The following is a 288,358-nucleotide window of genomic DNA, read 5'->3' as shown; positions in this document are numbered from 1 at the left end:
TGCAAGTCAGGGCTACTGTATACTAAATGCTAGAGATTAAATGATCATTCATTTTACTGGAAACTTCAGGAGCAGCAAGGCAGACAGACAAGTATGATTATACAGCTTGTTTATACAGCCTGACGAGAACTAAGTGCTGGGGGCACTGGCGGGTGGGGAGAGCTGGACGCAGAGCGCTTTCCCAGGACCATGAAATCGGGCTGATAACTAAAGGATGGGAAGCAGTCACGATGCACGATGGGAAGTGGGGAGAACTCCAGGTAGAGGGAATACCTGGGCAAAGACACAGGCAAGGGAGGAACCAGGAGCCAGGAGGGCCTCAGAGTGGCAGGGTGAGGGGAAGCGCGACATGAAACGAAGCTAAAGAAGCATCAGACGAAAAAAAAAATGCAAGGCTCTTTGGTCACAAAGGCTTTTGCTTTTCATTCCAGGAGAAAAGGAAGACATTCATGGGGCAACACAACAAGACTGTCTTCCGTGTATCTCTGGTGCTGAGTGGAGGACCAGACAGGCGTGGTATATGGAGGGGTGGTCTAGCAGGACAGTTGTGACAATATCCAGGTGAGTGGTCACAACAGCTTAGGTACTGGGGTGCTTAATGGGGAACAGTGGATGCGTGCAGGAAAAATCTGAAAGGTAAAGGCGATGGGATTGAGTGATAAACTGAATACAGAGGGGAAATAGAGAAGGAGATGGGAAGATGACTCCAAAGACTTCAGGTTTGCAAGAATGGACAGAGAGTGAGACAGAAAACCCAGATGAGCAGGTGTGTGTCTGGATCATGAGTCTGATTCTGGATATGCTGAGTCTGAGAAGCTTTGGAGACCCGACGGGTGATAGTGTCAAGTGGATATGATTTTTCAGTTTGAGGCTCAGAGGAGAACAGGCTGGGGCCTGACCTACAAACCAGTGGCTCATCACCAAGAGACACTGAGACCACATGCATCAGGACTTCCGTGGTGGTCCAGTGGTTAGGGCCCTGTCTGCCATTGCAGGGGACACAGACTCGATGCCTGGTCCAGGAAGACCTCACATTTAGAGGGGCAACGAAGCCCACGCACCACGATTACTGAGCCTGTACTCTAGAGCCCTCGGGCCGTGGCTGCTGAAGCCCATGTGCCCCACAGCCTCTGCTCTGCAACAAGCCGCTGCTAGGGGAAGCCCACACACAGCAACTAGACAGGAGCCTCCCGCTCACCACAGCTAGAGAAAGCCTGAGTGCAGCGATGAAGACCCAGCGCAGCCAAAAAGAAACAAAAAATTTTAAATGCTTGTAAATATATATACATTTTTAAAAGACCTGTGCATGGGTAAAATCCTTCAGCTGAAGCTGAAGCTTTTCTTCTTACCCTGTCTTTTCTCTCTCCAGGATTTTATCCACGCAGATGTCTTTTTTAAATGTGTATATATATATATATTTATAAGCATTTACATTTATTTATTTATTTATTTTTGGCTGCACTGGGTCTTCATCGCTGCACTCAGGCTTTCTCTAGCTGTGGTGAGCAAGAGGCTACTGTCTAGCTGGACTGGACTGAATGACTGATGTTGAAGCTGAAGCTCCAATACTTTGGCCACGTGATGCAAAGAACTAACTCATTGGAAAAGACCCTGATGCTGGGAAAGATTGAAGGTAGGAGAAGGGGACGACAGAGGATGAGATTGTTGGATGGCAGCACCAATGCGATGGACATGAGTTTGAGTAAGCTCCAAGAGTTGGTGATGGACAGGGAGGCCTGGTGTGCTGTAGTTCATGGGGTCACAAAGAGTCAGACATGACTGAGTAACTGAACTGAACTGAAGAAGAAAGTGACTTAGGACCATGCCTTAAGCAATTCCGATCTTTAATGTTGGGTCAAAGCGGATGAGCCTGTAAGGAAAACTTGGGCTGAAAGAATCAGATCACAGGTCAAGGAGAAGATGAAGAAAATCAAAGGCATCGAAGAGGCAAATGGCTTTATTCAGCAACCTGTTCTCACCAATCGCCTCCCCAAGGGCCATTCTGTTGATGGGAAGAGTGGATTAGAGTTACATAGCTCCACCCCAGCAGGCAGAGAGCCGAAACAGGGGCCCTGGGCTCTGAAGCCTTTTCAGAGAAATTCCTTCTCTTTTTTCAACAACTATTTCATGGGACCTGGGAAGTGTTGCTGCTCTCTCCATAGGGTACCCTCCTCCTCTGAAGATGGTGACATCAAGCCACAGAAGCTGATGGTGACGCTGTACCCAACAAGGGTCCAGCCAGGGGCAGATGTGCCCAAGGAGCCCTGGCTTCCACGGGTCAGCCCGGCTCATCCTCTTTGACCTCATATCCATTAGAACGCTGCACTTCATCCCATATACTACTCAGGTTTCCCTGCTCATCCTTGTGTCTGGATTTTTAAAACGTGCTTGCTGAGCACATGTAACTCCTGCGTTCTCTGTTCTTATCAAAACCAGTCCTGAAAAGATTCAGAGACCACCACGAAGGTGATTTCCCACAGAGTTACTGCTGATGAAGAGACAGCTTCATTCATTAGGACCGATCAGGGTAGGCAGCGGGTCGTGGACCTATTTACTTTGCGGGAGTTTCGTGTCGCTTGGCCACCATTTGGTTACACACTGACTCAACCACGTGTGAAAGAAAAGAACCACCAGTGGAAATCAGCAAAGTGCTCTACATGTCACGCAGCTACCAGGACCCGTGTGAAAGAAAAGAACCGCCGGTGGAAATCAGCAAAGTGCTCTGCATCTCACGCAGCTACCAGGACCCAAACGCCCTGCGGTGGGCCCGAAAGTGTGATCTTCCCTTTGGGTCTAGGCGGCATCTCGGTGTTCACTTCACCTCGTTGTTCTGCAGCTAAGAGCTGGTGCTTGATTCATTAACTGATGAAGCACTCCCATGCTTTTCCCTTTTAGCCTCTAGGGTCTAACATGCTTCTTCTGCATATCACAGGGCTGTCGTGCACTGAAATATTCCATGATAAGCAGTTGGCAGGAGTTGGCACAACTTTCTATTGGGACCTGAATCCCAATAACACCTCAGCTGTATTATTTATGCTCGTGGCATGAGTGCTCGTGATTAGGGCCCTGGGGCTTGGTTTGGGATTAGATGGTGGGGGTATGTGGCGATGAGATGACCCCAGTTTCTGGGGAGCTTCGGAAGGCTTTCTATGCAAAGCTAACAGGAGCATGTGTTTCGGAAGCACGCCCTCTATGGGATGTTATAGGAACTGTGTCGGAGTTAAGTCCAGCGACATTTACCGGAATTCTCCGAAGGCTCCTCACGCTCCAGCCCAGGGGGCACGTCTAAAGTGGCTGGTCCTTTCATCCTGTATCCATCCTTCTGTTTCTCAGAAGCCCCGTGGCTCAGGGCACAGGGGTATATTTATGTTAAGTAACATCTGTTATGCAAGAGATCAAAAGCTAAGTAGCTTAAGATAAAGTATTCCATGATTATATTTTCCCTGTTTGCTCTCTTGCTTTTCAAAACTGCCATTCATAAAATCATACTCAGTTCATAAAAGGATTTTCTGGCTGTTTTGACTACAAGCTCTCCTCCTGCCATTGATTTATTTGCTTGCTATTAGGAACATTCTGGACTTCACAGAAGCTGGCCCCAATGGCCCGAGCAACTCATAGATTGGGGGCCCAGCAAGTATAGCTACACCAAGACTCAGACCCCTTGATCTGCACCCTGGCTCTCCACGGCCCTTCCATCCTGCCTGGCACAACACCCAGGCATTCAGTCCTGTGCCCTTTATCCTGACTTTTGTGCTGCAGTGCACACTTCATTAAAAAAAAAAAAAAATTAGCTCTCTGGTTGTGCTTGGGTTTTTTTTTTTTTCCTCATTTTAAGAGATCATTCTGGGGACCCAAAGCAAGAACATTAAAAATTTCGAATTCGATGATCAATACCAGCATGGTAGTGACATAATATGTCAAACTCCGGCTTATCCCACCATCCCCAGCCCTGAGACACACACACACACACACACACACACACACACACACATTCCTTCCTCTTATATAACTCACTGACCCAAAAGGAATCATTTGCAAAAGAAGGGTGTCTATCCAAAGAAAACATTAACTCTTTTGTGTAAGAACTCATCTCAACAAATTTATCCTCAAATATGTCTTCGGCAGAGTCGAATGAACTCATCAACATCTCACAGACCAAGATCTTGGAGGCTCAAGATCCCTGGGCATTTTCTCCATCACATCCAGTTCCCACCTAAGGAATTCAGGAGCCCCGAGCAGACCTGGAAAGAGCCTGAGTCATGACCCCAGGGTTGATCATGACCCCGGGAAGCACACAGTAGGAGCACTCTCATCACCCATGCTGCAGGAGCTCATCTGACAAGGGGCTCGGTGGACTCCTTGGCTACTTGCAGGATTACAGGGTAAGAGACCTAATGATACTTTGTATAGGAGACCAAGGTCCAGGGAAAACGAAGCAGTAGCTCCAGGTCATACAAACCCATCTGGGACTAAGGTTCAGGATTTCTGACTTCCATCCAGTGCTCCTCATACTGCCCTACAAGGCTTCCCTTACTGCCTCTGATCCATCCTTTTAAAAGAAAATAGCTGCATTCGTCCATCCAGTTCATCCATGCATCTCTCCATCTAGCTATCTGACTGATCCACCCACCCTGGCACCCTTCCATCATTCACTTCTCCAATCCATTCATTTATTTATCCACCCATCCATCCGTCCTTGCATCCAGCCATCATCCATTTCTCCAATCCATCCATCCATCGTTGCATCCACCCATCATCCATTTATCCAATCTATTCATTTATCCATCCATCCACTTTTCATCCATCTACCCATCCATCCATCCATCTTCCATCCATCCACTCATCCAGCATCCATTCATCCCTTATTGTCTGTATTTCTCACCTGCAGATTGACAGGAACTCTGAGCACTTGCCTTGGACTCACCTGTTATCATATCCCCTGGGGCGGCTTTGTCCCAGTCCACAATGACAAATGAGTGGCAGCCTTCCACCGCGACCACGGTGATGTTGCGGGGGACGTGCTGAGGAGGCGTGTCACTCTTCTTCAGGTCATTTGGAATGATTTCATCCAGGCTGTCCACTTGGAAGTGATCCAGAGCGTCAGTCAGAGAGCACGGGGCGGACGGGTCTTTATTTAGGTACGTCACGTAAGGAGCTGGAAAAGAACAAAGATACCCAGTCGGGTTGCTTAAGGCTTTCTCTGAGGGCAGAAACATGATGTCTGCTCCATGGAGTAGACCCAACATTCAGTCTCTTTCTGCTAAACATCCAGGGTCATCAGCCCTGAGGCCAAACGCAAGCGCACATCCCTACCTCTCCTGATTGGATCCACATATTTATTATAGCTTTCAATCTGGTGGTTTCAAAAGATCCCATTGCCCCATCAACATCAATGCTCTCATAGTGGTTTTGAAACGGCTCCAAATGACAATTTAATGTCTAATAGAATTCTGCGGCATTGTGCCATTCCTGTGCCCTTAAACTTGGAAAGGTGCGATTGAATCCAACTTGGAGTTCTCTCAACACATTTCATTCCCTAGACTGTCTTGGGACCAGGAAAAAAAAAAAAAAAAACCATACACCAGCCAAGATGTACAACCTTAGCCTCAGTCCAGGCTGGCCTCCCCTGGGACATCAGGGACTCACATAACCCCTTGCACCCATGTCTGCACAGGCTAGGCCTGAACAGCCGTCTACAACATTACCACTCAGGACGAAAATAGCAACTCACATTTATGGATAGCTTCAAGCTTTTCCTACACTCATGATCTCAGCAGATACAAGGGCCCCAGGATTAAGGCAGGATAAGAACTGATAACCCACACTCCAGTTGAACCTACCAGTGCTGAGAAAGAGCCCACAAGACTTATTACATACACGCTAGAATAGCCAAGGAATTGGATTTGGGCTTTATACATTCAAGACCCCCAAGTGCTCCCAAGTAACAGTTTCTAGAACTTTCTAAACATCCCACTGCATCTCCTCATACAGCTTCTCATTCCCAGGGGCTGTTAGAACTGAAAGCAATTTTTAAGCTCCTCTGTTTTCCAATAATCCATACAAAATTAGGCGTTTTGAGCTTGTGCATGGATCTGATCAGGAAGTTTGGGGGAGCTGTCTACTGTGCTTTATAAAGTTATAGGCATATGAAAACAGCCAGACAATAGTAAGCCTTTCAGCCTTTGAAAAGGTCTTCGGAACAGCTAATAATAGCGCTGAAAGCGTTTCAATTTCTGTCGTGGAACCACAGAGAGAAAAGTCAGAACATTCAGTGAATTCAGCCAGGCTGCGGCATGCCATGGACCAGCATTACCACTGGCCTCAGGAATCCTCCTCCCAATTAAGATTCTTGTTCTTCAAGTGTGAGTAGTTCAGACACTCAATACTACATCTTGGCTGACAAGAGCTGTTCTTCGCTGATGGCAGAACATTTGTTTTGGAAACAGAAAAGTGTGATATTAGTTTAAGCTGTTGCCTGTCTCCACTCAGTAACAAATGATTTTTTTCCACTTAGTGATATGTTAATCTGTCTTATTAGCAAAGTTCATTAAGGGCATGGGAAAAGAAGGCTCCCAAAGGGAATGAAACACAGTTTAATGGCATAAAATTTCTTCCTGAAACTGTTTTAATAACTGAGAAAGAGGAATACGGTCAATTTCTAGATCGCAAGTCCTTGAGGCTAATGAAAACTATAGGAAACAACCTCAAGGAAAACAGCTTCAGCTCTTTGAAACTGTAAGACATACTAGTAGCTCAACTCATCAAATTGCTCATCTTTTAGGGAGGAGTTAACAAACAACACTCAGGGGCTTCCCTGGCGGTCCAGTGGCTAGACGCCCCACTCCCAAAGCAGGGGACCTGGGTTTGATACCTGGTTGGGGTACTAGATCCCACATGCCACAACTAAGACCCAGAGCAGCCTAAATAAATAAGTAAAACAAACAAACAAAAAACCAATGTGCAGGCAAGGCCTAATAAAAGTCTCATCTCAGAAAAGTTGGCTATAACAAAAGTCTTATAGTCCCTGGACTTGATGACTATTAAGTAGTTCTTACTCCTCATCTGCACAACACAGCCTCTCTAAACTCTGCTCCATCGGACACCACATGTTCTCCTGCGCGCCTGCTCCCCTGACTTATGCAGAGAGCAAGTTCATGTTTAGAAAGCATCCCAACAGGACTGACGCACTGACTCGCCCAAGTGGAAACGTCACCCTGGGAAAAACCTCTGCTCCAAACGAGCTGCCACGGCCAAGCCAAGAGATTCGTTCTGCTCTTCTTCAAAGGATGAGAGCTAAAAACTCATGTTTCTCTGATTAAGGAACTTCTACTTACCAACAAAACGTTTCTTCCCAGCCAGATCGAATTCTTCTTCGGGGTAGGAACTGATGGAGCCTTCAGGCGGGATGACGGCGGGCGTGGTGGTGGTGGTGGTGGTGGTGGTGGTGGTGGAGGGCTGGGTGGTAGGCGGTGGCCCCGAGGTCTCAACTTCATAATCTGAAATGATATGATGGTTTTGTAACTGGGCACATCCAGAAAAGGGGCACCTTAAGATTGAACGCAACACTAAAGTGTAAAGGCACACAAACAGACTCTAGAATTGGAGAAGGAAATGGCAACCCACTCCAGTGTTCTTGCCTGGAGAATTCTGTGCACAGAGGAGCCTGGTGGGCTGCTGTCTATGGGGTTACAAAGAGTCAGACACGACTGAAGCGACTTAGCGCAGCAGCAGACTCTAGAATAAACGCTATACCTGAACAGAATTTGTTGCTAACAAAACAATATCCCCCCACCGACCATTTTTCAGTCCTTAGGGAAAAGCAGCTGCAGATAGAAGAAAGGAAGGGAAAAAATTAAAAAGAAACACACATGACAAGAAAAATGAGATTTTTGGAATCAAAGCTGGATAGAACCTTAGAACTTACCCAGGTTAGCACGCTCCTGTTACTGGCCCCTGACCATTCTCTGCCTAAGTAATTTTCCCTTTTAAAGCCAGAAAAGTATCACACGAGAAAAGAAACCTGATTTTTTAAAAAATTTGTCACCTGCGTAGGGGTTATTTTCTGAGGGGGGAGGTGGGACTAATCCTATTGAGAGAACTAATCCATTAACAAAAAAAAGAAAATTCTGCTCCCTTTTCAACAGCTCCAAATCACAGGGTTTTATTTCCAAAGGTGCTAAGAAAACTTCCTTTGCTTTCTCACATCTGCTATTTCTCTTTCAGGTCTGTTTTGTTTTGTTTTGAAAACTGGGGATTAAACAACTACACTGAAGCTCCTGACTGCATCAGAGGTGATGTTATTCCCACATTCGTAACTGAAGAGCCTTGAATCCACAACCAGCCAGCAGGCAGACTGAGCACATTAGTGCCAAAGGCCAGCACTGGGAGGGGGACAAGCTTTCTACGCAAATTTCCTTCAATTTCGGGGGCAATTTACAAAACACAAGAACAACCGCAGGGAGGTAAATATAATCACAGCAGTAATTACTATGAATGGAGTGACCAGACACCATGCAAAGCAAGCCTCTTCTTCATCTTAGAAACTTCACTTTCACTTGAAAACATTCTGATTTTTTAAAAAATCAGCACATCTACCGCATTGCTTTTTGAATGTAATTAGAAAAGGAAAGGAAAGAGTGAGAGTGAGAAGAGCCAAGAGGGGAAGCTGGAACTCGGTTAAACTAAGTCGTTTTTATTAACGTGTATGGGTGGTGCGGGGGTGTTCAGACTGAAGTAACTCCAGAATTTCCAAAAGAAGGAGGAGAAGGTTTGAGATGGAGGGAAGGGGGCTCAGGGGTCTTGTCTGGAGGCTGCATCTGTGTATCAAGCACACAGTTTTCCTCTGGATCAAATTTTTATGGGGCGAGGGGAGGTAACTTGGAAGGGGAGTACCACCACCCTTCTCTAAGTGTTGCCCTCCAGCCCTAAGTTCTGAGGGAAACAGGAATTGAGACTATCTACTTAGCCCACTTCAGCCTTCCCAGGTGGCTCAGTAGTAATGAATCTGCCTGCCAAGCCAGAAGTCACAGGAGACACGGGTTCAATCCCTGGGTGGAGAAGATCCCTGGGTGGAGAAGATCCCCGGGAGAAAGGAATGGCTACCCAGTCCAGTATTCTTGCCTGGAGAATTCCATGGACAGAGGAGCCTGGTGGGCTAACAATCCATGGGGTCTCAAAGAGCCAGACATGACTGAGCGACTGTGCACGCACTTAGTAACAAACATCAGATTCTCTAATCAGAAAATACCCCCAATCATGTGCTTGGAATCAATCGTACCTTCATCATAGATGACGTACGCCTCTTCCGTGGGCACTGCCGTGTCGGTCTCCAGCCCTGAGAACTCATCTAGGAAAGAGAAGGCAAGGGCAGTCAGCAAATGCCCCGGGCTCTCTTCTCAGAATGGCGCCAAGGGCACGGCAATCCAGCCCCGTGCTGCTGGCTTCAGGGGGGATAAGCCTCCCCTGCCACGGCCGCCTCGGCTTCCTCAGGAGGAAGAGCCTCAGAACGTGGAGGGCTCCATACGAACGGAGAGTTTCTCTCCTTTGCGCTCAGTGGGGTGCACTGGAAAAGACACCTCCCCAGCGCTCCCGACCCTCCAGCAGAGGGCGCTCTTCCCGACTTGTGAGGGGAGGAAGGCGGAGGGGGACGGAGGGGAGAGGGGGATGGAGAGGGGGAAGGGGGCAGGCGTGAGAACAAACATTCTCGGAGGGCAGGGAACCCCTTTGTTCATGGCCTTTGGTGGCTCAGACAGTAGAGAATCTGCCAGGAAGGCGGGAGACCCAGGTTCGATCCCAGGGTCGGAAAGAACCCCTGGAGAAGGGAATGGCTACCCACTCCAGTATTCTCGCCTGCTGGTGATGCTGCTGCCGCTAAGACGCTTCAGTCGTGTCTGACTCTGTGCAACCCCATAGACGGCAGCCCACCAGGCTCCCCCGTCCCTGGGATTCTCCAGGCAAGAACACTGGAGTGGGTTGCCATTTCCTTCTCCAATGCAGGAAAGTGAAAAGTGAAAGTGAAGTCGCTCAGTCGTGTCCGACTCTTAGCGACCCCATGGACTGCAGCCTCAGTCCATGGGATTTTCCAGGCAAGAGTACTGGAGTGGGGTGCCACTGCCTTCTCCATTTTCTCGCCTGGAGAACTCCATGGACAGAGGAGCCTGAAGAGCTGCAAATCCATGGGGTGGCAAAGAGTCAGACACAACTGAGCCAGTCACACTTTGATTTTTCACTCATTCCCTCCATCCCCTGGTCTTGCCGCTCACATGATCCAGGTGCCCTCCTGCCTCTCTGTTCTATTCTGGCTTCACTGCTCCCTCTAAGCTTCCATCCCCTCTCAGTGACTCGGGAGATAAATCTGTAATGATTAGAACTTCTTAACTTGCCTATGAAGTTTGGAAATAATATCCTAATGATTACAAACATCTCTTTACAAACAAGTTGTATTTTACTTATAAAGCCACTAGATCTGCTATGACTACAAAATTATCCTATACATGCAATCCGTAGACTTTTATATGTGATTTTTTTTAATCTACCAGGAAGCCCTAATTATAAGAACCACTGTTCAAATAACTATTATTAATGGCTTCCCAGGTGGCTCAATGGGAAGCCCCGGTGGTTCAGCAGTAAAGACTCCACCTGCAGTTCAGGGGATGCAGGAGATGTGGATTTGATCCCTGAGTCAGGAAGATCTCCGGAAGGAAGAAATGGCATCTCACTCCAGTATTCTTGCCTAAGAAACCACATAGAAAGAGGAGCCTGGAGGGTTACAGTCCATGAAGTGAAGTGAAAGTTGCTCAGTCGTGTCCGACTCTTTGCCACCCCATGGACTATACAGTCCATGGAATTCTCCAGGCCAGAATATTGGAGTGGGTAGCCATTCCCTTCTCCAGGGGATCTTCCCGACCCAGGGATTGAACCCAGGTCTCCCGCATAGCAGGCAGAGTCTTTACCAGCTGAACCATCAGGGAAGCCCAAGAATACTGGAGTGGTTAGCCTATCCCTAGGAGAAGGCAATGGCACCCCACTCCAGTACTCTTGCCTGGCAAATCCCATGGACAGAGGAGCCTGGTAGGCTGCAGTCCATGGGGTCGCTAAGAGTCGGACACAACTGAGCGACTTCACTTTCACTTTTCACTTTCATGCATTGGAGAAGGAGATGGCAACCCACTCCAGTGTTCTTGCCTGGAGAATCCCAGGGACGGTGGAGCCTGATGGGCTGCGGTCTATGGGGTTGCACAGAGTCAGATACAACTGAAGCGACTTAGCAGCAGTAGCCTATCCCTTCTCCAGCAGATCTTCCTGACCCAGGAATCGAACCTGGATCCCCTGCACTGCAGGTGGATTCTTTACCAGCTGAGCTACTAGGGAAGATCTTACAGTCCATAGGGGTTGCAAAAGAGTCGAACACGACTTAGTGACTAAAAACAACAAAACTGATAAGAGCATGGATGAAAACTTGGTTCAAAAAAGTGAGTGATTATAGCAAAAACAATTTTTTGCCTCCACAAGCTGAGTACTGCTTTCAGCAGAAGCTGTTTTGGGAAGATGGGAGGAAATCCATACATGACTTCTCTGGGGGAGGAAGACAGATGCAGCTAAAAAAGAAGATACTTTCTCTGCAGTTGGTGAAATATTGAGGCAAAAGATTTCCTAACTCAAAAAAAAAAAGTTCAGAAGAATTCCTTCACTTCCTTTGACCTGAAGCCACAGCAAATTATACAGAACTCTCAATCCAAGGCACACTTAAGAGGCAGAGAGGGTGAGTGAGGAGACAGGAAGCAGGAAGTGGGGTGCATCACATGCCTTTGGGGCATCGGGCACTGTTGGGTATATATTGAGTCAATCCTCACATAAATCTCCAGATACGTGGGGTTGATTACACCCACTTCTCAGCCAAGGACACCAAGGATTTATAACATGCCTGGAGTCTCACAGCTGGTAAAGGACAAAGAGCTAAAACAGAACTGAACTGCAAGGCCTTGGCTCCAAAGACTTTATGCTTCATCAAACTGCCTCCACTGTTTAAAAGTTGGACGAACCAGTCTTTTTGCTTATAAACCTTTGGGCGCTTCACTAGAATCATCATTCTGCAGCATAACGAAGGGGGAATTGAACTAGAAAAGTATATAAACCTCCTTCACTAAAAAATTACAAGCACCAATTTTGAATTTTGTTTATGGTTAGGAAATAACTGATCATTCCCCTGAAATAGTCCAATAGAATCCTTCTATTAGGCTTTTTTGAGCCTACTTCGAATAACTTCATGAATGTGGTGCTGCCAGAACAACTCCACCAGCGGAGGACAGTGGCGACCTCGCCTCGCCTGTCCAGCCGCTCTGGGATCGTAGTGAAAAGCCCTGTAGACACCGGAGGCCCATGAGATGCATCCCACCTGCCTCACCATGGAGGTGGTGACGCTGGATGTGTTCTGACGTGGCCAGCAAATGTCATCAAAGAGAGGTTGTAAGAGATCCACCCTTCAGGATGTGCATTTTGAGAAAAATGACTAGACAAGATTTTTTTTTCAGTTCATTCCAATGTCAATATGCCTGAATCCAAGAGGAATTACTTCTGGGCTGGTTTAAATCAGAGTTTTCAAGTTCACACCACCTAACATTTGGGGTTATCTTGCTATTGTTTTCCATGACACCATTTTCTTTCCTTTATTAACTTTCAGGAACGTAGTCCTCTTGTGGCTTATTATCAGCTCAGAGTCATTTCATTTCATTATTATTTTTGGTTAGGTCAGAATGAATAAATGGTACAATTGCTGCAGCCCAGAGTGAATGAGAAAGAGGCGAGTCTAGGGTCTCCTCCATGGATTCCTGATACTAAGTACAGTTCCTTAAGGAGCTGAAGCACTCTGGTCCAGCACCAGACCACAGAAACCACCCCTTCACCTGTGAACTTGGATCACTTCTTGAGACGAGTGACAGTTAAGTCTTCTGGCAAAAGTAAACACCCTACTGAGTGATTTAGTGCTCCTTTTTTTTGTTTTAAAACCAAATAAAGTCAGAGATAATTTTTCTAAAATAGCACCATCTTGATTCCAAGTCAAAGAAACTTCCAGCTGTAATGAAACAGATTTACTTTTTTTTTTTTTTTGAAAAGCTGACCCTCAGAATTTGCCCCACCTGAATGCCAATTTGGAGTATCTGGAGCCACATATAACTGGATGTTTTTAAGCCAACCCAAAATCCATGTCAGAAGCTTCCACCTCTTCACATAAAAGTAGCAGCCGGCCACCAACCATGTGCTACAGTTTATATATGTATGTTTTTTCAGTGGTTTTATCCAAACGGTTGTGAAATTTAAAAAAGAAAGTGCAAAATGTTTGGGTCTTAGTTCCAGAGATACATTAAAAAAAAAAAAACTGTTAAAGTAGATTCTCATTAAAACTTTGGAGAGAAGGTAAATTACAGTCATTTGAAACCCAAGGATATTTGCAAATTATTTCATTGGTCCAGCTCAAGTGAACTTTCAATTATTCTCTTTGTATTTTCTGTCTTGCGAGTGAGCTGTGGCAGGAGAGAACTGTTTTCCGTAATGACTGATGTTCTTCTAAAGATGCCCCCAGGTCATGTTACAAATTGTTGAAGATGTTCAGCTGGCTCATAACATTTCCAAACACACACGATACCATCAGATCCGCTGTCAAAATGGAACCTGAAAAACAAGCATCACTGGTAAAAAGACTTCTCAAAAGACTCTAGCTTCTCCGTTAGAAAACGGAGCATGCCTATGGCTTAGGGTATGGTATAGATACCCAAAGATACATAATTGGGTACCACAAGCAATCTGAGATGAAGCAGAGGATGCTGTCTCTACTGCAAGGAGTTTATGACTTAATAGAGAAGTCATAGCAAGCAAAAAATTGTGCATGTGTGTGTGTATGTAAAGAGAGAAAGGGTGTCAATACACTAGAAACAAACATATAATATGCATCTATGCATACAGGAATATGTATAACTATGATGTCTAGAAAAAGATGCCTAAATTACTGAATAATTTAATGACACAAGGTTATTCCCAGAACACTGTTAAAGCAGCGTTTTCAAAGAAAAGAGGGTACTGACATAACCAGGAGAGTAAAGACTAAGATATTTGAAAAGATGACTTTTAAAACTGGAGGGCTAGAAACCTAAAAGCTCATCGACAGAGGAATAGATAAAAAAGATATGGTATATATATATATATAAGAATATTACTCAGGCATTTAAAAAAATGAAATCCTGCAGTTTGCAGCAACATCAATAGACCTGGAGAGTGTCATACCCAGTGAAGTCAGTCAGACAGAGAAGGAGAAACCCTGTATGACATCCCTTATATGTGGGATCTAAAAAGAAATGATACAGATGAACTTACAAATGATTCAAAGGAAAATGAACTCATGGCTGCCAGGGGTGGTGGGCTGGGAAGGGAAGGGATAGTCAGGGAGTTTGGGATGGTTATGTACACACTGCTATAGTTATTAATACAATGGATAACCAGCAAGGACTTATTGTACAGCACATGGGACTCTGCTCAATGTTATGTGCCAGCCTGCATGGGAGGGGGTTTTGGGGGAGTATGGACACATGTACATGTATGGCTGAGTCCCTTCGCTGATTGCCTGAAATTACCACAACATTGTTAACTGGCTATATTCCAATATAAAATAAAAGTTAAAAAAAATTTGGAGGGCTAAAAACAAAATGTTAGGATTTTGCCAACAGAAGGTAATGACAAATGGTTGGCTAGCTGGGGGCTGAGGAGGGGAGTCTCAGAAGGGCAGGTATTCTCACAGTGATCACAGCAGAGGGTCTAAGTCAGCATTCTTGTAACAATTTCAGGTGAGTAGGCTGCAAAGTGCCATGGCCAAAATGCACTTGGTAAAAAGCACATGTGTGTACACATGGAACCCCAGCACCTGTGAGTGTACATTGTAGACCGAAGCACAGTGTCCCTCGATGTACACAGGTAATTGGCCCAGAGGCCCCTGTGAATTGGCCCAGAAGCCCCTGTGAATACCAAAATCCATGGATGCTCAAGTCCCTCCTATAAAATAGTGTAGTACAAGGAATCCAAGCTGTGATGGCTAGAATGAAAAAAACAGATAATAACAAGCGCTGGTGAAGATGGAGAGGAACTGGATGCCTCGTACGTTTCCAGCGGGGAATGAAAATAGTGCAGCTGCTATGGACAACAGTTTGGTGCTTCCTCAAAAAGTTAAACATAAAGCAAATATCGTATATTAGCACATACATATGAAATCTAGAAAAATGGTATTGATGAACCCACATGCAGGACAGGAGCAGAGACACAGACATAGAGAACAGACTTACGGACACAGCAGGGGAAGGAGTGGGTGGGGTGAATTGAGAGAGTAGCATGGAAACGCATTCATTATCATATGTAAAACAGATAGCTAGTGGGAAGCTGCTGCATTATACAGGGAGCTCCACTTGGGATTCTGTGATAACCCAGTGAGGCAGGATGGGGTGGGAGGTGGGGCGGAGGGCTCAAAAGGGAGAGGACATATGTATGATTCACACTGTTGTGTGGCAGAAACCAATACAACATTGTAAAGCAATTATCCTCCCATTAAAATTTTTAAAAAGTAGTAGGGAAAAAATTTAAACAAAGAGTTACCAACCAACAAAACAACTCTACAGAAGAGAATTAAAAACAGATATTCAAAAGAAAAAAATATGTACACAAATGTTCACAGCAGCATTATTCATAATAGACAAAAGGCAGAAACAACCCAAATGTCCATCAACTGATAAATGGATAAAATGTGGTCTTTCCACACAATGGAGTATTAGTCAGCAATAAAAAGAAAGAAGTACAGATAACTTGAAAACAAATTATGCTAAGTGAAAGAAGCCAGACACAAAACGACACATTTCACATGGGATTCCATTTACACAAAATGTCCAGAACAGACAGATCGAGAGATAGAAAGGAGACAAGCAGCTCCTGGAGCTGGGAGGGGCAGGGATGGGGAGTGACTACTAATGCGTGTAAGGTTTGTTCGGGGGGGGACGAAAATATTCTGGGACTTGATAACGGTGACAGTCACACAACTCTACGAATATGCTAAAGTCTTTAAAACTTTAAAAGGGTGAACTTTATGGCATGTGATTTTTATGTCAGGAAAGCTATTGTTAAAGATGTTTTTTCATAAATAGAAACAACTATGATTAGAAATAATATTAGGAAGAAAATATTTAATGAAATCGTTAGTGGAGCAGCAGAAATGAAAAAGGAAGGTAAGCCACAGTGAAGTATTTTTAAATAATAAAATATAGACATACAATTAAGACATATTACTCTCCCCAAATTTAACTTTTTCCAAGACTTTGTCCTTATTTTCAAAATGCTGTCTAGAGGTAAACTATTACTAACCCTTAGACACTAATTTGGCTTAGGCTAGGCTATTAGACAAATGTACAGGAGTAAAGTAAAAAATATACATCTCTATCAAGATTTGCAAAGAAAAGAAGAAAAAAAATATCAAGAATCTGACTTTCATGGCAACTAAAAGTCCAAAATTACAAAGTAAATGAAAAGAAATGAAAAGACCTACATAAAAGCTAAAAGAAAATGTAAAATATTAATAATAATAGTAGTAGTAATTAGAACAAAATCCAAACAGCCACTCTTCTGTTTATAACCTATTAGTAAAGAAATATCTGTTCTAATCATACTTCAATTAAATAATAGCCACACCAGTGTATGCTGAAGAAGTCAAGGAAAGTACAAGATATTTTCATACCAGAAACCCAAAGGTAAATTCAAATTTGTACTCACTTTTAATTGGTGGTGTGAGAATTTTCTTCCTGATTGTCCTCTTCTTCATATGTGCCTGTTCTTCGGTGTGAATTTTTCAGATACATCAGATGTTCCTGTTCATTTGGAACTTTTTCGTGGAAAGACTAATTTCAAACAGAATTCTCAATCTGGAGACAGCATTCACGTTCAGATTGAATGATGGTGTGCTACGAATTCAGGGCACGCATGTGATTCCTGAAATAAAGGGTCTTCACTCTGCACTAGCTTAAAAAGACAGAAGCTTTACAGCCTGCATGGCAATTCATTTCAACCTCTGGAAAGTGCAGTCGCTCAGTCGTGTCCGACTCTTTGTGACCCCATGGACTGTAGCCTATCAGGCTCCTCCGTCCATGGGATTTTCCAGGCAAGAGTGCTAGAGTGGATTGCCATTTCTTTCTCCAGGGGACCTTCCCGACCCAGGAATCGAACCCGGGTCTCCCACATTGCAAGCAGATGCTTTACCATCTGAGCCACCAGGGAAGACCTGCCTTCTGAAGCCTGAGGCAAATACAGATGACCTCCCCCAAGCAGCGCGAACAGGGACAAGCAGAGAAGATGATGGCATCTCGGCTCCACCGTGACTTGGCCCAAAGCGCCCCCAGGTTCCGTTCCTTAGGGGAGCAATGGGGGGGGTGTGGTTCTCAGTAAGAAGACACAGCAGGGGCACAGGACAGCTGGGACTGGGTGTCCCAGATCAGGAAAGGGCTCAGTCTTAGCCAGTGGACAGCCCCGCTCCCATGAGAGCCAAGTCATGTAAGCATAAGCATTTTTCAAAGGCAAAGAAGTGAAAGTGTTAGTTGTTCAGTTATGTCTGACTCTTTGCAATCCCATGGACTGTAGCCCACCAGGCTCCTCTGTCCATGGAATTCTCCAGGCAAGAATACTGGAGTAGGTTGCCATTGCCATCTCCAGGGGATCTTCCTGACCCAGGGATCAAACCCGGGTCTCCTGCACTGCAGGCAGATTCTTTACCGTCTGAGGGATTGCTGTTCAAACATGCTTGGGAAATACTACTATTCTTGGAAATTCACAGTGAGACTATTCAGTGGTAAGAGTCCAACAGTCAGAAATTCCTTTAACTTTGTCTGAATCACATAGCTAATTACAGAACCTTTTTTCTATATTATTATTATAACAAGTACTAATCTACTAATAGAAATGGCAACCCACCCCAGTATTCTTGCCTGGGGAATCCCATGGACAGAGGAGCCTGGTGGGCTACAGACCATAGGGTCACAAAGAGTCGGATATGACTGAAGCAACTTGGCACGCACACACGATCTACTAATATCCAGTGGAATACACTTTGGGAAATGCTGGTCCAAACTAACAGTGTCTCATGTTTCAGACAAATTTTTGACTCGGGTGGGGACAAGGGTTGCCAGATAAAACAGAGGAAGCCCACTTAGATCTGAAGTTGTGTGCCTCACTCACCACACCCGGCAGGCTCTGCAACACCCCCTTCTGAAATGCCACTTTACGACCTGAGTTATCAACAGAACGAAGACAGTTACCTTCCTCAGGGTAGCACTCCGGGACCCCACGTGAGCCCATTATGAGGTTGCCATCTTTGTCATGCTGTTCCAGGGTCCCGGGGGGACAGGTGGGGATAGGGGTTGTGGGCTCCGGGGTGGTGGTGGTGGTTCTCCGGGTCGTGGTTCGGGTGGTCGTTGGGCGAGTGGTGGTGGTGGTTGGCCGAGGGGTCGTGGTGGGCCGAGGGGTCGTGGTGGGCCGAGGGGTCGTGGTGGTGGGTCTTGTGGTTGTGATAGGGGCGCGGGTGGTTGTTTTGATGACCTCCAAGCCCACCAGGGGCTTGCCTCCAAGACTCAAAATGGGCTTATCCTGGGCACTGGCCAAGGGTTTGGAATGGCGCCCCTGTCCGAAGAGTGGGAGGCCATCAGGGCTCACCACGGGAGTCCCTCCCAGATCTGAAACAAAAGCAAATAAAAGCTGTGCAGCCAGGTGAAACAATCCAGGGAAGTAAAAAGCAAGTGGAAAGTATCTTCTCAATGTCTTATATTCTATAATCAATAAAAGGCAAAGAAATAATGAAAAGGATACCAGCTGAGGTCACAGTACCTGCTACTATCCAGAAACTTCTGGGCCTTTTATATTGTCCATTACTCTGCACTAGCTTATAAAAGTATATAAATATCGCATTACCTGCAATAACTCTAAGTCTCTAGGAAGGAAAGTGATTCTTTCCCTGTGCTTACTCCTACCACTACGGACTTAAGTGTTACTTTGGACCAGTGATAGCAAAGTTATTCTGCAAAGAGCCAGAGAGTAAATATTTTAAGCTTTGTGTTGCTACTATTCAACGCTGCCACTGCATAACAAAAAACATAGACAGTAAACCAAGAAACGCATGTTTCTGAGTTCCAAGAAACCTTCGTGTATGGAGAGTGAACTATGAATGTAATATAATCTTCACATGTCACAAAATCTATTCTGTGATTTTTTTGGCAGTCATTTAAAAACATAAAAGCTATTCTGAGCTCACAGGCTATACAAAAACAGGCAGCAGGCAGGGTTTGGCTTTAGAAGTGGTGTTGCTGAGGTCTGCTCTGGACTGCCCAATCCCAAGAATGAAGTCAAGAGCCACCTCCTCTAGACGGTGGAGTCTGTAGGAAGATAGCTGGATCAGGGAAGAAGCTAAGCTCCACCCCTTCCAAGGCACCTCATCTCCACGAGGTTAATGTAACTGGACCAAGGGCCCCCATTAAAAATGAGGAAAAGGAGGAAGAGAGAAGTTGTTACGCTTCAGATGACTCAGGGCACTTTTGTTCCATGAGGACCATTCTCACTTACCCACAATGGTTCGACCATCTCCGCCTAGTTTAATCCGGAGAGGATTTCCTTGTGAATCTTGTAGGTACCTTCCTTCTGCATTTAATACTAACCCACGATCAAGGTCCACGACCTAAATCCATGACACAGATTAAAGGATATATTGAACATTTCAAAATACACATTAATCCAACTACATGAATATAGACAAATAGGAAACACTATTTTTGTCAGCATCATTCATAAGGTATAATAGGAACGAAGTACAAAACAGTCATATTTCATAATTGTTTATCCATATAACAATTGTTTCAAGTTTTCTCAAATATTCAAAAGATGTTCAAAATACATTTACCATTGAGTATGTTGTATGTCAAAAGCAGGAAACGACCTAGGTGTTTATCAATGGAGAAAAGAGATTAAATAAATCATGTCCCATCCATACAGTGAAATACTGTGAAGCCAGTGAAAAGGATTTGGAAATTCTGAATTTATCATGAGATATACTGATGCAGACTTAGATTAAAGGACTGATTATTTTGCAAAATGAAGTATATTCACTTGTATATATAAGCTTAAAAGTGTAAAGAGAAAATTCTGGACAGATATATCCCAAACTATTAATAGTGGTTGTTTCTGAGAAGTGATCTGGGATGGCTATTATCTTTTTATATATTTCTGAATTGTTTTAATTTCTTGCCATGAACACAACAGGTTTCCATTTTGCTGTGTGTTAAAAATCAAAGTTGTTATATCAAAACCAGTTTCATTTGTAATTAGCCTAATATAGCACACATGAAAAAAATTTCATGTTCTAAGGAATTATACAACTTGGACAAAAAGTATTATTATCTCTGTTAAGAAACAACTCATGTGCCACACTGATGATTCTCAGAATATGGTCCTGGACCAGCTTCCCCAACCTCGCCTGGAAACTTGTCAGATATGAGAATTACCTGGCCTGAACCAAACCATATTGACAAGCCCTCAGGGAGTCTGATGCCCATCAGTGTTTGGAAACCATGACTTTGAACAATCAAGTCACTGGAGGAACCCCTGCAAGCAGGCCACTTGTAGGGAACTATCTCAGTAATTAAAATAAAACTTACATAAATAAACCCTACTTGCAAAATCTACTCCATACCATTTCAATTCAAAATTGTTTACAATGACACTTTGCTTTCGTATGTATTCTTCCTTCTATAAATTTCTGTTCCTTTGAGAAATGACAAAATGTATCTTGAGGCCACCTGTGACTGAAAATTCTTTGAAGTTCATCAATATGTTTTCCTAAATCTTACTACTATATATATAAGTGAGAAATTTTGATTGGGAATTCTACTATGAATAATTATTTGATTCTCTGAAAAAATATTTTAAATCTCTGAACATTCTAAGTGTTCTGTCCATCACCCTCAACCCACCAAAAACTCCTAAACATTTACCTTAACCCCAGGAAGTTAAAGTCATTTAGCTTAAACATACATAAAGTACTAATACTTATTTTTTATTTCAGTCAAACAAAAGTTGTTGGAAGATTTAAAAGGTGATCTGATAAAAGCTGCCTATTTGATCTGGAGATTTTTGTTTTGGTTCAGTTGTTTTTATCCTGCTTCCTTTTATAAAGGATTTGAGATAATTTACAGAAAATATGTATTCTGTTTAATCGAACCATAAAGAAAAAATAAAATAAAGCTAGCAGGAATGGGAAAACAGAAATTCATTGGAGAGGCTGTGCCTCAGGTTCTGTCTGACTGGTTGGCCTAAAGATTTATGTGACCTTCTTAACCAGTCAAGAAGAACGGGAACAAATGCCCATCAGAATCAGCTCAGTCGCTCAGTCGTGTCCGACTCTCCGCGACCCCATGAACTGCAGCACACCAGGCCTCCCTGTCCATCACAAACTCTTGGAGTTTACCCAAACTCATGTCCACTGAGTCAGTGATGCCATCCAACCATCTCATCCTCTGTTGTCCCCTTCTCCTCCCGCCTTCAATCTTTCCCAGCATCAGGGTCTTTTCCAATGAGTCAAATGAGTCTGACAAATGCCCATGCCTGACCTAATTAGCATGAGAAGAAAGCAAAGTAGTTCTTAGGAGAACTACTTAGGAGAATCAAAGCCTTTTCTGAGCACTGGAAGAAATAACACAGTATAAGTATACTGACATACAAGTGGTTAAAACTAGAGAAAAAAAGACGGCTTCATCTTCTATTACACAACGCCCACCATTTTTCTCTTCCCAACAGCATGAAAATAACCGGTATGTGTAAAGAAGTTTACCCTACCCACTTTGTTCCTTGAGGGCCATTGATAAGTCTTTGTCCACTTGGCTTTCCATTACCACCAGCAAGTGCTCTCCCTTCTCCATTTGGTCTTCCATTATAACCTACAAGTTCCCAAACAAACAAAAAATACAGAACCTGGTAAATTCAACACTCCTGGAAAGTTGGCTTCATACCACCCTATAAGTAGTAACATATCATTTCAAACCGAAACACTAAACAGAATTTTGAACCAATAGCTCAAATACATCAGCTAAAGATTGACTGAAACTGTGACTTCTACATGACAAATAAGAATGTCCGTGAAGAGCATGGTACAGTCACAGTTTTCTACAACATTGGGGGAATGAGAGGGTTTGGCCTAAGTACAATTTCCAGGTAAAGTTTAAGACCATAGTAGTTGTAGCTGTATTTTAGCCAGCTGGAAGGTGGAGGGAGGGAGAGTTGGAAGGACAGGGAAAATTCTCTCTGACGTCTATGAGATACTGTGCTGCTCCCCTCCGCAGATTATACTAAATGCAACCACCGTCTCTAGCTGACTCGGGTCTAGATCATCCATCGCCAAGTATAAACACACAGTCCTGACTCAAAGCTCGCTGACTTCAGTGGGGCCACAGAAGGATTTTCTCATAGAGGAGGTAGCAGGCCCTTTAGTTGCTATCTGGCTGTTCCTTGCACCTGCCCTGTCTCTTCACCTCCTGCCCTTTCTGATCACCTGCAGCTTGGTTGAGGCCTCTGCTGGAAACATCTGCTCTAGCTTGGCCCACCAGATAAAGTGCCTGGGCTTCCCCACAGCTATTTGCAGGTCAGAGACATTTCTCTCGCTCAAACAGTTAATGAAAATTAAGAATTTATTGACTTTTTTACTATATACAAGGGAATGTGACTTTTACATCTATTATTGGGGTGTTAGGTTTGCATAAAACAGTCCATTTTAATGGAAAACTGACCTCCTTGTGGGGGCACTGTTCTAGGGCTTTACATTGAGCTAAATTAACAGTATATTGCATGGATTAACAACAACTAATACAATTAATCAAGAATGTTCTATTATGCCCCAAATCCATGCAAGGGGAGCGCAAGGCACCACTTAACCAAATGCAGGTTTCAGGTAAATACCTTAGCTCCTGCCCTGGGTCCACATAGACTCCAGCTCACAGCTGTCTACATTCTGTCCAAAACCTAAGTCACACATCAGCATGTTACTCCTCTGTGCGACCATCGTTTTTCACAGTCTTTTCTGGAGGTTTTAAACAAGGTTCACTGATTGCAACATCTTAGCAATCCTCACCCAAGACATTTGAGTTTGTCCCCAGATATTTTTAGCTGAGAGGTTTATATGCAGAATAACCAGAACAAGTTCCAGCCTCCACAGGAACTAATCCTTCCTGTGGATTCCCTAATACCCCCTGGGACAAGAACAACCTAAAACATAGGAACCTGAGTATGGCATCATGGCTGTGACACACGTTCACAGATTTAGATCTTAAGGAACTCAAAGAAGCGCGATGGGACACCAATGACAACCCACTGCAGGATTCTTGCCTGGAGAATCCCATGGACAGAGGACCCTGGCGGGCTACCGTTCACCAGGCAGGAAAGAGTCGGCCACGACTGAGCAGGCACACACACACCTACCAGAGGGTTGTGGAGTCGGTGTTGGGATTGAAACAGCCGCTCAGCCACCTCCTAGCTGTCTGACCTCCAGCAAGCCACTCAGACCCCTAAACCCCGGCTTCCTCATCTGAAGACCGGGGAAGCGATGCAAATCCAGGAGATGGTTACCAGGATAAGATCGTGTTTACATCTCAAAGCTCCTAACCCAGTGCTTAGACTGAGCAGATGGTCAGTAAGATAAAAGGTTCTAGGAATTGCTACGAACCCTGCTGAGAACTGTCAAGACAACTTTCGGGTAAAAACAACTCACCTGGTCTCGAAGGGGGTCTCACCGGCGCGCGCGAGAACGGGTTCCGGAACCTGGAGTTCATCATCCGCTGGCGCAAGGAGAGCATCGGGGTGGTGGGGGCGGACGGGGCGGGCGCGCGCGTGGTGAACCGCGGCGGCGCGGGGGTGCCCACCGTGGGGCTCGGGGTGGCGGCGGGGCTGCGAGCGGGCTGTCTGGGCGGGAGGTGCGAGGCTCTCGGGGAGCTGCCTGCAGGTGGAGAAAGAGGCCGCTTCACCGGGGTGGCGTTCTCGTCGTGCGGGGAGCCCACTCTGGGGGGCGCCAGCACAATGACTGGCTCCGTCTCCCCCTTAGCGAGGGTCCCGTCCACGTGTTTGCTGCCCCTGGGGCTGAAGGAGGAGGGCCACTTAGGAGCAGAGGAAGACTGCGGGTCCTTGTCCTTTCCTCCCTTAAAGAACATCACGTCTTCATTCTCCTCCTCGGCTGACACTGACTGCTGCGATTTGGACGGCAGGGGCTCCCTTTTGGCTGGCGAGGCCTGGGACGCCCCATCCTTCCTGCCCGCCCACTGGGGGCCTACTCTGCCCGGGACCCTGGTGCGGGCGTGGGGGTGCAGGCTGCCGGGCCTGCCCGCGGGCCTGCGCAGGTGACCATCGCCCGCGCTTCCTGCCTGAGCGTCCACCTGGCGGTGCTTGGGAAGCGATGGGGTGGCGTCCTTGGCACCGGCCGAGTACGCGGGTGCTCGGACGCCCCCGGTCCCCGCTTCTGCGCTGTCGTCGTCCAGATTCTGGGGAGACGCCGCGCGGGAGGACTGTCCGCCTCTGGACGAGTAAGAGTCTGAGAAGGAGGCGCTTTCCTGCGACGTGGGGTGCGGACGGCCAGCCTCGGAGGGGAACGCAGGCTGGGGTCTGGAAGGCGGACGCCCCACTTCCTTGCTCCGTGGGCCGTGGGGTTGTGGCTGGGACGCCGGGACGGCCGAGGAGGGTGACTTTTCCAGAGCAGCGGACCCGGCACCCATCCTTTGGGGCCCCGTGGGCCCCTGGTGGTGTGGGGACCGTGGCGCAGGTGGCCGGCCACCCAGCTGCGTTTTGGGAGACCCGCCCTCCGCACCAGCGTCTGTGCTCTGCTGCGTATCCTGAGCCTTAGAGGACGGAGGTTTGGCCTGAGGGGGCACCCCAGCCCAAGTGCCGGTGGATTTGGGGTTCTCTGGGAGGGGCTCCTTCCGCTGCAGGCTCGCCCCTCTCTGGGGGCCTCTTCTCAGATGGTCCGCGCCCCGGGAGGCAGGCTGCCTGGAGGAGGAAGACACGTGATGGTTCACCACGGTGGCAGGAAGTGGCTTTTCGTCTTCAGCCTCCTCTTCGCTGTCTTCTTGGCCTCCGGGGCCGCGCCGATGGTCAGAAGCTGGGTGAGAATCCACCCTCGGGTGAACCCGGGGGGAAGCGGTGGACGGAGGGGAGCTGGAGGGGTGCAACCGGGGTCCCCGGCCATTGCCAAACCTGTGTGGATATCTGCCGTGGGCAGCGAAGGGTCTGTTTCTGAGCGAACTGAAGTGTCCAGAGACCGGCGGGCCTGCGGGCAACCGGGACCTAAATGTTGGGGCCGTGGCTGCAGCCGGCCTCCCTCGCTCTTCCGTATCACTCTCACCATCGCCATCGGAGTCGCCTGCTCCCTCAGAGGCCTGTGTCCTCGAGGACGGCCGGGTGGACCCTGACGGCGCGTTGGACCTGGCGGCCGGCGCATCCTGACCATCCTTCCAGCCGCGGGAGAGCGGAGACCCGGGCTGTGGTTCGGTGATCAGGAGCCGAGATGACCCCCCAGGAGATGGAGAAAGTCTCGAGGGTGGGGCTGAGGCCCTGGAACCTTCCTCCCTATCCTCTGAGTGGGGTGCCCTCCGGGCAGGCAGGGCTGGTCTTGTGCCATGGTGCGCCGCGCTTCGGTCGCGCAGGGCACTCCAGGCCGGGTGGCGGCCGGACGACAGGGCCGGCCGAGCGTGCGCCGCGCTCTTGCCAGGCAGGTGTTCCGACAGGGCATCCTTGCGGGGCGGAGAGCGAGAGGTGGTTTCCTCCTCCTCTAGACCCACTGAGTCATTGTCAGTAGAGCTGGAAGGCCGGCTGGTGGAGGGTCCCCCAGAAAGGCGGTGAGTGCTGCTCTCAGGGGGTGGACGGGAGGCAGAAAAAGATGCAGATGCGGAGGGGGGCGCCCCCGGACGAGGGTGGGAGGTGGGCGAGGAGACGCGCTGGTCCACGGCTTCCTTTCGCGGCAGCATGGGAGTGCGGGCTCTCACTGGAGTCCTCCCAGCGGCAAGGAACGGGTGGACAGGTCTACTTGGTGGCCTCTGCTGGGACTTCTGGCCTTGGGTCTCTGGGGGCGAGGTTGGTGGGTCCCCGCGGGAATCCGGCTCCTCTTCGTCAGTGATTTCTGTGGACTGAAGACCCGAACCTCCATTCTTCCTAGGGGGAAGCTGGGCTTTTCTGAGCAGTCCACCGTTAGCTAATATTTTGTTCTTTAAGTCGAGAAGCGGGCTCTTGACATTTCTCCCTTGGGGAGAAACAGGCAAGTGAGTATGTTTTGAGGGAGCTGGCGCTTTAGGAGATGAGGAAGGCTCAGGCTTTTCAGGTTTGTGCTGATCTTCCGTGTCTGTTTTCTGTTGAACTTCAGACTCACTGGTAGGGGCTGTAACAGATTTTAAAGAATTTGCTGTCAAAGAAGCAATCTGAAAGATGTGTGATGAAAAATTATTAAGATGGCAGTATGGAGGTGCCGAACACTAGTAATAAAACTGATAACTTCTCCTCCTTTAGACACTAGACACTTGTTTTCTCAACTATAGCAATCTCCTTTAAAGTTCTAGTTTGCTTTAAGCAATATAGTCCTTTTATTGCCATGCCCTTTTCCAGGGGATCTTCCCAACCTAGGGATCAAACCCAGGTCTCCCACATTGCAGGAAGATTCTTTACAGTCTGAGCCACGAGGGAAGCCTCGATAACTTTTAAAGTTCTATTTTGCTTTAAGCAATATAGTCCTAGAGAATATGTGTGCTGAGTTTCTATAAATTGAATCAGGCTATGCCACAGCTTATTTGAAGGAATTCTGAAATGAGTGCATTGAACCAATCCATTGAGTTCATAAGTACAAAATCTTATATCAGATCAGATCAGTCGCTCAGTCATGTCCGACTCTTTGTGACCCCATGAATCGCAGCATGCCAGGCCTCCCTGTCCATCACCAACTCCCGGAGTTCACTCAAACTCATGTCCGTCGAGTCAGTGATGCCATCCAGCCATCTCATCCTCTGTCGTCCCCTTCTCCTCCTGCCCCCAATCCCTCCCAGCATTAGAGTCTTTTTCAATGAGTCAACTCTTAATATAACTGTCAAGATATTACAAATGCATTATAGCTGTTCCTTACAATGTGGGCAAGAAATACACATAAGCCTGGCACAGAATGTTCAATGATCTGTACTTAAAGTTATATGCAGATGTGTTGTGTGTGATTTGCAAATGACTGGGGTGAGTTACACATTTGTCATTTTTGAGGCATTACAAAGACTTCCCTATTCCTCATAACATGTCTTTACTTGCTTTTTTATGACTTAAAATCCCTTTAATGATGGATACATTTGTAATCCCACAATAAAGCTTAAAATAAAAAGACCCCTGGGATAGGCAAAACATTATATTATGTGAACCCTACAATTTACTCTTTTTGGAGACCAGGGTTGAATGCAGGAAAAGGATGCTGTCAGGGGAGAAAGATTTATATAGATAGTGCTGGGGAATCCAGAGAGAGCAAACTTCATTTATTTCAGCTGTTTGAAGACAGAATTGCAGTAGACTATGGATCCTCACAGCATATAATGAAGGAGAGAGCTACCAACATCTGTTGCAAACTCAGAGAAGCAGGAAGGAAAATACAGCCCACTCCAGTTTTGGACTTTATTGACCTGCTGGGTTTTGATACTGAGCAGATAAACAAGGTAACTGAAATTCTTCTGGGTACTGCTGCACTCCAAAACCATGGAATACAAACTATAAAAATTTTATGTGCTATTTATTCACTGAAATGGGACCGACTAAAAATGTCCCATTATGCCTGTAAAATGTTCTTTCCCTGTCATCATAAACCCCAAATTACACAATGATATAAGATTAATCACGGATGTATCCATTAATCACATAATATGTAATTAACATCATAATAACAATTAATGTCATTAGCAATCAATATCATTTTAGGGTTTGGGGAGACCAATTTCGGAAGGGACCACAAAAATATTTTAGACATCAGAATAGCACTTTAACCCCGCAATTCATCAACAGAGCAGTTCTAAACCCATGAGAATGATTCAAAATAACACACCACAATTAGGAGTAATGAAGAGAGAGAGAAAGAGAGCCACAAACACACCATGCTTACTTGGTGGCAGAGCAACAATGAAGGCTTTGGAATGAGGCCCCATTCCTCTCCTGTTGGCGGCCCGGATTTTGAAAAGATAGCGTTCCCCAGGCTGCAGACCTTCTACCCGGGCAGACGTCGTCTCTCCAGGGTAGGTGAGGGACTTCGCTCCAAATGGTTTGAGAGCCGGGGCGTATGAAAGAATGTACTCTGAAATGATTTGGCAGACGGTTGGAAGGAGGAAACTGAAAACAGTCCTGTGTCCAGCAGACAGACTGTACGGGCAGGATGAATTAGAATGCGCATTACTAAAATTAATACTCTAGCTATGCATGCCAAGTCAGCAGCTGGAGCATAAAGACACAGTAAGAGGTGAACCGGTGACTCAATCAGGCCACCAGACAGTCAATCAGCTGGCAATTTTCCATTACTGCAAACTCAGCATATGGACCCCAGGAGGCCAGTCTTCACACAACGTACCAAAAATATTTACACTGTGTTTGGGTTTTTTCCTCATTGCATTTATTTACTAATTTACCATGACAGAATATAGCCAGAATAGAAGAAATCAGGGCAGGGAAAAAGAAAGACAATTTCTAGGAACTGATTCTGAACAGCTGCTGACACCTCTAAGAGTTCCGTTTTATGAATCAGGGCTGTTTGTATTTGTACATTAAGCCAGATAAATTCCATATTTGAAATATAATTTCACTTTTATAATAATTAGGGAAGTTCTTAATATATTCGGAAAAGGATTTTTCAGTTTTTAAAACTGTAAGGACAAGTTGCTGAGTCATACATAGACTTATGTGATGTTTAATGTTTGCCTATATCTGCAAACATATTATGCCTTGGGCTTTGAAAATCATAGCAAATTCAGTCCAAGGAATTAATATATCTCTGTGGTTATATGGAAATAGTGCAATATAAGGAAGTCATGTTTTGAAACCATCCATGCCAAGGCTTCAGTCCCATGGTTGGATGGCATCACTGACTCAAAGGACATCAGTTTGAGCAAACTCAGGGAGACAGTGAAGGACTGGGAAGCCTGGCCTGCTGCAGTCCATGGGGTCGCAAAGAGTCGGACACGACTTAGTGACTGAATAACAACAAGGTTTTGAAGCGTAATTTCCATCCTCAACTAAAAACTGTCATGAATATTTTCCTGCCAATAACAAGATTTATAACTTACTGAGTTAATATGAGTAGGAGCTAACCAAGGGGCGGGGGTGGAGGGGGGTGGGGTGAATTACACAATAACCATGCAACCATCATACTTCTTAGGGAAGCATGGATGAGCTTTCCTTTTTTCCCTAAGCTCTAATCTTTCAAAAGTACATTAGTTAAAAAACTTTCATCCAAAAATCCTTTTCAGCATTTGTCTGAAAAAAATAAACCAGCATTCTTTTCTTGTCGAAAATGAACAAACTAGTCATTTGTGGTGGTCAAAAGTAAGAATTTAAAAAACCCACTGTCTATAAAATTTTGTAATTTAGATTGTTTTTATGGATTCAATTCATCTGGAAAAAATTTGACCATGTCAAAGTATATTCTTTTATTATATTTTCTTTTTCTCAGATGTAAAATATGCCCCAGGATAATTGTGAATTTACAATTCCACCACTACACCTTTAGGTTAGTGAGGTACATGAGTTCTTTTGGACATAAAACCTCAGTAGCTATTATTACTTCTGGCAATATTTAATTGACTACTAGGGAGTTTCTTTTGCCAAAGAGCTAAAATGTAAAGTAAGATGTGGGAATGGGTGAATAAAGTAAGGAGCATGGTAATAAGGTCACCGAGGAACAATAATTGACTTTTTTTAATAACTAAAAATGGTAGTCAGATAAAAAATGTTTTTATTCAGGTTTCAGAAGTCTTTTCAGCATCATGATAATAATGCAGAAGCCAATGTTCAAATTGTCATAAAAAGAATGATTAAAAGGGGCCAACTATTTCTTCATTTGTTTCTGATTTATTCCAAAAAAAATAAATAAATGAGCAAGAATAGTGCAGTATATTCTTTAAAAACCTAGAAAGAAAGCATTGAATTTTAGAAAATACTTTCTTCTATCTTCTGTAATTTTTACTGTCTCATGAAAAGATATCCTTATAGATTACCAAAGATAACTTAAGGTTGAATACAAAAGAGAACCATCCATTTTCTTTAATTAAGAAATTCTCAAAGGAGATCAGTGATAATTTGCTGAATTTCTTTCAGCTTACACAAACTTTGCATATTCAAGTTTTCTTCCAAAATCAAGCGACAATAAAAAAAGTACCCTTAGAGTACATTTGCATAGTCGAAACCTAACCCTCAATTGTCGTTTAATTGCTAAGTCGTGTCTGACTCTTTGCGACCCCATGGACTGTAACCTGCCAGGCTCCTCTGTCCATGGGATTTCCCAGGCAAGAATACTAGAGTGGGGTGCCATTTCCTTCTTCAGAGGAGCTTCCTGACCCCGGGACTGAACCCGTGTCTGCTGCATTGGCAGGCAGGTTCTTTACTGCTGAGCCACCTGGGAAGCCTAACCCTTAATACCGCTCTTTTAAATGTCTCCAAGTAGATTTCCAAAAGGTTTCTGAATGTTTTTACATTAAAAAGAAATTACTTGTGCTTTTATTTAATGTTCTCAACAGACTATTTTAAAATTTATCTAGTTGTGACTATTTTATTCTATTTTCATTTTTTTAAATCTACAGTATTTTTTTTTCCCGTTTTAAGGTCATTTTTCTTCAAATCCCACCTCCCCAAAATTCAATTGTTCAAAATGTTGACAAATAGGGGGAAAAAATCTATATAATATTTTAATTTTCAAGGAGAAAGGAGCAACTGAGGAGGAGATGGTTGGATGTTATCACAGACTCAATGGAAATGAATTTGAGCAAACTCCAGGAGATGGTGAAGGACGGGGAAGCCTGGCATGCTGCAGTCCATGGGGCTGCAAAGAGTCGGACACGACTGAGCGACTGAACAATAACAACAAATATTTGTAGTGCATTCAAGACATTTATGATCCCATGGGGTTCCTGCTCAGCCTGACCTGCCATGATCTTAACTGGCACAGTGAAAAGATCCATAGGATGAAAAACAAGGGGTCACTTTGGTTAAAGGTTATGATGTCACATCCATACAATTAACAACAGCCCTCTTGATAGTAGCATCAAAATCCCTGCAAACGGGGTGATGGAAAGTCATCTGCGTGATGACCCTGATCTGACTGACAGTGAAAACCCTGCTGAAATATCCTTGTCCACTGGGTTGGCATTCCAAATCCGTCTGTTAACTTCCCTGTTGCTTTTGCAGTTGCCAAGCCTGCGATTAGAACCCGTGTTTATCAGGGTCAACGCACACAGTTCTCTTTGGGTATTTCACTCCCACGTACGTGTGCCTTATACTCTCAGTCATGAGGTTCCTACCTTTCACTTTCCCCTCGGTCTCAGGCAGAGCATCCCAAGCTACAGTGACGGCTGTAGGCTTGCCATTGACTGGCCAGACATTTAAATTTTCAGGAGCTGAGGTAGGAGCTACAAAAGGACAAGAATCCAAGGTTTAAAAAGGCCCTTATGGCTGTTCTAAAAATGACATATGGTCCCTGCATACATATATTTCATTGCAGAGCTACTGTGTTAATTTTTATTATACATGAGAGAAAATTCTCCACTTGCTCTTTGTGTATTTAGTGGTTTATGTCAGCTTTACCAACTCATAGAGCAAGGAGGTTAGACACACATGGGGAAATGTTTTTAGGAATTCAGAATTTCTCTCATTGGTGAATATTGAAATATACAAAGAAGAATACAATCCAGTTCCAACTTCCTCTGGATAAAATTTTGGGTTTTTTTAATAGACGTAATTTAAAAGAAAATAATTGTAACCTTGAATATAGAACAAATTTCTCCCCCAGAATCAAGCACAACTTGAGTCTTAAGAGAGTCTCTCCAATACTCTGGAGCCATGCATTTGTTACTCAGGGGCGTTCACACAGACAGCAGGGATTTATGAAGGCTCCGCATGGTTTTAATGCACTCCACATGTCAGAAAAACATGCTCAGGAAAATAGCCAGTAAAGGCTAAAGCATGGACCCAAGGAAGCTTCTCACGAGATTTAGGGGTAATGCTACTTTGCAAAATGCCTCTCCTGGCCATTATCACTATGGCTCCCTGAAGTGTCTTTAAATCTCCTTTTAGGGGTAATTCCCAAGTTGCAAGTGCAAAGGCCATGCTGAATACAGACCAGACTCCGGTGTTCTCTGGAAGACAGATGTGCTCCACCTGCCATCTCGTTCGCCCTGGGAAATGCGCACTGCAAATTCATACATGGTGTCTGGACTCAGGTTCTCGACCAGCACGCGTCTGTTGGAGACCTGCTTGTAATCCCATCTCGCCGACTCCCCCTTCTCTCGGTAGCGCACGGTGTACTGTCTGTAAGAAAACACAAAGCAGCGACACACCCAGCTGACCGGTTCTCTGCAGGGGGACACTGGCGTCCTTGATGTTCTCCCTTCCCCGTAAGTGATGACTTCTGGAGGTAAGTGGTGAAATCAAGAAGAGAAAGTTCTAAACTTGTGATTTTGTTATTAGTTCAAAGAATCTACTTATGTTCCAGGGAGGTGTGTCTAAAGTAGCCCAGGAAAGACAGAGCTTAGTGTCTTTTCAAGACCAAAACATTTTATTGCTCAAAATGTCAAGCAGAAATTAAAAGGGAGGGATAAGGGGGGGACACTTTTTATGAGGCAAGTGCCTTATTAGGGGTGTGTGTGGGGGGTGTGTGTACGTGGTGTATGTGTGTGTTGGTGTGTATGTGTGTGTGTACATGTGCGTGGTATGTGGGAGTGAGGTGTGGGGGTGTGTACGAGTGTGTGTGTGTGTGTGTGTGTACGTGATATATGTGTATATGGTGTGTGTGTACACGATGTGTGTCTCTGTGTGGTGTGTGTGTGTGTACGTGGTGTGTGTGTATGTAGTGTGTGTGTATGTATTGTCTGTGCATGTGTATCTGGTGTGTGTCTGTGTGTGTGCGTATGTGGCAGGGGCATGTATGTGGTGTCTGTGTGTATATATGGTGTGTGTGTGTGTATGTGGTGTGTGTCTCTGTGTGGTGTATGTGTGTGTGGTGTGTGTGTACATGGTGTGTGTGTGTATACATGGTGTCTGTGTGTATATGTGGTGTGTGTGTATGTGTTGCCTGTGTATGTGTTATGTGGGGTGTGTGTGTGTGTGTGTGGCAGGGGTGTGTATGTGCTCTGTGGAATGGGAAATATTAAGAACCAGATCCAGCCCAAAGCACCTTGGCTCTCCAGCAAACAAAGACAAGAAGACTCACTAAGCACTAAACACAAAGCAGGTGTGTTTTCTGTGAGTTCTGTAAGGAAAGGCAGCCTGTAGTTCTGAGTAGACTTATTACTATGAGATGGAACAAAAACATACAACAAACAGCAGGAGAGAGAGGCTTATCAGAGGAACTCTGCTGTGTGCTTATCAGGCAGAGGAGTACCATAGACCCAACACAGTCATATTTGACAGGCCCAGGCAGAAGACACCCTCAACACTCGACGTTACAAGTTACAAACACCATTTATTGTTGTTCAGTTGCTCAGTCATGTCCGACACTTTGCAACCCCGTGGACTACAGAGCACCAGGCTTCCCTGTCCTTCACTGTCTCCTGGAGTTTGCTCAAATTCATGTCCATTGAGTCACTTTTCTCAGACGTTTTCTTTGTGGCCACCTTACGGTAGACGGCGTTTGATGCCTTAACAGTGTGCTACTCATTATGGTATTTCATTAGTTATGATAAGACTGTCGTGCCCAACTCTTTGCAACCCCATGGACTATACAGTCCATGGAATTCTCCAGGCCAGAATACTGGAGTGGGTAGCCTTTCCCTCCGGGGGAATCTTCCCAATCCAGGGACTGAACCCAGGTCTCCCGCATTACAGGCAGATTCTTTACCAGTTGAGCTACCAGGGAAGCCCTCAGTTGCAGACACAGCTCACCAATTAGCAGTAAGAGTTCTACTAAGAAAACTCAAGTCTTCTTTTGTTTTCATCAGGATGTTGGAAACCAAAGTCCGTGTTGATCAGGAACACTTCCTGCTGGGGGAGGCCCTATGGCTTGGGAGAGAACCACTTATGCATCTTCTGAGGTCTCTGACAAGAAGCAGATGTCTTTTTTTACTAGCAGACAGTGACAGAAGCTCTAGCTAGAACAAATAATATTATATATATATATATATATATATAATGTAGAATTACATCTATATACCATATATATACATATATATATATACACACACTCAGCATTATATTCCATTCATTTTCTAAAGTATATTCACTTTTCCTGGTTGCAAATAGGTTAAAAAAATAATATATAATGACTAGACCACCAAGTCTTTGGCTTTCTCTTGGCTGTGTGCTTTCTCTTGGCTGTGTGTTAGCCATTTAATGCACATTTTTATGACTACTGGTCTACCACTAACTAGAAATGGCATTCACCAGTGGCCACTTTGCTGACAAAGGTCTGTATAGTCAGAGCTATGGTTTTTCTGGTAGTCCTGTAGGGATGTAAGAGTTGGGCCATAAAGAAGGCTGAGTGCTGAAGAACTGATGCTTTTGAACAATGGTGCTGGAGAAGACTTCTGAGAGTCCCTTGGACAGCAAGGAGATGAAAACAGTCAATCCTAATGGAAATCAACCCTGAATATTCATTTAAAGGACTGATGCTGAAACTGAAGCTCCAATACTTTGGCCACCTGATGAGAAGAGTCAACTCATTAGAAAAGACCCTGATGCTGGGAAGGACTGAAGGCAGGAGGAGAAGGGGTCGACAGAGGAAGAGATGGTTGGATAGCATCACTGACTCAATGGACATGAGTGTGAGCAAGCTCCAGGAGATGGTGATAGACAGGGAAGCCTGGTGTGCTGCAGTCAGTGGGGTCACAAAGAGTTGGACATGACTTAAGGACCAAACAATAACAGTGGCCTTTTTAACACAAAAATTATTTTAACCTCATGACTGGTTTTTCCTCCATTACTATTGCAAATGACCATAAAAACCAGAAGAGCATAAAATCATGGGTTAAGACAAAATAAAGCACATTTTGTTGCATATGCATAGATGAGCTGGATGGGAAGCCATGCAGCGTTTGAAGACTATTTCAAGAGGAGTCACTCTGCACAAGACATTAGACATATGCACACCAGTCTATACATGACCCTTCCTGCGGCCACTATCTCCAAATACCAGGAAGACGATAAGGCTCTTCTTCCTAAGATGGACCCATGTCCTCTGTGCCTGAACAGAACATTCAAGAGACAAGGCAAAACTTGGGGCAAAGAATGAAGCAGAATCTAGGAAAATCCCAGACACAAGATCAGACTATGAACAGATGAGATGTGAGGGCCCACTGTGTGTCTTACCCACATCTAATCTGTGGGAGTGTGTACCACCCACAGAATCACCTAGATTGTCCTAGAACAGTCTACCTGTCAGCTACAAAAGAGGTCGGTCTTCACGTATGTCTGAAAATACAATCGTTCAAATAAATATGTGTCTCTTCAGGGCCAGAAAAACCATGTCTCTCATACAGAAAGTAAAGACAAAGAAAGAAGGAAAAGTACCTTGATGCAACAACTTTCTTCTGTTTTTCCAAAACAGGATCCACCCAGGCTACCAGCACAGACTGGGACGACATAACCCGGACATTGATGTCTTCAGGTACGTCCAGTTCATCCTCTTCTGCAACGACAATGGGGTGTGTGGAAAGGCTGTCCCTACAATAGGCTCTGCCCTGAATCCCGCTGGCCCCCAGAGCCTAGATTTTAAATTGTTTATGCTTGATTTAGATAAAATAAAATGAATAGGAAGTCAAGCAATTATTTGATTGGTCAACACAGAAAACCAAAAATCTCCATTCTTTCTCTTCTTAAACACATTCTAAGCTGCCTAACCCAATCCACATAAGGACAGTCGTGCAAAAGGAGATGCTTTGCCTTGGTCAGAGATAGTCCAAGTCACTCAGAGCTTTCTCAGTATACACTCTGAGTTTCTGGGAAATAATACTGTTTTTACAGGAAGCAAAAGTTTGGGGAAGAAAAGTTCAATTCAGAGCATTTCCTAGGTGATTATGGCATGAAATAAGAATTCTAGCTCAACAATTGCACAAATCACATTGAGTTTGGTGTCCTCGCAATTTAGAATATATGATTCCAAAGCGGATTAAATGTTATATTCAGATAGAAAAGAGAATTCAGTTTGACAGTTTCCAGTGGACTACAGTAAAGTCATAAAGTTTATGTGGGGTCTGTAACACTGAGACTCACAAGATGTCTTCAGTTTTGCTTTTCTTAGTCTCTTGGAGTTTTGCAGTTTTTTTCATATGTTTTATCTTTTCAACTTTCATAGATCATGTTTCCAAAGGTTGTGGCTTTTACTACAAGTAGGGGAAGCTAACTACCTAGCCTTTAGGAAAGTGATACAGGGACTTCTTCTAGAGCAGCAATTAAAGAATTTTTTAAAAGTGAAACATCATACATATGTAACTTTTGTTATACAATGTACAATTACAGTAACTATCAATATAAGAGTATACCATAGAAATATATTATTTAAATAAATTGTGAATTCACAAATATCATTATGTCATAGGTTGCCTCTTTAAGGCACGTGATCCAGAAAAGGCATATGTAATTTGTTACTATATGACTGACATAAAAAACATCTATGAACAGATGTGGAAATAACCATCCCTAAGTAAGTGACCAATGATCAGGCTATCAGCAAGCCAGTTTTACATTTTCCCTCACTCTTCTCAATGCCATTTTTAGGCAGTTTTAGCTGAAATAAAGTGTGAGGGCATATCTTGTGTGCTGCCCCGTCCACACCTACCCTTCTCTGTCTCTTTGTTCCCAGTCTATCACCAAGGGCAATTTATGCGTGGATCAGACCGTGCCTGTAAATGGAATAAATGCTTGGGGCTATCATGACAAATCTGAAGCCATTCAAATATACACAGGGATAGATTGCATCACAGGAACACTCTAGCCTCTGAGTAAAAAAGAAACACTCGTGCCTCCCTGTGTGACCAAGTCTGTCCCCGTTTCCCGTTATACCCAATAAAATCCATGTACGTCGTCACCCGGCCAGCATCATTGGAAAACAGCCAAGCCCTAGACCACGGCTTGACCAGATGCGTCCCTGGAGACGTACCTGAAATCTTCCGCTTCGTTAGGGCAGCCCTGTAGACTGGCTGACTCTGCCCCCGGGAGTTCATGGACTGCAGAGAGACCACGTACACCGACTCGGAGGCTGCGGGCCAACAAGCAAGAGATGAGGTTCCGCCACTGGTTCTCTGGACAGCACACCCCTGCTTGTCGATGTCTCCCTCCCCTTACCTCCTTCCCTTCTCATCTTATTGGCATTCTAACTTACTCAGGACAACTACAGATGAGACCAAGAACTGTAGGAACTAAACTCAAAAAGAACACAATTTATGTCGGGAAACGTGGAAGTGGTTTTTACGTACAACTCCTGAAAAAGTGGGTTTCTACGGCATCAGCGTCAAAGAAAGATGAACAATGTTTAAAAAAGGAAAAGAATAGTGTATTTTTCCATGTAATTCCCTTGGACTTAAATACTGGAGGTAAATATTTTTTTTACCTCCAGAGAGGTCCCTGTTTTTATTTATCATCAAATAGAGAGGAGAGAGACAAAGAGTAGCAAGTACACCAGGCTCTCAGCCCAAGGGGGATGCTGTGCCCTTTGAACTAAAATCCTCAGAACGGCGTCTCTGAAGATGAGCTAAGAGCAAACAGAGGAGTCTAGACTCATCCTTTACTTCTAGATTGTTCTTTCCATTCACCCCCACTCCCACCTCCCAACTTGTGCATTGGGCCAACTAATATCCAATGTAAACTTGAAAACATTGTTTGGAAATAAACTACAAAAACTAAAACCTACAGTTCTCAAGTACTGTGGAATCACTGAGTCTGAGATCCAGGTAGCACTCTGGCTTTCTTCCAATTTGAACTTTCTTATTTTACAAATGAGGACATAAAACCACAAAAATGGGTTAACTTGCCCAAAGTCACACCCCTAAGAAGGACTCATCAGTTCAGTCGCTCAGTTGTGTCTGACTCTTTGTGACCCCATGAATCGCAGCACACCAGGCCTCCCTGTCCATCACCATCTCCCAGAGTTCACTCAAACTCATGTCATTGAGTCATACATACATACATAGGGCAGATGAAATTCACACTGTGACCAGAGTACAGTATTAGGCTGAGGCTGTCACTTCTTATTCTGTCAGAAAATTCTGAAATGTTATGTTTTACAAAAAGGAAGAACCAAGCTTGTAACACTTGGATTCCCAGAACATTAAATGTCTCAACATTGGAGTCCCTTCAGATCTGTTAATCTCTTGGCGCTACTGACAAGCACACCAAATGTCCACAAAGAAAATTTTTACTGTTCAATTTCACAATCCAGGAACATGTATAAAGAACTAACTGTGCAAAGCAGTGGCTCACCATTTATCAGGAACCACCAAGAAAAGACCAGTTTCCCACGACGGACTCTCCTGCATGTCTGCAGTGTAATTCTCAAAGTTCTTGATTTGCTGAATGCCCAGATTCTTGACTTGCTGTGCTCTCCAGGTCAGTGTGGCCTGAGATGACCTCCAGGGAACAGGCTGCACTGCAGTAAACTATAACACCGGCCCATGTGCGCTGGGTGTAGTCTCTGGTCGGGTTAAGCATTTTATCTCAGTTCCTCACTTAGTCCCGACAAAGCCCCACCAATAAGCCACTCTCATCATCTCCTTTTCATGGATGAGGAGCCAGCTCAGTGGGGTGAGATGACCCCAAGGACATGGCCCAAATGCTAGGCAGGTCTCAGACAAGCCCTGGGCTCTTACTAACATAGGTGAGAAGGGGCAGAGAGCCCAGAGCCCACGGGACACTGACCCTGGGCTGAGAAAGCGCCTGAGAGCTGAGCATGCCTCAGTTCACCATTTTTTCATAGAAATATCATAGAGACCCAGTGGTATAAAAGCACACTTCTTCCTGCACTTCTTTATCATTGAACAGAGTAGAAACAAAATTTCCAAAATGAGCGCAGCATCACCATCCAAGGGACCCTTGGGACCCCAGGTCCCACCCCTGCTCATCAGAGCCACCGACTCCCCTCACTTCCTGACCTCAGTGTGATGTGGCAGAAACTGACTCCCAAAGGTCCATGGAAATGTCCTGAAGGACTCCAAAGCCTCGTTCCTCTTTACTGTCCGGCTCCCACCTCCTCTGGGCTGGCTACCTCCTCCCCCTCCGTATTCCCACCACCCCGCCGGGGGCTCCTCTAAGTACAAGATTCAACACTGGCGGCTCCTCCCAGAGAACAGAGAGCCGCCTGCCCCGACACTTCTCTGTCCCCTGCGGCTGCTTCCACAACAGCGAGCTCTATGCACTCTGGGGACCGTCTGCCCCTGTAGGGGACTGTGGGGGGCCGTGCCAGGATGGTGCCTGACTTAGAAGATGCCCAAGGGGACATGTTTGATGAATGACTCCGAGGGCAGGGTTTCTGCTGATGGGACCACAGGCCCATTTTTCTCCAAGTTTCCTTAAGATCTGGCCATTCCCTGCAGTACCACGCTTTCCGTGGCATCTCCATTACCAGTGGAATTAAAATCCTACGCAGGATAAAGTAAGGAGACCAGCATCCTTGAACACAACAGGCCACTCCGACATCCCTGGGAATTCACGTCACCCCATCCTCCTGGCCAGGATGAGCTAGTGTCCAGTGACACCTCCTCCTAGGTGATCACGTAGATCTTCACGATGGCAAATGCAGCACTTTTTATTTGGTGAACATTCCAAAACTAGTGGGTGGAGTCCTGAGCTGTCCATTCAGGCTAGGATTGGGGCCTACCCCTGACCTCAGTGCCAACATTTGCTCAAGTTTAGGAAGCCAAAAAAAAAAAAAAAAATCCTTCTGCTATGCTCAAGTGAGCCAGGGCTTCACTACTAAGGAAACAAAAAGTTAACAGAACCAGTCAGATGAAAAACTCGTCGACACCAAAGGACACTTTAATGTGTGGTGTCTAGGAAAGACCTCCAGGCAGTGAGCAGTCCCCGCTTGCACAGCACTCGCCTGCCGTGTCAGATACGCAAAGGTGGGGACCCGGCTCTCCTGCTGATGCTCTGGATATAACTTGGCCCGACTCCCCGAAACCACCACGTAACCTGCACAGCACAACCACTCAGGGCTAGGGGTAGGCCCCGGAATGGCTGGATGAACGAATGAGGTGTCAAGCCTCTAGCTCTGGGTCTTGCTGCTAATACTGAAGCCAGCCTTCACAAAATATGCACCACTCAGATTTCTCCAGTCTCTCCTGCAATCCCTAGTGGTTTTATGTGGCTTTGGAGCAGACAGATAGGTAGTCTCTACTAGCTGGAAAAAGCCTGGCATCTATTTTGAGGCTTCGGTGCCATGTCCGGCTCATGGCTGCCTGTGCCACCACATGGAGACCCTGTAAAGCCCACAGGATGCCAGGCCAATCCTGCCCTAGGAATGCCCAACTGACTTTTCCAACAGCGGGTGTCTGAGCAGAGCAGTAAGGTAACTTCCGAGGATCTTTCAGAAAGGAAATCCAGCCCGGCCTCCCGCTCAGCGCCTCCAGCAGCTCAAACCTGCCCTGGTCAGTCTCCAGCCCCTTATCGCGTGTGCTGGGAGCTAGGCCATGACTGCATTGTGATGAGACCCCCGTATCCCCCTGGAGTCTCAGCAGGACCCAGTAGAATCATACCCTCTTCCTCGCCTGAGCACTGATTCAGTTAGGAAGGGAGTAAGACTAAGCAGTGGGGGAGGGCACAGTGCCTCTTGCTGGTGCACACCAAGCTGGAGGATTGCGGCAGGTCAGACCAAACCCCAGAGGCAGACAGACCTCATGGCCCCAGCAACCCTGGGCCCTCCACAACTCAGCCACAGAGGAGCGGAACAGACTGTATGCTCTGCAGCCCAGCTTCCCCTACAGGATGCGGAAGGAAAGGGCCCAGCCATGCTTGCCCGGTGCCTCCTGCCAAACTCATCATGTAGATAAGGGAGCGTAAAGGAAGGAGGAAAAGCAGCAGTGTTCTAGGGGTGCTGCAGGGTCTCCACCCCCAAGGAATGCCGGGAGCAAGGGCTCATCGCTGCCCCACCTCGGAGCATGGCCCGTGTCCACTCTCCAGGCCTGTTGATGAGCAAGGCAAGCAGGGCTCGAACCAGGCAACCAAGCTCACAACCTCTCCTGGTAAATGCTCCTTCAGCCTCCACGGCCGATGCTTCGATGCCTCCTTCAGAGGCATCAGAGTTTGCAAAGAGGAAGGAGGGCAGCCCTGGTCCACAGGCTCTATCAGCTGCCACCACACTTCATCTCAATGGGACCCAAGGTCCAATGCCCCAGGATCTAAGATGAAGCTTAAAAAGCTAAACGATGGGGCTTCCCTGATGACTCAGTGGTAAAGAATCTGCCTGCCAATGCAGGAGACATGGGTTCGATCCCTGATCTCTGGGAAGATCCCACAGGCCTCAGAGCAATTAAGCCTGTAGGCCACAACTATTAAGCCTGAGCTCTAGAGTCCACATGCCACAACTACTGAAGCCCACACACCCTAGAGCCCATGCTCCGCAACAAGAGGAGACACTGCATGAGAAGCCCGTGCACTGCAGCCAGAGAGGAGCCCCCGCTCGCCACAGCTAGAGAAAAGCCCGCGCAGCGATGATGACCCAGCACAGCCCAAAATAAACAAATGAAATTATATTTTTAAAAAAGCTAAATGGTGAAAGCAGAGCCAAGATGGGAAAAGCATTTAGGCTCACCACCACCAACCGCCCCCCAACCCCGGCACATCCAGAAAACCGACCCACATCATGGCATCAGCACGACCCCGATCAGGAAGCTGCTGATGGACACTTGTTGGGCGGCCTTGTCCCACCGATAATGGAAGGTGAAAAGGACGGAGGCGTGGAGGGAAGGCAGAACAATGAATTTCCGAATAACTGCAACACCTGGAAAATGAACATCACAGCCGAAAGACAACTTTCTGTTCAAAAGAGCTTCAAGATCTAAAAATGATCGCCAAGATCATTAAGACATTAAGGCAATGAACATGAAACTCACCTAGCTTTTTGATTTCGTGCGTTCGCTCGTCTCTCGTCAGTGGTACGTAATTCATCTTCCGGCCACTTTCTCCGTAGCCCAGAAGGAAGCCCCGGGATCGGCGTGGACTCTTGGCTCCAGACAGGCGCGGTGCCTTCCACGCCACGGACAGCCGGTCGTCGGAGGAGCGGACTCGGACGCGCAAGGGCTTGTTGGGCACGTCCTTTTCTTAAAGAGGACATGACACAAGACCGTTAAACAGCAAACCCCAGAGCTCCCGACAGAGGAGGGAAAAGCGTGCCCAAAGATGGAGCCACAACAATCAGCAGCTGGGCTTAAGACATCCACTTTGGGTAACCAGTTCTAGTAAGAACATTCTTCCCCCAAGGGTATCAACAGTTGGTATCCACCCCACACAGGAGGCCGAGAGGTCTCAAGGATTTAAAGTGAAAACATACCATGTGTGAGACTGCCAGCCAGAAATCCTGGATGCTTTACAGTGTTCCTTTTCATCTATTTCCTCTTGCCCCCTTAAAGCCAAAAACTATATATCCTCTGGTGAAAGCAAAGGGTCAGCATAAAATATAGCAAACACACTTTCATGCTATTTTTAACTGTCCTCCTGGAAGCTTTTCCTCTATAAGTTTGGGGAAAAAAACTGGGCTTTCCTTGTCTTTATGGGGACTCACTAAGAGCTCAATCCTGCTTTCTGGTTTTGATCTTAATTTCTCTGGCGTGTCCAAGTTGTGCCCCTTCAGACAAACCCTGCTGCTATGCCCCACATCTGCTGTTGCCTTCCTGCTAAATTAATCCATTTCCAGCACTCTTACTAAGCTGATAAGTCTCAGGAGTCACTCTCATAGTTAACATTCTCAAAGCAAGGCCAGTATTTAATGTTCGAAGTTTTGCTTTTCCATCGATTAAGAGCTGATGATACGTTTGGGAACAAGGGCTACAGACTACGTGATAACTACACTGCCTGTTTCTGACAGCGGGCCACGTTCTAGCCCTTTCGTGGGATCCAGTGACCCAGTGAGTGTCTCTCTGGCTATGTAAGCCAGGTTTATTTCCCAAGCATCGTTCCTCCCCTACATACATCACCCCCATCACCAATTCTAATTTTACTAGACTGGAAAATTCCCACCTAAGTGAATATTTTAACACTAACTAAAACAAAACAAACAAACAAAAAATGTCATGAGTTGGCGTGAGTTTCAACAGCATAATAATAGCCATTGGAAATGGTTATGCCAAGAAGTCAGTCACCAGACTGTGTCTTCAAACCAAAAGGAATATCCTTTTGTATATTAGCTGCAGCTACCTAATCAGTCACTGGGCACCCTCATTCCTAAAGGCTGCTAAAAGAATATCATATCATGGTTCAACAAATATTTTCCCCAATACACAAAGCAGTGATTATGGAGATTTTTTTTGTTTTTAATCCCACAGCACAGTCAATAAACTAACTATTTAAAATTTTGTCTTGCACCCTGGTGATGTGAACTCAACTCAGCTTTATTCCAAGTTCAGAGATGGGCTCTCCATTTCAAGAATCTAGCCTCTATAAAAATTAGGGACCACCAAGCAATATGGAAAGGACAAATATGCACATCTCTATAATTGAAAAGAAAATTTGTCTCAAGTGTTCAGTACGAATAGTCCAATTCATTAACAGCACAGTACTGATTCATGGAATGAGTTCCTACATTAATCCGATGAGTTGATTTTGCTTATGAGTCCCAATGGGGACCTCTTCCTTCATACTCCTAAGAACAGGACGCTCAATGTTTCTAGAAAGATCCAGACTGTCGAATCTCATTAAGCGCTTGCATTATCTGTGGGTGACTGTGGATTTTCTTCATCAGCATGTGTCACTGCTGAACAGACCTTGTCCACTTGTGGGGCTAGGGTAAGAATCGTTTTTTAAAAGCTGGTAGTGAAAATATCTGGTAAAAACGACTCACAAGATGCAAAATCTAGACAAGGGGCGGCATGCTTAGTCTCGATGAAACTTTGGTTTGGTTTTTGAAGTCAGCACATTTTTGGACAACGTGCATCAGAACAAAATAGACAACCAAATTTAACTTTTCAGGAATAGTGTTTGCATCATTTTCAGCTTTGTGCAAAGTTATGAAACTTGACGTGAGCCATAGGCAGGGGAACAGAGGTCAAGAGAGGAAATTTTAAAGGAAGCAGAAAACTTGGCTTCATTCTCTTTACATCTTCCGAGTCAAGTTGTACTCTGTGTGCCTCCAACACAAACTATCACCACCTACAGCACACTGTTTTATCAGAAGCCCCTCTGATGAGCGAGCCCACAGCCTCTCCCAGGTAAACCCCCTGAGGCTGGCGTTTGGTTCCAGAGTGTCCAGCTTTGGGCAGGCATCAGGGCTTTCGTTTTTTTTTAAGAAGTCTATAACGTGAAAATGATGTCTGCCTAGAGAACTGACTTATGAATAGGGCAGTGGGGAGGAAGGAGAGGGTAAGATGAATGGGGAGAGTAGCATGGATGCATATACACTACCATATATAAAATAGACAGCCAATGGAAATTTGCTATATGACTCAGGGAACTCAAACTGGGGCTTTGTAACAACTAGAGGGGTGGGAATGGGCGGCAGGTGGGAGAGAGGTTCAAGAGGGAGGGGACATATATACACCTAGGGCTAATTCATGTATGGCACAAATATTGTAAAGCGGCTAGGCTTCAATTAAAAATAAATTATTTAAAAATTCTGTCTGCTAATAATACATGGTATTCATTTACTCTTAAGAAAAGCTCATACCTCCTCGAGGGACCCTGGGTGATGCAGACGTGAGAAATGACACCTGCTCGAGCTGCCACAGGCCATTTGCACTGCTCTTCTTCCCAGCAGGACTGGCAGGCTCCCCTCCACCCCCACGGCGGGCACAGGCTACCTCCTTGGGGCAGCGGCAAATGTGGTGGGTGTCCAGGGTGCTGTCACCAATGTGCCCAGCCTCAGGGTTGCCCTCTCCACTCACTCTTGTCCTAAAGCCCTGAGTGACACAACCACTCTCCCCACCACTGCAGAGAGCCACCCATCCGTCTGGGACTTCTGGGATGATCTCCAGCAACATGGGCAAGTTGACCGAAAACACATGCATGGGTCTAACAAGATTCAGCTAAGCAGTAAATCACTGAGCAGAGATGGCGTCCCGGCTCTGTGGCCCGGCCCCCGCCCTGAGACCCGGCCAGCTCATCTACTTCACAGTGGAGCCAGCATCGGTGGAGAGCAAGCCTCGCCTCGGGGCCTTGGGGCTTCCCTGGTGGCTCAGACGGTGAAGTATCCACCGACAGTGAAGGAAACCGGGTTCAATCCCTGGGTCAGGAAGATCCCCTGGAAAAGGGGATGGCTACCCACTCCAGTATTCTTACCTGGGGAATTCCATGGACAAAGGAGCCTGGTGGGCTACAGTCCATGGGGTCGCAAAGAGCGACTAACACTTCTTCTTCATTTGGGGAGTGTGGTGGGCCTGTGCTCCAGAACAAATAACCCCTGACACTCAAGAGCAAAATTTCAAACAAACAGAAAGGAGGAAAAATACCACTGGGATGTCCTGAAGTGCCGGGGTCCCTGAGGAAGAGGAAGAGGGGAGGTTCCAAGAACAAGGGACTCTGTCCCAGACGAAACAGGTTTTGGCCTGAGATCCTGGCCCAGGCCAGGCCCACTAAATCTCAGCCACACTGCCCAGTGGCAGGGACAGCAGCAGCCCCCTCGGACCGCATGGGCTCCCCCCAGCCCCAGGCTCCGGGCTGCAGTCCAACCCTCCACACCAGGGTTCGAAAACAAAGCCAGGCCTGCTGAGCAAGCTTTGGCAACAGGGCTGAGGCCAGCCCTATGACCAATCACACTTCTCTTCTACAGAGAACCTCACACTTGGTTACAAGCTCTTGCTTGGTTCGTTTTAACTGTCCTTCCAACATCTCTCAGGCGAGGAAGTCAGATGTCACAATCCCCACAAGAAGACTGAGGATCGGGAGGTGAAGTACCTGACCCACGGCCGCATGGCTAAGTGCCAAGCAGCAGGCTGAATGCAGCCACCCTGATGCCAGCCTCCCCGCTTGTCCACCGAGCCCCGTCCGCTCATGCCATCCCAGCAGCCACCCAACCTCTTCTGCTAATAAACGTGAAACATGGGTTCTAAGCTGGACAGGCCCCCTTCCAAGTGTGAGCATACTGCCTTGCACAGTAGGCCTCACATTTGCAGGTATGTGTTTTGGTTTTTTTTAAAAAACTCCTTGGATAGCAAGGAGATCCAACCAGTCCATCCTAAAGGAAATAACCCTGAACTGGAGGGATTGATGCTGAGGCTGAAGCTCTAATACTCTGGCCACCTGACGCAAAGAGCTGACTCGTTGGAAAAGACCCTGATGCTGGGAAAGACTGAAGGCAGGAGGAGAAGGGGACGACAGAGGATGAGATGGTTGGATGGCATCACTGACTCAAGGACATGATTTTGAGCAAGTTCTGGTAGATGGTGAAGGGCAGGGGAGCCTAGCATGCTACAGTCCATGGGGTCATAAAGAGTTGAACACAACTAAGCAGCTGAACAACAATAACAGTTTTGAGTTGGGGTATAGCCGGTGAACAATGTTGGGATAGTTTCAGGTGAACAGAGAAGGGATCCAGCCAGCATGTATACATTTTTTTCAGTGGATCAGACAGTATAACTAAGGAGCCAGAGAAGCTACTCAGCAGGTTGTCCTTAGCAACCAGAGAAGGCCACCGACTCTAGAAACCAGAGTGAGGTGACAATGTCATTCCGCTGTACTCAGCCCTAAAGCCAGCCCCAATTTTTTCAAGTACTTTGAAAAGTTCCTTTCTTTAATGCTCTGGATGAAACACACCATCAATTAGCTTTTATAGATCTTTTCTAGATCGTCTGGGAGCCTTCTTTTAAGCTGATGTACACATGAAGAAAATCTGTTCCTGTGGTTCAAGTTCACTCGCAGTGAGATTTCCTAAGTGTTTTCTCTAAGCTGTGTGTGATAGCCCCACAGAAGCCTTCTGAAAATTTTCTAATAAATCCCTGTAAGCCTTTTCTCTTGAAAACAGGAAGTCACCATTGCCAAGAGGAATGATGTTCACATCCACCCGTGCTAAGTATATTTTGAACCTGGCAGGACACACTCCCTCCATTGCTCTGGAGACCATTCAACCAGGTAGATGTTGCTCAGAATGAATTGATCTCAGAAGACTTACATCGATTAATCACACACCGTCCACTAAGCACGTCAGTGAGGTGAAACGCTTCCCATGTAAACTACAACCAACATCTGAAAGCCAGGCAGAATTAGAACATCTCCCCTGATGAGTACTGCCAGCTATGCAAATTGGCAAGTATTCTGAAATCATAGGGAGTCAAAAAAATCTGTTCTTTTCACACACAAAAAAAATCCAAAATTCAACATGATGCTTTCTTTGCCCATTTACAATTCAGCGCTATTAAACGCGTAGCTTCTGAATTGGGCTTCCATGGGCTCGAAAGCCAGGGTCTGAATCTGAATCCACGTCTCACTGCCTTTCGAACTTCAGCTTCCTCCTTGGTCAAGCAGTGTCTCTGTTACTGGGTTTTGTAATTCACACTGTCCTGACATCTATCAAGGACACATTAAGTGCTCATTGTGTTTGTGATCGGTCGTGATAAAAACCCTCTTTTATCAGATTCATGGTGGGCAGCCAGCTCCTTTCAGAAGGTGAGCTGTGGTTGCATCAGAGTTTTCTGTGCGCACAAAAAAAAAAAAAAAATGTGTTTCAAAGAACGTGATAAAGAATCCACCTGCAATGAGGGAGACTTGGGTTCAATCCCTGGGTTGGGAAGATCCCCTGAGAAGGGAAAGGCTACCCACTCCAGTATTCTGGCCTGGAGAATTCCATGGACTGTATAGTCCACGGGGTTGCAAAGAGTCGGACACGACTGAGTGACTTTCACCTTCAGAACCAGACGGTTGCAAAAGAAGTGGACTTCTTGCCAAAGACTCTACACTGAAAGCCTTCTCATATACGAGGCTGTCGACACCCAGCTGGCTTTGTTTGCACCATAAGCGGAAAGCACCATTCCTCGTCCTTGTTAGCATCTCACAGTCACACCACTCTGAGCCGGCCCCTCCTCTTCATTGGAATGAAAGTCCATGGCCCCGGCTGTCTGGTGACCACTTTCCCTGGCTCGGTCTCAACTAGCAGGACATTCCTGTTTCCAGGAGAACGTGAGGGATCCCTCAGTCGATCCCTCAGTCTAGAGCTTCAGAGAGCAAGTGGTTTGTCCCACTGACCCACCTGACACCCACTGCACTGGCCTCCAAGCTTCACGCAGACGGGGCAGTAAGAGCCGCCCTTCCCCTCGCCCAGCCTCGGCCCCAGGCGGCCTCCCCACCCTTCCCAGGCATCAGACCTCAAGGCCACCAGGGACACTGGTCTGAGGGTGGGAATCCACCCACGAGGCTGGACCACAGTCCTCACACTGCACTGTGCATCAGAACACCTTGGCAGTGGGTAGGAGGGGACTTGTGGAAGCACACCCCCTCCCACCTGTATCCAGGACAGGTGAGATTCGGGAGCTTCTGTGCACTTGCGATGAAAGAGCCTGATTAGGAAGAGGTGAGGGGGCGTGGCGGGGAGGGAAGGTGCACTGCGGGGTGGGGAGGGGGAATGACACCAGCTGTCTCAACCAGAGGAACCAGACACATGCCTGCTGCCCCTATGCTGAGTCTGGGTGCCCTCCCCGCCGATGCTGGCCAAGGCCAGAGTACGGGCAGGTTGGCAACACCTGACAGCCTTGGTCTGTCATGGGCTCCTTCTTCCCAGGTGAATTCCCACACTCAGTCCCGCTGCAACAGTCCCCCTGCAAAGGCTCCCAGAGCTCTTCTCCCCAACAACCAGATGTGCAACACTTACTCTAAAGTCTCCCGTTAATGCCCCAGTCTCCTCTCCAATCAAAGCCCTCTGTACATTTAACGATGCACTGAACTGCAGTTTATTTGGACAAGCCCAGCTATTTAACAAGAGAGTGTTAGACACTCAGTCATGTCCGACTCTTTGCGACCCCATGGACTGTAGCCCACCAGCCTCCTCTGCCCACCGGATTCTCCAGGCAAGAATGCTGGACTGAGTTGCCATTCCCTTCTCCAGGGCATCTTCCCGACCCAAGGATCGAATTTGTGTCTCTCTCATTGCAGGCAGATTCTTTACCATCTGAGCCACCAGGGAAGCCCAAGAAGAGGAAAGGAAATCTCATGCCTTCACTTCAAAACAGTGTCTGTCAGAGCATCACCAACCTTCATCATCGACTGGATCCCTGCCAGGTAAGGCAGTGGACAAGCATCCTCATGATAACCCAATAAACACCCCATTTACGGACAACGGAAGTGAGGCTCCAAGAGAGTAAGGGAGAATCTCCAAGCCAGACAGCATCAGGCACCCAGCTGGCATTGGAACCCAGGGCTTTTGGGGCTGCATCCCTGGTTCTCTCCACCCCTATTTAGAAGCTCACAGTGGTTGCAGAGTTGGTGTCACCTGCAGCCACACTGTGGCATACACACAGTGCCCGTCTGGGAGAGTGTCCCCCTGGGAGCCCCTCTGGGGAAGGACTGCTCTGTGGAGCCAGGCATCACCGTCTATCTAGGACTGCCATATCATGAGCATCTCTGCATTCAGAAGATGCTGGCTAAGTTCCCAAGGGCCTGGCTGCCCTCCAGGGAATGTGGGTCCATTCGTCCCATCAGAAGCCATTCATCACACCGTTCCCCTTACATTTACCCACGTTTCAGTCTCCCAGGGCTTGGCTGCCTGCTGGGGAAGCAGAGTGGACACCAAGGGGAGAATTAGACTGACAGGCACGAATCTCAGCATCCTTTAGAGACACTGGCACAGCGCCCCTAAGCCATCAACCGGAGTCGGTCCATTCCTGCTGCTTTTTCAGGGATTGGGAGAAAAGAGAAGTTCTTGAAAGAAAAATAAAGAACCTTGATCGCCCCCAAGTAAATCAGTGCCAATTACTAATGATAGTAATGTTAGGACTGTGGAAGCCCTTTATGAAGCGTGTAAAGCTAACTTTCAAAGCAAACAAACCTCAGAGCCACCAGTTTAAGATTTCTACCGCCCCCCTGCCCAGTTCTTCATGGATTCCTCTTCCCTGCTTCCTAGGGTCATGCGGGGACATCCTGGCTGTCACCAGATGAGGAAGCTACAGGGAACCCAGGGACAGTGTAGACAGAGGCCAACCCCACAGGCTGACACAAGGCCGCCAGCATCTGAGCCACAAACGTGGTCCTCAAAACTCCAGCAGGACCATCTCAGAAACAAAGCAGATGCTCCAGCCGCCCTGGGACCACTCCACTCCAACCATCTTGTTTGACTTGGCTGTTTCACAGAAGTGCTGGATCACTTTACCGCTGCACAGAGCCCCTCACGCTCTTCACTGAGGTTCATGTAACATGGAAGAAAACAAACTCGGCCCCCACAAGCCTGGAGCATTGGTAACTGATCCACAATCTCGGTTTTATCTCAAAATTGCATTTAAATTGTATAGACTACCCTATAATATTTTGGTTTGTCTTCAGAGTCAAAAATAACATTTTAAATGACCGGCCACCAAGAAAACACTTCCCATTGGACCTGCCTGGTGTCTCTGCCAAGAAAATAGTTCCCGTCATGCTTTCCTGGCAGTGCGATGTTCTCGCAAGTTCTGAGGACCCAGTTTGAGAAGCTTCAAAGAATGACTGGGATATCAGCAGCTCCAGGATGTCATCCAAAAAGGTCAACAGTTACTGACCTTGATCCCAGTGAGTGAAAGTCACTCAGTCCTGTCTGATTCTTTGTGATCCCATGGACTGTAGTCCGCCAGGCTCCTTTGTCCATGGGGATTCTCTAGCCAAGGATACTGGAGTGGTTTGCCATGCCCTCCTCCAGGGGATCTTCCCGACCCAGGGATCGAACCCAGGTCTCCTGTGTTGCAGGTGGATTCTTTACCGTCTGAGCCACCAGGGAAGCCCAAAGGCCCTATAATCCCAGCGGTTATATGAACATCAGTGAAGACTACACCACCAATGTCACTGCACAGGACCAAGGCGGCAGAGGCCGAGTCACCCCCAGACGGTGGCCAGCAGGACATTAACAACAGGGGCAAACTCTACACAGGAACTCAGCGGCCCTACAACCGTCTGCATGGACACGCCCCTCAATCTCACAGATCATAAAACCTTTGAGGGACTCTCTGTGTCCGTTAGGTCAGCAGTCTCTCCACTGCCACGCAGGCAGAGCTAGCTAAGGTCCCTGCCTCCTACTCAGGGCAGTGGCTCAGCGATAAGCCTGGAACAGCGATATCAGTTGCCAAGGTCCTCAGCCACCTGCACCAGGGGTGAGCCCTAGCCTGGCCCCAGCTCCCTTGTTCCCCATCCCTGGCCCAGCCCTCACTGACTTAGCGTGGAAGGCAAGAGGGGAAATCTTGCAGGGGACCAGCTGTAAAGGTTCCTCTGTGAAACTTTACATGATGAAAAAAGGCATCATTGGAGCATCTGATCTGGACCCATCTGCTGGTGCTTCAGTTTTCAGCGGCACTTCCTGAGGGCCCCGGAGGAACCCAGAAAGCAAAGGAAGCGAGCCTCCTTTTCTGAGTTCCTCAACGGCTGAAATGCGGACCTCTGGTGTTTCCTCACCTCACTGTGGACACAGAGACAGCCTCCTGGTCGAGGTAAGCTAAGAGAAAGGGGTGTTAGATGTCCTAAGGGAAAATTTTCCCAGGTTTTTGCAGCTTGGTTTGTTTTGTCTAAAGCTCTTCTGCATTTGTTTCATTTGGGAGCCAAAGAGTTGGCGACGCAGTTGTCCTCTAGAAATGAAAGCACTTTTTCTGTTAAACAGCTATTGGTTAGCTCAGTTTTTAGTGCTATCCAACGTGTCACCTGCAAAGAAAGGTCCAGTTACAATACCTGAATAGGTTGACAACTGAGCAAAGAAAGTGGTTTCTTTTGGGAAAGATGTCTACACGCCCAGATATCCTTTATAAGAAGCTGCACCCCTCTTCAAGGGCATCACCTACTGCTCCTCCCTGCCCTCCTCCGCCCTCAGACACCAAAAGAAAAGCCAGTGACAGATACTCAGAAAATGGCATCCAGCCCCCAAGATGCTGGCTCCACCAGGACATTGGGTTTGTTAACTACTGCAGGTTCCTCCAGGAGGCAAGGGCAAGGTCGGCTGACGTTGCACCCAAGGCCCACACACGAGGACTGTGGGGACAGTTCATCTTCCCAGCCGCCCACAGCCCCTGCCCATTCCATCAAAGCGGCCACTCCTCAGCCTCTGAAACAAGCACCCGTCCGTTGGAGGGAAGGGCCTCGCTCCCCGTTATCTGCGTCTTAAGGATTCACTGAAAGGAAAAACTATGCGCAGATATTCTCATTCATCAGTGTAGACAGGGAGATGAAACACCGCAAAATGTGGGTTTCAGCCCTGGTGTCCAACAACTTCTGCCTCCTCCAGGCAGCTGGCCCGTGCTAAGTCCTTCCCACAGCACCCTTGTCTGGGATGGAACTCAGGAGTCCCGCCCAAGAACATCTGCACGCAAGCCTCTCTTGCCTACTTTTTAGAATAAAAGAATGGACTCTGAGGTTGATGAAGTCTAACCACATTCTAACCACATGAAGAACTGATGCTTTTGAACTGTGGTGTTGGAGAAGACTCATGAGAGTCCCTTAGACTGCAAGGAGATCCAACCAGTCCATCTTAAAGGAAATCAGTCCTGAATATTCATTGGAAGGACTGATGCTGAAGCTGAAACTCCAATCCTTTGACCACCTGATGCAGAGCTGAGTCACTTGTAAAGGCCCTGATGCTGGGAAAGATTGAAGGTGGGAGGAGAAGGGAATGACAGAAGATGAGATGGTTGGATGGCATCACCAACTCAATGGACATGAGTTTGGGTGGACTCCAACTCATGGGTGGACATGAGTTTGGTGATGGACAGGGAGGCCTGGCGTGCTGCAGTCCGTGGAGTCGCAAAAAGTCGGACACGACTGAGCGACTGAACTGAACTGAACCACATTATAATGTGAGAGGCAGCTTGGAAACCAGCACCCAGATAAAGAGATCTGAGCCATGGAAGGATAAAGATCTGAACGTGGAGGGAGGTGAGCTCACAGCAGGTGGGCCTGACTCCACAGAGCAACCAGCCCTGAGGAACTCCGGTCTCCAAATGCATTTAACACCATCCTTCACCCAGGCCCCTCCAAAGAAACAGTGGGCAAGAACCAGGACCGCTGACTAGTGACAGCACCATTCTAGGGGGACCAAGCAGCCTGCTGGGGCCACCCCTACAGTCAGTGGCTGAATGAGATGGAGGTGCCCGAGCTACTGACATACAGTTCAACTTCCTGGGCATGGATGTGGAGCAGAAGCAGCCTCTAAATGCATTTCACCCAGTAAACAATCCTTGAGCGCCTACTTTGTGCTCAGCCCAGGCTCTGGAGATATAAAAATGAGTTGTCCTGCCCTCGAGGAGCTCACCCCCCCAGGTCAGGAGCCAGAAACCAGGTCTGCCCTCCAAACTGCATACTTTAAAAAATCTAATAATTGCATGAGAGAGCTACTGAGAAAAATAATGTCATAGACATTATTAATTCCCTGTGGGCCAGAGACTTTTTAAATTGAAACTAGTATATGAAAAGAGGATGGTCTTTGATTCATAATTAATTTTAAAACTTTGGAGCAGGGAATACTTAAAGCTCAAGTCCGGCCCACAGCAGCCAGGATCTGGCTCCAGGTTACACGGTAGTGCCCCCAGGGCAGAAGCAATGGAGGATGTGGTTTGCTTATCGCTGCACTTCAGCGGCTCCTCTTACCCAGTCATACCAACATGGGTCAGTTTAAGTGAGTTAACATGGTGTCTCCTTGGCTCATTTGGCAGAAAGCCTGCCATTTGCACCCAGAGAAGGAAGGCAGCACTTCCAGTGTATCACTGGAGACGATTCTTTATCCTGTGCGCCTCTGTGTATTCACTCACAACCTCAACACCCAGAATCTATAATTCAGTGTTTCTTCCTTGGCCAAGATGAGTTCAGGATTTGCTGGGCTAAAACATTCTCAGTAGGGTGGAGACCAAGGCAGTCATTTCTCAGCAATGGTTCCCAAGGGCTTGCCAAGCTTAGGACCACTCATTCAGAGTGCCTTAGTGTTGTTAATTCATGAAATGTCAGAGCTGAAAGGAACCCTAGAACCTTAAAAGGAAGTTTAGAACCTGAGAGGGTTCTTAGAAAGGAGCCTGGAGCCTATTTGGGGAGCCCCATCATTGTATGGCTGAGACGTCTGAAGGGTCTCGCTGTTGACTGAGCCTGATTCTGGGGTGTAAGAGTCAGCGGTGCAGATGGTTATGGTTGGATGGATTCATTATGCTGTTAAACCAAGAGATTAGGGAAGGAGGCAATCTCAAAACAGTGGGATTAGAGTTTTCAAATACCACATCAGTCACATCTACATAGGAACTTCCCTGGTGGCTCAGAAGGTAAAGAGTCTGCCTACAAGGCAGGAGACCCAGGTTCAATCCCTGGGTCAGGAAAATCCTCTGGAAAAGGAAATGGCACCCCACTCCAGTACTCTTGCCTGGAAAATCCCATGGACAGAGGAGCCTGGTGGGCTGCAGCCCATGAGGTTGCAAAGAATTGGGCACGACTGAGCGACTTCACTTCACTTCACATCTACATAAACAAACTAGCAAGAAAATGCACCTGAAGATGGGTGCTCATTTTGATGAAGTACTGATTGAAAAGATCAAAACACATGCTTGGACATCTTTCCTGGTATATCCACAGATATGTCCTATGACAGGACTGCCAAGGAAGAAGTGAAAGATGCCAAGCTTCAGTTTTCAGGTCTCATAGTTTCACTGTCAAATAATTTGACAGCTGCCCAAATTAGATTTTGAGCCAGGACCTACAGGGGAGGGGAGGGCTCCAAGGATGAATCCAGAACAGCCCTTGGGTCCTAACCATACTTGCAAAGAAGCTCTCTGTATATGAAGTCAGCCTGAGAGAGAAGCGGTAATAGCAACCTTTCCTCAGAGCCAGGAGAAGGGAAGGAAGCCATGAAGGCTTAGAAGTCAAGGGAGGGGAGACAAGAGATGTCACCCCAATGACCTTTATTTCCCAGGGAGACAGGAAGCAAGGTCAGGTGGGAGGGCAGATCAGGAGGGGAAGGCAGGTGGAGTAAGGAACTTGAAGAAAATGGCCAAGTTTTGGAGAGAAAGAAAGGAAACTGAGAAAGGACAAACAGAATAATCTCCAAGCAGAACCCAGGGTCCAGATGAACTTAGAAAACCAGCTACAGGAAGCTGTCACAAGGTGGATGAGCTTAGTTCTTATTTCTCCCACAGGCTCAGCAATTAGCACACAGAAAGGAAAACCAGACAGCCAGGGATAGGGGGCAGCTGGCATGGCTGTGCTGACATGAGTGTGGTGAAATGCTGGCACCAAGATAAAATAAGCCAGAAATGGGCCAGGAGACAGTTTCTGGAGTCTGGCAATGGGAAGTGTCTACAGACCCGAAGCCTGGACAATCTAATGACATGACAGCACTGAAAAATTTCATGATTCTAGGTTTTGGAGGGGAGCAGCTTCATCCTAGGAAACAGGAGTGGAGACTGTCTAACGGATTGTCAGCACTGAAGTTGTGCAGTCTGGGACGCCAGTGTGGAGATGCACATAATGAACCACGTGCCTTCAAGCTGTTTGGATTCGGGGAGCAGCCTGGAGGTCGGGGTGACCGTGATAAGGAAGGGAATGGCTGGACCACGGGAATCATGCTGGTGAAAACGGCCTAAGAGGGAGCATCCCTGGTGGCTCAGTGGTAAAGAATCATCCGCCGATGCAGCAGTTCAGTTCAGTCGCTCAGTCATGTCCGATTATTTGTGACCCCATGAATCACAGCACGCCAGACCTCCCTGTCCGTCACCATCTCCCGGAGTTCACTCAAACTCATGTCCATCGAGTCGGTGATGCCATCCAGCCATCTCATCCTCTGTCGTCCTCTCTTCCTCCTGCCCCCAATCCCTCCCAGCATCAGACTCTTTTCCAATGAGTCAACTCTTCGCATGAGGTGGCTAAAGTACTGGAGTTTCAGCTTTAGCATCAGTCCTTCCAAAGAACACCCAGGGCTGATCTCCTTTACAATGGACTGGTTGGATTTCCTTGCAGTCCAAGAGACTCTCAAGAGTCTTCTCCAACACCACAGTTCAAATTCATCAATTCTTCAGCACTCAGCTTTCTTCACAGTCCAGCTCTCAACATCCATACATGACTACTGTAAAAACCATAGCCTTGACTAGACAGACCTTTGTTGGCAAAGTAATGTCTCTGCTTTTCAATATGCTATCTAGGTTGGTCATAACTTTTCTTCCAAGGAGTAAGCGTCTTTTAATTTCATGGCTGCAGTCACCACCTGCAGTGATTTTGGAGCCCCAAAAAATAAAGTCTGACACAGACACAGGTTCTAACCCAAGATCCCATGTGTCAAGGAGCAGCTAAGCCCGTGTGCCCCAACTATGGAGCCTGGGCTCTAGAGCCCAGGAGCCTCAATGCCTGAGCCCACATGTCACAATTACTGAAGCTTGAGTGGCCTAGAGCCCACACTCCGCAGCAAGACAAGCCACCACAATGAGAAGCCCGAGTACAACAACTAGAGAACAGCCCGCACAACAGAAGACCCAGGACAGCCAGAAATAAACAATTTTTAATGGCCTAAGAGAATTGTGAACTCTACGCTAAACTTGAGTCTGAGCTGTAATTTAACTGTCAAAAAAAAATTAGTAAGTTTCATGGACTAAAATAGAATGGAAAGAAAATATAAAGTATAAATCAAAGTTTTGTTTCAGTTCTGGGTCTAGTGTGGGCTCCATCGATTGAGGAAAGCACAAAGGATTCGATTTTTAGAAAACCACGACATTACTAAAAATACTTATGAGCCTATTGAGAGCTAAAATTTCCCAGATGAACAGCTCGGTGAAAGCCCATGAACTACCCTCCGAGCCCGTGGTCTGGTTGGAAGCAGAGATGGACCGTGGTTCTCATCCTGACGCCCAGTGCCCAGCTCTGCACAGAGCAGATTACCCAGATCCAGTCATAGAAGAAAAGCAAAAACAACTTCAGAAAAGTCTGCAGGAAAGCTGAATAATAGGATTCCAATACGTGAAGGGACTTGTGACATCTCTCCCCCAAGGACAAACAAAGGGATATGGGTTTACATCTCAACAGGAGAGAGTTTACATTTAAATACCAAGACCACTTTCTAACAAAAAGATACGTGATGAGTGACCAAAGAGGAAGCCAAAACTTCTGCCCTAGAGTTGCATTTTTGCTTAGCCCTATAAGAGCATCCACATTTGTATGAGTGACCATCTGAAAATCACTCAGCTCCTGCCTGCCTCCAGGACTCACCGCACATTCTTCGTCCCCCCTCATGTGGCGTCCCAGACAGTCCCAGAGGGTCTCGGCCTGGTGCCACCATCTTGTTCTGTATCACAGTGCTGCTCATATTTCAAGGAATTTATGATCCTGTTACAGCCTAAACTTTGTCTCCCTCCCCTTTCAAATTTTTATGTTCAAGATCTAAGCCAAATTACCTCAGAATGGGACTGTGTTTGGAGCGTGGGCCTTACAAGGTGACTAAGTTAAAATGAAGCTACAAAGGTGGCCCTAATCCTATCTGACTGGTGTCCTTAGAAGAAGTAGAAATCTGGACACAGACAAGCCAAGGATTCATGGCCACAGAGGAAAGGTAAGCCAAAGAAAAAGACCTGGGAAGAAATCAATCCTGCTGACACCTTCATCTCGGACTTCGAGCTGCTAGAACTGTAAGGAAATAAATATCTACTGTTTAAGATAACCAGTCTCTGATATTTTGTTATGGCATCCCTACCAAACTCATACAGATTATATGCCTGACTCTCTGCTTGCATTGCTTACTGTCTTTCTTTCCCACTCTAATGGCAGAAAGTGAAAAGGAACAAAAGAACCTCTTGATGAGGGTGAAAGAAGAGAGTCAAAAAGCTGGCTTGAAACTCTACATTCAAAAAACTAAGATCATGGCATCCGGTCCCATCACTTCATCAAAAATAGATGCGGGAAAAAATGGAAGCAGTGACAGATTTTCTTTTCTTGGGCTCCAAAATCACTGTGGACAATGAATGCAGCCATTCATTAATTAAAAGACACTTGCTCCTTGGAAGGAAAGCTATGACAAACCTAGACAGCATGTTAAAAAGCTAAGCCATTGACATCACTTTGCTGACAAAGATTCATATAGTCAAAGCTATGGTTTTTCCAGTAGTCTGGTACAGATGTGAGAGTTGGACCATAAAGAAGGCTTCAGCACTGAAGAACTGACGCTTCTGAGTTGTGGTGTTGGAGCAGACTTTTGAGAGTGCCCTGGACAGCGAGAGGATCAGTCAGTGCTAAAGGAAATCAACCCTGAATATTCATCAGAAGGATCGATGCTAAAGCTGAAGCTCCAATACCCTGGCCGCCTGATACAAAGAGCCGATGAATTGGAAAAGACTCTGATGTTGGGAAAAGCTGAAGGTAAAAGGAAAGGGGGCAGCAGAGGATGAGATGGTTAGATAACATCACTAACTCAATGGACATGCATCTGAGCAAACTCTGGGATATAGTAAAGGACAGAGGAGCCTACAGTGCTGCAGTCCATAGGGTGGCAAAGAGTCAGACACTACTTAGCAACCGAATAACAATTACTGTCTTTCTTTCCCACTAGAATATAGTCTTAAGGCAAACCCTCGTCAATCTTATTCACTATTATATCTTTAGCACCCAGAATTGTGCCTAGAAAACCACATGCACTGAATGAATTAATTACATAACTAAAGTCCTATTTTTAAGTAAAGACAATGAGGTCAAGTTAGATGTCCAGCCAGCAAAGAGGCCTTCTGAAATCTGAACGGAAGCCACAGTTTCCAGCAGAATAAAAGAATGGATTTTCCTCTAGTTTCAAATAAACACTGGAAGAACGTGAGGTATTACAGATCAAAGCACAAGAGCTAACCCTTGGGGCCTCTCACCAGATGCAGATGCTAATATCTGCATTTCTAGGACAAATCCCTTCCTTTGTTGTTGTTGGGTTTCTTGGGTGTTTGCTTCTTTATTTTTGCATTTAAAGACTGTATTTTATTAAATCAAAATAGACTGTACATACATTTGAGGAAAAAAGCATTGTTTATAAGTGCAAGACACTATTCATTCTACCATGTTTGATGTGCAAATCAAAAATAGTACTTCTTTTGTTTAATGGGATTATCATATATTAACCATTCCTCAATAGCATAGCATATTTACCAGGCCTTATTTCAAAAGGTACAGATGCAAGGTTGGTCACTTATTGATAATTTCTCACAAATTATTTTTATTATTTTCATTAACAATGAAATGTCTTTTTTTTTTTTTCTGGAGCTAAATCTATTCATTCTGGATATGCATTTTATTAAAGTTCTGCTTTACATCGTACACTGCAAAATTTCTTCCAGGATCTTTCTTAGCACCATGTATGACAAATACAGTGTTATATATTATAGCAGAGCATTCTTTGGCATCAAGAACCCACAGAGGCTCCTGCAGAGAGAGGTTAAAGGATCTCACAGTCATAAATCCAGTAGTGAACTGGGCTGTGATTCTCAATTCCCAGGGTTTCTATACCACATGCTTACTTAGAAAGGACACACACACACAAGCCTGTTTCTATTAAAGATGGCATAAGAAATGAACTACTTAAGAAAAAATATTACTCATTCTAAAACTGCCATTCAAAAACTTTATCAGGAAGATGATTAAAAATAAAATGGTTATTTAAAAGACAAAGTATAAGGCTCAAAGGCACAATATATCTGTCAGTAAAAGGTGTGAATGTTTACATGTGTATCTGTAGGAGTAGACAACCTCTGAAATAAACACCCTTCCTATTTTGCACATTTTCTAGGTGTACTACCTTCTGGACTCTTTCACTGTTCATGTCTTCCAAAGTTTGATCCTTGGCTTTACTCTTGTCTCTCCTAATTCTCAGCCTCTCATCACTCTTCCTACTTCAACTCTCACTCTTCAGCATGGCTCCTAACCCATGCCTACCTCTTGCCCTCATCACCAATCACCCATAAGACAGGTCCATTACATTAAGTCCAGCATATTTGAACAAGAACACATCACCTTTCCCAAAATTCAGTTTCTTTTTCAGGCTGTTTTGTTCTTCCAGTCCCTATTTTTATAAAATGGTCTTTGAAAACTGCCTACACCCATCAAATCTGACCTGAGAGGCAGATTATGGTCACTGGTTTCAACATACTCACCTTCCTCTCAACAATAATACCAGATTGGTGTATTTAAAAACACCATGCCTTGCCACATTGCCTTTAGGATATGTACTAGACCACACTCTGAAATAACTGCTTTCATTTTGCATTACTGTTTAACCATTAATTAAACATATTCGAGACACAACAAGAAATGTCAACACTTCTCTCAACAAGTAGAACGATACAGTCAGACAACACCCACATCCAAATGATAAAACACAGGTGAATACAAATATGGAGCAGAGATGGGAGGCAGATCATCGAACAGATCACAAAGTATCCCATGCATCAGAAAGGAGAGAAGGCCTGGATGCAGCACATTAGCCAATAAAGCCACTGTTTGGTGGGCTCCATTCATTTCTGCATCCACACACAGAAGAGCTGTAAATATCCTTATCAGGCCAGGACTGCCATCTCAACCACCATATTTGCCTGTTAACAGAGCAACAGCATCCCCAGATGTAGACAAGGACATACCCCCACACCAGAACATGAAAGAGCCGTGAGGAATGAGCAATACTGGCTGCAGTCTGGTCCATCCAGTGCAGTGCAGATCGACCAAAACGTGCGGCGTGTGTGTTAGTTTAGCAATGGGAACTAAATGAAGGTTTGTGAGCACATGTGTGTGACAGAAGCACAGCCCTCTTTCGAGATGGTGCTTCAGTGAAGACATGAACCGAATGAGCAAGTAGTACCTGTGACGGTTTCATTAAATGGTCCTGGACCCTTAATGGGAAAACCATCAATCTTGATCCATTCACCTCCTAAATTAGGAAAATGCAACTTGATCATTAGAAAGGAGGACTACTTGATTTTCCACACTTCACTGCATCCCTCAATGTACATTTCAACGGTCTTCTCAACAATCTTCCAAAGGATCTGCTCAGGCCATCCAAGTGACCTGACCCCTAAACTGTATGGACAACACATATTTTCGGTCTTTTATACATGGTTAACTGTAGTGAGTACCCCCAAACTTAAGACAAAGCACTAGTAACCTATATCAAAAGTACTTTAGAAGAAGGGATAAATTTCTCCTAGTTTTCAATCTTTCAGCTTGCTATACAGGTCTAAAAATTTCTTGTTTGGGAACTCCTTAATGATTTCTAGATTTGCATTGACCTGAAGAAGCAAAGAATTTCCCAGTCTAAGTCACAAAAACATAGCCTCCAATTCTAAGGTAAGACTTACCAGGCAGGCTCTCCGCTCTGTAAACAGGACGGCTCACTCCATTGCTGTTTTCTGCAGTAACCAGCACAAAGTACACTACCCCCGGTTCTGAAACACACGGTTCATGTCAAGCCACCGTTTCACATCTCCAAGAACGACAGTTTAAGTCACTGTCTGCCTCATACCAGTTATAACCAAATATAAAAATCTGAATTAAGAGACCGGTCTAACTTCTCTCTTTTCTTTAATCAAAATCACTAACATTGGTCTCAGGCAATTGAAGCACATCTGACCAAAAGAACACAGAATTTATTTAGTACAAAGCACATGATATGTGTAATAAACCTGGATTCATGGGCAATCAACAAAAATAAGCTTTCAAGTTTTTTTAACATGAAATCAATGTAGGAAACAGACACACACTGTCCACTAAATGTTTTAACCTACAGTGTTAGTAACGACAAAGAAAACTTCCCAACTTCCAAAATAATTGTAAGAACATTTCCCTGTAACTCAAGAAATTTAGCACATGGGGAATCTACACTACAATAAGTAGAACCTCATGAAATTTTCTTCTTTTCACAATAAAATATTTCCCTTACTATGTGTGCAGGTTTTCTTTGACTATTTCAACAAAAATAGTCAAAAGATCTAGAAAAAACATTTCCCGAGACCTTGGAAATGCTATCCCTGAAATAATTGGACTACACTTTTTGACATGCATCTAGGGATCAAGGTTGAAGGTCTCTAGCTGATATCCTGAAATTGCTGGGATGCAAAAGAAAACCCAGATACCATGTTACAAAGCAAGGGTACCTTGAACCTACAGTTTTGAAAAGCAAAACTCTGGTAGTGCTGGTTTTCCCCAAAATGAATTATTATCATGTGAAAGATAAGCATAGGTGCCAACTCCTTTAAGAGATGAAAGCTTGTGGGCATTTGAGGGGATAACGGGCTCGAGAGGTAAGAGTTCTGTCAAAGGCAATAACGATCATTGCATTTCTCCCAGTGAGGAACATTCCTTTCACAAAACTTCGGTTCTCAAGCCAGGGGTCCAGGACCAGTGACACATCTGGGACCCCTACTGGGCTCAAGACTGGTCTGCCTTCTATCTGACCATCGTGGGACCTGGTGGCATTTAAGGTTTGGCACGACCTGCTGGACCAACTGGGAAATGCTGTAGGTTTGGACAAAAAGCAAAACCAGGCATCGCCAGCACTTCCTCTCTTCATTCTGAGCTTATTCGTATTTCAAAGAAATTTCATCCAAATGTCTCTGTTTCGCTTCAGAAAACTTCTGATTTTCATCAGGAAGTTGCCGGGGGCAGGGTGCAGGGGAGGGGTGGGGATACTCTTGGTTTTCAGTGAGTTCTAGGGCTTTATTTTTGCATGTTTTTCTTCTTTGCAGTCAACCTCACAACCCAAGGGGTGAGCAAGAAACTGGGACCCTGCTCATGCCTTTGTGGGATAGAATCTCCATTTAACATCACAGTCGGATTCTGGGGCCCTAGTGATACAGAGGAGATTCAGAGAAATGTACGTTTAGCTGGAGCCATGAAGACAGGAAAGAGCCATGAGTTGGTTTTGATCCACTGAGGGAAAGCAGCAGAATGCTAACATGGCCAGGGGGACCTGGTTATCACAGGTGCTGACTTCTATGACTTCTGTAGGATCCATCTTAAGGCTGGACCACGGGATGGCTGTAGAATAAATGGGGTCTCAGGCCAGGGGGACTGAGAAAGGGGAATACAGAGGATCCACTGGAAGTAGCTCAAAGTTTAAGTTCAAAACCACCTACACCTGCACTGATACAACAATATATTTAGGTAAAATGTTAAATACTCCAAACTTGCAGAAGCAAATTTAATGGGGAGAAATGTTATATCTCTGAATCAGATATGGCAAAGCAAGACACACCATACACCCCTACAGGGACACATTGTTTAACTAACCCCTAATTATAAACTGGTTTATAAATTAGAAATCTCAAGGTCAGACTACAAACTTGTCCACTAGTCAAGTTTCTATGAGCTAAAAAAGAATCAACGTATATTCTAAAAGCACATCCAGAAACTAAGAATTGTTTCCTACATCAATTTGGAGAGAGATCCAGGAATTCAAATGCAGGATGGGAAGCCCATGAGCAAGATGAAGGCTGTTGTTTAACAGGCTCTTAACCTTGGCTACCCAAGAACCAAAGAACCACTGGGTGCCATTTTTGTCTCCCAAATAGTCAGCCTGAGAACGGAAGGAGAATGGAAGTGGACAGTTAGTTCTGATTGGGAACAAGACAGAGGGTCACTTACCCACATCCTCAATAAGGAAGGAGTGTGTCTCCGCATTCACCTTGATGTATTTAAGACTTTTCAGTGACTTCCCATAGGCAATGTTGTAATGCTCCACGGATCTATTGGTAGCATCTTTGGGTGGGTCCCACGTGACTTTCAGGCCCATTTTAGTGGACAGCAGTTTCACATGCCTTGGCTTCAGTGGGTGGTCAGCTATGCAAACAGCGCAACTATCAACTTACGAGAAGGGCAGACTGGGAAAACGAATGTTTTTCCAATGTTCTCTGACATGGTTAGTAAAAGAGCAAACGACTTTCCACCTGTCTGATCCTAAAGACTTCAAGTACCGTCATGTTTGGACATCATTATAGTGTGACAGCAAAACAAACATACCAAACCCGCAACCTTTTATGTATTTCAGAGAACTGTGAGTGGTAAATTTAAACCCAAAGTGAAACAAATCAAATAAACTCTAGGCATTCCCCAGCTTGATTGTGTTGCCTTGCTAGGACAAGATTAACAAAATAGTAATCTGACATATTCTCCAGAAGCATTCATATATTAAATAAATTCTCAGGATTTGTCATGGTACAGCTGGACAATCTTTAAAGCCACCCTGAGAAGAACAACATAAAACTCTCATGATCAGGAAGAATATCCACTGTATCTAAAGGGGGATAAGAGAATCAGTCATTTCCACAAAGAAAACAAATCAAGGTCAACATCTTGAAAGACAGGCAAATCTCTGGTTTTAGCTGCAGGTCGCTAATTTAAATGTTTCCATATTTCATCTCAGAAGAAGACAGAAAAATTATCAAGAAGCACAACATTTTTATCTTCATTGATGAAGTTCCAAAACAGTGTTCTTGGTTTTCCAAACTAACCAAAATGAAACATAATGTTTTGTCAAACACGATCTCTCAGCTCATAATATAACTGATATTGCAATGCAACATGATATAAATAGATGCTAAATATTCACACAGCAGTCAACGTAGGGGCAAACACCAATGCAAGGCATTCTCAGCTGGCAAAAAAAGTAACCTAAAAAACCCAGAAACATTTAAACTTCAGAACACTTAGAAAAATGAATTTAGACTCTCATAGAAATGAGGGAAAGGGGAGTGTTTCATGACAACACATAGATTGGTTAGTATGTGATTTTTAACACTAATGAAGATTCTGAACAAAATAAGTATAGCTGATGCTAACATACATCACTTATTCTTCCCAAAATTACCCCACTGCCTTAGAAGGAAAATGATAAGAAAAAGAGAGAACTTCTGGGATCCCACTAAAGAAATTCAAGGAATGAAAAAATAGAGTATGAATATCATAATTTTTGAGGCACTAGAGAAAGAGTGTCCACTTTGGAGACAAAAACGCAATGTCAGAGGACAGGCACAGAGCAACCCCCAGAAAGCATTTCTTCCCCAACGTTTACAATCCTGTAAACGTGAGATGGGAGACATCAAGGACAAAAAGCTTAATGCCATCAGGGAAATTCTGAGTTGAGGAGACAGTAAAGACAGCCCACTAGCAAGCATCTGGATATTTAAAATTAGCAGTCATGGCGACTCTGCCTTAATTCTCATGAACCCTTCCTCACCTGCAAGGAACTTTGCAGGATTTTCTTGGCTGGAGGACAGGGGTTCCCTTTCCTCCGTTTCCTTTATTTCTCCCAAGGCTTCACTTTGAAAACCTCCCCGCTTTTCTGCCATGGTTTTGACCTTCTGTAGCTGCAGTCCCCGTTTCCTGCCATAGCAGAAATCATTCCCAAGAATCCTGTTCTTCACCCTGACCAAAATATCATGGAAACAAAGCAAGGTCCCTAACACCTCGAAATGGTTGGGTGACTCTCCTAAGGGAGAAAACAAATGAATGAATACGTGAACAACGCTTTTCTTTACAGTTCAGTTCTAACCCTCCCTTCAGGAAAGTTCGATCTCTCTAATGTGAGATTTGTAAAGCCCTAACACCATCATGTTTTCCGCTGTGCACGAGTGATTCAATCCATACACACTGACCTCGGTCTAAAGATGATTCCCGTTCATTACTGACATCCGAAAGGAGGAACAATCCATAAATACACTCGCTGTTCTTTCCTGCTCTGCCTCACCTCTGTCCTTGAACACGGCATGGAATCATTTCTAAGTCATATGAGAATCGCGGTCAAATGGTGCATCTGCCCAGGGTAAGGGGGACATTGAGAACCTCAAGGAGCTCCAATAAGATGAGGAAAGTGAAGAACAAGAGGCAAATCCCCCTGGGTCATCAAAACCAAATGCATACCACTGCATTCCGCTTACCCATCAGTTTCCAAGTGTGTTCGTGCAAGTTTGTTTGTTCTTCTCCTGCCAGTGATCAAGTACCATCAGTGTGTCTCAACACAATAACTGTCAGCATTTGTACACCAGAAAAAAAAAAAAACATCTGGTGTGAACCAACTCTAAAGTATAAAAATGGGAGAGGGAAATGGACAAGAAAAGGGAGCTTGAGTGCCTACCACCCACCACTCTCTGCCTGAAACTCACACTGCATGAGATGCTCTTAACACACACAACGCAGGAGGTGCCGTTTACTCCCTCCATATGGCAGATGAAGACAGCAAGCAAGGCCTGGAAGAGAGAGGTTAGGAGAACTGTCCAGAGTCACACAGCTGTACACGGGTAGAACTAAATGCAAATCCTGCTGTGTCCAACTGCAATGCCCGGCTTTTCCCACAGCTCATGGATCTTGGACTCTGTCCCTGCTCATAAATGATCAATGACCACACCAATGAAAAATTGATTTAGGAAGCCATTAGTATCCTAAAACCAATCGTGAGGGCTCCAGCTGGGTTAACCCTTTCCTCCACCACCTACCCTCCCTTCCCATGCCATTTTCCCCTCGGAGGGCCACTCTGCCTTCACCCACAGTCACTTCACCTCCAGCTGTCTGTCCTAGTAGGCTCCTCTCTATGGAAGGAGTGGAGTAAGTGAATGATATTCACATTTGTATAACAAAATCTTGGGCCAAAGTAGTGAAGTGGAAGTGTTAGTCACTCAGTCATGTCTAACTCTTTGCGACCCCATGGACTGTAGCCCACCAGGCTCCTCTGTCCATGGAATTCTCCAGGCAAGAATACTGGGATGGGTTGCCATTTCCTTCTCTAAGGGATCTTCCTGACCAAGGGATTGAACCCTGGTCTCCTGCATTGTAGGCAGACTCTTTACCATCTGAATCATGAGGGAAGCCCTTGGGCCAAAGTAACAACTTTCTAATAGTGACATTTTAGGACTTAGAGAGTTACCTAATGAAGGTTGTTTCTAAAACACAAAGGCTTTTAGGGAATCCTGAAATCATCCCTTAGGGTCAACTGCCTTATAAAATCAGTCTTGAATTTAAGATTCTCCAAACACCTTAGGCCAAAACCCCTCCCCCACACCACCCCCAACACACATGACTCAGGCCAATTACACACAATACTGCTGCTGCTAAGACGCTTCAGTCGTGTCTGACTCTGTGCGACCCCATAGACGGCAGCCCACCAGGCTCCCCCATCCCTGGGATTCTCCAGGCAAGAACACTGGAGTGGGTTGCCATTTCCTTCTCCAATGCATGACAGTGAAAAGTGAAAGTGAAGTCGCTCAGTCGTGTCCGACTCTTTGCGACCCCATGGACTGCAGCCCACAAGGCTCCTCCGTCCATGGGATTTTCCAGGCAGGAGTACTGGAGTGGGGTGCCATTGCCTTCTCCAACACACAATACTACGGTGACTTAATTAAGGGACATTATCATTCCCTGGATTCTTATCAACTTTGACCTTTAAAATTGATGTCATTGCTGATGCTGCCTGATCAACAGCACCCATGCCTCACTCAGAAAAGTTTGGAAGAAAAGAAGAACAGGAAGGACGGGTAAAAGGAAATCTGTGGTCACTCCAGGCCACTCCTCACTACATGCCTTAGCTCTGCGGGAATCCATCAAACCAGCCTCTAATTAAGGAAGAACAGCTCTAGGCAGGTGCAGATCAACATGCATGAACCTGGGCTACTCGACCGAAGACCTATTCTTGGGACTAGAAACACAGCGATGTGTTCTATTCCTGATCACCATTTGGTGATCATGACTTCATTCCTTAAATGAAACGTAGGAAGTGTGAAGCGGGTTTCAGGGTCTGCAGACTGCATTCTGAGTTCTGTGTTTCAGGAGTACCATTCTGGTAACATAAGGCAGAGACATGACAGAGTGATTTCTTACTTATTTGTAAGTGTTCATAGACCATCCTCACTGCTAGATAAATGAAGCACAGAACCGACTTGGAACAGTTTTCAGGATTCTCATCTGATTAAGGTAAGGAGGGGTATATTCTTTAAAGCCATGTATCCCATGAACTGCTTCTCCAAAGAGAAAAAGGACAAGCCCAAAGTCAACACGATAGGAATTACATGGCTCGATAGAGGGGACGTTGGGAGGTGACCTCATAAGGCATGCACGACACACGAGGGCCGTGACAAGCTGTTTTCTCATCTCCGTAGAAAGCAAAATGTGGAAGTGAGTTCAAGCTGCAGCCGCCAGGATTTTAGATTTAGTACGAAGAATTTCCTGTCCGTGTCCTTCCCCATCTCCCCTCAGTCAAGGCTGTCTTTGAAGGGAGACAGATGTTAAGGAGCTCAAGACAGAAGCAGCAGCCAGCAGTGTCTGCTGTGACTCAAGCAACCGCATACCACAGCAGACTCGTTCCACAGTTCACACCAGCAAACCCATCCAGAGTCAAGAATGTTTTACCAGGTACTAAGTGGCAAAATGGTATTTTGATGACATTTCAGGTACCTGGTCATTGCCAAGCTAGACATGTCAGTGCTATGGCTCCCCTGAGGCCCCTGTTGGTCTGTTTGAGAACGAAAAATAAGGGACCATTGGCACCCAGAGTTCTCACTTCGGTCTAGGCTCCAAACTCCAGCTCTCATTCAAGAGGGCCCTGGAGGCCAATTCGGTCTAAGGGCCAAAGTATGGATCCACATCTGTTTAAGGATGGTTCCAAGATTCCAAGGGCTCCTCCATGTCAATCCTTGGAGAGTCCACAGAGCAGCTTCAAGGGATTCTCCAGGGCTGACAAAAGCCCTCAAGAAGGCTGAGTTCAGAGCTAGGTACCTGGGGCCAGCTTGGTCCACCCGTGTGCAGGGCTCATTTATCACAGTGGACAGGGCGCCATCCCCACCTCCCCACTCTGGCATGTATCTGGGCATCAGATCCTGACCACATACTCAGTACTCACGTAAATGACTGATGGATTGACAAAAAGACGTTCAGGTTGGACAAATGAGGTCAGCCAAGAGTCCCCCCGAGGACCAGGAAGAAGCAAGTAAGTGGAGACATATGAAGGAATGTACACGCTACACAAAGGCACAATTTAGTTTCTGGCACCTGCTGACAAAAGGGAATTCAGGACCCAGATTGTCCAACATTCTGGAGGTTTTTCTAAGAAGCTAGAAATCCTGGATTTTATGTGAAATTTCTCCATTTTATACTAGCTCAGTTAAGTGTAAAAAAAAAAAACACTATATGAAGAAGCACATATACACCCACACAACCACACACACACACACACACACCAGCTGGCCAGACTCAGTCCATTGGCTGCCAGTTGATGACCTCTATCTTAACTCCAGGAGCAACCATTTATTTGCTGATCCTGACAACTTCCCAATGTCCTATTTCACTTCTGAGACTCCCGTGGGAGTCTGGATCCATCCAAAAGAGCTCTAAGTCAAGATGAAGGCTAAAGTCTGGAGAAGAACCAGGCCTAACCCAGACCCTGAAGGCTTAAGGTACAGATCTGCTCAAGGACTCATCTCCCACCTCCAAAATTCCCTCTCTCTCGCAAGAGACCCAGTGGCTGTGAAAAAACTGGCCTGGGCTCCAAGGAAGTAGAGAGGATCCATCTGGATCTGGGGAGGGAAGTGTAAGGTGTCCCCTAGGCTTCAGTTACTCATACAACCAATAACTTCCACATGCTCAGCTCCCAACTAACCATCCCAGACCAAGTCCCCACTGCCTATTTGAGAGGTGCATGTGAATTCCAAAATGAACACATTCAAGATTCTTGGTTCAGGCACACCACCCATCCTTCAGGGTACAGGCCTATCCACAAGGGCTGGAAATAAATGTTTCTAGAAAGAGAGCTCTACCAAAGGCAATTTCTCAGAATAAGAGAAGGAAAGCTCAGAATCCATTAATACAATCAATCAAGGGTAAGACTGACCCAAAAATGGCACCATTCATGGAGAAATGCTTAGGACTATGATTCAGAATAGTAAGTGAATCTTTCTGGATCCAAAGTGTTGTTTTTGTGTGTTTGTTTTGGTTATATTCTCCAGACAAGCAAAAAGAGAAAGGAAGGTAGACGGATGGCAGATGCGAGGAAGACGTTGTGAAGCCCCCCACTGACATAGCTTCCCAACTTGATGGACTTTAGCCAAATCTGCTACACCAAAGTGTTGGCGCACAGAGTTCAACAAACATCAGAGGAATAAATGAAAAACTCTAAGCTGGATTTACAGCCAACCTGCCATCTATAAACAAAACAGTAGCTGACAAGCATGCTCAAATTCTTTCATTTCTGTGACAGCACTGGATGGAGCTGCCACTCACAGAATCATCATCAACAATGAGGCTATACCCCACAGCCAAGGTGGAAAGTCCAACTGGTAAAGCGTTGAATAGGTAGAACCCAGTATGTTCTGAGGCAGTAATACTTACTGAGAGAAATGACTCAGACAATAGCAGTTTGATTTGACTTGAAAATCAAATCTGAAAAATCTCTTTAGTTCTCAAAACTCAAGATATATACTACACAATTTATAGATTGATGTTAAATAACCACAGTGGACAATGATGAAAATATCAATGATTGGACAGTGATGAAAAAGGACCTATATGTTTCTCCTCAGCTGATAAGTTACAAATCACGCATAATTTTTATCTCATCTGGTTAAATGTATACAAGAGCTTTCCCTGGATTTGAAGGATGAGGGACAAAAGTGGTCCTTATGAACATCTGAGTTCAATCAATTTAAGAAAGTAGATATTGTTGTTTAGTTATTAAGTAGTATCTGACTCTTTGCAACCACATGGACCATAGCCCACCAGGCTCCTCTGTCCATGAGATTTCCCAGGCAAGAATACTGGAGTGGGTTGCCATTTCCTTCTCCAGGGGATCTTCCCAACCCCTGGGATCAAATCCACGTCTCCCACATTGGCAGGTGGATTCTTTACCACTGAGCCACCAGGGAAGCCAGGAGTCAGAAAATCAAACTCTCAGGTTTATTACTTCTGAGGTTGCCCTGGAGAAGGCGGATCTAGAGTGTGACTACCGTGGAGCTTTGTGTATCCCCTCCCTCTCCAGTTCTAAACCCTTAGGTGGACACAACTGAGCCTGCAGAGTAGATCAGCTCAGGATCACTACCTCACAGTGGGGGGCGAGAGCAGCAACCCTGGCCTCCACCCAGCACACCCCCTCCACCACCACAGGCAAGCAGGAGTGAAAGTGAAGCAGCCTTCCTGCAAGATGAACTCCAAGAGACCAATGTGACTATCTCTGCTAATCCATAAATGTCTCCGCATGGAGAAAGTAGAGCCGTGGAGGCTGGGCTGTCACCACTCACCCTTCCAATCAGCTTATGTCCAGCAGGGGAGCAAGCACAGGATAAGGAGCGTGGGGAGGGGACAGTGGAAGTTCCCAAGCATCCCCAGGGGCTTGTTCCCTCACCCCACTGGACACGACCATCAGTCTGAGGTCAAGTGTGGCTGCCTTTTCAGAGTGAGGGTCCAGGCCGCTTCCCCCTCATTCAGAACTTCCCCCAGTACTAATCACTCTCCCACCATATACCCTCCTGGGGTCATAGGTGGGGAGTCCCCCCAGCCCCCCCACTACCAGAAAGCTCTGAAAAGAGGAAGCCTCATTCTTCAACCAACCCCAAAGCCAAGTTGACCTATAGCCTGAAAATCCACCTCTGGCCTTTTTTATTTCAATCTCAAATTTTGTCCAAGTTCATGGGATCCAAAACAGCCCACAGGATTTAAACAATGAGATGAAATGACAGCACAGAGATACTCTGAAAATACAATACCAAGTTCCAAAGTACCTTCTATCACAAAAGGCCTGGGGAAAGTGTAAAGTCCAAGAGTGAAGGCTTCTCAGCCTCGTGGCTTAAATGAGATGGAAAGAGTTGAAGTCCACACTGCTCTCCTCCCTTTCTTCTCATCTTGTTTAGCCTCAGCCCAAAGAGATTCATTCAAATGCCCAGAGGGAGTCAGGGTTCTCTCAACTGCCATCTCTGCCATCTTTCACTGGAATTGGTGGCGATTAGGTAGCTCAGTGGGTAAAGAATCTGCCTGCAGTGCAGGAGACACAGAAGATGTGGGTTCGATCCCTTGGTCGGGAAGATCCCCTGGAGAAGAAAATGGCTACCCACTCCAGTATTCTTGCCTGGGAAATCCCATGAACAGAGGAGCCTGGTGGGCCATAGTCCACACTGTCTCAAAGAGTCCGACACGACTCGGTGACTGAGCACACATGTGCAGCGCTTCAGGATTCCTTGGAGTAAAAATAATCGAATCCAAAATCTCTCTAGAGAGACTACATTTCTGTAGAGTTCCAAGACTCAAAAAAAAAAAAAAAAAATCTCTGCACAGCAGGGAACCCAAAATGCACTGTGTGAAGGACACATTATTTTTTTACCCAGTGAAGCCTCCCCCAATTCTTCTGGTGACAGACCTCTGTCCCTGTGACCCCAGCCAGCCCCGAAGTCTTCACAGGAAATGTTCTCATTGGAGCCGGACCCTGGCCACTGCCTTAGCCTCTGGCTGGAACTGTGGGTGACCAGCTCTTACTGTCCCATGGAGAAGAGACCAGAGATAGAGAGAAAGAGTCTAGGGCTCCCTCAGACCAGCTCAGCCACTGCCCTTCCCAATGTGCAGTTCCACAAGCCAACGGACTCTGGGATTTAAATTAGTTCAAGTTGGGCTTTCGCCACTTGCAGTCAGAACCTAATGGATTAAGAGCCTATTAATCAAAATCTTATATGGAAGTCAAAAATAACTTTCTGAAGCTACCCCGGCAGCCAGTACATTTAGTCACAAAAGGCTGCCAGTGGAGACACGCCCAAAGACATGAAGGCAAATACCAGCCAGGAATGGCTGCCATTCTCAGCTAAGAGCTCCCTGCAGCCCACCCAGTCCGGCAGGGGAGGCGGAGGAGTAGGAGGGGACAACCCTGGTTACGGAGAAAACCCCCAAAAGAATGTTAAGAGCTTGTGAAATAAACCGGTCCCTAAAAACCCCAAAATGGTAAAATTATTTCTTAAGTATACCAAGGATTGCTCTTTAATGCACAAAAGCCTTCATGTTTATGTAAGTCTCCCTACTGCTTCTTTGTTTGAAATTCAATTCTGACTTTCCACTGGAAACCGCCAAATAGTTCCCAGACTCTGAAATGAAGAAAACACAAATTTCAGTGTAACCACGAATGTTTGACCAAAAATCCCATCGATATGCCAAGAAAGGTTATGATGTACTGAAATGCAGTGTAGCTTGGGGGAAGAAGCAACATGATCTACAAATCTGACTATGATTCTGAGGAAGATTGGAAAAATCCAACAATTATCCATAAGATCCCAAATAGCACAGGAATATCCATCCAGAAATGCAGAAATATCCAGATGGTTGGTAATGTGTGGGCAAAACACCGAGATGACTGAGTTTTAAATAATTTTTCAAATGAATGTTGGAATTCTATTTGCCAAATAGTTGTGAACCTTCCCTTCAGAAAACAAAAAACGGAGCGGGGGTGTACATGGTGTTTTGCAACTGTGGGAAGTAAGACCAATGCTGGTAAAATGGACAGATGGTTGATTGAGCTTTCCACCTGGAAAGTTGGGGCTGGGTAGATGGAGTCTGGGTATTAAAATAATGGCCTGGCTCCTCTTCTGACGTTTCACGCTAGGCACGGGGTTCCATTAAAGTGTCCCCCACAGTTGGCATGGTTTTCTAGGGAGAGCTGCAATAAAAAGTGAAACCAAACTCTAGGCCATTAGAGTCTTTAAACTTAAAAACACTCCAGGGAGCTAAAGAGCTCTGCCAACAGAACCTCTGACGCCCCCTCGGGAACCACACAATGCTGGCCTCCTGCAGAGAGAAACACCGAGGCAAGCAGATGTCCCAAGTCCCTCGGGAAATCAAGGGCGTCCGAGGATCTCCAGACTTTAAGCTCGGTTCACGGTCTTCAAAACCCAGTGGACTTCTCCAGGTCATGGTGACCTACTGGACTCCACACCATGCCCTCAAATATGGCAAATATGTCCCGTCATACTTACCTGGTGAGGGTGTAGACGGAGAAGCTAGGAGATGCCAAATGACCCAGACAACTCTTGTGTTTGTCTGAAGCCTCTGGCCGGGTTTCCTAATGACCAGAGGGGCCAGCCGCGTCCTGCTACTCATCTCGCCCGTGGCCTCTGCTAAACCTGAGACCCCAGACCCTTTGGGCATTTTCTAGTATTTTGATAACAACAATGCATTGTTTTATTCAGACTAAAAGGCTAAACTCACACGCATACATGCCACTGTGCTTATAAGGGCATGAGATGGTCACTGCATACAATTGTGAATCACATTTTTTCTCCATCAGCTCAAAGAAGTGAAGCCTCCAAATCTCAAAATTCGAGTCACTGGCTAATCCTTAAGTAAGAGTTTGTCTATGTCCTTTTCCACCCGCTCTGGACAGTCGGTGCCAAGGGCATCCATCCCTGTGCAAACGTCCTCCACACTGGACCAGCTTCAGGAGGCCTTGTGTCATGGACAGAGCAGATCCTCACACTCGGCTTTGGGAAACTATTCCCCTCGGGGGCTGAATGCAAGCTGGTTGTGCTCGAGGCTGCCAGTGTGGGCACTTGAGGACTTCTCAGGGGAAGAGCCCAATGTCACACTGGCAGGGCTTTCTCCTTGGTCCCCAACCTCCCACCCAAGGCCACTTGCACCCTTGACACAGCCACAGTCCTCTGATGCTGGTAAACAAGGGCTGTCATTCAAGCACTCTCTTATCACCTCAACGGTTAACAGCTCCCAGTGGACAAAGTTTGCTTAGAATGTTCTAGATTCTTGGTTGTTTGTATTTGGAGGAAAACTGGAGTGACGAGAGAAAGCGAGAATATTTTTGCTAATCTAGTTTAACCTCATTTTATTCCCCTCCATTATCTTCTTTCTTTCTCCTCCTTCCCCCGCCCCACTACCACCTTGGGGAATATCAAAAGAGCAGAAAAACACAAAAAAGTGAAGCAGCAAAGAATTCTGCTTCAAGACAAACAGCAAGTGGCAAAACTAAAGTCAAATACTCAAGCCCAATGGACACTCTTAAAATGAATCTGCCTTTGCCCTCAAGATGTTTTCTGAGATGTTTTAAATTGAATTTTTTACTAGTCCCAGGCAAGCCAAGTTTCCCAGCTAATTAAGAACAGTTTAGCAGTCTGCACTGAATTCAGAAACTGCTGCCCAGACATTGTGGGTTGGGTACCAAGGAGCCATGCCGAGCTTCTTCCTCTCTCACCATCTTCTACAGCAGAGGCGAGGGTACAAAATATTCATGACCCTTCAGCTTCCCTTGTAGCCAGGGGTGGCCACGTGGTCAACTCCAGGCAATGACACTTAAGAGGAAGTTACTGCTGCCACTTCCAGGAAAGCATTAAAAAAAAGGGGGGGGTCAAGACCTGCTGTCATGTGCTTTCGCCTTCTGTATCTTCCTCCATTAATCCCGCCTTGGTATGTCAATACCTGGAGATACCTGGAGATGCAGCAGCCGTCTTGCGGCATCAATCAAGTGACAAGTCTGAGAATGACGACCTGGCCTGCAGCGGCAGAGTGAAAATACTGGGTCCCTGTGAGCCTCTCTGCCCCTGAGTTTATTGGTGAGTAAGATAAACGATTCCTTAATCTGTTTAGCCACTGCTCACCAGATATCATGTTTTTAGCAGCCCGATTCATTGCTCCTTGATAACATCCTATCTGGGTCCATAAAAACAAGTCACTTTTTTCTCTTAATTTCTAAATGAAAACTTTTTTTTAACTTTAATTTCTTCCTGTTTGTTGTTTTTAAGGGATCCACTCCAGGAATTTGATTTTGACAATGTCAATGCTTTATTTGTCAGAATGCCACCAACTTGAGTAAAGACACTGATGCAACGAGAAATTAGAGTGAACTGAACCAGCAGAGCTGGCAGAACTTGATCATTAGTAGTTAAGGTTTTACAGCCCTTGGCCATTTTATTCAGGAAGCAATGTAAGCAAAAGCTACTGTTTCAAGACAAAAACAAGAATGTTTCCCCATCAAAACCACCAACTTTCCAGAATGGTTTGATGGTGGTAGTTTAGTTGCTCAGTCATGTCCCCTTACAGGGACGATGCCATGTGTGTAATGAAAGTAAAAGTTTGGTCACTCAGTCGTATCCGACTCTTTGCGACCCTGTGGATTGTAGCCCACCAGGCTCCTCTGACCATGGGATTTCCCAGGCAAGAATACTGGAGTGGGTTGCCATTTCCTTCTCTAGGGGATCTTCCTGACCCAGGGATCGAACTGACCTCTGGAACCAGTGTCCTCTGCATTGTTGGTGGATTCTTTACCGCTGAGCCACCAGGGAAGCCCCCAGAAAGGTTTAGGGAAATGAAATTGGAGGAATTCCATAGATACACTTATTTATGAAAAACATAAGAAAACAAAGGACCCTGAAAAGAAAATGCCTAAGTAAGAGAAGGGAATAACAGGACTCCTGCCTGCTCTTGACCAGCAGCAGAAACCCAGAAACCAGTCCTTCTTGGGTTTTTGTGGGATCTTTTGCACATTCTTCAAATTCAGTTCGCGGCTGAGAAATAGTTTCTTAAAGAATAATCATTGTTTGCTGGTCCAGCTTAAATTCAGCCTACTACGAACTGCTTGACACACCAGCCAAAAAAAACTCCTTGAAAATTCATTCCTTGTCCCAAAATGTGAAAGTCATTGTCTAACTATGTTAAATACTTGGGCATTACTGTCGCTAAAATCACCACTCATCTTACTCAGAGCTCCCTAAAAAATACACTTAGAAAAGAAGCCAAGAAAATGCTATGGAGAGGAAGGTATAAAACAGGGTTACTGAGGCTGACAGTTCCGGAAGCCAGCCGCACAGATCCAGTGACAACCCAGATGGCTGAGGATAATCACTTTTTAAAATATATTTTCACATTTAAAATCTTTTAATATTTCAGATAATAGCTTACTGGTTATGAATGGGTTTAGAGGGAAATAAACTAGCAGTGGAGATGCAAACATTAGCAACACAGCCAATAAGCAAGCAGTTCAAGCACTGCAGCAGGACCGTTGGTGAAAAGGGAAAACCAGAGTCAGCAGTAAAGGAGAAAGGCGAGGAACACATGTTACATGCCCACTGAGGCCAGCCATTGCATTTACTTCTGCAACAGATATTTGCTGAGTACCTACTATGTGTCAGATTCTGAGCTCTGCACTAGGGATCCACAGGTGGTTAAAAAGAGTTCGTACACACAGGCTAAGTCACTTAAGTCGTGTCAGAGTCTTTGCAACCCCATGGACTGTAACCCACCAGGCTCCTCTGTCCTTGGCATCTCCCAGGCAAGAACACTGGATGGGTTGTCATTTCCTCCCCTCAATCCCAACTCAGGGATCAAGCCCATGTCTTCTGTTTGGCAGATGGATTCTTCCCCACTCAGCCACCTGGGGAGCCCACATGATGCAACTAGAGAAAGCCCACCACACCACAACAAAGACCCAGCACCACCAAAAATAAAAACGAAAGAACGGAGTCTTAGAGAGTTGAGTGACTTGCCAAGGGCACACAGCTACGAAGTGACAGTGGTCACAGCCAGGCCACTGTCTGTGGCCTGAAACCACAGACCATGTCCTGTCTACTACGTCTGGTTGCCTCTCAGCCCTGACTGTAGCTACAAGGAATAAATGGAGGCCTGGAGAGAAATCAGAGCCAAAGGTATGAGACTGAAAGTCATCAGTGGAAGCTGAATTCACGGGGACACGGGAGCTCATTGCACTGAGCGAGCTTTTGTCAGTGTCAGGAGGACTTCATGCTGCTGAATCCTCGTTCCTGGTCCTGGACTTACCCTTCTTCCAGCCACATGAATGATGCTCCTCCTGAAAGCACCTCTCCTGTCCTCCAACCCCACAATTTCCCACCTTCTAGGGCACCCTGCTCCCTGGTTTCTCTTCCCCATCGCCAGTCTCCTTTCTCAGCTCCTCCGTCTTTGCCAGGACTCAAACGTTCAAGTGCTTCCAAGCCCATGAATGATGCTCCTCCTGAAAGCACCTCTCCTGTCCTCCAACCCCACAATTTCCTGCCTTCTAGGACACCCTGCTCCCTGGTTTCTCTTCCCCATCGCCAGTCTCCTTTCTCAGCTCCTCCCTCTTTGCCAGGACTCAAACGTTCAGGTGCTTCCAAGCCCCGCTCTGGACCACTCTCTTCTCTGCGTGCACTTCCGGGGCCTTCTCAGTTAGCACATGGAGTTCCAGGATTGAAAACTCCATTCACATGCTGATGGTTCCCGAATGGCTTTTCCTCTGAGCACCAGGGTTTTTCAACCGTCTACTTAGCATCTCTGATGGAACCCAAAGAACACTGATGTCTAAAAGACGACTCAAAGTTGTTTTAAATCTGAAATATTAGTGATAAAATAGAGAACCAGGATTCAGGTTGCATCGTGGCAGACATGGGTAGAGAGATTTTCAAGAAGAAGCGAATATCCATCAGTGTCAAGTAAAGGCAGAGAAGAGCCCATTTTTCTCCACTGGTAAATAGGACATGCCCACCCTATTCAAGTACTTTCCAGGTGGTGCTAGTGGTAAAGAATCCACCTGCCAAAGTGGGAGATGCAAGAGATGCCGGTTCAATCCCTGGGTTGGGAAGATCCCCTGGAGTAGGAAATGGCAACCCACTCCAGTATTCTTGCCTGAAAAATTCCATAGGCAGAGGAGCCTAGCAGGCTACAGTCCATGCGGCTGCAAAGAGTCAAACATGACTGAGTACAACTATATATATTCCCTATTCAAAGCCCCAAACCAAGCAAATATGCCACTGAAGCTTCACTCTGCAAACATTAAACTTAATTTCATCCTTTGCTACGGCTACCCTCAAAGGATTTATGTGAGAATAAAATGTGAAAGAAGATCATAAAGCACTTAACAATATGAGATACAGGAAGAAGAGCCACAGGATTGATGTCACCAATTTCAACCCAAAAGAAAATGACCCGGCAGGATTCCCAGTACCTGGGCTCTGGGCCAGTGCTCCCTCCTCACAGAGCGTCAGTGGGCCTTGGGTTTTCACCTTCCTCATTCTTGGGAATTAATTCACAGAATGTACTTACTAGAATTTTTAAATCTTGAGAGTTAAGAGGAAAGTTGGGTCATCTAATCCCATTTCCCCTATTCAGTCTGCCTATCAGTGATGTGTCTAAAATAGTCTTCAATCCTTCCCATGACTAGATGGTTCTCCCCAGTCAAACCCCAACACGTTCCCCCACCTTCAAAGGTGCTTGCATGCTCAGTCGCTCAGTCATGTCTGACTCTTTGTGACCCTATGGACCATGGGATTCTCCAGGCAAGAAAACTGGAGCGGGTTGCCATTTCCTCCTCCAGGGGAACTTCCTGACCCAGGGATCAAACCCACATCTCCTGCACTGGCAGGCAGATTTTTTTACCACTGACCCAACTGGGAAGCCCACCTTCAAAGGTAAACAGCTCTGAATGTGTCGATTGGGTGGCATGGGATTACTAACCAAGGCACTGGCCTGGGATACAAGAGAAGCAATCACAGATAGGCACGAAAAACAGAGGTGTTCAGTCTCCTGAGGGCAGCACCCTGTTGGCATCTGAGAAGAGGAACAAGGGCATCCGACGGGAAACACCAGTTGAGTGCGACAAACAATATACATTATCAAGGGTCAGAAAGTCCTCCCCAGGCTGGGATGACTGGAGAACAAAGTGTGGTCTCAGTGCTCTCCACAGCTTGAATTCTAAGAGGACATTTAATCTCTTAAATGTTTGCCCACCTGATGCAAAGAGCTGACTCATTTGAAAATACCCCAATGCTGGGAAAGATTGAAGGCAGGAGGAAAAGGGGACTACAGAGGAGGAGATGGTTGGATGGCATCACTGACTCAATGGACATTGAGTAAACTCCTGGAGTTGGCGATGGACAGGGAGGCCTGGCATGCTGCAGTCCATGGGGTCACAAAGAGTCGGACACGAATGAGTGACTGAACTGAACTGAATCTCTTAAAATTTTCATCCAGTCTGCCCTTTATCCCTCAGAATGTTCCTGAGTTGTTCCCTGCAACGAAAACTCATTACTACTTCAGAGCATCAGTGGACCCTGTGGAACTCACCCCAGAGACCTCTCACAGGATCTCTGAGACAAAAGAGAGACACACAACATGCTCAGACAATAGCCGTGTCTCATCTCCCAGAGGTCTTCCTTCCTGGGTATTAGAGTCAAAGTGTCGTCATGACAACTCTAAGACAGGATCAGCCCAGGTCTCAGGCAGGGAGCATCATATTCTCTGTCCCTCTTTTCTCTTCCCTTTCACTGTGGTTTGCGTCGATATCCGTAGGTACGTTTGTGGATTCTGAGAGTTATTCAACATAAGAAGATGCTTCAACCCTTCCAGTCTATTAGAAAATAATCTAAAGAAATTGTTGGGTAGGGTAGTGAAGTGAAGTCAAAGTCGCTCAGTCGTGTCCAACTCTTTTCGACCCCATGGACTATACAGTCCGTGGAATTCTCCAGGCCAGAATACTGGGGTGGGTAGCCTTTCCCTTCTCCAGGGGATCTTCCCAACCCAGGGATCGAACCCAAGTCTCCCTCATTGCAGGCAGATTCTTTACCAGCTGAGCCACCAGGGAAGCCCATAGAAAATGGTACTAAAAGCAGCAGGGCCAGGGGTGGTTACAGCAGAAAGAGAACGTGGTGTCTTTCTGTGACACAAAGAGTGTCAGGGAGTCAGACATGCTGGGAAAGCCAGGCTGCCACCTAGACATCTCCACTAGGGAACACAACCCAGATAAAAGACAGTCACACATCCCAACTTTTACTACACAAAAATCATGCAGACTGCATCAACTTCGAAGTGCACCCACCAGGCCAAGTCCTCGGACAAATTCGGTGGTTCCCCTTGTCAACCTTCCCTGGTGGCTCAGGTGGTAAGGCATCTACCAGCAATGCGGGAGACCCAGGTTCGATACCTGGGTTGGGAAGATCCCCTGGAGAAGGAAATGGCAACCCACTCCAGTACCCTTGCCTGGAAAATCCCATGGACAGAGGAGCCTGGTAGGCTCCCTGGTAGTCCATGGGGTCTCAAAGAGTCCGACACAACTGAGTGACTTCACTCACATGTCAATCTTACAATTCTAGGTACATCAGTGTAAAAACATTCACAACTTAACACTCTCTGGCAGGTGGAAGTTGTTAGAAAGTACTAGGTGATCTTATATTGCTACTGATCACATTTGATGCCATTATTTATTGTTACAGCAATTCCAGCTCCTTTAATAAGTCTTTATAGCCTGTGCCTTAGAGCCGAGCAGAGTTACTTGTCCATAGGAGACCTGAGTGAGGGAGTGAAAGTCACTCTGTCGTGTCCAATTCTTTAAGACCCCATGGACTGTAGCCCACCAGGCTCCTCTGTCCGTGGAATTCTCCAGGCAAGAATACTGGAGTGGGTTGCCATTTCCATCTCAGGGGACTTCCCTGAGTTAACTGTTTAATCACTTACTTTATGAATGAAGGCTGTAGCCAGGCTGGATCTATGAATGCGGCTCACTGAATGTGTGTAGGTGTTTGAAGCTCTGGGTTGACAGTTCAGCACACAATGCAACACAGTGACTCGTGTCTGCCCACATCTCCGCTCCAGGCCAGTGCTGGAGGCTGTGTGAATTCTTTCACCTACTGAAAAGGAATCGTGTTGGTATGTAGGCATACCACACATCGTGGGTTGAACTGTGTTCTCCAGAAAGATACGTTGGGTCCTAACACCCAGGACCTGTGGATGGGATTTAGAAACAGGTTTTTGTAGATGTGATCACATTAAGATGAAATCATGCTTGACTAGGGGTGGCCTTGATTCCATATGACTAATATCCTCATTAGATGACACACAGGGAAAATGCCATGTGACAAGAGAGATAGATGGAGTGATGCGTCCACAAGCCAGGAAACATCAAGGATTTTGGAAATCTCCAGAAGCTAAGGAAAGGAAGGATTCTTCCCTAGAGCCTTCAGAAAGAGTACCACCTTGCCCTGCAGATCTCAGATTTCTACTCTCCAGACCTATGGAAAAATAAACTTCTGTTGTTTAAAGGGCCATGCAGATTGTGGCCCCTTGTCCTGGCAGCCCTGGAAAATGAGTGTATCTATCATGTAAAAGACCCTGATGCCGGGAAAGATTGAAGGCAGGAGGAGAAGGGGACAACAGAGGATGAGACGGTTGGATGCCATCACCAAATCAATAGACTTGCGTTTGAGCAAGCTCCAGGAGATGGTGAAAGACAGGGAGGCCTGGTGTGCTGCAGTCCATGGGGTCGCAAAGAGTTGGGCACCACTTAGTGACTAAACAACAACAACCATGTAAATAAAGTTCTTCACTCTCACCACAGGTGGGACTTCCAACACAAGCCAACACTCCTCAAAACCCACTGGTTCAGGTGAGAGGGATGCACGCACCTGCCCCACACCCACCAGCCTACACACCAAGCTGGCGTCAGGTCAACACACACAAAAAGCAGAAGCAGTGACAGACTTTATTTTCCTGGATTCCAAAATCACTGCGGATGGTGACTGTAGCCACGGAATTCAAAGACACTTGCTCCTTGGAAGAAAAGTATGACCAACCTAGACAGCATATTAAACAGCAGAGACATCACTTTACTGACAAAGGTTCATAGAGTCAAAGCCATGGTTTTCCCAGTAGTCATGTACAGATGTGAGAGTTGGACTACAAAGAAGGCTGAGCACCAAAGAACTGATGCTTTCAAACTGTGGTGTTGGAGAAGACTCCTGAGAGTCCCTGTTGACAGCAAGGAGATCAAACCAGTCTATCCTAAAGGAAATCAATCCTGAATATTCACTGGAAGGACTAGGAAATGAGTATACCTACCATGTAAAAGACCCTGATGCTGGGAAAGATTGAAGGCAGGCGGAGAAGGGGGCGACAGAGGATGAGATGGTTGCATGGCATCACCAGCATAGGAGTTTGAGCAAAGTACCGGAGATGGTGAAGGACAGGGAAGCCAGATGTGCTGCACTCCATGGGGTTGCAAAGAGTCGGACACGACTTAGCGACTAAACAACAAACAACAAATGTCATATGTAATTACTGCCAAAGAAAGCACACCCGATCATTCAGTGAATATTCACTAAGCACCCCTACTTCCAGACAGCATTCGAGGCAATGGGGAGACTTCAGTGAACAAAACTGACCTAACATCATATGATCATGGAGCTTTGGTTCCAGAGGAGGAAGACAGGCAATTACCACCACACACGTGAAATACACACACTCTCAGGTAGAGACAGAGGTTATGGAGAAAAATAAAGCTGGGATAAGAAGCGGTGCAGGGTAGGGGTAGGATTACACTGTTAAATGGTGGGGCGTGGTCAGGTGAGACCTCGTGAGAAGATGATATCCCATAAAGAACCTGAAGACAATGAGGGATATCCCGTAAGTGTTTATGGACAGTTGTTCAGGCCAATGGAACAGCAAGTGCAAAGGCCCTGGGGCTGGGAGGTACCCAGCACACACGGAGCCAGCAAGGAGGCTCGGGGATGGATGCTGAAGGTGAGGGAGGGCCTGCTGTGGAAGATGATTATGTGCAGCCTCAAAAACTTGCTCGGGATTGGTTTTCTGTCTGAGAGAGACAGAAGGTTATGTGACTTCATGCATCATGAGAACCACTGTGCTGGGGGGTTGAAAACAGAGTGTAGGGGGAGAGGGCAGGAGCAGGGGAACCAGTGAGAAGGCTACTGCAATAATCCGGGTACGATGGCATGGACCAGGGTGGGCGTGGCCCTTTCCTGCCATGCCAGATTCCTCACCGGAGTATCCAAGTACACACAGAAAATATGGGCAAACTAACTGCTGTGATCTCAAGCAGAAAGTGCTAACATATACTTTTTAAAAACAGGCTTTTGCCAATTTCAAAAGGTTACATATACAAGTCCATTGATATGATGTGACTTCTTTTTTTTTGGTCATGCCACTCAGTATGCACACAGTTAGGGATCTCAGTTCCCCAACAAGGGATTAGACGCCCTCCGGAACTCCCTGCAGTGGAAGCATGGAGCCTTCATCAATGGACTGTCAGGAAAGTCCCTGATATGACATTCTTGAAACGACAAAATTACAAAGATGGAGAATGGATTGGTGGTGGCCAAGAAGGGGGTGAAGAAGGGAGGTGGGCATGGCTGCCAAAGAGGAGTGGGAGGGGTCCTTCTGATGGACTGTTCTGTATCTCGACTATGGTGGTTGCACAGGCTACACGTGTGGAGAAATCACACACACACACATACACACACACACACAGAAAAGCACATGACACTGGGGCGCGCTGGATAAAGTCGACACATGGCACCAACATCAGCTGCCCACCCAGGGCAGTGCGCTGCAGCCCTGCAAGATGTTACCTGGGGGAGAAACCGGGGGACGGTCACCGGCTCTCTGCATCACTTCTTACAATTGCAAAGAGAATCTACAACTCCCTGAAAATAAAAACTTCTAAAAACCATTAAAAAAAAAAAGAATCTTTTACACTATAAAGTCGTCCAAAGCCCTATTGTAATCTGCCATAAAGCACAAGAAAAACAAACAGAATGAAGCAGTAAGCATAGATTGCATGTAAGATATGAGTTTACGAAATATAGGTGAAATTCACAGCTTGTTTTAATTATACACTATGAGTGAACAAGAAGTAGATTGTGAGAAAAATGTGACTTCATAAGATTTATTAAGAATAATAGGTTATCTCCCTTTAAAACATGCTGCAGATGGAACATATGAACAAGATGGAACAAGAGTAGCACTTACAGACAGATAAGGATGGAAAGTCATTAGGCATGAGCATGCAAACTCTGAACTGACAGTCATCCCCTAAATTGACTACCCACTGGTGACGCTGGGTACAGTCCTGTTCAGCCCTAACATTTTTGTCTAGGGCAACAATCCGTTAAAGCTTTCTTCAAACTGACCCACAGCAAGCACAATAAACCCCCCACCCCCTTTACCCCTACACCCCCACCCTGCACCCACTCACCCCCGCCCCAGCTTCAGTGGAACAGCCTCACCTCCGCTCTCCACGTGCTAGGTGGGAGCCGTGGGTGACAACCACACAACCAGGCCATCGCCAGTGCGGACAGGCTGAGCCGTCTCAGCAGAGGATTTTATTTTTATAAAACTCTACGAGGATGAGGTGGTACTGCCCTCAGGAGATGGTGCTGGCCGCTTTCCCCTCTGTTGCCCCAGAGAACCTGTCAGTGTTAACAGGCGCCCTGGCCTGGTTCAGACGGCAGCTCGTGGGGCCCAGGTGCCCCGGCCACCCTCACCTGACCTGGCCTGGGCTGGGGTTGTTCCTCTGAGCTCCCAGGAAGACCACACGTGCCCCCTCAGCTCTCCAACCTCTTTGGCCCTGCCCAGCCCTGGAAAGTCCAGCTGTGGTAAGTGTTGGTGGGACTGCATGGGCAGACAAATGCGGAGTCATCTCAAATTAGGAGCCATGGTTGCAGAGCTGCTCGGATTGCTTATCATGATGCTAACTGGTTCCAGCCACGGCATGGGGGCGCAGGGACCCACTGTCCACCCACCTGTGCACAAGCCACACAGGTGCATCCGCAATCCACGTTTGCTGGCTGGGACCAACCATCTGGCCACGTAAATCAACCTTCTAACCCTGAAATGCATCTTTAAAAGCAGAGACATTACTTTGCCAACAAAGGTCTGTCTAGTGAAAGCTACGGTGTTTCCAGTAGTCATATATGGATGTGAGAGTTGGACTATAAAGAAAGCTGAGTGCCAAAGAATTGATGCTTTTGAACTATGGTGTTGGAGAAGACTCTTGAGAGTCCCTTGGATTGCAAGGAGATCCAACCAGCCAATCCTAAAGGAAATCAGTCCTGAATATTCATTGGACGGACTGATGCTGAAGCTGAAATTCCGATACTTTGGCCACCTGCTGCAAAGAACCGACTCATTGGAAAAGACCCTGATGCTGAGAAAGATTGAAGGCAGGAGGAGAAGGGGACAACAGAGGGTGAGATGGCTGGATGGCATCACTGACTCAATGGACATGAGTTTGAGTGAACTCCGGGAGTTGATGATGGACAGGGAGGCCTGGCGGGCTGTGGTCCATGGGATCGCAAAGAGTCGGACATGACTGAGTGACTGAACTGAACTGAACTGAGTTATTTTGGGGCACTTATTAAACCCATCTTAGGATTTGCATCAGTGTCCCTGAATACAAAAAGAATCCACAGAGCATGGAGGGGGGTGGATATTGAGAGAGACAGTTTCACTAAAACTCACTCAAAAATGACCTCCAGCACCCAGAAGGCAGGCACCACCCCATGGGGTCCCCGGTCCTCACCCATCCTCCAGCTGCTGCGGCTCTGGCTGGAACCCGCAGATTCCAGGGGTACCCCAGCAGCTACAAAGGGCTGCTGACCTCAGCTTTAGGTGTAGGTTTCAAGTTCTTTCTCACCAGCAGTCAGGTGAAAATTGATAACTTGCAGGCATCACAATGAGTGATGTGTCCTTCCCAGCTTAATATCTGAAGGAAGCTCCAGTGAGTAGCAGAAATGAAAAAAAAAAAAAAAGTGAAACACTAAGGGAAAACCAAAGCAAGTAACTGAACGTGTGTTCTGTAAAGCCCCCCAACCACTGGGGCCGCAAAGCGAGGGGCCAGCGGGCAGCGCCGCGCAGCGGGAAGGCCCGGAGCGCCCTCTAAGGGCCGTGGGCCGCAAACACTGCCGCGCGCCAGGCCGGGAGCCGAAAAGGGAAGAAACTGGGAGGAAAAAAATGTCTTCCACATGATGTCACCTAATACTCAGGGCCACAAAAATTCCTTATTCAAAATTTCTAAATTTTAACCATCTGATCCATCCTGGAGAACTTTCCTTAATAAGATGATAATAGTAACACAATTCCCCCAAATTAAATTAAATCCACCTTCTTTGTAACTAAAACAAGGATAAAAAATATATAGAAAAATATATATAGAAAAAATAAAAAATATGTATAAAAAATAAAAGATTAAAAAAAAGGGAAAGACAAGTATAACATCTTAGAAGGAAAAAAGGATGTTGGCCATGTGTTTAACCAGTATCTCCCTGATTCCAAATGCTCTAATGTTGTCTACTAAAATAATGAAATATCCATCCCCAGCCCCCAGTTACCCAGTCCTCCCCAAAGGCAGCCAAGTTTTCAATTTCAGGTGTATCCTAACATAAATATTCTATGGCTAAACATCTGATTACATATACATATATATTCTTTTCTTTATCTTTATATATTTAAATACTGACCCCCATATTTTCTAACTGAAATGAAACCTTCTGATAAGAAGTTTTATTGTAACTCAAGAAACTCCCAAATTCCAAAGGGACCAGTAAAAAGGATCTGCTTCTTATCAGCAAAGTCATGGAGACTTTCCTGAAATCTCTGCATCTAATCACCTCCCCCCACTCTCACCCCATGCAGTGGCAGAATAATGCCCCCCCAAAATGTGCATGTCCTAATCCCCAGAACCTGTGAATGCATGACCTCACACAGAAAAATCAACTTTGCACATGTGATTAAGTTAAGGACCATCCAATGTAATCACAAGAGTCTCTATGAGCGAAAGAGGGAGAAGGAAGGTCAGAGAAGGTGATGCGTGGATACAAGCAGAGTGAGGTCATTGCTGGAGAGGCCACCAGCTGAGGATGTCAGCATCTCTAGAAGCTGGAAAGGGTGAGAAATGCATTTTCCCTCAAGCACCGAGAAGGAACACGACCCTTGATTTTAGCCCAGTGAGGCCCATTTCAGACTTCTAACCTCCAGAACTATAACAAATGTGTGTTATTTAAAGCCACTAAGTTTGCGGCAACTTGTTACAACAGCAAAAGGAAACTAATACACCCCTCCACTCCTCATCTCCAACCAGGCCAGTTTTGGGGGAATGGGCCCTTAGGTCTTAAACAGAGCTAGGGATGGTCTTGGTAAGGTGGTACCCTGGAACTGACCGGTGATAACTTTCCAGGGACACAAGTTATCGCTCTGCAATTCTATCACAACCTCTAAACACTACTAGTGAATTCTGTGCTCAGTTGACAAAAAACAAACAGTTTTTTTCATCTGAGGAGAGGGAGTCCAATGCACAAGATAAAAAGAGAGGGGAAGCTCACCCACTCCTTTCAGAGGACAGAAGGAGGAGGGAAACCTAAGAGCTGCATGGAGCCTGGGCCACAGGAGAGCCTATGAGGGCTTCTAGGGGAGAAGGAATCTATTTACTTGGTCTAATGGGGATTGACTAACTAGCCTGAGGTCACAGGGCAGGTGAAGGGTGATAGCGTGGAGACAAACCCACACACCTTGATTTGAGCCTACTTCCTTTCTATACACCAGTTGTCATCAAACTTCCTGTTCTCAGATTCCTTTCTATGCTTAAATTAATGAGGATCTCACAGAGGTTATGTTTATGTCTACTTACTAGAAATTAAATCTTGGAAGAGGTTAATCTACATACCTATTGATGCACCCCACTCCAGTACTCTTGCCTGGAAAATCCCATGGATGGAGGAGCCTGGTAGGCTGCAGTCCATGGGGTCGCTGGGAGTCGGACACGACTGAGTGACTTCACTTTCACTTTTCACGTTCATGCATTGGAGAAGGAAATGGCAACCCACTCCAGTGTTCTTGCCTGGAGAATCCCAGGGATGGGGGAGCCATCTCTGGGGTCACACAGAGTTGGACATGACTGAAGCGACTTAGTAGTAGTAGTAGTTGTTGTATTGATTCATGTTGAAATAGCAATAGTAAACAATTACAAGCTGTCATAGCAAACTGGATTTTATAATAAACTGTTTTCCAAAACAAAAAATAATAATGAGAAGAATGGCATTTTGGGCATTTTGACAAGTCTCTTTCATGGAGGACAGAAGGATCTCCTATCCAGTTGTAACCTATTGCAGTATATTGTTTTCACTGGAGTCCCCTAAAAACATCAGGCCTCATACAGATATTGGAAAAGTACTTCAATAGCCTTACAGATAAGTTTGGAAAGTCTTTGATACTACACCAAAACTCATCAAGTTGTAGTTCCTTAAAGGTTACCTGCAGTGTACAATCTGAAACCATATAAAGAATTTCTCACATTTTGTTACACTAAAAACCCACTGGGGTATTTTGAACTTCGATGGATCTTTTAGCCAGGCAAGTTTTCATAACACTGTGCAGCAGTCACCTGGATTTACCAGCTCACTGGGCTGTGCAGAGCATCTAAACGCTGATACATTTTATAACACAGTATTCCAAAATCATTTATATCACCACCTATCTTGTTAGAAAATTGTCTAAATAGTGGGACACATTCAAGCTTAGGATGTTGGCGGTGACTTGGCAAAATTCTAATTTTCACTTGACAGCTTACATTTTCTCACTGGCATGAGCAGTTATTCTACCAGAAGCAGCAGCCTACCTTTGTTCATTTTATGAGATGTCTGCCAAATACCTAAGTCAAAATAACGGGTTTGTTCACAGCCGTTCTTTCTAGTCAAGGTGGTGTTCCGTAAAAAAGAGCAGCTAGTTCAGCTCACACCTCACACCATCACACAACTGCTTTCCTGCACAATTACCAAAGAACTTCCCTGGTAGCTCAGACAGTAAAGAATCCGCCTGTAGTGCAGGAGATATGGGTGCGATCCCTGGTCGGGAAGATCCCCTGGAGAAAAGAATGGCTACCCACTCCTTGGGTAGCCTGGAAAACCCTGTGGGCAGAGGAGCCGGTGGGCTACAGTCCATGGGGTCGAAAAGAGTCAGACATGACTGAGCGACTAACACTTCCACTTCACTGATGAACATGGGCTGTCAGAAGAAGTACTAATCATGCCTTTCCCATTTCTTCACACAGCATATTAAAAAGACATGCATACAAGGGTAGAGATTTGGTAAAATCTACCACTTTTATTCTTGCACCAAGGACATTCTTCATTGAAACTAGCATATCCTTTCTTCAAAAGTCTGAAAGATACAATGAGCCTGAGTTCATGAGGGCACCAATGCCAAGATTCACCCTAAAGCACCACCAGTTTTCCCACTAAACTTTTGTACTGTCTCCACAGATACTAACACTGTGAAAAAGGCAAATAGTATCTTAGTATTACTTTGAAAATTGCTTTGACCTTGAGGATTCCCTGAAAGAGTCTTCAAGCTTTAAAGAAAAATAAATCACCCCAAACCACCCTAAGATAACCATTATAAACATATGACAGTGTGTGTGTGTGTGTGTGTGTTCTTATATGGTTTCTAGAAAACTGTCTTATCAGACTGACAAGTGCAATCATAATTTTAATGGTTGGGTTGTATTTTATTGTAGGGAGGGCGGAGGGGGTGAAAGGCATCACTTGCTTTTTTCGTTTTACATTTTAACTGACCATCAAGATGAAGGGTTTATTTAGGTCTTCAGCATGCCCTGCAAATCATCTCTGCTTTAAAGAAAATTCCTCTGAGCTGTGGTGGGTCCACCACTAGGAATCTGTCTCTGGGGGATTTCATTACAGGGATTCTGGTCCCAAAGGTCTGGGGACTAGGAGAGGCTCTGACTCAAGAAGCTTGCTAAGCCCGTGCATCGGTTGAGCCAGAGAGGAAGCAGTGTGTCCACAGCCCTGCTCTAACACCCAGAGTACAAGTCTGGAGCAGTGACTGTAGCTATCACAGCAAGACAGACAGGAAGCCTTCCGGAGAAGCAGATGAAATACATTTTGTGACCCCGATTTCTTCCCCAGCACCGGGGAGCTTTCGGCAGGTTCCGTCTGTTCCTTTCTTTCTGTCATTTAAAGGCAGAGGATATGCTTTTCAAAATATGCTTGTCCTCCTTTGTCTGCTTCTAGTCTGGTCATCATTTTCCTGCAAATCCCACGTCAACACAGTAGAGAGAAGTGCCAGCAAGCGTTCCAGCTCCAACATTCCACAGCTCAGTGATTTACAGAGCAGAAGGCGAGAGAAGCAGCAGCACGGAACACAGCTGGGTCCCGGGAGCAATCGCAAGCCACCCAGACCTCAGACCCACTCAAATGTAACCCATCAAGCAGGTGGCAGTGCAGTCTAGCAGGTCCAAGGCATGGCACTGGCCCCAATTTCAGTCTGCTTTCTGATAAAAAAAACTTTCTCAACATTCAGAGAATTTTAATTTAGAGGGGTAAAAAAAGCCATGGGTTGTAGGTGAAAGGTTTTAAAAGTCTTATTATTGATAAAAATGCTATAAAAAATATTCAGACAATGCTTTCCTAGAAGTAGCTAACAGAGAGGAAAAAACCCACAGCTGGAACAGCCTTTTATGAACAAGTGGCATCTCAGCACTTGGCATAATCCTGAAGCAAGCGTTACACATGAGGCACCCACCGAAAAGAGTCACCAAGCAGTGTGGCCCTTTCCCCCTTTCACTTGTAGTAAGAGGGCACTCGAGATCCGAAATAGTCTCACAAAGCAAGTAGCCCTCCTTGGAATCGCGTCTGAATTTTTTATAACCCAGCTGAGAGTGAACAGTATCAACAAAAATGTCCATTTCTTGGATTCCTACAAACCGATGACATAAATAAAATCCACACAGTGTCGTGTGAAAATGCCTGCACAGGAGGTGGAAACAAAGACCACCAACGGCTTGGGGATGAAAACCCTTGTCTCTGTCTCTGCAGGAAACCTGCGAGAAATGTGAACACAGCGCGCTTGCATTTTCGGAAAAGCAGTTGCTCACCTTTCAGCCCCCCACCCCGTGCCCAGCCTCGGCCTTAGGGGAAGGGTGAGGTCCTCCCGAACCGATTCCCGGCTTCCCCTCTCTCCTCTCAAGACAGAAGTCCTCTCCCAGCTCCAAAGTTCCCACCAAGATGCACCCTAAGAGTCGGGCTTCTCCTTGGGCACCGAGGTACCCGACCGCCCCGCGGCGGCTCACGGCTCTCCCCGCGCGCTCGTGGACGTGTCCTGCCTGTCCGCCTCCCTCTGGTCTCCCGGGAACCGTCCACCACACACCAGACATCCGTGCCTCGGGGCAGGTGAACAAGAGGAAAAGAAGGATGCCCCCGGGGGGAAATTCTGGGCGAAGGAAAGCATCGCCCTCACTCCCACCGCAGCGCCAAAAGGTCACTTTTCTTTTCCTCCCGCGCCCCCCACTTTTTTTTTTTTCCCCAGGCTTTTCTTTGCCTGAATGTTCCTGGGATGTCCGATTCCGGGCATTCGACGGCAAAATTGAAACCGAGGAAACTGAGGTCCCCTGAGGCTAACCGTGTCCCTGCGCTCGCCTCCCGCGCGCGAGGCACCGAATACCGGGACCCCCTCGTCCCCAGTCGCCCCTCCACGCCGGGACTCGCGAACGATGAGGACGCACAGGTTAGGGACCCGACATGCAGTCAGTACAGAGCAGGGAGGGCGGCGGTGCCCGGAGCGACAGGCGGTCGAGGGGCGCACGGAAAGTGGACAGAGAGGCGCAAAGAGCCCGGCGCCCGAGCCCGGGACTGCGCGTACCTGGAGCAGCCCCCGCCGGGGAGACGACGGGCAGCAGCGCAGCTAGGAGCAGCAGCGCCGCCCAGGGCAGCGGGCGCCGCGCGCGATGGGACGCCCGGACCTCGGGGGCCATCGCGAGCCCCGGGGTGCGCGGCCGACTGGGCCAGGCGGCGGGCGGGAGGGCGGGCAGGCGCTGGGCGAGAGTCCGGGAGTGCGGAGGGGGTGCCGTCGGGTCCCCGCCGTCGGTATGCGTCTGAGCGCTCTGCGCCGCGCCCGCGCGCCCCTGGCCCCTCGCCGAGAGCTTCCGGCCCCGCGCCCCGGCCGCCGCGCTCCGCACTGAGGCCGCCGGCCGCCGGCCGCGCTTTTTAGCCGCGCGCTGGCTCCCCCTGCCGGCGCGAGGGCGGCGGGGGTGGGGGCCCGAGGCGGGCGGGGCGCGGGGCCGGGGCTCCGGGTGCCCGAGAGCGGCGGAAAACCTCTGGGCGGGTCTGAAAACGCGGGATTGGGGGGCGCCCCGGGCGTCTAATCTTCTCTGGCTTGCTGGCTCAAAAAAGGGCCCGTCACGTCCAGTCGTCGCCAAGCCCAGGTGTGCCCTCTGTCACCTTAAATAAAGACCTTTGGCGTCCCCGGTGGGGACCCTGGCCAGGCTCCTTCACCTCGATCCGCACGCGGCCGTCGCCCCTGCGGCTCACCCCCGCCTTCCCCACACCCCGCGTTAGAAAGGGGGTTTCGTGTCCTTGGACACCGCTGCTCCCGGCTGTCTTGTGCGGAGCCGGTGAACTGGGTTCAAAGGAAGCGTTCTGTAAACGCGCAAAGAAAAGCGGAGCGCTTGCCTATTCTCACAAACTCCGATCTCTATGATGATAACACGGCTTAGGGTTCCCCATCCTGATTTCCACCTGTCTGTGGTCAGCTCCCCACCTGGAAGCGGACTGGGAGCGCCCCTGGAGGCTACCCGGACGTCTGCAGCCGGCCGGTCCTCGCTCCGCGCCCAGGCGCCGGGGTCGCCAGCAGCCTCCTGGCCGTCCTGATGCGGCTGCAGCTCACAACCTGAGGTCGAGGTAGCCCTCCACTGTGACGGCCCCCAGGCCTGTGTCCTTCCGCATAGAGGGAAAGGTTGTCAGACAAATTCTAGACTGATGAAAAAGTGAAACGCAGCGTCTCTTTTCGGAAAGGAAACGCATCCAAGCCATTAAGCCCTGGCAGGTACCTCTTGCCCCCGTGAGCACCCAGCAACGGCAGAATCCTACGGTTTGCCTTTCTGGAAAACTTTCTCCTGGGTCCCCGTGAGGATTCGTTCTTCCTTTATCCCGCAAGGTCTGTGAGCTCCCAGAGCTCTTGTAATTTGCAATCATTTTGATGTGTAATTACTCCCTAGTTTTGACATCTTTCCCCACCGATTCATGGAGCCTTGGTTTTCCGCAGCGCTCCCTCCTCTCTGCTTTTATTTCGGGAACAGTAACCCCTTCCTCTACTCCAAGGGGCTCCGGTGGGGCTCCCCTCTTAACCACCTTCTTTCCCACCCCAAGGATGGGAAAGGATCGCCAAGGATCGTCCAAGGATCGCCGGTGGCCCAAGCCAGGTCAGTCAAATCAGGACTTTTTTCATTGGACTTGGTGAAAAAGTCTGAGGTATGCCCTTCCTCAAAGATGCCCAAGTGGGGGAAAACCAATTAGGGAGAAAGAATTGCCAGGTGGGCAAGTGCACTTCTGAAGATTGCTTCTGGGAGACAAATTTTACTTTAGCTAAGTTGGAGTGGGGTGTCTATCCCACATAACCTATGAGTCCTGACCAGTACCTGCCCCCATCTGTAGGAGTATGAGAATAAAGATTTATATTTACATCCTGTCTGTCCCCCAAAAAGGTCATCACAGTACCAAGCACAGAGTTCAGTTCAGTTCAGCTCAGTTCAGTCGCTCAGTCATGTCTGACTCTTTGTGACCCCATGAACTGCAGCACACTAGGCTTCCCTGTCCTCACCGACTCCCAGAGTTCACTCAAACTCATGTCCATTGAGTCGGTGATGCCATCCAGCTATCTCATCCTCTGTCATCCCCTTCTCCTCCCGCCTTCAACTTTTCCCAGCATCAGAATCTTTTCCAATGAGTCAGTTCTTCACATAAGGTGGCCAAAGTATTGGACTTTCAGCTTCAGCATCAGTCCTTCCAATGAATATTCAGGACTGATTTCCTTTAGGATGGACTGGTTGGATCTCCTTGCAGTCCAAGAGACTCTCAGGAGTCTTCTCCAACACAATTCAAAGGCATTAATTCTTTGACACTCAGCTTTCTTTATAGTCCAACTCTCACATCCATATATGACTACTGGAAAAACCATAGCTTTGACTAGACTAACTTCCAGGAAATGCTGATTGATCAGTTACCATTCATTTTGTCCATTCAATCAATATTTATTGTGTATCTTCTTCATGCCTGACACAGCTCCAGGCACTGCAGTTCTAAAACACTAAAAACAGCAGTGATTACAAGTTAGCAGGAGATGAGTTTTAGAAGATAAGGAACATCATAGTATGGATGTTGCAGGCCACAGTAAGGGCTTGGGCTTTTATTCTGGGAAGTGGTGCATTGGAGGATTCTGATCATAAGAGTGACTACAAGATTTACATAGAAGCAGGAAGACCAGTAAGGAGGCTCTGATGATCCAGGTGAGGAAAGATGGTGCTTGGACCGAAAGGACAACCATGGAGGGGATGAGAACCAATGAGACTCTGGGAACAGCTTGAAGACACAGGTCGGATGATTCTCTGACTAACTGGATGAGAGGGAATAGAGAAAAAAAGGGAACTGGCAATACCCAAAGTCCTACTGGTCTTACCCTAGTCATTAATTCTCCACTAGGGTGTTTTGTTATTTCAGGATTTCACTTTTGGATTTGGTTTTAATAAAATGATCACAGGAGAAGCAGAAGCTCACAGGGAAGGCTCACCAAAGGGTAGTTTCCTTCCTCTCTCCCTTCCTCCTTCCTTCCTCATGAAATACACATGCATTCACCTGTCTCCCCAGTTTATTAGAGTCACTTTCTTCTGTGGACATTTCAGAGTAAAGTCTAATGCAAAATCACCTCCAACTTTCCATTTTGATGACAACTTTCCATTTTAGATTAGAACAACTGGCCATGGACTGTTCAATAGTAAATGAAATAACTAACTTTTATGAGTCTGAATCCTGATTTGATTACAAACTTGAGTGTGTGTTTAATCTTAAAACTCATAAAAGAAACTTCAAAGTTTTCTCAAGCCTTTTGTTGTTCTTTCGCTAAGTTGTGACTGACTCTTTGCAACCCCATGAACTGCAGCACACCAGGCTTTCTTGTCCTTCACTGTCTCTCGGAGTTTGCTCAAATTCATGTCCATGGAGTTGGTGATGCCATCCAACCATCTCATCCTCTGTTGCCCCCTTCTCTTCCTGCCCTCAATCTTTCTCAGCATCAGGGTCTTTTCCAATGAGTCGGCTCTTCACATCTGGTGGCCAAAGTTTTGGAGCTTCAGCATCAGTCCTTCCAGTGAATCTTCAGGGTTGATTTCCTTTAGATTGAAAAGGTTGATTTCCTTTAGATTAAAAACCTTTTAAAAGACCTCAAAACACCTGACCTAAGAACCATGGTCATCTATCCTGAATGTGATCATCTCAAAAATATAAGCTGTCTGAAGTGTCCTTCCTTCTGGTCATTTCTTTGTCAACTCTATTGTTGCAATTGTCCTGAAAGACTTTATTATTTTTTCACATAATTTCTTAAGCTCCTAGTTGTTGCTCTATTTTGTTTAACGAAATGATGTCATTCTTGGGCTAAGCAGATCATCAGCTATTTAATTATGATCCCTTACTAGCCTGCCTCCAAGTTATTTCTATGGTTTATGCCTAGCTATGCAAATCAGTCTATGTCCACACACCCCATCTCTGGTTCTAGTTAATTTTTTAAATAACCATGCATTCAAAGAGTTCAGCACTCTCTGCACACATTGTTATGGCATTCTTATGTGGCAAAGTAGATTAAAATGCTCTTCTGTTTCATGTGGAGAAATAGAAACCAAGTTCAAATGCCATCCAGGACCAACTCCAGGAGGGTGTTGACAGCGTGTGTCTCAGACTGTCGTCCAACATCAAGTCTTATTCTGGCTTCGGTTTGGCTCGTGGCTCTTTCGTTCCTTTTTAAGCCGTACATTTGCGTGTGTATCTTCACTGTGACGTTGTACAATACCCATTACACAATGGCGATGTGCACACGATGTTTAAAAGACTCGACACAGAAATAGAACGAAGGAGAAGGCGTACTCATGCCTACTTGGGGTGATGTGGAGAGAGCTGAATGCACAACAGACCTGGAGGAAAATATCAGCCTCTTGGTTTCCATAAACAGAGGGGAAAAGGGGAAAGAGAAAAGCAAAGTAAAATAATGCTTCCCCCAGATTTCTGGAGCAGTGACCATTTTGTTCCACGTCCCACAATAACCTCAGAGGCACCACTCTGATTTTACAGAGAGAAAACTAAGGCCCCAAGAGGGCGTGTATCTTGCTCACCCCACTAGTGACCCATGATGGTGAGAGTCCAGCCCACGCATCTGACCCCAAGTGAACACCTTTGCCATGGCACCAAGGTATCACTGTGGCATCTCCATGGCATCCATCAGATTCTCATCAGGACCAATCAGGACCAGATTCTCATCAGGCAGAGAGTGCAAATAAAAATATGTTTGCCTGCCCCGTGTCCCCTACATTTATCAGACACACCTCCTTGTCGTCCAAAAGATGAGAGATCCTTCTGAGCCAGCACGTACCAAGACCTGACTACTACATCATTCATCTTCCGGGGTTTGGAAGGTGCTCCTTAAACACACTGTTGTGAATCCATCAATGCCTGACGCTTGCTTCCTCTGCACAGAATTTCTGACTTGTTCCCCCTGCAAGGCAGTGTCAATGCAAGTTCTCCTTCGTACAGATAGCCCAGAACTTTGTGAAACATTAAGGATTAAGACATCAGATATCTAGCCTAGCATAGAAACTGTTAAATATTCTGAGAATGTTTCTATTGCCATGATAGACAAGCCAACAGACCTGTATCATGGGGTCATAAGTCACACCTACTACAAATGGAAGCAGCTAAATATTCCAATTCTGTTCTCTATCTCTTGTCAATGGGCTTAGGGCTTGGGCTACATTGAGGGAAATCATTCATTAATATATTCCTTTGTTGTTGTTGTTGTTCAGTCACTAAGACACGTACAACTCTTTGGGACCCCATGGACTGTAGCATGCCAGGCTCCTCTGTCCTTCACTATCTCCCAGAGTTTGCTCAGATTCATGTCCGTTGAGTCAGTGACACTATCTAACCATTTCATCCTCTGCCACCCCCTTCTTATGCCATCAGTCTTTCCCAGCATCAGGGTCTTTTCCAGTGAGTCGGATCTTTGCACCAAGTGGCCAAAGTATTGGAGCTTCAGCTGCAGCATCAGCCCTTCCAATGGATATTCAAGACTGATTTCCTTTAGGATTGACTGGTTGGATCTCCTTGCAGTCCAAGGGACTCTCAAGAGTCTTCTCCAGCACCACAGTTCATAAGCAACAATTCTTCAATGTGTATTCCTTTATAGGACCTTTATTGAACAGATATTTTTGTGTCGAGTGATGTGTTAGGGTCCGGGGATACAAATGTGGCTGAGACTCAGGCAGCCCTTGCCTCAAAGAGCTCATGCTCCAGGTCAAAGAGAAACAAGTTGCAATCCAGAGCGCCGTGATCTTAGATCACAGAGCTCACAGGAGTTGTTCTCAGTGTTGCCTCTCTCTGTGCTGCGCTTATTCGCTCAGTCATGTTCAACTCTTTGTGACCCCATGGACTGTAGCCCGCCAGGCTCCTCTGTCCATGAGATTCTCCAGGCAAGAATACTGGAGTGGGTTGCCATGCCCTCCTCCAGGGATCTTCCAGACCCAGGAATCGAACCCAGGTCTCCCGCATTGCAGGCAGATTCTTTACTGTCTGAGCCACCAGGGAAGCCCTGCCTCTCTGTACCCTTACCTTATTTTCTTTTCTCCCCAGTGCTTTAAACCCTGTGTGTGCATTTCATAGGCAGACATCAGGTGCATCCACTCTAATTCTGTGTGATTGAAGGAGCCTGGTTGTGGGGAGGTGTTAATAAATTGGGGTGAAACAAGGGCTCAAAAAGTATCATCTTCGAGTTGCAGTTGGCAGTTTCAGAAGTTGGCCCAGGCCGTGTGCTAAGAAAACACGTATCTGGCCACCTTCCACCTGCCTTTGCCTGACCCCATCTCATACCCATGACTGAACAGTTACCCAAAGATATTTCAGGCTTGGTTTTTGTATTTCTGCTTTTTTTTCTGTCTAGTTTTCTGAAAGACTGCATTCCATTTATTCCAAATGCTAGTGGCTTAAAGCAACACTCACAGAGTGCTCTTCATAGTATCTGTGGGTCGGGAATCTGGAAGCAGCTTGGTGGGGCAAACACGCCCTCTGGCAGGTGGACTGAGGAGCCGCACCCCTCACGATCCACCCCCGTCTTGGCTCTGATACCCACTAGATGTGGATGCTGCTACCAGACAGGGGCTCATTCATCCATTCAAGCCTAAATTATCCATTCAAGATTGAAAATGTCAAGTTGTTTAGACTGTGATGTGCGTAAGGGATTAAGCAATACAGTTTCGAAGGCAGGACACGGGTGGTAACAGAAGGATGTAAAGGCAGCACTGGGGCGTTCGGATTTGCTCTGAAGGCCAGAGGAGGGCACTAAACAGAAAGTGCGCCAGCTGATCCGCACGCACTCACTGTGCGGCACAAGAGAGACAACCCGGGCGGTACTGTCCAGTGGCAAGCAATACAGTCTTACAGGGGTTATGCTATAAAAGCAGAATTGCACTCCAGAAAGATGGATCGGGCAAACGGATTGGATGGGGAGGGACTCAAGGCAGAGTGGCAGCAAGGAGGCTACTGACACAATCCAGGAGAGAAAGCATAAGGGCCTGGGTGAGGGTTTCAGGAAAGAGGTAAATGCATAGAGAGGATACTGTGAGAATTAACAGAGTGTGGTATAGGGCTGATGGAAAAGAAGCTTTTATGGGCCCCAAGATCAATCTTTGGGCTTAAAGAAAGGCAGAGATTAAATCCAAGTGCCCCCAACCACTACAGCAGCCTAGAGTTAGAGACATCTTCCATCTCTACAAAACAAACACAAAACCTCTCCAAACAAAAGTGCACCCCAAACACCCTGAGAAGAGTCAACAGAAACAAGACTTAGGCTGCCTAGTACTTTAGATATTAGATTATTAGATTCAAAATGTTAAATGATTATACATGATATCATGTATAAGAAGTTAAAATAAAAAATAAATAATGATTTGATCAATAGCCAAAACAACTCATAAATGAAAGACAATTCCATGGATAATAAAAGCTGAGTGGATAGTTAAACAGCAGATTAGAAACAGTAGAAGAGACGATTAGAGAAGTAGAAGACTGGTCAGAAGAAGTTACCAAGATTGCAGCACATGGACACAAAGAGAGGGAACACACTAAGAAAGAGAGCACCTACAAAGGGCCAAGTCGAGGAGCAGTCTTAACAACAGGAGCCGAAGATGGGGAATAATATCTCTAGACTTTGAGAGAAAATGACCTCAAGTCTAGAATTTTGTGCCTAGCAAAATTATCTTTCAAGAATCAAATCAAATAAAGGTGTTTTCAGACAAATAAAAAGGAAACAAGGCACAAATAAGAGTAAATAGGAGTTAGGAAAAGAAGATACCATTGCATAAACAGCAAATATTAAAAGCAAAAGAAAATATTATGAATTATACAATTGTTTTATCTGTTCATCATAATTACTTGATCTCATAAATATAATGGTAGTACATTTGAAAACTTACATGAAATAGATTCCTGGAAAACTATCTTACTAAACTTGACTCAGGAAGAAAGAGAAGGTCCAAATGGTCCTACTGAAACAATTATTAGAGGAATTTAATCAGTTGTTTAAAATCTTCCTGTAAAGAAAATAGCAAGGTCAGCCAATTTTATGAGCAAATTCTACATAACTTTCAAGGAAAAATGGTTCCTATCTTCTAGATAGAAAATGAGGAGCTGCTCCTCCAGAAGAATTCCATGAGGTTATATAACCTTAATGTCAAAACTAGACAAAAATGAAGTGATAAGAGAAAATTAAAGACATTGTAATGGATAAACATTGATACAAAAATCCTAAGAAACATTAAAATACCAAATCTGGTCAAGCATAAAAACAAAAATATATCTTGTCCAAATATGCTCCATCCCAGGGATTCAGGGGGAGGTTTAACATTAGGATAAATATTGTCATTCAGTTGCTATGTCGTGTCCGACTCTTTCCAGCCCCATGGACTGCAGCCCACGAGGCTCCTCCATCCTTCACTATCGTCCAGATAAATATAATCTATCACACTAGATTAGAGGAGAAAGAACATATGCTCTTCTTATCTGACTCAGAAAAAAGTATTAGATAAAACTTAATATCCCTTCATTTATTAAAAAGTCTTAAGAAACTCAAAACACAAGGCAGAGTCCATAAACTGATGAATATAAAGATCCTCTCGGAGTTACCCAGTTTTCCTGGGTCTCTCCCACAAACACATGCTATTAAATTTTTGCCTGATTTCCTCTTGTTTAAAAAAAAGAAAAACTCCACACAGCAAACACCTTCCTTGATTATGAAATATAAGAAGCATGGGGTTTCCATTCTCATCAGCTCTCTATACAGGCAGACTTGGCAACTAACCTTTATCTATTTCAGGCACTTGGCAATTCCTCGGCTGTCAGTTGCACTGCTTGTCATGTGAAAGGCAGTCTTTTCCCCGTATCTTAGTAACAAGACAACACAACTTCATCGCCCAAGTGATCCTCCTTTCTAAGATCCTATATAACACACAGCGGTCATCAATTTAATTTTGCTTTGTATATTCACATACAGTTACCATACTGGCTGTCAAATATTTTGAATAGTACTCCAGCTCTTACGCAAAACCTTGCAAAGCCCTGTGCCAGCATTATAATTCTCTCTCCTCTGGACATTTTCCATTATTCTCTAAATTTCAAAAAAAGTAGGTGCAGAGAGGAGAGGAGATAAAGTCAAATGTGCTTTTCCCCTATTCACGCTGCAGAATGTTTCAAGAAGTTGATGGTGGGCATAACTTCAATTTCTGCATACTCTCCCTGGTACATCCAATTCCTTGTCGTTAAGTTCTCAATATTGTTCAATTTTATTTATGGTTCCCATTATCCATAAATCACCTGGGGCAATGAACCCCACGTGTATTGCTTTTAGTGATGGAATTTGCCCACATGGAGGATCTGATTTTTTTTCATATGCCTTCAAATTCATATGCCTTCTGCTTCTACAGACAGTTTTCTTAATATACATTTAAAATAAGAATAAAGTAATTGGCAAACATGATGTGAATTAGAGGAACTTTTTGTACAATACTTGCCTGTTTTTTTGCTGATACTTGATGATTATGTCATTGTTTACAGTTGCTAAGGTGACCATGTGAGAATATTCAGTTTTGGAATACTTCAAGTCCAAGTTTGTGGTTCATATCCTTTGTGAATCACTCCACTTATAAATAAAATTAATTTGACCCTGGGCCATTTCATCAGCTACACTTCTGGCAAGATAATACAAGCCTGTCGCATTCTAGAAATAATAAATAAGTTATATATTGGCCAACCCATTGGAGAAAGTGACATTTCACTTACTTGTTTGGAAATAAAATCACTCTATCAGGAAATCAAAGTGGCACTGTGTCAGAAAAACTGAGTAACACCACACAACTGTTCAAAGAAAATCAAAATGAAGCCCCAAAGCCTCCAACTGTTGGTGGAAGTTTAAACTGTTACTTCAGCTTGGAAAGCAACTAGAGGCATTTGTCAAAACATTAAATACACATATTCTATTATTGACAAACAAGAAAGACATGCCCAGGCTAGATTTGAAAGAAAAACAAGAAAATATAGCGTTAGCAGAATAGGATTAATAACAAGTTCTTGCTTTTGAACTGTGGTGCTGGAGAAGACTCTTGAGAGTCCCTTGGACTGCAAGGAGATCCAACCAATCAATCCTAAAGGAAATCGACCCTGAATATTCATTAGAAAGACTGATGCTGAAGCTGAAACTCCAATACTTTGGTCACCTGATGGGAAGAGCTGACTCATTGGAAAAGACCCTGATGCTGGGCAAGATTGAGGGCAGGAGGAGAAGGGGATGGCAGAGGATGAGATGGTTGGATGGCATCACCGACTCAGTGGATATGAGTTTGAGCAAGCTCTGGGAGTTGATGACGGACAGGGAAGCCTGGCGTGCCCTAGTCCATGGGGTCACAAAGAGTCGGACACGACTGAGGGACTGGAAAACAACAAAAACGGGACAGTAGAGCCTTAGGGCAGAAACATTTAGGCAGATTCTTTAAGGTACCCCTTTTGGCACAGATCATCCCCACCCGTTTTCCATTTTTTGTGTTTCCCAGGAGGCAGTACCTGATTGGCTTGGTTGGGTCACATGACTTCACCTCCCCACAAGAGAACAGGATGCCAAGCTTCTTCCCCAGACAGGGCAGGCACGGCCCCCGCTGTATTTGCTTTTAAATAACAGCAGAAGACAAACATTTGAGGTGTTTTCTTAATACATCTCCATTTCCCCAAAGGAAAACAGGGATGCTATTATCAGAAAGAAAGAGAATGAAGGCTTCAGTTCAGTTCAGTCGCTCAGTCTTGTCCGACTCTTTGCGACTCCAAGGACTGCAGCACGCCAGGCCTCCCTGTCCATCACCAACTCAAACTCATGTCCATTGAGTCGGTGATGCCATCCAACGATCTCATCCTCTGACGTCCCCTTCTCCTCCCGCCTTCAATGAATGAAGGGTCAGAAGATCAAAACACACCAGATCAACCTGAGTTCTGTGACAGCAGCTCCATGTCAGTCATCCGTCCAGAGAATCTATTTGTAGGTGTCACGGAGATGGTAAACAATATTTTTGTAATACTTTTCTTAATAGTAGTTAATACAAATAATAGGAATAAAAGACTGGTTCAAGATTGTAAATCCAGACCCCAGAATTCCAGGCAGCAAAGAAAATCAATGGATTGAAATGAGACTGACTCAGGGTGATGTCTCATACATGCTGGTAAGTGACTAGAGGATATTTCAAAAGAGTGTGGAAAGTATAATAATGGTGATGTAAAAAAAATTGTTAAGATGTATATGGAATAGGGAAGCCTCACAAGATTTGATAAGAAGATGACTTTATTTTTGTCTTCCACTCTTTAAAATGTCTGCAGTGAGATCAGGTCTTCTTCTGTCTCAGGGGGAAGACTCAGGCAGGGTTATGACTTCTGTGAACTCTCAGTCTCTGTCTCTCTGTGTGTGCCTGTCTGTCCGTCTGTGTGTATTTCTTTCTCTCTCACACACACACACACACACGAGTGAGTGAAGTCTCTCAGTCGTGTCCAACTCTTTGTGACCCCATGGACTGTAGCCCACCAGGCTCCTCTGTCCATGGGATTTTCCAGGCAGGAGTACTGGAGTGGGTTGACATTTCCTTCTCCAGGGGATCTTCCGACCCAGGGATCGAACCCAGGTCTCCCGCATTGTAGGCAGACGCGTTACCGTCTGAGCCACCAGGGAAGTCCACACACATATACACACACCCTAATCAAAGCTTATGTGTGTATATGTATACCTGCGTGCACATGCATACCTGCACGCACAGTCTCTCAGTCGTGTCCAACTCTTTGTGACCCCATGGACTGTAGCCTGCCAGGCTCCTCTGTCCATGGGATTTCCCAGCCAGAATACCCCTCCAGGGATCTTCCTGACCCAGGGGTCAAACCCACCTCTCCCACAGCTTCTGCACTAGCCAGCAGATTCTTTACCACCGAGCCACCTGAAAAGCCCATGTATGTATATAAAGTTGTTTAAAACAATGTGGAAGGACACAGTCTGTATCCACCAGGGGCCTGGAATTAGAAGAGAATTTGTCTGAACAGACTACTTATAAAAGGGAGGGAAGAATTTGGGGGAAAGAATGGGGTTTAATGCAGAACCAACAAGAGCAGGGAACCATGGAGCCCCAGGGACCTGGAGAAGGTGGCTTTTGGAGAAGTCAACTTCTGGCATTTGGTGGAGATGCAACCAACCCACAGTGACCCAACAGGGAGGAAACGGGGAGGAGTAAAAACCGTGCCATCAGCACCTCCCACCCTCCAGCCTCCTCCTGGCGCCTCCAATCAAAGGCTGGAGAGTAAAGCAGTGGTCCCCACCTCCAGGATCTAGTGCCTGAGGTACAGCAGACATAATAATAACAGAAATCAAGTGCACGATAAATGGGATGTGCTTGAATCATCCTGACACCATCCCTCCCTTGCCCAGTCCATGGAAAAACTCTCTTCCATGAAGCTGGTCCCTGGTGCTGAAAAGGTTGCGGATGGCTGCCCTACATTACTCAGTAAGTGATCACCAGCATTTAGAGCTAAGGAAATCTCAGTGACATGTATAGCTAAGCATAGGCCATTCAGAGCTCTACACAGGAGTGTGGCAGAGACAGCTGAAACCCACCCCCTGCTGTAGCAGAACAATGACCCCCAAAGATGTCCTTATCTCCTGAACCTATGAATGTGACACCTTGCCGAGAGAAAACAGATCCTGCAGGTGTGATTAACTAAGAATCTGGCGATGCGGGAACTATTCTGGATTAGTTACTTGGGCCCAATGTGATGAAGAGGTCCTTAAAAATGGAAAAAGGAGGCAGAAAGTCAGAGAATGATGTATGACAGGGGAAGCAGAGATCAGAGTGATGCGATCATAAAACAGGGAATGTGCACGGCCTCTAGAGACTGAGAAAGATTATTCCATTGAGCTTCCAGAAGGAGTGGACCTCTGCCAAAACCCTGATCCTCAGACCCCCTTCCAGCTTCTCCGACCCCTGGGCCAGAGTGACTAGCTGAGTGACAAAGGGCCCAGACCCCGCAGGGCCCCATACCATCAAGGTCTGAAGCCCGGAAAATGGATACAGCTTCCAGTGTTGGTCCTTGGCTTCCAACTTGCTCTTGGTTTCCAAGATTTTACATCCATCTCAAGTTCCCTGCTGCCTGCCTTTCAGACTTCAAGCTCTAGCATCACACATAGGCAACAGTTCCAGAAAGATCATTGCAGTAGCTCCACGACTGCCTGTGGTCAAAGGTCAAATCTCTATAACTGAGATTTATGTATCTATATATCTATTACTCTATCTATCTGTACGTGTGTGTAGTTCTATATCTATAGATGGGCGTCCATAAGTATACAGACAGATGCTAGACAGACAGACCGGGAGATATAGTTATCTCCCCTAGAGGGTCTGCTTCTCTGCTCAAACCCTGACTGACACAAGGGGCTTGTCAACAAGTCATTGTCAATATCACTGTTGACATTATCCATCATAAAAGCCTTGGTTTTCTCAGGTTGTGCTCTATACTAGCCAAAGTCCTTAAAAAGAGTCATCTATTTCCTATTCTTAATAATTAGCAAGGCAAATAACATCCACCTTATACTACCAAGGCAATAGCACCCCACTCCAGTACTTTGCCTGGAAAATCCTGTGGATGGAGGAGCCTGGTAGGCTGCAGTCCATGGAGTAGCTAAGAGTCGGGCACGACTGAGCAACTTCCCTTTCACTTTTCACTTTCATGCATTGGAGAAGGAAATGGCAACCCACTCCAGTGTTCTTGCCTGGAGAATCCCAGGGATGGGGAGCCTGGTGGGCTGCCGTCTGTGGGGTCACACAGAGTCGGACACGACTGAAGTGACTTAGCAGCAGCAGCAGTATATACTACCAATAGGAAAAGAACTTCGTAACAGAAGTCCCTTAACGAACCAGTGTCTGACACACCCACCTTTCATCCATGAAGGAAAGACAAGGAGGAATAACTATCTGGGCAAACGGGTCCCTCACCCTTTTCTACCTTGAAGAGGTCACAGGGCCATCATAGCTCTGGGCCAGATCAGGAACTCAGTAAGTAGGATGCCTTTATGTGCATAAGAACTAAATCCTTTGAATATTTTGCTGTGAAAGGGCTGACCTCCCTCTGCTTTGTTAGACAAAACTCTTGTGATTAGTTCTAACCAGGCTTGAATTGGGGATTACCTGGCCTTGGACAAGCTGAAAAGTGGAGCAAGTCCAAGCAAAGCAGACCTCGAGGGGGTGATTTTTGCACAGGATTTTTCCTACTTGTTGGTTTAACCAACTCTTTAACGTCCCTGAAGGTCTAAGATAGACTTTCTAGAACACACACGCATTGCAGAGCCTCCTTGCACCCATCGAAGTGTCATATGCTCAACGTAACAGCTGCCCTCAGCATCATCGATTGGGCGCTTGTCCCCGTGTTGGTGCTGCATATGGATCTCAATTCTTCTTTTCTGTAGGTCACCTGGATTTCTGTTTTGATGCCTCCTCCTATCAAGATGAAGGGTCATAATCTCAGTTGCTGCTGCTAAGTCACTTCAGTCGTGTCCCACTCTGTGCGACCCCAGAGACAGCAGGCCACCAGGCTCCTCTGTCCCTGGGATTCTCCAGGCAAGTAGACTGGAGTGGGTTGCCATTTCCTTCTCCAATGCGTGAAAGTGAAGTCGCTCAGTCGTGTCTGACTCCTAGCGACCCCATGGACTGCAGCCTACCAGGCTCCTCTGTCCATGGGATTTTCCAGGCAAGAGTACTGGAGTGAGGTGATAATCTCAGTTAACTCCCCTCATTTCCGGAAGTTTAGGAAGCTCAGAGGCTGCACCGTCTATGGGAAGATGCCACCTGGCTGTTTCATCTAACCTCACGAGGGCCCACTGAGACGTCTCACATCCCTGACACACCATCCTTCATACTAGTGGGTCTTCCTGTGAGTTCTGCACCACGCTTGGGACACAGGGACCACTTGGCTCCTCCAGCACTCCACAGGTGGGAGTGAAACAGGAGGGAAGTGCGCAGGCCACAGCCTTAAAAAGAATGACATAGCCGTAGGACATGACAGAAACTGGTTAGAACCAACTAGGTCCAAGATGGCAGAAGATCTGACTTCTGGGAGAAGGCAATGGCACCCCACTCCAGTACTCTTGCCTGGAAAATCCCATGGATGGAGGGGCCTGGTGGGCTGCAGTCCATGGGGTCGCTAGGAGTCGGACACGACTGAGCGACTTCACTTTATTTTTTCACTTTCATGCATTGGAGAAGGAAATGGCAACCCACTCCAGTGTTCTTGCCTGGAGAATCCCATGGATGGAGGGGCCTGGTGGGCTGCAGTCCATGGGGTCGCTAGGAGTCGGACACGACTGAGCGACTTCACTTTATTTTTTCACTTTCATGCATTGGAGAAGGAAATGGCAACCCACTCCAGTGTTCTTGCCTGGAGAATCCCAGGGACGGGGGAGCCTGGTGGGCCGCCGTCTATGGGGTCACACAGAGTCGGACACGACTGAAGCAACTTAGCAGCAGCAGCAGCAGCAGCAGACCTCGAGCCTCATTGTAATACTTTAGCTAAATGACACTCCCCCCCCACCCCCAGTGCCATGACAGTTCTGAGGCTGACTATAGTAGGCCTATGGGGAAGGAAATGGCACCCCACTCCAGTACTCTTGCCTGGAGAATCCCTTGGACAGAGGAGCCTGGTGGGCTACAGTCCTTGGGGTCGCAGAGTCGGACACGACTGAGCAGCTGACACACACACAGTAACCAAAAAGTGGGCAGTGGTCCCTTTCTGGAAATCCCTGCTCCTTTCCCAAGAGAGTTGGAATCATTTTCCTACTCATTAGCCTATAAAGTTACCCAGCCCATAAAAACTAACCATGCCGTACTTCGGGCTCTCTCACCTGAGATGGCCCACGCTCTGTCTGTGAAGTGTGTTTCTTTCTAAATAAATCTACTTTTTACCTATCACTTTGCCTCTCAATGAATTCCTTCTGTGACATCAAGAACCTGAGCTTAAGTCCAGACACCAGGTGTGAGAGCTCAATTAAAAGCCCGTGGTTCAAGTCCCCACCTTTATTGCATGCTTTCCGGAAGGGCAGATGGCAAACAATGACTGGAGAGGAAAGCAAAAGACGGGCAAATGCGTCTCAAGTTATATCCTGCCCCCAAGTCTTATGGAATTTTATTCTGTATGCCGTGTGTGTGTGTGTGTGTGTGTGTGTGTGTGTGTGTATACGCATGCTCAGTTGTGTCCGACTCTCTGTGGCCCATGGAATTTTCCAGGCAGGAATACTGGAATGGGTTGCCATTTCCTGCTCCAGGGGATCTTACTGACCCAGGGAGCAAGCCCATATCTCTTGCATCTCCTGCATTTGCAGACGGGTCCTTTACCCACTGTGCCACCTGGGAAGCCCGTGCTTTACATGTCCCAAACAAGATTTTGATTCCCTCCAGGCCATCAGCTGTGCCTTATAGCTCTACATGTCCTTACTGGCCAGCAGAGGACCAACCAATGCATTTTTAACTTTGACCATAATCCTGTGTAGATTACATATACTTAGGTACGTCTGATGCTTTCACCATGCAGGGACCTGTGACTAGCAGAATACTCCAGATGTGGACCCCATGGTGAAGACTCATGTGCAAGAAATGTGCTGACTGTGAAACTAGTTCTCCCAGGGCCAACTGGGAAGTGTGGAAGGCAAGATAGGGGTGGGGGAGGGGGCGGGCCAGCAAAGGCTCAGCCTCAAGCCATCACACACAGGGGCTCGCTGCAGCCTGATCCCTCAGAGAAACCTCGGAGGATAAATGACACCTCTGGGTGGTCCCACAGGAGCCACGGAGCTGGGTCTGTGAGTATCAGGGCTAAGCTGCTCCCATAGCCAAGGGCAATCCTTTAAAAAGTGTCAGGAAGCCCACAGGCATGGAGGGAAAGGACCCAAGAGGATGTGAGCAGAGCCTGGGCACTGACCTGACCGGGGGAGCGAGAACTTCTGAAAGCAAGTACCGACACTGAAGCGCTCCACGGCTCAGTGGCTGTGAATGTAAGACAAACAGAGGGAGAGAAGAAACTGCTTAAAACACTTCAGACAAGGGTGTGCACCCCTCCGGTTCACTGAGATCTTTTCATGTATCATGTCAGCAGTACTGTGACTTTTTGAGCCATGGATTCAAGCCAAGAATTTATCAACTAAAACTGCAAAATGTCACATAACGCAAATCATGGTTGTCAACACACACAATGTCAGCTGGCAGGTGCTAGGACACAAAGTAGAGAAAGAATTTTATCTGTAATTCAATTTACAGGAAATTGGAAATATTGATAGTATGTAAATAATACTTATTCATGCAGATATGATACATAGTTTAAGAAAAAAAAACTGGTCTCATAAAAAATTCTGGAATTCTTTTACAATATTTTATCTCTAATATTTTAAAGGAGCACTTTTTCTAGATAACTTGGAAAAGTTGGAGAGAAGACTATTACTCCTAACTTTGAAACACCTTTTTCCTAATTTAGAACAATGGTTCTCAAAGTGATATCAGGGTGCTTCCAGGTCAGCAGCAACAGGTCACCCGAAAGCCTGTTAGAAATAAAGGTTCTCAGGCCCCACCCCGGACCTGAAAAGTGAAAGTCTGTCAGTCAGTCCTTGGGATTCTCCAGGCCAGACAGGATTTAGTAGCCTTTCCCTTCTCCTTGGAGAAGGCAATGGCAAGCCACTCCAGTACTCTTGCCTAGAAAATCCCATGGATGGAGGATCCTGGTAGGCTGCAGGGGATCTTCCCAACTCAGGGATCGAACCCAGGTCTCCTGCATTGCAGGCAGATTCTTTACCAGCTGAGCCACCAGGGAAGCCCAGACCTACAGTCATAAATGCTGAGGGCTGGGAAAGCCTGTAGGGGGAGCTGTCACCCCCCACCATAAGTTTAACACACTGCCTTATTATTGGGCTTCCCAGTTGGCACAGTGGTAAAAAATCTGCCTGCCGATGCAGGAGATCCAAGACACAGAGGTTCGATCCCTGGGTTGGGAAGATCCTCTCGAGGAGGAAACAGCAACCCACCCCAGTATTCTTGCCTGGAAAATTCCGTGGATAGAGGAGCCTGGCAGGTTACAATCCGTGGGGTCACAAAGAGTCAGACACGACAGAGCACGTGCACGCATACTTAGTACTGGATACATAAGCTGTTTCCAGCACTTCACTATTTTAAAAAAATATTTATTTGGCTGCATCTTCATTACGGCCTGGGGGGCGGGGCAGGGGGGGTCTTTAGTTGCAGTCTGCAGGCTCTAAGTTGCAGCATGTGGGATCTAGCTCCCTGACCAGGGATCAGAACCCAGGCCCTCAGCATTAGAAGTTCAGAGTCTCAGCCATGGACCATGAGGGAAGTCCCCATTCCCCAATTTTGAACAGTGCGTCAGGAAGCATCCTTATGCTAGATTTTTTGTGCAATTAGTTGAGTAGATATTTCACAATCTCCTCTCTCCCTCTCTTTCTGCCTCTCTCAAACAGAAGCTTTAAAAATGAGGAAACTGTCTTGCCTCCGTGGCTTTCTCCCTCTCTTACTCACTCTATGCCAAACCCCAGAATACATGCCAGGAACATGGGCAGGAGGGGAACACAAAAATAAGAAAAGATGGTATTAAAAGCACTTGTTCCAAAGATTATATTAAGAACTCTAGCTTTTGATCCATCCCCTTGTATTTTCTTTTTTACCTCCTGTGGAAAAATCTTGCCTGCCTCCCTGGAAAAGCAGCCCATAATTTTTCCTGAACTGAACCGCAACTGATCCTGTCCATTTCTGTTCAGAGTTTACAGATAGAACTCACAAGGGGGCAGAAAGAGCTACGTCCCCTTTTAGGGTAAAGCCAGGGAGAGGAAAAGGAACAGGGGGAAACTGAAGAGAGGAGAGGAGCAGAGTGTACAAAGGGGTGGGAAAAGAGGTGGGGACCTTTCACAGGTGCAGAGCGAAGTAAAGTTGCCACCTGGTGCCCTCATCCCTGGAGCATCCGTTATACATACTTTACAGAGATACCCGGGCAATGTGTGCTTTCATAAATCCTGCAGCGTTTTTTCTTTACAACCTCAAACAAAATTCCATTTCTGCTACTGTGGCTGCAGGCCATCATAAATACATCTCCAGTAATCTCAGCTCCTGATATTGGCAATGTCCTTGGGCTGAACTTAATGTGAAAAGCTGAGGTTGCAATCTCCTCAGTGGTAAATGTGTTTTCCCTTTGACCATATAATTGGGATAAGAAAGGTAACACCCATGGGAATATAAATGTGCCTCTGAAATTGAAAAAAAAAAAAAGATTAAATGAATTATCCATAGGCCAGTGATACAAATTCATCCACATATTTTCCATTCTATTGTGTCACTTGCACCGCTAAACTGCCAACTGCACAGCTTCCCAGTAAACTTGCTGGGGCTATTATAAGTAAAATGTCAAGCGTTACCTGAGCAAGAATGTGAAAGTGACTAAAAATAATATTACTATGCTACCACCCTGTCTGCAGTGACGTCAATCGGCTGTAGCTGGTGGCTTCACCTGCCACCTCTCCTCCTTGATACCCACCAGGCTCCCCCTGGGCCGCCCCCCCACCCCAGACCCCTCACTGTGCAGCTGCTGGTCCTGGAGATGCCGCCCCGCTCAGCTGCCACTGTCTCCGCCTCGCAGATCACCTTTCCGGGGCTGCCTGCTGGCGCCTCCGCCCACCACAGGGGGGCTCAAGGTGGGTCACTGCTGGGTTTATTCAACTCTGACACTGATGTTGCTGACTGTGTATCTCCTGCCTGTCCCCACCCTCCACTCAGACCCCGAGTCCTGTGAAGATGGGGCCAGTGTCTCTGTCCTTGCTATTTGGATGTGGGGGAGATTTCCCCCAGAGTCCTCAAGCCCTGGACTCACACCCCTTGGCCTGTGAGTTTTCAGCTACTTCCTGCCCGGCCAGGTGGAGTCTACTCACCACGTTGACGCTAGGCTTGGCCACGTGAGGCGTCTGGGCCAATCGGACATCAGCAGAAGGAGCCCAGGCCAGTCTGGCAGAGGACAACATATGATAGCATCTAATGGATGGCTCAGGAGGGAATCTACCCTAGACCAGCGGGAGGAGGTGAGTGATCATAAATGTCCATGTGTGGAGACCAGTGGCTAATTTACACATGAAAAGAACAGGGACTGTCCTAGTTTTCACACACTTTGCAACCTCTGCTTGTTGTTCAGTCACTCAGTCGTGTCTCTTTGTGGTCCCCTGGACTGCAGCACGCCAGACTTCTCTGTCCTTCACAATCTCCCGGAATTTGCTCAAACTCATGCCCATTGAGTCAGTGATGCCATCCAAAACCATCTCATCCTCTGTTGCCCCCTTCTCCTCCTGCCTTCCACCTTTCCCAGGATCAGAGTCTTTTCCAATAATTCAGCTCTTCGCATCAGGTGGACAAAGTACTGGAGCTTCAGCTTCAACATCAGTCCTTCCAGTGAATGCTCAGGGTTGGTTTTCTTAAGGATGGACTGGTTTGATCTCCTTGCAGTCCAAGGGACTCTCAAGAGTTTTCTCCAGCACTAGAGTTCAAAAAAATCAATTCTTTGGTGCTAAGCCTTCTTTATGGTCCAACTCTCACATCTATACATGACTACTGGAAAAACCATAGCTTTGACTAGATGGACCTTTGCTGGCAAAGTGATGTCTCTACTTTATAATACTGTCTAGGTTTGTCATAGCGTTCCTTCCAAGAAGGAAGCATCTTTTAATTTCATGGCTTCAGTCACCATCCACAGTGATTTTAGAGCCCAGGAAGAGAAAAATCTGTCACCACTTCCACTTTTTCTCTCTCTATTTGCCATGAAGTGATGGGATCAGATACCATGATCTTAGTTTTTTGAATGTTGAGTTTTAAACTAGCTTTTTTACTCTTCTCTCACACCCTCATTCAGAGGCTCTTTAGTTCTTCACTTTCTGCCGATAGAGTGGTATCATCTGCATATCTGAGGTTGTTGATATTTCTCCTGGCAATCTTGAGTCCAGCTTGTGATTCATCCAGTCTGGCATTTCACATGATGTACTCTGCGCATAAGTTAAATAAACAGGGTGACAGTATACAGCCTTGTCACACCCCTTTCCCAATTTTAAATCTCTACTTATACCCTTCCATATGTTATAGATACAGAACCTGTGCCTGTAGGCCCTGGTGAGATGGCGCCACACTTTTAAAAGTCACTTACTGACTTTACAGCTAATTAATTTGGAATTAGGAGACACCACACACCTGTGTTTGGGTATTCAGGTTGGAGTCACAACACGTCTGGAGTTAGGAATGCCCCATTTGGAACTCAGGGTCCCTGATGGAGTCTTTCTCAGGGCCTGAAAAATCCAACCTCTAACCAGGTCGGCTCTACGCCCCAAGGTGGCCAGGCGCAGGCCACACCTCCCACAAGCCGGCCACACCCTCACAAGCCACCAGGCCTCTCAAGAGCCAGCCACGCCTCCCAAGCGCTGGCCACACCCTCACAAGCTGGCCACGCCTCCCATGAGCTGGTTACCACCTCCCACAAGACTGCCTGTGGGTACCTTCCTGCACCTGAACACACTGAGGACAAGGGCCATGGGCCAACCTGGGGAGCCTGCAGACTTCTTAGCCAGGCGGACTGGGCCATGTGATGGCAGAGGTGCCGCTGATAGGAGACTCATCCTATCAAATCCAGGGGCCTGGGTTCTTCAGGAGGAGCCTGGCATGTCATCAGACCTGGTGAGCAATGGGTTTACCAGACACTGAGCTCCCCCTGGAGGCCAGTGGACCTGAGGACACTACCGGGCCACTTCCAGATGACAAGAGTGAGGCTCCAGAGCCCTGGACCGATGCACCTGAGGTACCAAGGCGGGCGGAGGTTTCATTCTCAGCTTCCCAGGAGTCTTAGCAGAAAGGTCACTGCTGGGATGCAGTGAAGGAAAGCAGTGTTGAGGGCCACCTCGCAGGTGAGACCAAGGGGACAGTGTCTGCTCCTTGACTGCCCTGCTTTGCTGCACTGCATTAATTATTTTAAAATCCCACATATGTCTTTCCCTACAGTTTAGTTTTAAACTGTTCTTGGGCAAGGATCACATGTTACACTTTTTAAAGCGCTAAGGAAAATGCTATGAGCAATGTGAAATACATTTTGACTTGAATTAACATGAAAAGGAGGAACATACCCCAATATCTATTATTTTAAAATGATTAGAGATCAGGTCTCCACTGACAAGGTGAAGCAGAAAGCAGAGTTTCTCTATAGAAAAGTAGGTTTTTAAAATCCAGAGGATTCAAGTCTGCTGTGGGGAGCACACAGCTGAGTCTAAACGGCGAATACCTTCTGGGTGTTTCTGGCTCTGCCCTCGACTAACTGCTGGATGCTGGGAGAATGACTCCCTCACCCAGGGCCCAGGTGGGTCATCTCAACATGCACAATATTGGGGCCACTTTTAAAGGGAAAATGTGCTCCCCCCCCCCACAGGGGATTGCTTCATTTTCTAGAATAACACATAAATATACACAATAATAAACAGTAAATAATTTAAGACTTTCCTGATGGCTCAGATGGGAAAGAATCTGCCTGCAATGCAGGAGACCTGGGTTTGATCCCTAGATCAGGAAGATCCCCTGGAGAAGGGAATGGCAACCCACTCCAGTATCCTTGTCTGGGAAACCCCATGGACAGAGGAGCCTGGTGGGTTACACTCCCTGGGGTCGCAGGGTCAGACACGACTGAGTGACTAACACACACAAAGCACCTGCTGTTGTTGTTCAGTCGCTAAGTGGTGTCTGTGTCTTTGGGACCCCATGGGCTGCAGCACACCAGGCTTCCAAACACACGTCTAAAACATTTTAAAGATAAAGTGTAGCAACACCACAAGTCAGTAGAACTCAAACGGTAAAACTGACGTGAGAGAAAATGTTGTATTTCTGAACCACACTGCCTCTCGCCACCCGCCCTTACCTCCAAGTGCAGTGTCGACGGTACAAACCTTTTATACCGGCTTGCTTCTACTGTAGTTGCTGCTGTTGTTGAGTCGCTAAGTTGTGTCCTCCTCTTTTGCAACCTAGTGAACTGTAGCCTGCCAGGCTCGTACTGTCCATGGGATTTCCTAGGCAAGAATACTGGAGTAGGTTTCCATTTCCTTCTCCAGGGAATGTTCCCCCAACCAGGGATCGAACCCGGGTCTCTTGCTTTGGCGGGTGGATTCTTTACCGCTGAGCCACCAGTAGCTGCGTGAAAACCTTGTATGGGTGCAGGGAGCCTGAGTCTCACTGGGTCTCCTTTAGCCTCACAGTAATACCTGGCACCAGCCTGACCAAAAGCACAAGAACAAATGAGAAAACAGTACAGTCAGGTAGTGCTTAGAAGGGGGCCAGCCACGTAAGAAGTTACTGGGCCATCCACCAGTAACTTCCCTGGTGGCTCAGAGGGTAAAGCGTCTGTCTACAATGCGGGAGACTTGGGTTCGATCCCTGGGTCTGGAAAATCCCCTGGAGAAGGAAATGGCAATCCACTCCAGAACTATTGCCTGGAAAATCCCATAGACAAAGGAGTGTGGGAGGCTACAGTCCATGGGCTCGCAAAGAGTCAGACACGACTGAGCGACTCCACTATTCACTATCTCCACGTAATACAGACTATGCTCCTGTTTTACATTGCCACTGAAGTCAAAACGAAGTCTTAATCTGATAGAGAATTCAGAGAGACTTTCCAAAATCTGTCATAAACGCTAGCTGGAGAAATACTGGAATCAAAAACCTCTAAAAATCCTTAAAGATTCTAAAGTCCCTTCCATTCAAATCTAACCCTGGGCCTCGGAAACATCAGTTGCAGTGCACAGACCTGCCACCAGAGGGAAGTACAGAGCCATCCCGGTAAAGAAGAGGCAGCCGGCAAGCCGCCTCCTCCTCAATTTGTGGGAGCAAAGAGCTCGTTGGCAATTGCTCCTCCTTCTCTTCCCATGGGTCCCAAAGATAGGGTAGTTCAACCGAACTAAGCATGATAGGGGCTCAAATAATACGAGTGCATTCTTTTACTCAAATAAGAAGAGTTTTCTCTTTTTATTAGTTTTCTATTTATTTGCATCTATTGAACAAACTTCCGTCAAATGCCTACTATGTGCAAGAAAAAGATACGTGAGAAGAAAAAGTTATTCACAGAACTCTAAATACACTTCCAGCATAAGCCGAACTGATAGCTCTCAGAGATTGTCTCCAGAGAAGGCAATGGCACCCCACTCCAGTACTCTTGCCTGGAAAATCCCATGGACGGAAGAGCCTGGTGGGCTGCAGTCCATGAGGTCGCGAAGAGTTGGACACGACTGAGCGAACTCACTTTCAATTTTCACTTTCATGCATTGGAGAAGGCAATGGCAACCCACTCCAGTGTTCTTGTCTGGAGAATCCCAGGGACGTGGGAGCCTGGTGGGCTGCCTTCTCTGGGGTCGCACAGAGTTGGACACGACTGAAGCGACTTAGCAGCAGCAGCAGCAGCAGAGATTCTCTCTGCAAAACTCACTAGTTATGGTCTTCAAGGAGCATACAGAGTGTACAGTAGAAGGAGAAAATGATGCCTTGTTTGAAAATAACAAAGTACCACCACTGACATCATCAACTCAATGGACCTGAGTTTGAGCGACCTCCAGGAGATGGTGAAGGACAGGGAAGCCTGGCGTGCTGCAGTCCAAGGGTCGCAAAGAGTCAGACAGGACTTAGCAACTGAACAGCAAAGAACACCACGGGGGGCTGTACTCAGAAGGAAACGCCCTGCTTCCTGCCCACAGGGCCCATCTCTGTAGAAAATCACTGTTTCCAGCCATTCACTCAGGGAGCAGACAATTCTGGAACATCAAGCTGTGTGCTGGCAGCCCACACTCCATGGGGTCGCCAAGAATCAGACATGACTGAGCAACTGAGCCCACATGCACTCAGAATGTGCTAGATGTTTTTGGTATTGAAAAAGAAAGTGAAACTGGGTCCCCATCCTCAAGACTCCCTCATAACCTAGAGGAGTAAACAAAATTAATATGCAAGACGAGAGAGAAGCAAGGATGAAATTGACGGATGGGAAAATAAATGAAATAAGAGTTGGAAGGAAGGGAAAGACACTATTGTTAGTTATGAGGGACGGGACCCTTGGAGGAGGTGTGGGAGGAAAGGAGAAACGGGGCAATCATACCTGAAATGCAGGCAGCTCAAGATGGTGTGAAGTGATGTGGCCTTATCAGATATATCTCTAAGACTATTTGACTATCCTAACAAAAAAAATTATATCCTCTGTGGAAGGGAAGTGTCCCAGGGCCTCGCTTGGCTGAAGAGTGAGGCTCAAAGGCACTGGGACTCAGGCTTCAGGATCACCTCCCTGCCTCTCACACCAGTCTGTTCTGCCCACAAGTATGTGATGGCATCTCTACCTCCCACATCCTATGCCTTGGGCTTCCTGCTGCTGAGCTGAGCACGGGGTAGGAGGGAACGGAATGGTCCCCTAATTCTTTGGGGGATTGAGCTTCTGTGCCCCCAAAAGCCACATCACCCGGGCTGCAGGTCACAGGAAGCAGCTCCACTGACCTGCCAGAATCTGCCTGCAGCTTCTGTCTCTAGAAAAGTCCCCACAGTCATCCTGCTGGCCGCCTCCTCTCTCCACCCAGACTGCTCCACCCAGACCCTCTCGCCTCTCTCCAGCCACAAAAGAAAACCTCATCTCCTTTTTAGCACACGAGGAGTCACGCACTAGCTTGTTCTTCTGTGTGACCCTTGGGAAGATGGCTGATCCCGGATTCTGTAAATGACTCTGACCTTGACAGGAGGGCGTGCCCTGTGAAAGGAGCCAGGCAGAGAGGCCAGGGTGAAGAATCAGAATCAGTGTGTAGGGCTAGCCTGCTCCAAGAATGATGGCAAATCTAGTTTACGCACAAAGTTTTGCATCAGGAGAGAAATCCTACCCGTTGGGTAGGAAAATTTGGTAATGTTTAAATTGTCAGAAATTATGGTTTTACTTTTATAAACTTGAACTTTCAATTCTATTCTGACTATACATCCACCCATTCTTTCAAAAAGAAACAAAAAATTGTGTATTTACAAAATGCCAGTCCCTGCTGAGCCTGGACCTACAGAGAGAAATACAGCGTGGTCCCCATCCCGGAAAATGCAGCGGGTCAAGGAGGCAGTGAAGTGTGTTAGTCGCTCAGTCGTGTCTGACTCTTTGCAACCCCATGGGCTGTAGCCCACCAGGCTCCTATCCTTGGGGTCACAAAAGAGTCAGACGAGACTGAGCCACTAAGTATGCATGCTGGGGCCAGTAGAAATGAAGGCAGCACCCTGAGGACTTGGATAAGAAACATTTAAGGACAGACAATAGACGAAGGACCCCACACAAGCGAGTTGTGAATAACAGCTGTGGTGTCCGAGGAAACCCAGCAGGGACCGAGAGGAAGGGACCAGGGGCTGCTTGTCAAACCTCCTGCATCTCTGTTTAGCAGTCAGGGGAAGGGGGGAAAGTCATGCCTAACCAAATGACAAAACATGCCAAGGAATGGGTGGTATAAATAACAAAGACCCGGCTCATAATTTGGGCTTAGGGATAAGCAAAGCGTGTTCAAGAACCCACAAAGCCGACAGCCTGGCTCCCCTGGAGAAAGATGGCTCAGGAAGCAGATCAGATTGGGTAGTGGGTTAATCCACTCGGCTACCACAAGAGACTACCCCAGACAACAGACGTTTGTTTTCTCTTGATTCCAGAGGCTCAAAGTCCAAGATCAAGGTGTCTACTTGCTTTCTCACAGTGACCTTGCTCCTTGGGGTGTAGGTGGCCACTTTCTCCCTGTGAATTCACGTGTTCAAACTGTGCACCCTTAGAAAAAGTCTGTAAAAAGTAATTAACTGCTGTCTGGGTAAATGCCATCTGTAGTTATGTCTTTTGTTGTTGTTGTTGTTGTTTAACCTCACAAAGAAAAGTTTTTGATTTGTCTTCCACATCTCCTTCAGCAGAGAATTCCTTGTACAAACGAGATAATTTAATAGAAATCAGCCCTAACCCCTCTACTTCTATGATGATTTATGGGAGTTAGGGATGTCAGTTTGCCGGGAGGATTCTGGAGAGACTCACAAAACCCAAAATCAGAAAACACGTGGGCCGGGACAGGCCGCTGCCGTGAGGGTCCCCACCTCGCACCCGCCCTCTCTGTCCGCCTCACTCTGCTTTCCCCTTTGCAGACTGGCTCCCTCCTCTTCCCCAGAACACATGGGGATCAGTGGTCCCTTGAAACACCTCCAATTTTCCCTCTCACAGTCCCTATGCCCACGAGGTGGTTTCTTCTCCTCAGACCATTTGCAAATTTCCTGGGAAACAACTCGGTCCTATTTTGGGTCTGGTGGTTATTCCTGGAGCGAGAATTGACTGTGGCCAGGAGCCGTGTGGAAAAACTCTTGGCCCAGCCAGACCCGACCAGCCACAGCAGCAGCCAGGTCAGAGAACAGCTGCTCCCGCCCAACCTGGGGGACAAGCCCCAAAGAACGGGGTGGAAATGCTATCCCAGAATAGATGCCGACACAGACTAATTGGCCAGAGGCAACATTTATTTCAGATGATCTCACCTTTCAATTGATAATCTCATGAATACTGCCGTGTGGAAAAGGCTGGAAGAGAAGCTGTTTAACTCTCAGAACCGAGACCCTGTCCTAGTTCACTCCAGTTTCTCTTTTCCCCCACTGACATTGCTTTGTTCCTCCCACATTATTTCAATGAAGTTAGAAGGGATAGGCCACCCACTCCATTATTCTTGGGCTTCCCTTGTGGCTCAGTTGGTAAAGAATCGGCCTGCAATGCGAGAGACCTGGGTTCAACCCTTGGGTTGGGGAGATCCCCTGGAGAAGGGAAAGGCTACCCACTCCAGTATTCTGGCCTGGAGAATTCCAGGGACTGTATAGTTCATGGGGTCACAAAGAATCAGACACAACTGAGCGACTTTCACTTTCAGATGGATGAGGCATGAAGCTTTCAATATGCAACCTTAACACAAGGGCTTCATTTTAAATATTTAATAGATCCTCTCTATTTTGAAACTACCATAATGGGTGTAAATCTCTGCAAAGATAAACATAGTGGTGTCTGCCCTTGCTTCATTCCCGTCCTTATGTACGACACACAGACTACACTGGCATGAAATGCTCCTTTTGCACCAAATCCCACTGATGCACGCAACAGCAGAGAGTGTGAAATAACATGCACGCAACAGCAGAGTATGAAATAACATTCGGGTAAATGGTAGCAGCCAAAACCACATCAGGCTGCTCGGAGAACTTGAAGAAATTATTGATTTTGAACCTTAGTTTCTTTATTTAGAAAATCGGGAGTTGGGACCAGGTTATCTTTCAGGTTGCCACTAAACCCTAAATTAATGACTGTCACAGTTACTGATAGAAAAGTCTTAAGAAATCCGTGTGTTCCGTTGATCACCAATATGAATGGATTCAGCCAAAAAGGGGATCTTCACCAAGAAAAAAATTTTTTAATTAACGCTCTCATGTTCTCAGAAGAAAGCAAATCATTCGTTCGAGCTTCTATTCTCTCTGAAAAGGTTTCTCTCTGCAAAGGCGGGGAGTCCAGCCCTCCGCCTTCACGAGGGGCTTGTACCGGCCACCTGTGCGCGCTATAAAAAGCAATCGCTCCGGAGCCACTTCCTACTGGACACGCAGGGGACCCGTGCACTGCTTTCCATTCACTGGTCTGCACTGTTCTTTTGGGTAAGAGTGACCAGCAGTTGATGGAAGCTTCTGATATGAGAGATGCTGGGCGACCCGTTTTGGGCAAGTCACATTTGCTGAAAACAGACCCTTGTGGCATGAAGTTCTTTAGAATTCGGCAGGCCAGACCAAGTGCAGGGTGAAAGAGACAGAGAGAGAAAAGGAAGGAGCGAGAACTCGCAACTTTCTAGCCAGTTGGCAGATAGAGCGAGTCCCCGAGACAAAGGGCAGGCGCATGCGTGAAGCGCCTGAGTCCTCGGCTGGGAACAGCGCTTCTGACCGCACCGCCGCCCGGAATGACCAGCGTGGGTCCGGGCTGCTCAGGTCCACTGTGGTCGTGAGACTCTGAGCTCAGCTCCTGGCTCTCCTGGAGCTGCCCCAGCATGCCTGGTCCCCAGGCTCCGAGAGCACCCCCAGGGAAAAGCCGTGATGGGGTCCCCGCTGCAAAAAGCATGGTGAGTAGGGAGGCTTAAGCCTGAAGGTCCACTGGGAACTCAGATACTAAGGGGAGTCGAATATAGAAAGTCTTCCCCCCGCCAAAGGGGACTAAAAATAGACTCCAACTTAAAGGTCATTATTCAGAACAGTATATATTGGTTGACCCAAAATTGGTTTATGTAGCTATCTAGAAGAATATATTAATATGAAGGTCTGAAATAATCTCTACTGGAATGTTAACCATGGTTAGTTTACATGTAAGAATTTTGGTCGATTGTGCATTTTCACTATTTATGTATTACCCATATTTTCTGTTTTTCTACAGTGAGCATATATTTCTTATTTTATTTTTAAAAGAGATTTATTTAGAAATCTCGAACTAAAACTCTAGGGGGAGGAGGGGGCCATTTGTTGAGGCTCAGGGTTGGTATTGTATATCTAAACCCCCAAATCTACACCTCTCCTCCTTATGTTGTTGGTGTCTTCTGCCCTTTCCTGTTTATTGTTTTTAGCTCTTCCTCTAAGTACTGGGGGTAGGTCGCACTAGATACTGTGATAAAGGGCTCTCAAAGTGATTTTTTAAATTCACTTTAAAAGAAACATTTAGCATAGAAGAGAAAAAGCAAGTCTTCACATTTTCAGGAACATAAATCTCTGAATTTAGCTTACAGTCAAGAACAGTCATAATTCTGTGTACAGAGCACCAGCCCAGGCAGTAGGCATGATGTTAAATGATTGTGATTTGTTAGTTCATTTACAAATGATGTTAAATTGAAATCAACAGTTGCTTGTTGATGCTAGATCAATGTAACACTTGTTAAGTGAAATGAAACTTCTGTTTATTTAAGGAGTGGATATCTTCCTTAAAGATGACTCTGTAGAGTTCACATGAAATGATACATCTTGGAGCAAAGGGAAGGAGAAGGGATAAGAGGTTTAAATGTAGACCACCTCAGCCAAATTTAAAGGCGCCGCAGGGGCACTTGACTTGGCCCAGGGCAGAAGTCGTTAGGGAGAAACTCAACCACCCCATAAGAGACAAGGCTAAGGATTTGTGTCACCTCTTGGGACAGCAAGAGCGTGACTCTGTCTGAAGTAGACCCACCAGGAATCTTCCATCTCAGCTGGCCGGTGTTCTTGGAAACGAAGCTTTAGGGGTTGTTTCTTCTTTGTAACTGCACTTAGCAGCTGCCCTCTCCACGTAGACACTTGTGCAGGTGACAAGCATGGATCAAATGCAGGCACGTGGAGGACCTTGGGCCAACCAAACGGAGGAGCCCATGGCTGGTGGAGAAGCCCAGCACAGACTCTGGACAGTGCAGTGAGGTCGCAGGTGTCAGGGGAGTACAGAGAGGAGGCCTTCCCCACGGGGGGCTTCTAGAAGAGATGCCCTGGGCCAGGTCTTGCAGGAAGCATAGGAGTTTGCCAGGCAGAGAAGGGACTTGCAGGCAGGGGAACATCCGGCCACAGACCTGGATGGAAGGTGTGTCCAGGATGTGCTGTTGGGATGCAGGGCCTGTGCTCCAGGTGAGGACTCACAGCTCTACTGCAGGAAAGTGGCGTGTACAGATCTGTGGTTTAAGTGACAACCTGAGGGATTTCCCTGCAATCCAGTGGTCAGGACTTCACCTTCCGATGCAAGGGGTGTGAGTTCAATCCCTTGGCCTAGGGATTGATCTAGGATCTAGGATCCTACCTGCCTCTCTCGGCCAAAAAACCAAAACAGGAAACAGAAAAGATATTATTAAAAAATTCAATACAGACTTTAAACATGGTCCGCATAAAAAAAAATTTTTTTTAAGTGACAATCTGGCAACAATAGAGAGCGCAAGTTGGAGGGGGTGGAGAGCAATGACAGGAACACCTCTTGATCTTAATGTTCCTGCAAAAAGAGGGGCAAGAAAGATGAGGGCCTAGGTGGGAGCCCAGAGGATGGGGCGTTTTGTGGGACATTCTGGAGGCAGAAGTCAACAGGGCTCACTGTCAGGTGAGGAGGAGTGGATGTGGAAAATGGGCCACCGTGCATGCACAAAGCTTTTGAGGGGAAAAGGTTGAAAAATTGATTATTAGTTAATAACAAAACTTCTCATTTGCAAGAAAAGAAAGACCAGTTAGAGTTCAACTTTTTAAATCATAAAGCAAAAGTAGTCTAGGGCCTGTAATTTCAGGAGCATTAGTTCAAACAGGCTTCTTTTAAGAACCTTCTGGACGCTGTGGTCCCAATATTTGAGTGGAAGCAAAAGCGAGCTAAATTTTTGCTTTTCCTTCTTTGTCTCTAAACGGTTTTTTCATTGCTGAGGATAATGACCTCAAAATTGCAACAGTATCAGATTCTGGAAGAAAAGACAGGGGGACTCCGGGGACACGTGGAAGCCTGTTTGATTTGAAAGAGCTCATTCAGGTCACCAACCTGTAGCAGCGGCTCGTGTACCCAGCCCAGCCCAGCCCTCACCCTCCACCCTCCATTCACCACTGCCTCTGGTCAGCACGGGGTGGAGGGGGGAGCCTTGCCCCTTCTGCTGTTTCTCTGTAATGATAAACTCTGGCTTTTCTCTTTATTGCCTAATTTCTTTCCATTGTGTGTAGCCTTTATTAAAAAACAAAGGCCACGATGGCTACAGGGAAAGCCAGTGGAAGCCACCAAGGAAAAGGTCTGACGTTCTGTCATCACCCCTGGCTGGGGCCCTCCCAGGGAGTGTGAGCTGCCCTCCCAGCGCCGCCTGGTGCCCCCACTGGTTGTAGCCAACCACCTTGGATCAGGCTGTGACACACCCGTTAGGCTTCACCACAAGCCAAGGCCACCATCCCAATGCTGGATCTGGGGTTGCGCCTGGTCCTTGATCCCATTTCCAGCTTCATCAGGCAACATTCCACCAAAGAGGGCCTGACATCAGCCTTCTGTCTCTGCTTCTCACAGCCGCCCCGTTGACTTGCCTCTGGGAACTGGTTCCTGTGAGCTTGAGCATGTAGTCCCTTGGGGACACCCAGATCCAGCACTTCCCTCACCTCCTCCGATGTTTGGTGGCTCGCTGTCCACCCCATGACCCCAGATTCCATATTGTCAGTGACGATCACCTACAGAGGCATGGTGGTGGTCCTGCCGGGACCTGACTTCCTGTTAACACACACCACAGCCCCTGAAACATCACTTCCGTATGAGTGAAGGCCTGAGATCGCAACGAGCGCTGTTGCTGGGCGGTTTGTCTGACACCCAAGCGTGGCTGGTGGGAACTCTGAGTCAGGCTATGGCGCTTCAGGTGGATTGCTCTGCAGACCCACAACGGGAAGAGCCCTTGGGCTGTGTCTTAGAAAAGAAGCTGGGTTTTGTCAAAGGCTCTCTAACTTGTGATCCTGACTGATTTCATAGCAATGCCACGTGCCCTCAAAGAGGTGTTGCTGAGTGACCTGCGGGAACGTGTCTGCTCCCTTCTCCTTGCCAATCCTCCAAACACAGAAAGCCCTGGGATTCCTGGTGGGGTGGACTTCAATCAGCAGGGCCCTCGTGGGTGTGGGACATGCCCTTTGTTGTTCAGTCTCTCAGACGTGCCTGGTTCTTTGCAAGCCCACAGACTGTAGCCCACCAGGCTGCTCTGTCCATGGGAACTCCCAGGCAAGAATACTGGAGTGGATTGCCATTTCCTTCTCCAGGGGATCTTCCCAACCCAGGGATCAAACCCGGGTCTCCTGCATTGGCAGGCGGATTCTTTACCACTGAACCACCTAGAAAGCCCAAGACATGCCCTTACACAGTTACAATCCTACAAAGGTAGTGATGCATCCGGGCCTGAAGTCCTGCTGAGCCGCCCAAACCACCCACACTTCTACCTCCTCTGTAGGGAGCTGGCCCATATTCATGGATTCTGAATTATCTGCTCAAATCTAAGGGTTGGCCTGGTTCTCACGCCCAAACTGTAACTTCATAGAAGCAGGCTATGTGAGAAAGGCAGCCTTGCTCAGCAAAATCACATCTCTGTACCCTCCAACCATGCAATCCATTTCCTTCAGATGTATTTAAAATTACAAAATTTTTTCCCATTTGGAAACTTTCTTTCCAGTGGGGCACAGAATTAAGATAAGATTCAAAGTGTAACAGTCCTTTTGTTAACTTGTAACAAACATGCTCCAGGCTCTTCCTAACAGACAAACATGGGCGAAATGTGAAATAAGCAGCCTGAAAGAAAGCAGAATGTAATTCTTTTCCTCAGTAAGCTTTTCAAAAAGGTGCACCTGCTGTCCAGAGTCTATAAAATCTCAAGTACATATACAGCAGAGCCCTCAGTAAGTGCCCGGCACTGTTCTGAGCACTCTGGTTAAAAACAGTTCATCCAGGGATTTCCCTCGTGGTCCCGTGCTTAAGACTCTGCACTCCCAGTGCAGGGGGCATGCGTTCATTCCCTGGTCAGGGAACTAAGAGATGCCTCATGCATGCGTGCTAAGTCCCTCCAGTTGCGTCCGACTCTTTTTGACCCCGTGGACTGTAGCCTGCTGGGCTCCTCTGTCTGTGGGATTCTCCAGGCAAGAATACTGGAGTGGGTTGCCGTGCCCTCCTCCAGGGCATCTTCCTGAGCCAGGGATGGAACCTGTCTCGTGTCTCCTGCATTGCCAGGTTCTCTATCACTAGTGCTACCTGGGAAGCCCAAGATGTGACTCAAGTGCAGCAGGAAATTAAAAAAAAAAAAAATCCAATACCCATAATAGCGCTGCGGGGATAGTTATCATTATTTCATTTTACATTTACATGTGAATCACTTCATAATTCAATAATAATTGTCACTATTACCATTTTACAAATGAAAGAGAGAGGCGTGGAGGTGAAGTAACTTGCCCAAGGTCATGGCTACTCCGTGGAGAGCTGGATATGAACCCATTAAAACACAGGCTCTGCTCTACAATCCTGGTCCTCTTTTAATGGTAAATAACAGAAGAAGTCGTCTATTATAAATTACTTTGTGACTCAGCAGAGGGAAAACAGAGGCATCTCAAAACGTCTCAACCAGTGTCCTCTGGAGTGACCCCCATGGGTCCTGCAGTAAGGGTCCTCCGTCCCACCTCACAGACCTGACCCCAGCCTCCCAGGCACCAGCCCGCCTCGAGGTTCCCCCATCAGCCAAATCCACACCTCCCACGGCAGAGTTCCTCTTCTGGGCCCTGACTCCTTTTCCAAACAGCTGTGCTCTCAGCGTTGACCCTTGTGGGAGGTTAGAAGAATCTCTCTAAGGCACAACTGACCGAAGGCTTTGGTAAAGCATTTGCCTTTTTAAAGAGGAGCTTCTCTGGTGAGCAGAAATACAGGCTATGTGGCAAAGAGAATAAAGAATTCAGTTTGGGACACAGTTTTAAAACAAGCATTTTAATTGAGTTATCATTCACATGCTCGGTGGTTCAGCCATCGCCACTAACTCCAGAACATTCCCATCACCCAAATCAGAATCCCCAGACATCAGCAGGGAACCCCCCGTCCCATTCTTCCCACCTCCTGGCAAGCATTAATCTACTTCCTGCCTCTAGAGATTTGTCTGTTCTAGACACTTCCTATAGGAGAAGGCAATGGCAACCCACTCCAGTACTCTTGCCTGGAGAATCTCATGGATGGAAGAGCCTGGTAGGCTACAGTCCACCGGATCGCAAAGAGTCGGACACGACTGAGTGGACTTCATGTCACAGATACTTTCTATAAATGGAATCATATAACACGTGGTCTTTGTGACTGGCTGCTTTCTCTTAGCACAATGTTTCCCGTGCCTGTTGTAGCTACATAGTACTATGTTCCCTGTTATGGCTGAATATTGTTTCACTGTGGGAATAGACCACATTTTGTTTATCCACTCATCAGTTGATGGACATTAGGTTGTTCTCATTTTTTTTTTTTTTTGGTGATTGGGAATAACGCTGCTATGTACATTCACATACAAGTTTTTGTGTGGACATAGATTTTCATTTCCCTTGGGTAGATACCTAGGAGCAGAATTGCTGGATCATAGGATGACAGAATGTAATATTTAAAATGGGAAATTTAGAAGAACCTATTAACTCATAGCATGTAGGTGACTGCCCACAGCCATCCCACCGCTTACAGCTGTGGGACCTCAGGCAAAGCACGTGACCTCTCCAAATTTCAGGTAGCTGTTTTGCTCTGTCTTTACTGTTACTCTTGTTTTGTATGTTAAATGTCTTTGGAAACACATTTGGCTCTCAGTTGTGTAGACAAACTAGGATATATACATAAACGTGTTTATAAACAGTGCATTGTGAGGTTGCTGAGCTTTTATCCCCACAGTCCATGTCAGGCAGGGTGGCCATTGACATGAACCATCCTGCATGCTGGTGTTGGGAATCAGGACAGTTCAGTTCAGTTCAGTTCAGTCACTCAGTCGTGTCCGACTCTTTGCGACCCCATGAATCACAGCACGCCAGGCCTCCCTGTCCATCACCAACTCCCAGAGTTCACTCAGACTCACGTCCATCGAGTCAGTGATGCCATCCAGCCATCTCATCCTCTGTCGTCCCCTTCTCCTTCTGCCCCCAATCCCTCCCAGCATCAGAGTCTTTTCCAATGAGTCAACTCTTTGGAATCAGGGCAGGCAGCCCCAAAATGTGCCTCAATGACATCTCGGTTATTTTGAATTCAAGTTACTTAAGAAATGGACAATGCAAGACGGAAACCCAACCCTGTGTTTCTTTGTCCTGCCAACTCCTCACAAATGCATTGCTTCTTGGTCTAAAAAGTATAAAAACTAAACCTGCTCTCATTTCTGTGGGACCTCCATGCCTGTGAATTAAAATGGGTTTTTATTTTCTCCCGTTAAACTGTCTTGTATCAATTTTACCATTAGTCCAGCCACAGGAACTGAAGAGGGCTAAGGGTGGGAGGGCCAGCACATCAGGGGATGGTTTGTTTATAGTGCCCTTTGAGGATCTTTGCAAGTGTTACTGCAGTGTAGGTACCTTCTGCTAAGTCGCTTCAGTCGTGTCCGACTCTGTGTGACCCCATAGACGGCAGCCCACCAGGCTCCGCCGTCCCTGGAATTCTCCAGGCAAGAACACTGGAGTGGGTTGCCATTTCCTTCTCCTCTCCTTAAAACTGGTCTTGCTCACAATTTTGTTGCACTAACATATTTCTTGCTTTCATCACTCTCCTGATCCAGAACTTTCCATGTGTATAATTTGAATCCTTAACCCCTTAGCCATCTGGCCATCCTTACTTTCCATTCTTACCTGCGTTCTCACTCACCCACTGACTCCTGGACACCCTCCGATTTCCTGCCCCACGGCCTTTGCTAGAACTTCTCCCCCTACCAGCCCATGCCTCTCCCCACCCACGCCTGCCACCATCTGCATCATCTACCCCAACACCATCTCAGATCAAAGGTCAGGTCACCCTTCCAGCAGGTTCTATCAGATCTGCTCCCACCAGCCCCAGCTCCATTCCAGAAATCACGTTTCCTCCCTGTGTTCCCATAACAGTCACAGCATTCTTCTAGAACATTCTTTCTGTGTTGTGATTATTTGAATACATGTCTTGTTACCACACTGTGAGTTTGTTATTGTAACACTGTCCTTCATGATGTAGCATTGCTAGGGCCTTGCAGATAGTAGATATTTAAAGTTTTTTGAGTTGAACAATTTGTACCCTTCAAAACAATGGGGTTTTCATAATATGTCCTTAAATAACAAGTATCACCATGCTACAAATCTGTAAAAATAAGAACTGTAAGTCCTGCATTCTGTTGTTAAGAGTCAGCTCATGTCAGCAGGCATACCTTGGTTGATTGCTGGTTATGTAAACTTGGGCAAATTCTGAATTCTTGGTGTTTCGATGTCCTTTTGGTAAAGATGAGAATAATAACTAACACCTCCGAGAGTAACTAGGAGGAAAACAAATGGGACCATCTACACAATCCCCTGGGAAGGTGCCTGACCTGCAAGAAGTCTTCAGTAACTATTAACTGTTACTCACCCCAAGGGGAATTTCCACTGGACTCTGCCAAGAGAAGTCTGGAAAATGGCCCTTTGGGTGCCGCAGTTACCAACTCTGACCAGAAGAAGGCGCCTAGCCTCCAGAGCTGTAATCATTTAGAGTCCAGCTAGAGCCCTGCAACAGAGAATTCTGTCTGGGGGTGGCGGGTAGAGGTGTTTAGAAACATCAAGAAAGCCTCGGATTTTAAAGGTCACCACAAGGGCGTTTGGCAAGTCCCACTGCGCCTCCATCTCCACCCACCACCTGTTTAAAAAGGGCAGTGGTGCTGAGGTGTGGGCCCAGGGACCCGCCAGGAAGAAACTGGGTCTGAAGCTGGGGACACATACTGGTTTTGAGATCATGATTTCTTCCAGGATTAGCTAAAGTGTATCCATCCAGCCTCGCTCGTGTGGTCACCTCCTGAATGTGGGATACAACAGGCCATGTGAAATATCTTTCCTGCCCTCTAGTTCCCCCGTTTCCTCCTCCAGACAGACTGTTCATCTGTTCCCTGGGCCTGAGCATCCCTGCCCACTCCCAAGTCCCACGTGCCCATTTTTATCGTTCAGTAGCTAAGTCCTGTCTGACTCTTTGCAACCCCATGGACTGCAGCATGCCAAGCTTCCCTGTCCTTCAGTATCTCCTGCCAGAGTTTGCCCAGGTTCATGTGCTTTGAGTCAGTGATACCATCCAACCATCTCATCCTCTGCTAACCCCCTTCTCCTTTGACCTTCAGTCTTTCGCAACATCAGGGTCTTTTCCAATGAGTTGGCTCTCTGCACCACATGGCCAGAGTATTGGAGCTTCAGCATCACTCTTTCCAATGAATATTCAGGGTTGATTTCCATTAGGATGGACTGGTTTGATCTCCTTGCAGTCCAAGGGACTCTTAAGAGTCTTCTCCAGCACCACAGTTGGAAAGCATCAATTCTTCTGCCTGACCTGCCCCAATCCTGCTGGTATTTCTAGGTCCCGCTCATAAGCCACCTCCTCCAGGAAGCCTGCTCTGACAGCTGTAATTCTGCTGAGCATCTCCCATTGGCGTTTCCATGCAGTCAGATATTATCCCCAGTGCTGCCTGTCAGAAGCTTCCCTTTTCACATAGCTGCCTGAGGACAGGACACGCCTCGTATGTGCCCTGCCAGTAGTCAATGCAGGATCTTGCATGGAGCACCATAGCTGGAACGACTGGAGAAGGGCCAGGTGTCTTGCCAGTGTGCGAGAACAAATGGATGGCTCCTTAATCTGCACCATAAACAGAGAAAAAAAACCTATTTCTTCCAACTCTGTAGTCAAAATATGACACATGAAAGCCACTGCAGTTATGTCTTATGTAGCTATGGTACCTTACCTGCTCAATTCCACACTGCTGCTGCTAAGTCGCTTCAGTCATGTCCGACTCTGTGTGACCCCATAGACGGCAGCCCACCAGGCTCCCCCGTCCCTGGGATTCTCCAGGCGAGAACACTGGAGTGGGTTGGAGTGGGTTGCCATTTCCTTCTCCAATGCATGAAAGTGGAAGTGAAGTCGCTCCGTCGTGTCTGACTCTTGCAACCCCATGGACTGCAGCTACAGGCTCCTCCGTCCATGGGGTTTTCCAGGGAAGAGTACTGGAGCGGGTGCCATCGCCTTCTCCCTCTTCCGCACTGTCAGTATGTATTGATGCTTTGTTCACTTGTGGTTGGCTTTATGCATTTAGCGTTTGGTGAGTAAGCCCACTAGATGCTAGATTGCTGGCCTCCACACTGCTGTCAGCCTTGTGCTAGGAAGACGGGGAGGGAGCAGATGTGCTCTGCCCACCAGGGACTCACGTCCACCATCACCAACGTCGTCTTGCACTTATACACACTTGGCCCTGGGCTACAAGACTCTGGGGAAAGGAGATGGAATAAGAAGATACCGTCTCTGTCTTGGGGACATGCTATCTGATGGGGACACAGCTAACCCAGGTTCCAGGCACTCAGGCTGTCAGCTTCTCAGAGGATCTGATGGAGGGCTTAGATAACAGACTTGATTTGATACTGTTCTGAGACAAGAACACTCGGAAGCCTGGAGTAGTGACAGTTCCCTGGGGGCCTAGTGGTTAGGATTCCAGGCTTTCACTACCATGGCCCGGGTTCAGCCCCTGTTTGGGGAACCACGGTCCCACAGTCTGTGTGGTGGCACAGCAAAAAATAAGTCAGTAAATAAAATTAAAAAAAATAGACAGCAAAGTTGTAGGGATGTGTTGAGGGAATTAGTAACCCTTTACGCCTACCTCCACCTCCCAAATCTCCTACCTGCTCTCTCATATTCTCATTTCCTTTCGTAAGAAAATAAAGTATTTCATTTCACAAGAAATCAGGCTTAGAAAACTGATTTAAATGAATATCCTATTCCTGTTGAAGGGGTAAGGAAAAGCAGGAGAGAACCCAGGGCGTGCCCATTTTACAGATCAGGAGACTGAGGCTCCATACAGAAGGCTCAGCAGCTTGGCTCAGCTCACAGGACAGGTGGCAGCACTCCAACCCAGACCTCCTGAGTTCAGACATCCCTCTCTCCTGGTCTTCACTTCCTTCTGTGTGCCAACTCAGAGCCCGAGTTACAGGGTATTTGGGGCCCTCTGCTGCCTCAGGGGATCCCAGCAGGATCAACTGTCATGAAGCCAGGTGGAGAGAGGCTGAGGTGGAAAACTGGTGTGAGGCCACCTCCACGCAGGCTCCCAGGGCCCAGCCAGCCCCCCAGCCAGTGGGCAGCACCAACCCCTACTCCTGCAGAACCTGCTGGAAGGCACAGAACCACCATGTCTGGAGCCAGGGAGCTCAGCCCACGCTTCAGGGCAACGGTGCGAGGGAAACAAAGAGCGTGACCTCCCTCTGGCTGAGGACTCAGGCGGCAACCCGCCCACCGAGGGCAGTGGCTGGCCCCCACAGTGGCATGGAGAGAGGCCAGTGTGGAGTGTGCCCGGCCCAGACAGTACCCGGCCCAGGGAGTGCCCGGGATGGTTCAAGAGCTTCCCATTGGCCTCTGTAGGTCCTGCCAGGCCCAGCATGAGCGTGTTTCTCATGCTCACAGCTTCCCTAACGAAGCTGGGTTTCCCTCTGCCGCTACTTTGCCTTTCTGGAAAGGGCAGCAGAAAAAGAATGACAAGATTTTGGGGAATCTTCCAAAGAGGCCTTGCCTGACCCCCAGAGCTGGATAGAGCAGACAGAGTTGTGAGGTCAGACCTTCTTGGGTTGCAGAGTAGGTTTCCAGCATCTTCAGCTTCACCCTACTTCCCCTCTTAGGAAAACCTGCTTTTAGGGAAAGAATAAATCACAGCCTGGAGGTTTAAATGAGTACGAGTGTCTTGTAATGTTATCTTTTATCGGGAGGCAGAAACCCTTTTGGATGGGAATGACTCTACAGGGTTGGCTTTTAGGCATAGCTGGGACACAGAACAGGTACTTCAGAGAAGAGAGCCCCCTCTTCACTCCCAACACCAGGCGGGTTAGAAGCCACTTCCTTTGTCCTTGTTCCAGTTCAGTCAGAAGGTTCTTCATGTACCTGCCACATGGTACTCTAGGGAGAGATGGCCCAGCCCACCAGCATATCTTCCTGGGGACCATTCACCTCGATTTTGCCATCTGCCTCCCTTCCTCCATACACATGTGAACTCCTCATCGTCCCCGTAAGTTCACCCAAAGCTAGAAAGCCATCCCTACCCCCATCACTCTACCCTGCAGGGTCAGCGTGGTTGATGACCATGAACTTTCTGTTTGACCTTGGCATGAGTTTTTGCATGTGATTATCAGAGAGTGGGTCCAATATTTAGATTTCTACCTGTAGTGAGATCTCATGACACGCCTAGAAAGAACCACATCACTAAATGCTGAGCCTAGACTGGGAAGGCCTGGGCACTGGACACCGGGAAGGCACGCAGTCCCCTCTGCTCCCGAACTAGTCACTGGACACCAGGAAGGCACGCAGTCCCCTCTGCTCCCGCACTAGCCGCCTGCAATCTGGGAGTGGCAGGTCCCCCTCCCCTGCCAGAGATCCCTCAATGCCTACAAAGTGGGAGGAAACAGTGTGTGTGCGTGCATGCTGTCCCTTCAGTCGCGTCTGACTCTTTGCGACTCCATGGACTGTATCCCGCCAGGCTCCTCTGTCCATGGGATGCTCCAGGGAAGAATACTGGAGTGGGTTGCCATTTCCTCCTCCAGGGGAGCTTCCCAACCCAGGGATCAGACCCCCATCTCCTGCATTGGCAGGTGGGTTCTTTTCCACTGGCGCTGTCTAGGAAGCCCCCAACAGAGGGTGTGAGATGTTTATAAAGCACAATAGATTGGAATAGAAGCCCCCACACACAATTAAAGCTGAAATGTGGCTAAAGTCTTTAACTGTGTGAATCACAACAAACTGGAAAATTCACTGAAGAGGTCAACAGGAGCTGGTTGGATGGCATCTCCAACTCAGTGGACATGCGTGCGTGTGCAGTTGGTTGTATCCAGCTCTTTGCAACCCTTCTGGACTGTCGCCTGCCAGGCTCCTCTGTCCATAGGGTTTTCCAGACAAGAAGAATGGAGCGAGTTGAGTTTGAAATGGAGATGGTGAAGAACAGAGACGCCTGGTGTGCCGCAGACCATGGGTCTCAAAGAGTCGGACACAACTTAGTGACTGAACGACGACAACAGTGTGGCAGAAATCTGTGGCCTTTCTCAGTAAAGTGCAAAACAAGACTCCTTCACACACACACAGCTAGGTATCATTGAGAAAACACTGCTGCTACTGCTAAGTCACTTCAGTCGTGTCCGACTCTGTGTGACCCCATAGATGGCAGCCCACCAGGCTCCCCCGTCCCTGGGACTCTCCAGGCAAGAACACTGGAGTGGGTTGCCATCTCCTTCTCCAATGCATGAAAGTGAAAAGTGAAAGTGAAGTCGCTCAGTCGTGTCTGACTCTTAACGACCCCATGGACTGCAGCCTACCAGGCTCCTCCACCCATGGGATTTTCCAGGCAAGAACACTGGAGTGGGGTGCCATTTCCTTCTCCAATGCATGAAAGTGAAAAGTGAAAGTGAAGTCACTCAGTCGTGTCTGACTCTTAGCGACCCCATGGACTGCAGCCTACCAGGCTCCTCCGCCCGTGGGATTTTCCAGGCAAGAGTACTGGAGTGGGGTGCCATTGCCTTCTCCAAGAAAACACTGGGGATCAGTATTTTGCAGAAATAAAACCAAAGTGCTGCTTAAGGGTTGTTGAATTGCCACATCTAAAAGAGGCTGAGTATACAACTTCAGCATCAGTGTCTCTAAATTGGGCCCAGGAATCAAGCCTCTTGACTGTACCAAATGGGCAAAAGATCTCTGGAGGGGGCGTTGTGGGCAGAGCCTAGGCAGGGACTCAGAGACCCAGCCTGACTGCACAGAGAGGGTGATGGAGCGGGGGGACTGGTGAGAAGCCCCCCTGCATCTGCCGTGCCGCAGGAGAGGGTGCTCAGGCCAGTTCCACCCGATGGTCTGGGTGTAGAGGTGCGGCCTCCCCACCTCCCCTGCTCTGAGGACTTGGTGTTTCCTGAGGGTGGCACTTCCCTTACAAAGGGGCAGAGCAGGGCAGCCCCCTCTCTTTGGGTTCTTCGCGCATTTTGGCTTTAATGAAAGATATTCCTATGGACATCTTTTGCAAGAAGACTTTGTGGATGCCTGTTTTCCCTTCTCTCGAGTACATTTGTACAGATGAAAGTTCTGATTATGATATTGTGATTTGTGACATGTAGATTTGGTCATTCAGATGAGTAATGCAGGACTTCCACTCACACGCTGTTTGGCAAAACTGATCTCAAGGACTTGTCTAGCAACACGGTGGCTAAGAAATTAGAGGAACGTGTGGCTATTAATATAGAGCTATTAAAAGTGAAGAAAGAATTGTTGTTGTTGTTGTTGTTGCTAAGTTGCATCCAACTCTTTGCAACCCCATGGACTGTAGCACACCAGGGTCCTCTGTCCTCCCAGAGTTTGCTCAAATTCATGTCCACTGAATCAGTGATGCCATCCAACTATCTCATCCTCTGTCGTCTCCTTCTCCTCCTGCCCTCAATCTTTCCCAGCATCAGAGTCTTTTCAAATGAGTCAGCTCTTTGCATCAGGTGGCCAAAGTATTGGAACTTCAGCATCAGTCCTTCTAAGGAATATTCAGGGTTGATTTCCTTTAGGATTGACTGGTTTGATCTCCTTGCTGTCCAAGGGACTCTCAAGAATCTTCTCCATCACTACAGTTTGAAAGTATCAGTTCTTCAGCACTCAGCCTTCTTTATGGTCCAACTCTCACATCCCATGACTACTAAAAAACCATTTGACTATATGGACCTTTGTCAGCAAAGTGAAGTCTCTGCGTTTAATACGCTGTCTAGGTTTGTTATAGCTTTCCTTCCAAGGGTTAGGGTTAGGCATTATGTTGGTGTAATCTCCACCATGAAACTGCGTGTGGAAATTAAAATGATTACAAGTGAAAAATATAATTGAAAAAAATAAAAAGACAACCCCACTCTGCTTTGTTTCTGCAGCTTGGGAGCCTGACCCAGCGCCACCCCTTGGTGCCAGCAACCGGACTGGGCAAGGTGTTCAGCAAGGCATGGCTCCCCGCCAGGTAAGTGGAGACCTCCCCACACCCCGCAGGGAACCACAGTAGTCAGATGGGGAGCCTCTCTGAGTGGAGGTGCTGCCTGGTTCTCTTCTCATTTCGTAGCCCATCACTAGGGGGTCTGTGTCTCCAGGGCACCATCCCTCCCACAACAGAACGGGTCATGCTAGTCCACATGAAGGTGGACCAAGCAAAGGCCTCAGTTTACCCCCAGGCACCAGGCACCACAGGGGCAGAGTGTTGTTGGGCTGCTCATTGGCTCACCCCTGGGGTCTTGGCATTATGTGGGTACCCTCCAAAAAGGACCAAAGAGCAGGAAAGAAACAGTTCACCAAAGTGAAAGGTGGAGCTGAGACTGATGTTTAAATTCAATCTTTTCTTTGCTGAACTGGTCCAAGTTGGATGAGTGTCCATGTACCTCCTAGGATCTCACTCACCCCAGGAGGTAACCAGGGCAGAACAGCAGCAAGGAACTCCTATTCTTAGGCATTTCCCATACGATGCTGCTCCCCGTCACCACGTTGCACCATTTACCCTCCAGCTCTCCTTGGGAATGGATCCAATTTTTATCCCAACAAAAGTGGAGGAGGTTGAGTAACTCATCACCGGATGACAAGGACTGGGAGCCCAGTTCAGATCTGAGTGACGCCAGAGTCTCAGGGCTTCCCTAAAACTCTCTGCACAGAGTGAGTTTACAGGGACCTAAAGCAGCATGGCAGGGCCCTGGGAAGATGACAAACAGAGCCCGCCCCAGGCAGTGGACGGCACGTGGCCAAGCCAGAGCACTCTCGGGGAAAGGAGGCCACCCCTGTGATTCCACAGTGGTGGCCTCCTTTATCCTCAGACCTCACGCTTGGGCACAGAGCCCCCATTCCAGGATGCCATGGACATAGAACTCACACCTACTGAAACACACGAGAAGGTTCCCAACTCATGCTGGGGGCCAGGCTGCACTTGAGAGCCCCCGGGACCCCTGTACAGTGCTCCCTCCCTTCCTCAGAGCCTCCCTGAATGTGAAAGCTTAGTTCTTGCAGACAGGTAGTTACTGCTTTCACACATCTCCTGGAAGCTTTTGGGCGGAAGCCATAGCACTTGATGGAAGATAAAATTTTCCATCTGTTTCTAAAATCCCTCACTATCTCCTGTCGTTTAAGAATGAAGGTCATACAGCTACCATCCTGATGGGAGCCTTTGAGTTGTTAGGTTTGATATCATGACTTTTGTGAAAGGATGGTTTGGGGGCAGGGATCAGAGGGCAGGAGAGGCCTGAGGGGACACGGCAGACACAGCCCCGCCTCTATCCACTCAGCATCACCTGGAAGAGGTGCTGATCTCAGAAGGTTGCCCTGGCAACAGAGCCGGTGCGGTGATCAGGATCCCAGGAGGGGAGGGGAGGCTGCCCAGAAGGGGCTGGGAGCAGAGCAGAACACTTAGGGGGCTTGCCTGAGGGTCACTGAGCTGAGTCAGCAACCCTGAGTCACAGACATGTGGGCTCACGAATGAGACACCATGTTGTCATTGTTGAGTAGCCAAGTCGTGTCCAACTCTTCCCGACCCCACGGACTGCAGCATGCCAGGCTTCTTTGTCCCTCACCATCTCCCAGAGTTCGCCCAAGTTCATGTCCATTGAATTGGTGATGCCGTCCAACCACCTCATCCTCTGTCACCCTCTTCTCCTTCTGCCTTCAGTGTTTCCCATCATCAGAGTCTTTTCCACGAAGACACCACAGGTGATGGCAGATTCTCTGGTAAAGTTATGGGAACTCATTGTCTCCATCAGGCAGATGAAGACGGCTTTCCTAGGCTCTCCAAACATGGGGGAGAGTGGACTGAAATCGTAGGTGATGCACTTGGCCTACAGGAGAGCAAGGGTACCTGGGGGTGGTCGGGGAACCACAGCATCCCACACAGCATGTGTTGCCTGGGAAGGCCACTCCTCACCCCTCCACTTGGGAGAAGATGCCCGAATCTCACAGGGTGGAGGGAGGCCAGCAGAAGCCCTTTGAGACTGTGGCTGGAGATGGTTAAATTCTGCTAGCTGGGTACCAAATATTTGAATCCACATATTATGATTTTAATCATCATCTTTAGTGGTTAAAACTTAGCATGAAGGTTTCAAAGAATATAGGGACTGTAATGGTCTCTCATAAGATAATATCCACAACAGGGAAGGATGAGAAAAATCAGGACTGAAAATCTGGTTAAGAGAAGAGACAATGATGGTGGGTGTTGAGTAAAACTCTCGAGTGGTTAAGCGTATTCCAGGAGATAAGTGAAAGTAAAGCGTGTCTGGCTTCACTAATGCAGACAGGTTACGTACCTTTCCCGCCACATCAGCACCTGTTTCACCCAGCGCTTTCAGGGGCTGCTTTCAGGAAAGAGAGCAGGTTCTTTCCTCCACTTACGGATCATCTACGACACGCAAGGCACTCTACTGCATTTCCTGCTGAGAGTATGGATAAATTCTGTTTGACTCAGCCAAGCTCATATCAAGCTTGAGGTCTGGAGGTGGTCCCATAGCCACCACCAGCGTGCTCCTACTTAGATACTCTTAGAGGTACCTGTATGTCTTAAAGCTAAATATCTGGTCACAGGGCAAGATAACCACATTTCTTTGGTAAGTCACTGGAAGCAGTGTGATTTGACTAATGAATCGGGTTGTTTATTGATCACAGAAAGCAGCACCTGGAAGTGTTAGTTGCCCAGTCATGTCTGACTCTTTGCGACCCCGTGAACTGTAGCCTGCCAGGTTCCCTTGTCCCCGGGATTCTCCAGGCAAGAATACTGGAGTGGATTGCCATTCCCTTCTCCAGGGGATCTTCCTGACCCAGGGATCAAACCTGGTCTCCTGCACTGCAGGTAGATTCTTTACCATCTGAGCCACAAGGGAAGGCCACTCCTGTAGCTACACTGTTTGCTCAAACCTCAACACAGATAACAGTAGCAATTAATTGTAACTATTATGGCTCAGATATGCAGATGACACCACTTATGGCAGAAAGTGAAGAGGAACTAAAAAGCCTCTTGATGAAAGTGAAAGAGGAGAGTGAAAAAGTTGGCTTAAAGCTCAACATTCAGAAAACGAAGATCATGGCATCCGGTCCCATCACTTCATGGGAAATAGATGGGGAAACAGTGGAAACAGTATCAGAATTTATTTTTTTGGGCTCCAAAATCACTGCAGATGGTGACTGCAGCCATAAAATTAAAAGACGCTTACTCCTTGGAAGGAAAGTTATGACCAACCTATTTAGCATATTCAAAAGCAGAGACTGCCAACAAAGGTCCGTCTAGTCAAGGCTATGGTTTTTCCTGTGGTCATGTATGGATGTGAGAGTTGGACTGTGAAGAAGGCTGAGTGCCAAAGAATTGATGCTTTTGAAGTGTGGTGTTGGAGAAGACTCTTGAGAGTCCCTTGGACTGCAAGGAAATCCAACCAGTCCATTCTGAAGGAGATCAGCCCTGGGATTTCTTTGGAAGAAATGATGCTAAAGCTGAAACTCCAGTACTTTGGCCACCTCATGCGAAGAGTTGACTCATTGGAAAAGACTCTGATGCTGGGAGGGATTGGGGGCAGGAGGAGAAGGGGACGACAGAGGATGAGATGGCTGGATGGCATCACTGACTCGATGAACATGAGTCTGAGTGAACTCCGGGAGTTGGTGATGGACAGGGAGGCCTGGCGTGCTGCGATTCATGGGGTCACAAAGAGTCGGACACGACTGAGCAACTGAACTGAACTGATTATGGCTTCCAGGTTATCTTGCCAGTTGACCCCTGGGACCAGATGTTTAGGTTTAGGAGGTTCAGGTACCTCTAAGAGTATCTAAGCACGAGCACCCTGGATGGTCTGGCTGTGGAACCACCTCCAGACCTCAAACTTGATATGAGCGTGGCCAAATCAAACAGAATTTACCCATCCTCTCAGCAAGGGATGTAGTAGAGCACTTTGCATACAGTAGGAGATCTGTAAGTGGCTGAAATATCCGCCCTACTTATCAGGGTGACCGCACCATTCAAATGCAAGTGACAGTGTTCATATGACATTTACCAAGTCCTGTGTGAATCAGGCTAACCACATCTTCTGACCTGATTTAGCTCGGAATTGGTTTTTGTGTCTAATCTTAATAGCCTAGCTTCCAGGCTGTCAATCAAACAACAGATTTACTGAGCACCTTCTGTGTACGTGACACAGAGCTGGATGCAGGGGAGCTGCGCGATGGATAAAACAAAGGCCCTGCTCTCGAAATGTTCCCACCATAGTGACAGGTGAACAAGTAACCACAGGAGAGCAAGACAGGTGTTCGAGACAGAGCAAGGTGCTGGCAAACTCCAAGGAAGCACCCCCTTGTGCCGAAGAGTCAGAGCTGGTTTCAGTTGGATGGAGAATGGATTCTGATAGACAAGAGGGAATTGGCCAGGCTAGAAGGGGCCACCGCAGGTACACAGGGACATGTCCTAAACGGCTAGTAGTAGTGTGTCATTTATACACTCGTGAAGTCCCTATGGAATAGTGAATCCTAGTTAGGAGACATAAAGTCCTTTGGGAGTCTGATTTTTTTAAATGATGTCCCCAGCCCCCATGAAGCCACCCTTGGACTCCTGTTTAGAAAATCCTCCTGCAGGATATTTAGAGTCTGGAGACCTGGCTTTATCTCCTCCAGTCAACATTTATCTTCTGTTCCTCACATTTCTGAGCCTTGGGTTGCCCATCTATAAATAGGGCTCACGGATTCCTGCCTGACTCACCAAGTAGATGAGAATTAAAATCAAGAAAGGCCATGTGGGCAAAGAGTAGTCTAAACTCTAAACCATCTGAAAGCCATGTATGAATTTTAGAGAAAATATTAGAGAACTAATGATAACACAATGATAACTAATGATAACACAAGGGCTTCCCTTGTGGCTCAGCTGGTAAAGAATCTGCCTGCAATGTGGGAGAACTGGGTTTGATCCCTGGGTTGGGAAGATACCCTGGAGAAGTAAAAGGCTACCCTCTCCATTATTATGGCCTGGAGAATTCCAAAGGGGTTGCAAAGAGTCAGACATGACTGAGCGACTTTCGCACTTTCACACGATGATAACATCACGGGAGGAAAAGAGGCTCAGACCACAAGAGCCCTGAGAATCTCAGAGGCAGCGGCAGCTCTGCAGCATTTTAAGTCTGGGACTAGATCAAGCTCATACACTTAAAAAAATCCCCAGAGAGTTATGTGGAGGATGGAGGGGCTCAGAGAGTCAGGGGAATTCAGGTCTGAGACGAGGAAACCCGGAGAAACTATTGAGTTATGCAGGACAAGGCTTACACCCAGACTTCAGGGGAAAACACCTTGAAACAGAGTGCCTGGAGAGAGAGAGGTGTGTCTACATCTTTACTCAGGGCGGCTCCTAAAGCAGGCCACCCCAAGGTCCTGGGGAACAGAAGGCCCACGTCTCGGCTGCCTCTAAACCCCAGCCCCCTGCGACACATGACCTCAAGCTCAGGCTTTCTACTGCTAAAATCAGTTTAAGAGCACTTTGTTCCTTTTGAAAAACCACCAGTCACTCAGAGAACCCCTAAATGCTTCATCGTTCTCCATTCCTTATGTCAGATCTAGAGAGAGATGGAGTTCAGGTCAGAGAGTTGGACTAGAGTAGCCTGGTACCTGGCCCTTCCAGTGAGTGCTCCCTATGAGCATACTCACTCTGCTTCCATGAGAAACTTCTTTCTTCCCCTTCTTGAAGCAAAGTGGTGCTGGAGAAGACTTTTGAGAGTCCCTTAGACTGCAAGGAGATCAAACCAGTCAATCTTAAAGGAACTCAGTCCTGAATATTCATTGGAAGGACTGATATTGAAGCTGAAACTCCAAAACTTTGGCCACCTGATGCAAAGAACTGACTCATTGGAAAAGACCCTGATGCTGGGAAGGATTGAAGGCAGGAGGAGAAGGGGACAACAGAGGATGAGATGGTTGGATGGCATCACTGACTCAATGGACATGAGTTTGAGCAAGCTCTGGGAGTTGGTCATGGACAGGGAGGCCAGGCATGCTACAGTCCATGGGGTCACAAAGAGTCAGACACGACTGAACGGACTGACTTGAAGCATGCTCGCAAGCTTGCTCAGGCCAGGAGCTGACTCTGAGTCCAGCAGGGGCCTTCAATGTACTATATAAGTCCCCAGGTCAGGGTCTAGGGCAGCGGCTCGGGTCTCATAAAGCGCAGGCAGCCAGCACTTTCACTGTGAGAAGCCGCCATCCGGCCCCACTTGGCTGGAAACTCATCACTACGTGGAAAGGCAAAGGGCAACGTTATTTCCATTCAGCATGTATTTGCTACATCACTGGTTTCCTATTTCAGCACGTTTAAAAAATTTCCCCTCAGGGGAGAGTGCTGAGGCGCCTTTGTTGTGAAGTATGGTTAACACGAGGTGCTTTTTTTTTCATGACGTCACTCAGAGTAGGTCTCTGTGTATAGGAAAAGTAAAGCCTCTGTGGCTGTACAGTCCTCTGGGATATCAAAGAAATGCAGAGAAGAGGGAAGGGATGGTTAAGGGGAAGAGCAGTGAAATGTGAGGGGAAAGAAAAAACAGTGTCTAGACCAACATCAAAATGTGGAAAAGTGCTTGGCGGGGGCAGCATTCTAAAAAAGAAACCTCACCTACTTCCTCTTGCTGGTCATGGCTTATCTCTGTGTCCATAGTTTTTAAAGCTGAAATGAATAATTATCTGACAGGTTTAGATCTGTTACTCTCAATATAGCTTGTAACATCAGATTTTAAATATTCAAATATTTTGCTCAAATCATCAGAGGCTCTGTATTAATGTTTTTATGTGCTCTAAAGCTGCAGGTGACTAAGGCTGAAAAGAGGCCAGCAGTCAGAGCATTGCCCTCCTGTGTTTAAATAAATGCTTAGAATCACTTGACATTTAATAAGATGCTGGCTTTCTGGCTTTTTAAATAGCTGGCAGGGACGCTGGGCCAACATTCCTGTATGGTGCTGGTGGACCACCCCCTTGGACACAGCAAGACTTCTGCCATTTTTCCACAGACCCCACCACTCCCCATTACACACCACAACCATTCACTTTGCCCACCTGGCACCCAGGCATTTGAGGGTGCAGCCTCTGGGTCAGGCAGTGAGGCAGGCTCTGCTGGGTGTAGCCAAAGTTGTCCTTTGTACTAGTGAGCTTCTGTCCCTCCAACATATGAAAATAATTAGGCATTTCCAAATAAACTCAGAGGCAACCAAAATACATTTATTTATCTCTTTTTAAACAATGTGGATTTTTTTAAATGTATTTAACCATAGTTGATTTACAATGTTGTGTTAGTTTCAGGTATACAGTTTCAGATCCTTTTCCATTATAGGTTATTACAAGATACTGAATATAGTACCCTGTGTTATACAGAAAATCCTTGTCATTTATTTTATATAAAGGGGTGAAAGTGAAAGAAAGTGAAGTCGCTCAGTCGTGTCTGACTCTTTGCAGCCCCATGGACTGTTGCTTACCAGGCTTCTCCTTCCATGGGATTTTCCAGGCAACAGTACTGGAGTGGGTTGCCATTTCCTTCTCCATATATAAAGTGGTATGTGTCAGTTAATAAACACAGAAGGGAGTTCTAGTTCCTGGGTCCTGTGGTTTGAGTCCCAATTTCTCTACCCTTGGGCTTCCAGGGGCTCTCTATTTAGGGGCTTCGCCGGTGGCTCAGATGGTAGAGAATCCACCTACAATGCAGGAGACATCAGTTCGATGTCCCTGGCTGGGAAAGATCTCCTGAAGAAGGGGATGGCTACCCACTCCAGTATTCTTGCCTGGAGAATTCCATGGACAGAGGAGCCTGCCAGGCTACACTCTACAGGTGGCAAAGAGACACAGACAGACTAAGTGACTAACACTTCTCTACCCTGGTTCCCTCCCTGAATAGTTAAGTAACCATCAACCAAGAGCTGGAAAGGCTCTACGGCACACACCCCCAGGCTTCACCCGGGTCCCCATCATTTCTGGACCGGAGCTTGTGCTGAGAGTAACTAAGTGAAGGCAGTGGGAGGTGTGGGGTGGGTGGAAAGGTCAGGAGGCAGAGTGGGGTTAACCAGCGGGAACTCTTCATCAGGGCACTCCGTCAAAGATTCGTGCCACATATCATTGATTTCTGGAGAATGCAGAGTATTGAAAATGTTCACGTTTGCTTTAAATAACAGAAATGTGTCCTTAAGCCCCAGCACAGCTTTATTCAGACAACACATCTGAATTAAACAGAAGGTTCCCTGTATAAAAGTTCTGCCTCCAAGAGTCAGTACTGCCGCCTTTAGGATGGAAGGAATGTGAGCAAAATGTTCAAGCAACCGTAAAACAGGCCAAGCAGGCAGCCATCTTGGTAGGCTAATTCCCGAGTCACACAAAAGAGTTGCGCGCCTCGCCTTCTCTCCTTCCACGCACGCACGTAGGCACGTGTGCACGCACGCACGCACGCACACTGAGGTCATCCATGTCTGCTGGAAACTGAGTGAATGACCAGGAAGTGAACAACCAACAGGAACTGAGTGGTCCCAACTTGCTAAGAATCACAAGGAGAAGGTGCTGGAATCAAGTCATGCGTTTCCACGGTTTACTCTCCACGCTGCAGAATCATGCTGTGCAGGAAAACCACTGATTTGGAGTCATAAGATTAGATTTCACTGTAGGCTAAACCTGACCACTACGACCTTTAGGGAAAACTTTTCCTCAGTCAGGCAGCCCGAGCTTCCCGCCCATGTGCCACAAATGAGTGACAGCGACGCCACCTCACTGCTCCCCTCGGCTTCCCCGCACCTGGACGCCCAGCCAGCCTGTTTGCAGCCTCAGTTCACCTCCTGGTGACACGAAAAGGTTTGGGACGCATTGCCTTGGGTTAAAATTCTCGCAGAAATTCTCAACCGTTAGATTATAAGCATGTATTCGCTATTCACTGACGCAGGACCAACATTTCTTGACTGATGATGCTTGATTGTAAATCCAGTTTTGAAGAAAAAAATAAACAGCAACTTGCAGTTAGCCTCTTCACTGTTTTCCCTCCTAATTTCCACCCCAGTTAAGCCAGACTCCTGGTGACATGCTGTTCTGAGCTGTGTCTCCTCACATCCTATCTGTCTACCGACCACTATCCCTTAGAGGCTCATTCCTACTCTCTTCCACCCAGGAAAGGCCTGGCATCCGCAGTGTCCCTCCAGCAGCTGGACCTGCCCACCCAGCAGACAGAGTCTATCCTCCAGTGCCCCGTGGTGCTGACTCAGGGCCCCAGGACCAAGGAGAGGCACCTCTTCCTCTTCAGGGACTGGCTGGTCGTCGCCAAGCAGAGGTAAGTCACACGACTGGCACTGTCTTCCTGTCTGTGAAAAGGCACTTTCTTTCCGAGTCCCCACTGCCTGAAGGCATCTCAAAGAGAGCTCCCCCTTCATTTGACAAATGAGACCATGAGACTGGAGAGGCTGCCTGCCTCAGGCAACATCACAGGTGTAGCAGGTTGAAAGCTAGTAGGGCGGTTAGGGTATAGGAGAGCCATCATTTAAAAAGAACTCTTAGTGAACTTGATCTGTTGGGTTGCTAAGAAGTGCTTAAAGTGTTCACAGCAACAAATTTGAAATCAGAAAGTTAGAAACTCAGTAATTAAGTTCATGTTAATTACCATGATAATCATATTTCTCTGGGGGAAAATATGCAATTATACGTCCTCAACGTTTCTATTAGATCAGGAGAGGCTACATCAAAAGAAGGGCAGTATTAATTTTCTGACTTGTAGGCTAAGTGTGTATCAGCAATGTCTCTTGATTTCTTTCCCATTCCCCAGAAGGAACACATGCTTGTATGCTCCTTTGCCTCAATCTGCTCTGGGCAGAGAGGGAAGGAAAAAGACCAGGTCCCTCTACCCCACTCCTCACGTGGAGCCTGTCCCTTCTCTCCTCCCCTCGCCACAGTGTCTGATAGATTAGCTGCACCCAAGTGAGAAATGGGACCAATGATCACCCAGCAACTAAGTAACTCTCTTCATTTCCTCTGGGACAGGGCAGGAGGGTGCCCAAGAGGCTGGTAGTGGGTGAAGAATACCCCCGGCAGAGCCAGGAAGATGACCTGGACCAGCGGGGATAAACCACCCAGTGGATAGCACCCTGCCCCACCTTGCCACCTACCTGCCCTACCCTCCTGTCCTTTGGTTTGAGGGGGTTCCTCTCCTCCTTCCAGATGGCCCACAAAGCTTAAAGGGAATAAAAAACAACTTTTCCTGGGTAGGGAGAAGGGGGGCACTGGCCTTGAGCAGTTTCCAAGGTGGCAGCCCAAACAAGGAGTGGTGGCAGGAGCCGCTTGGCCAGGCCACCAGTTGACTTTGGCTGCAAGAGGATGTCTGATTCTGAATGAGGGACACAGCGGCCCTGAGGATGGGACCCAGGGCACCCGGGGTATGACCCCCTGACCACGAATGCACCTGAGCTCCAGTTCAATCCCAGGGCAGTGACTACCTGGAGGAAAGTCACCTTGGAGCCTGCTCATTTGCCTTCTGGAAATGAGCTATGCCTGCCAGCTTCTGCGTCTTTTATTGCCACAGCAGAATTCAGAGAGCACGAGACTCAAGTGTGTTACTGGGCCCGAGTGCCTGGGGAACACCCACCTCACTTTCGGAACTGAGCACCTGCCAGGCACATCACGCGTGTCAGCTGGCTTAATCCTCCCAACCCATTTCACAGATGAGGAAGTTAAAGCTCAGAGAGACTGAGTGCTTGTCGCAAGTCCCCCGAGAGGAAGTAGCGGAAGCAAGCCTAACACTTGCACCCTGTTTCTCAGAGGGCAGCACCCGGATCCCGGGGGGAAGCTCTCTGACTTGAGCTGCACTTCCCAGGGGCACATGCACATCAAATAGGATTCCACGGATTTTTCAGAAAGAAAAGGGTTCGGGGGATGTGTGACAGCCTTCCGCAAATTCCACATTGGCAAAGGAAAGTTGGGATGGGGCTGCTGAACATAGACTTTAGAGACTTGTGGGATTGATTCCTCAGGGAAAGCGTGGGCCCCCAGGGGGAAGTTCTCATGTCCACAGTCAGCTCAGGGTCTTCATGCAAAGTGCAGGCCAGAGCCGTGGAAACGATTTGAGAGACCTGGGGTTGTCTGTGCAGCAGTGGAGGGAAAGACCCTCCTTTGCATGGATGATGACTGGATGGGGGCGGTGGGAAGGGTATTGTACTTCTGTCTTATAAGAAGGAAAGCATTTGCAAATTTTTTATACTTTCATTTAATTTCCCTTGAAAAGTTCTATTTTAAGCTTTGGGGGAAAACGTGCCCGTTTTAAAGAGCTTCTCACACCTACCCACCATGATTAATTTTCTTAGATGCTTAGAGATTTCAAAGAATTCAAAACGTATCTGGCATCCTCCCCTCATATTCGTCCAAGCCAGGGAAGTGTTGTTTTCAGAACCCCGAGAAATCCCCCGAGGCACAAACAGCAGCTGGGGAAGTCCTGCCCAGCACATCCCGAGAAAGTGAAGCGGCCCCTTCCTGCCTGGTCCGCACAGAGCGCTGTGCAGGCTGCTGAATCATTCCTCGCTTTCATTCAAACAAACACCTCAAGTCCTTCCTCAAAAGGCTCGCTCCTGCCCGCAGTCAGGGGAGAAACCCAAAGATGCGCACAGGGTGTGGGCATCTGTTCACAAGGCCAGTCCGCCACACGGGCTCTGCACCAAGAGGGGCGCTGTGGGTCGGCTGCAGGCACCTGGTCCCAGCATCCTGAGACCTTGCCAGACCCAACCACGTGGCCTCCCCGGCTGCAGGGCTGCAGCCAAGCCCGGACCTGAGCCTTCACACACTGCTTAGAAAGGATAACACAGGAACCCTCTTCCTCTTCCCAAAGGAGTCAGGCTGACAGCAGTTGCTGAGTAGGTGGATCAGATGTCCACACACTCCCATGGCCCAGCCCTCGAACCCACTGCGTCGTCTCCTCTAATGGACTTTGTGCTTCTGTCCCAGCTGTTCCTGCCACCTGGGAGGCTGCACCCCTCTTCCCGTGGCCAGCTCTAACCCAGGCTTAGGGACACAGCTCTGTGCACAATCAAAGCATATGCTCTGGAACTGCACTGTTCTATATGCCTCAGTTTTCTCATCTGTAAAGTGGGGATAAAAATAGCACCTCCCTCATAGAGTGGCTTGGGGTGGGGATCAAAAGGGTGGCTACATGTACAGAGCTTAGAATGGGCCTGGCACTCATGTTAAGCCAGGAGTCCCCAATCTTTTTGGCACCAGGGGCTGATTTTGTGGAAGACAATTTTCCCACAGGCTAGGGAGTGGGGAGTGGTTTCAGGATGATTCTCATAAGGAGCGCGCACAACCTGGATTGCTCGTAAGCCCGGTTCACAATAAGATTTGCGCTCCTTTGAGAATCTAACGCCCCTGCTGATTTGACAGGAGGCAGGGCTCAGGCAGCAGCTGTAAATACAGATGCAGCTTTAGTCGCCCACCATTCACTTCCTGCCGTGTGGCCACGGACAGGTAGTGGTCCATAACCCAGGGGACGGGGACCCCTGTGTAAAGCATTTGCTATGAAGAACAGTCACTTTCTCAAGTGCTTTCCAGGAAGGACTCTGAGGCCCCACCTTTGGCCCAGAGGGAGCAGAGAAGAAAGCTCATAGCTCTCACTAGCCTGGAAGTTAATTGTTAATAATTAATGATTAACTAACTAGTCACTACTAGCGTTGTAGAGGGTGTGCTCTGCCTGAGTCATTCTGCTGTGTCTGGTGGTGATAGAGTCCAAGCTCTCAGGCTCTTTATAATCTGATAGGAGAGGTATGGTGGACAGAAGGGAAGGAATGATGACTGATTCTTGAGTCTGCTTTAGTTTGGATTGTTGTTTTTAATTCAAAGAGTGCAACTCCTCTATGTTTGGAAAGTGTAGTCAATTTATCTAATTTAGTTTAGAGCAGAATGTTCTACTAAGTTTTTAGGATATAGTTGGTACCATGTTCAACTATGCATAATGAGCTATTTTAAAGAAATTTTGCTATATTTTTACAGGGTTTGATATCTGATTTTTAGAACTGTGAGCCGCATGGTTACTTTCCGATCAGTGTGATTAGCATCAGTGAGTGAAAATCAATAACAGTCTATTGCAATCTATTGGCAAGAACACGCCCTTTGCCTCCACAGCCAAAGGGAAATGTTTTCAGTTGCATTTTACTGTAAATAGTGTGAGACACAAAGAAGTTAAGTGTATTTCATAACATGCCCAGTTGTTTTGAAATGTCCTTAACCCAGAGCAATAGCAGTTCACGGTTGGTAATAACCACCCCCAGGACTGGCTGCAGAGCGTGGGGTGAAATGAAAATGTGGGGTGCTCGGTTCAAAGAGCAGAAAATGAAGCCGAGCACAGGGGTCTTCTGAGCACGGGGTCACCGCACAGGCCACGTTTGTTCGTGAGGCTGGCTTTGGCTGTCCCCCTTATGAAGTTGATGTATTTTAATATTGACATTAATGTATTAACACACTTAAGGAGCTTCCAAGCTCAAGGCCTTTACTTGACATATTTACAAGCATTTACCAATACCTAACAGGATTTCCCTGTAGCTCAAATGGTAAAGAATCTGCCTGCAATGCAAGGGACCAGGGTTCAATCCCTGGGTTGGGAAGATCCTCTGGAGAAGGTTATGGCAGCCCACTCCAGTCTTCTTGCCTGGAGAATCCCATGGATAGAGCAGCCTGGTGGGCTACAGTCCATGGGGTCACAAAGAGTCAGACACGACTGAAACGACGTAGCACACAAGGACCCAACGTGCTGAGTATTGTGAACATAGTATGTGCTTGCTCTGGGGCTTCCCTGTGGCTCAGCTGGTAAAGAATCTGCCTGCAATGCGGGAGACCTGGGTTCGATTCCTGGGTTGGGAAGATCCCCTGGAGAAGGGAAAGGCTACCCACTCCAGTATTCTGGCCTGGAGAATTCCACGGACTGTATAGTCCATGGGGTTGCAAAGAGTCAGACACGACTGAGTGACTTTCACTTCCTGCCAGTCATTGTACTAAATCCTTCACATCTAGTAACTCACTTCATTCTCAAAAAATTCCTATCAGGTAGGAAATGACATCTTGTCACTCATCATTGTCTGTTTGTAGAAGGGAATCGACAAGTCCAGCCTGCACATGAAAGGAGAAAAATTAAACTTCAGCTTTTGGAGGGGGATCTGCTAAAGGACTCACGAACGTGTTCATGAGCGTCATATCAACATGCAAGCTGCGGGGACTTCCCTGCTGGCCAGTGGTTAAGGACCACCTCGAAAAACAGGGGATGCAAGTTCGATCCCTGTCTAGGCAACTAAGATCCCACAGGCTTCTGGGCAACTGAGCCTGCGTGCCACATCAAAGATCCCACATGCCACAAGTAAGACTCGACACAGCCAAGTAAATAAATGAATATTTAAAACAAATATATAGATTGATTGATAGATAGATTGTGTTTAAAACCATGAGGTTAGTTAAAATCACCATCATAGTGAGTGTCCAGAAAAAAAGAGAAGGGGACTCAGGACTGAGCCCCGCAATGTACAACATGCAAAGGTTCCTTTTCTGCTCTCTAGATAGGAAGCCAGGCATTTCCCAAGGTCACCAAGTCCGTGGGTAGTGGAGCTGGACCCAGGCCCCAGGCACTCGGGTTTCAGAGCCTGCACTCTTCACTGCTCAGCTGCTCTGAAGGAAACCCACAAAGGCCCAAGTTCAGCAAATGAACAGACGAATGGAGATCTGTAAACTGATATTTGCCATTTGGCCTGGTGTTAATGATATCCATGAAAATTATCATTTCTTCTTGGGTTCTTGGCCTTGATATGCCTGGCACCAGATGATGGTGCCCATGATGGAACCACTCATTGGTCGACACATTTCTTTGCTGAGCATCTCTGTATAACAGACACCATTCCAGGCACTTAGGATAAAATAGACAAAAAGCCCTGCTCTTGAGGGGCTTCTATTCTAGCAAGGGGAGACAGAAAGTAGACAAGAAACATAATAAATGATCTAGAGATTCCCTGGTGGCTCAGAGTGCAAAGAGTCTGAGTGCAGTGCGAGAGACCCAGGTTCAGTCCCTGGGTAGAGAAGATCCCCTGGAGAAGGAAATGGCAACCCACTCCAGTATTCTTGCCTGGAAAAACCCATGGCTGGAGGAGCCTGGCAGGCTACAGTCCATGGGGTCACAAAGAGTCGGACACAACTGAGCACTTTCACTTTCAGTATGTTGGAAAGTGGTATGTGTCTTGGGGGAAAAAATTAGAATTGGGTAAAAGAATCAGCAATTCATGGCAAAGGAGGGGTCTTCACTGCAAAGGAGAGTTTTGAGCAAACATGAAAGAAAGGAAAGTTGGCAGGGTGGATAGCAGTATTCCTGGCCCAGAAAACATCAAGAGCAAAGGCCAAAGGCTGGCATGTGCCTGGCATGATGAAGGGCAACACGGTGGCCGGGGGGGGAGGGGAGCAGAAGGAAGAAGGGCAGGAGGATGGGAGACGTGGAGCAGGCAACAAGTGCCGATCAGACACCCCATCGGGCTCGCAGGAGGCAGGACTCTGGCTTCTTTTCTTTGTTGGGTGAGATGGGAGCCTGGAAAGGGATGGAGCAGGATCGCACTGGCTGCTTCGTGGGAAATGGCCCGGGGTCAGGGCAGAAGCCAGGGCAGAGAGAAGGGTCACCTCACAATCTGACATGGCTCACCTGGGGATGTGTGATCCAAGGGAGTGAGGGATTGCCCCGTATGGAAGCTGCAGCCTGTTTGTAACCTAATCTCAGAAACGGCATTCGAGTTCTTCTGCCATGATCTGTTCAGTAGAAGCCAGTCAGGAAGTTCAGATCACACTCAGAGGGAGTGAAATTAAGCTTCGCCTCCTGAAGAAAGGTGTACAGAAAGCTGTGGGATCATGTTTTTAAAACCATCACATCGACACGTGGTTATATTTAACAGCATGAGATTGGATAAGATCACCAGAAAAAGAAAGGGGGACCAAGGGCTGAGCCCCAGGATGTATGAACGTTAAAAGGTTGAGGGGAAGATGAAAACTACCCAAGGAGGTCCGGAATAAGAAATTTGTGAAATGAGAAGAAAACCAAGAGAGTGTGGTGCTTTGGAGCTAAATGAAGAAAGTGCATCAAGGAGGAGACTGGTCAGCTCTGTCAAATACGGCTGTCAGCAGGGTAACCCTCCTGGCCCAGGACAGGCCCAGCTCACGCCTGCTTTTGTCCTGAGGTCATTACTAATGATAACCTCCCCCGCCCCGCCACCATTCACTCTTAAGAGCAGCCCAGTTTAACAATGAATTATGTGCACATCCCAAACAGAAGTCAAGTAACATGAACTGTGAGGTTTGTGAATTGGATCCTGAAGTGCAGAGATCATTGGTAACCAGGGGAGACGATCTGATTAGTGGTTTACTGTGACACGTATATCAGCATCCTTTTCATTCAAAGTACTTTTCTATTAGACGTTATTAATGGGACTTCCCTGGTGGTCCAGTGGCTAAGACTCCGTGCTCCCAATCCAGGGAGCCTTCAGTCCTTGGTCAGGGGACTAGTAATAGATCCCACATGCCACAGTGAAGATCCAAGATCTGACGTGCCAGAACTAAGACTCAGCACAGCCAATAAAAATAAATATTATTTGAGTTATTAAAGAGCTAAGCAAAATATTAACTATGACCAGTATTAACATAAATTTGGTACATTCTTTCATGTTACAAGATTCGAAAAATCTCAAATGCAATTAGTTCACTAAATTTTAACTCTTCTCAGTCATTATTTGTTGTAATCAACAGTTACACTGATATTTGAGTCCGCTTTAACCCAAACTCACATTGTGGGTTTGGGATCTTGAAAAATTGTGACTGTTAACAATGCTACAGAATTAATAGGTTCTTCTTGTTGTTGAAAGAATTTGACCAACTGGCAAAAAAGAGCCTCTTCAATGCAATACAAATAGATAAAGTAGAAACAGACACCCCAGGATTTGTGTTTATTCATGAAATGCTTTTCATTCGATAACATGCATAAGCTATGGGGTCTTCCCTGGTAGCTCAGCTCGAACAGAATCTCCCTGCAATTCAGGAGACCCCGGTTTAATTCCTGGGTTGGGAAGATCCCCTGGAGAAGGGATAGGCTACCCACCCCAGTATTCTTGGACTTCCCTGGTGGCTCAGATGGTAAAGAATCTGCCTGCAATGTGGGAGACCCGGGTTTGACCCCTGGGTTGGGAAGATGCCCTAGAGGAGGGCATGGCAACCCACTCCAGTATTCTTGCCTGGAGAATCCCATGCACAGAGGATCCTGGAGGGTCATAGTCCATGGGGTTGCAAAGAGGGACTGAGCACACACACATAAAGGCTGTGGGGCTTCCCAGGTAGCACAGTGGTAAAGAACTGGCCTGCCAAGCAGGACACTCAGGTTTGATCCCTGGGTTGGGAAGATCCACTGGAGAAGGGAATGGCAACCCACTCCAGTATTTTTGCCTGGAGAATCCCACGGACAGAGGATTGTCCTCTGTGGGGTTGCAAAGAGCTGGACACAACTGAGTGACTGAGCATGCATGAGTGCATAAAGGCTATAGTTACGGATTGTGCGGGGCTGCCCCAGTGGCTCAGCAGTAAAGGATCCACTTGCCGATGCAGGAGACGAAAGAAACTCAGGTTCAATCCCTGGGTCAGGAAGATCCCCCGGAGGAGGGAAATGGCAACCCACTCCAGGACAAAGGAGCCTGGCGGGTTACAGTCCTTGGGGTCACAAGAGTGAGACATGACTGAAGCGACTAAGCAAGGCTTGTTCCCTGACTCTCCTTGTTGCCCCGGCTTTCAGCTTCCCTGCTGGCTACTTCTAAAGAGATGACCCTTGTCCCTCTATTGCACCCATCTCCACTCAGCCTGTGTCAAATTTAATCAACATCTGGCATTTACTTGCCCATCAGTTTGCACCTCTTGGTGTGTTTAGTCACCTGCCACAGCTGTGTGCGTGTGTGTGGTCCGTGCCTGCACTTTCACACCTGCTCGGGTCACAGGGCTCAAATACTACCTCACAGGGACCGTTTGTCAAGTGAAAGATGACTCTTATTAACCTTGTTGAAAATTAAACTCTGGCTTATTTCTGGCATGTTTCCAAAAAGGAAAGCTGACGACAAGTTTCATTTTACTTATTTGGTCTGGGATCATTTTTTTCTTTGGAGAAGGCAATGGCACCCCACTCCAGTACTCTTGCCTGGAAAATCCTACGGACAGAGGAGCCTGGTAGGCTGCAGTCCATAGGGTCGCTGGGAGTTGGACACGACTGAGCGACTTCACTTTCACTTTTCACTTTCATGCATTGGAGAAGGAAATGGGAACCCACTCCAGTGTTCTTGCCTGGAGAATCCCAGGGATGGGGGAGCCTGGTGGGCTGCAGTCTGTGGGGTCGCACAGAGTCGGACACGACTGAAGTGACTTAGCAGCAGCAGCAGCATTTTTTTCTTGGGGTCTTCAGCTTCACTGAAAGAGCGATTTCCATCCATAGGGAGAGGAAATGATCCTCATGGCTTAAGTGAACCCTGGTGAGGGGAAAAAAAAATGTTAGAAAGGAAAATTGTTTATATAATCTTTCTAAATGTTTCTGATATGAGTAGTGTTCTCATTTTAACTATCAGAAACTCTAATATGACTGCTTCTGTAAAGGATCCTACCAGATAGTCTCCATCTCTGACTAGGGGGCTCTGTCTTGAACTGGCCTGGATTCATGACCAGTACAGGGTGTCTGGGTTTCTTTTCACAAGAGGGTCAGTCCCAAGCTGAAAAAAACTCAGCCTGCTGGGAAGAGGCAGTTAGGGAGCCAGGGCATGACCCAGAGGGTTGGAAACAGACTAAAAACCCAACCCTGGCTGAGCAGTTATGGTGAGATGAACTCTACAGCCTTTATAGAGCACCTAATTTTATCTTTACAGTCACCCTGTACCTCAGGAGCTGTATTAGTCAGCTAATGTCACAGAAATGACACAGAACAGATCATCTCAAAACACGATAGCTTACAAAAACAAGTGTTTGCTTCTTGCTCACACAGCTGTAAGTCATCTAGCATTTGAAGGCTGCAGCCAGGCTCAGCTGGGTGTGGGTGCCCGCCACAGGTTAAGTTCACAAGATCCCCAGTGTCTCTTCTTCCGGGACACTCAGAGCTTGTGCTTCTAGTGGTAACGTGGAGGTGCAAGAGGGCACACCCAATCTCACAGGCATGCTTCAGGCCTTTGCTTGCCTCTTGTACACTAACCACCTGTCCCAACAAGTCCAACGGCCAAGGCCGAAGGTAAGGGTCAGGGACAAGACACTCTGCCCCCCAGGAGGCCTCGTCAGGAGTGTGGATGTGTAGCACTACTATGGGAACATGAAGACTGGGACCAATAACCAAATCCAGCATGAGTGCTATTGTTACAGTCGTCTTAGGGATGAGGATATACCAGGAGAGGGTGGAAGGTTTGCCCAGTGGCCCGCTAATGTTAAGTGGAGATGCTGACATTTAAATCCAAGCAGACAAACCCCAGAGCCCGCAGTTATTCAGGACAGCTCAAAGGGGACCAGGCAGATGCTCCTGTGGGGCAGGAAGGACACATTAAAGGTCAGACACAGGGTGGGAAAGTCCAGGGGAAGGAGCAGGCTAGGATCAGCCTAAGAGGACTCCCACCCGTGCCCTTCTTGTATCCACCTGTACAGATAGCTTCCCACAGGCTTGTTTGTAGAGGTGTCTCCTCTAGGCCAGGGGGTGGAATCACAAATTGGCACACTTATATCCCCAAATAAGGAAGATACTCCCCAAATCATTTCATAATTCCAGTAGCTGTATCTCCTTATATTTTTCTATCATTTAAAATAGTATGTAATGAGTAAAACAAAACACCCCTTTATAAATAAACAGGTTGATAGATAAAAGTTTAAGAATATAACTCTAGTATCTTCCTAGTGCTTGAGAATTGGTTCATGGGAAGTTTTTCTGTTACACTTTGGATATGTTTGAATTTATTTTTAAGTATATATATATATATATATGCTATATATACTTGAACATATATATATATATTTTTCATCGAATTCCAAAATTTTTTCCATTTCCAAAAAGCAAATTTAAACTTTGAGAATTTTGATCAGAAGCTAAAAATCTACCTTATTGCCATGTCTAAGATAGGAATAAACTTCAGTTATTTTAAAAACTATTTTCTACTATTGTAACCAATTATTGAATGTATTGGGTCAGAAAATGGTAACTTCAATATAGCTTATTTTTTAATGTTTAATAACTGTTTATCCCTGGTGGCTCAGTAGTGAAGAATCCACCTGCAATGCAGGAGATGCATACAGGAGATGTGGTTCAATCTCTGGGTTGGGACAATCCCCTGGAGTAGGAAATGGCAACCCACTCCAGTATTCTTGCCTGGGAAATCTCATGGACAAAGGAGCCTGGCAGGCTACAGTCCATGGGGTTGCAAAGAGTCAGAGACATGACTTAGTGACTCAACAAGAAGAAGTTGGGCTAGAAAGTAATAAATTCAAGATAGCTTATTTTTTAATGTTTAATAACTGCTTATAACAAGAACAAGGTAAGTATAAAGATTGGTGAGAGGAGTTTTTTTCCATCTAAACTTTTTAACATTTTGGTTTTCTGTTATAGCAAAGTGGCTCCAATTTGGGGCAATATTTCTTAAAGTTTCAGTGAAATACAGTCAGTTGTGTTCTTTTATCAATTGCCTTCTTATTTCTGACCAAACCATAAGAGGCTAATAGATTGTGAAACAGCGATTCAAAGAAAGTACCATCAAAGGAGAAATGACAATCCTGTTTTAACCCCCAAATAGACCAAGTTGTAATTCCTTCACATAGAGGTGACGCAACACTACTGCTTTCATGGAAACAAGGGATTCTCATGACTGACGCTGTTGCACAATTGGCATACGCCTCTCGTTCATTGTGAAGCGTCTACCTTCATTTCTATCCAACTGCTGATAATTGCACGTACTCATTTTGTCTTTGTTTTCAAAATCTTTAAATATAACTGTAGTAAAATTTCCAACCATATTAATAGGATAAATTTGCTATTTAAAAATGGGATTTCTTGTTTCATTATTAGATATAAAATTTTTAAACTAGTTCATATTATATAATATTTTATATCTTGTGTGTGTGTTTTAGTCGCTTCAGTCTTGTCCAACTGTTTGTGACCCTGTGGACTATAGCCCACCAGGCTCCTCTGCCCATGGAATTCTCCAGGCAAGAATACTGGAGTGGGTTGCCATTCCCTTCTCCAGGGGATCTTCCCAACCCAGGGATTGAACCCCAGTCTCCTGCATTGCAGACAGATTCTTTACCGTCTGAGCCACCAGGGAAGCCCCTTTACATCTTAAATGTGATTATTAGAAAATAATGCTCACAATACATCAATCAAAATGTAGAAAAACAATTTTTAAAAACATCTAAATAAGTAGAAGAATTAAAAAGAAAGTTGAGTTGGAAATAAACAAATTTTTAAATGTCAAAATAAAGGTAAGAAAATATCTGGTTTGCAATAGAAAATAAGAACATTAAAATATAGGAATAAATCTAAGAAAACTGCTCAAGAGAAAGTTACTGCAGTACACTCGTTACTGCAGGAGCAAAGCGGAGGTGGGAGGAGAGCTGGGGACACATCGCATGATGGGACCCATGCTTAGAAATGTGGGCCCTGGGACAGCTCTGATGGGGACCACATGGTGATATGATTCAGCAAGCTGAGTATGCCTTCTCCATCTGGGCAGTAAGCTTCCATCTCTGCAAGTTACCTAGCAATGCTTCGCATTGTCACAGACCATTGTGCCCGATGCTGATACGTGTGTATAAATTTACTATCAGTAGTTTCCAGTTTTCTCATTTTCACAGAAATAAAATTTTCCTCAACTGTGCTAGTTAACAATGAATCCAATTGAAATCACTTTACTAAAAATCCCATCCTTAAAAATTTTTGTTTTCTAATGTTACATGGAATGTCAAACCCCTTTCTGTAAAATGTATAGTACGGTAAAAAAAAAAAAAAAATAATAATAATAGGCTATTTTCTTTCCTGCCACTGTGCAGTGACATTCTTTGCAGGAGCCTTGTCATGTTCCAGTTTGGTGCTTGGAGGTCATTATCCAACATAATTCGCTTTGTCCTCTTTTCTTGGGAGATGAGTGCTGAGCCAGCAGGGCGGGCTTGCCTCCTTTGGGTGAGGCTGCTGGGTTTGGTAGTGGGCGCATAGAGTTCTGAAGCGAGTGGCGGCTCTGGAGACAGTTTCAGTCCCTCTCGGGTCATTTCTGGGCTCTGTCGTCCTGGGTTCCCTCACCTGCAAGATGACGTAATCAAGCTCCCTGCCTGCCAAGTCACTTCAGTCGTGTCCGACTCTGTGCGACCCCATGGACTGCAGCCTACCAGGCTTCTCCCTCCATGGGATTCTCCAGGCAAGAACTCTGGAGTGGGTTGCCATTTCCTTCTCCATCAAGCTCCCTGGTAGACTCTTACTAAAGATGTGATGCTACTATGTCACCTCCTTGGCGCTCAACAGATACTAGTTTTTTTCCTTAACTATTGCTGGAAAAATGGGACTTCCCTCTTGGCTCGGTGGTAAAGAATCTGACTGCCAGTGCAGGGGACATGGTTCAATCCCTGGTCGGGGAAGATCCCATATATTGTGGAGCAACCAAGCCCTTGTGCCACAGCTATTGAGGCTGTGCTCTGAAGCCCAGGAGCCACAACTACTGAGCCCTTGTGCCCTAGAGCCCGAGCTCCAAACAGGAGAGGCCACCACCACGAGAAACCCACACACCGCAACTAGTGAAAGCCCAGGCAGCAACAAAGACCCAGTACAGCCAAACGTAAATAAATAAAAGTATAAAAAATGGAATGAATTTGTAGAATAGTGTGTGGCGGATTTAAGTATGAATACTTCTGAAATCTTGTAAATTTGGTTTGTTTTTTTTCTTAAGTCATGGAGTCCCTTGTCCCAGGTCTATTTTTCACGGGAATTTGCGAATGTAATATGGGCTTCCCTCAGAGCTCAGTTGGTAAAGAATACACGTGCAATACAGGAGACCCGGGTTTGACCCCTGGGTTGCGAAGATCCCCTGGAGAAGGGATAGGCTACCCACTCCAGTATTCTTGGGCTTCCCTGGCGGCTCAGCTGGGTAAAGAATCTGCCGGCAATGCGGGAGACCTGGGTTCAATCCCTGGGTTGGGAAGATCCCCTGGGGAAGGGAAAGGCTACCCATTCCAGTATTCTGGCGTGGAGAATTCCATGGACTGTATAGTCCATGGGGTTGCAAAGAGTCAAATAAGACTGAGCGACTTTCACTTCCCTTCACTTCTGAATGTAAGGATAAGGGAAAGCTAAAGGGTGGACACCCCCATCACAGAGTGGGGACCAGGAGAGCAGCCCTGGGGGATCAGCACCGAGGGCCCTCTACTCCCCTTCCCTCTTTCTTGAGTCTCTGTGGTACTGTTGGCAACAGGAATGAGGCATGAGGGTTATGTTTTTTAACAGGAAAGGAAAAACAACAAGACCCTTAAGAGTGTGTCTTCCTTTTTGATGGAGACCATTACACTAACCATCTGAGCCAGAAGAGAAGGCAGAAGGTCTCTTCCTTTCTGTTTGCACCACAGCACTTGGTGCAGAGGGGACTCCCCCGTGGCCAGTCTCCTGGGCAGGCCACTTTCCCACGGGCGGATGTGGGCAGTTACGTAGCCCAGCGTCACAGAGGGACCACCTCCTGTGATGCACAGGGTGGGATGGGCCGTGAATTGAGATGGAGTGGGGGCAGGGGTGGGACGGGCTATTTAAAGTGTCTTTCGGGCTTGCTGTGTCCCGTTCGCACCAGTAAAGCGTGACCTGAACGGCCTCTGCCAGGTGTCCAGTCCTGTGCTGCATTGACCCCAGTCCAGCTTCTGTTCTCTTGACCCAATGGACACTCACTGCCCACCTCCACCTCCAGAGAGAAACTAAAATAGACAAACTCCTTCCACAGAGAGAAATCTCTGCTGGGCCATGAAACCTTCCAAGTGCCTTCCAGTGCCCAGATGCCACTGCTCCTGAGTTCGCTCGCTGTGGATTGAAGGATGCAATAACAGCTAACATTCTACTGTTTTGATTCTCTGCTGGGCACTGGGCTAACGTTTTTTTATATTATTTATGTAATTTGATCCACGTAGCAGCCCACCGCTGGTACATTTATTCTCACTTTGAAGGTGGGGTAGCTGATGCTCGGGTGGCTGACTTCCTTGCCTGGAATGACAGCTTGGGGAAGCAGTGAAGTGCAGATTTGAAGCGGGGTTTGCCCACAACCAAGCCTGTGCTTTGAATGGCTCCATGGGGGTGGTGTAGGTCTGGGCCCAGGTGTGTTGTCACTAGTTAATTTAGGCTTTCTTGATACACTAGCGAAAAAAATTGCAAAAACAATTTACGGGAAAACTATGAACACTTGGTCACAGGAGGCTATAACCCAGTTTTACCAAGGGAATCTGGCTACAGAGGTCATCTAAACTTGCCTTCCCCTCCTCCTCATCCTAGAGCCCACGTGTTCTCTGGTAGCATCGTTGAATTCTTGGCAATTCAAAGGTCCTGGAAGAGCATCCATCTTTTAATTGTTCCAGGTTAATATTTACACACTGCAGGTCTCTGTTTATTTTAACTAAGTGCCAAGTATTTTTATTTTCTGCCAAACTACGAGCCTCAGAATGCTGTACTCTGTAACCCCGGGGAAGACCCAGAGCAATGCCAGGAGGAGGGGAAGGGCAAAGCCTGGGCCATGCCATCTTTGCAGGTTGAATCCCATTGTCTCTGAAAGAACTTCAGCTTCCTCTACCAGTATTCACTGGAGTGAGTTTGACTTGCAAATTTATACCAGGCCGACAAATAATAGAAGTGAGCAAATGAAATAATAGAGGAACTTTAAACTCTTCATCCTCCACTTAGATCATGCCTCTCCCGGACACTCATTTAGGGTATGTGTACTGACTCAGCCTTAAAGAATCCACCTGCCGATGCAGGAGACTTGAGTCCTATCCCTGAGTTGGAAAGATCCCCTGAAGAAGGAAATGGCCACCCACTCCAGTATTCGTGCCTAGAGAATCCCATGGATAGAGGAGCCTGGCAGGCTACAGCCCATGGGGTCGCAGAAGAGTCCCCCATGACCTAGTGACTAAGCAACAATACACACAAAGTCAAGACAGAGGCTCCTCTTCAGGGAGGGGCTGAACAGTGTGGCTCATACAAGAGCAAAATGTCCTCCTTTCCTTTGTGAGTGTGTGTGTGTGTGCTCAGTCACTCAGTTGTGTCTGACTCTTGCAACCGCACGAACCACAACCTGCCAGGCTCCTCTGTCCATGGGATTCTCCAGGCAAGAATACTGGAGTGGGTTGCCATTTCCTCCTTCAAGGGATTTTCCCCACCCAGGGATCGAACCCACATCTCCTGCATCGCAGGCAGATTCTTTACCCCTGAGCCTCCTGGAATGCCCCCTCTTCACTTCCTTCCCCCCAAATCCATTCAGTGCTCCAAACCATGAAACCAACCCCTTGCCTGGTCTCCCTTGCCTGCCCAGCCCCATCTCATCCTCCAGACCTTGAAGACTGATCCCAACACAGCTCCCCACTCACCTCTCTCCCATCATTTCCAAACCTCAGTGTCAGACATCTGAGCTAATTAAACCACCAATCACATCACACCACTCCTGCCGAAAGCCCAGCACCTCCGTGTGGCCTTGAGGACACTCTGCTCTCCAGTCTGATGGCCTCTGCCTGTCCGCCCCCACCCCACTGTTTCGGGATACTTTCAGTTTCCAAAACACCCCGTGACTCCCATTCCTGGGCCTTTATCCTTGCTGACTGCTCCACCACAAGTCCCCTTGTCCTCCTATAATTGTGCTGGGCCACAGGCACCTCCTGGGTGGGGTGAGCATTAGTCATCCTGGACCCCCACAAAGCAGAAGCTCAGCAGAAGCTCCCCCCACCCCCAGATAAATAGAGAAGTGCCCACCCAGTAGGAGGATTTGGGAGTGTCAGTCTCTCAGTCGTGTCCAGCTCTGCGACCCATGGACTGTAGCCCGCCAGGCTCTTCTGTCCATGGGATTTCCCAGGCAAGAATACTGGAGTGGGTTGCCATTCCCTTCTCCAGGGGATCTTTCCCACCCAGGGATCCAACCCAGGTCTTCTACATGGCAGGCAGATTCTTTACCATCTGAGCTACAGGGAAGTCCCTATCCCACGAAGTCTCTTTTCAGCCAGACCATTACAGAATGGCAGTACAGGGCAGTGCCATGATCAAGGGCAGCATCATGGTCAAGGGCAGAAGCCGGACCCGAGGTCAGCCCCAACTCTGCCCAGGGAGCTCCTCAGCAGAGTGTGGGGAGTAACAGAACCACAGCACAGAGTGGCAGGAAGGTTAGGAGAGACGGCTGTGCCAGAACAGTGGGGAAAACGCCTGGATCCATGTGGCTCTCATTTTATTTCTTTATTTCCCCTTAATCTCTCTCAAATCAAAATCCAGCTTGAGAAGTGCTTTCCCTTTTCCCTGGGAAGGAGCCAGATGCCTGCTTCCCCAGGGGAACAGGCTTAATGACAGAGAGAAGGGCGTTTGGTCCAGAGGGTCAGAGGGTGGGCGGCCACAGAGTGGTGGGCTCTGCATTCTAAAGGCCTGGAAAACCCATGGTTTACCACGGAAACCATGACAGGACTTTAGATTAACACCCGCCCTCCATTCCTCCCCCGGGGCCCCCTCGAGTGAAAGGACAGAGGCCCCCAGCGCCCGCGGAGAGAAGCCCACTCTGTGGTTTGGCTTTTCCTGTCCTCCCACTCACTGCAGAGTGGGCCGAGCTGCTGTTGCTCAGGGACCACTTCCCTCGGAGCTCGCAGGCAGCAGAACCTGCAAGGCCAGCGCCTCTGACGGGGCCCCTGAGGCCCCAGCAGAAGCCAAGACACTTTCTGTGTCCGCCAACACCGCTCCCTTCTCTTCTGAATCCAGGAATCTCACCTCTAATTGCTTTTGAGAAAAAAAAAAAGCCCCCATGGCAGCATCATTTCCCCGCAATAAGCACATCTTCAAAGGAAGTATGGTCCTACTTTGATAAACACCAAAAGGTGCCCTAAGAGCCATAGATCTGGGAAGTGTTTCCTTTAAGCACCGACCGTAAACTGCGTCTTTGTGCGCAGTGATCCCTGAAGGTTTCAGCGTTAGAATCCTGTCCATTTCCCTTCCTCGGCTCTTCTCACATCAGCTCTTCACACCCTTCTCTGCCTCTCGAGTGCTGGCCCAAAAGGAAGCTCCCATGGAGATCATGGTAGTTCCACGGACCAGACAGGACCTTATTTGACTTGAGCTGGAGGCATAAAGTGGTTAATTTGATTCCCAAAGCAAGAAGTCGCTATCGCAAATAAATTAATGACTCATTCTCATGGATGGGCTTGGAGGCGCTGGGAATGGATTAATGTTTTTTATTATCAACAAGCTTTTGTTAAACTTAACCCTGTGTCAGACGCTATGCTGGTCCCTGGGTGCTCTGTCCATTCCATCTGGAAGGGCAATTGATCTAAATAAATAACAAGAGTTCAGGTCTCAAAAATCAGCTGGACTCAGAATCCTCTTCAGTGTAAGCTTTGAAAGGTGTCCTGTAGTTGTTGAAATTGAAACTGTGGTGTTTTTTCAGGGAGATGGTATTGTCTGTGCAGAAGGCAAAAGATTGATTTGGTGTCAGAAGACCCGGGTTTCTGTCTCAGCTCTCCTGTGTGTTAGCCGTCAGGTTTTAGCAAAGTCCTTGCACCTTGGTTTCCTCATGAGAGCACCTCCTCGGTGAATCAGAGCTGGAATTAAATGAGACAGTGTGTGCAAAGCGTGCCGTGCAAACTCAGCTTCAACACAGGCTGATTCTTTCATAGGCTTTACACATGAGGTCATTAAAACTTTACAGAGTCGTGTTTAAAAGTTGTTTTATAGGACCGCTGGCAATGCTTCCAAGCATGTTCACAGACTCAGTAGATTTCAAGGTTGAACAATAACATTCCAACCCAAACAACAAAATTCTGGGCAGCCAAAATTCAAGGAGGAAATGATAAGAAGATAGGGAAAATGTGGAAATGATAAAAAAAAAAAAAAAAAAGGAAGGATGTGAGACAGAGGGACAAGAGAAAGGATGTATATGTGGTTACATCTGACTCTTTGTGACCCCATGGACTGTAGCCCACTGAGGTCCTCTGTCCTTGGGATTCTCCAGGCAAGAATACTGGAATGGGTTCCCATGCCCTCCTCCAGGGAATGTCCCCAACCCAGGGATCATCCCTTATGTCTCCTGCATTGGCAGGCGGGTCCTTTGCCACTAGCACCACCTGGGAAGCCTAAGAAAAGACGCGAGGGAAGTGTAGTAGGCGGGAGAAAGGCCAGGGAGAAATCCAGCCTCCCCGAGCAGAGGATGGGGACCTAGAAGAAGTGAGGGATGTGGAGGCTGGGGTACCCGATGGCTTCATGCAGGAAGGGAACCATGGTTCCTCAACCCAATAAGATCTTGGCCATCTCAGTTTCTTTGCATTTGCTCCTCCCTTTCTCTGGAACATTCTTCCAACCTCAGCCAGTCACTCCCCTCACTCGTAACAATACCCTCATTCCCCCGCTAAAGTCTTCAGTTCTCGGCTGAATTGTCTCTTTTGCAGAGATGTCTTCTCTACCACTTTGCCTGACATCACTTGACTAAATGAATGAGTAAATGGCAGGAAAAAGTTGCATAAGCAGATGGAGAGCCTGGGGTCTCGGATGCTGAATTTCAGGTAGTTTAGCACCTACTACTGTGATCAGCATTGCTGTTACTTTTTAACAAAGTGTCAAGTATCTTCATAAATGATGAAGAATTCAAATACCCATAGATTGAAGAAAAAACAAGTCTGATGCAGTGTTTTCATTTCCAATGAGCTCCAGTGAAGGTAGAGGTTTTGTTTATTCCCTGACACATCAACACTTAGTATAGTTCCTGACATATGGCTGGCACTTATGAAAAATTGACTGAACAGAGGAAGTTTAGTTCAGTTCAGTTCAGTTCAGTTCATGTCCGACTCTTTGCAACCCCATGGACCATAGCACTCCAGGCCTCCCTGCCCATCACCAACTCCCGGAATTTACCCAAATTCATGTCCATTGAGTTGGCAATGCCATCAAACCATCTCATCCTCTCTTGCCCCATTCTACTGCCTTCAATCTTTCCCAGCATCAGGGTCTTTTCCAATGAGTCAACTCTTTGCATCAGGTGACCAAAGTACTGGAGTTTCAGCTTCAACATCAGTCCTTCCAGTGAACACCCAGGACTGATCTCCTTTAGGATGGACTGTTTGGATCTCCTTGTTTTAGTAAAACACTGTGGCACTTTGGCCCCAGTCGGTTGCTTCTGCTGTTCCTTTTCTAGCTTCACGAGGAAATCACAGCAGAGTCGATGCCAAAGTTGAGTGGCTGGGATAGAGCTAGAACCAGGAGCCAGCCACCCTGTTCCCTCTCATGTCACTTAACTACTGAGTGTGTGACCAGGGGCCAAGCAGAGCCCTGCATCAATAATGTGAATGTAGCTTTTCCTTTCTTCAGATGACTTTGATCCCTTCCAAGGATCACAGTGTACTCACAGATTAGTTAAAATTACTGTTAGTACTAAATTTTTATCATCTAAATGTAGACATCATTTTATTTACATTTTCTTTGTTGAATTGCTTTTATCCCCCCCCCCTTTTTTTTTCCTCTTGTGAAAAGAAGGAAAAAGCAACAGAAAAGCACTTCGTGGAATGTTAGAGCTGCCTCTACCTGGCAACAAAAACAGAATTTGCCTTTTGTGAAAATGTGAGACGGTTCTGGAGAAGATAATAAATGATGCTCCATCAAAATATGTCTCACCAGAATTCACCCTTTACCATGTTTGGTTTTGTTTTTAATTATCCTTTCTCTCTCTTCCCTTCCACAACCCTTGAGGAATTTCTGTGCTGGATTCTTAACTCTTGAGTCTTTGCAAATTTGAAATCTTCAGGAGTGTTACAGTGTTAGGTGTACATATCTCATTTCCTGCTTTCTACTAGAACTTTGATTTTGTTCAGGAATCTGCTCCACCCACTAAGCCCATGTTTCTTTTAAAAAAAAACTTAGCTGTTTGTTTATTGTAGGCTGCATCACACCACATGCAGGGTCTTAGTTCGATGACCAGGGATCAAACTCATGCCCCTTGTACTGGAAGCACAGTCTTAACCACTGGACTGCCAGGGAAGTTCCAAGCCCATATGTCTAAGAGGAAGCTGAACCACCCTCAGTTTAATTGGGGTGGACTTGACCAGTCTAAAGCCTTTCTCTCCTTTTTGTGAGTGACTGGCCCGAGGATAGACATACAGGCCTGTGACTCCATTTTGCTCTATGAGATGAGGCATCTGGTTAAAGATACCTCTAGATGCTTTACCAGAAGCCTCTAGAAAACACCAAACGGCTCCATAGGGATATTCCCATAAGCAGTATCATCTATGGCAAACAACCTTTTCTAAAACTATATTCAGAATCCAAATTACAATAGGAAACAAGTTACCAAAAGGGGCAGTTAGTAAATATAAACAATATTTTCACATCAAAAACTGGAGGACATAAAACAATCTAAACATATTTAAAATACAAGGAAACACTGTGAAGGGAAAATATAGATTAAAAATTCAATTTATGCAAGTGAAATAAAAATAATGGATATGAAGCCTCAAAAGGTAGGCTTAATAGAAAGTTACACACAGTTGAAAGAAAGATTAATGAATTAGAATATAGAACTAAGGAAATCACTTAGCATGTGGTTCAGAAAGAAAATGTGAAGTAGAAAAGGTACAGGATAGAATGAGAAAGGCTAACGTGCCTAATTAGAGTTCTAGAACAAGAAGATAAAAAATTAGAGACTGTAGTCAGCCAATAAGTGTCTGAAATTTTTCCAGAAGAGAGAAGAAATATGAGTCTTCAAGTTGTATGAGTCTACTGAATCTAGGATAGTATATGGTAGTAAAACTGCAGAATATCAAAGATAAAGGTAAAAAGAAAAATCAGAAAGTTAGTTAAAAAAAAACCAGACAAGTTACAAAGGAATAATTAAACTGACAGTGGATTTCTAAGAAGCAATAATAGATGCCAGGACCATAAATAATACCTTTTATAATAAATACTCAGGGAATAACAGTTATCATCACAGGAACCTTATTTCTAGCTAAATTACCATTCAAAGTTAAAAGTTAAATACAGATAATTTCAGACATATGAAGTCTAACAGTTGAGCCCCCACAGAGTCTTGCTGACAAAAATTACTGAAAGGTATACTTTCAGTATACCTTCAGCAAGAAGGATATTGAGTCCAAGAGGAAAGATGGAGCTCCCAAAACACACTAGTGGCCAAAGAAATCCATCAAATGCACTGTCGAGTCTAAATAGTTGCTGTACAGATAATTATAATAGCTAACTGAATGTGTGGAACTAAAGTCAACATGGACCCTGCATAACAGATGATAATATCATAAAAGATGGAAGAGAAGCTCAGATGTTAAGTCATTTTTGACTTGTTCAAGAAAAGAATAGACATGCCAATCATCTCTAGATTTCGTTAGAAAAACATAAGGTCAAGTTTAAATTTTAAGAGGTAGTGGATGATGGCTAAAATAAAATTTTAATATATGCTTTCCAAACAATTATACGGGAAATAAGGAAGTGAAAGAAAATCTGATCCATTCAGTATCAGCCAGGAAGGGAGGAGCAAAAGAAGCAGAGCTATAAGATACAGACAGGAGCTGTAGTTATTCCTCAAATTCAGCCACAGTCCCGCCTAAATATCATGTAACCTGTAGACTGAATTGGAAAGTTGGTTTCCAATAACACCATTCAAAGTCTTAAAGAGAAGGACAGAGGAGAAGAAATATGTTAGCATATGCACACACATGCACACAGAAGGAGCACATAAAAAATAGACATAGCTCCAGCAGCCCCCTCTCCCTCTAACTGGTTGAGACATAGAACTTCCTTCCCCCACAGCTCATTCTGTGCTTCCTCCAGCCTCAGCCAGGCTTCCTTCAGGCTTCAGCTGATTGAAGTTCTCTATCTGATGCAGTGACTCAGCCCCTCATTCCAAAGGGGTCTGGACCCTCACTGCCCTCTCTCTTTTTTTAGTTGCTATAGTTTTCCACTGGACATAGAAGTACCAAAGAACAACTCCAAATGCTCTGGGTTCCAAGTAGAGCTCCCCCCCACCCCCGTGGTGTCGAGCAAACGAATTTCCTCTCAGTGACTGACCCAGCCCAGCCTGGCAGGGGTAATGGGGCTACCACATGATTCTTGTGACATCAGATGTGTGGAGTTTTTCCACCAGCTGGGCACCTACAGTTCACATCAATCCTGACTATAACTGGAATTAGTGCAGACTGAAGCTCATTCGGTAAAGAATCTCTGCCTGCAATGCAGAAGACCTAGGTTTGATCCCTGGGTCAGGAAGATCCCCTGGAGAAGGAAATGACCCACTCCAGTTTTCTTGCCTGGAGAATCCCATGGACAGAGGAGCCTGGGTTGCAAAGAGTCAGACACGACTACGCATTCACATGCACAGATGAGAAGGTCCACGGGACGAGATCCAAACGAGTCCTGAGCACAGAAGCATGTGTCTCTGTGGGGTTGGGATGCACCATCCTCCCAGCTTGTGGGTGTGCTCACCAACCTGTAAACTTTCCAGACGCCATATTTTTGAGGGTTTTGTGGAGGCTTCATCATATAGGCATGATCAATCACTATCTCAAGCTCCATCTTCCTCCCCTTCTCAGTGGATGAAAGTGTGAGCCCGAAAGCTCCATGTTTCTGATTATGGCTTAGTCTTTCTGGTGACCAGTATCCCCAGAAGCTATCCTGGAGTCCACCCAGAGTGACTTGAGACACTCTTAGCACCCAGGAAATTCCAAGGAACCCTGTCGGGAGCCAGGATCAAAGACTGAAAGTTAAAATAGTCTCCTAAATGCTCTTAGCACTTAAGAAATTACAAAGATGTCAGAAGCTGTGTGCCAGGAACTGGGAGCAGAGACCTAGAGACAGATTTCCAACCATTCTTTTCCTTTTGGTTCTGTGGCACCTGGCACCGCCTCTGGTCGGACGGCCATCTCAAGTGCCAATTCAGCCGGTCCCCTGGGGACACATTCCTCCCTTATAACACAGTCTCCTAGAATGCCTTAAGTTTGGGGGCAAGAGGAAGAAGCAAGAGAGTCTAGACGTGTTATCAGATGTAGTCTTGAGATTCCTGGCCCATGGGTACTGGCTAAGGCAGAAACGGCGTGGCTTGAAGAAACCCAGTGGACTAGCACAATCATGTCCATTAACTGAGAAGGTGAATCCAGTTCACTTGGCTCTCCTTTGCTCCCCAGCTCCATAGGCATTCCCCATGTTGCTTCACCAGCCTCGCCTAATGAGACCTTGTAGGAGATCCACATTTTTAATTATATCTCCCTAGCCTGGGGCACTGGGAGCTTTGACCTCTCTGAATTTCTCAGCCTCTCACCAGACAGCATAGCCATCCAGGCTACCAGCTCATCTCGGCAGAGAGAGGACCTCTCGTGGCACAGTCCCCTACTCTGAGGATACAGAAGCTTGTCCTCGGAGTAGCAGGGCTGTCCTTCCAGGAGTTGGGGAAAGCAGCTCTTCCAGGGCTCTGAGCTGCCCATCAGTTTAAGACACAGCACAACATATTGAGTCCACTCTACCCAGTCTCGTCACCCTGAGTGAGACAAGACCTCGGGCACTTCAGAGAGCTTGGCCACACCACCCGGCAGGCACAGGCCCCTCCCGGAAAGGCCCTGCCCTTGTCCTCCTCCGATTGGACTCCGTTGCTTTAACAACCACATAGCAAGTGTAGCCGCAAACAAGACGGTAGTCTCCTAGGTCACTTCTGACACCCATGTCACTACTTTGCAATCATATTTCACAGTTTATGTTTTCATCTCCTGTCTTGGCAAAAATAGAAACAAAGTCCAAAAAAAAAAAAAAATCCAAGGGCTGATTTGGTGGGCATTAAACACCCTACTCTGTCTCCCAGGAGAAAAAAACACTGACCATTTGATTCGCATTTTCCTTCATGTGAGCAGAAAATGTAACATCTTGGTGGGTTGAAGTGTCCTTGTGCCCCGCCATCAACTGAGTTTGTAGAAAAGGGAGAAGTCGTATATTTGGCTTGTAGTTTGCATAGTCACCCACAGGGAAGCCAAAACGAGGCAGACCAACACAAAGCCAGGCTGCCTCCATCGTGACGAAATGGGAAAACACCGGCAGGTGTTGGCAGGGGGTAAAGCAGGAGCTGGGAGAGCAGCTGTCAGGTGTCGACAGCATAGCTTTTAAAGTTTCAAGTCATAGAGGAATCGGGCTGTCTCTGGAGTGTGAGCGCCGTCCCAGTGTGTCTTGTTGACAGGCCAGAGATGCGCTGCTTGCAGTGTGTGCTAAGTCACTTCAGTTGTGTCTGACTCTCTGCGACCCCATGGACTGTAGCCCGCCAGGCTCTCTGTCCATGAGATTCTCCAGGCAAGAATACTGGAGTGGGTTGCCATGCCCTCCTCCAGGGGATCTTCCAGACCTGGGGACCGAACCCACATCTTTTTACATCTCCTGCATTGGCAGGCAGGTTCTTTACCACTAGCGCCATCTGGGAAGTCCTGTGCTTCTTGCAAAGAGCATGCCAAGACAATCTTCTTGGCAAAAAAAACGTGCTGGGGGAGAAGATGCTGAAGACAGCCGTTATATCAAAGTCTGGTCCTTCGTGTGCTCTGGCTCTCACAAAAATAGGTTTAGGAGGAAGACGCCAATGTCTGTTTTCTCCCCAAGATCAGTCTGTTATCTCCCAGTGAGGGTGACATCTTTAAGGAGAATGAATTTACACGATGATTTAAAAAAAAAAAAATCACAGAAAAATTCAGGGCAGCATCTTCCTTGGGACCTGAGGGTGCTGCCAGCCTCTTGCCCTGAATCTCTGCATGCAGATAACCAGAGGTACCCTGGTGGCAATGTGAGAGATGGGAACTAAATGCAACCATAGTTCTTGTTTATTATTTCAAGCAGAAAATTGTTGCAAATATATATATTTAGGACTGACAGGTCAGCCTGCCCCACAGAGTAACTGGACTTGGTCCAGATGGCCAGCACAAGGCCTTATGTTAATCCCTGGAAAAATGAGAGAACTGCTACAGTGACCTTGTCCCTGCCCTCTCCCCTGTCCTCCACCTCTCCCTCCCCGCCAATCAGAAGCCCTCCCCGTGCCTGCTATCATCAAAGTTTGCTGTTCTGTGTTAGCACTGCCACGTGCCTCTGAGATGCTTGAAATGTTTTGAAAATATGCTGCGGTTAAGTGATATTTATGGGCCTGTGTTTTGCACTGGCTATTATTATTATTATTCAGTTGCGAGCTACATCCAGATAAAGTGGTCCTCCCCTCCTAAATCAGGGACGGTGAGGACCACTGCCCACCCTTGGCTCTCAACTTCACGCCCCCACTGCCAAAGTCATGGTTCTTTTCTGCCCCCAGTTCTCCTGGTGAATTGCAGCTAGGAGCTTCATAAAAAACAGAACTTGATAAGGGTCCAGAAGTCCAGACATATCTTGCTTTTAGGGTGAGTGTTCCCTGCGTGTCCAGAATGTGTTTTCTCCCATGCCTTACAATAATTATGTTGTGGTACATGGAGTGGCCACTAAGATTGAAAGGGAGACTTTCAAGCTTGTTCTTGTCAAGAGGGAATGTCTTAACACTAGACTGTGCTTTATTCATCCTTCAAAGTGCCTGCTGGATTCCAATTCTTTTTGTAATTTTTTTCTTTTCATTATTAAGTGCCTACTATCTGCCTGGCCTTAAGCTTTTCTTTTGATCTACCGTGTGGTGCTTTTTATTTATACTAACAACACAGCTGGGACTCTCTTAAAATGAGGCAGGAGGAAATGTCGTTTGACATGTTCTGCTGACTTTTGGTGCTTGCCACAGAGAGCGATGAAGACAAAAATCCCCATCTGTTATCATGGCTTTTATTATCAAAATGCTTGGCCACTGAGAATGTCATTGTATGAGTTGGGGGCTGAGATGGGAATGGCACCCACTCAACTCTACTAAAGACGCTGTATCTCTGGTTCTGTGCCAAACCTCCAACACAAGCCTACTCTCAGCTTGGAACTGGGGACTTGGGGGAATTTCAAGGCATATGTGCCAGTGGGTGCCTTGTCGAATCAGGCCCACTGACAGCTGCTTCCTCAGAGATGATCCACAGAAAGTTTTGCTAGTGCTCAATCTTTCTGAGTACTGTCTGGATACTGGATGGCCGGCTAACCAAATGACAGGGATGGATAACAAAGAAGGCGAGAGGACCCCGCCTCTGAACTGGGGCTGCTCAGGTCTTACAAGGCCGCTGGCTTAACCTGAAGCACGTCCACAGTAGCACTCCCGAGTCAAACAGAGAAGACAAACCAGATTCTCACTTGCTTTTATCCAGGTCTTCCACGAGCTACAGATTCGAACAGAAGCTGCCACTCTCCGAGTTGGGGGTGGTCTCCTGTGACAGTGAGGAAGAGGTGGACAAAGATGAGGCTGGCCGCCTCACCCCCAGGGGAGGAAACACCATCTTCTTTACGATGGCCTCGAAGCCTTGTGTCACCGAGTTTCCGTAAGTGCCACCAAGTTCAGCAACAGGTTTTCAACCCTAAGATCCACAGGAAGGCCCTGGTCCTTTAATAAACTCACAGCTGTTACAGCAAATCAGAATGTGAAAATTTGTCCCCTCCAGAAGCAACCAGGGGCGATCTGCATTATTATTGGCAGAGGGCTGCCTCAGAGTGTGTTTTGGCTTTTTCCTGCATTTCATCCAAATCAATGCTTTTAAAGAAATAAGGTTGTGAGCAAAGATGAGAAAGGAAGAGAGACAGCTGAGTGCTGGTCATTCACTACCGATTCGAGGACTCAGGCTACCAGTTAGGTTTATTTCCCTCAAAAAGATTTTTTACACAAATAATAGTACTTCTTTTCGTTAAAGCATGTTTGTGAGCCGGGAGCCCCATGAGTGAGTGTATCATATAGGAGGTTCGGTGAGGGAACAAAAGCGGCTCGCTGTCCCAGTCTTTCATGAGAAGACTCAGAGCAAGCTTAGTTTTCTGCTCACAGCAGGGTTGATGGGGGTGTTAATTTCCTTATTACACACCATCCTCTCCAAATGCCTTTATGCGTCACGGGATTCTCACATATATCAAAGCGCTGCAAGGATTATGATACAAGCATAAGCATTATTATGACTGTTCCTTCTTGACATTGGGAACGAGTGTCCATGTCAGCTGTGTCAAGAGACTGAAGCCTCAGGAAGGGCAAGACTCGTTCCTTCCTGTGGGCCTAGAAGGTAGCCTAGAAAAGGCCCACTTTGTCTCCCGCGTGCTCCACTTTGTCCCCCACGTGCTCCACGTGTCACCCGCGTGCTCCACGTGTCTCCCGTGTGCTCCACGTGTCACCCACATGCTCCACGTGTCTGTCTCCCACGTGCTCTGTGTCTCCCCCATGCCCCGTTGACCCTCACAATCCACACGCAGTGCTGGGTGTCCTTGAATCGTCACCCCACACAGAATCGGGTAGCCCAGCCCACGGTTTGCTGTTGGCCTCTGAGCCTGGCACATGATAGCACTCAAAAGATTAGTGTTGAAGTGAATTGGATCGTCCTGCTCTTCTCTCTACATCATCTTCATCTGCGCTCACCATCCAAACTCAGCTGTGCCCTCGGTTGGCTGGCAGGAGCCATCTGACTTAGAGACCCAGGTGAACGGCGCTCAGGGCAGATGGGGTAAGTAAAGTCTCAGGCTTTATACACACATTCACCAAAACCAGATTTCGAATAAGGAACTCTGGACACCTGGAGAGAGCTTGTGTGTGGGACCCTCAGTGCTCAACAGCAGTCTGTCCTTCCTTGTCTGGACAGTGCCTGACTCAGGTTCTAACTCAGGCTCGCCAGCCTGAGAAGCCTGCACGTGTGCTCAGTCGCTTCAGTTGTGTCCGACTCTCTGTGACCCCATGGATGGTAGCCCACCAGGATGCTGTGTCCATGGGGATTCTCCAGGCAAGAATACTGGAGCGGGTTGCCATTTCCTCCTCCAAGATCCAGGGGATCTTCTGGACCCAGGGATCAAACCTGGGTCTGTTAACGTCTCCTGCATGGGCAGGCAAGGTACTTTACCACTCGTGTCGCCTGGGAAGCCCAAGCTCTGTGGGACTTGGAAATGGCTGGAATCTGAAGCCAAGGAGACCTCGGTTAGAATCCCGGGCCTGTCTTTTCCTGCCTATTTTCTGTGGCAGATCCTCCCACATTCCCCAGCCTTGGTTCCCTCACCTGGACAGGAGATGACCTTAGCTGCTGGACGGAATCGTGCGGACGGGGAAGGGGTTGCTACACACGCAGTTTGGAGGATTGAGAAATGAGGCTGCTCAGATGACATCCTGCACACTCAGCAGGCGCCTGGATACCTACGCCAGCCTCTCACTGTTTTTTCTCGGTGGGGAAAATCTGAGTCAGGGAATATGGGCTTCTTTGCCAGGATGGTTGATAAGATTGGAATCATCCCTCAAAGCGTCTGATCTCAGCCACTCGGGGGTGACTTCAGAAACTTTCTAACAAACCTCCCTACTTGTTTCAGCTTGTTCTGGCAAACCACTTAGTGGCCCAGTATGGAGTCCAAGTGAGTGATATAGAGCAGGCACACACCTGCAAAAGGGTCAAGAAGAGGGTTCCCTTTGCAGCTTTGGAAGGGACTGTTTGCACCCAAGAAGTACGGTCACGTAAGACAGAGAGGTCCACTGGGCATCTCTGTGAGGGAACTGGATCCTGCCAACTTTGTAGCCAGAGGCTCGGGGCTTGCGCAGGAAATGGCTGGTGTTACATCACCCTCCTTTACTTGCTACAGTCCTCTAGAAAAGTGGCTTATGTCTTATCCTTGCAGGAGGTAACTGTGATCCTATAAACTTTACAGGAGTAGCTCACATGTATAAGGTAGGAGCCAAATGTTTCTGGTACACAATCTTGGGAGGAGTCTTCGGAGAATAGTAACAGCCAGCAGTTACTTCGCGCTCACTACTCGCCCAGCTCTGTTGTAATCACTTGACATACAATAAATCACCCATTTCCCTTCTGACACACAAGCCCGAGTCTCCGATGAGGTAAGAGTCTTTCAAACCGGGCTTCACAGACGGATTTTCTTTTTCCAAAATAGTTTCCTCTAAGTCATACACAAAACTGTTTCTCTTACTAATGTTGGAAGTCCCATGCCATCCTCTATCAGGTGACCACGAGGTCCCCTGTGTCACGCTGGACTAGGTGCCCGAGGATGGACGTGCCCTTCAACCAGCTCCTGCAGTGTGGTCGCCAGGATATTATGGAATCTTACCTGCTCTCTTTCGTTTGCCCAGAAGAACTCTATTTATTGATGTAATACCCCTGTGGGTCAACCTGCAAATGCAATGCTTCTTTTTATGAAAAGGAAGTTTCCAGATACCATGTTGTTATGAAAATTAAATGAGGAAATACACGAAAGCCTCCTAGCCCAGAGCCTGTCACATAGCTGTGCTCAATGAAAGTCAAGGATTTCACAGCAGTAATACAGAGGAACTTTCCAACCAAAGGAGACAGCGTATGCGAAGGGAGAGGCTGAGTGACCGGAGAACTACAAGGATGTACTGGTCAGCTCCAGCTGTGTAACAAAGTGCCCCAGACTACAGGGCTCAAACAACAGAGAGTTACTGTTGCACAGTTCTGGAAGCTTGAAGGTCAAGATCAAGGTGTTGGCAGGGTGGCTCCTTCTGAGGGCTGAGGGTCTGCAGTGGGAGAGTTGATGAGGGGCAGGGCAGGCCAAACAAACAGATAAGACAAAATGACCAGAGACCAAATCCTTAAGGGCATTAGAAGATACTCAGCGACTATCAATATGTCATCGGTACTGGGCTAAGGAAATTCACAGGTAGATAAGGTGTGACCTCTGACCCCAAGGAGCTGTAAGCCTGGTGAAGTCAGGCCCTGATGAGATCATCCGAGTGGTGGGTTGAGTTGACAGTGAGGATGACGGAGAGCACCAGGAAGGAGCACCTCACCCAGTGCTTGCCTGGCGTGGACCAGAGAGATGGGGTGAGGACACCCCAAAGTCCTGAAGCACCCGAGTCCTCAGAGCTGGGCCAGAACTGGGCTGTCCCCCTGCTGTGGGGGGACAAGCAGCCACAGAGGCTAGGCTTTACTGAAGCCATGCCGGTCCCTTCAGGGGTGTGTGCTGCTCTGTGCTCACACCCTCACACCCACTGCCCAACTCTGCAGGAGGCACACCCGGACACCCAGGGATAATCAAGCTGGATCTGGTAGGAGGACGCAGCCATGGATGTGAGAAGTGAAACATGGAGGCAAATTGATGGGTCTCAAGAAGGAATCCTAGAAAACCTAGACAGCAAATTAAAAAGCAGAAACATCACTTGGTCACCAAAGGTCAGTCTAGTCAAAGCTATGGTTTTTCCAATAGTCATGTATGGATGTGAGAGTTGGGCCATAAAGAAAGATGAGCGCCGAAGAATTGATGCTCTTGAACTGTGGTGTTGGAGAAGACTCTTGAGAGTCCCTTGGACTGCAAGGAGAGCCAACCAGTCCATCCTAAAGGAGATCAGTCCCGAATATTCATTGGAAGGACTAATGCTGAAGCTGAAGCTCCAATATTTTAGCCACCTGATGCGAAGAGCTGAATCACTGGAAAAGACCCTGATGCTGGGAAAGATTGAGGGCAAAAGGAGAAGGGGACGACAGAGGATGAGATGGTTGGATGGCATCACCAATTCAGTGGACATGAGTTTGAGCAAATTCCAAGAGATAATGAAGGACAAGAAAGCCTGGCGTGCTGCAGTCCATGGAGTCGCAAAGAGTCAGACATGACTTAGTGACTAAACAACAAGAAAGAAAGAATCAGGTGGGATGGTGGGCGCATCTTGGTTTCCTGAGGCTGCAGTTACAGATCAGCACAGACCCGGGGGCTTGAAACAACAGATATTTAGCTTCTCGCTGTTCTGGAGGCCAGAGTCCAAAGCTGCAGCATCGGCAGGGTGGATTGCATCTGCACACTCAGGAAGAGCCGCTCCAGCTGCCCTCCTGACTCTGGGACGCGGAGTTCCAGGCATGAGTTCAGCCTCTGCCTCCGTCCTCACACGGCCTCTCTTATGAGGACGCCCTTCACTGGATTTAGGGCCCACCCTACTCTGGGGTGATCTCACCTCCAAAACCCTTACCTGAGTTACATTTGCAGAGACTGTTTTCCGTACGAGGTCACATGCACAGGTGCAGGGGGTTAGGACTTAGACTGCTGGGAGAGGGGCCACAGTTCAACCCACTGCAGGCAGTTAACCTCAAGTCCAGAGAAGGAGGGTAGGATTTGCTTTCCTGTTGCTTTTTTTTAACCTTTTATTTTGTATTGGGATACAGACGATTAACACACAGCGTTGTGATAATTTCAGGTGAACACCAAAGGGACTCAGCCAGACCTGAACAGGTATCCGTTCTCCTGCAAACTTGCCTCCTACCCAGGCTGTCACATGACATTGAGCAGAGCTCCGTGGAAACGGGGAGGATTTGGGTTGGGGGGCCAGTAGCATCTGAGCTGAGCCTTGCAGGGAGAGGCAGGTTGGACCTTCGAGAGGAGGGAAGGCAGTTTCAACAGAGGGAAGAGAAGTGAGGACTCAGAGACAGAGCACCATCCTGCACAGAGCAGCAGCCACGCCGGAGGAGGGGTGACCTGGGTCCTGCCTCTGTCTTTCTTGCTGCTTCGAAAGTTCCCTCCATCACAGCCACGGCCACTACCGCAACCCGACACTGAGCTCAGCCACGTGGCGGGAGGGTATCAATGAGGAATGCCCCCTCCCCCGTCCCCACGGGGCGGTGCCCGCTTGGCCTGCCCTGGACCACTCTGCTCCAGGTCCCCCACAAACGTTTGTGCTCAGTCACGAGTGTCCAAAGAAACCTGGGTGACCCGCAGAATAAGCATCTCCCGGCACCCCAGCTTGACGAGGTACTTTGATAGTGAAAAGGTGTTATTTGTATTGAGAAAAATAACCCTTGGTATCTGAAGGAGAAGACTACAAAAGCTCCATGAGATTTTAAGGAAGAGGGTAACGATTCCCACCTGGTGATTGTGACAAGGCGCTTATTGGCTAGTCTGCAAAACGCCTAGCCCGTAGGAAGACCCTGGCAGTGGCAGGAAAGCAACCACCGGCAGAGTCTGGAAGACTGTCTTGGGCTCTCACTTGTCGTTGAGTCTGTTCACTAGAAAGGCTTTAGGGACGCTGGCCCCGTAGGAGGCAGAGTGGGGCGCGTTGGGTGGAAAGGCACCATGTGACCTCACTCTGAAAGGGCTCAGCTGTCAGCCTGAGGGATCGTTGCTTTATCCTCCAGCTAAGGGGACCTCTGGAGAAGGAAACGGCAACCCACTCCAGTATTCTTGTCTAGAGGACAAGAGGAGGAGCCTGGTGGGCTGCTGTCTATGGGGTCACACAGAGTCAGACATGACTAAAGCGACATAGCATGCATGCATGCATTGGAGAAGGAAATGGCAACCCACTCCAGTATTCTTGCCTGGAGAATCCCAGGGACTGCGGAGCCTGGTGGGCTGCCATCTATGGGGTCGCCAGAGTCAGACACGACTGAAGCAACTTAGCAGCAGCAGCAGCAGCAAGGAAAAGCTGCCTACATGCTTAGTTGTGTCCGACTCTTGGCAACCCTTTGGACTGTAACCCTCCAGGCTCTGTCCATGGGGTTTTTCTAGGCAAGAATACTGGAGCAGGTTGCCATTTCCTCCTCCAAGGGATCTTCCCGACCCAGGGATTGAACAATGTGTCTCCTGTGTTTCCTGCATTGCTAGGCAGAGTCTTCACCTGCTGAGCCTTAGGGGAAGCCCAAGGGAAAGCTAGTCCTTAACCATCAGCAAGGTCAGTGTTTTGTGCTAGATTAAAACAACAGAATGGGAAAGACTAGAGATCTTTTCAAGAAAATTAGAGATACTAAGGGAACATTTCATGCAAAGATGGGCTCAATAAAGGACAGAAATGCATGGACCTAACAGAAGCAGAAGATATTAAGAAGAGGTGGCAAGAATACACAGAAGAACTGTACAAAAAAGAGCTTCACGACCCAGATAATCACAATGGTGTGATCATTCACCTAGAGCCAGACATTCTGAAATGTGAAGTCAAGTGGGCCTTAGGAAGCATCACTACGAACAAAGCTAGTAGAGGTGATGGAATTCCAGTTGAGCTATTTCAAATCCTGAAAGATGATGCTGTGAAAGTGCTGCACTCAATATGCCAGCAAATTTGGAAAACTCAGCAGTGGCCACAGGACTGGAAAAGGTCAGTTTTCATTCCAATCCCAAAGAAAGACAATGCCAAAGAATGCTCAAACTACCACACAATTGCAGTCATCTCACACGCTAGTAAAGTAATGCTCAAAATTCTCCAAGCCAGGCTTCAGCAGTACATGAACCATGAACTTCCTGATGTTCAAGCTGGTTTTAGAAAAGGCAGAGGAACCAGAGATCAAATTGCCAACATCCACTGGATCATCAAAAAAGCAAGAGAGTTCCAGAAAAACATCCATTTCTGCTTTATTGACTATGCCAAAGCCTTTGACTGTGTGGATCACAGTAAACTGTGGAAAATTCTGAAAGAGATGGGAATACCAGACCACCTGACCTGCCTCTTGAGAAACCTATATCCAGGTCAGGAAGCAACAGTTAGAACTGGACATGGAACAACAGACTGGTTCCAAATAGGAAAAGGAGTACGTCAAGGCTGTATACTGTCACCCTGCTTATTTATCTTATATGCAGAGTACATCATGAGAAACGCTGGGCTGCAAGAAGCACAAGCTGGAATCAAGATTGCCGGGAGAAATATCAATCACCTCAGATATGCAGATGACACCACCCTTATGGCAGAAAGTGAAGAGGAACTAAAAAGCCTCTTGATGAAAGTGAAAGAGGAGAGTGAAAAAGTTGGCTTAAAGCTCAACATTCAGAAAACGAAGATCATGGCATCTGGTTCCATCACTTCATGGCAGATAGATGGGGAAACAGTGGAAACAGTGTCAGACTTTATTTTTGGGGGCTCCAAAATCACTGCAGATGGTGATTGCAGCCATGAAATTAAAAGACGCTTACTCCTTGGAAGGAAAGTTATGACCAACCTAGATAGCATATTCAAAAGCAGAGACATTACTTTGCCAACAAAGGTCCGTCTAGTCAAGGCTATGGTTTTTCCAGTGGTCACGTATGGATGTGAGAGTTGGACTGTGAAGAAAGCTGAGTGCCAAAGAATTGATGCTTTTGAACTGTGGTGTTGGAGAAGACTCTTGAGAGTCTCTTGGACTGCAAGGAGATCCAACCAGTCCATCCTAAAGGAGATCAGCCCTGGGTGTTCATTGGAAGGACTGATGCTGAAGCTGAAACTCCAATACTTTGGCCACCTCGTGCAAAGAGTTGACTCATTGGAAAAGACCCTGATGCTGGGAAGGATTGGGGGCAGGAGGAGAAGGGGCGACAGAGGATGAGATGGCTGGATGACATCACTGACTCAGTGGATGTGAGTTTGAGTGAACTCCAGGAGTTGGTGATGGACAGGGAGGCCTGGCGAGCTGCGATTCATGGGGTCACAAAGAGTCGAATACGACTGAACTGAACTGAAAACAAAGCAAAGGGCTAACAGTTGTCTGATGCTCTGGGGCAGGCTCAGTGAGTGTTAGGTCGCTGGCCTCTTTTTCTGCTCCCTTCAGGGTAATTCAGGACTATCCAGAATGCTATTATCTAACTAACTGGAGACACATTTCTTTTGCCTGCAAAAGATCGGGTTGATACAGTCTTTAGAAAGTTGTGTTTGTGAGATGAGCCGTCAGTCCTGGCTGTCAAGAGAATCCTTTTCAACCAGTCATTTAGCTGCTAGTTATTTTGTAACCCACTTGCGCTCTTACTGTTAAAAATTTGTTAATTTCTTAATTAAAAAAAAAAGACTTGTAAAAAGAAAAAACCCCCCATTGAGTCAGATTGAGTTAACTCTGCCCTGGGCATTTCCATCCCTTGACACTGAGCTTCTTAGCAACAGCCAGGGGTGGGGCTTTTTGGCAAATGCTGTTTATTCACCTTTCAAAGAGACACTCATTGCAAGCAAATTTAAAAGGAAATTCCTGTAAAAGCTTTTTTTTTTTTTTTTTCAATGATAGTCTTTTGTTTTTTTCTCTTGCCCATAACTTTCTGGAAAATTCTACTTTGGGCTGAATCTTCTCATTATTGTTTTCAGTATAAATTTGTTTTGTTTTTCATTAATGGAAAGTTCGAGGGGTGAGGGAAAATCCCTTCAGTAGCTTTTGAGTTATAAGATTATGAAAAATTTACTTTTTCCAATTAAAAGAAATCTTTGGACTTTTTCTTCATCAAAGCTTTTACCGGTGAGGACTGCTGTTAGACTCTAAGCAGGGGTTTGCAACACTGACTTCAGCTTGGAACTCCTTGAGGTGCTTTTAAGGTACGGATACCTGAGTCCAAAGATTCCAGAGGAGTTGACTGGGTCCAGCCGGTGCCCTGGGATCATTCCAGGGGCCCCTGGGTGGCTCTGACGTCCAGGCAGCCTTGAGCAGCGCTGTTCTAAGACACAGCCACCCTGACAGGCAACCTCGAAAAAGGATGCAGCGGTCTGCAGATTCCAGAAGGGAGAGCCAGTTCTCACTCAGAGTAGTTTTCTTCCTGTTAAGAAAAAACTAGTTATACTATGTGAAACATAAAGCTCTGAGGAAGATGTGAAGGAATGAAAGCCTTTCTTTTCCCCCGTTGCATCACTAATGACCACGGGCACGGCACCCCACTTCCTGTTGGTTGGGGGGGAGGCGGGCTCATTCATTAAAACTAGCAGTGAGGAATCCCCCGAGCAGCTTCAGACAAGGTATTTCTCTCCGGGCTTGTGGGCACCAGTGGATGAGAGAGGGGCTCCGGGGAACCAGCCAAAAGGCTTCCTGGCCCTGTGGCCACTTCCTCCCTCTGTTCAGGGAGCTCTGCCTGAGCTCTTGTAGATATTTTCTACAGAGTCTGTCTACTGGGACAGCCGAAATAGACTTCTCTCCACTGGTCATGCTATTAGTGGGACTTTCAAGGCAGACCGCAGAGAAAACCAGACTCAGTACTGTGTAGGAAGTACCTTCTCCCTTCCCATAAAGGCCCCCAGGCGGGAATTTGACCCCGCTTCCTCCTCCTCCCTCCTGACTCCAGGCCAACACTTGGATGAACCCAGCTAGTGATTCTGCCACCACGTGAGGACCTCCATCAGTTTCAGCTGCAGAGTCAAGGCCATGCATGCTCTATACTCACAATGTCCCTTAGAGGAATTTATTTCTTCCACCAGCCTTAACTGGATGCCCCTACATGCCAGGCAATGTGGAGAGAGTATTGCTCTTGTAATGAGACACAGCCCCCTGCCCTGACAGAGACAGAAGCAAAGCACTGCCTGAGATGTCCCCCAGGGCCTCCCTATCAGCCTTGTTTGAGCATCAGTCACCTAAAAGTCCTAAGGAAGGGTTTTGATCACCGTGAAGTGTTAACATGCTGACTTTAGAATAACTATAATTTTGTACCAAGTCAAATAGCAGCACAGAGTAGATTAACAATATAGACAAGTGTTGGTGACAAATTCCCAATAAATATGGCTGCATGCATGTTCAGTCACTCAGTTGTGTCCAGCTCCTTGCAACAACCCCACAGACTGTAGCCCACCAGGCTCCTCTGTCCATGGGATTTCCCAGACAAGAATACTGGAGTGGGTTGCCATTTCCTCCTCCAGGGGATCTTCCTGACCCAGGGATCAGATCCATGCCTCCCGTGGCTCCTGCATTGGCAGGCAGTCTCTACCACTGGGCCACCTGGGAGACCCCATAAATATGGAGGAACAACTTAAAACAAGTTATCAGTCACTTAAAGTCTGTGTAATAGGAAGTGACCAACATTCATCTGTTGAGCCACAGACCCCTGGAGACCCATTGAGAGACACCAGGCAGGCTCCCCAGGAAGACAGTAGGGGACCCTCTGCTGTTTGACGGTCGCAGCCATGCCACAGGGGTCCCCGCGTTCCTCAGGGGACTCGGGCTCCTGTGTTACTCTGGGTCCCAGATTTGGCTTCTTTTTCAGGGGAAGAAGTAAATTCCTTTCTTGAGAAAAAAAGCAGTACAGGAAATATTTATATGTTTTATTCATTTAATGGATTCTGAGCAAAATTTGTAATCTCCATGTCCAGAGATGATTGCTGAGATACCGTAGAAGCTCCCTTCCTTCCTTAACGTCTTTCAACCCACCATGACTAAAACCAACCAAACAAGCAAAAGTAATGCAGGAAGGCAAACGAACCACAAAATCAAAACCCACAGGAAGGGAGGTATCCTGCTCAGGACTCAAAGGACACAGGCGGCCTGCACCCAGGCTGCTCGTGCCAGCCTCTGCCTGGAGGACTCTTGTCTGCAGGAGTCGATGTCTTTCATCTTTGGCCATTCTCGTTGACAGTTCCTGTGGCGGGATTTCCATGTTACGTTGTCCCACTGTTTGTTCCTGGGTGGACCTTGCATGTTTTCTTTTTGAAACCCTGTCTGCCCCTCCCTCCACGGCCAGCAGGAAGGTAGCACCTCCTGCAGCGATGGCTCCAGCCCTTCTCGGGAGTGAGGAGAAAGCCACGGGAGCCCCTCTGGCTGGCTCCAGAAGCACTCCGCTGTGGAGGATGAGCAAAGATCGGCTAGACAAATTTGGGAGGCATTCCCTCAGACTCGAGTGTTGAATAGATTCCATAGCACAGTCCGTTGAGTTTGTAGATTAATTCCCGTTGTTGGATTTAGGCAAACATCCTCTATCCTGCTCTCAGAGTCCCTAGTTATCTATAGAATTCCCCCCCTCAGTTAAGAAATGTCTCACATATTTATCTGGTAGCCTGGCTTTTTCTGTGAAATGCTTCCAATTAGAGAAAATGGGAACTGAGTGACTTTTGTTTAAGGAAGTCCCATCTGCCTGATCACATTCAGGAGAGTTTGAGAAGGAGAAGGAAGAGAAGAACCGCCAAAATTTCCTCTTCGGTGATTATTTCTGAATAAGAACTTGAGCAGTCTCACTCAAGAAGGTGGGGTTTTCATCCCAGTTAACTGACGCCCCTCTGGAGAGCCAGAGCCAGCTTACAAGCCCCACCACCACCACCACCACCCTGCCCCGGGCCCTCCGGACTTCCTGCCCCTCTCCCAGCTCCTCACTTCCGGTGACTCAGGCTTAAGCGTCTGCTGCTTCGGAGCCACTTGCTTTCCTCTTCCCTTTGTCGTTATCTGTAGACTTTAACATCAGGCAGAGAGCTGATGCTAAGTCCTTAACAGGGAAACAAATGCAGACATCCTTCCTGTCAGTGAAATATATGTCTATGGATTTACACATACACACACGAATCCATATGCCAAATCCTTAACTCGAATGAAGTACCTTAGAACATGACGGTGTCTTGAGGGGCCTGGTGTGAGGTGATTCGGCTAAAATGAGGCTGTTGGGATGCTCTGTGACACAGTAAGAGCCAGTGTCGTTATGGAAAGAGGAGGTTAGGACACCCAGAGAGACCCCAGGGACGTGCACCGCAGAGGAAAGGCCGTGTGAAGGCACCACGGGAAGGTGGCCGCTCTGCAAGCCAAGGAGCGAGGCCTCAAAGAAACCAACCTGCAGAAACCTCCATCTTGGCCTGCTAGGCTCTGTGCTTAGTTGCTCAGTTGTGTCTGACTTTGCGAGCCTGTGGACTGTAGCCCGCCAGGCTCCTCTGTCCTTGGGATTCTGCAGGCAAGAATACTGGAGTGGGTTGCCATTTCCTCCTCCAGGGCATCTTCCTGACCCAGGGATTGAACCCAGGTCTCCCACGTTGCAGGCAGATTCTTCACCATCTGAGCCCCCAGGCAAGTTCTAGCCTCTAGAACTGTGACAAATACATTTCAGTTGCTTAAGCCACCCAGTCCGTGGTGTTTTGTCGTGGCAGCACTAGCAGACCAGTGTGTGTGTGTGTGTGTGTGTTCGTGCACATGCAGGCACATGAGTGTAATATGAGGAGGTAAAATCTGAGTGGTTAGTTAGGAGGCACAGCCTTCTGGTTTAATTACTCCTAGATGCTGAATCACATGAGTATGTTGCCCAGTAGAGGCCCTTTCGAAACTGTGGCGTGAGAAGCCCCATTCCCCACCCCCGCCCCAGCTCCACCCTCCTGTCCACAAAACCCTAGTGGAGCTGGGGCTCCCCTCCTTCCACTGAAGAACCAGACTGTCTCCACAAGAGCTAGGTTTGAGTTCCCACCATCAGAACCGAGATTATGAATGCTGTCAGCAGTTACTGACTTGGAAAACTGAAGTGATGGGAATGGAACACAATACATGCTCCTTGAGCCTGGAACCATGTCCTTTTCCCAAACTTTTCAACACCCAGTTAAGCACTTCGCCCACTGACTGACTATAAATAATATCAGAAGTAAATTCACAGAAGTAGTTCAATTCCCGGAGCCCTCAGCGACAATTGTTCTTTTCTGGAATTTGTTTCAATGTATTATTCAAAGTTCTGGCAACTTTAGCCTTCAGTTTTGCATCTGAAAGCTTCCTGGTATATAATTTGTATCCATGGGTACTGATTTTTTTTTAGCATCCTTCACTGGTTGATTTTTATTTTACATCTCTACAGTCTGCTTTAAATTTTGTTATCATGAAAAATGGATCACACTCAGTGTGAGAAATACCATAGCAGTAGTTCCTGTTTATTGTTGTTGTTATTTAGTCGCTAAGTCATGTCGACTCTTTGGCAACCCCATGGACTGTAGCCTGCCAGGCTCCTCTGTCCATGGGATTCTCCAGGCAGGAATACTGGAGTGGGTTGCCATTTCCTTCTCCAGGGGATCTTCCCAACCCAGGGATCGAACTTGTGTCTCCTTGCATCTCCTGCATGGCAGGCAGGTTCTATACCACTGAGCTCCCAGAGAAGTCCCAATAGGTCATGAAGCTGCTTTAAAATGAAGACTCCGGCTGAGAAAGAGGTTAAATCAGTGCTTTTTAAAATCAGTACTGGCAATGCAACGAAGAGCTGGCCCCATGGCCCTTGTGTAGAAGTCACGAGAACAGTTGCTGGAGTCCCTGTTGGTCTCAGGCTTCTATTCCTGAGTAACAACCACCCCAAAAACAGTCTCTTACACAACAGCAGTTTCTGATTTTCCTGACTGTATTGGCTGGAGCTCCTTTGCTGGTTTCACGTGTCCTCACTCAGATGACACCCTTCAGCCGGAGAGTCCCTGCGGTCTGTGAGTGGGTGCTGGCTGGGCAGGGCGGCTGGCCGCTCCTCCACGCAGCCTCTCATCCTCCGGGAGGTGAGCGTGGCTGCCCACACGGCCATCTCAGAGCCGCATGCAGGAGAGCAAAAGTTGGAGCTTCTGGGCAACTGCAGACCCAGGCTTCAGAAAGCACATGACATCCCTTTTGTCACACCCTACAGGGCAGAGCAAGTCGTGAGAGCAGCTCAGCTTCAGTGGGTGGGGAAATAGATGCCATCGCTTGCTGGGAGCAGCTATACAGAATCCGTGGCCACTTTTGATCAACCGCAAGATTGCAGCAGATCCTAAGTCACACCAGCTCCCTCCCTCTGTGAGCAGAAAAGGGTGGGTCAGGACAGTGGTTCTCTGGGACTGGTGTTCTTCTGAGAAGGGAAACGGACCCAGCCTCCCGCCCTGCCCAGGAATGCACCTGCTTTTTCGAAGCTTGTCCAGGGCTGGGATTGCAGAAAAGGATCCAGGTGTAGAATTAACAGATCAGTTTACCCCGAAAGCTGTTGCTAAGATCTCTGGACCTCAAGTTTGGCTGCCTATTGCAATTCTCTGTAGAATTTTTTTTTTAATACCGATGTCTGGATCCCATCTTCAGAAATGACAGTTTCACTGGTTGGTATAAGAAGTGGCTTTGGTATTGGGGATTTTTAAAAGCTCCCCCAAGGGATTCTAGTGTGCAGCTAAGTGTGCAAAGGACTGCTGCTTAAACTTGAAACTGCCTTTTCTTGTATGGCAAGAAAGATTCAACTAACGTTTATGTATCCTATCTACCCGGTCATTTGTGATGTGTAAGAGAAAGGACAATGTTATACATACACACACACACACACACACACACACACACAGCATGTTCTGGTAGATAGCAGTAAAGGAAGCTCTCCTTCAAGTGTTTAGGAATTTGCAGAAGGGTGTCTGTAGATAGCCCAGCCCTCCTAACGAGGAACAGACACCCTGTGGGCAAACAGCCGACTCCAAGGTTCAGAACAAGCCAGTGTAACTTGCGGTCCATTTGGTTTCCTTAACCCAGGGCCACTGGAAGTGAGTCACCAACAGGTGATTACCACATTTATGTGAAAAAAAGTAAAATCAGCAAAGCTTCTGTTTCATTCGATTTTAGGCCTCTAGGTGAATCAACAGTGGCTGTTATCTCTCTGGCGGTCTATTAAAGGTTCTTGGGATTATTCTGGATACGAGAGGTTGCACGATTCCTTTGGAGTAGCCCCTGCCCCAGAGTCTCATCTGGAAGAACAACATCAAGCATAGCAACAAGGATCCGAGATACATTCAGTATCTGACAAAGCAGAAGTGTCACTTTTGACTGGGGAAGCTGTCATTTTTCTCATTCTTACAAACATTTTTGAACTTCCTACTGGGCCCCCGGGGGCTGTCTCAGGGTGTCAGAATGAATTTCTCTGTTGTAAGGACCTGCAGGCTCATTTCAGGGGCAAGACAAATGCTTGCAAGCCAGCAAAGTGCTGGGATTGTGGAATAGCCCAGTGATTATAAAGATGTCGCCAATGCCCAGGATGCAGGAGTAAACACATTTACCTTTTCCTGACACTTCTCTCGGAGGCTTCCCAAGTATGGTCTGCAGCCCAGTCTGGGACTGTTGGGGGATGTATGGTTCCTGGGCCTTTCCCCAGACCTGCTGAGTCAGAGGCGCTAGGTTCAAGGCCCATAGTCAGGGTTTTAATGTGTCCTCCAGGTGATGCTGGGCTGAGCTGATAGCTCAGCTGGTAGCTCAGCTGATAAAGAATCTGCCTGCAATGCAGGAGACCCTGGTTTGATTCCTGGGTTAGGAGGATCCCCTGGAGAAGGGTAGGCTACCCACTCCAGTATTCTTGGGCTTCCCTGGTGGCTCAGACAGTAAAGAATCAGCCTGCAATGCGGGAGACCTGGGTTCAGTCCCTGGGCTGGGAAGAACCTCCAGAGGAGGCTATGGCAACCCATGGAGAAGGAAATGGCAATCCACTCCAGTATTCTTGGCTGCAGAATTCCTGGCAGGCTACAGTCCACGGGATCACAGAGTCGGACACGACTGAGTAACACACACCAGGTGATGCTGATAAGTGCTCAAATTTGAGCAACACTATTTGGCAAAATTTGGAGGGGGGAAAACGTTGCTTTTTGAGATTTACTGAACTTCTCACAAAAGATACATCTCAGAGAAATGGCATTTGGGCTCAGTTTTGCCATCAACATATATAAAATTTAGGACAGATACAAGAACAGTTTTTTAAAAATATGTGGTTATTAGCATTTTGTATAATGTTTTATGGCCCAAAGGCAGGAGGCAAAACCTTGGGATTCTTTTATCTGTAGGAAAAACCCAGGAGTCACGGGCTACAAAGAACACAGCAGAGCCCTGGTTCAGTTCATCCACTCCCAGAAGGGGAGAGCTAAGCAATTAAGAATATCAACAGTGTGTGCTGGTGACCACACACTCTCCCATGGCTTAGTGTAAATGTGTTCTTCTTCTTTCAATCCATTTCCTCATCCCCCTTCCTCTAAGGGAGGTTATCAGGCTTACCAGAATCATCATGGATTCCTCTTGACCCCTCTGCCCAAAGGCTCTTCCTGTTTAGTCACTCAATCGTGTCCGACTCTTTGTGACCCCGTGGACTGTAGCCCACCAGGCTCCTCTGTCCTTGGGATTTCCCAGGCAAGAATACTGGAGTGCATTGCCATTTCCTACTCCATCTGAGCAACATCCTGAGATCTAAATCAGAACCAGTCTGGACTGGAGCATCTGAGAGGCTCCCATTACCAAGGGAAAAGAGGAACTCATGGTCCTGGCCACTAAGGGGTGGATGGTGGCTGAACCTGAAAACGGGGAGACCAAGCCATCCTTCGATCACAGAGCCCTCATCACTGACAGCTTCGCTCAGGCTAGGTTGGAGCTCGCATAGAAACCCCTGCCTCTTGTGGGAGCTTCAACCACACTGCCCTACCTATGGCCACAGCACCCTGAACCCCCAGCCCCGGGAGTTGACGCCACCTTCAGAGGCCTTTCCCAGGAGACTTTCTCGGGAGACACCAAATAAGGCATAGTGGCTGAGAAAAGGACCACACAGATTCAAAGTGACAAATACTTTTTAAAAATTTAAGCAGGGAGGTAAAAACCCTGGATAATTTTTTTCATGTGACATATGAAAAAAGCATTGCGTTCAAAAAAAAAAAAATCAAAGAAAACTAGAAGAAATATCTCTTTAAAAGGTATTTTGGAAACTTAGGCTAACTAAACATTTTTCCACAGTTACTACTTTTTTAGTTCGATTTTTTTTTTTTTTTAATGCCGCACATGAGTTTTGCAGACTGCTAACAAAGAACCTCAATTGTCATAATTTTCTCTGTTTTTCTTCAAAAAATCTGCTGAATTATGCTGTAGTTAAATGATGCTCAGGGTTGCCAACTTACCCTTTTTTGACATCGTGTTTTCTCTGAGCAATTTGGGGGGCCAAAATACAATCATGAAGGCTTCTTTAGTTCTTAAAATGATCTCTGCAAGTAAGTTGGAGCGTTGCCTTGCCTATGACATGGAGCTGGTTATATCATCAGCAATTCAGAGATTCTAATCTCCTAATCTCAAGATAGTTTATTTCTAACTCTTTATCGTGATCTCAATAAGTGGGGAAGGCAGTTTTAAAAGAACATTTTGTTCTAGCCTTTCTTATTTTTCAAGCCAGCTTTCTGAAAACACTGAGTTCTTCAAATGTCATTTTATGCTGAGGCGATTTTGTATTCCAATACAAAGATTAATTATCACAAAGATCTGGGAGACAGATTTAAAATATGTATGTGTCCACCGCAAAAATGCAGACATTTTGTGGACACAGCAAATCATTCTGCAAGACACAGTAGCACCTGCAATATTAGGGACGCTGTGGCCCAGCAAACCTCGGGCTGTTCAGGTAACTGTCAAGCCGTAGCAGAGTTAAGGTTTGGCTGGAGGACAGCCTTTTTCCTACCAGGAAGAAGAATGACCCTAAACGATGTGGACTGGATTTCCTCTGCCCCAGCCCAAACCCCCACCTAGCCTCTATCCTGAGCACCTTTCACGAGCCCTGGGCTAGGAGAAGCTGGGACATCTCTTCCCACCCCATCCATGCACCCACAGACTTTCATGGATGTTTCTTAGAGGAGAAGCAGGCAAGGAGTTTTACTGTTAGTTCACTACAACCACAGTCATCTAATAAAAGGAATCTAGCACAGCCGAGTGCTCTGCAGGTCAGTGAATCCCATGCCCTCACTTAACGGTGAGACCTGAGCCCAGTCTGGCTGGAGGACTTAGGACAGTGGACAGTTCACAGCAGAGAGAGGAAAAGCCTTGGACCATGGTTGACTCCACCGCGCCCTGGTCCTTGATTCTAAGTCCTGGTGTCCAGGCCTTCTCAGCTGCACAGAATGGAACCTGACCCCTGGGGCCAGTTCAGTTCAGTTGCTCAGTCATGTCCGACTCTTTGCGACCCCATGGACTGCAGCATGGCAGGCCTCCCTGTCCATGAGTTTACTCCCAGAGTTTACTCAAACTCATGTTCTTTGAGTTGGTGATGCCATCCAACCATCTCATCCTCTGCCGACCCCTTCTCCATTTGCCTTCAGTCTTTTCCAGCATCAGGATCTTTTCCAATAAGTCGATTTTTCAAAGTAAGTGGCCAGAGTATTAGAGCTTCAGCTTCAGCATCAGTCCTTCCAGTGAATATTCAGAGTTGATTTCCTTTAGGATTGACCGGTTTGATCTCCTTGCTGTCCAAGGGACTAAAGGTGCAGTGCACTTTCTAGGGAATAACAAGATTCTGTGGCTGAAACATGGCAGGTTGGGAGGGGGGCTCATAATCAGAGAAAAGGCTCGATTATTTTGAAGTTTTTTTATTTGTAACTTGAAGAACTTTCTAGAAGGTCAGGGTATCCATCAGTCATCAGGCACTGCCGTGATGTAAAAGTCCTCAAGGAAATTGTGACATCTTTGGGAAAAGACTCCTCCATGCAGGAAGTATGCCTTACATGTATGTTCAGTCGTGTCTGACTCTTTGCGTCCCTATGGACTGTAGCCCACCAGGCTCCTCTGTCTATGGGACTCTCCAAGCAAAAATACTGGAGTGGGTTGCCATTTCCTCCTCCAGGGGATCTTCCCAACCCAGGGATCAAACCCATATCTCCTGTGTCTCCTGCATTGCAGGCGGATTCTTTACCACGGCGCCACCTAGGAAGCCCTAGTACATGGTTGCTGCTGCTGAGTCGCTTCAGTCGTGTCCAACTCTGTGCGACCCCAGAGACAGCAGCCCACCAGGCTCCCCTGTCCCTGGGATTCTCCAGGCAAGAACACTGGCGTGGGTTGCCATTTCCTTCTCCAATGCATGAAAGTGAAAAGTGAAAATGAAGTCGCTCAGTCGTGTCCCACTCTTAGCGACCCCGTGGACTGCAGCCTACCAGGCTCCTCCATCCATGGGATTTTCCAGGCAAGAGTACTGGAGTGGGGTGCCATTGCCTCTCCAAAAGTAGTTGATATCACTCTAATTAAGAAACTCAGGGCTCTGGGTCACAGAGAGAAAGGAAGAGTGAGCTTAGAATGGAAAGACTGGTTCTCAAGTGGCAGTTTCCATGGCAAGATGGGTAACACTGCACAGTCCATCTGGAAAATATGGGGTGAATGACTCGTAAGTCTTGGTCACAGCTGTCAGTACTGGAGTAGTAACAGCCTTCATGAAGGGGTATCCAGAGTCAGCCTGGAGCAGCAGGAAGAAACCTGAGTGCTCTCAGTAACACCCAAAAATACTCACCCAGCTTAGAAATCACAGAGTCCATCACGAAGTTTATTGTCTTTAGACATTTGTCCCAGTAAAAACAGAACCAGTTCTTGGGAGAAAAAATCATTTGTGACCATGAGCTAAGTAATAAACATCCTAACACAAGAATCATCTTACAATGTGTTTCTTCAACCCGGCTGCCTGTCTTGCCTATTTCTTATTCTTGTTCAGTCGCTCAGTCGTATCTGACTCTTTGTGACCCCATGGACTGCAGCACGCCAGGCCTCCCTGTCTATTTCTGCTTGCTAGCAAAAGCCGTTTAAGTTCCTTTCCATGTTCTGAAAACTCTTGTCATGCAGGGTAAGAACATGCTTTCTGAAAGAAATTATAAGACTACGGAGAGAGTGAAAATGATCTTTTCTTTTTTGGTTGTTTTTTGACAGTGAAGTGAAAGTCGCTCAGTAGTGTCCAGCTCTTTGCTACTCCATGGACTATATAGTCCATGGAATTCTCCAGGCCAGAATACTGGTGTCGGTAGCCTTTTCCTCCTACAGGGGATCTTCCCAACCCAGGGATCAAACTCAGGTCTCCCGCATTGCAGGTGGATTCTTTACCAGCTGAGCCACAAGGGAAGCCCTTCCAAATTTCACAGTGTATTCACAGATGTTTCAACTCTTGTCCAGAGACCCTACAGTCAAACTTACTCTGAGATTTTCAGAATCAGCGGTGTAGGACCTGGCCCTTCCTACTTGGTTTCCACAGTGGGAGCCACATGTCGAGCAAGGCAGAACCCATGGTGGGCGAGGTGGTCATGTCCTCCGTCACCACCAGGACCACCTGCTGATGCAGCTTTCCATCAGTTACAAAACTTACCTGCTGTTTAGATGATGACCATCAGACTCTTCCAGGGGCATGGAAAATGGCCCTTCCCACTTGGTTCTCCCATCAACCGTCCAGTCTATAGGAAGAGCCAAAAGACATTACTGCTCTGCAATTGCCAGGGCTCTAACTCACTCTTCTTTTGACATGTGGGAGTGTGTGTGCTCAGAGCTGTCTGACTCTTTGCAATTCCATGGACTGTAGCCCGCCAGGCTCCTCTGTCCATGGGATTCTCCAGACAAGAATACTGGAGCAGATTGCCATTTCCTACTCCAGGGAATTTTCCTGATTCAGCAATCAAACCTGCATCTCTTACGTCTCCTGAATTGGCAGATGGATTCCTTGCCACTGTGCCACTTGGGAAGCCCCTTGTTTTGATATACTTACTACTAACTTCACTAAAATAGGATGTTGTTGGCTGATGGAGGAATTATAGACAAGTGAAAAGTGCTAATCTGTCTACGGAACTGTTTCTGTAGGTCACTGAGCCTCTGGTGCTGTGTATTTTTTTAAAGATGATGTAAATTGTATTCTGGTGGTTTAGCCGCTCAGTCGTGTACAACTCTTTCTACCCCGTGGACTGCAGCCTGCCAGGCTCCTCTGTCCATGGGATTTTCCAGGCAAGAGTACTGGAGTGGGTCTCCATTTCCTTCTCCAAGGGACCTTCCCAACCCAGGAATCAAACCTAGATCTCCTGCATTGAAGGCAGGTTATTTACCAACTGAGTGTGAGGGAAGCCCCTCAAATTGTATTCAACTGATTATTACTAATGAAACTGACGGAAGGAAATTTTGAAGTTTCAGGACAATGTCCTAAATCTGACTCTGTCTACTAGGTAAGAGCTCCCCATAGGGATGCACCTGGACTCGTCTGGTCTATATCGGTATACTGGGTCTAGACATCTCGTTTCCACTGATAAATGAAGCCCTTGAAGGATTATCCTTAAGGGAAATCATGGGAAGACTACTGGCCTTAGTATCCAGAGACCCAGGTTCAACAGAGTGAACTTGGGTAAGTGAACTGACACATGGAGCCCCAGGTGACTCAGCTATAAGACAGGGAGGGTGACTACTCAGTGTTGTCCTAAAAATGATGTCAGATGAGGTGTCTGAAAATGCCTAGGACGACACAGTGCGTGTAGTAGGTGTTCAGTAAGCGTCTCACCAGCCCTCTCTTTAGCCTTGAACTGTTAGAATGCAGAGCTGATGATGGATGTCATGCAAGAACGTTGCCTGCTGAGAAGGGTCTTGGTCTGTTTTGGGCGTGGGAGGCGTGGGGGCAGCAGGGGTTGAATAGAAGAAGTTGGAAGCCCCTATATCCCAGGAGAGAATGGGATTTAAAACAGGGAAGGTTTACAGGAGAGGGGACAGGTTTCACTCTGACATAGCCAGGAGCCTTCTGCTGAATCAGGGAATGGCTTCCTCAGGAGTAGGAATGCCCTCAGAAAGAGAAGACTTCAAGAACAATGTTGAAGAGACAATTTGGAGGGGGTGCTGCAAAGATAAAAACATCGGGATATGAGCAGAATGTTAAATTCATTGCTCACTTAAAACCCATTCAGCCCTGATTCAGGGTCAATAAATATCTGTGCCTAGTCCCATAATTCAGTCTCCAAAAAAAGAAGAGGAAAAAAGTGGAGAAGAAGGAAAAAACAGAATTGAATATAATTTATAGCATTTGCATTTTAAGTATTTCCTTCCTTTTAAAAAGGCCCAGAGTTATCACAACATAATTAACAAACACACTATTCTGTTTTTTCAAGAGTTGTTACTGAAACACATAATGGACATGCTCATATGTGTTTCTTATAATAACAGATTCACTAATTCATAGTAAATTTAAAGACATGATCCTCTACATGAAAACATATATATAACCCCCCAGCAACAATCAAATTTCATTTAAAAATTCACAGTTTTAAATGACACATCCAAAGAGAAATGGCACTTCTCTCATATCCAGCTTCCTCGTTTTTCATATGTCGATGGCTGAGTTTAGAGTTTATATATAGAAGGGACATTTGTGTCATTAGGAGAACTGAGAATAAGTGTAGTGAAGTGACCACCATAATGGACACAAGACTCGGAAATGGAGGGAAGGGGGTAAAGACCACCCTGGGAAGCTGCCAACACAGAGGCATCGTGGGAAACGTGGAGAATCACAGTGCTGCAGATGAAAGTGAGCAGGAGAGAATCTTGTCCTCCCTCCAAGACTTGTCGAGCCACTAACAGACAACATGCAATGAGGAGCGATGAACCATCAGACAATGCACCTTGGCAAGGATTTGCATTTGAAAATGGCTATGGAGATGGCAACAGCAACCCACTCCAGTATTCTTGCCTGGAAAATCCCATGGACGGAGGAGCCTGGTGGGCTGCAGTCCATGGGGTCACTAAGAGTCGGACACGACTGAGCGACTTCACTTTCACTTTTCACTTTCATGCATTGGAGAAGGACATGGCAGCCCACTCCAGTGTTCTTGCCTGGAGGATCCCAGGGACGGGGGAGCCTGGTGGGCGGCCATCTATGGGGTTGCGCAGAGTCGGACACGACTGAGCCACTCAGCAGGAGCATAGTGAAGATAATAGGTAAACAAGACATGTATGTGGAATTTTCTCACCTGGAAAGATATGATGGATATTGGCAGTTCTCAAACTCTGTTAGTCTCAGGAAAACTTCAGAAAATTATTGACAACTCTAAAGCTCTCTGATTTATCTAAGTTATATCTACCCATACATATCTTAGGAGAAATGAAAACTGAGAAAAATTTAAAACACAGGAAAATGCAAGCCTGCATTCCCATAGCTATCAAAACATCCCATATCATGCAGCTTCTGGAAAACTGCACTAGATACTCTTGAGAGAATAGTCAAAAAGGCAGCTAGCATCTCCGTATTGTTACAAAATAGTTTGACCTTGTGGACTCTGCTGAAAGGGCCCCAGGGATCCCTGAACGCACTTTGAGAACCTCTAATAACATGAGTTTTTGAGCCCCAGCTTGGGCTTGTCAGAAAAGGCAAAATGTGGGTCCACGATTCCCTCACCCGTCTCTCACTAGAGCAACCAACTTTAAAAATGCTTTTTTTCTTTTTAAATTTTATATATCTGGATTCTAGATTCATCTGCTTTTGAATATGGGGTCTTCCCTGGTGATCTAATGGTTAAGCATCTGCACTTCCACTGCTGAGGGCCTGCGTTTGATCCCTGGTCAAGGAACTAAAATCCCACATGCTGTGCAGTGCAGCCAAAAAAAAAACAAACCATATAATCCCATGGCAAAAGAAAAAAAAAAATGGTTTTAAATCACTGGTAGAATGTGGGGCATAGGACATACATAACAGCTGTAAAGATGAGGAAAAAAATATGGTCTTCGTTTTTTTTTAAAAAAGGAAATATGTCAGTTGAGGCTGGATGGTTTGGTTGTAAGAGCAGTGCCAACATTAAGTTTCTTAGAATAACTTAAAAAAGTATCCAATTAAAAATTCATAAAACATACATATATCGTAGTAATACTCTATGTGACTACTTCAAAAGTAAATGTACTTATACAGAAACTATTAATTGAGTACCTACCACTTCCTGACTCTAGGATAGGATAGCATCCTGTGCTGTGCTTAATTGTGTCGGACTCCTTGTGACTCCATGGACCGTAGCCCCCCCACCAGGCTCCTCTGTCCATGGAATTTTCCAGGCAAGAATACTGGAGTGGGTTGTCATTTCCTCCTCCAGGAGATCTTCCCGACCCAGGGTTCAGACCCACGACTGTTGTATCTCCTGCATTGGCAGGTGGATTCTTTACCACCGAGCCACCATAATGCCCTTTTTTGTAGCAGTAAATTGAAATCAGTGAGTTCATTTCAGAGTTTTCTAAGGGGAAAGGGAGGCTGAAAGAGCAGTAGCATCTGCAGTTGTGGTGGGAGTGCTGCGTGAACCCTGGCAGTTTTAAGAGAGGGTGCCTCCAGCTGGAAACCTAGACACCAGCTCCATCCTGAGGTCACCCCCTGAGACACCGAGTTAGGCGGCAAATTTTAACAGCTCTGTGCTTCAGTTTCTCAAAGTGTGCCTCGTCATGACCTCCTTTCAGTATAAAGACAATAGTACTATCCATATGAAAAAGGCTGAGAATTTCAGGTGCTAATAACGAATTAAGTCAAGGTATTTGTCAACTTTTTGTTGAAGAGTAACAAACACACAGAAGTGTACACTTAAGACTAGCAGCACTAGCTTTAATCCTAAAAGCTGATGCTGTTAAAGTGTGCCACTCAACATGCCAGCAAATTTGGAAAACTCAGTGGCCACAGGACTGGAAAAGGTCAGTTTTCATTCCAATCCCAAAGAAGGGCAATGCCAAAGAATGTTACAAATACCATACAATTGCACTTATTTCACATGTTAGCAAGGTTATGCTCAAAATCCTTCAAGTTAGGCTTCAGTAGTATGTGAACCAAGAACTTCCAGATGTACAAGCTGGGTTTCGAAGAGGCAGAGGAACCAGAGATCAAATTGCCAACTTTCATTGGATCATGGAGAAATGAGGAGTTCTAGAAAAACATCTGTTTCTGTTTCATTGACTACCCTAAAGCCTTGACTGTATAGATCACAATAAATTGTGGAAAATTCTTAAAGAGCTGGGAATACCAGACCACCTTACCTGTCTGCTGAGAAACCTGTATGCAGGTCAAGAAGTAACAGTTAGATCCAGACTTGAAACGACTGCCTGGTTCAAATTGCGGAAGGAGTGCATCAAGGCTGTGTATTTTCACCCTGCTTAACTCATATGCAAAGTACGTTATGCAGAATGCCAGGCTGGATGAATCACTGGCTGGAATCAAGATTGCCAGGAAAAATATCAAGAACCTCAGATATGCAGATGATACCAGCCTAGTGGCAGAAAGTGAAGAGGAACTAAAGAGTCTCTTGATGAGGGTGAAAGAGAGTGAAAAGCTGGCTTAAAACTCAACATTCAAAAAACTAAGATCATGGCATCCAGTCCCATCACTTCATGGCAAATAGAAGAGGGAAAAGTGGATGCAGTGACAGATTTTATTTTCTTGGGCTCCACAATCACTGCGGATGATGACTGCAGCCATGAAATTAAAAGATGCTTGCTCCTTGGAAGGAAAGCTATGACCAACCTAGACAGCATCTTAAAAAGCAGAGACATCACTTTGCCAACAAAGGTCTGTATAGTCAAAGGTTCAATTTTTCCAGTAGACATGTACATGTGAGAGTTGGACCGTAATGAAGAATGAGCACCAAAGAATTTGTTCTTTTGAACTCTGGTGTTGGAGAAGACTCTTGAGAGTCCCTTGGACTGCAGAGAGACCAAACCAGTCAATCCTAAAAGAAATCAGTCCTGAATTGGAAGGACTGATGCTGAAGCTGACGCTCTAATACTTTGGCCACCTGATGCGAAGAGCCAACTCATTGGAAATAAGACCCTGATGCTGGGGAAGATTGAGGGCAGGAGGAGAAGTGGGCAACAGAGGATGAGATGGTTAGGTAGCATCACTGACTTAATAGAATTTGAGCAAACTCCTGGAGATAGGGGCTTCCCGGTGCTTCCCAGGTGGTACTAGTGGTAGAAGACCCACCTGCCAGTGCAGGAGACATAAGAGACACAGGTTTGATCCTTAAGTTGGGAAGAACCCCTGGAGAAGGAAATGGCAACCCACTCCAGTATTCTTGCCTGGGAAATTCCATGGACAGAGAAGCCTGGGGGGCTACAGTCCACAGGGTCACTAAGAGTCGGACACGACTGAATCGATTTAGCAGCAGCAGCAGGTGGTGCTAGTGGTAAAGAACCTTCCTGACAATGCAGGAGACGTAAGAGGCATGGGTTCAATCCCTTGGTCAGGAAGATCTCTTAGAGGAGGGCATGGCAACCCATTCCACTCTTCTTGCCAGAATTTCCAGGTCAGAGGAGCCTAGCGGGCCACAGTCCATAGAGATGCAAAGAGTCAGACATGACTTAGCAACTGAACAACCACAACAGCCAGATCAAGAGGCGGAGCCCTCCTTGGAGTCAAGAGATGGACCCTCTCTGACCCCCTCAGAGCCACTGCCCAACCCTACAGAAATGCCATGCTGGCTTCTAATAACACAGATTACTTTTGCTATTTGGGGGCTTTGCATGCAAGGTACACTCTTTTGTGTCTGGCCTCTTTGACTCAACATTATTTTCTGAAGCCCAATCGTGTCGTTGAACGTAGTTGTAGACTGTTCATTCTCAGGGCTCCATAGGACCCCACTGTGTGAAAATTCGCCACACTGTATGTATCCATTCTGTTGTCAGGGTATTTGAATCATTTCATATATAGCCTAAGCCATAGGAAAGACCAGAGATTCTCTTTTATCCAGAAGGTCAGATCCGCAAATGAAATTCACCATCTCCTTTCTACTTTCAAATGTCCGATCAAAGGAAATCATTTTCCTCCCACGTCAGAATTAGAGCTGATCTGACCATGACTTAAGTACTGAGTTAAGGAAGAGTTAACATGTAGACAGCCTGCTCTGGTGGACTCGTCACAATCCCAAAGGAAACTGACCTGACTTTGGATGATGACTGCGTTTCAAGAGGCCGCATGTCTTGGCTTTCTTGGAGGGACCACATCCCGCAGCTAGAGGGTGCTTATCAATGTGCCGATGAACAGAGGAGAAGGGGGGTGGGTGGGGAGACCGCACCCAAACAGGATACCAAAATAAAGGGCACCTGAAATGATCACTTTAGAAAATACGATGATGTTTACGTACAGAATAACACAATTTCTTATTCACACATCCCACCTGAGACATGAATCAGAGCCTTCACCTATGGCCATATGTCATCTTTTCCACTCTCGGTGGTTTACAGATGTTGGACTTTGAAGTTGAAGAAGAAGAAAAAAAAGAACCAGAGCTGCCCTAAAAGAAATGAGGAAGTGAGAGCTCTGCAGTGTCTGGCCCGGGCGACAGCCCATGATGCTCTTTCCGGTCTCAGTAACATTCTGAATTTCCACCTGCCCGCCCCCTCTCCCTTATAACGCAGAACACGTGAAGTTAGAGCCATTCAGTCTCCTCACTCATGCTGGGTTAGTAGGAGCAGAGTGTCATGTTATTTTTCCAATTTTCCACAGTTCACGGGAGGTAAAAGAAGTCTGGCTGGAGGCCCTCCGAGGGTAAGTACCATAAATCGGCCTGACACGACAGTCAGCTGCCGGGCGGGGTCACTGGGCTTTGAGATCGTATCCAACAAAAACGGGTTTCACCGTGCAATATGCTACACGTAGTGTCGTGAAGAGTAAACTCAGACAGCTTTGCTTTCATGGGAAGCCAGCGCTTCGGGGGCTCTAGGAATTCTGTACGTGTTATCTTTGTTTTATGTCTGCCTTAAGCAGTGTCCTGGGGAGCCACTGTTTTCCCTTTCCAGGTTACATGAGAAAATCTGTGCAAAGCCCTTAACACAGTGCCCGGCACATAGTGAACCCTCCTCCCAAAACACTAGTTGTCATGGTAGCTGTTACTCAGATTATCTCCTGATGGGAACTTAATAAATGAAAAGCAAAGTTTGGCGTGATGAAGATGTCAGGTTTAAAGCTTTCAGAAAGTAGTGTGTTCAGATGCTGTGTTTAATAGCGTAAGACATCTGGTAACACATAACTGACTTTAAATGAACACTTGTCTAACTAGTAGTTTCAGACTTCGTCTTTCGTCAGAGTGGGGCTGAAATTGGCCATTGTATTCCGTAGTTCCCTCCTCACTCTTTCCCGAATCATTTTTCGTAGACAGAGCCAAGGCCACACAGGAGCAAAATTCATCACTGGACTGTCAGCCCGAACTCCAATGAAGTTGACAAGCAGCTGCCATGCTGTATGTGCCCTGCTTACACTTACTGCCTCGGATTTTCTCATGGCAAGGGTCAAAGATGTTTACCTAATTTGACTTTTTTTCTCTTGTAGTCAAAAACACTAAATGCCTGTGATATGGAGACATTAATTGAATGTCAATCAGAGGTAAGAAAGCTGTTTTTCAAACTTTTTATCTGCACTATGAGATAGAAAACTTTGTTTTAATTGAATATCATGCATGTTGTTTAGTTATCAGAATAGAAAATCAACATGGTAAGTTGTAGTAAACACTAATATTAATTGAGATCTTGTATCATAAGCAAGATATTAATACTGATTCTGAAAAAAATTAATGGACAACTAACTGTTGATATGAATAAAATGGTGAATATATTTTGTGGGGAAAGACTCGGCAGATTTCTTCAATCATTAATTTTAATTAAATACATTTTTAGGGTAATATCAAGGAACATCCTTTGTTGGCATCATGTGAGAGTGAAGATAATATTTGCCAGCTAATTGGTGAGTTTTGAAAATACACTGATCTTTTATGTAAATGCTAACAACCAGTGTTCTTGGTTTGCCAAACCACAGTGCTTTACTAGGGATTTTTTTTTTCGAAGTGTTCTCTTAAAGACCACAGAACATTAACACTTGTGTGGCAGGAAGGTCCGGCTCACTAGACAGCAAGTTTTGAGAGAAAAGATCCTCCCCAAGTCAACCTCTCCCCCATCCAGAGGGGCCTTAGTGGGGTTACAGATCTCCTGGCCACTTCTGCTCTGACAATTAAAGTGTGCATATGTTTCCACTCTCACCCTCCTCTACTGGAGAATGATGCTAAGAGCACATGAAGCAACTGTTGCTGTCTTAAATCCCAAAGAACCCGCCGTTCAGTCAATGTAACCCTGACCCAGTTCTCTTGAACTATAAGGACAAGCCAGTTCTCTATCCATCCTCTTCACTGGCTGGTATAAAAGGTATAGAAACATGTGCTAATGCATTTAGAAAGTATAGCTTTTTTTTTTTAATTAGGAAAAAAAAAAAAGGAGAGAGAGAGGAAAACAGAGAAAGAAGTAAACTCATGAGTGGTTATACCCATTGTGCAGACATCTTCAGGATTTTGCAAGGACAGATTATCCTGGAAAATTTTTCCTGAGCATTTCCAGTTGCCAGGTCTAGGTTCTAACCTCCCCGCCCTTTCCTAACACATCCTTTGGGAAAACCCTGCTGCTGACTGCAGACGGACTAGCTCCCTCTAGTGGTGGGTGCTAGCGCGGCCGCTGAGGTTTAACAGCCCGCCCCGCCTAGAGCCTTCAAAATGGTTTTGAGCAAGTCACTTCCTGTAAGTTTCGTTTTCTTCACTAGTCAGAGGAGGAATTAAAATAATCTGTTTCACATCAGAAATAGCCACCAACTATCCACCGTGGTTATTAAGGTCAATATGTTAAGATGGTTGTTTATGACCTGCCTCGTTGGGCTTTGCTCATTTTCTATAGCAAACAGCTGGTAAAGAGTAAAAACAGGAAAGGTGGAGACTTTGAGGAGCCTTGGTGTTGCTGTTGAGGGGCTGGTTGCCCTGGTAACAATGTGGTTGTTTTGGGGTTGATTTTTCTAGATTAAGGTTCACACCCTTTGCTTCCTCAGTTTTTTGAAACTGTTTCTCCCACATGGCAAACCATAAATAACAATATCTGTTGTCTTATGTGGATCCTTCCTTGCTTATCAGTACGTTAATCTAATTTCTCTTTGCCTTGTTTGCTTGGCCATAGAAATCAAGAAGAGAAAGAAGGTGTCTAACTGGCTCCTTCTCATGAGAAGGCTTTCTTCTTCATCAGATGTTTCTGCAGCTTCGGAGCCAGAATTGAAGACATCCCTTTTCGATCAGCCCTTGTCAGCCATCTGCAGTGACAACACGCTCCCGGGACCCATTCAGGTAGGCACACGTTCACCCAGAACCTACTTCAGTTTTCTGTGAAAAGTCCTCAGGAAACCTGAGTGACTTTCTCATGCTAAACTTGTTGGGGTGGGGTTTTCCATTTTTTCCCCACGTTTGGAAATGGTGTTCCCACCTAAGAATGCAGTCAGGAGTACACATGGTGGCTTACACTGTAGAAATTAGTTGTATTTGTCAATAAGCTCAGGTCAGTGGTCCCTCCATCCTTCTGACTTAATGGAGTGAAGAAGGCTGAAAATGTGTAGCTTCTGAAAAACCAACAGATTCATGAAGTTTGCGATCAGACATCCAGTGTTTACATGGAATGACTTGAGAGGAGGGAGGCCCAAAATCATTTTAGGCTGTGCAAATTCCAGCTTTCCCAATGTACCTGCTCTTAGAAAAACGGCAGTGTGGAGAGAGACGGTTGACAGCAACCGGACTGAAAGGAACCAGACTGGGATTAATAGTCTCTTGTTAAGACTGTCTTAGTATCCTGGAGAACTAACTTTTATGGAGAGGATATTGTATAAGCAGGTAAAGTTAGCTACTGTTCATGTCCACTATGTAAAGTCTTTCTCCTACCGAAATAACAGATTTTTCCTCTATTGGTATCAGCAAAGTATGTCTTCAAACCACGGGTAACCATTTCCTATTTCTATACCCCTTCCCTTTAGGATATTCTCACGATTCTATGCCTGAAAGGCCCTTCCACTGAAGGAATATTCAGGAAAGCAGCCAATGAGAAAGCCCGCAAAGAGCTGAAGGAGGAGCTCAGCTCCGGAGGTGTGGTGGACCTGAGAAGCCTCCCTGTGCACCTCCTGGCGGTGGTCCTCAAGGTGAGCCCCCAGCATCCATGCCAAACAGCAGGCTGACGGGCTCTGACACACTGACTCTCCGCGAACAAGAAACGGGCTCTTCGCCCCACACAGCAAAGGCAACTGATTGTGGAGTCGAACTGTTTTAGTTAAACCTTCATTTATTTGTATCAGCATCTTTGTTTCTGTGATCCCAGATTCCAACCAAAAAGTGTTGCACTAAAGTCTTCCCAGATTTCTCTGAGAACAGGCGCTGGGACTGTCCCACAGCCCAGTCCGTTCCCCTGAGTCTGGTGGCCCCTTGGCTGGTGGCCTTAACCGTGCCCGTTGTTAGAAAAGTTGCTGAGGGGCAAGTTGGGGGCAGACTTCAGGCTCCCTGGATGCAGGCAGGAAGGGGTGATGAGCACAGACTCCTGAGAGGGATCGAATGAGACGGAGGTTAGGATGGCAGCGCATTACGTAACATGAACGGTCGGTCCCCTTCCTCCCTCCAGGACTTCCTCAGAAGTATTCCACTGAAGCTCCTGTCCTGTGACCTGTTTGAGGAGTGGATGGGTGCCCTGGCCAAGCAGAGCGAGGAGGACCGGATCGAGGCCCTGAAACAGTAAGTCACCCCTGCAGCCTCCGTCAGACTGTCTCCGCCCAGGGGTTCCTCACTGAACTGTCAGAGTGTTTCAAGTATGTTGCAACGTTGGAGGAATTTGAGTGGAATCGCTCACCTACTCCTAGAATACAAATCTAAAGGTACCCTGGAAATGTTTAAGAAGTAGCTTTTTTTTTTTAGCCAAATGAAAGGAGGCACCTCTGTCAAAAGGTAGAAAGTGAACTTCAGTACTCACAAATCCCAACAGGTAGGGAGTCTAAAAATATAAATAGTTCAAGAAGGTATGAAACAAACTCACAGATGAAAGCCTTGGAGCAGGCTAACTAGCCACACGTAGGAACCTGGGGTGGTCTTCACCTGTTCACATTGATGCCGTGCGAAGCAATGATTCTCCCATAAAACATCCCTTAGTAAATAGTCTGCAAGGGCTTGTTTGTTGACAAAATTCCATAGTGTATTTATTTCATATTCTTATAACCAACCAAAATGAAAACTCTATAAAAATAAACTCCAACAGCAACAGAAACAATACCAAGTAGAAATGGAAGTGTGGCCTGTTCGTGCCTAGAAAATCTTACACACCTAACTTCACAATATCAGCACTTTTGCCAAATCCTATGAAAGTGTGTCTATATATGATTGTCTCACGTGGCTAAGTATTATCAATGACATATTTATTGAACTGAAGGCATTAGTATGTCTGTCCCAAAATAAGAATCCTGAGATTACAGTAAACTTCTGCTTATAGACACAAAGGTCTTTCTTAACAGTATCTTATGAGAAACGAATGATCCTTATGTTAGAACCACCATTTCTTTTTTTGAAAATATGAGGCTTTATAATTCTAATCGATTAGTCATTGTACCAATGTTGCCCTTTTGGTGCTGACCTCATTATTTTTATGAACATGCTCTTCTAAACTGATTTATTCTTCATAAACTTTCTCAGAATGGTTAAAAATGTGTCTTCTTCATTTGATGAGCACAGTTCAAACAAAGGCAAATGACTGTATTCTTTAGAAAAACCAGTCTTGCAGTATTAGAAGTAGAAAGACATTCTATAGGGCTAAATGGTTTCTCAACAAAATGATTTTCAAAATGTATTAAAGTTTACTGCAGGAGTTAATGATTCGTAATCTAAGATCTGTGTAAAGAGTAAATGGCCATGTTACTGGTGTCAGGATCATAGAGGCCAGTTTTCTAGGGCTTCAAGCTCTTGTGGTTCACTGATTCATGCTATGTCAGTTGCCACTGCATGTATCTGAATGAACCTTTCACAATGTTTCTTGTGAAAACAGACCTTCCTCATTTTAAAGGAAGCCTGGGTCAGGCAGGAACTTTCAACTTGCTCCCCTCAAGCTAGATAGGCCATGAACCTCCCCTAAAACCAGCTTCCCCACCTCCATTCCAGGGTTGCAGATAAGCTCCCACGGCCCAACCACCTGCTGCTCAAGCATCTGGTCTCCGTGCTCCACGTGATCAGCAAGAACTCCGAGGTCAACCGGATGGACGCCAGCAATCTCGCCATCTGCATTGGGCCCAACGTGCTGAGCCCGGAAAACGAGCACAATCTATCGCTGGAAGCCCGGAGAGACCTGAACGATAAGGTTTGTGCTCGGCTTTTTCTAAGAAACTCGACATCTGCTTGTCAGAGCCAAGCAGTGAGGTCTCCTGTGGCCCCAGGTCCACTATCTGGGTGCACCCACTGGATGAGACCCGGTAAAGCCAGGTCATCCTACGAGACAGAGGACGTGATGCCCATCTCTCCAGCACCGTTTCCAGAATGGAAAGGCCCTTTCACTTTGCTCTTTTTCATGCATCACACGAAAAAGTTCTGTCAGTTCAGCTACCAATCCGGGCAACTCCTTTAATGAACATTTTGGTTACTTTAAAGTAATACATTTTTTAAATTCACAAAGTTAAAAGGCATAATCTCAAAAATAATTTTCACAAAGGTGATTGTTACCAATTTTCTGAATGCTCCTCTCAGACACAGTAAACATCTGTTATGTCAGTTTTGAAAGTAAAAATGTTGGTTGCTCAGTCGTGTCTGACTCTTTGTGACCCCATGGACTGTAGCCCACCAGGCTCCTCTGTCCATGGAATTCTCCAGGCAAGAACACTGGAGTGGGTAGCCATTCTCTTCTCCAGGGGATGTTCCCAACCCAGGGATCGAACCCAGGTCTCCTGCATTGCAGGCAGATTCTTTACCACCTGAGCCACCAGGGAAGCCCATTTTGGCACCTCCCTAACTGCTGACCCTCCCTATGTCCCCCCTTGATAACCTTCTTCCTTTAAAAATAAATAAAGATCTCATTAAGCTGACAAGCTGTTAACTTCTCCTCACAGGTTAAGACACTGGTGGAATTCCTCATCGATAACTGCTTTGAAATATTTGGGGAAGACTTTCCAGCACATTCCAGAATTGCTTCTGATGACTCCCTGGAACACACGGACAGTTCAGGTATGGAATGTCTTCTCAGTGGACTCTGACTGTGGGGTTAAGTTCATGCCTGGCTACAAATCCAGCCCAGTAACGTACAGCACCCCAGGTATCTGAAGAAGTTACCAACACACATCACCAGATCAGAGCAGACACAGGTCTGTAGGGAAGTCATCAAGCAGGCAAACTTTTCTCTTGAATTTTCCTGCACTATTTCCTCAGGCTGCAGCCTGGCACCTTCCCCGTCTTATTCTAAATCATGAAGAATTGCTCCTTTTACAGAGTAATCTTTGGCGAGAGGGTTGGGGTAAGAAACTTTTGTTTCCACACAATGGAATATGGGTCTAATGTGGGTCTGTTAAAGTAGGGATGAGAGTGAAAGTGTTAGTTGCTCAGTCCTGTCCACCTCTTTGCAACCCCATGGACTGTAGCCCACCAGGCTCCTGTGTTCATGGAATTCTCCAGGCAAGAATACTGGAGTGGGTAGCCATTCCCTTCTCCAGGGGATCTTCCCAACCCAGGAATCGAACCCACGTCTCCTGCCTTGCAGACAGGTTCTTTACTGTCTGAACCACCAAAATGGGGATGGATCCAATGAAAAGAGCCATCCAAACGATCAGCTTTTAAATCTAAGATCAATAAATTTTCAGTGGAGTGCTGTTTTCTCTCTTTTCTCTTTTTTTCTCACCCTCTCTCTCTCTCAACCTCTCTCTCTTCATTTTCCTACTTATCTTCTCCAGCTCAAAATAGTAGACATGGAAAGAAACAAAACTTGATAACAAGCCCCAAATTAGCTTAGCTTCACCGAATTCCCTAGTGCCATACTTGATGTTAGTAGGGTGGACGGTGCTAAAGTGAATTTCTAAAAGGAACTGAACAAAAACTCAACTGTCCTTACCTTCCCCCAGACATGTCGACCCTGCAGAACGACTCAGCCTACGACAGCAACGACCCTGACCACGACGTGGAGCCTGTGGGCTCCCCAAGCTCGCAGCCCCCAGGGCCCCCGGAACTGGCTGCTGGCGGCGTGGAACCCAGAGCCCCGCTGCGCCCTTGGGAGCCCGTGGTCAACACCACGGCCAGACTAAAGGGCTTCCTCGGGCAACCTGACCGGAGGTACTCGGACCCCAGCACCACATTCTCCCCGGAGTGCCTCGAGGGCAGAAGAGCAAACCCGAAACTCACGCGAAGCGAGGACGACTTCACTGCCGTGGCTCAGGCAGCCTCCCACTTTGCCGGCGAGGAAGCCGAGGACCCGTTTCCAGAGGAGGTGTTTCCTGCAGCCGAAGGCCGGGCCCAGAGGCCCCGGGACCTGGGGGAGTGGAGCCCAACTCAGGGCTCCGTGTCACCGTGCGCACGGGTCCCCAAAGCCCCCTCCAGCGGCTCTCTGGACGCTTTCTCCAACAGCTCGCCCCTGGCCTCTCCTTCCAGCCCCAAAAGAAACTTCTTCACCAGACACCAGTCTTTCACCAAGGCTGAGAAAAGCAAGCCCAACAGAGAAATTAAAAAGCACTCCATGTCATTCTCCTTCGCCTCTCACCAAAGAGGGCTGACCAAAATGCGCAGCTTTGGAGCCACGAAGTCCAAGGGCTGCCCCCGAGACCAAGAGAAGCGAGGTTCCAAGAAAGAAAGCCAGCTCGCCGGCCGGATCGTCCAAGAAAGCTCGTCGGATGCCCCCGGCCAAGCCGTGCTGGGCTTTAACTCGGGGGCCTACGCCCTCTCGGTGGAGGATGTGTTCCGGCTGGTGGATCAGAGGCACCCCGGCCGCCCCCCCTCTTACGAGGAGGCCGTGAGGCTCCAGGCGCTGGAGCTCGCCCCCCGCGGGGGCCAGACAGTGGGCAGCCTGAGGGCCCGCGTGCTGAGCCTGGACGCGGGGCTCCTGCCTCCCCTCCCTGCCCACCCCCACGGGGACTCGAGAAACATCCGCGGGCTGGAGCCCCTGGACGGGCTCCGAGGGGGGCTGGGGACTGAGACCTGGAGGCAGAGCTGCGCCCCTAAGGACGCGGCAGGACGGGTGATGGTCCCCGGGACATCCGAGCTGCAGCGGCTGAGAACCGCGTCCGAGTCGCAGCAGAAGGGCAGGCAGGCCGTCCTGGCCCGGCGGTGTAGCCAGCCCGTGTTTGACGCCGAGCAGCTCCGATTCGCTAAGGAATCCTACATCTAGCCCCTCTGTACACGAGAACTGCCTTTAGACTCTTGTTTTCCAAAAAGTCGTGAATAAGCTCCTCTGGCAAGTTGTTTGAGACCTCCTCCGAGAGGACAGCCACACAACTTCACACCAGCACTCTGTGCGCCTGATTTGTACAACGTGTAGCGCGTGTATAAAACGCATTCTAGACAAGGCATTGGGTACACGTACGCAGATACGTGTATATATTTGTTTGTGAACTTGCGCCAAACTGCATTGCTGTTCTTTGCCTCCTGGAGTTTTGTTTTGTTTTGTTTTCAGTGGTTACTGTCTAAAAATAATGTTTTCTTTTTTTGGCATTGCTTCAAAGGGCATGCCAAGTTTCTTATTTTCCACAAACTCCATTTAGGAGAAAAGGTCTAAGTCTCTTAGGAGTTTCCTCTAATAAGCCGCTTTGTGATCACCTCAGTAGGATGGAAGGAACAGACTGCAGGAGTAGAGTTCAGTGTTTGGAGTTATCAAAGGGCATTATAAACTCCAGCAAAAGAAAAAAAAAAAAGGTTGTTAACAATGCATGAAAAATATTTCAATGTGTCCTTTAACTGTCTGATTTGAAATTTGGGTAAGTTAGTGAAAATGCATTATATTGTGCATCATTAACTGATGTCAAGCACTTTGAGTTTCTTTGTAGTTCAATAGTGTCTTCTCCGATAGTGTGGAGGAAATTACTTCATACGCATTGGGGCGTTCGTATGTAAAACTTCAATATTATCTCACTACAATAAATTGCCTTCCTTATTTCAAAGTAAACATGTTCATCCTTTACTGATATGTTGCCTCCGCTCCCTCAGTTCATAGAAACCCACCAGAAAAATCATTTACACGTTGGTTCATTCAACTAGCGTTTATTACGTCTGCCCAAAATGCAGGAGACCTGGGTTCGATCCCAGGGTTGGAAAGATCCCCTTGAGAAGGAAATGGCAACCCCACTCCAGTACTCTTGCCTGGAAAATCCTGTGGACGGAGGAGCCTGGTAGGCTACAGTCCATGGGGTCGCAGAGAGTCGGACACGACTGAGCGACTTCACTTTCACTTTCACTTTCACCCTGGTGGTACAGTGGATAAGAGTCCACCTGCCAATGCAGGGGACATAAGTTCGATCCCTGGTCTGGGAAGATCCCACATGTTTCGGAGCAACTAAGCCCGTGCACCACGGCTACTGAGCCTGTGCTCTGGAGCCCATGCTCTGCAACAAGAGAAGCCGCTGCAGTGAGACGCCCGCCCACAGCAACTGGGGGTAGCCTGTGCTCTCCGCAACCAGAGAAAGCCTGCGTGCGTAACCATAAGTATAAATAAATTTTAAAGAAACAAGCATTTATTGACTACATTATTCTCCTTGAATAATGAGACAAGGAGTTCAAACCAGTCAATGCTAAAGGAAATCAACACTGAATATTCATTGGAAGGACTGATGCTGAAGCTGAAGCTCCAATACTTTGGCCACCTGATGTGAAGAGCTGACTCATAGAAGACCCTGATGCTGGGAAAGATTGAAGGCAGGAGGAGAAGGGGACGACAGAAGATGAGATGGTTGGATGGCATTACCGATGCAATGGACATGAAATTGGGCAAATTTTGGGAGATGGTGAGGGGCAGAGAGACCTGGTGTGCTGCAGTCCCTGGGGTTGCAGGGTCGGACATGACTGAAGGACAACTCCATTGTTCTAGACTGATAGGCAGAGCAAGATGTGGATCTCATGTTTAAGAAAAAGAGACAAGCCCTGTTGTCTCTACAAATTTGCAAAACCATAATAATGTACCTTCTTTAAGCCATTTTTGGGCAAACAGTCACTCAGAGGCTAGAAAATTTAGTGTACAAATATCAGTATTTCCTGGTTTTAGTGACTTCAAGTTTTCAGTACTTTCAAAAATTGTATTTTTACAATGCTCAGTTTGCTTGATTATTAGCAAACACAGTGGTAAAACATCATACATTAGAACATTCATGCTCAATGATTAAGATATTTATCTGGTATCTTTGATACTGGGCTTTTATTTTCCTTACTTCATCAATTTTTCATAAAACACTGCATGTTTTTGATATGTTAAAGAAGGGTTTTTGTGTTGGCTAGCTACCAGATGGTGAAGACCCAGTCTTTTGAGAAGTGATTTATTAGTAACGTGTGGCATCTGGTCCCATTACTTCATGGGAAATAGACGGGGAAACAGTGGAAACAATGTCAGACTTTATTTTTCGGGGCTCCAAAATCACTGCAGGTGGTGACTTCAACCATGAAATTAAAAGACGCTTACTCCTTGGAAGGAAAGTTATGACCAACCTAGATAGCATATTCAAAAGCAGAGACATTACTTTGCCAACAAAGGTTCGTCTAGTCAAGGCTATGGTTTTTCCTGTGGTCATGTATGGATATGAGATTTGGACTGTGAAGAAAGCTGAGTGCCGAAGAATTGATGCTTTTGAACTGTGGTGTTGGAGAAGACTCTTGAGAGTCCCTTGGATTGCAAGGAGATCCAACCAGTCCATTCTGAAGGAGATCAGCCCTGGGATTTCTTTGGAAGGAATGATGCTAAAGCTGAAACTCCAGTACTTTGGCCACCTCATGCGAAGAGTTGACTCATTGGAAAAGACTCTGATGCTGGGAGAGATTGGGGGCAGGAGGAGAAGGGGACGACAGAGGATGAGATGGCTGGATGGCATCACCGACTCAGTGGACGTGAGTCTGAGTGAACTCCAGGAGTTGGTGATGGACAGGGAGGCCTGGCGTGCTGCGATTCATGGGGTCGCAGAGTCGAACACGACTGAGCGACTGAACTGAACTGATATAGAGTTCACAATGTTCTCATCCAGACTGCTCAGATCTGTTAATCCTGTTCAGATTTATTAGTGTCATTTAAATACCTTATTAAGCACCACCGATCATGCATAAATTTCCACCGGTAGACGTTCCCCTTCTAACCGCTGACCTAAGGAAAGCAACCCCTTCCCCATAATTGGACGTGTAACAGTGGTAGTTGGGACTTGCCTGGTGGCTCAGACAGTAAAGGCAGTTTTCAGCATCTTTCAGTTCAGTGCTAAATATTTCAGGATTGAAAGAAAAATCCTCCATCGTGTTTTTAGCAACTTCTCATTGAGAATCAGAGAGTTTTCATCAATAGATGACTAACACGATAAGCTAGGTATTCCGCCTTACCATTGACCTGACCTCCACGCGACCCAACTCAGATCACGAAAACTCTACCCCAGTTTCCTTATTTTACCAAAGCAGGAGTAAGACTGAAAGTCTTCTATTGCATGCAAACAGTCTAGTTTATTGACAAACATTGATGAGCTTCTTGTAGTCAAAAAGCTACTGTATTTGCATAGTGGAGAAGAAAGTATGATGTGTGTATTAGTCACTCAGTCGTGTCTGACTCTCTTCGATCCCATGGACTGTAGCCCACCAGGCTCCTCTGTCCATGGAATTCTCCAGGCAAGAATACTGAAGTGGGTTTTCATCTCCTCCTCCAGGAGATCTTCCCAACCCAGGGATCGAACCTGGGTCTCCCACATTGCAAGCAGATTGTTTACCAAGCCACCCAATGCACCGTGTGGTATTCTCACTTCTTACCATGAAGTCCACTCACTTTTTAAAATAGGAGAGCCCTACCTGGTCTCCAGGCATGGTCGTAGGTTAGAGCTGCCATAACCAAGTATCACAAATGAGTAGCTGACACAAAAGAAGTGTACAATCTCACAGTTGTAGAGCCTAGACCTGAAATCAAGGTGTCAACAGAGGGCTTGTGGTTGCATTGAGATTGGGATGATATTAAAAAATGATACAATAGACAAGGACCCAGAACAGCACAGTGCTGTCCTCCATGGACCCTGTAAGGGCCACACAGTCACACATAGGTCTGACACTCTAATGCAAGGTGAATGGTAAACCAGGTTGGAAGCCATGGCCTACATTGGGGCTTTCAACCTGAATCCAGGTCTGACACCCACTTCCGAGCCACTGGACCTCTCCATCACCCAGGTAACCCTGCATGGGTCAGCTTGGGAGGGATCCCGACCCTCTTACCAAGGGAAGAGGTGGGGAAGTGTGTGTATCTCACGTGCCTGTTGGTAGGTACTGGCATTCATGCTTGGAGTTCTGGCTGAACAGACAAAATTTCTTCCTCTTGAGGAAGGTAGGAGGTTTTTTCTCCTCCTACAAAGAAGGGGACGGGTGGGCTTCCAAATGCATCCAAATGAATTTCTGACTGCATGGCACACCGATTACCTCCCATCATGCCCTGTGCCCAGCACCGCTCAGGACTTGATCCAGAGTCTGTGGTTGTTAACCAAGCTGGGGGCTGGCCCTAGATCTGAGCAAACACAACCGCCTGCGAGCTCAAACCCAGCAAAAATAACCTATGTCACCCGGGGTCTCACAGCGTTGGAGTGGCAGCCATGGCTTGTATGCTAATGAAGCAGCTAATAGTTACTGACCGCAGTGCTTCCCATGGCTGAGCATGAAAACACCAAAAGGGCGGTCAGCACTGTTTACCCTAATGCACTATTAAAAGAATACATTCTAGCTGAAGTTTCCTGATTGTGATCTCACAGGAAGGACCGCCAGTGCATGCTTTCCTCCTGAAGGGTCAAGTGCTGGAAGTGATGGAAAGCCACATCAGATGAGATCTCGCATATTTTGAGTTTCTTTCTTAATTGACTTATGTAAGATCGTAATGCTTTATTTACAAAGGGAGAATTACTGAGGAATCGGAGTATAAACATTTTGCTAGAGGCAAAAGTAAATCACTTTTTGGCATGGTATTTTAAATGTCTGCATCATGTCCTCTGGACAAATGAAATGTGAATGAGGAACCACCAATGGAATGAAGAGTTACCCTCTTCCTATTACAGGCTTCAAAGAGAGACCAGATGAGACTAGCAAACCTGAAGAATCCAACAGCTCGCCAGAAAAAGGAAACACAGAATGATCATATCTCTAGGAAAAGAAAGACAATTGTGTTGGCACAAGAATATGTGAGCCAGATTCACAGGGCCCGAGTCCACAGCCCAAATGGGCGACCAGGGATCAGTTTCCAAACTATCTGAGCATCAGTTTCTCCCCCTGTGAAATGAAGATAGTCATAGCACTGCAGCAGTTTCGGAATGCACCTCACAGCAAACCCACATCACAACGTAGGAGAGGTCTGTATAACACAGCTTAAAATCCAGAAGGTGTAAAAGAAAATGACAAGTTAACACCGTCAAGATAAAAAATGTCTATATGAATAAAACACCATAAACAAAATCAAAAGACAAAGGAGAAACTTGGAAAAACATTTGCATCTTATATAACAGAAAAAGAACTAATTTCCATAATAAATACAGTTCCCATAGTTTGATAATGAAAAGAAACAAAATTGAATTCTTTTTATTGGAGCATGGTTGCTGTACAATGTTGTGTCAATTTCTACTGAACAGCAAAGTGAATCAGCCACACATGTATGTGTACATATATACCCCCCTTCCTTGGATTTCCTTCCCATTTAGGTCATTACAGAGCTCTGAGTAGAGTTCCCTGTGCTGTATAGAAGGTTTTCATTAGTTATCTATTTTATCCACAGTACTGTATATGTGCCAGTCCCCATCTCGAAATTCATCCCGCACTCCCTTCCCCTCTTGGTGGCCATGTGTTTGTTCTCTACAGCTGTGTCTCTATTTCTAATTTGCAAATAAGCTCATCTATACCATTTTTCTAGGTTCCACATGTATGTGTTAATAGATATTTGTTTTTCTCTTTCTAACTTCCTTCACTCTGTTTGACAGTCTCCAAGTCCATCCACATCTGCACATGGCACACATTTAAAATTCAGTTTTAAAATGTGAAAGTGATATGATCATAGAAAAAGAATAACAAATGGCCTTTAAACATTTGAAAAGATGCTCAATCTCACTCTTTTTTTTAAAGCTACACTAAGACACTGTTTCTCCCATCGGGTAGGCAAAACTCTAACAGTTTAATGACACAGTATGTTGGTGAGGTTGTAGGGGAACTAGTGATTCACGCATTCTTGTTGGAAGTGAAAACTGATATGACCCCTATGGAGCACAGTTTGGCAGTAAGTATTAAAATTACAAGTGCATAAATCATTTTTCTGACCAGTTCTGCTTCTAGGGATATACTTCATAAATAAGTTCTTAGGCATGCAAAATTATATGTAAATATTTTTAGCATTGTTTATAATTATATAAATGTTTGGTTAGAGAATAAGTTATGAATAATTAATATATGGCACACGCACACAGCTATAAAAATTTCTTTCACCTACTGATACAAAACCATCTCCAAGATATATCCAGTAGAAAAAAACAACATGTAACAGGTCGGTATGTACACTATGCTATAATTTATCTTTAAAAGAAGGAATTAATAGTAGTAGCTTACACATTGGGGTGGGGAATGGGAACTGAGATGATGGAGCCAAAAATAAGCAGAAGACATTTCAAGAATACATTTCCATATTTTTGGTGTTTGAATGATATAACTCTATTACTTATTCAAATATTAAATAGAAAATAATGCTGCTGCTGCTGCTGCCAAGTCGCTCAGTTGTGTCTGACTCTTTGTGACCCCATGGACTGTAGCCCACCAGGCTCCTCTGTTCATGAGATTCTCCAGGCAAGAATACTGGAGTGGGTTGCCATTCCCATCTTCAGGGTATCTTCCCAACCCAGGGATCAAACCTGAACCTCTTAGGTCTCCCGCATTGGCAGGCGGGTTCTTTACCCCTAGCACCACCTAGGAAGCCCATCTGGTGCTCAACTAGTTTTCTCTGTGAACATAAAATGTAGATTGTGAGTGTGTCAGTCTCTCAGTTGTGTCCAACTCTGTGACCCCAGGGACTGTAGCCCACCAGGCTCCTCTGTCCAATATTTCCCATGTACTTGTTTGTTATATTATTTGTTTCCCATAAACTCAGATAAAGAACCCTATGTAACTTCAGATTCAGAGAAAATTTTTAGACTTCTGAAACAATGTGACTATTTTGCTGTTTAGATAACAAATGCTTTTTAGAAATGTAGTTTGAACTATGCAGTTCAAGCCCTTTGTATGCATAGTTAAGTATCAGAAATCATGAAAGGTGATCATTTAACTTTGCTTAGATAATCAACGCATGTGAGCTCAGGTATGAGTAAGGGCTCTTCCTTTGAATTGGGCTTCCCTTGTGGCTCAGATGGTAAAGAATCCGCCTGCAATGCAGGAGACCTGGGTTCAATCCCTGGATTGGGAAGATCCCTTGGAGAAGGGAATGGCAACACACTCCAGTATTCTTGCCTGAAAAATCCCATGGACTGAGGAGCCTGGTAGGCTACAGTCCAAAGGGTTACAAAAAGTCAGACATGACTGAGCAACCAATACTTTCTTCTTCTTTTGAATTAGCAGTTTCATTTTTCTTACCATGAAATTTTAACATTAATGTCAAACTTGGTGTAACAATCATTTAGCATATCAGCAAGTTCAAGATGACAAAATTGCCCTTTTGGGGAAGACTATCAAATTTCAGTTAAAAGGGTTCCTAGGCCCAATTCCAACCTTTGTGTGGTAGAGGCTTCCCCACACCAACTAGCAAGTCTTGTAACATCAGTTGAGTGTCCTATGACTCAACTCAATTCTGACACTATTTACCTGGAGATAACCTAGATTCCATACTTTGAGGGAAAGTCCTACAAGGCCCCTCCATCCCATGTCCTCTCCAAAGGTCACCCTTCCAGCACCTCCACATGGTCACCCACCTACAGGCTCTCTGAAGCCTCTCCTTTCCGGTTTTTATGAGGGTTCATTACACAGCCATGATTAATTATCAATAAATCATTAGCCATTGACAACTGATTTGATGTCGAGCCCTCTCTCTAATCTGGTGGTTCAAATGGTAAAGAATCTGCCTGTAATGCGGGAGACCCAGGTTCCATCCCTGGGTCAAGAAAATCCCCTGGAGAAAGGAATGGCTACCCACTCCAGTATTCTTGCCTGGCAAATTCCATGGACAGAAGAGCCTGGCGGGCTACAGTGTATGGGGTCCCAAAGAGTTGGACAAGAATGAGCACCTAACACTTTCTATTTTTCACATCCTCCTTCCAATCACCTGGCATGTTCTCCTCCCAACAAACCTCTATCCTTAGATGGGATCCAAAATTGACCTCATTAGCATAACAAAAGACACACTTACCTCTTCAACACTTGGGAAATTCCGAGGGTTTTAAGAGCTATAAGCCAGAAACTGTAGATGAAAACCAAATATGTAGAAAAATGTTATGTTGGTCATCTGAGTGTCCAAATATATTTCTCATAAATCACAATATCACACAATGAACTTCTTCTTAAGCCCAAGAAAAATGTAGGAAAAAAGTAAGAAATTACATTTAATAAAATTAAATATATTGTAATATATTAATTTAATAATAAGCAAAAAATAACAACAAACATACTAATTCTAAACAGCATTAGCTCAACACATTCTCTGCACTTTCTAATTCTTCCTAAATTCTTTGCACACTTTTTTTTAACTATTTATCTGTTTTTATTTTGGGCTGTGCTAGCTTTTCTCTAGTTGAGCTGCTGGGGCGTCTCGCTGTGGCGCCTTCTCTTGCTGTGGAGCACCGGCTCTAGAGCGCGGGCTTCCGTAGCTGCAGCCCGTGGGCTCAGTATTTGGGGCTCCCTGGGTTCTAGCGCGCAGCCTCAATAGTCGTGGCGCACGGGCTTAGCCGCTCCAACGCGTGTGGGATCTTGCCAGATCAGGGGTGGAACCCATGTCTCCTATAGGCTGATTCTTTACCACTAAGCCACCTGGGAAGCCCCCTTTACACATTTTTGATGCATCTACATAACTTAAGCAGTTTCCAAAGGACGTTTACTGGTGATCGAAAGCGTGCCCCCAAAGTTCCTCGCTCACATATCCTAATGGTATGCGGTGTAGGTCACTTGAACTTTCTATTTCGATGTATATGATTCCAATTGAGTCTGTTACAATTAGGGAAGAGAAAGGAAAACAGGGAAGCTCTTTTGAAAGTTTGAAACTTTTCACAGGTGAAACAAGACGTGACTTAACTGCTGTAGGAAAGTGTTTTGAAGTCACCAGTTGGGACAATACTAAGGCTCTGAGTTACAACAGACCAATTCTCAGGACTCTTGTTTCTCTTCTTGTTTTTCCCTCTTGTTTATTCCTAAATTCAATGCACAGCAGCATGATCTAATTGGAAGAGAAAATAATGTGGATGAAAGTCTGATCCTAGCTACACTTACTACATGAATATCATCTTGAGCAAGTGCCTGAGCATCTTTGTATCTTTGGTTCTTCATCAGGATAATAAACAATTTTATTCTTCCATAGGCCTCTTTAAAAATCAGCTGCATTGAGGTTTAATTCACATATTGTAAACTGCATCCACTCAAAAATGTTCAATTTGATCAATTTTGCCTGATATATACTCATGAAACCACCATCATCAAAATATGAAATAAATTGGTAATACTGGTATTGTCATATTTGTTCATTTTGTTTTACCAATTCTATTGAGTATGTAATAGTATCTTACTGTGGTTTTAATTTATATTTTCCATTGACTAACAGTGTTGAACATCTATTCATATGTTTACTGGCCATTTGTGAAGTACTCAATCTATGCCTATTTTTTAAAATGAGTGTTTAAGTACTAAGTTTTCAGCATACTTTATATATTTTATTGACAGATAGTCCATTTTAATACTTCTTTGTGCTTTTCATGTTCTGTTTAATAAATTTTTTCCTCTCCAAGTGTCACAAAGATCTTTTATTCTGTTATCTGCTAGTGGGGGCAGGAGGAGAAGGGGACAACAGAGGATGAGATGGCTGGATGGCATCACTGACTCGATGGACACTGAGTCTGAGTGAACTCCGGGAGCTGGTGATGGACAGGGAGGCCTGGTGTGCTGCGATTCATGGGGTCACAAAGAGTCGGACACGACTGAGTGACTGAACTGGAACTGGAAGAGTCTGCATTTATAGATCTAAATGTAAAAATATAGCTTTTGTTAATGCACTTAATTCTATGATCCATTATAAATTAATATCTGTGTATGCTGTGAGGAAAAAATCAATGTAGTTTTTTTCCCATATGGAAAGACTACTTTTTTAAAAACTTTTGATGACTAATAATAAACTAGTTGGGGGGGTGGGGGTAGGGGGAACCACACTGCACGGATGTGAGAGTTGGACCATAAAGAAGGCTGAGAACCAAACAATTGATGCTTTCAAACTGTGGTGTTGGAGAAGACTCTTGAGAGTCCCTTGGACAGCAAGGAGTTCCAACCAGTCCATCTGAAAGGAAATGAGTCCTGAATATTCACTGGAAGGACTAATGCTGAAGCTGAAGCTCCAATACTTTGGCCACCTGATGTGAAAAGCCAACTTACTGTAAAGACTCTGATGCAGAGAAAGATTGAGAGCAAAAAGAGAAGGGAGTGACGGAGGATGAGATGGTTGGATAGCATCATTGACTCAATGGACATGAGTTTGAGCACACTCTGGGAGATAGTGAAGGACAGGGAAGGCTGGCGTGCTGCAGTCCATGGGGTCACAAAGAGTCAGACAAAGCCTTAGCCACTGGACAACAACACTGGCATCAGGACCTTGGTTTGTTGTGGAAAGCTCAGCTTCTCTGTACACAGGCGTGGAATCAAATCTCAGAGACAGAGTTCTGGGTGAAGCAGGAAAGGATAGCTTTATTGCTTTGCCAGGCAAAGTGGGCACAACGGGCTCATGCCCTCAAATCATGTGTCCCAACTTGGGGAAGATAGCGAGAAGTTTTATAGTAACTTTTCAAAGAGGGCATGGTCAGCTTGTGGACATTCTTCTGATGGGTTGGTGGTGAGGTAAGTAGGAGTCAGCATCATCAACTTTCAGATCCAACTGGTCTGGGGTCTACATGCTAGTGGGCAGCTTATCATCATTAACTTCTCCCATCTGGAGGGAGTTTCCGTATTTGCAAAACAGCTCAAAGATATTGCATCTGCTGATGGAGAAATAGGACCTTGCCCCAAGCCTGCTCTTGGTTTCTCCCAGGTCTCACGTCCCCTCCCTTCATTAATTTACAACTGCATGTATCTGCCTCATCCCTGGGTTGTGAAGATCCCCTGGAGGAGAAAATGGCAGGTATCCTTGCCTGCAGAATCCCCATGGACAGAGGAGCCTGGTGGGCTACAGTCCATGGGATCACAAAGAGTCGGACATGGCCAACTGACTCACTGAATCTGCTCACTGGAACTCAGGGAAGGTCATGGAGGCTGAATGAAGGCTGTTTCCTATAATCAAAGAAAAGGGGGACACGGAAAGGCTCTGTGCCCAGGAGCCCCACAGTTTATCAAGTTTCCCCAACCAGGGATCAAACTCATGCCCCGCTGCAGTGGAAGCGCAGAGTCCTAACCACTGAATCATTCTCATATGATTTCCCATAAGCCTACTGAATCAGTAAATTTAAATATTCCATTAAACTTGGGATTCCATGAACTTTTCTGTCGTTATTCCTTCAGATATTTTCCATCTCATTCTTTTTATCCTCTTCTTCTGGAACTTCAACTATCTATATGTTAGCCTTTTTGATATTGTCCCACACATCCCTGAGGGCTCTCTGGAATGTTTGTATTCTTTCTCCATCTCCCCTTCCTCCTCTTCTCTTCCTTCCTTCTCCTCCACTTCCTTGTCTTCTCTCTTGACAACAGGCCACTTTCTCCTGGTTCTTCTTGTCTTGAATAGTCTGGGATTATAACCCGGACATTGCGAATGCTTTGCAGTCAAGACTGAGTTCTGTTGTATTCATCCCAACGTTGTTGATACTTTGTCTTAACAGGCAGTTGACTTGATTCAATTGAAACAGCAAGCTCTGTCTCACCTGTGGTGGGTGGCAGTGCAGATCTCAGTCAGGCTGTCCCTCAGGATCCTTGGGGAATTGATTCTGGAATCCCCACCTCCTCCATCAAGACCCCTGGATGCTCACAACTCTTAGTTGACCCTCCTGTTCTCGGGGTGTGACCCGCAGATAACCAGCTGTACTCCAAACCCAAGTCTGCCTTGTGCAGTGTTCAAACACAGAACCCAGGTCAGCTCTCTTCTGGGCGATCCCTCACTTTCTCACTGCTGTGACCGCCCCAGGCTCCGCCCTCTGCTTCCTTGGGCCAGAACACGGCAGACCTTCCACTGGAGTTTCAGTCCGTCACACACCCTTTCTGACCACGTCCCATCCTCCAGCCAGAGCTGATGCCGGGAAATACACACCTTCCTCTGACGTTCAACTCCCCTCTGCCTGCGTATCCCTTTGTTCACTCTCCATATCCCTTTGTTGATCTTTGTGGATTGTCTGGAGTTTATAGTTGCACTGTGCTGGGGGGTGGGTCCATTCAGTGCCCATTCCGCCACACCACTGGGCATGTGTCTTCTCCAATGTGTGTGCAACACCTAACAAAGAACTCTCAGCCTTAGGCGGGTGTTTCTGACAACCTCCCCCCGCACTCCCCAGTAGGCTTATTGAAGGGATAAGATGTCATCTTTCTGCATGTTCCATATTTAAAGTATATGGAGGCATTTACACACATAAAAATTGAGCAGCCTGTAAAAAGGCAATGCAGCCCAAACAAACATTACAAAACATATATTAATGTCTTAAGGAACCAGAAACAACTGGAGGTCCTCACCTAATGGATATGTAGGTATTGGGAAATGAGAAAAAGCGTAGCTTGGTTTCTGGCAGAATTGTAGGTGATACGACACTTGGATAGCAATGCATTCATTGCTCAGAAATATTTTCTATGGCAAGATTTAAATGTCTAAATCCTGAAAGTTACAGCGAACATCCACAGTCCTCAAAACACACTGAGATGCACACGACCTTAATGTATTCCTTCTGGGATTTTTAATTATAAAGTCAACAACTCCTTTAAAAATAGGAATTGTTTGTCTGTTCAACAAACATTCCATCAGAGCCAAGCAATAAAGCCATCTGTAAAACTGGTCTTGCCAGGTGACTCAGTGGTAAAGAATCCACCTGCCAATGCAGGAGATACAGGTTCGATCCCTGAGTTGGGAAGATGCCCTGGAGGAGGAAATGGCAACCCACTTCAGTAATCTTGCCTAGAAACTCCCAAGGACAAAGGAGCCTGATGGGCTACAGTCCATGGGGTGGGAAAGAGTCAGATACAACTGACCACGCACACACACACAGGCCACAGGCAAGGAGCCTAACCTGCTTCAGGCCGCCGTTCGCTGCATTGGGTTCTCGTGCTCATATGAGGAGCAGTCAGGAGGCTTCTTTATTTTCCCAGTGCCCAACACAGTACAGCTTTCAAAACTGGACATCTGGCCCCAAAAGAGATTCCCGCTCTCAAATGGCTAACCCAATGTTGCTAAACTTAGCAGCTCTTGCCTAAGAATTTTCACAGGTGTTCATTTGCATGCATGCAATTCCTCTTGTTACATTAGCATTTAAACAAATTGTTTGAGTCCTGTTTCGAATCTAATTTGTGAATGTTGGTATAATTCATGAATGTTTATGTCTGACTATGCAACCCCATGGTGGAGATAGTAATTTTTCAAAATGTCTGGCCATTCCCAGAAATTAAAGAGTCAGAAAATAGGCAAAATTTAAACTACCATCTGCTGGCCCCTGCTCATATTATCAAATGCCCAGGCTTTAAAAATGTCATCTTATTTAATACCCTTGCCTCTGTGGATGAAAAAACGTTGCTTGCCATATCATTCAACAAAGGATGTTGCGGCCACTAAGCCAGCAGCCACTGGAGCCACCCCCAAATATGCACCCAGAAGGCATCTAGGGTGGAGCAAAGCATGATACTGGCCTGGAGAGCTAAATTTTCAAATTGTTTAGTCCTTAAGTCTTGTCCAATACTCTTTAAGACCCCATGGACTGTAGCCTGCCAGGCTCCTCTGTCCATGGGGATTCTCCAGGCAAGAATACTGGAGTGGGTTGCCATGCCCTCCTCCAAGGGATCTTCCTGACCCAGGATTGAACCTACATCTCGTGCATCTCCTACACTGGGGGTGGGTTCATTACCTGCTGAGCCATTGGGGAAGTTCATGGTGAATATCAGCATCTATATTTTATAGATAAGAAAATTAAGTAACTTGCCAAAGAATGAAGTTGGCATTTGAACACAGATATTCTGAAGACATGCTCTTTTTCTTCATACCAGCATGGGGGTGGGGGGGGGGGAGGCGGGGGGCGGTGCGGTGAGTAGTAAATACTCTAGGTTGGACACTGGTTTTAAGTTCTTTCTGTAATAAACCTGCTATAAATAATCTGTAATAGAGCTTCACAAACCTGAAATATTTTTAGAACCACAGAGTAATTCCTGGGTTCAAATTAAAATCACATATATGTAAAAACAATTTTGTCATGCAAGTCTATTTTCCCCCTGTGTTTTGAAACTGTAAGACACCCAAGCACAGTGGGTTCAGAAGGAGCATGGTGGAGGGGCTGCCCAAGGTAAGAAATCTGGGCTCATGGGCCTTATCACAGTCTGCCAAGTTCATTTCAAAAAATGTATTTTGGTCTCAGATCCTCTGACGAAAACAACTTTTATTTTTAAGAATAGGAAGAGTGAGGGGAGTTTTGGTATCTTTTTATAGGAAATTTCCATCCACTGGCTTTAAATTGTACTTTTTATTCAAAAGCACAGCATGTTTTTATATTTAAAACATCCTAGGAAACTGAGAGCCATTTTCTCACACTCTGAGTCATGGTTTTACTCTGACTAGGTGAACAGCATCCTCAAGGTCTTACTAGACAGACCCACTGAAACCTTCCAGATCAAAAGGAAATGATCGGTAAATAGCTGCTCCAATTTTCAGTTCTTCTGTAGGAGATGGAACAGAAGCTCAATACTCAGTATTAGCATCAGATTCAATAACAACTTCTGAGAAGAACAAGGATTAATCTGAAAGCTGGGCTCTCTTAAGTCAGACCCAGGTATTGAGGGGCCTTCCATCATTTTGGAGAACAAGGATGCAAACTCACAAACACAAACTTAAAAGCAAACAAAAATATGGAGAGAAACAAATCACAAATTATAAATTTAATGTTCACATTAGATAAGTTATCATTTGAATGAAGCAGTGGTTTGACAACAAACAAAATCCCCCTCTCAAAATTACATAATATTGTGATTAACAACCTCTAGACACATTTCATTAATGTTCCTTTTTCTGCATATCCTTTTTAATCACTTTTTAATAGGATTTTGTCTACACACCCTTTTAAATTGCTTCTTCCTATAAATAAAGATTTTGTAAAATAAATAAACATTTATATAAAATAAACATTTTCTGCAGAAAGAATAAAAGTTATATCTGGGTTTTTTTTAGCTTACTTTATTAAAATGGTGTTCTCATCAACATTAATAGTTTAGAATACTTTTTTTCAGCTTCTCAACTCAGTCATGTCAAGTACATTTTTAGGGTTTTTGTCAAATTTAGAGAGATTTCGATCGTTTTTTTTTTTTTTTTTTTTTTGTCCTCTGAGGCATTTTATTTGTATGTATTACATCCCTAGAAAAAGGATCCAAGGATTTTCCCTCCTGTATGTTTTCGTCTTGCTTCTTCATGGTCTATGATGCCAGCTGAGGTTGTCAGTACAATGAAACCAAGCTGACGGGATGGGAGCAGATTATTCTGCCATTTTTCTAGATCTTTTGAGTTGCACATCAAATCTAGGGCTGATCACTCCACACTTACTTAGCCTGACTGTGAGGTTCACAACAATTTTCCCAGCCCTGTGATCATCAATGATTTCAAATTCGCCAATGTAACCATGCTTCATCATCACTGTTAGAAACCTGACGATGACTTTGGAGCACGGCCTAATAAGGACCTGGCGTTTGCCTCTCTTTTCGGCATTGTTGATACTCTTGAGAGCATCGGCCAGGACATTCATGCGCACCATTCTGGCGGCACGGAAAGATGGCGGAAAGAGGATCTCGATCGTTTCTTTCATATAGAGGCTGGAAAATCTGGAAAATCTTTCCACAGACACTTTCTGGCTCCGTATATTTCAAACCTTTTTTCTCCTCACGTACCCACATACTGTCAGCACAAGGCCCTGTAAAAAGTGTTCTTACAGGGACTTCCCTGATGGCTCAGTGGATAATACTCTGCCTGCAAATGCAGCGGACACGGGTTCAATCCCTGGTCCAGGAAGATTCCACATGCCACAGAGCAACTAAGCCTGTTCACCACAACCAGTGAGCCCACACTCTACAGCCTGCGAGCCACAACTACTGAACCCGAGTGCCTAGAGCCTGCGCTCCACAGCAAGACAAGCCCCGCAATCAAGAGTAGCCCCTCCTTGCAGCAACTAGAGAAAGCCCGTGCAAAGGGACGAAGACCCAGCATAGCCAAAACTCAAATAAACAATTTTTTTAACTGTTCTTATATGTGTTCTTATTCATCTCAAGCTGGGTGAGCAGGCATAGTGGTCAGTGGGAATTTCTCTGCAAGGCCCTAGTACCCCAGATCAGCTATCAATGGCTTATCTATTCAAGACGGTGACAGCACCCTGCATAAATACATCTCACCGAAGTAAATGCATCCATTTCCCATATCCCAACCCCCAAAGCCCCATGGCCACTCCATGGCCATCCAAGGGCAGGGTGGGTGTGGGGGTCAGAGTGGAAGGAGACAGCAGTCTTAACTGATTGCATTTTAAAATATCTTTTGCAAAGTTTTTCAAAGCCACATGACCATTTGATCCATTTTTGCCCTGATCCTTCCTAAAACCTTAGGGGGAACCTGGGTAAGTAGAGGCTCTTAGCTCAAATGGCGTTTGCTTCTCAGTAAGAGCCACCCCTCCATGTCCTAGCTTTTCACATCCTTAGTCTTTCACTATCAGGGAAAATCATTCATGGCTCTTGAATTACTTCAGTCTTGTACCTACCCCATAATCACAGTCACAGAAGTTATCAGTTAAGTTATAGAGAGTGAAGGCTGAGCTCATAAGGCACCACGTTAGGTGCTTCAGGTATGTTCATTCCTTGACACATCACAGCAACACAGAAATATTCCTCCCATGTTCAGATAAGGAAGCAGGCTGAGAATTACTAAGTAGCACAGCAGGACCCAGGGCCAGCTCCCTGAAGCCCTTACTCTTTCTACTGTAATGGCTGCTTCCTGAGGTCTCTTTTCCCTCCCATAACAAAGTGACACACACTTATGACAGAAAACATTTTCAGCACAGAGAAATAGAAGGAATTTTTTTAATTACCTATACTTGTAATGGTTTATAATTGTAAATACCTATACTGTAATTACAGTGACTGAAGCAATGAAATTAAAAGACGCTTGCTCCTTGGAAGAAAAGCTATGACCAACCTAGTCAGTGTATTAAAAAAAACAGAGACATCATTTTGCTGACAAAGGTCCACGTAGTCAAAGCTATGATTTTTCCAGTAGTCATGTATGGATGTGAGAGCTGGGTCATAAAGAAGGCTGAGTGCTGAAGAATTGATGCTTTTGAACTGTGGTGCTAGAGAAGACTCTTGAGAGTCCCTTGAACTTCAGAGAGATCGAACCCATCAATCCTAAAGGAAATCAACCACGAATATTCATTGGAAGGATTGATGCTGAAGCTGAAGCTCCAGGACTTTGGCTACATGATGCAAAGACGCAACTTATTAGAAAAGACCCTGATGCTGGGAAAGATTGAAGGCAAAAGGAGAAGACAGCGGCAGCGGATGAGATGGTTGGATAGCATCACTGACTCAATGGACATGAGTTTGAGCAAACTCTAGGAGACCATGACGGACAGGGAAGGCTGGTGGGCTGCAGTCCATGTGGTTGCAAAGAGTCGGACACAACTGAGCGACTGAACAACAATACTTGTATTACACAGATACAACCGTAGTTAAGCTTTTGGTATATTTCCATGTTTTATGGAAGTTAGACATTGAAATTATTATATTAAATAAATGTATTTCCCCCATTTTTAAAGAAACATACGTTCCTTGTCAAAAATATGAAAAATATTAAAAATTATAAACAAACTAAAACACATCTGAATTAGTTTTCTAGGACTGCTATAACAAAGTGGGCGGCTTACACACCAGGAATTGATGGTCTCCTAGCTATGGGATCTAGAAGTACAAGATCACGGTGTGACTCAGGCTGGGTCCTTCTGAGGCAGTAAGGAAGTCTCTCCTGGCTTCTCCCCTAGCTTCTGGTAGCTCCCTTGGCTTGCAGAAACACCACACCACTGTCTTTATCTTCATGGGGCTTCCTGCCTGGAGGGGTCTGTGCCTAAATTCCCCTTCTTAAAATGACACCAATCATATTGGACTAGGAGTCCACTATATTCCAATATGACATAGTTCTAATTCAACTAACTCTACCTGCAAAGACCCTATCTCCAAGGTTCTGAAGGTTAGGACTTTAACATGATTTGCAGGGGAGGGGAGAAAATTCAATCCGTAACACCGTTCCATGAGCCAAAGAAAACCAATATTAGCAGTTTGAAGTGAAGTCTCTCAGTCATGTCTGACTCTTTGCGACCCCATGGACTATAACCTACCAGGCTCCTCCATCCATGGGATTTTCCAGGCAAGAGTACTGGAGTGGGTTGCCATTTCCTTCTCCAGAGGATCTTCCTGACCCAGGGAACGAACCTGGGTCTCCCGCATTGCAGGCAGACGTCTGAGCCACCAGGGAAGCAGTTTGCTGCTGCTGCTGCTAAGTCGTGTCCGACTCTGTGTGACCCCACAGACAGCAGCCCACCAGGCTCCCCATCCCTGGGATTCTCCAGGCAAGAACACTGGAGTGGGTTGCCATTTCCTTCTCCAATGCATGAAAGTGAAAAGTGAAAGGGAAGTCGCTCAGTCGTGTCCAACTCTTCACGACCCCATGGGCTGCAGCCTACCAGGTTCCTCCATCCATGGGGTTTTCCAGGCGAGAGTACTGGAGTGGGGTGCCATCCCCTTCTCAGTTTAGCGTTTCTTTTTGACACTCCTCCTACTGCAAGTGGGATCTATGGACCCTTTCCTTGAGTCTGGGCAAGTTAGCAACTGCTTTGAGCAGTGAGCACTCAAGTCATCACAACCCAGGCACCAGACAGGAGAGTGGAAGAACTTCCAGAAGTTTCCAGCCTCTAACTGGAGACTCAGTCTTACCAACTGAGGTTCCAGGCTTCACGGGATAAACACAAACCACCCCCACTGCACCCTTTTCCAATTCCTAGCCCAAAGGATGTGGGACCCTGAGAAAATGGTTATTACTGAAGACGCTTGTCTCTGGGGGAACCGGTTACACAGCAACAGTAACTAGAAATGTTATGATTCTCAGTCCTTTTCCTGTTCCTTTATGAATATCGCTCCTGCTGAACTGAGTCACTAACTTCCTTGATGAAAAGGAAATGATAAATTGTGTATCTGCTTCTGAGATTTTCTTTAAGAAGTAGAAAAAGAGATAAGCTACATTTCTAAACATCAGCATCATATGTATATAATGAACGTGCTGGTTCCAACCATAGGTTAACAAGGGGATACTCACAAGTCCCAGATGAGATAAAGCAAAGCTTCAGGCTGCAATGGCTGCTAATACACGGTTTGCTCGTCTCGCCCAATTCAGAGTACCACAAGCCAGGCAAGCATCCGAGTTTGAAAGATGCAGAAAGCATAAGAGGCTCTTGGACGTGAAACCAATCAGTACGCTGCATTCAGATCTGTTCTGAGAAAAGGAGTGTTCAGTTCCTCTCGACATTGTATTTCAACCAGGTAAGTAGCTAAGACAATATTACCAGATGTTGGAAACCGAATCAGTTTTAAGCAGTCATCAAACTTGACATTCCTTCTGAAACAAGGGGTAAAGCATGTGGGAAGAGAAATATATTTTCTGGGAAATGGGAGTTACCTCAGGAGGAACAGTTCAGGGAAGCTTTGCAGGCCAAGTTTCACTCTCAGCCCCCAGAACTGACCAGACCACACGGAGGTCAACCAAGTAGCTACATTGTGGTCCAAAGTAAGGCTGGTCTCATGAGTCCTTCTGAATCATGGTTCCCTCATTACTGAGCTCTCATTTTGACTTCTCTTTTGTTAGTGTTTTTGTGAGTTTTTTGTTTTTTTTTTAATGAGGGACAGGATGGTCAATGGGCTTACCTGATAGCTCAGTTGGTAGAGTCCACCTGCAGTGTGGGAGACCTGGGTTTGATCCCTGGGTTGGGAAGATCCCCTGGAGAAGGGAAAGGCTACCCACTCCAGTATTCTGGCCTGGAGAATTCCATAGACTATACAGTCCATGGGGTGGCAAAGAGTTGGGCACGACTGAGTGACTTTCACTTTCATTTCTTTCAGGAATGTCTGGTGCAAGGCTGCAAATCTGAAAGTAAATGCCATTGCCTTGAAAAATAGTGGACTTTTTGAGTGTGAGGTTGTTCCCAGCATTTTCCCTGAAAACTCTAATAGATGTTGTTTAATTGTCTTCTGATCTTGAGTGTTACAGAAAAGCCTAAGGTCAGTGGGATTTTCATTTTTGCAAGGGGATTTGCTTCTTTTTGCCTGAATTGTCATAAGATCTGTCCTCTATGTCCTTGTAATGTAAAAACGTTGCCATTAGTTTTTCTTGGATTGTGGGGAACCCTCTTGATGTGTATTCAAGTACTAATACTTAACTCAGGAAACAGTTGTTAAATTAAGTCTAGTTGTTACTTCTATTGCACCATAGGAATAGCAGGCTTAGGTTGAATTATCTGCTCTGCTATATATCAATCATCTGTCTCAGCCACTCAGTTGTGACTCCATGGACCATAGCCCACCAGGCTCTTCTGTCCATGGGATTTCCCCAGTTAAGAATACTGGAGTGGCTAGCCACTCCTTTCTCCAGGGGATCCTCCCGACCCAGGTCTCCTGCATTGCAGGTTGATTCTTTACTGTCTGAGCCATCTGGGAAGCCCCAATAGGGTCAATATTTTTAATCCTTTCCTCTAGTTCTGGGAACATTTTTCAGGATGGTTCTCTAAATCACTGATGTGATACTCAACAACCTTCTCCATAATGTGGATTTGAATTGTTATTGCATCATCAATCTCCTTTGAATCACATATTTCTTAATCCCCCCTACTTCGTGTTGATTCAGGCACAGCAAGCTCTCAGAGCCTCAAGGTTCTAGGCGTTCTCTCACCTCTTGGGCTTCACACGTGGTGTTCTTCCCCCCTCATTTCATCCAGCAAACTCCTGCAAGTTCACACGACCTGATTCCCAGTGTCCTTTCACGCAGGAAGCTTGCCATGACCCCCAGCATGGGTGAAGGGTCCCTGAGCTCCTACAGCACCCGGTCCCACCCTGTTATCACACGTCTCACACAATGTTTTAAGTTTCTACCCCCCTGGTTACCGCACGAGACCCGTGAGGACAGCTGTACTCACCGTCCTTTTCTCGGCGCCCCAGCACCATCGCTGGCACTCAGAAAGCACTTTTGCCTGTAGTGTCACTCCCTTTCAGTCGTATCTAGCTGTCTTTCAAGTATTCTTTTTCTTGTGGTTTCCTGTCTTATTCATAGGTAGTGCCAGTGTTTTTAGGGATGCCGAACAGTCTCACTTCTAGAGATTCAGCTTCCTCTGACTATTCAAAGGCATAGTTCAAAGGCATATATAATCCAATTCTGAGAATATAAAGAAATACTATGCTGCAAAAAAAAAAAACAGGAAATTAACGTGATACAGATTTTGTTCAAATTTCACAAAATTTTATGCTAGTGTCCATTATTTGATTTCATGTCTTATTCAAGACTCCACATTGTATTTAATTGCATTGAGCAGCTTCAGCTGCATGCAACAAATCCTGGTAAATTCTCTTTCCATTTTTATTCTATTACATTTTCTAATCTTCCCTGTTATGGCTCCTTAGATACACCCATCACTTAAAAATGGGCATTTAATTTCCAAATACATGGGATGTTTAAAAGTATCTTTCATTTTCTTATTTTGATATCAATTTCTCATTTAAATGCTTTCTTCTCTGCAATCACCCTCTGGGTTTTTTCAGTCTCCTAACTTTATTGAGGCTTTCAATGGTTAAGTCAAAGATCTTAGTAAATGTCACATTGCACTTGAAAATATGTGTGTTATTTTCAAATATCTTTTGATATTTTCACTCTGTATAATAGGCTCCAGTTTCATCCACCTCATTAGAACTGATTCAAATGTATTCTTTTTAATAGGCTGAGTAATACTCCATTGTGTATATGTACCAGAGCTTTCTTATCCATTCATCTGCTGATGGTCATCCAAAACATTTGCTTTTTATTTTTTCTTTAATTTGAAAGTCAGTATTAGTTGACATTGGCTTTCATCAATTTGAAATTAATATTCTCATCAAAATCAAGATAATTCATAGCATCTTCTCCTTCAGCTCCATCTTCTCACCTTCTCAAGCTACAGGATGCTGTACTGTGGATGTCCTACAACCTTCATAACATCACAATGTTCCCTATTAAGTGGAGAAAGCAAGCTGGAACCAAAGAGATAAAGATCAGATGGAAAAACAGAGGGAAGTTAGGGGTGCTCACTTTGCTGTCATCCAAATCCCTGATTCCAGGGATTTTAATCAAATTTGAATCATAGCCCTTCCATCCTGTAGCACTGCCATTCCTGAAGTCACCTGAACTCCCCTTATAAACTTCAAAACATGCCCTTCTAGCCAAGCAAGAAACTGGATTCTTACCATTGCAAATGATAATCTTCACTAATACAACTGCTTAATACTGTACCTATACTGCTACAAACTTGGGCATAGGTGATTTTTATAAAAGTTGTTTTAACTCTTGTATTTACATCACACTTAACCATTTTCTAAACATCTGTTATACACATCTGTTTTGACATGTAAAAATAATTGAGTGAGATGAGTAAAGTGGCATTTACTGTTACTTTAAAATAATAATGAAAGATTTTAAAAAATCAGTAAGATGAAAAATCACTTAAATTTTGCCTGAGGTCACACAGCTAGTGAGTGTAAAACTGGAGTTGAACCCCAGTCTTCTAACTCCCAATCCAGAGCTCTAAATCCAGAACCCTAGCCTGCTGATTCCCAGCCTTGCATTCAATATGTCCTTTTAGGCCTGTGCACAGATGTCAAATATTCTTTGTTCAGTTAGTTGCTCAGTCGTGTCCAACTCTTTGGACCCCATGGACTGCAACACGCCAGGCTTCCCTGTCCATCACCAACTCCCAAAGCTCGCTCATTCAAACTCATGTTCATCCAGTCTGTGATGCCATCCAGCCATCTCATTCTCTGTGGTCCACTTCTCCTCCTGCCTTCAATCTTTCCCAGCACGAGGGTCTTTTCCAATAAGTCAGTTATTCAAATATTCTAGAGACAACTTAAACAGAAAACTTTATACAATGTAAACAATTACCTTCTAGTAGATCTATTTTTAAAATGTGATTTAAAAAAACAGTATTTCCTTAATACAGGTATGCTTGTGCTCCAATTATTCTATTTGCCAGAAAAAGCTAATGAAGAATTAGTGACACCTTGTGGCAAAAACTTATTAATTCATGAGCTGCTACCGTTCAAAGGCCTCATGCACTTCACTAAGTAGTTAAGACAATAGCAAAACATCTGGAAAGAATAATCTGTGGTTACAGACTGCATCTCACAACTAAAACTGTCCTCCCTTTGTTCCACTTGGGCTCAGTTCCCACCACTTCACAGAAACTGCTATTTTTGTGAAGTTCACAGACAACTTCCATGCTGGCAAACCCAACGGTTACTTCTCAGTTCTTACATAACTTCTTACATAATAACCAGGGTGACTCTACTGCTCCTGAAACTTTTGGTTTCACCAAGACCACACTCTTTCCTTTTTACTTTTAATGTCTCTAAAACCCTCTGAACTCTCAACAGTACCAAATTCTTATCTCTAGCTCCAACCTTTCCACCGAACTCCAGACACACGTCTAAACCAGCAGTGTGACACGTCCATTTGATACTCCAAGCATTTCAGAATGAAAAATGCCCACAAGAACTTCCACCCAATTGGCTGCATCTCAGGAAATGACATTAAATGATTGTTTTTGCAGATCTGCAATATGAAACACAAAAACATTACTTTGCCAGGAGCTATGGGGCTAGTACAGTGCTGAATTCAGATTTAAATCCACACACTACTTAACTGAATGCAAACGCAAAGGCAAACAACTGTTATCACTCAGTTCAGTTCAGTTGCTCAGTCATGTCCGGCTCTTTGCGACCCCATGGACTGCAGCACACCAGGCCTCCCTGTACATCACCAACTCCCAGAGTTCACTCAAACTCATGTCCATTGTTGCATTGGTGATGCCATCCGACCAACTCATCCTCTGTCATTCCCCTTCTCCTCCTGTCTTCAATCTTTCCCAGCATCAGGGTCTTTTCAAATAAGTCAGTTCTTTGCATCAGGTGGCCAAAGTATTGGAGTTTCAGCTTCAGCATCAGTCCTTCCAATGAACATTCAGGACTGATTTCCATTAGGATGGACTGGCTGGATCTCCCTGCAATCCAAGGGACTCTAAAGAGTCTTCTCCAACAGCACAGTTCACTCAGGGAAGCATAAGCTTCACTTACACAAACCCAGTACTTTCACATCGCCAACACTAAAACCAGTGCATTTGCTGTTTCTAAGGACAGACCCGTCCCTTGACGCTTCATTTTTAGGGCAAGAGGAGACCCTAAAAGACTCAAGAAGACGCCCTGCTGCTGCTGCTGCTCAGTCGCTTCAGTCTTGTCCGACTCTGTGTGATCCCATAGACGGCAGCCCACTAGGCTCCTCTGTCCCTGGGATTCTCCAGGCAACAACACTGGAGTGGGTTGCCATTTCCTTCTCCAATGCATGAAGGTGAAAAGTGAAAGCGAAGTCGCTCAGTCGTGCCCGACTCTTAGCGACCCCATGGACTGCAGCCTACCAGGCTCCTCTGTCCATGGGATTTTCCAGGCAAGAATACTGGAGTGGCCCTTTACCAAAAAGATGTCTGTGGGGAGGCCCTCCACGCCCAAGGACCGCCCCCTGAAGGACTAGCAGCAGAACGGTAAGCAGGGAAGGAAAGCAGAAAAAGGCAGACCAGCTACGCAGGCGGACCCTGGGGCGGGAGAGGTGGCGGTGCTCGGAGACAACGGGGAAGCCCCCGGGCCCGGCCCTGGCACGTAACAAGAGATAGGAGGCTGGGCGGCAGGCGTGTGCGGTCGTAGGGGGATGGCCCGATCAGAGGCGCGGCGGCAGGCGCGGGAGAAACGGCCAAGGGCGGTCCCCGAGGAGCGGGCTCTGCGTGAACGGCGCCAACCCAGGCCCCGCCGAGAGCCCCTCGAGAGTGGGGCCGGGGACCATCGCCGCCCTCCTCAGGCCTCTGCTGGGGCCGCCGGGCTCGCCTCCTTCATGCGCAGGCTCGTTGACCAGGAAGACGCGGGTGGGCAGAGTCAAGAACCGGAAGTGCTCGGGCGCACTGGCAACCTTCCCCGGAAGCCCGCCAGCCGGAACAGCCCCGAGGCTCCGCCCCTCGACGGAACGCTGGGTTGCTGGGCAACCGGCGCGGGCGCCGCGGGAGGGTTCGGTGGTGCCCAGAACCGTCCCTGTGTAGCTCCTACTTCCTGCCCTGGCAATCTCCCGGCCCGCCCGCCTCCCTTCTTGCCGCCCCTCCTCGCATCACGGAATCCCTGCCCTTGGCACTACGTGCACCTCTCCGGCTCCCACGACACTCTAGTGCCCACCTGCTTCGAAGCCAAGCTTCATCAAAAGGGAAGCGGGCCGACCCCGAGCGCGACCTCCACGTTGGCTGAGCGCGCCTCCCCGGCCATGGCCACCTACACCTACACCAGCCGGCCCCGGGCCCTGCCCTGCCAGCGCCGCCGTTACCGGGACGACCTGATGCAGCAGTGAGTGAGCAAACCGGCCTCTGTGGGGTCTCTCCTCATCCTGGGGCCGCGGGATCTTGATCCTTTCGCCCTGGCAGAACCTGCCTATGCTGCTTTCCCTTCCTTGCTCTCTGAGAAATAAATTCCCTCCCTGAGGAACTCTACTGGAGAAGGAAATGGCAACCCACTCCAATATTCCTGCCTGGAGGATCACAAGGACAGAGGAGGCTGGTGGGCTGCCGTCTAGGGGGTTGCACGGAGTCGGACACAACTGAAGCGACTTAGCAGCAGCACAAGAAACTCTCCTGTGTTGTGGAGGACTGAAGCAATAAAGGGAATTAGTTAACTTTTTAGTGGTCATGATGCTGGCATGATTGATAACATGTGCAGGGAAACGACTTATTGAGTCAACAGGTGGTTATTGGCCGACTGTGTGCCAAGCAGGCACCTTCTAGGAGCACCAACATACATTTTCTTACCTACTCTCCAGTGCTGTGAAGTTAGTTTTATATTATGTATTATGCATAACAAGAAACTGGGATACAAAGGTGTACCTCACAATAGCGTGTCCATAACGGGAGCCACGTAAATCTCTTCACAGGAATCAGGTTCTCCTTCCATGTTGGACCGCAAATTGTACTTTTACTTCATCAGTATTGCAAATATTCAGGTATCCATATTTGGAAAGGGCGTTAAATATTATGGTTCTCTTAAAGTTCTTTCTGTATGCTTCAAATTTTGGAATCAGCAGAACTTTCCAAGAATGCAGGCTCCATGGAAGCAAGACCCTTTATGACTTTTATTCACTAAAGATCTACCTGACAGATAGTTAGCACTCAACACAGATTGTTGAATTAAAGGCTGAACATGAGTTCTTGATGCTTATTTCAAGCTGAGTCTAAAATCATAATTATCTTATTCTGACAATAAAGACATGTGTTAATAAGAAATGCCTATCACTTTAAGAAAACCAAAATAAGAACGTTTAAATTATAAAAGTTTTAAATTCGGTTTTAAAAGGGACTCCTTGGAGAAATATTTCCTAGTGCCTTGAAGTGGTTGCTTACAAATCCTTCCTATTAAATCACACCAAGAGATGACAGAAGAATCATTGGTGGTTCCTTGGAAACAATTTCTCTTTTTAGAGAATTAGTTGATTGGTATATTGAAGCAATCTGAATCAAGCCTTTGAGAGGAGTTCTTTTGGATGTGTCTATTAGATTTTTCAGTTTACAAATTTATAAAAGTAATACATTCTTGTGAAGCCAATGGAAATTACAAATAAGGAGTAATAAAGGCAAAGTTAATTGTCTCTCACCCATCTCTACTCCTGCTTCTCTGTTGTAAGCAAACTTAAGTCTTATTCTTCCACAGCTTCTTGCTTGTGCACACAAAGAGGAGCATATGTACGTGTATATGGAAGGTTTTGTTTCCGAAATGGAATCATACTGCTGCTGCTGAGTCACTTCAGTCGTGTCCGACTCTGTGCGACCCCATAGACGGCAGCCCACCAGGCTCCCCCGTCCCTGGGATTCTCCAGGCAAGAACACTGGAGTGGGTTGCCATTTCCTTCTCCATATTAATCTGCACTTGGCTCCCTCTACTTTTTTTCTCCTCCACTTTTTTATAAACTAATTCCTTTTTTCCCCAAATTTCTTTCTGTATACATTCACACACAGATCTAATTTTTAAATATATGTACTCATTCATGCCTGTGGGTATTCTTAGTACAGCCTTATTCTCTAGCCCCTTCTCTTGCAAACCTGCTGTCCCTCTCCTGCCTCCAAACCACATTAATGACTTTGAATGAATACTTTGGTACTTTTCTCCAGACACCCATGTTTATGTACACGTGTATGAATACAAATATATACATACAGATACACATCTGCATGGCCTTTGTCTTCTTCATAACAATGTAGCATACATAATTCTCAACATCTTCCTTCTCTCACCTAATTGTGGAACTTCCCTACTTTATCAACGGTGCTAAAAAAAAATCTATTTTCTTAAAATAGTTTCACCTTAGTCTAAATCCTATTAAAAATGAGTTGGCCCCAAAGACAAATATCATATGATATCACTTCCATGTGGAATCTACCAAAGTAATAGAATTTTTATTTACAAAATGGAAATAGATTCACAGACATAGTAACTTATGGTTACCAAAGAAGAAAGGGGATGAGGAATAAAGTGGAAATCTGAGATTAACAGATACACACTACTATATATAAAATAGATAGCAAGGACCTACTATATAGCACAGATATTTTCAGTATCTTGTAATAACTTATAGTGGAAAAGAATCTGAAAATATATATTATATATGTATAATTGATATACTTTGCTGTATACCTGAAACTAACTCAATATTGTAAATCAAATATACTTTAATTTTTGAAAATGAAAAGTTGACTTTTAGATACCAATGCTCCATTACACTCATAATTTAGAATTTACTTTTTTACAGACCTGAAGAACCTGTGCATTACGGAAACATAATGTATGACAGAAGGGTGATCCGAGGCAACACGTACGCCCTGCAGTCAGTACCACTGGTAAGTACAGTTCGAATTGTCTGACACAGAGTACTCCAGACTACCTGTGGCGAAGGAGCAATTTTTGTTTCTGTCTTTAAATTTCTAATCTGTTACAGACTAAAACATTTATGAAATAAGGATGGATTGCTAGAAAAATGAAAGGGGAAAAAAAATGTATGCAAAATATAAGCCAGATAGTGGTTGGCAGGGAATGGAGGAATAGAGAAGTGTTATTTAATGAGTACGGAGTTTCAGTTTCACAGAATGAAAAAAGTTCTGGAGATCAACGGTGGTAGTGGTTGCGCAACATGAGTGTACTTAATGCCCCTGAACTGTGCACTGAAAAGTGGTTTGGTTCAGTTCAGTCACTCAGTCGTGTCCAACTCATTGCAATCCCATGGACTGCACCATGCCAGGCTTCCCTGTCCATCACCAAATCCCGGAGCTTACTCAAACTCATGTCCATAGAGTTGGTGATGCCATCCAACCATCTCATCCTCTGTCGTCCCCTTCTCCTCCCGCCTTCAATCTTTCCCATGATCAGGGTCTTTTCCAATAAGTCAGTTCTTTGCATCAGGTGGCCAAAGTATTGGAGCTTCAGCATCAGCCCTTCCAGTGAATATTAGGGACTGATTTCCTTTAGGATTGACTGGTTGGATCTCCTTGGGACTCTCAAGAGTCTTCTCCAGCACCACAGTTCAAAAGCATCAATTCTTTTCACTCAGCTTTCTTTATAGTCCAACTCTCACATCCATACACATGACTACTGGAAAAACCATAGCTTTGACTAGATGGACCTTTGTTGGCAAAGTAATGTCTCTGCTTTTTAATATACCATCTAGGTTGGTCATACCTTTTCTTCCAAGGAGCAAGTGTCTTCTAATTTCATGGCTGCAGTCACCATCTGCAGTGATTTTGGAGCCCAAAAAGGTAAAGTCTGTCACTGTTTACATTGTTTCCCCATCTATTTGCCATGAAGTGATGGGACTGGATGCCATGATCTTAGTTTTCTGAATGTTGAGTTTTAAGCAAACTTTTTCACTCTCCTCTTTCACTTTCATCAAGAGGCTTTTTAGTTCATCTTCACTTTCTACCATAAGGGTGGTGTCATCCGCATATCTGAGGTTATTGATATTTCTCCTGGCAATCTTGATTCCAGCTTGTGCTTCATCCAGCCCGGCATTTCGCATGATGTACTTTGCATATAAATTAAATTAGCAGGGTGACAATATACCACTTTGATGTACTCCTTTCCCGATTTGGAACCAGTCTGTTGTTCCATGTCCAGTTCTAACTGTTGCTTCTTGACCTGCATATAGATTTCTCAGGAGTCAGGTCAGGTGATCTGGTATTCCCATCTCTTTCAGAATTTCCCAGTTTGTTGTGAACCACACAGTCAAAGCCTTTGGCATAGTCAGTAAAGCAGAAGTAGATGTTTTTCTGGAACTCTCTTGCTTTTTTGATGATCAGTGCATGTTGGCAATTTGATCTCTGGTTCCTCTGCCTTTTCTGAATCCAACTTGAACATCTGAAAGTTCACAGTTCATGTACTTTTGAAGCCTGGCTTGGAGAGTTTTGAGCATTTACTAGCATGAGATGAGTGTAATTGTGCAGTAGTTTGAACATTCTTTAGCATTGCCTTTCTTTGGGATTGGAATGAAAACTGACCTTTTCCAGTCCTGTGGCCACTGCTGAGTTTTCCAAATTTCCTGGCATATTGAGTGCAGCACTTTCACACCATCATCTTTTAGGATTTGAATTAGCTCAACTGGAATTCCATCACCTCTACTAGTTTTGATTGTAGTGATGCTTCCTAAGGTCCACTTGACTTCGCATTCCAGGATGTCTGGCTCTAGGTGAGTGATCACACCATCGTGGTTATCTGGGTCATGAAGATCTTTTTTGTACAGTTCTTCTGTGTATTCTTGCCACCTCTTCTGAATATCTTCTGCTTCTGTTAGGTCGATACCTTTTCTGTCCTTTATTGTGCCCATCTTTGCATGAAATGTTCTGTTGGTATGTCTAATTTCTTGAAGAGATCTCTGCCTTTCCCATTCTATTGTTTTCCTCTATTTCTTTGCATTGATCACCGAGGAAGGCTTTCTTACCTCTCCTTGCTGTTCTTTGGAACTCTGCATTCCAATGGGTATATCTTTCCTTTTCTCCTTTGCCCTTTGCCTCCTTTAATCCCTTAGTCATCTGTTGTTTGTGTACTTGAACAGGCTTTGTTCGGACTAAAGTTGTTTTCTTTGTGAGCTAATGTATTTTTTATGGAAATTCTGTCATGAAATTAGGCTAAAAAAAAATTCAAGTGGTTTTCAATTTCTTAACTACACATTAAAATCTATTGTGACTGAATGGTTACCTCAGTTTACTAGGCATCAGAGGAGTTCATGGTAAAAAAAATCCTTGAATGAGGAAAAACAGTTTATTATTTGGGATTCTGCACCCATTTTATTCTGGTTAATGGTCATACTTTGAAGTTACTTTTATGTGTTTTACCAGATACCTTTGTAATTGCCTGACAAATTTCAGGTGAATTTTTAATCACCAAGTCACCGATGAGCAGGACGTGCTCTGTGACGGGTGCCTTCATGCCACCCAGGAATTGGTTTGGAGAAGCACTCCTATACACCTTGAGAAATATTTCCTAAGTTTTATAAGCCTTTTCTGTCATTCAGCCTGGGCAGCCTGATCCTGTAGAGATTCAGAGACAGCAGCAGGCTAGGAGGAGGGCTTTTGCCAGAAAACGAGCCCAAGAACAGCTCAGACCGCGTACACCCGAACCTGTGGAAGGCAGGAAACATGTGGACGTGCAGACAGGTATGTGGGCCCACGGCTTGGTGGCTCCTCAGAGTGTATGGTTTTCTGAGTCAGTTCATTTTGTTTGACTTTCATATTAACGTATCTGTTATGCCATCTAGTATTTCCCTGTCACGTGGTAGAAGAAGTCCGTTTAGTAAACAAACTCATAGACTGAATATTGTTATTATATTGGGTACGGCTGAAAATGTGACGTGGCGATTTTTTTAAAAAAGAATATAAGGACCAAATTAATTCTCTCAGACCTTTTCACAAATGCTGTTCTCCAACTGGGAGTATTTCCTGCTTTTCATAGCCCAAGATGAATCACTCTTGGACTCGTGGAAGGTGGAGAGCAGTATAGTTTTATTTTGGTATTCTGTCTTTTGAGAGAAGTAAACCCATTTACTGAATATCTGAAAACTGCATATCTGAAAATGTGGGTTATTAGTCCAAGCTTTACTAATCCCGGGGCTTCCTGGGTAGCTCAGCTGGTAAAGAATCCGCCTGCAAAGCAGGAGACTCCACTTCGATTCCTGGATCCAGAAGTTCCCCTGGAGAAGGGATAGGCTACCCATTCCAGTATTCTTGGGCTTCGCTGGTGGCTCAGATTGTAAAGAATCCACCTGCAACGCAGGAGACCTGTGTTTGATACCTGGGTTGGGAAGATCCCCTGGAGGAGGGCATGGCAACCCACTCCAGTATTCCTGCCTGGAGAATTCCCGTGGACAGAGGAGCCTGGCAGGCTACAGTCCATGGGTCGCAAAGAGTTGGACACGACTGAGTGACTAAGCACAGCACAGCACAAACCTGTTTAGATCTGAGTCCCCCACCTCTCTCACCATGGCCTCTTCTTCTAGCTCCTTTTGTTCTCCATTCCTTTGCATCCTCCCCAGGGCCACACAGGCTCTCCTAGGCTGCTGCTGCTGCTGCTAAGTCGCTTCAGTTGTGTCCGACTCTGTGGGACCCCATAGATGGCAGCCCACTAGGCTCCCCCGTCCCTGGGATTCTCCAGGCAAGAACACTGGAATGGATTGCCATTTCCTTCTCCAATGCATGAAAATGAAAAGTGAAAGGGAAGTCGCTCAGTCATGTCCGACTTTAGCGACCCCCTGGACTGCAGCCTACCAGGCTCCTCCGTCCATGGGATTTTCTAGGCAGAAGTACTGGAGTGGGGTGCCATTGCCTTCTCCGTTCCTAGGCTAGTGCCAGGCTTTTCCTACTTATCTGACTGTCGTCAGCTGTGGGGGTTTACCTGGACCCATAAGGTCCAGCTGTGTTGTTGACAGACTCTTGGTCGTCAAGCAATACTTGATGTTTTCCTTGGACATAACCAGAGATATTTCTGGATAGTAAGGACAAAAGGTTGAGGACCATTCCAAGCTTTTTCCTACCTTGAGACCAAGTCTAGAATAAGTACATGTCTGTGATTAGCCAATATAGTTGTAATTCTGTAAGAGCTAAATTTTAGTCTTTACTTATACCGTCAGAATATGAAGTGATAGAATAGCAGCCACTTTTTGTTGAGTACTTCCTGTGTCTCAGAGACACAGGTCCTTTACCTGTGTCTCCTTTATTATTATGCAGACTGTAGGTGACTGATAACCATGATCCCTTTTGCAGATAAAGAAACCAAGACCCAAAGAGGATGTAATCGCTAGGTCCTATGTTCAACAGCTGACTCCAGTTCTCATGTTCTTTGCATGATGCCATACTGCCCTTGCCTCATGTAAATTATTCCCAAGGTGAAATTTGTTTTCCTATATCTGTTTATGATATGTAGGCTAGAGAGAACGTCCATAACACAATGATGTGATGCGTAGTTTTTTTACATGTCCAGGAATTTTCAAACCTTTGAACATTGATTATCTTAAGACTTGTCACATGGCTGGCTCGTCAACTTTCCATCCCATGTTATGTTTTGTGTTGTATATACATCTATAGGTTCACATTCTTTAGTTCTGTTTTCAAATACAAAGTTAAAGTCACTCAGTCATGTTTGACTCTTTGCGACCCCATGGGCTGTCCATGGAATTTTCCAGGACAGAATACTGGAGTGGGTAGCCTTTCCCTTCTCCAGGGGATCTTTCCAACCCAGGGATCAAGCCCAGGTCTCCCGCATTGCAGGCAGGTTCTTCACCAGCTGAGCCACAGGGAAGCCCGTTTCAAATACAAAGCTCGGTGATCTCTCAACATTTAGTAAATGTTCTAGCCTGACTGACTCTGTGGTCTTCCAAATATATAAAAATGCTTAGTACACTATGTGGATTGAACCCCACATTTGAGCACCTTTATTTCAAGACTTATATTCTGATCCATTCATTTCTGTTTTGAAGGGGCTGTAGTTTCAAATTCTTGAAAAAGACCAGAATTTCAAACTCAATGTATATGGTGTTCTCTTAGAATTATACCTTGAAGAAATTGCTGACCGCATAATAGAAGTTGATATGGAGTGCCAAACAGATGCATTTTTGGACAAACCACCAACACCACTCTTTATTCCTGCCAAAACTGGCAAAGATGTGGCCACCGAAATTCTAGAAGGAGAGGTATAGTACATTATTAGACTTCTCTCTGTCTTCTTTATAAAGAGTGAGGTTTAATTAAAACCTTAACATAAGTGCAAACCACTTCACAGTCAGGAAGATTCTAAATACTTACTGCATTTCCTTCCAAATGGTGTATGGTTTTATCCTGAGCTACCCAGAAATATTTTTAAATATCATGATCTTTTACTTTTTAGTCTTTAAAAAAAAAATTAAATGCCATGATCTGATTTTCCCTCTTTGCTGATCAGAAATAAAAAATTTTAGAAATGTGTTTAGAATATTTATATATTTAATTTTTGTGTGTTTGCATACTTGCTTAATGGATGAACATAAGGTAGATTTGTACCAAATGAGGAAAAATAATATCTCTGGTGTGAAAGGTTCCACTGCTAGTTGCTTGTTGATTATATAAGTTTTATGAAGATAATTCTCTGTGTTAGGAAAAAAGTCCTAAAATAATTAATTTTTATATCAGTGTGGAATACATGAATACAGGCCAGTTTACGAAACTGAAGAAGAGAAGGCAGTGTGCATAATGACTTAAGTGAGATTTAAAATGCGAAGGAATTCGAAAGTACTGTCATTGAATTAGGAAATAAAATTAGTCTTCATAATCTATACAGAAGACGATCTTTGCCTCTAAATCCTAGAGATGAATCACCAAAGTATCCATCATTCTTGTTCCTTTGTTCTTCAAACTGTTATCAAAACAACCAATAAAAATCAAGCAGAAAAGATGGAGAACAAGACAGACAAAGATATTTCCCTTGGGTTTAGAGTTTTATTGGAAAATCATTGAGAATGAAGGTTCATTCTGATGATTGAATAGATCTTTTTATAACTTTGCTCCTATCAGTTTTTGCCTGTAAAGAGCCCCTGTGCCTTTTGGGCTGTCTTGAAGGTTAGAAACGGTAAAGTACCAGCTCATTGTCTGGCACACAGAAGACCCTCAACAAGTAGTATCCTGTTACTTATTGCTGCTCTTATGGGATATTTTTTTCATTGAGCCTTTGGTCCATGATTAAAATTTTAAATTTGTTTTGTGTGTTTAAGCTGTTTGACTTTGATCTTGAAGTTAAACCAATGTTAGAAGTTTTGGTGGGAAAGACCATCGAGCAGTCTCTTCTGGAAGTGATGGAAGAAGAAGAGTTGGCGAACCTGCGGGCCAGTCAGTACGCATATGAAGAGCTTCGCAGCATCGAGCTTGCTGAAGTCCAGCGACTTGAAGAGCAGGAGAGGCGACACCGGGAGGAAAAAGTAGAGAATTTTCGTTTTCTCTCTCAGACAGATTTCGGTTACTTAACAGATTATGTTCAAAATCACATGTAGAGCTAAGAGGTCTTGGCAAACTTGTTAGAAAAGACATGTTTGTTGTTCAGGTCTCTCCTATAGATCACCGATCTTTCATGAACAATTACGTTTTTAAAATTCCAGTTTACATAGATGTATCTAAATAGAGATGGACTTCCCAGGTGGCTCAACAGTAAAGAATCTGCCTGCCAGTGCAGGCAACCGAGGTTCTACTCCTAGAGAAGGAAATGGCAGCCCACTCCAATATTCTTCCCTGGGAAATCCCATGGAGAGAGGAGGCCTGGCAGGCTACAGTCTATGGGGTTGCAAAGAGTCGGACTAAATAACACCAACAACCTAAATAGAGTTCCCCAAAATTCCTACAGGTCACAATTTAAATTACATATGTCCCAATGAAAGGCACTCTTAAATATCAAGAGTCCTGGAGAAGAAATAACATCAGTTTGCCAAAAATCAATGGCAGAAAAGGTGGCAGGAAAAAGTGGAGTGTATTTGGGTAGATGGAGAGTAAGAAAGAGGATCTGGAAAGAATTCTGGGTCTTTTTCTCAGTGACTGGCTCTGCTCCACACCCTTACAAATACACCTACTATCTGAGTCTTTACAGAATATTTCTTCAGATTATAAGGTTTTTAGAACCTTTAATAAGAAAAGTTGTAGAATCCAATCATTAAATACGCCACAAACCTCTGGTTAGGAAGCACTAGGCTCGGTACAGTTTAATAAGAATCTGTCTGGGGATGGCAATAACTCACCCTGCGTTAAACACTGGATGATAAATGATAAAGTGAAAGTGAAGTCGCTCAGTCCTGTCCGGCTCTTTGCGACCCCATGGACAGTAGCCTACCAGGATTCTCCGTCCATGGGATTTTCCAGGCAAGAGTACTGGAGTGGGTTGCTGTTTCCTTCTCCAGGGGATCTTCCCAACCCAGGGATCAAACCCAGGTCTCCCGCATTGTAGACAGACACTGTCTGAGCCACCAGGCAAGTCTGTGGATAAATGATAAAGGGTTTCCAAACACCTGAAAGGGCTCAGAGTCTACCTTCCCACACGAATAGCTGAGTTGTCAGAACATTCTACTCCAAACCTAGTCAGATGGACTTTCAGTTTTCCTCCAAAATGAGTAACTTTGTAAAGAGCACGGGTCTGTTGATAAGGATTGTGCAAATGCACGATTGTATGTTCACAAGTATAAGGTGAATCCTAACAAAATCAGCTTTGTTGAAATAATTGGTGAAGTTTTTATCAAAGAAAAGTTAAATTTGTTTATTTACTGTTTGGTGGTGTGTGCGTGCTCAGTCGTGTCTGACTTGGACTGCAGCCTGTCAGGGTCCTTTGTCCAAGGAATATCTCAGGCAAGAGTACTGGAGTGGGTTGCCATTTCCTCCTCCAGGGGACCTTCCTGACCCAGGAATTGAACCCACGTCTCCTGCTGATCAGTTAGATTCTTTACCACTGAGCCACCTGGGAAGCCCTTACTTACTATTAGGAAATATTTTCAAAGTTTAAGCAAATATAAATCTGAATGACTTGTGCCGGGGACCAGCCCCAGCTGATCCAGGGTATTCGAAGGAGAGACGGCCTAGGCGACTATTTATATGCTAATTAGAGATATAGAGAACAATAGAATGAGGATAGCTCAGTAGGAAAATTCAGTGGAGAAAAGAAGCTGAGTAGCTTGGTTTACGCGGGAGACCAATAAAACTTCAAGACAAGAAGTTTGCACCACTTACGTAGGCCGCAGGCGCCCTCTCGAATAGCGGAAGGTGTCTCACCCTAGACTCCTTCTCGAGTGGGTCTTAGAAGCCCAGGCATAATTAGTAAGCGTGGTGGGTTCCGCGCTCCAGATGGAGACTCAGCTGGAAGTTAAAGAGAAGAATGACATGGGGAGACCAAGCGCTGGTGAACAAGGCCCATAGCTTTATTTTTAACAGGGGCTTTTATACCCTAAGTTACACATAGAGGATAATAGGGGATGCAAAGTCAGCAGTCTTTGGTTCTTATCAAAAACCAAGGTTTCTTTCCTGCAAATGTATCGTATACAAATGGTTTAGGTGATTTACATCATCTTCTGGCCAGAAGGCCTACTAACATTTTATGACTCAAGGACTTATCAACAAAGACTTACTTTCTCTAAGAGTAATTATTTCAAGGTTTGGCACCATCTTCCAAAGATAAAATTGCATTCCTATAGGGCGGATGTGTAATGGGTTTACAACAAAGAAAGAATTTATTACCTTAAGGGTCTAAAGTTACTAACACCAAGGCCACTACTTATTTTTTCTACATACCCACTATTAATTGATACATATTCAAGGATACAATTCAGGGGATGTGAAAACTTGGCAACAAGCATTGACTCATCAATGAAATCCTTTACTAGTTTATTCTGACAGTTTTTAACTCTCTGAGAGGCTCTAAGCTATTTGAATATCTTAAGCTTCCCATGCCTCTCGAGGCTGGGAGACTGTAAACAATCGTATGCATAGCTGCAGGAGTCCGGGTAAACTTGTCAGGTGAGTTAGAGAGCCATCAGAGGGGTTTGGATTTAAACACTCCTAATTGCCCAGGAACTTTATTAATTGGAGCTGTAAGTTAACTCTTTGACAGAGAGAGAGAGATGGTGGTAGGGGACAGCCCCCAGTAAAGTCAGAGGTGAGAGCACAAAGCAATAAAGTAGGCAGACTCTGGTTTTTTGGGGGAAAATGCTCGAGAATATCCGGGGGGACTCCTGAGGCTCGATCCCGCCTTTGCGTATGCCGAGCCTCCTTCCTCATGACCTTTGTCACGAGTGGAATGCCTCACCGGCTCCCCGCAGACTTGTATTCTTCATTTTTTATAATATATATTATTTACTATTAGGAATATTTTGCCTTTTCATACTGTTCATGGGGTTCTCAAGGCAAGAATACTGAAGTGGTTTGCCATTCCCTTCTCCAGTGGACCACATTCTGTCAAATCTCTCCACCATGACCCGCCCGTCTTGGGTTGCCCCACGGGCATGGCTGAGTTTCATTGAGTTAGACAAGGCTGTGGTCCTAGTGTGATTAGACTGACTAGTTTTCTGTGAGTATGGTTTCAGTGTGTTTGCCCTCTGATGCCCTCTTGCAACACCTACCATCTTACTTACAAACAGCTGTGAAAAGAAGAGAAGCAAAAAGCAAAGGAGAAAAGGAAAGATATAAGCATCTGAATGCAGAGTTCCAAAGAATAGCAAGAAGAGATAAGAAAGCCTTCTTCAGCAATCAATGCAAAGAAATAGAGGAAAACAACAGAATGGGAAAGACTAGGGATCTCTTCAAGAAAATCAGAGATACCAAAGGAACATTTCATGCAAAGATGAGCTCGATAAAGGACAGAAATGGTATGGACCTAACAGAAGCAGAAGATACTAAGAAGAGATGGCAAGAATACACAGAAGAACTGTACAAAAAAGATCTTCACGACCCAGATAATCATGATGGTGTGATCACTGACCTAGAGCCAGACATCCTGGAATGTGAAGTCAAATGGGCTTTAGGAAGCATCACTATGAACAAAGCTAGTGGACATGATAGAATTCCAGTTGAGCTATTTCAAATCCTGAAAGATTCCAGTGGCCACAGGACTGGAAAAGGTCAGTTTTCATTCCAATCCCAAAGAAAGGCAATGCCAAAGAATGCTCAAACTACCGCACAATTGCACTCATCTCACACGCTAGTAAAGTAATGCTCAAAATTCTCCAAGCCAGGCTTCAGCAATATGTGAAACATGAACTTCCTGATGTTCAAGCTGGTTTTAGAAAAGGCAGAGGAACCAGAGATCAAATTGCCAACATCCGCTGGATCATGGAAAAAGCAAGAGAGTTCCAGAAAAACATCTATTTCTGCTTTATCGACTATGCCAAAGCCTTTGACTGTGTGGATCACAATAAACTGTGGAAAATTCTGAAAGACATGGGAATACCAGACCACCTGATCTGCCTCTTGAGAAATCTGTATGCAGGTCAGGAAGCAACAGTTAGAACTGGACATAGAACAACAGACTGGTTCCAAATAGGAAAAGGAGTTCGTCAAGGCTGTATATTGTCACCCTGTTTATTTAACTTATATGCAGAGTACATCATGAGAAATGCTGGACTGGGAGAAACATAAGTTGGAATCAAGATTGCCGGGAGAAATATCAATCACCTCAGATATGCATATGACACCACCCTTATGGCAGAAAGTGAAGAGGAACTAAAAAGCCTCTTGATGAAAGTGAAAGTGGAGAGTGAAAAAGTTGGCTTAAAGCTCAACATTCAGAAAACGAAGATCATGGCATTCGGTCCCACCACTTCGTGGGAAATAGATGGGGAAACAATGGAAACAGTGTCAGACTTTATTTTGGGGGATTCCAAAATCACTACAGATGGTGACTGCAGCCATGAAATTAAAAGACGCTTACTCCTTGGAAGGAAAGTTATGACCAACCTAGATAGCATATTGAAAAGGAGAGACATGACTTTGCCAACAAAGGTTCGTCTAGTCAAGGCTATGGTTTTTCCTGTGGTCATGTATGGATGTGAGAGTTGGACTGTGAAGAAGGCTGAGTGCCGAAGACTTGATGCTTTTGAACTGTGGTGTTGGAGAAGACTCTTGAGAGTCCCTTGGACTGCAAGGAGATCCAACCAGTCCATTTCTGAAGGAGGTCAGCCCTGGGATTTCTTTGGAGGGAATGATGCTAAAACTGAAACTCCAGTACTTTGGCCACCTCATGCGAAGAGTTGACTCATTGGAAAAGACTCTGATGCTGGGAGGGATTGGGGGCAGGAGGAGAAGGGGACGACAGAGGATGAGATGGCTGGATGGCATCACTGACTCAATGGTGAGTGAGTCTGAGTGAGCTCTGGGAGCTGGTGATGGACAGGGAGGCCTGGCCTGCTGTGATTCATGGGGTCGCAAAGAGTCGGACACGACTGAGCAACTGATCTGATCTGATCTGATTAGGAAATATGAAAAAACAAAGAATACAAGTCATCTAGATTTATATTTACTTCAACTTTGAAAGTAGACTAATTAGAAAATATATTAATGTTCCCGTTTCTGCATGGGAGTAGAGAAGGTAGTTCATTAGCTTCACAGATTTCATTTGATCTATAAATAGCAACAGCAACAAAAAGGTTTTATAATTTTCAGAACTTTACAAATTCAAAGAATCATTATAAATGAGACAGTTTATTGGCCTGAGTTTTTTAATCAAAGATGTCTAAGCAACTATAATTTTCATATCAGCAATACTTTATAATACTAATTAAAAATACAGATAACTATTATTATTCTTTGATTTCAGTCAGACATGTATATCCTGAAATTACTTTACTTGAAAATGGATCAGGAAATGAATTTTACCTTAAGCATCATCTCCTCTCAATTTAATATCTACTTAGCTGTTGAAATTCATTAAAGTCTTAGTGAAAAATACGAACTGATCATAGACACCTTGCTGTCCATTTTTGGATACAAATATAAGTACAGATTCTCCCACTCATAAGAATCGGTATCTGGGGAAGACATAAAGCTGAACAGCCACCTGTGATGGTGTTTTCCTCTGGGCAGGAACGTCGGAAGCAGCAGCAATGGCAGGTGGTTCACAAGCATAACGAGACTTCGCAGAAGATCGCGGCCCGAGCATTTGCACAGCGTTACCTGGCCGACCTCCTCCCATCAGTTTTTGACAGCCTTCGGGATGGTGGCTACTTTTATGATCCCGTTGAAAGAGGTTTGTTGGAGGTCTTTTGTTAGATTAACTGTTACAATAAGCATCCTGCTAATGGTTTGAGTTCATGTTGTGCCCATTTTTATTTTGACTTGGAATCTTTCTTTCCCAGCTAAGCCACACAGGAAGCCCAAGAATACTGGAGTGGGTAGCCTGTCCCTTCTCCAGCGGAACTTCCTGACCCAGGAATCAGACTAGGATCTCCTGCTTCGCAGGCAGATTCTTTCCCAACTGAGCTATCAGGGAATCTTTCTATCTCTGGGCCAAATTTTAAAATCAATTATAGTTGTTTTAAGAAAGTACCGTTACTAATAAGAGGTGTGTTACAAAGATTTTAGAATGTTTACTGAGAAACAACATTGGAGAGTAGAAAGAAATATGGACCGGATATCTATCCCCATATGGATATCCCCCATAACCCCAGCTCTTTTCATCTCACGCAGTGCCTATACAGTCAGTTCTGAAGGCTTTGACTCCAGGGAAGGCCTCATAATTTTGCAAATACCATTTATACTTCATAGAAACGTAATGGACCAGACCACATAGAGAGAACACTGTACAGCACAAGTGATATTGTACAAGTCTGTTTGACACTTTATAATAAGAAAACAAGGCTGATATATCTGTAACGTTAGGGGAAAGCACAGATTCTTCCTGTTTGTAATGATTCATAAAAATCACTTAATGAAGTTAACTTTTTAAATTACAGATATTGAGATAGGATTCCTCCCGTGGCTAATGAATGAAGTTGACAAAACCATGGAGTCCAGCATGGTGGGAAGAACGGTGCTTGACAGTAAGTTCTTTTTTTTTTTTTTTTGACAGTAAGTTCTTTTATATTATTGAAAAGTCACCTCTGAAATTTTTCAGTAAAAAGAACATACAGAAAAAGGATGTTAATTTTACAGCTTTGGTTCTTAAATTTTCAGTATATCAATTCTATTAGCAAAGTGAAGTGAAGTCGCTCAGTCGTGTCCGACTCTTTGCGACCCCATGGGCTGTAGCATACCAGGCTCCTCCATCCATGGATTTTTCCAGGCAAGGGTATTGGAGTGGGGTGCCATTTAACAAAGGTACCTATTTTTACCTTCAGTATTATTTTTGGTTCTTTTATAATTTGATCAGAATTAACATCTTCTGTACTACTTTATAAATCATATTCTGTTAAAACAGGCATTGAATAGAATTCATATTAAGTGGCACAGAAGGTATGTATTGCTGACTTTGTATAAAAGGTCATGATACAGGGAAGGGACAAGGCCTAGTGAATATTTTACACTCATCTATAAGCAAGTGTTATAACTCCTAAAATATGAAAAGTCATAGTGATTTCTGTACGTACAATTTTCAGTGTTGATTCGTGAGGTGGTTGAGAGAAGACTGAATCTCTATGAGCAGAAGGAGGGCAGGCACGCCTCTGTGAGGCCTGAGAACGGACTCGGTGGTCCCGGAGGAACAAGAGAGCCCCTGGTGGGTTTTGAATCCCAGGATCAGGGTGCATCCCAGGCCCAGAGACCCCTTCCAGACAGAGACTCCCTACAGAGAACGCCGTACGACGCAAGGTACGCGGAGAGAGTGTCGTCCCAGGAGAGGCGGCTCACAGAAGAAAATGACGAACTGACAGAAATGAGGAAATCCTCCAAGAGGGAGGAGCTGTCACAATAGAGGGAGCCTCAGCGCCATGGAGCCAGTCAGCACTGCAGCCAATCAGGTAATGATGCGTGAGTCCCCTCAGCTCATGGAAATTATGTTGTGTTTAGTCAGCGTGTCTTTTTGTCTCATGGACTGGGCAAATCAAATATGTTGAAATAATAAAACTAATTTTTTAAATGAAACCTTATTTATTTAATAGTAGACTCTTTAGGAGCTATACTGTAACTCTAATGAGAATTATGTCTAATTTCAAGCTTCCTATTACCAGTATATATAACTAATATTTGTTTCCTTACTCCTTCCATCACCACTATATAACCAATATATTTTTCCTTAGTTGTCCCATGACCACTACATATCGTTAATACATTTTTCTTTAGTTTTGTAGTTTCTTTCTCTTTTTTCAGTAAGTATGATATTTAATATTAGATACCAGTTCTGTTAGCCACTGAGCTTTTCTTCTCTGTAGAAAAACTGTTTAATTTACCCCAAGCAGGAATCCCTCAAGGTTGGGTTCCTGAAAGCCACAGTGCTCTCTCCTTGCAAATACCAAGAAATATACCCTCGTCTGTATAAAGTTAAACACTTACCTGTTCCATCTTCAGTATTCAAGTAAAGCTCTCATCTCTTTGTTCACATTCCTGCTATTAAAAAATTTCAGGCAATACCAATGAAGCTAAAGATCCCTCCTCAGATAGCCTGTGTCATCCATCCATCCATTCTATGTACCCTCCAGGCCTTTTTAAAGATATTTCTGGAGATAAAGATTTGAACATCTGGCAATATATGGGTTATAGTACTTGCATTTTCACCTAACAGTCTATCTTAGACTTTTCAACATCAGTACATATAAATGTTTTTTTTGAATGTGGTCAGATACAACTGTATTATAGGTAATTGCCATTTGATTTTTTAATCTGAACTTGTTTGGTGAATTGAAAATCATAGATATTTTTTACCTCTAAAGTTATATTAGAGATATAAAACTCTGGCTTAAAACTCAATGTTCAAAAAACTAAGATCATGGCATCTGATCGTATCACTTCATGGCAAATAGATGGGGAAACAATGGAAATAGTGACAGACTTTATTCTCTTGGGCTCCAAAATCACTGCAGATGGTGACTGCAGCCATGAAATTAAAAGACGCTTGCTCTTTGGAAGAAAAGCTATGACCAACCTAGGTAGTGTATTAAAAAGCAGAGATATTACTTTGCCAACAAAGGTCCGTCTAGTCAAAGCTCTGGTTTTTCCATTAGTCACATATGGATGTGAGAGTTGGACCATAAAGAAAGCTGAGTGCCGAAGAATTGATACTTTTGAACTGTGGTGCTGGAGAACACTCTTGAGAGTCCCTTGGACTGCAAGGAGATCCAACTAGTCAATCCTAAAGGAAATCAGTCCTGAATATTCATTGGAAGGACTGATGCTGAAGCTGAAGCTGAAGCTCCAATACTTTGGCCACCTGATGCAAAGAACTGCCTCATTGAAAAGACCCTGATGCTGGGAAAGATTGAAGGCAGGAGGAGAAGGGGACAACAGAGGATGGCATCACCAACTCAATGGACGTGTGTTTGAGCAAGCTCTGGGAGGTGTGATGGACAGGGAGGCCTGGCATGCTGCAGTCCATGGGGTCGCAAAGAGACACGACTGAGCGACTGAACTGAACTGAAAGTTATATTAATCTCTAATCAGTGATGTCTTCTGAGGCTTCAGATAGATACAGTCTATTTTTCTCAGAATATTTATAAATATATAAGCTGTATTGGTTTGAAATAGCTTGCAGTCATTAACACATTTACCTTAGTTTCTTTTTAAACGTGGCATTAAAAATACATAAGAACATCTTTCTCCATTTGTAAAAAGAACTGCGCTGTATGTCTCGGTAGCACTTCTCATGATTCTCAAACTAATTGCCCACGTTTTATATCCCTACGTCATTTTAACGGCAGAGCAGCCCTTCTGAGGTAGATGTGATGATGTTTCTATTTTCGTTTTCAATCAGTCATTGGTCTGTTCAGTCAGTAAGTGTTAACTGAGTGCCTGCTGTGTGCTGAGCACCACGAGGAGGCTGCAGTTACAGCCTCACGGTGGAGCTGAACGAAGCAGGGCTGAGAGAACAAACCACAGCTCAGGGATTCTAAGGGGTTTTCGGTAAAGTGACTAGCCTAGCAAGTGATGGGATGAAAGCTGGAGCCCAGATCCCCTTCCTTCCAATCTACTATCCTTTTCTTCTCAACAACCTTGCACTTTTGTGAGGTACAAAGAATAAATAAATTATTGAATTAACAGCATTTTAAAAAATGCAATCTGTCCCCTTTCATTGCTGAGTTAGTTCCATCTTCTTAAACAGTCTGTGATTATTGTTGCTGCTGTTGTTTAGTTGCTCAGTTGTGTCCAACTCTTTGGACTGGAGCCCGCCAGGCTTCTCTCTGCATGGGATTTCCCAGGCAAGAAATACTAGAGTGAGTTGCCATGCCCTCCTCCAGGGGATCTTCCCAGTCCAGGGATCCAATCCCCATCTCCTGCATTGGCAGGTGGATTCTTTACCACTGAGCCACCAGGGAAGCCTCGGTGGATCATCCTAAGATTTACAAGATACTAATTTTGGTGATAAGACCAGGAATTTTTTTTTTTTTTAATTTTAAGAATGCTTTCAAAATGGAGTGAAGGTTGACTATCTTCTACAATTCTAATCCTCCTTCACAGTAACACTTTGCAGATACTTTGCTAAACTTCTCATTCTGAGTTCCATAATTCCATAAGTTAATTCAGTTTATTAAAGAAACCTAAGTCTGTAGACCCCCATACTGAAGCTAGTTAAGCTTAACTGCCTATTCCATCCTAGAGAGAAACAGAAATAATCAAGAGGTTAGGACACTGTCCCTGTGAAAAAAAAACGTGGAGAAGCTGGTGATACATTATCTGTAGAAAAAGAAAAATATTGAGTGGAAACTGAATTATCTGTGCTCACATTTGCTCATGTTCTTCTTAGGAGTTCTGGTCCTTTCTGTCTTCAGCTAACACTAAGAGCTGAGGAATGCTGGTGTGGCCTGGGAAGTCACTCAGCAGTACAGCATGGTCAACAGCAGACACCAGAGCCAGACCAGCTGGTCTTGAGTTCACCACATGCAAGGAGGTTGCCCCTTTAGTTAGGGAAAAGAACTGGTTTATTTTGAAAGCAGATGGGAGAGCGGAGGTCTTGCAGAAAGAAGTCGTATTTGGAGATGATAATTCCTCTAAAACTTGTAACGGGTGTGGGAGAAGTGGCATAGCATAGCAAAACGCTATGGTATAATCATCAGAAGGTTAATCGTGCTCATTTCTTCTCACCTTAAAACTTTCATTTACTTGTCAATGTTGTTAAAACGTATCAATCATATCAGCTAAGTTTTTAATCTACAACTTTTAGATATAGCTTTCATATGCTTTATTTACTATGCAAAATCTGATACATTCTCCTTTTTTCTTTTGTTTGTAGGTGAATCACAGCAATTTTTATAAATTGCTATAAATTTGTATAAATTTTAATGTATTCTCGAGCTCAAAAGCCATAGCCATTTATCTCAGTTTATTTAGCGTAAAAGCATTCTGGGGGCTTCCCTTGCCGTCCAGTGGTTAAGACTCCAAGCTCCCAGTGCAGGGCCATAGGTTCCACCCCTGGTTGGAGAACTAAGATCCCATATACCACACAATGTGGCCAAAAAAATAAAATTTTAAAAATAAAGGCATTCTGAGAAAGCCCAAATATGCATTTAATTTCCCCATAGACCAGTTAGTACCTATTGTTTTTTTGCCATAGCTCCAAGATCTAACCAGAACCAACCTTTTCCAAGTTTGTTCACAGTCAGAGACCCAAACAAAAATGTTAAAGATCAGGTGTCACTATCATGAAAAACTACTGTTAATGCTGTTGGATTGATGTCTATAATTCTCCCTTTGAATTGGAACTATTTACCTTTTTGTTTTAGTGCTTTCAACTTACAAATTAAAATTTAATAAACTGATAATTTAGATGATACTTTCTGTTTTTCTTAAATCTTGAAAATATAATTAATGAAATATATGACTTAAAAGATATGGTATTACTGGCTTCCCAGGTGGCGGCTGGTGGTAAAGAATCCACCTGCCAATCAGGAGACACAAGAGATGCAGATTCGATCCCTGGGTCTGGAAGAACCCCTGGAGGAGGAAATGGCCACCTGCTCCAGTATTCTTGCCTAGAAAATTCCATGCAGAGAAGAGCCTGCCAGGCTACAGTCTATGAGGCTGCAGAGAGTCAGATACAACTGAGCACACAGGCACACACACAAAAGATACAGTAATGGTTATAGGTTTGCTTGTAAATAAAATCAGTCAAGATATTGAAGTTTGAAATTTCAGTATAAAAATATAACATTTAAAGAATTTTAAATTCTTTTTGAAAATAAAATTTGAAATACTAATGCATTTTTATTACCATATGCATTTATAACATAAATTATGTATTTTATTGTTATATATTTTTATTTTTGATAATGATTATATATGATGGTCTTCTAACATTTTGGATACCTATTGGATACCTATTGGAGAAGGCAATGGCACCCCACTCCAGTACTCTTGCCTGGAAAATCCCATGGACAGAGGAGCCTGGTAGGCTGCAGTCCAGGGAGTCGCTAAGAGTCGGACACGACTGAGCGACTTCCCTTTCACTTTTCACTTTCATGCATTGGAGAAGGAAATGGCAACCCACTCCAGTGTTCTTGCCTGGAGAATCCCAGGGACGGGGGAGCCTGGTGGGCTGCCGTCTATGGGGTCGCACAGAGTCCGACACGACTGAAGCGACTTAGCATTGGATACCTAACATTATATTGGTACCTATGTTTTACCACTAGGTGTCAGTAAATCCCTAAAGCAAAATTAACCTGCTTCCCACTTCAAACATAATTTAATGACCATAAAGAGACCTTGGTAGAGAAAAGAGTTCAAAAATATATTGTACTCCTTGGAGAAGCTAGACTCACACTGAGTATTTTATCTTGCCCCAGGTATCTGCCAGCTCTACAGGGGTAGCAGTGGACTCCACCCTAGATCTCAGACCCTTAAAATGGTAGTGTCAGAATAGACCTTAGCTGTCGTATAATCCAGCCTCCTATCCAATACAGTATCCTTAACAGGTGGTCACTTGGTCTTTGTTTAGTCACTGAGGATGGGGCTTTCCCTATATAAGCTGCCCTAGAACAGCAATTCTCACATAGTTTTGTCTCCCCAGGCTCAAGACATGGTAAATACTCAAGTACATTGTTGCACAATCCTCATTATTAGAAATTTCTTTTACACTGAGTCAAAATCTGTCCCGTTATGCGTGCTAAGTCGCCTCAATCATATCTGACTGTTTGCAACCTTACGGACTGTAGCCCACCAGGCTCCTCTGTCCGTAGGATCCTCCAAGCAAGAATACTAGAGTGGATCGCCATGCCCTCCCTCCTCCAGAGGATCTTCCCAACCCAGGGATCAAACCCACATCTCTTATGTCCCCTGCATTGGCAGGAGGGTTCTTTACCTCCTGCCACCTGGAAAAGTGCCACCTGGGAAGCCCCTGTCCCATTATAACCTATGCCTTTTGGTTTATAACCTGTAATCAACTGGCATGATTATGGTGGAGAGAGACAGAATAATTTTGTTTACATACCAGCCCTATCCTATACTCCAACAGTTTGGGTTTTTGTTTTTGTTTTTTTTCTTTTTTTTCCCCAGATTTTTCTTTCTCCCAATGAAGTACCACCAGTCATTCCAACTACTCCTCATAGAGAATAGTTTCAGAACTTGGCCACTCTCCATCCTGGTTACTATTACCTTGAAATTTCTGTTTGGTCAAAGTCATCTTAAAACATGTTTCCCAGAATTAGGTATACTACTATAGATATAATCAAACTTAGCAAGGAGTATTGTGAAACGTTGTCTCCCCTGATTTGGATATTACCAACTCACTTCCTCTAAATTCAGGTGTCTAGAAACCTCGTTTTCAGAGCATAAGAGAGAGAAGGCCAAAGTGACTTCTGAGTTGCCATTTTGCCATGGACCAGCCAAAGCTATTCCAGCATCACTACCCAATGTGGCTGTTTTTTAGCCCCACAGCATATTAGAAGTAGCATATTAACAAGGAGACGGGGACCACTATGGGAAGACTGTAGGCTAAAACTTCTTAGGGAAAAAGGTACATGGAAAAGCAGGGAAAATCGATAGCTCAAAAGGCATAGCAGTCTGGGGCCAAAGTTGAATATCGCTCAGCAGGTCTTGAATACACGATTACTTTACAACACAGGACAGAAATTAGTGTTTATGGAAGAAGGACTCTGGAATTGGTAGCGTAGGGACCTCTGAAAATCAGCTCCTCCATAAAAGCAACAAGAACACAGGCCAAAAAAAAAATTTTTTTTTTGTCAAAAAATAACATTTTTAAAATTCTGGAAATTAACCAAAGACTTGGAACAGTGAAGAGCATTTATTCAAGAAAAGTGGCTGAATCTCCAAAGAGTCAGCTTTGTGGCATTTTAATTTGCCCTATTCCCATCCCATTCTTCCCAGCTCCACAATAACCTTGAAAACCAACAGACTCAAAACCATGGTAACTGAGAAAACCAGCAGCCTGTCAGCCACTGGAGGGGCTAAACATGCCTAGAGCTCCCCAGAAAAGCCACATCCCCAGAAATCTGTCAGTATGTGACCTGTCTGGCAGCTCCCTGGATAAGTTCTTTTAAGGGCTTATCTTTATTTGACCTGACTCAGAGCTTGCTTGGTGAGGAAAGTCCCAGCAGCAGGGCATTTGTTTAAAAATAGAAAATCAGCAATCAGCAGCAATAGTCTAACATCACAGCTACCCGGGGTGGAAATGCGAGTTGGAGCAAACAGGAGGCTGACCAGAATACTTGAAAAGGAAATCTGAGGAATGAGAGGTCCGTAGGGGGTTTTGAAAAGTTTCAACATATTCCCAGGAATCTGTAAGTATAGGGTACTTTGTAGGGCTGTTTACAGCCCAGGAAAGACCTGGGAAGGCCCTCATCTCTCATCTCAGGCTGACATCGAGGATCTACACAAGCAGAACCTGAGAGCAAAGTCAGAGTTGTAAACTGCTAAAATATTGGAGCCATGTCTTAACACACAGAGAACCCCTCAGCACAAAGTGTAAGACTTACTGATTCAGGACATTTAAGAAATCTCTTTAATCATTAGCTACCCACTAAGCTAGCTGAGCAGACTTCAGGGGCAGCGCAAAGAATACAGGCTTTACAGAATTTGTTCACGAAGGCCATCAAACAGACAAACACCAACAAAAAACCCAAGTTGAAGAGGTAGAGCAAGAATCTGATATCCAGAGTTACCACATTTTGAGTCTCTGAAATGTCTGGATTTCAACCAAAAAATATAAGACATGCAAAAAATAAAGTATGGCCTGTGCAGAAGCAAAAAAAAAAAAAAAACAGTTGATAGAAACTGTCCCTGAGAAAGTTCATATTTTGAATCTACTTGACAGACATTAATCAGCAATTGTAAATATGTACAAAGAACTAAAGGAAACCATGTATAAATAAAGTATGAGAATGATTCTCACCAAAAAGTGAATATCAAGAGATAGAAATCATAAAAAGGAACCAAATAGAAATTCTGGTGTTGAAAAATATAACTGAAATGAACACTTAACCACAGGGTCTCAGATGTGAACTGTTAGAAGAAAGAAGCCATAATGTTAAATCAAACTGATACTATCTACTCTGAAATGAAGAAAAATGAAAAGAGCCTCAGAGACCTCAGCCCCTGGAGGGACTAAGCATGCCCTATACTGAGACACTATAAGAATACCAACAGGTACACAGTACAGATCCCAGAAGAGGGGGAAGGAAAGGAACAAAAAGAACATTTGAAGAAACCATGGCTGAAAATGTCAATGGGATGCAAAAAAAAAAAGTTAATATTTACACCCAAGAAGTTCAGTGAATTTCATGTATAATAAACTCAAAGAGACCCACAACCGCTGAGAGACAAGGACGGTTGTGAGACAGTGTTGGGGAGGGGGATATTCCACCCCGCCCATCTTGAGTTCTTCCGGCTGCTCTAATGTCTAATCGTTAAATTGCCACAGGACAGATTAACAGGAGAAAAAAAAAAAATCAATGCACAGAGGTCTCATAGAAATAGGACCCCCAAAGTCACCAAAACAAATTGTTTGAATATCATTTTTAGACAACAAAACAATTATTTGTAAATATTAACAAAACAAAGGGGCTTGTGCTTAGAGCAGCAAAGAAATGAAGTAACAGTATTTCTTCACACAGCTTTCTTAGCCTTGAATCCCTAACTGTCTTGTTAAGGATGCTTTCTACCCTCCTGGTGTAGGGAGGATACCTTCTTCACATGGGAGATTTATTTCCCACTCTTAAGAAGTAAGGAGTTGGGGGCACAGTGGGTTTTTTATATGCTGGTTTTTTTTTTTTTTTTTTCATTGACTGTTTCTCAAGTAACTTTAATTCAAAACCATCAATATCCCACTGAGGCATATTTGGGTGCAGCATGCCTTGGGCCTCAACAGCAGCAAGACAAGAATAGCTCATCATATACAAAGACTCCTCAATATTATCAACTTATTTTTATTCAGACACCATAGAGGTCAGAAGGCAATGAAATGATATACTCAAAAGTGCTAAAAGAAAAAAGATGCCATTCAGGAATTTTATATCCAACAAAACTGTTCTTAAAAATGCAGGAGGAAGTAGGCAATCTGAATAAGCCTATATCTATTCAGTTCAGTTCAGTTCAGTCGCTCAGTCGTGTCTGACTCTTTGCAACCCCATGAATTGCAGCACACCCGGCCTCCCTGTCCATCACCAACTCCCAGAGTTCACTCAAACTCATGTCCATCGAGTCTGTGATGCCATCCAGCCATCTTATCCTCTGTTGTCCCCTTCTCCTCCTGCCCCCAATCCCTCCCAGCATCGGGGTCTTTTCCAATGAGTCAGCTCTTCTCATGAAGTGGCCAAAGTATCGGAGTTTCAGCATCAGCATCAGTCCTTCCAATGAACACCCAGGACTGATCTCCTTTAGGATGGACTGGTTGGAGCTCCTTGCAGTCCAAGAGACTCTCAAGAGTCTTCTCCAACATCACAGTTCAAAAGCATCAATTTTTTGGTGCTCAGCTTTCTTCACAGTCCAACTTTCATATCCATACACGACCACTGGAAAAACCATAGCCTTGACTAGATGGACCTTTGTTGGCAAAGTAATATCTTTGCTTTTGAATATGCTATCTAGGTTGGTCATAACTTTCCTTCCAAGGAGTAAGCGTCTTTTAATTTCATGGCTGCAATCACCATCTGCAGTCTTTATTAAATATATTGAATTAACAACCTTACAAAACAGAAAACACCAGGTCCACATGAGTTCTCTGGGGAATTCTACCAGACACCATTTAACAAATTATACCCATTCTCTACAGTTTCTTTCACATGATAAAAATAGAAGGAATACTTCCTAACCTACTCTATAAGACCAACATTAAATACCAAAATTAGACCTTGCAAGAAAATTATAGACCAGTATCTCTCATGAACCTAGTTGGAAAAATCTGCAGCAAAACAAAGTCACGTTAGGGCTAACACCATGGTGACAAACTAGAAGCTTTCCCACTAGGATCAGTTATAAAGCAAGGATGTCCTCTGACCGTTCCTTTTCAATATACTGAGTCCCAGGTAATGCAGTAAAACAAGGAAATAACAAGTATATAGATTGACAATGAAGAAATAAAACTATTTGTTTTCAGACGACATGATTGTCGATGTAGAAAATCCCAAAGAATCACCAAAAAGATTCCTGAAACTAGTAGTAAGGTGGCAAAATGGAAGATTAATATAAACATTCATCGCTTTCCTATATACCAGCAATTGACAAAGGAATTTAAAATTAAAATCACTAACATTAGAACCTCCCCCAAATGAAATACTTAGTTATAAGTCTAACAAAATGTGTATAAGATTTATATGAGGAAAACTACAAAACTGATGAATGAAATCAAACTAAGTGGAGAAACATTTCATGTTGATGAATAGGGCGACTCAAGATTGTCAAAATGTCAGTTCTTCCCAACTTGATCTATAGATTCAGTGCAATCCCAATCAAAATCCCAGCTAATGAGCTTACAGATATCAACAAACTGATGATGTGGAGAAGCAAAAGACCCAGAAAAGCCAATACAATATTGAAGGGTCAAAACACAGTGGGCATTATGCGAGGATTGGACCATAAAGAAGGCTGAGCACCAAAGAACTGATGCTTTTGAACAGTGGTACTGGAGAAGACTCTTGAGAGTTCCTTGGACAGCAAGGAGATCAAACCAGTCCATCCTAAAGGAAATCAGTCCTGAATATTCATTGGAAGGACAGATGCTAAAGCTGAAACTCCAATACTTTGGCCACCTGATGTGAAGAGCCAACTCATTGGAAAAAACCCTGATGCTGGGAAAGATTGAAGGCAGGAGGAGAAGGGGATGACACAGGATCAGATGGTTGGATGGCATCACCGACTTGATGGACATGAGTTTGAGCAAGCACCGGAAGGTGGTGATGGACAGGGAGGCCTGGCGTGCTGTAGTTCATGGGGTCGCAAAGAGTCGGATGTGCCTGAGCAACTGAACAGCAACAAGCCAACCACGCTGGGAATAGCAGAGACCTCCCTCAGCCCTATAAGAGGCATTTAGGAAAACCCCACAGCTCACATCATAACCTAATGTGAAAGACTGAATGCTTTTTCCCCCTAAGATCAGAAACAAAAATATCTATTGTTGCCACTTCTATTCAGCATTGTACTGGAAGTTCTGGCAATGGCAGTTTGGCAGGAAAAATAAATGCATCTAACATCCGGATTGGAAAGGAAAAGTAAAACTCTTAACTGCAGAAGACAATGCCTTGTGTATTCATTCATGCGTCCTCAGTCATGTCTGACTCTGAGACCTCACAGACTGTAGCCTACCAGGCTCCTCTGTCCATGGGATCTCCCAGGCATGACTACCGGAGTGGATTGGCATTTCCTCTTCCAGGGGATCTTCCCAACCCAGGGATCAAACCTGCATCTCCCACGTGTCCTGGCAGGTACAGTCTTTACCATGGTGCTACGGGGGAAGCCTTGTGTATAGAAACTTTAAAAATGGACAAAAAGAATACTAGAATTAACAGAGTTCAACAAGTTTTCAGCCTATAAAATCAATAGTATGCAAAAGTCAGTTATATTTCTACATATTGACAGTTAACAGTCTGAAAGGAAATTAAAGTAATTTTATTTATAATAGCACCAAAAGAGATAAAATACTTAGTTCAGTTCAGTTGCTCAGTCGTGTCTGACTCTTTGCGACCCCATGAACTGCAGCACGCCAGGCCTCCCTGTCCATCACCAGCTCCCGGAGTCCACCCAAACCCATGTCCATTGCGTCAGTGATGCCATCCAACCATCTCATCCTCTGTCGTCCCCTTCTCCTGCCCTCAATCTTTCCCAGCATCAGGGTCTTTTCAAATGAGTCAGCTCTTCGAATCAGGTGGCCAAAGTATTGGAGTTTCAGCCTCAGCATCAGTCCTTCCAATGAACACCCAGGACTAATCTCCTTTTAGGATGGACTGGTTGGATAAAATACTTAAGTACTAATTTAATCAAAGAGGTGTAAAACGTACATAATGAAAACAACAAAAGTGATGAAAGAAATTAAAGACTTAAATACTGAGTTGGCCAAAAAGTTCATTCAGGTTTTTCCCAAACAACAATAAAACAACCACCCAATTTTAAAATCAGCCCAGGATTTGAATAGATATTTTTTTAAACAAATGGCCAATGAGCACATGAAATGTATTCCACATCATTAGTCCACAAGGAAATACAAATCAAAGTCACATTATTGCACGGCTTCATACCCACTACTAAGACGGTTAAAATCAAAGTCAGCAGCAAAAGATGATGAGGATTGGAAGACAAGTTGGAAGGAGAAATCTCATCCACTACTGATCGGATTGTAAGATGGTACAGCCACTTTGGAAAACAGTTTGTCAGTTTCTTAAAATGTTAAACATACAGTTACATAAGTCACTTCAGTTATGTCCAATTCTGTGAGACCCTATGGACTAGCCCACCAGGCTCCTCTGTCCATGGGAGTCTCCCAGCAAGAATACAATTACATGTTTATCCCGCAATTCCACTCCTAGGTATTCCATTTCTCCACCCAGGAGAAATAAAAACACATCCATACAGAAATGTGTGCATGAATGTTCATAGCAACATTATTCATAAAAGTCAAAACATAGGAAGAATCTAAATGCCCATCAAAGAATAAATAAAAACTAGGCTGTCCTAACAATGCAATATTATTTGGCAGTAAAAAGAATGAAGTGCTATTTATGTGCTATGACATGGATGAACCTTGAAAATAAATTATACTATGGAAAGAACCCAGACATAAATCACATTATATCAGTTTATTTATATGAAATGTCCAGTTGCCAGAGGCTGAAGAGGGTGTAACTGAAATACCTGCTAATGGGTATTAAGTAATGAAAATGTTCTAAAATTTAAGTAGTGGTCATTGTTGCACTGATTTGTACAGTTTAAAAGGATGGAAAAGCTTAGATTTACCAGGATTAAGGTATAGTCGTGTGTGTGTGTGTGTATTATAGGTATGTATAAAATCATATCAGAGGCATTTTTTAAAACCTTAGACACCTCACTAGTATAATCCTCTCTCCTTTACACATCTCTTTTTTTTAATGGGATGTGGCTGTCTAGGCAGTGGGCATGACTTTATTTTAAATAATAATTTTATGTATTTATGTTTGGCCGTGGTGGGTCTTCATTGCTGCAGAGGCTTTTCTCCAGCTGCAGTGAGTGGGGGCTGCCCTCTAGTTGCGGTGCTCAGGCTTCTCGTCGCTGTCGCTTTTCTCAGGGAACACAGGCTCTAGGGCACATGGGCTTCGGTAGTTTCAGCCCCCAGGCTCCAGAGCATAGGCTCAGTAGTTGTGGCGCACAGACTTAAAGTCACTCCTCAGCATATGGGATCTTCCCAAATCAGGGATCGAACCCGTGTTTCCTACGTTGGCAGTCAGATTCTTTACAACCCTGAGCCACCAGAGAAGTCCCCTTCACACCTGCTTCTTGAAACATGGACTGCATTGTCCTTCCATTCTTAAACCTCCTACTGTTTTCAAACCCTTGCTTGGTAGTCTGGATTTTGTCTTCATCACTCCCCTGAAGCTGGTCATTCGAAAGTCTCCAGTGACTTCTCAAGTTTCAGATCCAGACCTGCTTATCTCACTGACTTTCGCAGTAATTAACATTCCTCAGCCCTCCTGGGTGAAGCCGAAGCTGTTTCTCCAAAGCTGTCTGTGTCTTGGTCTGCTCCGTGTGCCCTTCTTCCTTCCTTTCTCTGTTAGTGTTCTCCGTTAGTAGTCAGGTTCTCTTCTTTCTCATCTTTCTTGTCTCTCACTTAGGGCTCGGAAACTGCACCCCGCCCAACACCGCCAATCCTAGGTAATCTCATCATTGCCCACTACTCAACGCCCCCACACTCTGGTGAGACTCAGCCCTGGGCTCTAAATCTGTTATCTCTAACCATCTCTGGACCTCTCTGTCCAGAACTATGAAGAGCCTCAGATTTTATCTACTTCCAAGTTATCGAGTTAGCCTCCAGAGATTCATGAGTGCTGGTAAATTTTGACGTAAGACTCCTGAGTCAGAGACATGGGGTTATGTGTAACTCACAGTGGTAGCAGTACCCGGAATATCAGCATTTTTGTGCTGGTTCTGGAGCCCTCGTTGCCTCAAGGGAAAGTGAAGAAGACCGGATGGAACTTGCCCATGAGGTGAGTGGCCTTAGGAGAGAGGAACCCTGAGCTCAGAGAGCTCCAGTCTTTCATAGTGGGCAGCAAGCGTGCCTGCTCTTGGCTCCAGAGGGAGACACTGTCTTTTTCTTCAGAGATTATTCAGGTTTTCTTCAAAGATTGTTTGCTATACAAACATCCCTGAAAAGAAAGTATGAGACAAAGGGCAGTTCATGCCTTGCTGTCAAGATGGGCAGAAACCCTTGGAGAGTTGTTTCAAGTTTCATTTTGCCATCACACTGGCGTCTCAAATTCGAGACATCGTTAAACAAATCCATCATCATTTTCTGAACTGTTTCCTTTCTGTCTTCACTATATTGAATTAATAGTGCTACCCACCATTGATTTCCTGACTTCCGTGTGTCAATATGGGCTTAAAGCTGAAAAAATACTTGTAAAGAAATGCAAAAATCTCGATGGCTTAAGCACAACAAAACTTTATGTTACTCTCATGTAAAACCCAGTTCAGATATTCCTGGGATGGTGACTCTCCTGAGAAGCTCCCTAGCAAAACAAAATAAATATCCAGGCTGTTCCTGTCTTGTGGCCCCGTGATCCTGTGGCTTCAGGGTCTCCTTGGCTTAATCGTACGTGGAGTCCTTCGATTCAGCAAGGTTCCCTCTTCTGTCGTCTTCTAGACCATTGCAGCCACCTGCCTCCAGTCTTACCGTCCTCTCACGTTTACTCTGGCAGTCCATCAGAACTTTAGATCTGATTGTATCACTTTCTTCCTGAAAATCCTTCATTGTCTTACCACTGTGTACAAAGTATAAAGTCCAGACTCCTTAAGCTGTCTGTGATCTGGCCCCTGACTATCCAAGCACGTTTCCTGTGACTCTCGTACACGTACCCTTTGTTCTCACCAAACCAAATTACTAACGGTTTCCTGATTTTTATTTCCTCTGGTTGGCTTCTCTGCTTTTGCACCTGTGTTCATCTTGCCTATGAACCTCCTCCAACAACTGCACCACACACACACACACACACACACGGACACACACACAGACACACCATTTGCCCGTTTAGCAAACTTCTCATCCTTCAGTTCTCAGCTTAAGTGTTCCCACTCGGCCTTCCTTGGGATGCCAGTGATAGCGCACGTACCAGGCCTGAATAGTACTCATGGGAGGAAACCTTAGAAACAGGAGCAGGGACGAGCCACTTCCCCATTCTCCATCACAGTGGGGTTGTGGGGGGCAGGGGGCGGCGCTGACTGGGGCTGAGCAGAGCTAGAATTTGACTCCAGGAGAGAACCCTCAGCCCCAATGATCAGCTGCACAACAGGGTGAGTCCCAAGCCCTCTTCTAGCACAGTCAGGGTCTAGGAACCAGGCGTGGTAATGGCAGCTGAGTAACATGGGGGACCCATGATTTCCAGCTGTGATCTGCCACTCAGCATTCCATCAGGCCTGACTACACAGCCTTAAGCACTTGGCGATGATCCATTTCCTTACAGCAGATGGAACACCGCAGTGGTCCTGTTCCATGGAAAGGCAGCTCCAGCTCTGAAAGGCCAGTGCTGCCGAGGAAGAGACCTGGACAGTAGACCCCTACTTCACGGTCCACCTTCCTTCATCCATAGGCCGTCCCATTCCTTGTTCCATCAGTAGGCAGTAAGGAAGCAGTGCGTGCGTGCTCAGTCATGTCTGACTCTGCAACTCCATGGACTGTAGCCCGCTAGGCTCCTCTGTCCATGGGATTTTTCCAGGCAAGAATACTGGAGTAGGTTGTCATTTCCTGCTTCAAGGGATCCTCCCAACCCAGGGATCGGACCCACATTTCCTGCATTGGCAGAAGATTCTTTACTGCTAAGCCACCTGGGAAGCCCTGTTCCATCAGTATCTCATACCCTTTCACCCATGAGGGCTTCCCTCATAGCTCAGTTGGTAAAGAATCCGTCTGCAATGCAGGAGACCCCGGTTCAATCCCTGGGTCGGGAAGATCCGCTGGAGAAGGGATAAGCTACCCACTCCAGTATTCTTGGGCTTCCCTTGTGGCTCAGCTGGTAAAGAATCTGCCTGCAACGTGGGAGACCTGGGTTCAATCCCTGAGTCAGGAAGATCCCCCTGGAGAAGGGAAAGGCTACCCACTCTAGTATCCTGGCCTGGAAAATTCCATGAACTGTATAGTCCATGGGGTCTCAAAGAGTCGGACACGACTGAGAGACCTTCACTTTCACTTCACTTTTCACCCATGAGGACCAAGAGGCCAGGCCTTGACGGACTCTGAAAAGGCATTGCAGAACAGACTAGCGGCCATCAGGTCTGATCCAGGGAAGAGAAGAGGTCACAAAATCAGAGCCAACATCACGGATGTGGCCCTGTGTCCCACAGCTTTTATGGGGCTCAAGCTTGATTTAATGTTCTGTTGTCACTATCTTGACATTTTTAATAATTTTTGAACAAGGACCCCACATTTTTATTTTGCACAAGCCCACAAATTGATGTAGCCAGGCCTATCACTGTAAACAGCCATCCTTCTCATCCTTGTATATGAGAGACTGACGCTTCTAACTCACCATCCGTGTTGAACCACATACAACACGATGTACTGGCAAGCCAGCAGAAAGTCAGGCACGGTCCTCTTATCTAGAGCCCCCCGGCCAAGGAGGCAGCCAGTCTGCTGAATCTCTGTGCCTTGGGAAATCTCACTGGCTCTTTGACCAAACACAGCTGACAGACCGGTATCATTGTCGGTTCAGTTACCCCCAGTCAAGAATGAAGCCACCTGAGAAACTGTGGTGTCTCCGAGCTCCCACCGACCTATTCCAGCATCCCAGGAAGATAGCTCACTCACCCTGGGGCTGAAGAATGACGGTCTGGACGATGCCACGTGTGCTCCTGGGGGTCAGTCGGTCAGTGGCCGCTTTCCCCAGCGGCAATCATAGCAATGCCGTGAGGACAGACTCACCACGGTCAGCAGCATTGCTCTCCAGCACCCCCGTGGCACCACTGTCTTCCTGGCAGATGGAGCCTGGCCTGCTCAGCCCCAGGAACTGAGGTCCGTTGCTGGTGGTAGTCCTACCCCAGACCTAGCCCCAGTTACACAGCATTACCACTGTTCATCGGCCAGTTTCTACCACCAGACTGAGCTGCCCAAGGACCAAGATGTGCTTTGTGTTTGAATTTTCGTTGTCCACCTTGTGGGCATCAACCAGTGTCCACCGCATGGACAAAACCAAGTCAGCATTCGTCTGGCTTAAACTTGAACAAAGCTATTACATCAAGCTCAGTTTGTTTCATTGTTTTCTGTGTTTTTCTGATCCCCCTGGTTTGCCAGTAGTTAGTTCACCTCCACACGGCCATCACGCTTGTAGTGTATAAACAGTGCTTGCCCAAATAACCCGTGCTTTGTTCGCTTTTCCATATAGCTAGTGATTTTTTTTTACTCCCAACTAGTGATATTTTTTTATCAACCTAGTTTTCATGCCTCCCATGACTTTGGTTTTCCCCCCCTAAATTTCTAATATCTGATCCCTTTTTAAAATAAGATGAATCATTAAGATGTACTATTTCAGTTGCTGTTACTAAAATCACCTCAAAAACTCATTTCAGAAATAATTTTGGCGGTTAAGTTAATTAAGCACCTCATTTTTGTTAGTTACCTTGTTGGATAAAACTAAGGGGTTCCGTGCTTTAAAGGTAAACTGAATCATCCATGTGGTTGGGTGTCTGTGTTCTCTCTAATACAATCACCCCGCAGAATGGAGAACAGGGTCCTTTCTCAGGGGTTCAGCTGAGGCCGCTGAGGAGGAGGCAGGAGGTGCCTGGAGAGGAGAGGCACCCAGTGCAGGGCTCAGAGGGGCTGCCACCGCCCTTCAAGGTTGCAGGGAGCCAAGTACCTCAGAAGGAGGCTCCTGTGGGGGCGACAGGTGCACTGTGCAGTGTCTAGGCAGTAAAGACACTCCCAGGGAACCACGTAGGAGTTTGACATGTGATCCCCAGAGTTGGAATTAATTGCCTTTGAAGCACTTATGAACTGTGGTGCTTTTGAACTGTGGTGTTGGAGAAGACTCTTGAGAGTCCCTTGGACTGCAAGGAGATCAAACCAGTCCATCCTAAAGGAAATCAACCCTGAATATAATTCATTGGAAGGACTGATGCTGAAGCTGAAGCTCCAATACTCTGGCCACCTGATGGGAAGAACTGACTCACTGGAAAAGTCCCTGATGCTGGGAAAGACTGATGGTGGGAGGAGAAGGGAATGACAGCAGATGAGATGGTTGGATGACATCACCGACTGGATGGACATGAGTTTCAGCAAGCTTCAGGAGTTGGTGACGGACAGGGAAGCCTGGCGTGCTACCCCTCCATGGGGTCGCAAAGAGCTGGATATGACTGAGCAACTGAACTGAGCTGAAGAGTTTGTAGCAAACTTTAAAGAAGTGTCACCAAATAATAAAGAATGGATTTACACGGCCTGTCAGAAATGACAGGTGCGTTCAGAGTCCCTTCAGGACATTTCAGGGCAGGACCTACCTGCCCCATGTGCCCGTCTGCCCTGCTGACCAACAGCCCGGTGACTTGAGCATCCTGCGGGCGGAAGTGCCCTCGGGCGCCGAGCATCCTGCAGGCGGAAGCGCCAGCCGCCGCTGCAGGTGGCATCTCCCTGCCATCCCTCAGAGCCTTCCTGGTGGCTGAGGTCAGCGCACACACTGTTTCATCAGTGTGCAGGTCACAGGAACCGCAGCCACCTCCCTCTCGGGGTCTTTGAGGAACTCCCAAAAGCTCTCTTTGAAAGAAAGAGCCAAGGTCTTACACTCATGGTCCAAGGGGCCCCCTTATGGCAGGCCACAGCTGCCTGCCTTGGCAGGGCCGCCCTCGCCCTGACCCAGCTCTAAGGAGTCAGAAACAGGCATTCACGGCAAGATGGGGAAATTGGGAAAAGAGAGGAAGAGCCTGGCACACCAGCCCCAGCCCGCAGACCACCAAACCTGAAGCTGGCTGAGTCTCGGAAGGGAAAGAGCTTCCTCCCAGATGAGAGTTGGACACAACTTAGCGATTGAACAACAGCATGACTCAATTATTAAACTTTCTTAAACTTGTCTTTCTTTTGTTTTTGCTGCACCAGGACTTAGTCCCCTGACCAGGGTTTGAACCCAGGCCCCCTGCATTGGGAGCTCGGAATCTTAACCGCTGGACCACCAAAGTGAAAGTCACTCAGTCATGTTGACTCTTTTCCACCCCATGGCCTGTACAGTCCATGGAATTCTCCAGGCCAGAATACTGGAGTGGGTAGCCTTTCCCTTCTCCAGGGGATCTTCTCAACCCAGGGATCAAACCCAGGTCTCCCACATTGCAGATGGATTCTTCACCAGCTGAGCCACAAGGGAAGCCCAAGAACACTGGAGTGGGGAGCCTATCCCTTCTCCAGAGGATCTTCCTGACCCAGGAATTGAACCAGAACTGAGCTATCAACGAAGCCCTTGGGAAGTCCCAATTGTTAATTATTCTGGAGGTTTAAGTATATTAAGAGTGACCAGAAAAGGTCTAAAATCTGCCCAAGATTTCATCCAAGAAGCTTTTCACACAAGAGTCCACAGAGTGGGCTTAGCCAGCCAGTGGAAGGAGAATGAGCTTGTGTTCTGCCTGCCCCGCCTCGAGACCAGCTTGCTCAATAATCCGCTTACACTGTGTAGGAGTAGAAGGTATTCATTACCTGCTATGAAGGTCAACTTCTCAGACACTGCCAGCCTGTGTAGGTTCTTTTGTTCCATTTCACAATCATTTCTCTTTCTCTAAACGTAACACAAAGGGAATGCAAACACATGCATTTATAGAGGACTGCGTTTCTAAGCAGACGTAAACCAGGTTGCCGGCTTGCCTTGGTGAATTGGGTAGTTTACCAAGGGTTTGCCCTGCCGGCAGGGTTTCAGCAGGTGCCTGAATTGTAACGGAAGCCACTGTAATCAGTAGAAGGTATCAGGCAGTGACTTCACATCTTTTATTTTGATTCCTTTAGGAAGAGTTCTTTTAAAAGTTTTTTGTAATGACAGAATCCAAACCATGTTGCACAATGCTGAACTGAATCAACTTTTTTGAGAGAGCTCTTGATATTTATCTTCAAAGAGATATATCCAGTTACCTGTGTTTTTTTTTTTTTTTAATCTATCAGAAAATTGAAATGGAGTTTTAAAAAATTTTTTTGAAATATACTTGATTTACTATGTTGTGTTAGTTTCAGGTGTACAACAAGATGATTAAGTTACGCACGTGCACATATATTCTTTTATTACCTTCTGTTCCATTATAGGCAACTGCAAGATATTGAGTACAGTTCCCTGTTCTAGACAGTAGGTCCTTGTTGGTTATCTGTTTCATAAATAGTAGTGTGTACATTTTAATCCCAAACTCCTAATTTATCTCTCCCCCATCTCCTTTGGCAGCCATAAGTTTGTTCTGCCTATGAGTCTGCTTCTGTGTCATAGAAGGTTCACTTGCGTCACGTTTTAGATTTCCCTGTGCGTGACTTCAGATGACACTCGTGTTTCTCTCTGACTTACTGCACTCATATGATCATTTCTAGGTCTATCCATGTAGCCACAAATGGCATTCTTTCATTGTTTTCGTGGCTGAGTAATATTCCGTTGTGTATATGTACCACTTCTTCTATATCCATTCATCTGTCAATGGACATCTAGGTTGTCTCCATGTCTTGGCTATCATAATTAGTACAAAAATAGAGGTGCATATATCTTTTCAAATTATAGTTTTGTCTGAATATATGCCCAGGAGTGGGATTGCTAGATCATATGGCAATTCTATTTTTAGTTTTTTGAAACAACTTCATACTGTTATCTTTCTTGCTTGGAGAATCCCAGGGATGGGGGAGCCTGGTGGGCTGCTGTCTATGGGGTCGCACAGAGTCGGACACGACTGAAGCGACTTAGCAGCACATACTGTTATCTACCGATCGACATTCCCACCAATAGGATAGGAGGGCTCCCTTTTCTCCACGATCTCCCCAGCATTTGTTGTTTGTAGACTTTTCAGTGATGGCCATCCTGAGTGGTGTGAGGGGGTACCTCACTGTAGTTTTGATTTGCATTTCTCTAGTAATTAGCAGTATTGAGCAGAGTCAGAGAAGTGATGTGACAATAGAAGTAGTGATGAGCGGCCACAAGCCAAGGAATGTGGACAGCCTCTAAAAGCTGGAAAAAAAAATAAATAATTTGCTTCTGTGGAGCCTCCAGTAGGAACCAGCCCTGCCAATGCCTCAGAACTGAGATAATAAACGTGTGCTGTTCTGGAGTTGCTACATGGTCATCTGTTACAGCAGCAATAGGAAGCAAATACACACAGTAAATGTCGTTAGTGGAAGAGAAGTCAGATGAGTAAATTTTCACAATTCCTCACACTGCAGAGATGGCCTGAGTAAACTGTCTAAAAGCCAAGACAAACCAGTGCTCTGGAGTGCACTGATAATTGCCATGCCTGCTGTCCTGCTGTTGGCATAATGCTGGCCACCATCAAGTCCTCTCCAGGAGAATTTTGTACACTTACGACACTTGTTTTATTTTTCACATTTTGTCAGATTCATAGGATGCCTTTTCTTTTTCCACCTTCAATCACTATGGAAGAACTTCACCCATTATAATGTAGAAAATGCTGGACGCCAGCAAGCACCAGGTCAGTGGTTGCTCCCTGGACCATCCCAAGTTGTCCAGACAGCCTTGCAGGCAGTGAGTGGGTGCTCAGTAGGTATCTGTTGAATAAACGAGCGGTACGAGGCCCCGTCAGGAGCGCTGGCTCTTGTCCTGGCCCCTGCTTGGTGGCCGAGGAAGGGGAAAGCCCTCCGGGTCTCTCATTTCACTCTCTTCATCTGTCCACCAAGGGCTTCAGCTGGATGGTCTATCAAAGCCTCTTCTGAATTGCTGGTGACTGTGAAATGCCAGCATCACGCTCACTTACTTACGTCACATCTCATTTACTCCTCGTGGGCAGTGGTGGATGGAAAAGAACTGTCTCAAAAATCCTCCCCCACTTTCATCACGATCCTCCTGCCAGTGCCCACTTTTAAAGTCAGTACAAATGTTATTTCCCTGGAGCCTCCTGAACATTCTCCAAGGAGCCTTTTTTGCAGGGCTTGGACAAACCGTGCAACGGGGCTCCAGCCACAGCATCAGTTCAGTTCAGTTCAGTCACTCAGTTGTGTCCGACTCTTTGCAACCCCGTGAATCGCAGCACGCCAGGCCTCCCTGTCCATCACCAACTCCCGGAGTTCACTCAGACTCACATCCATTGAGTCAGTGATGCCATCCAGCCATCTCATCCTCTGTCGTCCCCTTCTCCTCCTGCCCCCAATCCCTCCCAGCATCAAAGTCTTTTCCAGTGAGTCAGCTCTTTGCATGAGGTGGCCAAAGTATTGGAGTTTCCGCTTCAGCATCAGTCCTTCCAATGAATATTCAGGACTGATCTCCTTTAGGATGGACCGGTTGGATCTCCTTGGAGTCCAAGGGACTCTCAAGAGTCTTCTCCAACACCACAGTTCAAAAGCATCAATTCTTCGGCGCTCAGCTTTCTTCACAGCCCACTCCTGGCTGCTGCAGTCATAGACATTTGTAACAGACATTTAAGGGTCCCAAGTGCTCCAAGAAAAAGACAGCCAAGAGCATGTGAGGCTTTGTCAGCATGGAGACTAAGAGCTGGTGGGTAAGACTCAGAGCCACGCTGAGCATGGAGCTGCAGCCCCCAGGCGCCCCAGACCCAGTGAGTCCTGTCATTGTTCCCTTGATCCAGGGGGAAGTAAGACCACTGACGCTGAGGGATTTGGCCCGGACTCACACCCAGCCGGCTGGCTCCAGAGGCCCCTCCCCACACCGCCTCCGCTAGGCCGGGCAGTTCCAGCTCCACAGTTAACCGTGTAAGTGCATTAGCGAATAGGAAGCCACCTCTAGAAACTCAGTTTACCTGCTGACTTTCCAGAGAGACTTGCTGTTGCTTTTTAAAAAAAAGGTGTATTAGCAGCTGCATTTTCATCCAGTGCTACTTTTCTGGCCATATTTAAACCATATAGAAGCTCAAAAAGTTTGCATCACTTTAAAAAAGTGACTGTCTTCACATTGCACACGGGATTTACTTAATGACAGAGCTCGCCCACGTAAACGAAGACAATGGAGTAGCAGTTGGCGCGACACTGGAACAGCGTCTTCCGAGAAGTCCGGAGGGGGCAGCGTGGTTAATGTGTGCGTGTGCTGCTTGTTTTCTTTTTTCTTGGCATGTCCAATAAGTTGCTATGCATGGGGTTTTTTTCCCTAGAGATATTGGTAAACAAACATGCCCCCAATTCGAATGAAAAGTTATTGTTTAATTTTTTTTTTTAAAGTTCAGGCTCCCCTTCTTCAGTTACTACGGACAACAAAATATCCCTGAAATGAAATGACTCATCTTACTTCTAGTCAATTTTTTAAAAATCTTACTTCTTCAATTTAGGAAAATTTTTTAAAGTTTAATGGCAAACAAAAGCTGTCTAAGGCACCTTAAGAACAGACTGTACAGAGGACTCATAAATACACAAGTCTGTTCTTTTCTAATACTTTTCCTTTCTTGTGTAGTATGCATGCTAAAATGATTCCTAACAAAGTCCAAGTAAGTGAAATATGTTTAGGTGGTATAGCTACATAAATTATAAGATAATTTCAGTAGATCTAGAGATCACAGTGTTACAGATGCTTCAGCATTATTCACGTATAAAGTGTTGGTCATTCCTTTAATATAACGTTCATGTAAATTCTTAAAGCATCATGCATTTTTTTCTATTGGGGGCCGTGTCAGCTAACAGTCTCCTCTGGACTCTGTCAGTTGGGTCATGCTTCCTTCTGAAAAATGGGCCCCATGGAAAATCATATTGTTGGATGAGGGTTCTGGGTTTTTTCAATGAGAGAACTGTCTTATATTAAGTGTGATTTTTATGTGTTTGTATATAATATGTGTATGTAATTTCACAGATCTTTATCCAAGATCACTCTTCATCCTTTGCATCAAGAAGATTTTGGCCACAACATTTTGAATCATCTGTTTTCATTTTTTGGATGGAGGAAGAAGGGATAAATGAAAATATGAACATTTCTATTTTGTGGTTGGTTCATCTCTTCAATATAAATTATTCATAAAACCTTTTCTTGACACTGTTGTTTTCTCTAGTGAGTCAGAAAAAAAACAGAAACCACTATCTACTCCTTTCCCCTGTAAACAAAAAGCCAACGTAAAAAGATAGCATTCAATAAGAAAAGGCATAAGTATGGCCTGTCAGACAGATGACAGCTTATTTGTAGAATGATCAGAGAGGATTCAGCTGCACATTTGAGGGAAGAATTGAGAGTGCACGGCTGTACCACGGGGAGAAAACAGAGTTAATCTTTCTACTGTGTCATTTATTTATTCAGCAAATATTTATCCAGTCCCTACTGTGTATCAGGCTCTTTCTTTGTGATGACGAACACAATGGTGAGCAATCAGAGAAAGTGGCTACCCCAACTCCGAATCTCCTGGAAACAAATAAAATTCTGTCCCCCCGCCACCGCCCCCCCAACCCCCGCCTCTATCAGCAACGCTATGATCATTCCACTGTGATCATTCTGAGATACACCTCAAAGCACGTTTTCAAACTGCACTTTCTTCAGTGAATGTATATTGTGATTCAGCTGGTCTGGGCGGGGCCTGGGTATCGTTTTTTTTAAAGCTCCCGAAAGTTAGTGGGATGTACAGCCACATGCCCTGCTGAAAAGTTGAAAACCTCTCACCATTGTTTCTTCCCTGGGCTCTTGCCTCAGCGGTGGTTTCTTTAGTCTCGTTTGACCCAGAATGTACTTCCCAGTGTTCCAGAAAAAGTAGAGTTGGAGCCAGTGAATTACGGCATGGCTGGACCCTCACCATGCTGGCCAGCCTCTCAGCCCCCAAGGAACAGAGGCTGAGGGGGGCGAGGGGTGTGGGCCATAAACACAGTGCTGAGGGGATACGGTTATCACTGACCCCAGCCGCCCTCCTTAGCCACCTGGTACAGAGTGTTCGGTTAGAAGCATGGGTGAGAGTCCGGGCCCACTGGGGGAAAATGCCAGAAATCTGTCTGTCTTATAATTAAATGACCATAACCAAATTGTATCCTGCTTACTTTGGTGAGTGGCAAAAGCAACTTATAAAATTATGTAAAAACCATCTATTGCCTTTTACTCAGAAATTTAGGCAGTATCTAGGTATCTGGTATTTAGGTTTAAAGAACATAGGGGTTTATTTTCAGGGACTATTGGCCAGACTGAATACTACAATATTAAAATAGCATTACATAATAAAAATCAATGAAGTAGTAACGTTTCAAGTTTAAATTGGAGTTATCTGTTTTAACTGATCAGTTACTTGATGTGATTACACACACACACACACACACACACACACACACACACATAATTCTTACAGTGCTTTCATGTCCTGTAACTGGCTTTGGTTGACAATGTAATTTAATTAACGGTGGCTTATGGTTTAGGTTGATAATATACCGTAAACTGTGATAAACCTCGCAGGATGGGAAATCTTCACAATAAGCGTAGTGTGGTCTCAAAATCCTGACTTGTAACTTATTGACTGAAAACCTCTTAAAATGTTCTCTTAAAGCTGATCCATAAGCCCCAGGACATACTCCATGCAGCATGTGAAGTGAAGTGAAAGAGTCGAGAGTCGAGTCCAACTCTTTGGGACCCCATGGACTATACAGTCCATGGAATTCTCCAGGCCAGACTACTGGAGTGGGTACCCTTCCCTTTTCCAGGGGATCTTCCAAACCCAGGGGTCAAATCTAGGTCTCCCACATTGCAGGCAGATTCTTTACCAGCTGAGCCACAAGGGAAGCCCAAGCATACTGGAGTGGGTAGCCTATCCCTTCTCCAGCGGATCTTCCCAACCCAGGGATCGAACTGGGGTCTCCTGCATTGCAGGCGCATTCTTTACCAACTGAGCAACGAGGGAAGCCCATACAGTACTTTTAAAAATAGAATCTTGGGACTTCCCTGGCTGACCCGTGATTGGGACACCATGCTTCTACCGCAAGGGGCAAGGGTTTGGTCTCAGGTTGAGGAACTAGGATCCCACATGCTTCATGCAACCAAAGAACAGGGGGAAAAAAATTTTTTTTGATAGAGTCCCTACACTCCAAGAGCTTCCAAATGACGCAAAACTGAGTTTACATTTTAAGTTACTGCCTGGGTGAGCAAAGGGGAGAATATGAGTCAATAAAAACCTCTAGAATAATGAGATGGATAAAACTGGAACCTATTATACAGAGTGAAGTAAGCCAGAAAGAAAAACACCAATACAGTATACTAACACATATATATGGAATTTAGAAAGATGGTAACAATAACCCTGTGTACGAGACAGCAAAAGAGACACTGATGTATAGATCAGTCTTATGGACTCTGTGGGAGAGGGAGAGGGTGGGGAGATTTGGGAGAATAGCATTGAAACATGTATAATATCATGTATGAAACGAGTCGCCAGTCCAGGTTCGATGCACGATACTGGATGCTTGGGGCTGGTGCACTGGGACGACCCAGAGGGAGGGTGGTGGGGGGAGGAGGGAGGAGGGTTCAGGATGGGGAATGCGGGTATACCTGTGGCGGATTCATTTCGATATTTGGCAAAACTAATACAATATTGTAAAGTTTAAAAATAAAATTAAAAAAAAAAAAAACCTCTAGGATATGTTAGGATTTGTCAGAGAACACTAATACCTCTTCCTCATTCATTCATTCATTCCTTCAGCAGACATTTATCACCCTCCTGGGTTTGTGAGGTACAAGGATGAACAAGACAGACAGGGTCCCTCCCTTCCGTTCCCGAGCTTGGACTACTTCAGTTTTGTTTTCCTGCAGAAGAGAGTATGCCAGCGTGCCCAGCAACACCAGAAGCAGGGTCCAGACAGGGATTTAGCCAATGTCTAGCCCAGAGAAATGAAGTAACAGTGGAAAGAGTTTTAATTTGGCAGTATTGTCCATCTGGGGTCAAACAAATGGAAAGACTCTTTGTAAAATCCAAACTACACTTTAAATAGCTGAAACTAATGGCACTTAGAAAGGGAGAGGAGGTTAGTTCTTTGAGGCACTGTGCTGTTTAGGAGATAAGCAGGTGTAGGAAAGCGTTCTTTATGGTGTTCAGAAATATTGTGGGTGTTGATGGCATTACCCACAACCCGATACTCCCTGGAGCTTAGTGAGAGGAGACATCGTATTTCACCCATGTTCTTTCATCAGTTTCAGTGGGTTCACTGACTCAAGAACCAGTGTTAAGAGATGCTATAAACTGCCTGCTAAAATGTTCTGATGGTCACTTAAGACTGCACCAAACACTCCCTGGGAACAGGGTGCTAAGACTGACACATTAGCTCTTTCAGACCCCCAGAGACTGCCTCCGGAGGACCCAACAGTGCCCGGAAGCAGAGCAGCTAGGCTGACGCCATAAGCTGTTCAACCCTGAACCCATTAGCAGAGCCTCGGAGATTCTGAGAAGGAAGCCTCAGATGGATTATTCAGTTGAATTCAATTTTGTGTACAGAGCAAGGTTAACAAAAGAACTAGCGTAAGTTACTCGCTTCGTCACAGAGATCATAGACTAAGGACCTAGGATGTTAGACAAAGGGTCCCGGGGCGTGGCAGCTTAAGGAACACAGATAACTGAGCCTTACTGCTGCCAGCATTGAATCCTTGGGACCAAGGGTTCTGAAATGATGCAATAAAGCTCTGATAAATACTTGAGCCTCTCCAGATTTAAAAAATAATAGAATCAATTTTACTGACCTACCAATAAGACAGTCTAATCCTTGACTTTGTTTTACAGAAATTTTATAAATGTACCATTAAAGAAAAAAGTTTGAGTTCTTGCTGTTTCTGGTACGGAATAAAAATAGTCAATAGACTTTTGGTAAAGAAGGTTGCTGCTCTTGTATTAGTAACTGAAACCAAAAGTGAAGTGCAGAAATATACATGAGGTTTTCAGTCCATTCTTTAGACGAGGTTTGAACGCTCCCAACTGCCTGTCCTTCTCCTGTCATTAGTGGCAGAGCACATTCTTGGGCAATGATGTCAGCGGAGGACTCTGAATACTAATGGAAAATCACATTTTGTCCTTCTGAATTGTTAATGCAAAATGCTATTGACTATAATCAGCTATAATACATGGAGGAAAACTCAAAAAAAAAAAAAAAAAAGATTACGTACCCTCCATGATCGCATTCTCCGCTGGGTGGTCAGACAATATGACACAGTATTTTTAAAGGGGGTTTTCCTGGAAAATCCAATGGTTTTACTATACAGGAAAATCTAAACTTTTATGAATTTTATACCGTACAGGTACTGAGCTCTTAACAGGACACACAAAAAAATGAGGGCTATTTTTTTTTCTCTCTCCTGACTCACAGTTAATTTAATGCTGCTAAAGCTTAGAACAAGAAACACTCTCATTGGATTAAAAAAAAAAGTAATTGTGGGTTTTCTGCTTCATGAGAAAAGTAAAAGAACAGTCCACACTTATGAAATGCAATTCCAGTGTGCAGACAAAATCCTTGATTTATGTATCTGTATTAATTAGGTAGTGGCAGTCAAATAAATTAATAAAGGTATATAAAAGGTCAAATAAAATGCGTTTGCTTCCCCTGAAGAATATTTCACTTAAATTTTAAGTTTCAGAAGCTCAGTTTTCATATGTCCACTGGTTTTTCATTGTGTTTGATGCACCATTACCTTTTTAAGTGCATTCACTACATAAGGTGAACTTACCTTGGATTTCCCAGGCAGCCAGTGTAATTTAGGTGAGATTGATAATCGTTTTTAACAAAACTGGATTGTTTTTGGACCAGCACTCCTACCAAGGACAATTAGAAAATCTGAACAAAACATAAACGTAGATTTGAAGTCATCGGAGCTCTCCCAAGGCAGTGGGTTCCTTTAGAGCTAAGATGTGAAAGAAGTGGGAAGCCTTCTCAAGCTCTGACAAGAATCCAGTGATGTACCCCCAGCCCAGCTGTTGGCCAAAAGCAAAAGCAAATCTTCTCTGTAGGAAAATAACATCAATACAGCATCTCCAGTTTTCACCAAAACTTTTATGCATAATGTCTGGCACTCATTCAGAAATAACCAGAGCACAGGAGAAATCTAGCCAGTTCTGCTCTCACCACGTGACCAAAAGAAACATCACTGAAAGTGTGACTTTGAAATTTTGTGCCTCCTCAGCGATGCCCTGAGGAGGACACAAGATCAGTTAGTTCTCCAGTATTTCTGCCAAATAAACGTAACCTTATGCTAATCAAACAGTCAAACTCAAATTGAGAAACCTGTACAAGTGCCTCATACTAGTCAAAATTTGCCAATGTTATGAAAACGGAAGTGGAGGCAACATTTCAAAATAATGAAAACTAAAAGAGATATAACAATGAAACGCAAGATGTGACCCCGGATGGATCTGAGATAAGGGAAAAGTATAAAAGATTCAAGCAAAGACATCAATAGGAAAATTTGAATATAGAGTTTGTACCTTAGACGAAACTGTATCAGTGTTAAATTTCTTTTTTTATTGAGGTATAACTGACACATGACATTTTATTAGTTTCACCTGCACAACATGATTTGATAATTGTATATATTGAGGAATGATCATCACAATAAATCTAGTCAATGTCTTACCAAATGTACTTACAGAATTTTTTTCTTGTACTGATAACTTTGAAGGTCTACTCTCTTGGCAGCCAGGCTTCTCAGGTGGTGGAGTGGTAAAGAATCTGCCTGCCAATGCAGGAGACGCAAGAAATGTGGGTTTGTTCCCTGGGTTGGGAAGGTCCCCTGGAGGAGGAAATGGCAAGCCACTCCAGTATTCTTGCCTGGAGAATTCCATGGACAGAGGAACCTGGTGGGCTACAGTCCATGGGGTTGCAAAGAGTTGGACATGACTGAGCACACAGCACACTCTGCAACCTTCAATTATGCAATATAATATTGTTCACTGTAGTGGCCAGATTGTTTATTACATCCCCATTAATTATTTCATAACTGAAAGTTTGTAACTTTTGATGCCCTTCATCCATTTTGTCCAACACCTCCCTCCCACCTGCACCTAGAAACCACTAACCTTTTGTCTGTATGTATGAGCTTGGTTTTTATTTTTGTTTTGTTTTTAGACTCCACATATAACTCATAAGGTATTTGTCTTCATCTGAGTTATTTCACTTAGCATTATTCTTAGGTCCATCCATGTTGTTTCAAATGGCAAAATTTGTTTATGGCTAAATATTGATAATATTCCGTGGTGTATATGCATGTATGTGTATCACATTTGCTTAATCCATTCATCTTATGATGCTGGAGAAGACTCTTGAGAGTCCTTTGGACTGCAAGGAGGTCAAACCAGTCAATCCTAAAGGAAATCCATGCTGAATATTCACTGGAAGGACTGACGCTGAAGCTGAAGCTCCAATACTTTGGCCACCTGATGCGAAGAACTGACTCACTGGAAAAGCCCCTGGGGCTGGGAAAGATTGAAGGCAGGAGAAGGGAATGACAGAGAATGAGATGGTTGGATAGCATCACCGACTTGATGGGCATGAATTTGAGCAAATTCTGGAAGATAGTGAAGGACAGAGGGTCATGCTGCAGTCCATGGGATCACACAGAGTCAAACAAGACTTAGCAACTGAACAGCAGCAATAATACTGATGGACATATACCTCTGGCTATTGTAAATAATGCTGCAATAAACACGTACCTTCTCAAGTCAGTGTTTCTGTTTTCTTCAGATGAATTACCAGAAGGGAAAGTGTTGGATATTCTGGTAGTTTAAAAAATTTTTTTGAGGAATGTCCTTATGTTTTCCATAGTGACTGCACGGATTTATATTCTCACCAGCAGCACGTGTTCCCTTTTCGCCACATTCTCACCACTTTTGACAGAATGCATGTGCATCTCTCCATTTCCCAACAAAAGAAAGAGTTTACACACTATTAAAATGCCTAGCTACCTTTACTGGATAAGAAGCATGAATTAGAACATTCTGTCAAAAATGTATTAATTTTAGTATATTGGATTTTTATAAATCATGGCTAAATGATTATCACTTAACTGTATCTCTACCTACTAAATAAGACTTGTGCCAGATCGAGTATTCTGCCTAATTCAGCCACATCAAGTTCTGAAACATTAAAAAAATACAGCACATGCCATTCGTTTTAAGAGAAGGTTTTAAAATTTGTCACACTGAGAAAATACTGCCTCTGTTATTTTCCAAAACAACCACTGGTGGCCCCCTCCTCAATAAACGGAATCCAGCACTTTCCAGACTTCCCCATAGTGAGAATCGTCTGGTTGCTTGTGAATGACATGACCCCCATGGTGATCTTAATTGATGTGTCTAGCATGAAGCCCAAACTTCACCTTGGGTAGTTAGTATCAGAAAAGCTGGATTTGACAATCGTTGTGTACCTTCTCTGTTGGCTCTGCAGTTACCGATGTTGACAACTTTGATTCTGCAGCAGTGGAGGTTCCCATAGGGATCAGGTTGAGCTGGTTGATGTTGCTGCATGCAAGTTCCAAGTTGCATCCAACTCTTTGTGACCCAGTGGATTGTAGAGAACCCACCAGGCTCCTCTGTCCATGGGATTTTCCCAACAAGAATACTGGAGTGGGTTGCCATTTCCTTCTCTAGGGGATCTTCTTGACCCAGGAACCAAACCTGTGTCTCCTGTATCTCCTACATTAGCAGGCAGATTCTTTACCACTGAGACACCTGGGATCCAAACTGGTTGATAGTGTTGGCCAAATCTTCTATAATATACTGATCGTCCACTTGTTCTATCAATTACTGAGAGAAGGGTATTAGACATTGCCAATTATAGCTCAATTTTTTATTTGTTTCTTTGGTTTTGTATGTTTTTGCTTCATGTATTTTGAAACTTTTTCACTAGGCATATACCCATTTACAATTCTTAGGTATGCTTTGATTCATTGATCCTTATCAATTTTTTTTTTTTTCATTTTCAAAAGTAGCCACCAGGAACTTGCCATGTCAGAAAGCATTTGCAAATCTGGAACAGTCTTTTTACATAAGAAAACAGTATGTCTCATCTTTAATTTCCATTCTTTTCCATCTTTAATTTCGACTCTTTTTAAAGACTTTTCTCTGAGAACTAGCAAGCATCCATGTGTTACAGAAGGTTTTCATATTAAATTCCTATTATTAAAAATCACTATAAATTATAGATTATTTCTGCTTATATATTTTTACTGAAGTGTATTGGTGGTGGTAGTTTAGTCGCTTAGTCCTGTCCAACTCTTTTCGATCCCATGGCCCGCAGCCCACCAGGCTCGTCTGTCCGTGGAATTCTCTAGGCAAGAATACTGGAGTGGGTTGCCATTTCCTTCTCCAGGGATTGAAGTATATTGACATATGACACACAGCACATATTTAATGTATACAATTGAATGAGTCTGGACCTATGTACGTTCCCATGTGATCATCACCGCCGCTGAGGTAATGAACACATTCATCATCCAAAAGTTTTCTCCTGCCCTTGGGAATCCACACATACCTCCATCCTCAGGCAGCCACTGGTCTGCTATCACCATAGATGTGTTTACATTGTCTAAAATTTTCTAAAAATTGAATCATACAGTATATATACTTTGGGGGGTCTGACTTTCCTTTACACAACACTCTTATCTGGAGATTCACCGTGTTAGTGCATGTAGAATAGTACAACTATCGTACTACTGTCCTCGCTCTCATTAGTGAGTACCTTTCCGTTATATCCGAATTCATTCATCTAATCACCAACCAAGGGAACGTGGCCTCATTGTCCGGGCCTTACTTGAGATGTGAGCTTATTATTCCTGTTAAACGAGTCAGTTGGGATTGGAATTTAGCTTATTTTCTCTAAGGTGTGAGGGGAATACTCACATCTGGGATGTGGGGTGGGAGACGAGCCAGTACTTAGGACTGATGTCAAGTGCGGCATGATCCTACAGATTCTCCACTTCCACAGGAGCAGGCCCAAGAAGCAGCCTGAAGCTGCCCGAGTGAAGAACATTCTCTACGAAGAGATGAGCCATCTTTGTGTTCATCACTGATCCCCAAGCTCAGGTGTGCACTTTTCTGGTCCTCTGTGAATTCGAGCTGTTGCTTCTTCTAAAACATCTTTATATCCTGAAGAGAAAAGAATGTGTGTGTGTGTGTGTGTCACAAAAATGGGAGAACTTGCTTTATGAGATTCTTACCAAGAAATAGCTGGCACAGTTTTCATGAAAATGCCCTTACGGTTTCACATGATCTATCATGCAATAACCACTGGGCCATACATAATGAACCCAGGATCGGTTCATAATTCAAACAGGAAATTTGACCCAGCTCTTTAATGGAGGGCTTCCCTGGTCGCTCAGCTAGTAAAGAATCCGCCTGCAATGCGGGAGACCTGGGTTTGATCCCTGGGTTGCGAAGAACCCCTGGAGAAGGGAAAGGCTACCCACTCCAGTATTCTGGCCTGGAAAATCCCATGGACTGCATAGTCCATGGAGTCGCAAAGATTAAGTGACTCAAAAAAAATTTTTTTTGACCCAGCTCTTTAATGATCTACCTCCGTAAATGGGCAATCCTCACAGCTCTAAAGATATTTCCAGCACTGATCCTTACCCCAGTAGTCACAGCCAACCATGCTGACATGTTTCCTAATGGAAAAGTAAAGGTAAAAGAGGGCAGGCTCCCATCTGTTTTAACCTCTCTGATCTGTAAGATGAATCTACTTATCAGAAGTCTGGCAAACAGACCACAGAAGGTCTACTTTCCCTGGGCAGTAATACAGCTTCTTAGTGATGGCCGTTCTCACAGCCCAGCCCTCCTGGCCACGCTCGGCCCCGGGGGAAGGGGAGAGAGAGGGGTGAGGGAAGAGAGGGAGGAGGAGGAACTTCAAATGACCGTCAAGGCACACCGAATCGTGTCTGCCCCTGTTTCTTTCTTCGGACCAAGAATTTAATTGGGAAAGAATTTTAAGGCTGACTAAGCTGATGTGTCAGGGCTCCTACTGTTTTACCCACATTAAAGTGACTGGGGTCGGATGGAGAAGAGCCAGGTCAGAGATAATGGTCCATACAGCCCACCGATTCTGAAAGCCAGTTTGGGCCACAACAAGCCCTCAGTCTGGGTATGTAGATTGTACCTCCAGACATCTAAGGAAAGGTTATCAATCTGAGACCATCTTCAAGTTTCTGTGAAACAACTAGGGGTGAGCTGGATGACCTTGCAAATTCCCTTCCTGGTCTGACATTCTGCAATCAGATGGTGAGACTTGGAGACCTGGAAACAATTCCGCAGGGACATTTCTTTTAAAAAGTGTTTCTCAACATTTGTTTCTTTTCTATCTTTAAATCCACAAACAGAATATGTCATCACTCTTCACTGCTTCAAATGCGGACCATGTTACCCTCTGGGGGTCCTGCTCCCCACCCACTGAGGGCCAGGGGCTGTCTCATTCACCAGTACGTCTCTAGAATCAGAGCAGCGCCTGGCATCAAATAGGAGCTCAGCAAAAGTGACTGGGGGGTGATGGGCGGGGTTCACTGGATGGATGGATGGATGGACAGTATCCAGTGCTAGGACCAGGAGGTGGGATAACTCAGGAAGACAGCTGTGACTCCTTGGGAAGCAGGAAAGAATCTAGTGAAAAATTAGAATCTAGTGAAAACTGAGTTTGGCAGGGGAAGGGACGTGCACCTTCTCCATGGCAGTTACTCAGGGGTCTGCCCCTCAACCGCTCAGGCCTAGTACACGCTGGTCTCAGGGCTTCCTCTGTGCTTCCACTTTGCAGCTCTCAGGTAGACTACCCCCAAGAGCTAACCTCCATGAGCAGGAATCTTTGTCATTTTCAGTAGCTTCTACATATTGTCCATGTATTTTCTGTGAATACAATATATTTCATATGTCTAGAACAGTGCCTGTCACTTAATAGATCCTTCTTATATATATTTATTGAATGAATGGATACATTCATTTTTTTTTTTTTTAATGGATACATTCAGAATGAGAAAGTTCACTCTGAGTCTGAAGTGAGAGCCTTTACTCTCTGACCAACCCAATTTTTTTTGTGGTTCAGGGTGGTTGCCGATTTTGAAAGTACAAGGTTCTGTTGAAGGAATGACTGCAAACGGGCTCTACAAAGAAAAGCAGTGGATGGAGCCGGTGGACCAGCTGCCCGCCCGGCCCAGCTTTGCCCCCAGGAGCCTCCAGGGGCCTCTGTCCCCCGCAGCTGTGTGGGCTTCATGACAGCGCCTTCCTCTCAGAGTTTTTATGAGGATTCACGTTAGTGTAGTTGCTCAGTCGTGCCTAACCTTTTACAACGCCATGGACTGTGTAGTTCACCAAGCTCCCTGTGCATGGAATTTCCCAGGCAAGAACCCTGGAGTGGGTTGCCATTCCCTTCTCCTAGGGATCTTCCCAATCCAGGCAGATTCTGCATTGCAGGCAGATTCCTTACCGTTTGAGCCAGGGAACGCGGATTAAGTAAGTCATCAGGCAAAACACGTGTAGAAAAGAGCCTGGTGCATCCTACTGAGTCCTGTATATGCCATGTGTATACAGTAACCATGAATGTGGTTCCCTGGAACTTGCTGAAATTGTATGCAATCATTAGGTGAGAGAAGAGTGTTGAATTCATTTTAGCAGTGTTGACTGTCCACATGGCCTCCGTCCTCGAGTTCCCAAGGGGCAGCAGAATTGCAGCTCTAGTAACTGGAGAAAAGTGCTGACAGTTATTACCTTTTCTGAGAAGCCCAGCGCTGTGGAGATGAATCCAGTGCATACACCGAGTTATAATCCAGGCACCGTCTTTATTAAAGCTACACTATGACCACGAACCCAAGCTCCCCCTACCCAACCCCTGAAAAAAGTCCCCGCTGAAAAGATAAACTGGATCAACTGTTCAGTCTCCATGAGGAGAGGTTTCCTGGCCCCCTGCGGGGTCACTGCCCCTTGGCTAGGCTCCCATACGTTCACAAATTCAGTCCCTATCGGAGGAACCAAAGTTCCGTGCGTTTTGCTCAATTCCGTTTTTGCTCTGTGACCACTTTTCAGATCATGACACCAGGGGGGCAGGGACCGTGTCCCCCGGAACCCACCTGCCCTCCACTTGGCCCTACATAATCACACGAGGCCGCGTGCCCCAGCCGACCTTCTCACACAGGAAACTGCTCAAAACCAGGGCCGCCTTAAAAAGGAAACGGAAGGCAGAGTGCAGAAGCAGGGGGGGCCTCCCAGGAAGTTGAGCACTGGGAGGCCAGAAGTGAAGTGAAGTGATGTGAAGTAGCTCGGTCGTGTCCGACTCCTTGCGACCCCATGGACTGTAGCCTACCAGGCTCCTCCTTCCATGGGATTTTTCCAAGCAAGAACACTGGAGTGGGTTGCCATTTCCTTCTCCAGAGGATCTACCCCACCCAGGGATTGACCCCGGGTCTCCCTCATTATAGGCAGATGCTTTACTGTCTGAGCCACCAGGGAAGTTTTGGGAGGCTGGAAGCAGGTACTAACCCCAGAGGGGAGG

The 288,358-nt window shown here is 45.8% G+C and overlaps 3 protein-coding genes, 1 long non-coding RNA gene and 1 pseudogene across 44 annotated transcripts in view; 2 read left to right on the top strand and 3 right to left on the bottom strand.

Annotated features, from left to right (window-relative positions):
• FNDC1 (fibronectin type III domain containing 1) overlaps window positions 1-93,269 on the bottom strand; it is a 109,983-nt gene extending 16,714 nt beyond the window's left edge. The window contains exons 1-17 of the mRNA XM_086318594.1: window positions 92,950-93,269; window positions 64,156-64,350; window positions 61,872-61,958; window positions 61,376-61,444; window positions 42,345-42,551; window positions 37,400-37,498; window positions 35,812-35,929; window positions 32,429-32,616; window positions 31,611-31,718; window positions 28,211-28,399; window positions 23,819-26,467; window positions 21,895-21,995; window positions 19,630-19,741; window positions 18,333-18,746; window positions 9,278-9,346; window positions 7,335-7,496; window positions 4,925-5,155 (exon numbers count right to left, since the gene is read on the bottom strand). Coding sequence (XP_086174720.1) covers window positions 4,925-5,155; window positions 7,335-7,496; window positions 9,278-9,346; window positions 18,333-18,746; window positions 19,630-19,741; window positions 21,895-21,995; window positions 23,819-26,467; window positions 28,211-28,399; window positions 31,611-31,718; window positions 32,429-32,616; window positions 35,812-35,929; window positions 37,400-37,498; window positions 42,345-42,551; window positions 61,376-61,444; window positions 61,872-61,958; window positions 64,156-64,350; window positions 92,950-93,061 — 5,110 coding nt within the window. The 5' untranslated portion in view covers window positions 93,062-93,269. The remainder of the gene's footprint in view (window positions 1-4,924; window positions 5,156-7,334; window positions 7,497-9,277; window positions 9,347-18,332; window positions 18,747-19,629; window positions 19,742-21,894; window positions 21,996-23,818; window positions 26,468-28,210; window positions 28,400-31,610; window positions 31,719-32,428; window positions 32,617-35,811; window positions 35,930-37,399; window positions 37,499-42,344; window positions 42,552-61,375; window positions 61,445-61,871; window positions 61,959-64,155; window positions 64,351-92,949) is intronic.
• A 28,708-nt stretch (window positions 93,270-121,977) lies between these two features.
• On the top strand, window positions 121,978-210,233 carry TAGAP (T cell activation RhoGTPase activating protein). 3 transcript variants are annotated; one of them, XM_086318587.1, is made up of 14 exons: window positions 121,978-122,115; window positions 136,574-136,656; window positions 145,810-145,968; window positions 173,148-173,318; window positions 200,788-200,829; window positions 201,436-201,520; window positions 201,610-201,663; window positions 201,954-202,020; window positions 203,268-203,431; window positions 204,109-204,270; window positions 204,744-204,853; window positions 206,264-206,459; window positions 207,202-207,316; window positions 208,204-210,233. In XM_086318587.1, exons 1-14 carry the CDS (start codon window positions 122,044-122,046, stop codon window positions 209,457-209,459), a joined length of 2,736 nt encoding a protein of 911 aa, XP_086174713.1. In that variant the 5' UTR covers window positions 121,978-122,043; the 3' UTR covers window positions 209,460-210,233. The 3 variants fall into 3 exon arrangements, with proteins under 3 accessions (XP_086174713.1, XP_086174711.1, XP_086174712.1); XM_086318585.1 differs by lacking the exons at window positions 121,978-122,115; window positions 136,574-136,656; window positions 145,810-145,968; window positions 173,148-173,318 and adding an exon at window positions 199,712-199,812; XM_086318586.1 differs by lacking the exons at window positions 121,978-122,115; window positions 136,574-136,656; window positions 145,810-145,968; window positions 173,148-173,318 and adding an exon at window positions 200,169-200,299.
• LOC147366418 (uncharacterized) lies at window positions 153,600-234,883 on the bottom strand. 33 transcript variants are annotated; one of them, XR_015133412.1, is made up of 8 exons: window positions 234,544-234,883; window positions 231,693-231,952; window positions 230,869-231,128; window positions 228,999-229,170; window positions 217,647-217,697; window positions 193,666-193,750; window positions 182,229-182,436; window positions 153,600-155,188 (listed from the first exon to the last, which is right to left on the bottom strand). It is a non-coding gene; the product is annotated as an uncharacterized LOC147366418 (long non-coding RNA). The 33 variants fall into 33 exon arrangements; XR_015133398.1 differs by lacking the exon at window positions 153,600-155,188 and adding an exon at window positions 164,096-164,477 and having other exon boundaries at window positions 231,868-231,952; XR_015133389.1 differs by lacking the exon at window positions 153,600-155,188 and adding an exon at window positions 218,526-218,666 and having other exon boundaries at window positions 181,812-182,436; window positions 231,868-231,952; window positions 233,556-234,883.
• Window positions 224,982-225,458, bottom strand: LOC147366419 (small ribosomal subunit protein uS8 pseudogene; annotated as a pseudogene).
• On the top strand, window positions 234,545-275,917 carry RSPH3 (radial spoke head 3). 7 transcript variants are annotated; one of them, XR_015133377.1, is made up of 10 exons: window positions 234,545-235,351; window positions 237,801-237,888; window positions 240,552-240,693; window positions 243,076-243,221; window positions 244,275-244,478; window positions 250,108-250,270; window positions 250,977-251,063; window positions 251,619-251,978; window positions 274,543-274,666; window positions 275,751-275,917. XR_015133377.1 is itself a non-coding variant. In XM_086318590.1 (9 exons), the coding sequence occupies exons 1-8, from the start codon at window positions 234,675-234,677 to the stop codon at window positions 251,930-251,932; spliced, it is 1,821 nt and encodes a 606-aa protein (XP_086174716.1). In that variant the 5' UTR covers window positions 234,545-234,674; the 3' UTR covers window positions 251,933-251,978; window positions 275,751-275,917. The 7 variants fall into 7 exon arrangements, 3 of the variants coding, with proteins under 3 accessions (XP_086174716.1, XP_086174717.1, XP_086174714.1); XR_015133379.1 differs by having other exon boundaries at window positions 234,675-235,351; window positions 243,009-243,221; XM_086318590.1 differs by lacking the exon at window positions 274,543-274,666.
• The last annotated feature ends 12,441 nt before the right edge of the window (window positions 275,918-288,358 follow it).

Source organism: Bos grunniens, chromosome 9, assembly GCF_055505025.1.
Source record: "Bos grunniens cultivar Pamir isolate PY7600 chromosome 9, Bosgru_T2T1.0, whole genome shotgun sequence".
Classification (NCBI taxonomy): Eukaryota; Metazoa; Chordata; class Mammalia; order Artiodactyla; family Bovidae; genus Bos; species Bos grunniens.
This window is presented reverse-complemented; position numbering and strand designations above follow the sequence as displayed.

Bases quoted from the DNA above. Each gene is read 5' to 3' on its own strand.
- TAGAP (XM_086318587.1), top strand. From the start codon at position 122,044: ATGCCTGGTCCCCAGGCTCCGAGAGCACCCCCAGGGAAAAGCCGTGAT. The intron at 136,657-145,809 runs GTAAGTGGAGAC...TCTTCCACCCAG, and splicing joins AAGGCATGGCTCCCCGCCAG to GAAAGGCCTGGCATCCGCAG. The intron at 145,969-173,147 runs GTAAGTCACACG...GCTTTTATCCAG, and splicing joins CTGGTCGTCGCCAAGCAGAG to GTCTTCCACGAGCTACAGAT.
- RSPH3 (XM_086318590.1), top strand. From the start codon at position 234,675: ATGGCCCGATCAGAGGCGCGGCGGCAGGCGCGGGAGAAACGGCCAAGG. The intron at 237,889-240,551 runs GTAAGTACAGTT...TCTGTCATTCAG, and splicing joins CCCTGCAGTCAGTACCACTG to CCTGGGCAGCCTGATCCTGT. The intron at 250,271-250,976 runs GTTTGTTGGAGG...TTTAAATTACAG, and splicing joins TTATGATCCCGTTGAAAGAG to ATATTGAGATAGGATTCCTC.